Source organism: Polypterus senegalus, chromosome 5 (assembly GCF_016835505.1).
Source record: "Polypterus senegalus isolate Bchr_013 chromosome 5, ASM1683550v1, whole genome shotgun sequence".
In the NCBI taxonomy this organism is placed as follows: Eukaryota; Metazoa; Chordata; class Cladistia; order Polypteriformes; family Polypteridae; genus Polypterus; species Polypterus senegalus.
Window position 1 is genome coordinate 153,321,558 of NC_053158.1, and position 205,812 is coordinate 153,527,369.

General features: G+C 37.5%; 1 protein-coding gene across 1 annotated transcript; it reads right to left on the reverse strand.

Annotated features, from left to right (window-relative positions):
- Window positions 1-22,980: 22,980 nt before the first annotated feature.
- map3k22 (mitogen-activated protein kinase kinase kinase 22) lies at window positions 22,981-199,567 on the reverse strand. Its single transcript, XM_039753517.1, has 17 exons — window positions 199,262-199,567; window positions 138,835-138,904; window positions 99,447-99,547; window positions 95,257-95,294; window positions 88,808-88,907; window positions 86,828-86,941; window positions 86,458-86,575; window positions 86,151-86,284; window positions 82,770-82,825; window positions 81,425-81,492; window positions 65,470-65,544; window positions 63,207-63,383; window positions 57,041-57,189; window positions 55,218-55,349; window positions 48,126-48,255; window positions 37,763-37,940; window positions 22,981-28,409 (listed from the first exon to the last, which is right to left on the reverse strand). The coding sequence occupies exons 2-17, from the start codon at window positions 138,851-138,853 to the stop codon at window positions 28,181-28,183; spliced, it is 1,818 nt and encodes a 605-aa protein (XP_039609451.1). The 5' UTR covers window positions 138,854-138,904; window positions 199,262-199,567; the 3' UTR covers window positions 22,981-28,180.
- Window positions 199,568-205,812: the final 6,245 nt, after the last annotated feature.

Here is a 205,812-nt window from a genome sequence, read left to right on the forward strand (position 1 = left end):
AGGTCCTCAGGTAATAATTGCTTTACCTCCTGCAGAATCTGAATAGGGCTTGACAGTCAGAGTCAAACACAAGCCTAGAACATAAATTGAAATAACCTCAAGAACCACTAGTTTTACTGAGGCAAATACCAAGATATAAAATCTACATTTGAAATTCTCATTTTTACATTAATATGTGTCACGCATGTGTGTCTGGGGAACACTTTTCTGGCACTGTTGAGGTAAGTGATACCATCCCGTGATGAGAGAGGGTGCTGTCACTAGTACTATCTTCTTCCAAAAAGGCAGCCCCAGGGGGACACCTAGCACCTGCCTTCAGCCCCATGATGGCCCTGCCCCTTCCATTTGGGAAACAATAAAAACGTGCATTCCCCAGAAGATGGAGGTTCATTTTAAACCTCCCCACCAGCAGAGACTGAGCTCCTGCTGGCAAGATTGTTGTTGGCTATTAGTTGTTTAGTAGCCTACTTGGCTGGGAATAGGTTTGGGGTTGCTACTACAACCACTTTCTTTTAGTTTGTTTCTTTGGGGCAGAAATATTTCTCTGGCTTTAGCAGAAGCTGTCCTCCAGTCACATATGTCAATACATTCTTCTAATTCTAAAAGTGTATTTCATAATTAATTGAATGGAGTTGCAACCTTCAGTATCCTGGCAGCAAGACAGAAACCAGCACTGGACTGGTTGCCTGTCCATTACAGAGCACATTCACAAACTCAAACCCACACTTACTCACCAATGGGCCAAGTTATAGTTGTGTTCAACCTAAAATGGACATCTTTGAAACATTTGAAAATAGTCCATTTACTACCGCAGGGGAGTAATAAATTTCTTACATTGTGGTATACAGTAACACAAATACATCAGTCATGGCCGAAATTATCGGCAACCCTGGCATTTTCCCAGAAAACTGTTGCAATTACAAATGTTTTGGTATACACATGTTTATTGATGGGTCATCGGAGCACACATAGCAAAAGACTCACTGCCTCCAAGTGTAGAACCGAACGCTACAGGAAATCTTTTCTACCTGTGGCAATAAGACTGTATAATTCTTCCTCATTCTGTAGGTGATCCTTCCCATCATCACATGCTGCTATCTCATTTTTTTTATAGCATAAACACTAGCCACTTTTCATTACCACTTGCACTAATAATCTGTAATTTATTATATCTGTTATAGTTTTTGTTATAGTTGTTTGTTGCTTTGCACAAATAAGTTATATAGTTATAATACAAACTATTAGTTATAGTTATAGTTATTTGATATTTTGTTGAGAGTTATGTTGTTATTCTGTTTATTTAATTATTCTGTTTGCACTATTATTATTATTATTTTTAACTCTTTATTTATTACCTTATCTTTATTCCTCTTGTTGCACTGAGCATGTATATGACAAAAGAATTTCCCTCGGGATAAATAAAGTTCCTATCTATCTATCTATCTATCTATCTATCTATCTATCTATCTATCTATCTATCTATCTATCTATCTATCTATCTATCTATCTATCTATCTATCTATCTATCTATTTCCTTTATGTGCATTGGAACAACACTAAAAAAACAGAGAAAAAAAAGACAAATCTGACATCATTTCACACAAACCTCAAAACCAGGCTGGACAAAATTATTGGCACCCTCAACTTAATATTTGGTTGCACGCCCTTTGGAAAAATAACTGAAATCAAGCTCTTCCTAACACCATCAACAAGCTTGTGACACCTCTCAACTGTAATTTCCGACCACTCTTTTTTTTCAAACTGCTCAAGGTCTCTCAGATTTGAAGGGCGCCTTCTCCCAACAGCAATTTTGAGATCTCTCCTTAAGTGTTCAATCTTATTTAGATCCGGACTCATTGCTGGTCACATCAGAACTCTCCAGCGCTTTGTCTTCAACCATTTCTGGGTGCTTTTAGAGGTATGTTTTGGGTCATTGTCCTGCTGAAACACCCATGACCTCTGACGCAGACCCAGCTTTCTCACACTGGGCCCTACATTGCACCCCGATATCTTTTGGTAGACTTCAGATTTCATGATGCCTTGCACACAGTCAAGGCATCCAGTGCCAGAGGCAGCAAAACATCCCCAAAACATCTTACAACCTCCACCATGTTTGACTGTAGGTACTGTGTTCTTTTCTTCGTGGCCTCATTCAGTTTTCTGTAAACAGTAGAATGATGAGCTTTATCAAAAAGCTATACCTTGGTCTCATCTGTCCACCAGACGTTCACCCAGAAGGATTTTGGCTTCCTCAGGTACATTTTGGCAAACTCCCGTCTGGCTTTTTTAGGTTTCTGTGTCAGCAGTGGGGTCCTGCTGGCTCTCCTGCCATAGTGTTTCATTTCGTTCAGATGTCGACGGATAGTTCGAGCTGACACTGCTGCGCCCTGAGTCTGCAGAACAGCTTGAATATGTTTTGAAGTTGATTGGGGCTGTTTATCCACCATTCGGACTATCCTTCGTTGCAGTCTTTTATCAGTTTTTCTCTTGCGTGCATGTCCAGGGACATTAGGTACAGTGCCATCTTCTTGATTATGTTGCACACAGTGGACAAAGGAACATGAAGATCTCTGGAGATGGACTTGTAGCCTTGGGATTGTTGATATTTTTTCACAATCTGTGTTCTCAAGTCCTCAGACAATTCTCTGCTCTTCTTTTTGTTCTCCATGCTTAGTGTGGCACATTCAGACACACAATAGAAAGGATGAGTCAACGTTTCTCCATTTTTACTGGCTTCAGGTGTGATTGCTATATTGCCAGCACCTGTTTCTTGCCACAGGTGAGTTCAAACGAGCATCATATGCTTGAAATAAAACGATTTACCCACAATTTTGAAAAGGTGCCAATAATTTTGTCCGGCCCATTTGTGGAGTTCTGTGTGACATGATGTCAGATTTGGCTTTTTTCTCTGTTTTTTTGTGTTGTTCCAATGCACATAAAGGAAATAAACATGTATACAAAAACATTTGTAATTGCAACAATTTTCTGCGAGAAATTGTGCATTTTCTGGGAAAATTCCAGGGGTGCCGATAATTTCGGCCATGACTGTACCTTATGATACTCAGGCAAAAATGACCCAAGTAGTATGGCTAATAAAAGTATTAGAATAAAATAGAAAGGTTAACAAAATGCAGAGAAACTACAGGCTTATCTTGACCTGATGTGGCACAATTCAGTAAATTTGTAGTCACATCACCAAATTGTATAGATTGTATACTTTATTTCTAAACAGCCATGTCATCATTTAGAGAGGAAGTGAATAATCTGTAATAAGTAGTTCCGGATTTTAGTCCTCTGGGATCCCAGCGTCTGCTATTTTTATGGCCATTTCTTAACCAGATAGTAAGTTTGCCTTTTTGCACTTCCTATTAACTGACTTGTTTTTGTTCTATCTGTACAGTTGGAAGCACTCAGTAGGGTGTATTTAACTTTTCTAAAAAATTAAAGTGTGTTATTATACACATTAGTTTTATTGAATTTGCTTTTCTAAAAAATGAAATATGTGTGATTATACACAGTTTTATTAAATTTGCTTTTCAAAATAAATGGCATAATGTGCTGTTGTAAACCTTATATCTATTAAAAATACTTAAAATAATTCCTTTTTATAAGCCCCTTTATGGTGGACATGCACAAGTTCAAACATTATTTAGACTGGAGCTACTGTATAGTTAATTATCTGCACCGCTATTGTTAGCCCTTATTTAGCAAAGACTTTAATCCACAGTTCTTCATCAGAGGACGGTTCTTGTCTTTGCTCCAAAACCCTAAAATTGGATTAAATGGTTTCAGTAAATGAGTGAATAAAGGGATAGAGTTTATCCCAAAGAAAGTAGAAATGTCAGCATACGTCCTAATTACTAACTAACTGATGTATGTAGTACCAAAGATGCACCATTCATTGCCAGGCTGCTATCCTTATTATATATTTTAAAGTAATATAAACAACGTAATGAAGCTAATGTGAAGACAACTCATATCCGCTCCTCATACGTGCCTCACATATTGGATTAGAATATACTGGATAAGTCTGCTTGGTTTTCAGAGTAACTCCTGCCAAGTGCCTTATCTACATTATGTCTAGGAAAAGATAACTAAAAGTAGGCTGTATACAGGACAGGAAATGAGCATGTCAGAAAAAGAGAAATGGCCGTTAAGTGACTTTGTAAGAGAGACTGTAGCTTTGACACCAAGTAGCGTTTCTGTATCGAGTGGTAGGCATCGGTCGTGGTCTCACGTAAAAAAGATCTAAATAAAGAAAAGGACAGCTCAGCTACTATACAGTATGTTATATGCATTTGCTTCACAGGATGAGTTTTGGTTGGGGCCTGACATGGATGCTGCTCAGTGTGAACACAGTATTGGACATTTAAAATTTGCAGATAACTGAATATCTTTTCATCAGTCCTTCCATTTTCCTGTTTAGGGTCACAAGGAGACAGAGCCTTTCCCTGGTGGAATACATACAAATAGAAATCAGCCCAGAGTGTGACGTCTACCCTTCTTAGACACACTTTCAGCGGGCCTTTTAGTATCACTTGCCAGCCGAACTGCAGAGGTTTAACTACACTTCCTTTTTTCAGGATATCTTAGCTTTCTACTGTAGATAAGACAGTGAAACATGTTGTTACTGTATCAACTATTGAATGCAAAGCTATGATTAAAACTTAATGATATTTCAGTAATATTTGGGAAGTAAACAGCAAGGGTCCTATCAGTATGAATACTTACCCTGTGAGAATAATAATCCTTCCTTTCTTTCCCTTATTGTCATGTTAAGAATTCATTACCATTCCTCAGTCTAAGGCAGACACATTCAGACTGGACTGCTGTTCAGTGTCATCCTTGTTTGTAAATTGATTTTTGTATTTATAAAAATACTTATAAAATGTAACAATCTCAAACCTGCTTAATCCAATCCACGGTCAGAACTGAGAAGTGGGGGTGCCTATGCTGGCAACACTGGGCAAAATGCAGGAAACAACCCTGGAGATGGCACAGGTGCATCACCCATAGCCATACTCAGACTTGCATGTGTCAATTTGGTGTTGCAATTTAACTTAACCTACACATACTTTGGGAATGCAAGAAGAAAAACTAAAATTTGCAATTCAGACATTGAAATTCTGGCAGTCGGATGTCACCAACATTATTTGCCCAGGGTGATATATTAAAAAATCTTTATTATTGTTATTCCTTCCTTTGCAAATGGGGACTTACCACAGAAATGATTCATTCTGTTACAAACCCTCTTAATCATGAATCATCGGATCCTGCATTGGTGACTTCAACCATGTTATTTTGAAAGTGTGTCAGATAGCGGGCACTGTCGTCCCCTTGAACCCTCAGATCAGTCGCCAGACACCAGGTAAAAGTCCAAATATTGACTTTATTTAGACAATACAGTGCACGAAGCACCCTCCTCTCCACAATACTCATACAATACAATTCTCCAATACAATAATAAACAATCCTCCACTCCCAGACACGTTGCCACCCTGCCACCCAGCTCAGCTCAACGACTGGGATCTCCCACAGTCCTTTTATATTCCCTGACCCGGAAGTGTTTCCAGTCATTTAGTCCACGTGACTTCCTATCACTTCTGGGTCAGATCAAAAGTCCTCTTCTTCATTCCGGAAGTACGTCATTCCTCTTGTCGCTGTGACTAAGACGTACTTCCGGGTTATAGGGCATGAAAGAGTCTCTGGGCCAACCTGCAGCGTCCTCTTTTGGCCCCCAAGGTATCCAGCAGGGCTGTAAAGGAAAACTCCACTGTCCATGATTCCCTGCTGGTATTCGGGGCACCTCCATGCTGCAGGGAGAGCTCCACCTGGCGGCCTGGGGGTATTGGCCGGGATGACTGGCCGGCCATATTCCACAAAAGGAACAATAACAAAATTCCATCAGTTTGTGTCATGTTCCACTCACAGAAACCAGAAGTTAGGCCTGCTCTACTCAAATGTTAAAGATGTGTAAACGTGGCATTTTTGGTTAGCTCTGGCCACAATCTAAACCCATTTTATTCCCAGCTACCAGCCTGTAATTAGATGGCAACCTGTTACCACTGGGATAGTGAGAAGGTGAAGCCCGAAGGCTGAAATGGCTCTGAATGATTGCTTCTCAATGACAGACTTGGGGGTGATATTGAGGGACTTAGTCACTGCGTAACATGTTATATTAACTTCTGCATTGATAGTATTATATTTCAAAAACAGTGTTTCAGGTTAAAGACCAGTGGCCCTGATGTACCACATTGTGTAGGCCTTTGAGAATCTTCTTGTGAAAGATCACTTGGACCTACTGCAGTTTGCCTTTTGGACAAAGATTGAAGAGGAAGATTCAATTATCTATCTGCTTCATGAGGCTTATTCCCATCTGGACTAAGCTGGCACCACTATGAGAATTATGCTTTGCAATTTCTTCAGGGCCTTCTGTGCCATCCAGAGTTCTTTGTTAAAGGATAAGCTAAACATATGAAGGTTGATGAGCCTATGGAGTTCTGCATAATGGACCATCTGTCGGGCAGACTTCAGTTTGTGAGACTCGAGGAATGTGTTTTTGATATGGATGTGAGCAACACTGGAGCACCACAAGAAACAGTCCTGTCACCTTTGCTCTTCACTTTGTACACCTCTGATTGTAAGTATAACACCAGGTCACGTCACTGCCAGAAATTCTCAGATGATTGTGCATACTGACGTGGCGTATTGACAAGAGGGATGAAACATAGGAGTATAGGAGTCAGGTGGGAAACTTTGAGAATTGGCTGCAACTTTACATCAGCAAAACTATGGAACTAAATGTTGACTTTCACTACACCAAAGAGCCTCTATGCCTGGTCATGATAAAGGGAGTGGATATGGAGTTGATGCATTGCTACCAGTACTTGGTGGTCCATATCAGTGACAGACTGAGATGGTCTCATAACACGGAAGAACTACATATGAAAAGGCAGAGCAGATTTTACTGTAGAAGACAGCGTGCCTTTAATGTGAGTAGTGACATCTTTCACATTTTTTACAACTCTTTAATAGCCAGTGCAATTTTCTGCGCTGTGCTCTGCTGGCCTTTAAACACTTAAGCACTTTAAGAGAGGCCTACGAGTTGATTAAGAAGACAGGCTCAGTTATGGGATGCATGCTCAACCCTTGGAGGTGGTAAAAGAGGAAAGAATGAAAACAAAATGGTTGCCCATTATAAGCAATGCTGCACATCCTACCTCCGACACACTGACACTGAGTACTTTCATCCAATTAATTGTTTATCAGAAGTGTGTAAAGAAACACAAATAAATACCAACAGCAATATGCTTGCATAATATTTCATGTGGCTGTGACAGCTCTTTTTATCTTTAGGCAAATCAGATGGTTTCCTGCATTTATAATTCTGCCGTGCATTTAATGGGATTGTTGTCTGTGATTTATTTTTCTATTCATTTCTTGAGCTTCTGTAAACAGCTAAATTTCCCCTTAGGACAAATAAAGTGCTATCTATCTATCTATCTATCTATCTATCTATCTATCTATCTATCTATCTATCTATCTATCTATCTATCTATCTATCTATCTATCTATCGCCATGGTTCCTAGAGGAAAACCCTACCAGCCATGGGGAGAACATGCAAACTTCATACCCACAAAGCAGGATGCCAGATCTTCGAAGCAGCAGAGTTAACCACTGCATGTGTTTCTCATACTGACATCCTTCCATCCATTATTCAACCGCTATATCCTAACTACAGGGTCAAGGGGGTCTGTTGGAGCCTGCATGTCTTTGGACTGTAGGAGGAAACAGGATCACCCGGAGTAAACCCACACAGACACGAGGAGAACATGCAAACTCCACGCAGAGAGGACCCGGGAAGCAAACCCAGGTCTCCTTACTGCGAGGCAGCAGGGCTACCCACTGTGCCACCCCATACTAACATGTATTTTATAAAATGATGCAAGAAAGGTTTTCTCATTTCATGATGTAAGGGTCAATAGGAAGCAAAGTGAATCTTTGATTTTTTTGCCATTATTCACCGACTGAGCAGAGTGATTTCGCCTTGGTATTTTTACACTTACTGTACATCTGGGCAGTTTCAGTGCCTTTATTTGTTCAGAAGCTGTTTTGCTTCAGGTCTCTTGCTTTTCATTCTAATTGGTATTCAGGTTTTATATTTTTTATACTTACATCATTTTGGTTTTCTAGTTAATTCTACTTATTGTGCCCAATTTACAAGGGACATCTTTCATTTTTAATCAACATTAACAAGGTTCATTCTTGTTATATCCATTTATTACTTTGGATCGGTGGCCTGAGTTTCAGGATTATTTTGTTGAAGGCATTCTGGATGAAAAGACTGTTTAGGAATTAAAAGTGTAGGGAAGTATAAGTTTTAGCATGCCTATCTAATATATAACTGCTTGTTTTTAACTGCCAAAATAATACCCAATGTAAATACCGAACAACTGGAAGTATGTTCCAGATCTGCTTTACCTATAATGCAGTTCTGCCTGTTTAACTGGCTTATGTTCTAGCAGATCATAACTCTGACCTTCCCTCCAATGACTGTTGTGACCTGTTCTTTCATGGTCGTGCTTCAGCAGGTCCAAGTTCTTCCGTAGCCCTGCTTCCCTCACAGATCCACATGCAGAACAGTCTTGTTCAATGATAACAATGCATCCACGTGATTGGCATCGACGGTTTAGTCCAAGTCTTTGCCAGTTCTTTTAAGAAGCTAATGTTATTTACAGTATATAACAATAAACATTCTAGTTTGCATCCCTCATTTTTCAGGGTGTGATAAGCAACCTAAACAGCTGTCTCATGTGGATTAGTAATGCGGGAGAATAAGAAAACTTGTAAGGAATCAAAAGAGGACACGTTTGTACTTATCTGAAGTAGCTGTAATGCCTTCAGGTGTAGATGTAAATGAAACTCCAACTTCCGTTCCTGGTGCATCTTAGATCTTTTTCCACAGCTTAATTCCTGTTTACTTGTATATAATGTCATTTTAACTTGATCAGTTTTAATTTCTTTTAATTTAATTTCTTCTTTAGGTCACTCTAATCTTAAGAGTGACTGCTTTTTTGCTTATGAAAAATGAGACATCCCAGGGCAGTCCCATATATCAGCTGTATTTTTGTGTCTCGGCTTATTATCAATTAATCTTTTTGTGTTTCATACTTTAGACGTAGCTCATTTTTTATTGCAATAACAAATTCGGACACTGCAATGTGAGTAGTTTGAGAAATAGCCGTGTAATATGGGAAAAATTGGTAGTGACCAGACACATCGTTTCTACTCAGCTCAAACAAGATCTGACCAGGAGTATGCCTGTGATTGCTATGCGGTCAGCTCTGTCAGTGTAAGCGCTGGCCAGATACAGTAGCTTATTTGTATTGTGAAGTTGTTTTTATTATCTATTCTTCCTGCTGAAGTCGTTATTATTTATGTTTTGAAATGCCATGGATGCAGCTCTTTTGTGGCTTGTTGTTGTGCCATTGCTACGGCAGGTGCTAAGGGTTGTGACTCGTGTTGTGTTGAGTGGCACTAATTTCTGTTTTGGCTTTGTTGTTTTCATCTTTCTTCACATTTCATGCATGACCTCGCTATGTTTTTTTTTTTTTGAGACAACTTTTGTTTACTTTTCCTCAGGTCATCTCTAGGCACAACTTTACTAACTGCCCTTTCCATAGTATGCACCCTGCAAAAGACTGCTTCAAGTGACAAAAATATTCCTTCAACATTAAACATTCAACCTAACACCACCACCAACTCTAGCTTCATTAAATTCTTCTTTTATAAATTACTAGCCGTCCCCTGCAGCTCCACCCGTGTAGCAGTGAAACAGGACAGGGAGGAAGGCCCTGCCCGGCTCCCCACTCCTGACGTCACGCTTCCCCCTCCCCTCGGCCCGCTACCTCAGTCTCGGATTAGCACAACTGTATCACCCCTGCAAGTGGACTATGATTCTTACCGCGATGAGAGAAGTTGCAAAATGAGCTGGAATGTTCAAGCAAATTATAGAAACACACCTGATCTAAATCTGTTAAGTTGTTCCCTCGTGAAAAGCGGACAGACAGACAGACGTTGGATTTATATATATAAAGAGAGAGAGAGAGAGAGAGAGTACAATTAGGAAAATAGTAGCCTTTAGTTTAGTGGTTGGCATCCTGTGCAGTGGAATGCTTGTATGTTTGTTGTTCGCTATTCACTGATATAGTGAATTCAGAATACAGTGGTGTGAAAAACTATTTGCCCCCTTTCTGATTTCTTATTCTTTTGCATGTTTGTCACACAAAATGTTTCTGATCATCAAACATATTTAACCATTATTCAAATATAACACACGTAAACACAAAATGCAGTTTTTAAATTATGGTTTTTATTATTTAGGGAGAAAAAAAAAATCCAAACCTACATGGCCCTGTGTAAAAAAGTAATTGCCCCCTTGTTCAAAAATAACCTAACTGTGGTGTATCACACCTGAGTTCAATTTCCGTAGCCACCCCCAGGCCTGATTACTGCCACATCTGTTTCAATCAAGAAATCACTTAAATAGGAGCTGCCTGACACAGAGAAGTAGACCAAACGCACCTCAGAAGCTAGACATCATGCCAAGATCCAAAGAAATTCAGGAACAAATGAGAACAGAAGTAATTGAGGCCTATCAGTCTGGTAAAGGTTATAAAGCCATTTCTAAAGCTTTGGGACTCCAGCGAACCACAGTGAGAGCCATTATCCACAAATGGCAAAAACATGGAACAGTGGTGAACCTTCCCAGGAGTGGCGGCCGACCAAAATTACCCCAAGAGCGCAGAGACGACTCATCCGAGAGGTCACAAAAGACCCCAGGACAACGTCTAAAGAACTGCAGGCCTCACTTGCCTCAATTAAGGTCAGTGTTCACGACTGCACCATAAGAAAGAGACTGGGCAAAAACGGCCTGCATGGCAGATTTCCAAGACGCAAACCACTGTTAAGCAAAAAGAACATTAGGGCTCATCTCAATTTTGCTAAGAAACATCTCAATGATTGCCAAGACTTTTGGGAAAATACCTTGTGGACTGATGAGACAGGTGTTTTTTGAACATTCCTCAACTTTCCCAGTGTTTTGCTGCCCCTGTCCCAGCTTTTTTGGAACGTGTTGCAGGAATCAAATTCAAAATGAGTGAAGATTTGCAAAACAACAATAAAGTTTATCAGTTTGAACGTTCAATATCTTGTCTTCATAGTGTATTCAATTCAATATAGGTTGAAAAGGATTTGCAAATCATTGTATTCTGTTTTTATTTACGTTTTACACAACATCCCAACTTCATTGGAATTGGGGTTGTACTTTTTTTTGTTGTAGATTTAATTTTAATTAGAAATATGCCATGTTGCATGTCAATTTACATCTAATAACCGAATAATGACAATATGAAAACATCTTTTCAGAAAGGTTTGCAAATGTATTAAAACTGAAATCAGTACTTAGTAGAAGGCAGTAGTAACTACAACTTCAAGTCTCCTTAGGTAAGTCTCTACACGTTTTGCACACCTGGATTTGGCCAATTATCCCATACTTCCCAGCAGATCCTCACAAGCTCCATTAGATTGGAGGGGAAGCATCTGTATGTAATCTGTCATCTTCACGTCTCTCCACAGATGTCCTGTGTGGTTTAAGTTGGCAGAGTGGTGGCTCTGAGGCTAGGGATCTGCACTGGCAATTGTGAGGTTGCCGGTTCGAATCCTGTAAATGCCAATAGGGACTCTGCTCTGTTGGGCCCTTGAGCAAAGTCCTTAACCTGCAATTGCTGAACACTTGGAGTAGTGAGAAAAGTGCTATATAAGTGCAAAGAATTATTATTAAGTCTGGGCTTTAGCTGAGCCTCTCAAAGACAGTTAGAGGTCTGTCCTGAAGCTACTCCAGTATTGTCTTGGCCATTGTCATTCTAAAAGGTGAACAGTCATCCCAATCTGAGGTCTCATGCACTCCAGAGCAGGTTTTCACCAAGAAAATCTCTGCAATTGGCTGTATTTGCCTTCTCTCTTTTCTGACCAGTCCCCCTGTCCCTGCCACTGAGAAGCATGATGCTGGCACCCCCATCATTCACCACACTGATGGGATGAGGCAGGTGATGAGCAGTGCTTGGTCTTCGCCTATGGAGGGACATTTTGGACAAAATCAAATACATAAATAAATAAATACGCAGACAAAAGTGCTGTTAAATGTGACAGTACATAAAGGAAAAAGGTATGAATATGTTTTTGTTGATTATTTATTTAATTTTGTCCATAATTTTTCTCCAAACACATCATGAAATACAGCTTGAAATGAGCTTTAGTCCTTTAAATTGAATTCTAATCACAAGTGAACTCCAAACAAGGTACAGAAACACCTCAACAACGATCAAAGGAATGAGATGCACCAGAACCAAGTGTCTGAATACTTGTGTCAATGTGATATTTCAGTTTTTTTTATTTTTAATAAATTTGCAAACATTTCTAAAATCTTGTTTTTGCTTTGTCATTCTGGGGTATTGAGTTTTTCTTGAAGTGCGAGAAAATAAATGTAAATGATTTTACCACAATGCTGCTATAATAAAATGTGTAAAAAGTGTTGGGGTCTAAAGACTTTCTGAAGGTATGCGTTGAAAATGGAAAGCTGGATGGAGACATAGTAGAAAACACTGCTGGAATGGTTGTGGTCAGTGGACAGTGCTCATACATCATTCTCCATGTCTTGTAAAACACAGAAGGCTTTGTACTATTTTATGGTACTGTTAGTACCATTTGTTCCACGTGCCCCACCATGCAGCAGCCTCTTTTTTTTATTTTTTTTTATCAATTATTAATAGGCTGGTGCTGTGGTAGCGCCGCTGCGTCGCAGTAAGGAGATCAGGGTTCACATCCCAGGTTCTCCAGTTTCCAGAGACATGCAGGTTAGGTAGATTGGTGATACTAAGTTGGCCATTGTGTATGTTTGGTGTGTGTGTGTGTGTGTTCACCCTGTGATGGACTGGAATCCTGTCCAGGGTTTGTTCCTGCCTTGTGCCCTATGCTAGCTTGAATTGGCTCCATCGCCAACATTATATGAAAATGATAGAATATTTTTTATTACTAGGGGGCTGTGCCTCCTGCTCACTTCACTCGCCAACCTCGCACTAGCCACTTCACGGATCTGCTGCTCACATATGGGGATGTGGATGTACAATTTAAACAGATTGTTATTTTCATGGGAATTGTTACATATGCATAACAGAACTAACTATTTTACATTACAGCAAGTAATTAACCATAATGAAAAACAGTTAAATATAATACATTGAAAGAAAATTATGTTTCACGCTGCGTTAGAGGTATTTGTTGCATTATACATTTTTGCTCTTTTTGGCTTTGAAATTAATACACAAATACTTTTTAAACTTACACTTTTTCTGTAAAAAACATTTTTTGAGTTAACTTTTCATTAATATCGCATCGAATTTTGATTTTGTGTTTGTACTTACATCGTGAAAATGCAACGTATGTGAGTGAATATTGTTTCTTTCTTTTTCAAATGTTTGTCCCTGTGATTTGTTAATTGTCACAGCAAAAGCCATTCTAACGGGAAACTGTAAACGTTTTAATATGGGTGGCATATCAAGATCTCCTTTGGTTTAAAGAAAAATCCTCTAACAGGACCATTCAGTAATCAGGCTGTAGAAAAGCTGTTCATTGTATCTTTTAATGACTCCTCGGCAAAATGCCTTGGAGGGAGCATTCTTCAAAAGCAGTCTGTTACAGCATGGTTCGAATGGTCAGAGAAACAAATGATAGAGGTTCATTTTATAAACTGTTGAACATACAGTGTCAATCAATGCATACATTTGACTCTGGTTGGTTCGTTGGTTTACACCCAAATGACGTACATTATATAACATACTAGCTGTGTAAGCCCGTGCTGTAAAACGCCCGGGGTCCTAGAAACTATTATTTATTATAAATTGTCAGAAAAAAAAATATATTCATTCTATTCAAACTATTCTTGGCATCTCTCTCCTAGGAGGATTCGTTTTACCGAAGGCTAAGCGATGGTAAACCGAGGTTTTATTTTGCTGATGTGCTCACCTCACTTGTGTTATTAGTGGCTAAGCAAGTTTTCTGTTTCCTCGAAGGTGGAGCCCTTACCCCGACTCTACCTTTCACTTCCGGGCTGGACAGACACACACATTTCTATGCGTAGAGGTTTATAAACAAGAAAAGTCTATTATATTATACTAGCCATATAAGCATGTGCTGTAAAAAGCCTGGGCTCCTAAAAACTATTGAAATCGTTAGAAAAAAATTGAAATGCAGAGTCGGCAGTTTTCATTTTTCGGACGTATTCGCCCCACTTGTCTATCAGTGGCTAAGCAAGTTTCTCTTTCCTCAGAGGTTTCATTTTGCTGATGTGCCCGCCTTACTTGTTTATCAGCGGCTAAGCGAGTTTGTCTTTCCTCGGCGGTTTCACTTTGCCGACGAAGTCGCTTTCTTTCAGCTTCATGCTGTAGCCTTGTACTTCTTTCTTCTTTCGACTCGTTAACTTGGGGCCGCCTTGCCGGCTCTTTGAGCTTCATTGCTGTAGCCTCGCACTTCCGGGCCGGACAGATAGACACACATACTTCCACATGTAGACGTTTATATATAAGATTCTGGATCTTCACCCTTGAAAATTCTGAGCATATAACAACTGTCCATTCTGGTTGTTTTCAGGACATCTGCTGATGTCTTAGTCATCTTGCAGAACATTTTGTTGTTCGCTTAACCTTCATCTGATTTCTGACATGTATTAACCACATTATGCTATTTCTTAATGAATGCTCTGTTACCCTAAAATGATTCTTCTACATGTTTACAGCAGCTCTCTGTTATCAAAGCCACAAGTTCTCATGTGTATTTTTTTTGTTTAGTTGTTTCTTTTTCTTTTATTTATATATATTGATTTTGAGTTTCTGTAAAAGTTTTATTTTCTCTTTATTTTCTTTCATCATCTATATATCTATTGCAGATTTCTGAGAGGAAAACAGAATGTATGTATGAATGTATTAGTGGCTTTATTTCTGTTCTGATGGTTTTAGCCGGCAGGTACACCGAGGAATAGATGGATCTACAAAGGCTTATAAGTGAGACTTGAGTTGTGCAGGGAAAGGAAAATATTGACATTTTTGTTATAGCTTAGGCAACAAGTCAGACAGGAATACGTGACTGTATGATGCTTTGAATCACACCTTTGATTGCTTTCATTTCGCTAGAGGCATTGTTTTTATAAGAATTAAAACAGCTGCTTCTCACATTATCTTATTATTCATGCTAGATGGCTGCTACCAGAAACAAAATCAGCTTAACAGGAATGAGAGCCTTAAGCAGCTTTTAGTGTTCTGTCTTTAATCTGGTTAAAAGGACCTAAAAAGAGAACCCATTAGCTAAGCATACTTGACAGTTCATTTCACAGATGTACTGCTTTGTGCGTTCGCTCCACTCTTAACAAAAACAAGCCATAAAACTGATGCTGCATATTGAAGCAGGTATTGTACTTCTGTTCCCTTTGATTATTATTAAACTTTGCTTGTAATGAATTCTGTCTCTCTTACATAATGTCTTCCATGGTGTATGTAAGACAAACAGAATACAATGTCTTATTATCTGCATATTCAATAAAGTAAATGTTAACATGGCACAGCTCAATTCAGCGTTTCAAGGTGCCAGAGCTCATCCTGGCAGCACTGGGCACAAGGCTAAAAACAGGAAACTCACCTGTTACACCTGGCACGATAAACAAGGCACAAGGATTGTGAAAACACTGCCAAAGGATGAGAAAAGTAAAATCAAACAAAAGAATCATTTTTGAAAGAGTATAAAAAAGAAAGGGCATCTACGGTGGATTCTCAAAGTATTCTCACCCCTTTACTTTGTGGGCAGTTTATTGTGTTGCAGCTTTAGTATTAATTGGGTAAATGTGCCAGTTTTGCCCATTTATAATGGCAAAGAGAAAACATTGTCAGAAAGTTTTGCAAATTTATCAGAAATAAGAAAAAAGCTGAAAACTCTTATTCATATAAACATTCAGACCCCTAATTCGGCACTTTGTAGACCATTTGGCAGCATTTACAGCTTCAAGTCTTCTTTGCATAGCTGGATTTGGGCAGTTTATCTCATTCTTCATTGCAGATCCTCTCAAGCTATGTTAGACTGGAGGGGAAGTGTCTGTAAACGGCCATCTTCAGGTCTCTCCACACATGTTTGATGTGGTTTAGGTTTAGGCCTTGGGCCAAGCCACTCAAAGACAGTCAGAGACTTGTGCTGAATCCGCTCCAGTGTTGTCTTGGCTGTTCGCTTCAGCTCATGGTCATGCTGAAGGGTGAACCATTGCCCTAGCCTGAGGCTGCATGCACACAACCTCTCTGTATTTGATTGCATTCATCCTTCAGTCAATTCCATTTCCCTTCTCCTGCTGTTGTGAAGCACCCCAAATCATAAAGCTGCCATCACCATGCGCCACTGTAGGGCTGGTATTAGGCGGGTGATGAACTGTGCCTGGCCTACACCAGCCATAGTGCTAGGAGTTCTGCCCATGTCTGGCCACACATACCTGTTTATGTTATTTGTGTGTGTTTGTTAGAGTTTTCTTTTATGACATTTTAGGATGACTTAGCATGTTGTCTATGTATAAATTGTGTTTGTGTAGACCTTTTCGTATTTATAGTTTAAGTATCTAGGTATAATAATTATGTACATGATTTTATTTAATTTGTCTTCTTACAAGTAGTAGTAAAAACAGTCAGGGAGAAGGTGAAGAGTATTGGGAATGGTAAAGGCAAGCTTAAATGTACAGACAGTTTATTTAAGTTTAAACATGAGAAGAGATTGATAACCTCCCAGAAGTAACAGGGACTATTAAGGAGGCACTGAGTGATTTTAAGAAATTGTCGATGGAGAAGCACTGCTTAGAATGAATAGGATGAAACCCAACAAATCACCAGGACCTGATGATGATTTATCACAGAGTGCTTAAGGAGGTTGCTGAGTGCAGATCAAAGCTCTTGACACATATTTTTCAAATGTTTCTGCACACTTTTGACTTTTTTGGACGATTCTGGGATGCTGGCCTTAAAGATAGATCGATAGATAGATAGATAGATAGATAGATAGATAGATAGATAGATAGATAGATAGATAGATAGATAGATAGATAGATAGATAGATAGATAGATAGATAGATAGATACTTTATTAATCCCAAGGGGAAATTTGCATACTCCAGTAGCAGCATACTGATACAAAACAATATTAAAGAGTGATAAAAATGCAGGTACAACAGACAATAACTTTGTATAACTTTTCATAACTTCACTTTAACTTAATTCTGATACTCTGTAGGTTCAATTCATCATAATAACTATTCATGGTGGCTCTAAAATCCGTACTAACCCCTACTCTCTCTTCTGTTTCTTTTTCCGATTTCTTTATGCTGGCGGCCTGCGCCTCCACCACCTAATCAAAGCACCGTGATGCTCCAACATTGATTGATTAAAAGCCAGAAGTCTACGTGACCATCATCATCAAGTCCTTCCGTGAGAACCCTAAATACAAAGAGGACTGTTTCATTTATGTTAGGTAGAATGCCCAGAGGGGGCTGGGCGGTCTCATGGTCTGGAATCCCTGCAGATTTTATTTTGGTTTTTTTTTTTGTTTTTTCTGTCCACCCTGGCCATTATACCTTACTCTTATTCGATGTTAATTAATGTCGACTTATTTTATTTTCTTACTGTGTCTTTTATTCTTCTATTCATTATGTAAAGCACCTTGAGATACATTTTTTTGTATGAAAATGTGCTATATAAATAAATGTTGTTGTTGTTGTTGTTGTATAATCTTAACATTTACCCCCTCAGGTGGAATTGAAGAGTCGCATAGTGTGGGGGAGGAACGATCTCCTCAGTCTGTCAGTGGAGCAGGACAGTGACAGCAGTCTGTCGCTGAAGCTGCTCCTCTGTCTGGAGATGATCCTGTTCAGTGGATGCAGTGGATTCTCCATGATTGACAGGAGCCTGCTCAGTGCCCGTCGCTCTGCCACGGATGTCAAACTGTCCAGCTCCGAGCCTACAATAGAGCCTGCCTTCCTCACCTGGCGTCCCTCTTCTTTATGCTGCCTCCCCAGCACACCACCGCATAGAAGAGGGCACTCGCCACAACCGTACACGGTGACCGAGCTGCAGGCTATGGACGTATATATGTAAGTACGTAGGATTTAGTTAGCGTTGGGAACCCGCGTACCAAATTTCTTGAAGATGGGCCCATAAGTAACAAAGACCGTTGGAAAGTTCAATATGGCGGCCGACAGTGGCGTCATACCACTGAAATAAGTATGTACATTGGTTTAGGTTACCGCAGGGAAGACGCCTACCAAATTTCATGAAGATGGGGCCATAAATAAGAAAGTTTAACATGGCGGACGTTTTCGACCGTTATGACCATTACGCATAGAATTTCTAAATGAAACAAACCTGCTTAACTTTTGCAAGTAAGTTGTAAGGAATGAGCCTGCCAAATTTCAGCCTTCTAACTACACGGGAAGTTGGAGAATTAGTGACATTGGAAAGTTCAAGTTGGCAGCCGACAGTGGTGTCATACCACCGAAATAAGTACATACATCGGTTTTCATTAGCGCAGGGAAGCCGCCTACCAAATTTCGTGAAGATGGTGCCATAAATAAGAAAGTTCAACATGGTGGACGTTGTCGACCGTTACGTGTAGAATTTCGAAATGAAACCTGCTCACCTTTTGTAAGTAAGCTGTAAGGAATGAGCCTGCCAAATTTCAGCCTTCTACCTACACGGGAAGTTGGAGAATTAGTGATGAGTGAGTTAGTCAGTCAGTCAGTCAGTCAATGAGGGCTTTGCCTTTTATTAGTATAGATTTCTCTGACAAAGGTCATGCAACAACAATCAGGTTGTGTTTTCAAAGTTATGGCGATTCTACTCTTATGTTCTTCACAAATTTTCCTTGGGGTTTAAAAATGCTTACTGACTTATTTATTAGTTAATGATTTTACCATACGTTTCTTATAAAAATAAATTATATGAAAATGCAGGTTCTTATTTTAAAGCTTTACTTTAAATAACTGATATTCAAACAGTTTGAGATTTGTTTATCTATCTATTCTTTACTTTTTACCTACTTATCCAGTTTGTAGGCTCCATACCAGCAAGGAGTCAAAGGCCAGATGTTAACTCAAGGATGACTCCAGTACACTATAAGACACACGCACACACACACACACAGTACCCTTGCACTGGGCAGTTTAAGGTCTCCAAAGACCCTCACTACAAGACTTTGGTCTGATGGAGGAAACTAGAGATCCCCATAGGAAACCATATGAGTTTTAAAGTGAAACTGAACAATTCATTTTATAAGCACAAAAAGGATAAACAAGAAAACACATCTGAATCCGCTCCCCATACCGGCAATATGAAAACAGGAACCTGTGGAATGTAACTTCATTTAAATTAAATGTGCTGTTATTCATGGAGTTCATGACATCTTTTCTAAAGTGGCACGGCTATGCTCAGTCATAATTTGTCTGATTACATTACATACAGGCAGCGCAAGATGTTATAAAAACCAAACAATTTAATTACACATCACCACTGCATACTGGACTTGCCACAGGCGCCTTCTTATAGTTATTTTACTCTGAAGGCTTGGAGTTAGAAAGGGACACACCAACGGCATTTGGAGCTGTTAGTAGCAGTAACAGTTGTAGTGCAACCTGTATGGAGTATGGTGACATTCTTACTTGCATGTTGTTTAACCAACGTGCAATTCATCACTGCAGGTGTCAGAAGTGAAGTAGCCATTCACCACAGACAGTTTAAATGGGGGCTCACGTAGCATCCTTAAAGAATGAGTTTGTTGCATTGAGAGGTGCAGTCTTCCCTACACTAAACAAGCAAGATACTTTTTGGACCATTCAGGTGTATTCATAGACTTGGTCAGCTTGTTTCAAAGTTGAAGCATTCTTACATTCTCTAGCCACTTTATCAGACAGTTTGTTATCACAATATGTTTCATCACATGTTCAAAATTGCTAACAATTTGTTTCTTAAATGTTTTTTCCATTGTAACAGAATGTAATAACATGCATTAGTAATGCAATTAAAATATGTTTTTAATCAATTTACAATCACATGTGATGTTAACAGTGATGTGCTGTCATTAGTTGTTGGATGTGGAGTGCCTGTGAGTGTAATTCACATTTCTTAAACATTTTCAGAGAAGTACCCAATGGAGATTTAAAATCTAAGCTGAAGTCTGTAGCTAAAATTGTTGGTAGAATCCGAACATGACAGATAGCGGATCACTGTAATGCTTTGCCGAGAAATACTGAATCGTTATAATCTTTAGATAATGTAGCCATGAGGTTGTTTTCAGTGTCACTGAAATACAGAACTACACATGTGGCATAAAGAGTCAATAAACCATTTTCATAAATTCCTATAAGTCAAGCTGCTTGCATTTTTTACTTTTATAGCCATAAACATCATGTCACTTACTCACTTCAGTTTCAAGGAGCAGGAGAAGTGAGCTGCTGTGATAGAAGATCACACAAGACACCATGCAGCCACAGAGACGAGTGTAGGCAGGAGCCAAACTGTTAGCTTAAAATGAGTATCACCCCTGCATTGTGATACATTAGGAGATGATATTTAATCTTGTATGTCGATAAATGAATAAATAACATCATTACACATTGAATAAATGAAGAATATTATTATTAGAGAATTGAATAAGTACACCTCAATTGTTATTTCATCGTTATATGGTATCACTCGGTCACTACACCTGTCCCCATCTGATTCCTGCAGTGAGGTGTATTTGCTTCACTGCACATACCTGTAGGCATTTTGCTGTTTTGCCATCAGGAGTGGCTGTAAAAAAAGTAAAACATACAAAACTATACAAGATGAAGTAACCACTCTCAAAGTAAAAGTGAAACTGCAAACTAATTGATGGTTAAAGACCCACAGAAAGTTTTCTCTGTTTTTTAAGATAGATGAGTTTGTAAACTGGCCAATGCTTCTCAGTGGGAGATTTCAAAAATATGTACAGCATACCTTGTTCAAGACATCTCAATGAAATCTGAACTGCTCTGACAAATTTCCTTGAAGAATACGTTTGCCAAAATTCAACAATATCCAATAAAAGTCAAGTTGTTTCCTGCAGAGAGACAGACATGGCTATCACAATAGATGCATTTTGCATTTAAATGTCTTAAATTAGTGACCTTGGTGACTTACTGTGAGATACGAACGCTCCTTTAGCAGTACACACTGACTGGCTTGGGTCTCCTTTTGGTGGCAGGCCAATTCAGGGCAATACAGTATAACAGATTTGAATCCAGGCAAATATGATGATAAAATAAATACAAAAAAGAAACTTCATCTTTTAAAAATAATTTTAATTTGGGGAGAGGGAGAGTCTATAATACCTATTTTATACAAACAATAGATTTTTATTTATAAAATATAGATAAAATACATATAATCAAGACAAAACATGTAATATACAGGCAATGCAGTAATACAGAACATTCACGCACACTGTCAGTGTTGGAAACTTTTATTCTGTTTTCTTCCTTATTTTTCTTACATGTCCTAATTTAAAGAAAGCACCTGTTTTTATGTATGACACAACCGGTTAAGTAACTTCTCAGTTGTACTTTTACTGGAAGTTGTACGTTAACTAATGGGCATAAATTAAGAAGAATGTGCTGATTTTAAAGTCTGTAATGTACAACTGCCAATTCCACCAAAGCAAAAGTCGCACTAGCAGTGATATACATGCTGCTAAAATCATTGTATGACATTTCTCAGTTTAATAGGGAGTTTTACTTAAAAATTTCACATTTCAATTTAAAATTTCATACAATGAAAAATCTTTAAGTCGGTTATGCTAGCTGAAACATGCAAATACAAGATTTCAGAGGTCTTCATCTGAAATTATGGAGGACAAAGCCACAATTGTGCTCTTTATGTTTTGCAGCTAGTGGTAAGAGAAACACATTTTGAACATGTATAACACAAAGCATATTTTAAGTTCAAGGTTTTACTTGTATAAAAACACTTGAGAAAGAGGCTCAGTTTCCAATCTTATGTGAGACAGTCACGTCACCCTCCAGATTTGTTTATTTGGTGCTGCCTTTCTAGTCGTTAAAGACACATAAAGCTGGTGCTTTGCATTCTGGGAAAGGTAACAACTAACACAAATACTGAAAACACATTACAGGTACAAGCATATGCTCTTTTGGAATATAACTGTGATGAACTACGTATATTTAGGACCTGTTCACACTACTACATTTTTGTTTAAAAATGCAGACATTAGCCATGAGAACATAAGAAATTTAACAAATGAGAGGAGACAATTTAGTTCATCAAGACCATTTGTTTATCTAATAGCTAACCTGTCCTAATACCTCCATTTTCAGCTTTAATCCAAACTACCCCTGTGTTTTTAACTTCTGAAAATCCTGAACAGAGCCATATATTTCTGAAAACGCTAGCTAAGCGTTTCAGTTTTTTTAAAAACACAGACTCTAATCGCATTCTGATTTGTTTGTGCTTATTATGTGGCATTGCCCTGATTGGATCCTGCTTATTATAATATCTCATTCCCTGACTGGTCACCTTCCATGGGAGAAAACCATATTCCAACATAGCAGACCCAGAGGAGTTGCTTGCCATGGCACTTGATATGTTGCTTCCCTGCATATATCTAAATTGTGTTTTGTACAGTTTGAAAGCGACATATATGCACCAAGGATAAATAATTTACCGGTCGCTACAATTTTTTAATAAATCCCATTACCAGCAGCATTACCACCGTAGTGAATGTGTAACTCAGCTGACAGCCTCTTATTAATATTTATTACTTAAACTTCCATCCATTCAGTAAGGGGGGGCACTTCGCACAGCAGAAATAACAACAATGCTCTTAGCAAAGTGAATGTACAATGCAGTCAAGCTTACAAGAATACGGGACACAGACACGAAAGCACAGTGCAGCAAAGCAAAGATATAGACACGCATTTATTTATTTACTAGTTTTCTCTGTTGAATTAGTTTTACAAATGCTGTTTGGTACAAGATACGCTCCGATTACTGTGGACTGCTTTTAATCAATCCTCTCGCAAATGAACATAGAACTGATCACTTTTGTGTCGCTTTAACGTTTGCGGTATTTTAAATCAATGACAAGACAGCCATAACCAGTTGCAAAGACTCTTACTTTCAGGTGTGATCAGGGCATTAAGAGTTTTTGATGCTTCTGATGTTTCTGATGCCTTTGAAAACACATAAAGCACACATGAATCCGATTTTGATGGAGCTCTGAATGTTTCACTACACCTTCCCTCCAAGGATTTTTCCACCAATGCTCACATACCTGATGTAGGTGATCGTCTACATCAATGCGCTTTCAGGCGTTTTAATGCGGACGATGATATTTTTGTAAATGATGTGAAAACTCCAGTGTGGACAGAGCCTAAGTTTAATACTTTTATAAACCTATTTAAAAAGTGTGTTTTTTTTATAAAGCATTTCTTTCACTTTAAAATATGTGGTGTCAATTGAATTCAAGTCACTTAACCACAGGGAATAAAACGAAAAAAAGAGCTCCCATTGTGTCTGACGGCGCATCTGATAAAACAATACCAGAGATTTCAAACAGAAATTAACTTAAAGCACGCTGTACAAAAAACAAAACCCTAGATGAAGCAAAATGTAAGTGTTCGGTAATGGTTAAAAGAGAAACTCTGATAGAAATATTAACATAGGTAATTCAGCTCATGGCTCCATAGATAGAGGTAAAAAAATTGGAATGTGCAAACTCTGGAAAAAAAAAAAAATCTTAATACGTTTTGAGTTGAGTTGATAGATGCCAATGTAGTTAAATAATACAAATAATGGTAAAGTTAATTTAAATCAGAATTTTTCAGTTTTCTTTACATTTTACATTAATCGCAGAGACACGTGGAATGGCCCGAGGAAGCAGTGGCGTGTTTTAACAAATTACTGTGCCGAGTTAACCCAGCTTTTGGGCCTTTAGACAAAATGTGGCCTGCTTTAGAAGAGCACAATTGTAACAGCAGCTGGAACTTATATTTACAAGTACTTTATGTGTTAATCTTTACTACAGAGTTTACAGTGAGAATAAAACTTTCTCGATCTTCACATTCTTTTACCAGCATGAACATATTTAATCACAAAAAACATCAAATAAAAACTATATCTTAAATAAACATTATACCGTATGCGCATAACTATATAGAAGTATACGTTCCCAGCATTTTTCATGCAAGGCCATATAGTAACTGCTACCTCTGCCTCTATCATAATGCAGAGAACGCATTTCAAACTACTTATCTGCATGGAAAGTGCCCCTTCATCAGGCTTATTGAAACATATCTGCACAATATATAATATTTTCAGATTTTAAAATGTAGCCTGAATTAAGGATCATGGTATAATTATAGTCAGTAACTTTTATATCTATAAGAAAAGACGCATGTGATGTAGACATAATTGTTAGTCACTTGCAAAGTGGAATGTAATGTTAGTTTAGGCACAAAACCAACCATGAAGAAGCACTTAAAATCAGGAATTGTGGGATTAAAACCCATAGGCATCTCTTGAGTCACCTACACCAGGTCAAGGGACCAGTCATAGACTTGCCACTTTGGAAAAATGTGCCTTCAACCAAAGTGAAAAATGATAAATAAGATACAACTTGGATGCAGATGGCTCTCTTTACTGAGGCTGCTGCAGCAACTTGAATATTTATAAAGTTAATTTCTTTAATTATCTCATTTAGATGCTTTAGAACCCTAGAGATGTACACAGATTTACTAAAGTCAGTCCCCTAAAAAGTCATATTTTAATAATGAATATAAAAAAAACTATAACAAAACATGTAATTAAGTACAAATAATTTATATTTCTGATTGTGTACAACTTTTTTTAGCACTTAATGTGCTTAAGTTAAATTACAAATTGGCTGTGTATATGCTTATCTAAGGAAGGAAATGATTCCCAACTTACTGTATTTTATAAAGACATCTTCCTCTCTAGAAAGGCAGCGTGGAAAATTCTAATCATTTTTGATACGTTCTGCACCATTTTTCTTTGGTAATTAACAACTGACAATTAATATATTTCAGACACTTCAGTACTAAGAATAAACAACATTTATATCATCGTATATCTGACCAGGGTAGATAGGGTTTTCCAACAACATCACAGTTATTTCAATTGTGTAGCATTAACAGCATACAGCAGTTAACAAAAACAGGACTGGCTTTTAAAGCATGTTTGCTTCCATCTAGCCTGTTTTTTAAATGATTTCTGAGTAAATACCTTCCAAAAATCAAAGCAGTGAACAGAGAGATAACAGGTTTACAGGGGAAGAAGCCTTTGAATTGGAGATCCTCACTCACACTCACAGGGGTTAAGCCCTATCTACAGTTTAAAAGCTCCTTCCTGTATGAACACATGTACTCTGCGTGCACTACTCTTATTTCCAGAAGTATTAAACCATAAATTACATTTGTTTTGCACATTAGGAGCACACAACTGGATGACCAGACATTTGGATTACACAACACAAATAACTTTTTTTATATTGTTGACTTAGTCCAGTGTCCAGATGCCCTTTTCTATCAGAAAGTCTGTTGTGCCCATTCTCCATGAGCAAAATCATTTCTCATTCATCACCACAACCCACATTGGGTAAGTCATATATAAAAAGATACAATTTTTGGGAGTGGTATTGCTTTAAGACAAGTCTGATTCCCAAATAGCTGTGAAACAAAACAATTTTGTAGCATCAGAATATACAAACAACTGAAATGATCTGTTAACATTATCATGGAACAATTAAAGATGCTGTACTGAAAATACTGGACATTGAAATATGAATCAGAACTAGAAATTTTAACCTTTTGCTCATTAAGATATGATTTAAAATAAACATTTCGTTACACATTGGTTCTCCTTTGAAAGATGACAGAAACAGTAAACAGAATCAAAACCCCTACAACTGTCAAAATACAAAAAAAAATCTTAATGGATTTAAATCAAAGACGATGTGCTCTTTGCATATTTCTTCTTTGGATGGTGCCCACATAAATAGTAATTTTATATAGGAACTGAAGTTTTACAGTTTAGAATCCAAACTGACAAGCTGTCTGAAGCGACCTGTTTGGCACATGTAACATAAACAAGATCTCAATAGTGCAAAAGCATACATCTGTACAAGGATATAAAATTACAAAAACGATATATTATTTAAAGTACTTCACAAACTATATTAAAATATCTTCTTTAATTAAACTTGCATTCATTCCCAGCACATGGGACTAGTTCTGTATGTATGCATTATATACATACGTTTGGGTAGCAATTGTTTCAACAGCCTATAAAATCCATGCTGGTAGTTAAGATATAAACTGTACAAATGGATTGAACGTGAACCTGTCACGTGCAGCTGAGGCTCAACCAGAAATGACACACACTGACTTTGTGCCTCTTTCCAATATTTCTTTAAAGATAAAGGCCCATTTCTTAATCTTAAGAATCTAAAACACAACCTAATGATGAATACATTTCCAGTCTGAATGTGCTGATTTTGTTTTTAGACAAATAAGAAAGAGAATCAATTATGCACTTGTTTGTTTAAGAAAAAAACTGATTTAATATTATGGTAGTTAAAATGAAATGTCTGGAAATATCTGATATAAACTAATATATAAAATAATAATACTTTATGTCCAAAATAAATATAATCAGTTAATTTATACAATAAAACTATAATTGCACATAGACCAGTGGTGTAAACTTTGTGGGAATGGTAAGTGAATGGCCACCCTAACTGCGTTCTGCTTTCAGGAAGCTTGACAGTTAGAAAAGTGGTGCACTAGTGACACCTAGTGAATGGGGAGTGCTACACTAAAATAAGTGCAAACAAGCTTTTTATCATGTTAGGATTAGAACAGCGTGCTAAGTAAGGTCTAATACTAAACCTGTTCATGATGTGATGGAAACTCATTCTGTTCTGTTTTTTTCCATTATATATCATCTCTTCGAATACGGTCACTGTATTTTTTCAATAAATTATTTCATTTTTCAGTACAGCAACAAGTGGGTTTAACAACAAGGTTTATAACTGATATTCAACCCAGTACTGTAAAATAAAGTAGACATTATGGCAAATAGGAATAAATGTAAAACATTGCAGTTGATATTAATAATTGTACAGGTTACAAACCTGGCCCTTGTCCTACTTCACTCTGCTCCTGCTGAAGTATACCATTTTGGATATGTTCACAGCCCTCCTAATGCAGACTGACTGGTCAGGTTATTAAAGACCTTCTGGTCGTAGGCTTCTCATAGAATACACAGCTCAAACCATGGAAGTCTAAATCCTTGCATGTACCAGGAGGAGCATGTTTCTTTACAGTTTTCCACCAGGTCCTGAGGTGAGAGGCAGACATAATGGATCCATCCATCCTGCTGGACCCAAGCTGTAATAGACAGAGCTGGAGATTTTCAGCTGTCTCTTCTTTGTCAGTGTTTTAGTACTTTGTTGGCAGCACAGAGCACACAGATTAAAACCTTTGAACTTCTAGGTCACAAGAGCTCAAAGTTAAGACAGCTTTTCCTGAGGAATTTAAAAAAATAGAATGTACTTGATTGGTATGTTTTATTACCAAATCATTCATTGTCTTTGCCTCTAGAAAATACTGTACAAACTCACCCTGACATTCTGAAAACATTTTACAACAAACTGAGAATTTTTTTATACTATCTTAGTTTGTGCCACATTTTTCTGGTAACCATACAAACAACTACTCTTTCCAGCACAAGCCCAATAAGGTTTCCAAAAATAGTTTTTAATGGAGAACAACTTTGTTTGAGCTAATGTTTTAAAATATTAGTGGCTTTTTAATATGCTTTGTAAAATAGCTGTGCCATGTATAGGCAATTTGGAATGAATACAAGGTTTGAATTTGAACTTTTCGCTCAACACTAAAAACATACAAACACGCACACACACACATAAAGGCAGCTAATTCTTTTTTTTTTCTTTCCAAAAGTGCATAGTTTTCCAGCTTTCATCTCCACCTTTTTAATTAGAAGCTGCCCATGACAAATGGGTGAGCCAGGAGTTCTGCTGCTGTGGGGCGCTGTTTCTCCTCAACAAAGATCTGCTTCAGAAAGTCCCTGCATGCACTGGACACTCCATCTGGCAACTTCGGCTTGGTAGGCTGGGTCCCAATTTTGAAGATGGCAGCCATAGCTTCATATTCTGACCATGGGGGCTTTTCTGTCAACATTTCCACCACCGTGCAGGCTAAACTCCTGAAACACAAAACATTAAGATGCACCACTGGTTATTTATCTGATATTATCCTTGATCCATATGTCTTCAAATATATCTTTATTTTTCAAAGGTTCTGTAAGTGGATCTTAAAATTGTAATTTATAAATACAATGGTGTTCATTCTTACATTTCTTTAGTTGTTTTACATGTTATTTAAATTCAGCTAACTTTACTCATAGTATGCATTAGTTCCTCATTTAATGGCTTTTTTCTGTTTTACTTTTAGCTTTGTTTTCAGTTTAAGTACTTTAATTCTGCACCCACAGCTCTTTGGAACTACATTCTTAGTTCTTTTCCTGGAACTCCTTCAATTACAACCTTGTAATTGAGACTGAAGGCCCACCATGACCCTCTTGCATTTCACAATGAATCTTCCTGCTTTAAGCTTGCTCATCTCCGACAGATTTGACTGTGTTACTTCAGCTCTTCTGTCAGCAAATTTCTTTGTTTACACAGTGTAATTGTTTTCTATCTTGAAGTCAAATTATTTGCAAGAACCTCCTACTGTCTTACTTTCTTTAATAATGCTTACTCTATCATTTTCTATATAAGCTTTTCAGGGTTTAAACACCTGCCGTCTTGTTTACTGTGTATAGTACTGCAAGACAACGATTGCTGCCAGTCACACCATACAAACATTTCAGATGAGGGTTTAACTCATCATTTAACGGTTTCACTCAGCATGTTCCAGATTGCCACATATAGTACAGTATATTCAGTAAGAACTTGCAATCAAACAACTGACACCTAATTACAGACATATTACAAAGTATCAAACTAAATTAATTTATAGTTGTGTTTCTGGGAAGTAATAATTCCCATGACATTCAAGCTGCTACCATATAAAATTTGTCAGTACTATACTCTGCATGTCCTCACCCGAGACCATGATGCAGATAGCGTATAAAGAAGCAACTGAACTTACATGGCTATACAAGAACTACTGATTTAATCCCTGCAATTAGCACTATTATACAGTATAAGGAAGATATTCTATCACTACTGAAAAAAGTTTGTATGTCGAGCTCTGTTATGATATGTTACTGCAGGATTGCTGTCAAAAGTAGGTGCAGTGCTTTGCAGGAGCAGAGTGACATTGCTCAAAACTCTTAGAGAGTGGGGCAGAGTGGAGTGATGGCTGATGGTTAACAATGAAGCTTGCTCACAAACACAATAAAGTCACTGAGCGCAGTCAGGATACTAAAACACCTCTTGGATGTACGGTGGCAGCATAAAGGCTCTTGTCTAAATTTGGTCAATCTGCTTTAAGGCCACATAGCATTATTCATTTCAGAGAAGAAGAAGAAGATGACACTGCATTTATATAGTGGTTTTCAAGACACTCAAAGTGCTTTGCATAGAGAAAGTGGAGGCACTTCCATCACCATCAACATGTAGCATCCATCTGGGTGATGGAGGGCAGCCACTTTGCACCAGTAAACTCACCACACTTTAGTTATTAGGTAGTGAAGGGATTAGAGAGATAGTTAGCCAATTAGAAATGGGGGATGATTAGGGGGCCAGAATGACCAGGACATAATGGGAAATTTAACCAAGACATTCGGAAACACCCTACTCTCTACAAAGGATACCCAGGGATCACTTATGACCATGGAGACTCAGGACCTTGGTTTTATTTCTTATTTAAAGGACTGCGTAATTTTTGCAGTACAGTGACCCCATCACTGCACTGGAGCGTTGGGATCCACATTCAGGCCACAGGGTAAGCACCCCCTGAGCTCACCAATACCTTTTCCAGGAGCAACCTAAGCTGTTCCTAGATGGTCTCCCGTCCAAGCACTGGCTGGGCCCAAGCATACTTACCTTCAGGCGATTACCTGTTCTCAAGTGCAAGTGGACTGCCTGCTGAGCAGCACAAGGACTGGCACCCAAAGAAGGAATTACTTCACACAAAATGGCATTTTTTAATGTCACATGCAGTTTGCAGTGATGGCCAAGAAGAAAAATATATTCTCGTGTTTGTGGAGAAAGACCATAACCAATGGTGCCAGTGGTGACCAACATTGGACAACAGGAAACAACAGTAAAATGTTAATGAAAAAATTCTCATTATTGTTTTTGCAGAATCCATATGTCAAGCTATCCAGTCATATGCCCAAATGTGCAAAACAAATGTATTTGTTCCTAAAATGTTGTTAAATAAATGAAAGTAGTCCACAAACAGGAACCCTTCACATAGGGTCATGCATTTGAATTAAAGACATGACTCTTGACCAGTATAAGGGGGGATGTGGATTTTCAATTCAAAAGCATGACCCTGTGTGATGGGGCTTACTATCTCTTGACTACTTTATTTTCTGGAGTTATTTATTTAGCAACATTTCAGCAAAAATACATGAGTTTTGCATGGTGTGAGTATACAACTGGCTGACTTGACATGTAGATTATGTGAAAAGAGTAACATGAGATTTTTTCATGGACATATTTATATTGTCTGCTATTGGTCACCATTAGCTCCTATTCTGTCAGGAATGTTCTCCACAAAAATGTGGCGAGTAACAAACATATAAAAATATATTTTTTGGATGGAGTACTCCTTTAAAATTGGGACCATTAAAGGCAAACATATGCTCAGGAGGACACACCAGAAATTACTGCCCCTCTAGGAAAATTAGCACAATATGTGAAGGGGTTCCAACCTGCCTCACAGTCAGAGGTACTCGCAGTTTCCAGTAAGGAGGACAATTTGGGGTCAAAAAAGTCAAGTATCAAGAGAAAGAGACAAAGGTAAAGAGAAAGAGAGAAACATGAAATGAGAAAAGGAGTGTTCGCTATTACTTTTGAGTTGGGCAAGTGGATGTGCCACCTTACTGGGCAGACCAGCACACATACAAAGAAGGCTCAGAATAAGTATACAGTTGTGCTCAAAAGTTTATGTACCTCGGCAGAATTTGTGAAATATTGGCCATTGTTTGGAAAATATACCTAATCATGCGGAAAGCTTTCCTTTTAAGTAGGAATTGTGCTCAGGTGAAGTCATTTATTATCACCTAATTGGGTGTGCCCTTTTTAAATAATAATAATAATGACTGACTGAAATAGTAATAATAACTGGACTTGATCAAAAGTTTACATATTCTTGAATGTTGGAGCTGATAATATACACACAAGTTGACATGCACAGGTCTAAATTAAGAGTAATTAAGGGAGAGTGTCCACTCTGTAACTTATTTCATTGCAATCAATGTCTGTATATAAAGAGTCAATTTAAATCCAAAAAGAGCTGCAAAGAGTTGTGGGAATTTGGAACAAACTACGGAGACATGTAGTTGAAGCAATAACCTTGACAATCTTTAAGAAGAATCTGGATGAGATTTTGGGAGCAGCTTAGCTATTAGCTAAACAAACAGCCTGATGGACTGAATGGTCTCCTCTCGTTTGTCAAATTTCTTATGTTCTTAAGTTCCATATTATAATGCAGGGTTTGTTCTGTCTGTTGTGCAGCTCACTAATGAGTAGTCCCTTAACAATGGCACCATTTTTAATTACTTTTTTTTTCTTCTTTGTGTTATTTTGGGTGCAGAGCTCTGCCATGAAGGACTCTTCTTTCATAGCATTGTTTGCGCTTTTGAAAAAAGAGGAAGTGTGTATGTTTCTTTTTTTTTTGCTATGATCACACTACTGGATGTTATTGAAAAAGCAAAAATGTGTTTTTATGTGTATTCACTGAAAGTTTCTGTTTCCATAGCTGTGTACTAGATGCAAAAAAAAAGTATTAAATGGCCTTGGATTTTATCTTTCATTTTATTTCCTGTGTTAAGAGCCAGATGCCAATTAACAAACTGACAAGGTGCAAACAATAAAGTAGACAGCGCAACAGCCAGCCATTTGCATGATTGAAATATTTACAGTGAAATAAGAGAGGCGGAAGAGGCAGGAATATAAAATACCGGCATATAGTGGCATGCGATTCTGATGTGTCAGAATGCAAGCAGAAAAAAAAGTCAAAGAAATTCCATAAACAACAAACATTTGCCTCTGATCAGGAGAGTAGGTGTAAAAGCTTGTATCCATTGTTCAACAGTTTATTACTTCTGATGTTTATTTGTGTGTTTAGCAGCAGTTTCTTTAACGGCTCTATTGTAAGAGTGAATACCTCATTCTTGTTGTGAAGTGTATGCTCCCCACTGTACAGTCTTTGTACACAGTAAATGCAACACAATAATTAAAATATCTATGATTATGTAAGACCAAAGAAAATATATTCATGTGGAGATTTAATTAGGTATTTTAAACAATTGTTTCCATCGCAAATGAGAATGAACAAAAGTAAACCGCTTCCATAAGTTCTGTCATGCTCATTCTTGTATCTTAAATTAAAGAACTATTAGTGGCAACTAAATTTGAATGTTATTACTATAATTCTGTGATTATTAAATTAAAGAAGCATTTCAGTAAAAATGAGCTGTGCCAATTTGAAAGTGTTTTATGGCATTGTGACTTTCTTTATTTAAACAAGTATAAAAATGTATTTATTCTTGATAGAAACAAAGTAACCTGAGAGATCATGTGGGGGCCAGAAGAGGAATGATCTTGCACAAGAGGTAAAAGCAAAGCACAACTGGAGGCGAGACTGAAGTGGTAACTAGTAAGACAAAAGCCCATAATGAGGGAAAAAAAACAAAGCATAAAACCTGAAGATGAAAGAGAAGACATGGAAGAGCATTACTGTGAGGCATGTGTGGCAAAAGAACTCAGAAAAACTGTCTCAACTTCCAGCTGAAGTCAGTTATATAACACTTAGTTGTGTTACTGGTAGGGATGAATTCAATACAAGCTTTTACAAATTAATTTGTAGGCGCCAAACACAACCCGTAAATAAAACTGTATGTCTGTAAAATTTTTATATGACTGATTGGTGAGTGGGGCTTCCCATTCAAGATTTTGTGGCAGAAGAGCCATAGCAGGAGTGTAGCCAGTGCCTTTAAACCAGGCGAATCCTGGTGGACCCCTGTGGTTGCAGCTTTTTGTTACAAACAATTTCACAATCAGCGAGCCATTTTACCTCCAGCTAATCTCATAGTTTAATCAGCTGGTGTTTTTTTCTTCTTACTTAGTCTGGCAAACAACACAGGATGATGAAAGACCTTGACACAAGAAATTTCAAAAAGTTAATGGAATGTAGTAAGCATATTGTTTGGTACATGGAGAGAAATTATTGTTGTTTTTTTATCTTGATTTTTAAACTTTCCATCATCATCCTTATCATCAATATGATTTTTCACTCAACCTTTCAAAGTGTTCTGGTTATTTAAGGTGGTTTTTATTAGTGCCGACACTAGTAGCTTCAACCTTTCAGTAGCCACAAGGGTTCCCCTAGGACTGAGTTTAGAATCCACTGCTTTAAACTGATACTCAATCTCACTCTGAAAGAAACATTATGTATGGCAAGTATGAAGTTGTGTTAGTGAATTAAAGGAGTGGATGAATGAGAACTACTTGTCTTTAAATACAGATAAAACAGAGATGTTTATTGTTGGAGGGAATGATGCTGATCACAACAATATTTTGTGATCATTTAACTCATTTGGAATCCCAATTAATTTTACTGAATCAGCCCGCAATCTAGGAGTTATCTTTGATTATAGCATGTCATTTAAAGCGCATATTACAAAGTTGTCCAAAACATGTTTCTTCCATCTTAAAAATGTTAGGAAATTAAGGCGCTTTCTAAATAAACAGGATTCTGAGAAATTAATTCATGCATTTATCTCTAGTAGGATTGACTTCTCTGTACTCAAATGTGGCAATTGGTGCCACAGCCCACCTGCCAATTTGTTTGCCTGCCTATGGTAAGGTCATCCCTGATGGAGGATCGCAGGAATCATGGAAAAGTGGGGTCCTTTCATCGGATTGGCTGGCCCAGCACTGTTTCAGCCGTGGAATGGCCAAATGGGCAAGGCAGCTTGATGGATGAGGTCTCCAGGACTCTAAAAATATCCAAATCTTATTATGTGATATCATCTACTGTTAAATTCTGCTCTGTACTTCTAAAATTTTTATTTTTATGCTGTATTGAGGATTTGTTCTGTTCTGTGTATTGTATTGTATTGACCCCCTTCTTTTGACACCCACTGCATGCTCAACCTACCTGGAAAGGGGTCTCTATTTGAACTGCCTTTCCCAAGGTTTCTTCCATTTTTCCGTACAAAGTTTTTTTTGGGAGTTTTTCCTTGTCTTCTCAGAGAGTCAAGGCTGGAGGGCTGTCAAGTGGCAGGGCCTGTTAAAGCCCATTGCAGCACTTCCTGTGTGATTTTGGGCTATACAAAAATAAACTGTATTGTATTGTATTGTATGACATTAGCTGCTATGCTGGATTAAGATGTGGCTTAGCATGAAGTGAAATTAGAAAGGAATGATCAATTGAAGTTTCACGGATGGTGAGGAAGATGAGTTCAAAGTTCAGAAGAAGTATGATATGGAGGCAACAAGTCTTGTAGTGAGGAAAAAATGTCTGCTTTGATTTACTCATGTAGGAGGAAAATGACTGAATGAAAATAATGCAGCAGGTTTCACTCCCTCTTCCTAATGTGGTGCGATCTCGCAGCGGAGCGTTCATTTTCATTTGACATTAGCTTCAACTAGACTAATGGCAGAGTGGTGTGCTGTCCATGTTTGGACTACCTATAAGTCACTGCGATTGTGTTGTGTCAGCTTCTATGCATTGCAACTATTCCATAATTTTCAAATTGCCTTTACTTTTTGATTTATCCTTGTCTGTATTATAAAAGAAAATGTTAAGACGAGACTATTGCCAAGAGTGTTTTTGCCAGACACAGTTCCTACGCTCTTATAAATTTTGACGTTTTCCTCACTTTAAGTTCCCAATAAAAGAAGACTTATTATATTCAAATCTTATTGAAGAATTTCATCCCGAAGGGTTAGCAACAGAAGTGAGTACACGGGCAATCCTAGCACAGAGAAACGATGAAGTCAAACTAATTGATGCGCAAATTGTCGATCGGTTACACAGCTAATTGGTTAAATGTGTATCAAGAGACTATGCTGAAACAGTTGGTGGTGATGGTGTGAAAGATGAAAATATCAACTTACAATATCCCGTAGAATATCTACAACCATTAACACCGTCCAGTCTTCAACCGGCTGAATTACTGTTGAAAGAAGGATGTATCGTAATGTTATTGCGTAATTTATGTCTGTGTGATGGGCTATGCAATAGGACAAGATTAGTTGTATTCAAAATTGGTCAAATAATTCTGACATGTAACAGGCGACAAGAAAGGTAATGTAGTACATCTTCCGCAGATAAAATTAGACACCAAAGGAGATCTTGATATGCCATTCATATTAAAATATTTACAGTTTCCAATTAGAATAGCTTTTGCTATAACAATTAACAAATCACAGGGACAAACATCTGAAAAAGTCAGTTTATTTATTACAGAGAAAGAAACGATATTCACTCACAGGCAGTTATACGTTGTGTTGTCACGATGTAAGTCCAAGCATGTAATCAAAATTCAATGTGATATTGATGAAAAGTTAATTCAAAAAATAGTTTTTACTGAAGTTTTACAGTAAAAGTGTAAGTTTAAAAAGTACTTGCGTGTTAATTTCAAACTCAAACAGATCAAAAACGTATAACGCAACAAATACCTCTAATACAACATTAAAGATAATTTTCTTTCAATTTATTACGTTTTACTATTTTTTACTTTGGTTAACTACTCACTGTAATGTAAAAGAGTTAGTTCTATTATGCATATGTAAGAATTCCCATGAAAATAACAATCTTTTTAAATTGTACATCCGCTTTCCCATATGCGAGCGGTAGATCCGTGAAGTGGATACTGCATAGCGCCCACCCGGGGGTTGGCAAGCGAGCAGGGGGAAGAGCCCCCTAGTATTTTAAATTATAAACATTAAATCATCAGAAACAAAAAAACCCAGGGTAATAAGCATCTTTGATCGATATGCTAAAAAATTAGTACTATTCTAAAATATACAACATTTTCACAATGAACTACATATTGTGAAGTGGATGCACTTAAATAGAGATAATTTAAACATTTAAGCAGTTACTGTATGCAAATTAAACATTTGAGAACACTCTAATTCATTTCAATGACATAAACTTTTTAAATTGTTAGATTTGTCTTTTTATTTACCAGCTGTTTTTTTTTTTTTTTTACTATATAAAGGTTTAAATTAAAAAGCTTTCACTGGTGTCTCACTTGCTTTTTCTTTGATGGCCAGAAATATATATTAAATAATATTTTGTACCTTACTTATTAAACTGAACTTTACTCCCCTTCCCTCTGTTATGAAAATTGTACTAGCCAGCACAGAAACAAGCTATTTATTGAAAAGAAATGTACAGTACTCTTGAAATAGTTTTAAAACACAAACGTGACCTTATTTTTGGTCACAACAATATTTTCATATTAGGAGCTTGATGTTCGCATCAATGGTGTTTATTATAGTTCAGATCCTGGAAAACAAGCTAAAAAAATACCAGAAGTGGGAAAACTAGTAATAAAACAACAATTACTTCCTGTAAAACAATGCACAACAACAGAAATGTCTTCCAAGGTACTCACATAAATTACACTAAAATGAAAAACAGTTTAATGAAAAACACACTTTCTGGAAAATGCCTGGAATAATACGTTAACTCTGTAAAAACAATTTCAACCTAAATATTGTCATTCAGCAACAACATTAGTATGAATTCTATACTATAAACAAGGAAATCACAGAGCGCTTATCCACTAAGCTGTTTTGCAGCGGCACTCTAACAACACTTGGGATCCTGCCAGATGTACATGCTAAAAACAGTCAGCACAAACATTTTAGAATTCAGCAGGTTTTCCCCAATTCCAGACACATAAGGTAATACATAACTAAGGCTCACTTGTCATCCCATTAGAAGAGGGTCTCTTCTGCTGTGAGGGTTATTGTCTTGATAATATTTTTAGGCAGATAGGTTGCATGCTCATTTTGCCAGCTGTTGATGCTTGTGAGCATGTATATATGATATGTGTATATGTGTGTTTGTGCATGTGTCTGTGTATATATACTGTATATATAATTTTTTATGTGGGCAGAAGGAACTTGCAGAAGTACAAGAAAACATTTTAAAGTGACTATTAGACATGATACTTTATCTGGGTCTGCAGACTTCTTGAGATGATAACATTCACCATCAACCATTAAACTGGTTTACCCCTGAAAACAAACAAGTAAGGTATACAAAGATGACCCAGGTTTAGCTGACGGAATGTTGCTCAAGATTCAGTTTTCATTCTTACATTATTTTACATTCAATGAAGAGTAAGTCACAGCTTACCAGATATCTGCTTTCCGCCCATAGCCCTCTCCATTAATGACTTCAGGACTCATCCAGTAAGGTGTCCCAGTGACTGACTTGATTCCTGTACCTGACATACATATGGTCTGTATACGCTTGCTTGCTCCGAAGTCTCCTAACTTAACATTTCCTGAAGAGTCTCTTAAAATGTTTGCTCCTTCGAAAAAAAAAAACAATATACATGTAATGTCAAATTACTTTTATCAGCGATATGTCTTAGGTACTAACACTCATGCTATTTGGAAAATATTGTATTATTTTACTAAAATGAGTAGAGACTTGAAGTTAACTAGTCACTTTTTTTCTGGATGGTTTAATACTTTCAACTTGCTTCAGTTTACCTTCATTTCATTGACTGTATTACATGATATTTTATTGTATAGATATACCATCAATATTGATTTGTCAAAATGCATACAATATGATCAGTTTTCTTTTAATAACAGATGCAGAAATGAAATGCAAAAACACAGCACAATTTGTAGGAATGAACAAAAATGACAATAATTTCAAATCTGTTTATAAATAATTGTGTAAATGCAGCTGTTCATTTTTCTTTTACTCTGCAGATCACAATGGACTAAACATAATCTACAGCAAAAGGACCATTCTGCCTAGTCATTTTTGTTCAAATCAGTTTCTTTATATCTAAATCATCTCATTTATACTCTTGTCCTATAAATTTAGTGTATGAAAAAAATGTATAGTTGTTATAACTTACATGATATACACTTAGCATTCAGCATTATTTGTCTACTATTTAAAAGATAGATAGATAGATAGATAGATAGATAGATAGATAGATAGATAGATAGATAGACTTGGCTGTCATAGTCACAGTGAGGCATTTTTCAGGTGTATTACTGTTGGTTTAAAGCAGCCCCAGTAGTGTTTCTTAACACGCTTCTGTTGAATAATTTGTTGGCTGAAAGTAATCAGTTTAAATGTGTCAGAGAGAGGATGTGCAGCATTGTTCATAATGACACTTAGTTTAGTTTTATTCCACTCATTCGCTGCTACCTCCAGGGGTCCATAGTGTGTCCTATAACTGAGCTTACATAAGTGAAAAGATGAATAACTCTACTCAAGACAGGCAAACAAAGACAGAGACCAAAAATACTGCTGTCACAGATTTTTGACCAGAGAACCCTATAAAGCTTAATGTGAACTTGTCCAGCATGTCTGAATTTGTAGCTTTTGCCTAGTGTCCTTCATGGCTATTGACTTGCCAAGTGCCAGCTTGAGGTCAAAATAGATACAAATTATATGGAAAGCAAGAACTTTTTTCCCAGGTTTGGTAACTTGATAGATTAAGCCTATAAGATGCCATCATTTCTAAAGTATGAAAGTAGTGGGTTGATAGTGGGTGTCTTATCATGGCTATTATTTCTTAAAGAAAAACTGTGTCTGGACTGATACAATAAAAGCAGACATATTTTACTATTTTTGTACAGCATAAATATATAATCAGGTAAACCCAAGGCAAGTTATTAGTTTTAATAAATTGTTGGGAAAAAATCTGTTTTATCATTAATAACTCTGAAACCCTTGATCAACAAATTTCTTAAGTATATCATGTGGAGAACTTGTTGAATATGTACTTGAGACTACAACTGTGGCCAATAAACACGATTCATTTTTGTACCTTGGCCTTTCACTCTTTGAAGGCACAGACATTCTGCATGTCTCTTTCATCCTAGGCATAGAAATGGCCTGCTGTTTTTAATGGTCCACTCCAACAGGATACATTTAACACTTTGTGGGAATGTCCTCGCAGAGTTACAGAAAATGTTACAGATGCTGGCATAAATTACCCTGTGAATGCATCCCTATGGCTCTAAAAATATAGTTACTTCAAAGCAGAAATCTGGTGGTTTCACTGTTTATGTAGAGCTATGAACAAAGCTGTGGACCCAGACAAGTATCCATTGTCCACTACTGAGGAACTCACTAAAGTTTTTCGTGGCTCTACGCTATTTTCTAAGCTTAATTTGTTTATAATTTGTTTTCTGTCACACCTGTGCCATATGCCTTTCGGACTCTCTTCACTGCCTACCTGTTTTCAAGAAAAGCATGCACGCTACTTTGCAAATATCCAAAGTGTTGTAGTGTACCTTGACAACAAAATGGTGCAGTGTTCAGATACTGTAATTCATGCCAAGTATTTTAATTTAATTTTTCTTGCTCTCATCAACTAGGGCCTAATTGACAATGCAGAGAAGTGTCACAGAAGTTTCATTTTGATGGTTTTCATTTGTCAATATGAGGAATCTCAATAGTACAGTCAAATGTGGATGCTATACTGTAAATAATATGCCTGAACTAGGGTTGTATCAAAATATCGATATGTATCGATTGTAACATTTTCAATATTTATTTTTCAATGTATTGTTTCTACATCCTAAACTGTGAATGCACTTCTGTGTCACTCTAGCTTTTGACAGTTGATCCTTGCAGGCTACCAATGCAGCACCATTTCCACCACTTCACAGGTGGTAATAAGATGGAAACTACAGTAGTGTCTGAGCATTCACCAACACACTTAAATGACAAGATACATGTAAGCATGTCTGCAAGATTTGCTATTGCGCAATACCGATTTAACATAACACTTGAAGGACCAGCGCACAAGTTGATACAAAGAATTTTGAGAATTGGCACCTTATTTCTAACTTACAGAAACATTAACAAGTATACACTTTTAAACCAGTGGTTTTTAAACTTTTTTTTTCTTGCAACCCTGTTTTATCTCTGTGTCTTCATTACCCACAATCACAATGTAGTGTCATCTAGGGGATGGGGAGGGGTTTTGGTTTCCCATTGCCCCTGCTGACCCATCGAAAGGCATTCTGCAAAACATTTACCACCCTTTCCCATTCAGTATCACTGTGATTCAAGACCCAAGTTCAGACATCACTTGACCCATAGTTTAAGAAACAGTGCTGTAAACTGTTGTGTTTGAATTAGAGATGTAACTTTTTTTTTTCCTCCAGGTTAAAATATTTCTTGCAGTCAGTTAAACGTTTTAACGCACTAAGGCAAGGGTCTTCAATTATTTTTACCTGTGGGTCACTTTTATTCTGTTCATTCAGAGGCAACAGTTCTTAGCACCACAGGGCTCCCGTCGCTCACTCAGTTTTTAAACCCTTGTTGCAAAGTGTGCTTATGTAGCATGTTGCTTTCTTTTATTGTATAATGTGCAGTTTAAAAATTATTTTTCGTCACATTTACTATATAATGTAAAGTGTTCAGTTCTCAACTGCATAAACAGTTGTGAAACTCCACTTATGTGCTCATACTCTTACACCTGTGCTTCAGATGACAGAACATTGGGGCTCATTTACAGAAGACTAACTGAACTGCATGTTGACATGTTAGTCTTTCCTGCAAAAAATGTGGAAGTTACAAAGACAGTTCTTTATTTACAGAAAAATGCAATATGAGCTGTTCGCATTTTTCACATAACCTTATTATTTTTCTGAAGAAATTCCACTTCCTTATTTTCATTAATGTAAGGTTTATTTACTGTTTACAAAAGAGCACATTAATATTCTTTTAAATTTATTTTAAATGTGGATGGAGTAATTAGCTTCTTGTCTGATTACTTTTCAATGACAATACTACTATGACCATTGCTAAAAAACAGTCCACCTTAGTACTGGTCCCCTTTTTGCAACCAAGCAGACTGCTCCTTTAAGAAACAGCTCACATCACACCCAGGTTCTAGCACACTTTTGTATTGGCAACTGCACCCTTGCGACTTATAATAATCCTCTCTTGCTTTTGGCACAGAGCAGCCTGCTGTTTTTGTTTCTTGTGCTTTGTGACCCACAGAGTAGAAGTGTACAAGTTGGGGGTGTGAAGCCTTAGCACACCTCTAGCTTGTCTATTTGTATGGCAGACACATAGCACTTTGTGCTAATCATTAGGCTCTTACAACTCTGCTGAACATCAGTGGCACTGGTCATCATGCAGTTCTTTTTTATGAGTGGGTTATTTGGGGAGGGCCTGGAAGTAAGTTCCTGGAAGTACTTCATAAGAAAGGAAGTAGTAATGATTTGGAATTTGGAGGAGCAAAATGTTTTGCTTCTTCTTTCATACTCAAATCCACAAAACAGCCTCAATGTTAAAAGTTAAATTTGGAAGCACTTGAGATCAAGTATTTGATGGACTGCAAAATAGCTGTTTCACTATAGCCCTTGTCAGTAAAATGAGTAAATTACAAAATCAGTAAATCTGTTCAATTGTTTGACCCGAAACAGCATTTTGACATAAAAATGCCACTGAGAACTGCATATCTGGAGTATTTCACAAGCTTCTAGTGAAGTCGGGAGTATAGTGAAATGGATCTTTTTTGGTATTGTACTGAAACGCAATTTTTGGTTTAATTCTGGCTACAGACTTGGTTCACACTTGTATAAGACGCTGAAAGCATGTCTTTTGGAAGTAATGCAATATTTTTTTCCTCTAAACTCCCAAGACAACATTAAACATGCTGTTTGAAAACAGGAAATGCTGTTGGAGAAATGCATGCAGACAGGAAACGAGCAGTGAAGGCTATCTAGGATAAAAAGAATACCTGAAAATTACTATAAAAATATCTACTTGAAAAAATCCAACCAAATATTTTTACAAACAGTAATGCACATTATAATGATGGGTTTAAATAAAACTCATGCATTCCTATTGTATACAGTGACATTTCACTCTTCAGGAATCTGTGTGTCCTTGTCAGTCCTTTGGGGTAATGTTCAGTCTTACAATGTGGTACATTTCATTAAATAATCATACAGATTATCCAATCTTCTGTTAAGTATTTTGAGTTCACTATTCTTCAGATGACAATCTCTTAAAATATCAACTAGTCATAACTTCATAAATTCAGTACAGAATGGTACTTCAAGAAATTTCATTGCATTATATCCTGGACACAGTGAATTTTCTTTGCTATTTTCTGTGTCATGCATAAGCACAGGAATCTCTGCCACCATGGCAATGTTTGTATTATGAGCCGGAGAGTTCATGAAAGTCCCAATAATTACTCAAAATGCCGAAAAGGGGGGAGACACCATCATACCCTGGCTAGTAATCAAGAGGGCAATGAAGAATCTTTATAAAAGTAGGGGATCCTGAAATGGGGAGAAGAAATCCAATTGAAACAAGAAATCCATATCCAAAGAATAGTCAAAAAACAGAGCACATGTTCAAAAAATCTAGAAAATCACAAAAGCATCGAAAAAATGCAAGAGAAACTCATCACACCATAAGTGCATTCACAATGAACAACATGGGACTGTGGAGTTTCCTCAGTCTTTATAGGGCTGAGGGCAGTCCCTTGCGGTGATGGACAGTTGTTCCCGCCCCTTGGGATCCACCCACAAAACACATAGTATATAAAAGAAGGTTCATAGATACAAAGAAGCTAAATGACCAGCAATATTAACATAAACAAAGGAATCAAAAGTGATCAAAACAGACAAAAAAAAAAAACGGCATTTAGACCCCAACTGGGCAGGAACATTAGGTGAAACATAACAGCTTGCTCTCCCTTATCTGTGGGAATGTAAAATAAATTTTATTGATATTTGCACAACAAAATGTACTTCAAAAGCTGCTGCACAGCAAATGTTACCACTTTGCAGAGATTCCTATACTAAATACTCCATCCATATTTAAAACAAGCTTTTGCATTTATTTTTTCATCAAAATATTACAATGAACAAAGATTCAAAACATAAAGTTAGGAAGCATTGTCATTAAAATTAAGTACTTTGACACAACCCATTTTGGACAGTACAGTATATCTGATTTCAAGTGGCTGATGTATACCGATCCTAGAATTCACAAACTGACACAAAGGAGAATTCCACCGCAGTGTTTACAGGCTCTTCCAATCACTTTTAATGTTCCTGTCCGGACTGGATATCATTTAAGAGTAGATGTGAAGCATCAAAGCATGTGCTGCCAATCCTACCCAGTCAATTAAGGTGGAATTTTAATTACTATTACAAAATTGGATAATTTTCAAAATATTTGCTTGTGTATGAATGTTTAATATTATATTGAAAAACAGCTATTATTGAAAAACATAAAGCTAATGTCCTACATGCATTTCACAGCAACATCAATTAATGTGGCATTTTAAATACAAATTCAAACAATATAATAAATATGAAATTTTCGAATTTCAAATACCAGTAGACAGCCATAATATAAATACCGCTAACAAATGACTCACTCAGACCTTAATTTGGATTATGTATAGATGCGGTACATGTATTATCTACCACAACTTAGCATTCCAGTGTTACATGGGAGGTTGCTGAAATACAGCTAATCCTCAGGTAACGGACATCCGATCTACGACTTATTAACGGGGTTGCAGCTGCAACTCATGCGCCTCAGTAACTGCCGCTCCGTCATCTTCGGCCTGGGGACACTGCAAGCTGTGGCTGGACGGAGACTGGAGGGGGGCGATTTCGCTGCTCATACAGTGTAGTGTCCCTCAGGCAGCTCCCGGGGGCAAGCAGTTTCACTGCCCGCCCACCACACACACGGCTGCCCTGTTCATTGTCGGTGGGTGGCTGGTAATGCTGCAAGCAGTGACCCGGTTGTGGCTGAACGGAGGTCAATGAGGGTGAACGGGGAGGTGGGGTGTAGCATTGTAGTGTGCCTCGGATGGTTGCCTGTTGAATAGGGGCAGTGGTGGGCGATTCACTACACGCCTTTGGCAGCACTGTGTTCGTTCTTGGTGGGTGGACGCTGCAGGCAGCATACTGTAGTGGAGGTGACTATGAGGTGGGCTAGTGATGAACTGCCCCTCGCTGCCCCCATTCATTCTCAATAGCAAGCCTGGTTGTACTGTTACACACATGAAGTTGTCTCTTGTCAGTACATCAGACGTGTTGATGATGGGTGCCTTGCTGCTGTAATAGCATGTTCAGTGCTGTGCAGAAGAGCTCGTCTTAACTTTTTGTCTTCACCCTTCAACAATGTCTCTGAAACACAAATCTGATGCAATTGCTGGTGATATAGTAAAGAAGAGAAAAAACAATGAAAATAAAGTAGAAATAATAAAAAGGTCAGAGAGAGGTGAAACTCCATCATTCATTGGAAGAGCACTTGGTTACAGTTGGTCAACAACAGCGTTTATTAAAATAATGTACCTGTTCCGACAAATTCAAGTACAAACCTACAGTCCCTATCTCGTACGTTACCCGGGGACTGCCTGTACGTGTTTTTTTCATTAACATAATTAAACTGCATTGGTAATAATAACCACAAAAAATATATTAATGAATTGTGACACAATTGCATTGTGGGGTTCCAGACATTTTTCCATTAGTAATTCATGCTGCTGTTCTGTTACTATAAAGGTTATGTACGAGGGTAAATAAAAAATTAAAAACAATTTGAAAATTATGCATTAACTGCAATGGATAAAGATTGATGCAATACAACATGTTTGAGATGGTTTATGAGGAAGTTCAAACACACACAATGCACTTTTCAGCCATTAGTCTAGTTGAAGTCAAGGTCAAATTAACATGGACAGTCCATTACGGGATTGTACCATTTTTTAACAATGTACCATTGTGAGATTTCTTTGGGCAGAGGCAGAGAAATTCACAGGATGTTGGGTCAGTACAGAAGTGAAAACAGCCTGACTCTATTAAAAGTTTATGAATGGGTTGAAAGGTTTAAAGTGGGAAGAACAAATGTAACCGATGAAGCTTGATCTGGTGGGCCATCAAACTCACGGACACAAGCCTACATCAACATGGCAAATGCCTTTATCAATGAAGACCAACAGATTACATTGTCTGCTTTTACTGCACATCTGGATATTAGCTATGGATTTTCAAATACCATATGGCGCTTTTCCACTGCATAGTACGGCACGACACGGTTCAGTTCAGCTCACTTTTGGGGAGTTTTCCACTGGGAACAGTACCTGGTACCTGGTCCTTTTTTTAGTACCACCTCAGCCGAGGTTCCAAGCGCACCGAACCGTTACCAAAACGTGACGTGTAAACTGCTGGTCACTGATTGGCCGGAGAAAATCGTCATTACTGCGTCACTGACTATTCTTTTCTTTAAAGGTACACACACGCGGAAGTTTGTGTCCCGTCTCTCCATCGCTGGACGCAGTTTGTTGCATAAGTGGATGAATGTTTCTTCAGACATTCAAAAGTTCTCCAGCCACTGAGTGTTTGTAAAACCGGGAACAATCACATCCCACCACTCTGAAGCACGGTTAAATGTCCAAACAGATGGTCTGTTGTGGCGACTTTTTTGCAAAATGTGGAAGATCTGTAATATACAGAATCAGCATTTTAATGTTACACTGGCAGTTAAGTTCATTTTATGCTTTGCAACAGTGATAAAAGTTAGCTAGTGATGTGCTTTTTTTAGATGCTTACCCTTGCGCGTCGTCGAGCTAAAGTGTTGTCGTTGTCTGCGTGTTTTTGTAAAAGTTCCATGTTGTCACGGCAGTAGAGGCGGCGCAACTATAACGACACGTGAATAATCCGCCCACTCTAAAGCGGTACTAAACTGCAGTCGAAACGCAAACCGAGCCGAACTGAGCCGAACCAACGTGAGCTGTACTGAACCGTGCTGTGCCGTACTATGCAGTGGAAAAGCGCCTATAGTGTATGGTGGCTTGGGGTCCCATGTAGTTTGTATAAAGTGGATATGCAAGCAGCTTACTGATCTGCACAAACCAATATCCTTTGGTGAATTTCAGCAGGTTTCACTCTGTCTGCCCAAAGAAATCTCACTGATTTTTCAGCAATGGTGCAATCCTGCAGCAGAGAGTCCATTTTCATGTATTTGACCTTGGCTTCAACTAGACTAAAGGCAGAGTGTTGTGCTGTGCGTGTTTCAAATTACCCATAAGCTTTCACAAACATGTGGTATTGTATCAACTTCTATCCGTCATTTCAGTTTGTTTTTACTTTTTGATTTATCTTCTTATTAACACTATAGGATGCCATACATTGTTAAACATTACATTACATATATTATAATGGCTTTGAACACAGGTATCTCCCACAGTAACCATTTATAATAACTGTGTTATTTTAATAAAAAAGCAAACATTAAATACAGAATAGATATTACAAAAATATGCTACTTTTATAATAACAGAACAACAAAGTTTACCTCTTTAACAAAATGTTTGTGTACTACAGCATTGTGACAGGTGTGCGAAGGAAATTACTTGCATCACGTATTTGAAACATTAGATAAGACAGAGTCCAGTGGGTTTCACTGTGTTAATCTAATGCTATTCTGATAGGCTGTCTGATACTTGCTTTAGGACACATGCTTTGCAAATGTAACTAAACATATTGATACGAAGAATGATCATGAGTACAAAACAAAAATATCTACAAGTACTTTTTGTGGGAAAAATATATAAAACAGAACACAGTATTAAATAATTTATTAATGAAATGGCAACTAGAAAGATATAGATAGATAGATAGATAGATAGATAGATAGATAGATAGATAGATAGATAGATAGATATACACCATTCTATAAATGCTGGCATTATTATTTTTACAATAAGCATTAAAAGCATAAATAAAACACTCAATTCAATAAATTCATTTTGATGGTGCTGTAATTGTCGGTCATTTGTCAGTTTTGTCAATCCACATATGCATCTTCTAGATGTTTGCTGAAGAGATCATCAGAGTGAAGTTATTTATTTTTTGTTACTTATTAATTATTAATCTTAACTAACTTAATTTGTTTTTCTTTTCTTATAACTAATTCTTTGACATTTTGTGAAGCTCTTTGAGCTACTGTATATCCAGTGTATGCAAATGTGCCGTTGAAATAAATATTGTTGATGTTGCTGTTCAGCTATGCTATGACATATATTATGAATAACTGCACCTGAAATCTGTTAATGTATCGTGCATTCAATATACTCTAAGAAATATTTTATTACCTCAAACTAAATTATTTGGTATACAAAAAATAGATTATAGTATATTATACAGATTTTTTCAAATTCTTGTAAATTCTGTATTCAAAACATGTAGAATCATAACTGAAATATCTTTTATCTTAAGCACCACTCTAGGCTGTGAAGCTAAGTAGTTTAAATCATGAAGCAGGACAAGAATTTTAAATCATAATGTCGTGAACATGAAGTCAAAGTGCAAACTTTGATTCACACTGTGCTTCTGAAGTTATTAACACTTTTTATCTTGTGTCATTGATAGCTTTATTTTTTAAACTCACTCTTTGATTTTCAAAATACTTTATGAAGGCACCTAAAATATGAAAAGTATTTAAGATGAACACTCTTCTTTTTTCTTACCTTTAATGTCGCGGTGCACAATCATGTTGCTATGAAGATAAAATACCCCCTGCAGAATCTGTTTGGTATATTTCCGTGTCACATTCTCAGTCAGGGCCCCATATGCTTTTAACTGGTCTTTGACAGAACCCTGATAAACAACAACAAATAAAAAATATTTGAAGCAGTGCCAGATAAGGTGTCTATTTTTTCATTTCTTTTTTATTTTTAAACTTTGGCTATGATATTACATCATGTGCTATATAAACATAGCCAAAAGTGTCTGTACATTTAATTTCTTATCTAATCCTTTCCCAGTTGCAATCTGATCATTGTGGCTATCCTCAAGACAGGATCTTATCAGTGTGCTACAGAGTTACAAAAAGCAGGAAGCATTTATTGACCGGTGGGGTACAAAGGAAGTGGAAATGAAGGCAGCTGGCTCTGGCACCGAGATGAATTGGCAGAACACTGCTTCTTAACATAAACATCCCTCAGTTTCTAGATGGTGTGTATTTTGCATGAGCTAGGTCAGTGGCCCAAGACTTAAATAGACACACATTACAAGTGATGGGGAAGGCAGCACTAACCTTAATAGTCCTAAAGAGCAGAAAGACATTTCAGTAAAGCACTATACACTGCCAATTCTTACAAAACAATTTCGTACCAGGCATGAATTGACATGCAGTCATGTATAGTAATAAATGTACCCACAAAGTATAATGTATTTTAATATGCTCGTCTTGACAAACATTCACACATTTTCCAAATCACCTTCATCCATTAAAGGGATTCAATTAGCTAAAGCTAAAAATGTGTTAGGCAGACAATGATTGATACCAGTGAACACATGGTACTTGTAGGTTTAAAACACCAAGAATGCCTTAAGTGTGCTTATTAGCCATAGAAATGACTTGAGTGAGTATGACATTGTCTTGGTCTTGATACTGTTGGGTGGCAAATCCAATCTTGACCTTAAATATGGGACATTATCATTCCAGGAAGACTATAACATTAATTGAAATGAATCTGAGAAGCAGTTACAATGTCGATCATTAAGTAAATGCTTTGAGTAATGTGCTTATATGTCCATTACTGGTGCCCACTGCAACACTGATCAGTGCATGCTCATGTGCCCATTTTAAATGTTGTTTTGTTTGAAAAGCCTAGACGGCCATAGAATGGAACTGGGTCATCTTCAGCAATGAGTAACACTTCTCCATTGAGATACTGACCACCAGATTCAAGCATGGGGAAAAACAAACACTTTTAAATAGTACTATGCTAAAATTTGGGTGGCAGGCTGCAGGGTGGTGAGTCCAATGTGTTACAGCACCTGTTGACCTTTACATGACATGAAATAAGGACAGTGCTGGTGATTATGGTTCTAGGAAAGCTATCATGCTCATTAAGAGGTATTTGGGAGGCCAAGAAAGACACAACAATGGATTACTGAGAAAAAACCTTGAACCAAGATATTCACTAAAATATTCATCAAAGACTGCTAATCTGGTTCTCTTGACTGGTGTTGGGAATGAGTAATCTGGACTTTCATGGGCAGGCAGCATGTCATGTGTCTTCTTCTGTACTGATGACCACAAGAGTCACACATATTAACAATCCAAGTAACACTCTCGAAGAGCACATCACCAGAAGGCTTAATGTCATACTGAGAAGTTATATTGTTTCTAACAACCAGTCAGCTCTGCAGCTTGTCTCAATCAGTTTCACTGCACAAGTACTCTATGCAATAAATACTGTTGTACTGCTACCTAGCTTATAATCTTTGTCATCTTTCAACAGGGCAATTCTGGACACATTGTCCAAAAATGCCAACATGATGTCAGCAATAACTGCTAACCAGACGTAGTCTTTACAAATCGTTACTAAGACATCAAGGGATACCAAATACAATCTGGAGGTTCCTGCCTTTGTGGAAGAGCAGTTGCTGGATGTGCTGCTCTACATCATTTGACATCTGTGTAACACTATGCCATGAAGCAATGCAATTTGTAAAACCCCCAAAGCAAACACCCCTAAACACCAAAGACTGTATTCTTTAAATACTGTAACTTTTAGAAGAATGGTGCTGTATCAATTTTATAGGTCCTGCAGCCTTGGATGATTTTCTTATTTTGATGGAGATCTTAGTGTTCATATTTGGTTTCTTTCCACAGCCCAAGCTAGTTACTGGTGACCTCAAGGGTGAGACCGGATGTGTGTTTGAGTGTACCCTGTAATGGACTAACCAAAACTGGTTTCAGCTGTTTAGCTGTTGCAGCCAAAGCAGGCCCTGGATATCTGCATGCCACAGCAAGAAAAGATGAGAAAGAAAAAAAATGAAGGATGTATAATAAACTAGTGGATGTTCTAACTTACACAAACATGGTTTTCCTCATGTGTTAGCCAAAAAGATTTAAAATCCAGCAATGAAGAGAAGATGAAGCCTCCCATTAGAACCAGTATGAATTATGTATAGAATTTTTCAATACACAAAAATGCAAACAAAATCCTATTTATACGTAAGTTCAATTGTCCGGGATTTTTCGGGTGATTTTCTATGTAATAAACTTAAATTATAGCGTAATAAAAATTGCATAATTAGACATGGACCACCCTATAGGTATGTATTTACCATAAATAAAGCAATATAAATTACAACCTACCATATTTGCCATCAGCAATAGCCTTAATGTGTTATTATAATTACTTTATCGTTATTTTTAGTAGATAGTGGAATTGTACTTCTCTGCTTTAAAACTAGAATCCCTGAAGCCTACGGAAAAAGTCTTAATGCTGGGCCACCTTAAATTCCTTCCCAGCTCCTCATCAGCATCTTTGTTTTGCAAATTTGTCAATCAGCACAAGCAGCCTGCTATCCCATCCCCTACAGGTGCAGCTACAGTTCTCCCAGCTCAAGTCTGTGTATCTGGGTGTGAGGTATCTGCAACTGTATAGAGTAAATAATATATTGTTATTTGGAATACATACATTTCATGTGTGTTCCGTGTCTACAACGATCTGGGTAAATGTTGGATGACAAGAAATGTTGAACACATAACTAAAACAAACTTTTTTCATGTTATAGTAATAATTGACAAAATGCTGACGTGAAATGTATAATGTGTGAAGACTGAAGTGCAAATATCAAATAAACACTTTCACAAAAGGTACAACAAAACAAATGTGCTTTTATTCAATCAAGATATGTCTGTTGGGCTGGTATAGAGGTAAGAACAGCTGCTTCTAAATCAAGAGATTGTGGGTTCGATCCCAGGCCTTCCCCACATTTACCATTTTGAGTAGTTAGCTTCTATTATAATTACTATTATACAATAAAAACATACATTTGATTTCAGTCTGTAACACCCATTGTATATTTTTGCTACTTGCATTTCCTGTCATCCTACATTACACAGATTATTGTAAACACAGAACACACATGACATGTATGTATTCCAAATAATGATATATTATTTACCCTATACAATTCCGGACACCTCACACCCAGATAAACAGACTTGAGATCTCAGAATTGTGCTTCTCACTTCAGCTGCATCAGTGGGGAATGGGATAGCAGGCTACTTGCTGCTTGTGCTGATTGACACATTTGCAAAACAAAAGATGCTGATGGACAGGTGCGAAGGAATTTAGGGTGGCCCGGCAATACAACTTTTTTTGTAGGCTTCAGGAATTATAGTATTAAACCATTATTGATATATGATGGTCATCTTAGTTTTATACTTTTATGCATAATTTATTATTAATATAACTAAATTCAGAGATGAACTTTTAATTCCCAGATGCAAATGCAAACATATTTTTTGTGCCTCATCATCTGCTGAGGAAACCAAAACACTTCTAATACAGTATGTGAAAAATAACTGTAGCACTAAATAAGTGAGGTGTCTAAAACCACCAAGTCACAAAACTACTCATCATAAAGTTTAGTTCTGAAATATATTATTGAGTGCTTTGTAAGATGAATTGTAATGATGTGATCTGTGATAGGTGCTACATGAAATTAAGTTTAAGCTACCATGTATGCCACAACTCCACTAATCCATGTTGTATGGTTTGCAGCAATTTTTTTCCATTGAGAGCTTCGACCTCTAAGGAGGTTTATGTGCAATTTCCCACAGTGAAATTGTTATTCTCTGTCTGTTCCATAGCACATAAATATGACGTTACCTAGGTTTAATTGCTAAAAAGTGTCTTGTTCTGAGCATTTTATTAATTTTTAAGCTATTTATCTACTGGATGTGTGATCTGTTGTTGAATTTAGTTGACTGAATTGAGAATGGTGAGTAGGGATGAGATCCTAGGCATCTGCCTCCACATTTACATATTTGCTGAAGTCATTCATTGATTGTACATTAAAGTCATAATGAGATTTAAATTATTATGAAAATTGTGACTGTATGTACAAAAGGGGGGGATAGAGTTAGTTTCTACACATTTTCATTCTACCTAATTTTTGCTACATGATGCTAGATTTTTTTACTCAGCTGCTCCATTGCAGTACCATTCTCAGTCAGTAAGTTCTGAAAATTCTCCAGAAAAAAAAAAAAACAGTTACATTCATAGATAATTAATATGAAAATTTTAAATGACAGTTGTGAGTTCAGTAAGTGGAGCATATTGATGTTAACTCTTAAATATGACGAGTGTAGCCGTAGATAACAATCATTTTTTGTAACTTCAAAATCTGATAATGGGCAAGAAATTATTATCAATAAAAAAAAAATAATCAGTTCTAGATTGACTATAATTTAATGGCGAGAAGAAGAAATACTCCCTTGAGTTTGGATATAAAGTTATCCATGGGTTTATCTTTACAATTTTAGATGTTATATTTGCTGTAGTTGAGAATTATCTAAGTCTGGATTTAAAACGCAATTAATATCACCAGCCATTAAAATGTTATAAGTTATGAACCAAAGCAATTACATTTTGCATAAATGTTCTATTGCCCCCCCTTAGATATATAAATGTTTACCAAAATTACCAAGGAAAAAAAAATTAATTTTGATATTATGGTGAATGAAGATAATTATGTTCCTGACATGATCAGCTTCTATAGGGACCAATGCTGAAGAAAACAAATTTAAAAATATCCATGAAAAAAAATCTTAGTTTACTTACTTTGTGTAATTTATATGTCACATACTCAGTTCTGTGCTCACAATGTCTAAAACACATATATTTTTGTTAAAACACTGTTAAATAAACCACTTCTATAAAAATGTTTTGTGAAACACATTGGGAAGAATGTTAAAATGAGAATGATCTTTTGAATTTAAGAGCCACGGCCAACCCACCCACTAAAACTGATCACTTTTTGGGTGGATTAGTTAGTAGAAAGTGATTTGCATTTTTGTCCATAACTGTTTACACAAGAGAGTTGAACATCTAAATGCTTTGATTAGCGCTAGCAAAATTCATATATTTTTTAAATAACCTCTGTAAGTTCTACACTTTAGGTTGAAATGACACATTTTACATAATAAATTGTTTTAGATTTTCAATTTTCCCAAACTGGTGCAATTCAATTTAGGGTCAAGGGGTGCTAGATATCTGGGAAAAATGTGCAAACTTTACATTGACTATGTCAGGGCATGTGATTTGGGCCCAGGATACTAGATCCAAAAGAAATATACATCTTGTTCATTTTGGTACCGAAGGACTGCAAAGTATTTTTACTTAATAAGGTGTATTGCTTCAAATAAGTACAAGTAAGCACATAACAAATGTACAGTATAAAATATCAAATGCTCATATTGATAAGGAGATATTCAAGAATATTTGTAGAACAGCTGATTAGTTATTAACCTCAACACTAGAAATTACAGTACTAGAGACAGGAAAAACAATCAGTAATAAGCAAAAGATGCTAAGAATTAAAGGATGGAAAAAATGGTCAAAAAAGAGCTATTCCAAAACTAAATTATATAAACAAAACAAAAAAAAAAGAAGAAAAGACAGACTATAAATAAAAACTGAAAACCAGTTAAGCAAAGCCAAATCCATTACTTTATGGAAGATAATCATTAAAGCACAAACCCTTAATGTAAAACCTTAATATGAAGAACAGGACTGTTATTAAGATCAATACAACACTAAACCCTGAAGAAATAGATCCAAGATTAAAAATCCTACTACCACAAAAAGTTTAAAAATCAAAGTAAACCAAACAGAATTACAAAATGTAAAGCCTATGTGGTGACCCACTGGTAAGACTAACTAATACAAAGACAGGTAATGACAGGTGTTTTTATTGCTGCAACAGGTGGCTGCCACAGTGTGCATCACACCTAGGTAACTGGTGGTGATTGGAAATCCTTAGGCTCTAATCTGAAGGGGAAAGGGAGAAAACAATTACCAACGACAGGAACATTAGGGAAATGAGAACAAGATAACATGACAGCTGTGTGCAAGGTAATTAAACTTTTAAGTGTGGAAAGGTTTGATATTATGTAATGGAAGCTTTTTTTTGGTTAAATGGTATATTTGTTAAAGGAAATGTTTATTATTTTAATTTAAACATCTACACAATTTAGAAAACCTAAAGCAATATGCAGTAACCCCATTGATTATCAAATGAGTGACAAATATGCACCACTATTTAATAGGTACAGTATACTGTAAGAGTAAATTAGTTAGGTTTAATACAACACAAAGAAAACAGCAAAGCTAATGTAAACAAGTAAGCTAATACAAATGCTAATACAAATTAGTAAATAATAATATAGAAAGCTTTAATACTGAAGACAACAAGACACACAGAAATGTTTCAACATATATTAATCCAAAAAACTGCAAGTGCTCACTTGTGTTTAGAAAAGTTACCTTCATATTATGAACATGTGTGAGAAACCCTGACCTTCATTTCTGGAAACGTCTTTAACAAACATTCCTTACTGAAACAAAGCCAGGTTTACTGACAGCTTTCAATTCCCATTTACTTTAAACAGTATGGCTGTTGTCATATTTGACTACTTGTAGAATTATATCAACACCTTTTACCTTACTTATTTTACTTCTTATTTTTTGCCAGAATTGTGGCATCAGACAGGCATATTAAAAATAAAATAAAAAACACTTTTCACTTACTCCTGGCATGTACTCTACAAAGATGGACAGTTTCTTCTCTTCAGGATCCCGTAAGCAGCCATAATATTGAACTATCCTTTCATGGTGAAGATTTTTTAGTAGCTGAATCTCACATTCCAGTGCATTTACTTCCTATGACAAACATAAAAAACTCAAAGAATTAAATGTGTTTAGTTACAAAGCCAGAGCAAGCATTCTCTGTAATTCACTTGTAGAAATAAATAATAGTAATTTTGAGAGCATTTTTTGATATTCAACAAGTTCTGCTTATACTGTATACTTGAACACAAAAGAATAAAAAAGGAAAAGTATCTCAGAAGTGGTCATAAAATAAATATACAGTAGAATGCCAAAAAGTTTGGCATTTTTCAAGCTGAAGTTGTTCCTTCACAAATGTGGTATATATGTATTTGCAATGCAAAATTGTGTTCTAAAGTTAATCACTTTCTATAAATTAAAAAAAATATATCCTGTCCACAATAGTTCTACACATTGCAATCTATGCGCTAAAAGGATTATTTCCAGATCCCTTTTGTTGTCACAAACAGGCATTGGAAACACAGAAAGTGTGGATAATTACTCAACAACTGTCTTGGACTGAAAAATGGACATATTTGATATTCATTAGTCAGTATGGCATTTTCAAAAGAGAAATTATGGTTCAGTTCCAAAGTAATGAAACAGATGCAATTCAATTGAGTCATGTTTGTAGAAAGTGAAAAATGAACATGGTGAAAGTACTGCTGCTTTATAGTTGATCCAATAAATGCTTCTTTGCCCAAGTAATTAACATTTTTCTACTTATACCATAAGGACTCTATCACAAAATTAAAAATAATCAAATTGACTGTTGCTGTTTTCTTTAAATTCAAGTCATCTAAAATTGGCTGTAAGTTTCTGGCAACCTGAAACAGTATGTGCATCTCCAACAAACTAACTTTCTCATTTTACTTAATGCTTTCTTTCATTAAAACTGGTAATTATGTCCAAATCAAAACAAAAAGAATAAAACCTTAACACTTGAAGTTTTATAAATAACAAGTTCTTTACACTGATGGACAAGGAAGCATAGAGAAAAAGCAAAATAATCACTCTTCCACTCCTTTTTGGACTTGCGTAGTCCAATTATTGGGCCACTGGGCACTACAGTCTATATGGGCAGCATCATATGCAAGGCAAGAATAGTTTGCCAGTCCATCATAGGGCAAACACATTCGGGGAGAGCAAGAAAATACCACACAAATAGTGACCAGATCAAAATTCAAGACCAGCCTTTCTGAAGTTGCAAGACAAGGCAACCACTCTGTCGCTGCATACACTACAGGAATCTAATCTAATACTGAAATCATCTGGATAAAAACTAATGTTCAGAAATAAATAGTCTTATGTTCAGAGTAACAACAATAATTTACTGGTTTCAGAAAAAGGCAGAGTTGCAGAGAGGAGAATGTTTGCCATTTGTTTTGAAGTATGCACCTAACAACTATTCAGACTATTTAAGTAAGTAAGTAGTCAAACTTTATTTTTCCCTGAAAGTATAATAAAATTGACCTGATTAAAACTGAATAAAAAGATCAAATAAAAGAAAGACACAAAGATGTCATGATGGAACACTTCTAGAAATTGATATTTAGGAAAATGATCTAGTTAAAAAAGAGAGAGTTACTAGCAGGACAAAAAATAGCAAATATTTAAGTCTAATGATACTGAAGTACTTGAATATCTGAACACATTGTGAAGGGCGGTAGTTATTGTATTTGAAATTTGTATTCTACTTTCCAGCTTTTAAAATATGGTAGACCTTCTCTCTCTTTTATACCCACCTTACTGGTCTCCTGGCTGTCTCGGTCGAAAGGCACTTGCTTCACTGCAAGTTCTCTCCCAGTGTCAGCATCGTAGCAGAGGTACACTTCTCCAAAAGCACCACGGCCCAGAAGCTTTCCTAATCTCCAGTTCACTGGAGCCTGGGGGGCTGAACAGATAACAAAAAATGCTAATTTTTAAGAGAAAAAAATCAAATGAAATTGGTTGAAAAATGTATTTTGTTCCATACTGCAATGTGATTTTAACTTTTAAGTAGATGACAACATTTAATATAAATGAAACAAAACAGGACTGGGTAGTCACACTTTTGAAGTTTCTCATACACAATAGTGAGAACTTTGAAAATTAAAAAAATATCATTACATTTAACAGGCCAAATATGTATGAGACTTCAACAGTGACAAAAATGTAGAACAAATAGTAACGTTAGCTGTGGTATCAATTAAATTAGAATATTTAATTTAATTTAAAATAAAAATATAACCCAATCTAGATGCTTAGTGCAATACTAAACTAGATGAAAAGAACATGACGAAAATATTTTGCGTATACAGTATGTAGTAGTTGCTATAGTTTAGAAAATCAGCTGTATAAGCCTAATGGAGGAAGTTCTTTTGACAATGCAACACTCTTGCAGTCACTTGTCCACTTATTTTGTATTTTGCTGGGAGTATTTACACAAGTCCAATAAATACATATTTTAGATTTCTTTACAGAAAATAGATACAATAGTGTAAATGCTAATTTTAATAACACAAAAGCTTGTTTAGGCTGGTATTAAATGTTAAACATGAGAAAAACTGCTTTTCTCTGCCGATTTTAAGGCATTTCAATTTCATACATAAACAACATTGTGAAGTTTATATTAACATTTATATGTTTTAAAGGTGATTTCATACAAAGGAACCTTGCATGATAACAAATACCAGGGCAACTGTACATATGCTAAGGTACAAATTTACAATATGCAAGATGTGATTTTTGAATTTGGCTGGAGTGTAATGGAATTCATCTGTGTAGATGCAATACTAATTGTATATAATGTAATCAAATCAACACTAATTCACATTAATGAGTGATATTTATGTGTTTTTATCTATTTTTATCTATTTTGTGACAACTTCATTTGTTATTATTTCACCCTTGTTTTAATTTACATAGATTTAATAGGGCAGAAAATATTTAAATGTTTATAAACCTTTATATTGTATTAAGCAGTGTGAAAAATAATACACTTTATTTAGTTGGTAAAAGAAAATTATACAAAACCTAATTTGTTTTGCGAAAAATTAATTACCCCATTAGGCTCAACCAGAGGAGGGGGAGGCTGGGAACATGCGCTGATTACCGCGTATTGCTGCATCACCACACGACGAACCACCTGGATTAGGACCCAAGTGCAGCCGTGCAACAGGTGACACCTGAGCACCACACTGGAACAGTGTGAGGTTTTTTACTATGCAGACATTTGTAATATGTGTGGCTACTAAGGGGTGTAGCAGTGCCCCAAACCCCCAGCTAAAATTTCACCACAACAGTCTTGCATTCAAATAAACTTATTTTTTATTTACCAAGGTATCCTCCTACAGAAGCACAATTAGCAGAACACAATGCACAGGTGTTTTATTAGTTTCTTTTCACTACTCCACTTCGACTTCCGAGGAAAGTGAGGTGGCTCCCTTTATGCTTGACCTGGGAGTTCTGGTGCCAGCACACTGCACCCAGGAAGCACTTTGAGGTCAGCTCTCAACAGCTACCTCTCGCAGCACTCATTGTTCCCCACAGGGCTACCCAACACGACTGCAATAACCAGACTGCCAAGTACAATCTTGGGTGATCCAGCAAAAATGAATGACTACCAACCAGTTGCACTCACGCCAATCATAATGAAGTGCTTCGAAAGGTTATTCATGTCACACATAAAGACTAATCTCCCTGTCTCTCTTGACCCTCTTCAGTTTGCATATCGCTCAGACAGGTCAACTGAGGATGCCATAAGCTCTGCCCTTCACCTCTCCCTGACACATCTGGATAAAAAAGACACATATGTCAGGATGCTATTCATAGACTTTAGCTCTGCCTTCAACGCAATCATCCCTCCAAAGCTGGCTGTAAAACTGAGCAGGTTGGGCCTGAACACCACCCTCTGCAATTGGATCCTGGACTTCTTGACAGAGAGGGCCCAGTCAGTTCGGATGGGCTACAACACTTCCAGCATCATCACACTGTGCACTGGAGCACCGCAGGGCTGTGTACTTAGTCCACTGCTGTTCACCCTGCTGACTCACAACTGCACAGCCACGCACAACACCAACCACATCATCAAGTTTGCGGATGATACAACGGTGCTGGGACTGATAAGCAGGGATGATGAAAGAGAATACAGAGATGAGGTAAAACGGCTGTCCGGATGGTGTGAAGACAACCATCTATCTCTCAATGTCGACAAGACAAAAGAGATAATCGTGGACTTCAGAAAATCATGTCCTGTCCACATCCCACTCAGCATCAATGGTTGAGATGTGGAGATTGTTAGGAGTACCCAGTCCCTCGGTGTGCACATAACTGAGGAACTTACGTGGACACATAACACCTCATCACTAATCAAGAAAGCCAGGCAGAGACTACACTTCCTGAGGCGGCTGAAGCGAGCACGTCTTCCCCCTTCCATCCTCAACATGTTCTACAGAGGCACTACTGAGAGTGCTCTGACCAGCTGCATCACTGTCTGGTATAGCAACTGCAGCATATCCGACCACAAGTGCCTGCAAAGGATAGTGAAGACAGCAGAGAACATTATTGGGGTGCCTCTCCCTTCACTACAGGACATACTGTATTTTACAAACGCAGTGTCCACAAGGCCTGCAGCATTGTGCAGGACCCCTTACACCCCTCACATGGACTTTTCACACTTCTGCCATCCAAGAGAAGATACTGCTGCATCAAAGCCAAATCTGCCAGGCTGCAGGAGAGTTTTTACCCCCAAGCTGTTAGACTCCTTAACACCAGGCTGCCCCCTGGGACCTTCCACACAGCCTCAACCACCTTTAAAAACAGAACTTTTATACATGAAAACCACTGTCCTGCAAAGATGAGTGTGCATGTAGAAAAGAACTGAAAATCTCATACTGACCTTTGTGTATTTTGACACTCTTGATATCCTTCTGCTGTGAAAACATCTGACCTGTCATTGTTTACACAGGTCTTAAATAACTATTATCATACACTGATAATTTCTGTATTATCTATATCTATTATTTATTTATTATATTACATATCTTACACATCAATATTGCTGCTACTTCTTTGTCCTATCTTTGCACAATGTCTTGTCTTGTTTGTGTTTTAATTTTTGAATTTTAATTCTATTTTTAATTTATTATTTGCACATCATGTTGTTACACTGTGGACCCTGAGCTTCGCAATTTCGTCTATCTGTATACTTGTATATGGTTGCAATGACAATAAAGTTCACTTTGACTTTGACTTTGAAAAAGACACTACCATGTAACAAACTGGGGGAGTTCATAGCTTTGATAGGTGGGCTTCCCCTGTCCTTCCATTACACAAGTCTTTTGGGTATGTAAAGCATCATCCACCGAATTTGTGGAGCCATTCCATCCCCACCTACTATCAAAAGCTATTCAATAATCATTAAGAATACTTTGGAGAAAGGCTTGTACAAATATCTTTGCAGAACTACTTTACCTCAGTGAGTTTTAAGCATTATCCATATTTCTTTAATGTCCTACAAGAACATATCAACGGGATTTAGATACTGACTTTTATTAAACCATTCTAGCACTCTAAAATTCTTTTTCTTTAAGGCTGCCTGTGTGCTTCACATCTTCGATTGAAATGCAGTTATCTTCACAAAAACAGATGGGCCACTGTTCTCATGAAGAATCCTGTGATACACATACCACTATGCTGGAGTTTTGCTATGAATAATTTAGAGGATATAGTGTAAGTTTGCACCGACATAATAGTGCCTGTGCTGGTGATAAAGTTGGATGTTTCACTCATCAATCTAATCTTAAGGCTTTTCTAGACACACTCCTGCAAACTAGAAACAACAACTTGTTCTTGATGGTGAGCATTGGTTTCTTTATTGCTTACCTGTGAAGGATTCCAGTTATTTCTAATGACAGAGATGTGTACAAAGATTGAATATGAGGTGACAGAGAACTGCAGATAACTAGGTTTTGTGTTAGGGGTTTTTATGACTTTAAGGATGATATTATTCCTAGATGTTTTTGGCAGGATGGCATCTTCTTCGTCAACAGGTTTCTGCTGTGTCTTTCACCCATCAGGAACAAATGTTTCTGCCTGTGAATTAACAGGGCCCCAGCCTCTGAAAAAATTACTCTGTATACCTTTGCAAGCCATTCATTCATTCATTATCCAAACCCACTTTATGCTGAGCATGGTTACAGAGCCTAAAGCAGCAAGCATATGTTGCAAGGCAGGAACAATCCCTGGACAGGGCGCAGGTCCATCACTGGGTGAACATACATACTAATAGGTAAAATAAACTTTTTAGCTGTAAGAACCAAATAATGGCAGATATATCTGGCAGAAAATGTCTAAATAATGGCCTTATGTTTAATCACAGTGTTTGAACAGACAATTCTGACTACCTGTAATTAGTTCTCCGCATTTGGGAAGCAATTTTTTTGGCTCCCAAACTGTCCACATTTATTTTACCTACACACTAAACAACATACTGAAAAGCAAACCTCTTCCATGTCGGAATCTCTCTATATTACTACAACCTAAAAATACCTGCCCAAATTCAGTCTGCCTTATACACAATAGAGCACAAAATTAGATAAGATATAAGCAATATTTCAGATTACTGAACACTGTGGAGGTTTTATTAGGTAATGGAGAAGTCAGTATATCCATCCAAAATTAATCATTACCAGGATCCAGTTCTAGTTTTTCTACTAATATGCTAAACAAAAGAGATGGAAACTAAATAAGTGGTGTGGGAAAGTTCCTGTGTCTCAGAACTTTGACAAAATAGTGTCATTCACTTTGCCCTAGCTACTTTATTACTCAAATGTCTTTGCCTCCATATTCCTCCTATGCCACACACCAAAAAGTATTTATGATTCACAAAAATGACCGTCTAAATGCCACTTCTAACATTCACTTCTTTTTATAATTTTGAACATAATATGGCAGGAGAACTGTAATTTAAATATAGGGTCATGGTGGAAGAGACATATTTAACATTTTTCAAGCAATGTTTAGGGCTGTGAAATAACCCATTATGAAAAAACCTCAAGCCACCGTTTACCATACAAAGAATGAACTACTGCTAATATCTTAGAACGGTCAAGTGAATTTTTAAAAATACCATGTATTCAATCCTGTCCATTACATTGTACCTACATAAATAGGTCCTTTTTGGTGTAAAGAAAGAATTCTTATGGACCAGTGCTATAATGACAATAGATTGGTGCAAAGTTACTTATAGCTTTGCTTAATTTTTGAATTTTGCCAAAGTTGTACTCTCTTGTCAGTGTGAGATAAGTCACCATAGCTCTACCCTACACTGAGAGGATCTATAGTTTTTCTCTAGTGTAAAATGCAAAGTAATGACAGAGACGATAACAGAATCAAACAAATTACATACATGATACTAAACCATTCAGATTCATGTCACATGTTGTATGATTCCAATGTATTAAACAATTCCCTTCTCAAATGACAACCTTGAAGTTCATGGTTGTCAGATGTTGACTATGACTAATAATAAACCCAGGCTTTTGATATCACAGCCACTGTTGGCTGTGAAATGCACCCCTCGTGCCAAGCTGTATGAAATACTACTGGAATGCATAACAAAAAATCTGCATAATATGTAGACTTCATAATAATAATCAAAAAATTTACAGTGAAAAAAGCACTTGCCTGAAAACAAACATATTTTTCAATTATATTATAAGGCAGGAACAACACCTAGACAGGGCACCAGTCCATCGCAGGGTGAACATACATACACATACATACACACACACTAGGGTCAATTTAACTTTGCTGCTTTGAATGCTACATTCTGTGTACACTGCCTAATCCATGACATGGCTTATTTTAGTTTTGTTTCTGTCAATTTAGTCACAACTGATTTTTAAAGGAAGAAAAGTTTTAACTTGCATTTAGAGAGCAGAGGACATAAACATTTGTCTTCAGGATTCCAGTGAGTGGTCCGGAGTTCATTATACTGAGCGATAGGGGAAATGCTTCCCCTGTTGTAGCTGCGAGTCCTGCTGGAAGGGACTAACTGAAAGAGGTTCTCCTGAGGTATGAAGCTGCGAGGGAATGTTCTTCTTCCTGGGGAAAGAAACCAGAACATCTCAAATCAATTTGCTGCAAACATTTAAAACATTCAAAAATGTTAACAAAGAAGTCCACTTAACTTTTAAATGTAATTTTCATGAAATGTAATTTTAAAAAAAATATGAAAGCAACAATCAGGGAAAAATGATGGAAAATAAAATGAGAACCAGTCAGCTAAATTGTATATTTTAATTTGGTTTCATTTAGGTACTGCAAAAACACATCTATTATGCATTTAGTCTTATGCAACAAGACCTTAATAAATGCTTTTTTTGGTCTTCATAACACTTTTGAAATATTAGTAGATAGGTTATTTATCTCTGTGCTGTATGGTATGATGACATGATTTTAAAAATACTTGTTAATAACAAGGATTCTTTTACTAAATGTGTAATATCAAGAGAAATGTGTCTCAGTCAAGCCACCGCAGACCACTCCAAAGTGAAATTTTGTTAGTAGGTCTCATTTTAGAGATGAATATACACTTTACCGATGATTTGTAAGTGTTATGAAGACCCAAAGAAGTGTATGTTAAGGTCTTGTTACATAATAGTAAACGAGTAATGGGTGCATTTTGGAGTACCTAAACTGTTACCTTTAATGTTTACATTATCTTACAGTACCTTCCTTAACATTTTATGGTCAAAACTGTGGACACCCCTCCAAATTATTCAATTCAGAGTTTCAGCTGCACCCATTGTTAACAGGTGCATAAAACCAAGCACACAGCCATGAATCCTCAACCGGCAAATAATGGCAGTATAATGGGCTGCACTGAGGAGCTCTGTGAGTTTAAACGTGGCACTGTCGTGAGATATCATGTTTTTGAAAATTCTGTTCTGCTAGATCTGCCTCGGTAAATGTTATCATTGGGTCTAGGAACAACAACAGCTCAGTCATGAAGTGGTAGACCATGCAAACTCACAAAGTGGGGCCACGTAATACTAAAGGGCATAGCACGTAAAGATTGCCTATCCTCTATTGAATTACAATAGTTTCAAAATGCCTCTGGAAGCAACATCAGCACAAGAACTGTGCGCCATGAAATAGGTTTCCATGGCTGAGTAGCTGCGCACAAGCTTAAGATCACTACAGAAAATACCATGTGTGGGCTGCTGTGGTGTAAAGCATGTCACAACTGGACTTAGGAGCAGTGGAAATCTGTTCTATGGAGTGAGAATCATGGTTCACTATCACACAGTCTGATGGACGAATATGGGTTTGGCACATGCAAAAACAATGCTGTCTTCTGGCATGCATAGTGCCTATGGTGGAGGACGGATAATGGTTGAGTACTGTTTTTAAATGATTACTGAACACCCCTTGGTTTTACTGATGAGTGTCATTAATTTTACAACATACAAAGACATTTTAGGCATTTTGTGCTTCAAGCTTTGTGGCAACATATTAGGGAAGGCCCTTTTCAGTTTCAGTATGACTGTGCCCCTGATAAAATGCCGACTGCAATTCAGATCTTCTTATGTAAATATCACTTACCTGACCTCACAAATAATATTTTGGCTGAATGTGCAGGCACAAATTCTCACAAATACAGTCCAAAATCTTGTGGAAAGCCTTTGCAGAAGAGTGTAGGCTGTTTTAGCCACAAAAGGGGGAGTCAACTCAATATTAATGCCCATTGTTTAGGAATAGAGTGTCCAACAAGCTCATAGAGGTGTGATAGTCAAGTGTCCACAAGCTTTTGGCCATACAGTGTGCACTGCATTGTGCCAATAAGGAATGCAAAGAAACACATACATAATTTATGGGCAACTCTGTGTCAACTGGAAAAAGAGACATTTTTACATAACCAAGCGCAGCAACCTACAGACATGTTTATTCTGTATTTTTCAAGGTTTTCTTCCTAATGTAATATTTAGGTGTCTATCCAGTAATCAAGAACTGGTTGACCTTGCTTTTTAAACTAGATGCTGAAGAGTCCTTTACATCAATTACTAAAGTAATCAGAAAGGTATAGACTCAATGGAAGAAATGCACAGGAAAACAAATTCAGAAAAGTCATCTTATTAAGTTTCTATTTTGCAAATTCACTGAGCTACAAGAACTAAATGAAAATTACCATCACTGTAGTCTTTTTGGTGATGAGAGATATGAAGCTGTCTTGGAAAGGTCCCACCCTTGCAAAATCGAAAACCTAGAAAAATATTCACAACTGATTACACTTTTTAAAAATCTTAGAAGTTAATCAATAATTGTGATATACTGTAATTTTGTTGAACTACAGTACTGTCCTAATTAAAATGACTCCACACAGAAAGGGATATCCAATGTTAAACCAGCATTCAAGATACAGGTGCACTAAATACTAAACTTTGCACAAAAAAATCCTTCTATATGTCACTTGAACCTTTTTTTTTTGACACGAATTATACGATTGCATAGCCTGATGGGTTTCTCATTTTGATTATTTGAGTTCTTGTATTAATACAGTGTCCCTTTTCTGTTACTTTTGCTGACAGAGTTAAAAGGGTTAGCACCCCAATATTTTTTCGTGGAACATGCAAACTTTCCTCAAGTTTCGATCCTCTTAAGGAGTTGCAAAAGTACAAACACCTGACGAGACCCAATGAGGGCGAAACACCTGTTATTTACTGTTTGTATTACTTGGCAGATACTGTATAACATATCTGTGAATTGTTTCTCGCAACTGAGGACATGGTAGATGTTTGCAGACTGGCAGACTAACTACAAGTATAAGGGTATGCAAAAGTGTGTACACCTAACAAGCCCCATTAAGAGTGAAATACGTGTCGTGTGCTCTTTGTATTATTTGGCAGATGTATAATATATACATAATAAGGTTTCTAAACTGTTTTGGGACTCCCCCCAACACGACGACACACCGAAGAGCGTCCCAAGCGCGATCGCCACATCTATGGAAGGCAGCTTATCCGTTGCCGGGGCAACCGATCCGAGCTGATCGCAGTCACACTTTAAGCGTCTGTCATCCATGGGTGATGCAAGGAACATTATAAATGCAGGTAACAGTATTATTTGGCCACTAAGCTGGCCACGACTCCGCCTGATTGTTGTGTCTGTGTATAGGAGAGTGGTAGATCCCACTACAATAAATAACTGTGCTGTTCCTATTTCAAGCAGAATAAAGCTGGTTTTGCTAAATTACCTAGACTCAGCCTAGTGTTTTGGGGTGCAAGACATGGTCTTGCACATCACAAAATATATGTGTATATACAGTATATATATATATATATATATATATATATATATATATATATATATATATATATATATATATATATATACTAATAAAAGGCAAACCCCTCACTGACTCACTCACTGACTAACTCTCCAACTTCCCGTGTAGGTAGAAGGCTGAAATTTTGCAGGCTCATTCCTTACAGCTTACTTAAAAAGGTTTCATTTCGAAATTCTACGCGTAATGGTCATAACTAGAAGCTATTTTTCTCCATTTACTGTAATGGAGTCGAGCTCGAAAGTCGTGGGGGGAGGAGTTTTGTGTGATATCATCACGCCTCCCACGTAATCACGCAGTACGTAGAAAACCAGGAAGAGCTCCAAAAACCACTAAGAAAACATACATTATATAATTAAGAAGGCAGCGAAACAATTAGAAGCGAGCAAGTGACATATAAAACCATATTCAGCGGCTCACATGAACTGATGCAGTGCGCAGACAAAAAGCAACAGTTCCAAAGAGTGCTGAACAAAAACTGAATTACACTGCTACGCTCAAATAGACAAACCACATGCCGTGGCGCAATAGTAGAGGCTTCGCCTCTAGCGCCGGCTTCCGAGGTTCGATTCGAGAGGGATGCACTGAGTATGTACGCGCGCTTCCAGATACATTTTAGCCTCGCATCCCCTTGGTTTGAGACGTATGAGAAAATATGCGGTTAATGCAGAAAGACAGATCACCAATTGAAGCTTTATGAATAATGGATACTTTATTCGCGATCAATGATTGTTTTGGTAAAGCCATACTCAGTGTATTCATTAGATGAACTGTAAAAAAGTAAGAGCGAGGGGAGGATGACTTATTGAGGCACGCAGGCAAAACCACAATAGCACGCGGGCTCGATGTACTGTAGTGCGCGTCAACTCGATCTGAATTGCGATCACATTTGAAAAATATATCTTTTCAAGTTCTATTTAGTCCATATGTGTCAAACTCAAGGCCCGAGGCCACATCCGCCCGCGTGTAATTATATCCAGCCAGCGAGATCATTTTATATATTATTGTTATTAATGGCCCGGGGATATGAAGCACTGGTAACACAATAAACTACAGATCCCATAATGCACGCTTCAGCTGCCTTGCGAACACTTACGCGTTAATCAAGTCTAGCTTATGATGCTGCAAGTTATTGCGAAGCTAGCCCACACGATGCCAAAGAGTAAAGGTGATTATGAACATAGAGCCTTTAAAAACTGATGGGAGGCTGAGTATATGTTTACTGACATTGCCGGTAAACCCGTGTGTCTCATTTGTGGAGCTAATGTGGCTGTAATTACAGAATTTAATCTAAGACGGCACTATGAGACAAAACATCAAGATAACCTGAAAGACCTGAATGCAATGCACAAGATACAGAAAGCAGAAGAGTTAAAGAAGAATCTGACACTTCAGCAGACGTTTTACCGTGCAAAATCACAAAGTGATTTCAAGTGAAGCTACTTTTATGGGAGACACAAATGCACCAGTGCAACTTGCCCCACTTTCCCTGTTGCCAAGTAATGTTGAACCAAGTCGGCACAACGGTGTTCCCAAATACGCACTTTGCTGATAAACTGAGCGCACTGCGCACTGAGTTCGCACGGTGCTTTGGTGACTTTGAAGAACAAAAAAATAATTTTGAATTGTTTCACAACTCATTTGCTGTCGATGTGGAAACTGCACCTGTGCAGATTCAGATGGAGGTGATTGAACTGCAGTGTAATGGCACACTGAAGGCAAAGTACGATACTGCATGGCCCGCACAGTTTATTCACTCCATTCCCAGAAATGCTCCAGCTCCGTCTACATGCAGCTTGAACCTTGTGCATGTTTGGTACCACATATCTGTGTGAGAAGCTCTTCTCAGTCATGAAGACTAACAAAACAGCACACAGGAGTCGCCTCACTGATGAGCACCTGCAGTCCATCCTGAGAATCTCCACAACACAGAACCTCACACCAAACATAAATGAACTTGTTGCCAAAAAAAGATGCCACGCGTCCAGCTCTGATAAAATGACATATGAGCAAAGACAACTGAATGATTTGATTTGTTATTGCTGAAAAGAACAAATTTTATTTATATTTCCAGGTTTTGTTATGCACCATGTTCATATTTGAATTTGTATAATTTTGACAGGATATATTTTTATGGAGAGCAAAATCTTTTGGGATATTTAAAATTTAAGTTTATTTTTTATATAAAATTACACAAGAGTAAAGAAATTTGAATGTTTGTTCTTTTAACGTTTACTTTATTTCTAACTTGTATAATTTAGACATAGATATAGATATTTTTATGGAGAGCAAAATATTATAAGTTATTTAAGGTTTGAGTTGATTTATTCCGGAATAATATTCTGTCGACTAAATAAAAAATCCTTCTATTTAAAATTTAAATAGAACTTGAACATATACAATAGTTGTGTGTGTGTGTGTGTGTGTGTGTGTGCGTATGTATATATGTAGATACTGTATGTATGTATATATATGTTTATATATATGTGTGTATGTATATATATATATGTATTTGTGTGTATATATCTGTGTGTATGTATATGTATGTTTGTATATGTAGATATATATATATATATATACAGTATATATATACTAGCAAAATACCCAAGCTTCAATAATGAAAAAGAAAAGGAAACATTTTGAAAATAACGTAACATGATTGTCAATGTAATTGTTTTGTCACTGTTGTGAGTGATGAGTGTTGTTGTCATATATATATATATATATTTACACACACACATAAACATATATATATACATATCTATACATATACACATATATATACACATATATACATACATATATATATATCTACATATATACACATACATACATACATACACACATATATACACACAAATACATATATATATATACATACACACACACATATATAAACATATATATACATATACATACATATCTACATATATACACACACAGCTATTTCAGTATCAGTGCAATACGCTGCTTGTTAAAACTCCCGTCTCTTACGCAAGTCTGCGTGGATATTATGAACTATCAGATTTGTTCAAGTTCTATTTAAATTTTAAATAGAAGGAATTTTTATTTAGTCGACAGAAATATCTTTGGTAGGAATGGTAAAACAGACAGGAATATTATTCTGAATAAATCAACTCAAACCTTAAACAACTTATAATATTTTGCTCTCCATAAAAATATATCCTGTCTAAATTATACAAGTTAGAAATAAAGTAAACGTTAAAAGAACAAACATTCAAATTTCTTTACTCTTATGTAATTTTATATAAAAAATAAACTTAGATTTTAAATATCCCAAAAGATTTTGCTCTCCATAAAAATATATCCTGTCAAAATTATACAAATTCAAATATGAACATGCTGCATAACAAAACCTGGAAATATAAATAAAATGTGTTCCTTTCAGCAATAACAAATCAAATCATTCAGTTGTCTTTGCTCATATGTCATTTTAGAGCTGGACGCCTGGCATCTTTTTTGGCAAAGTTCGTTTCTGTTTGGTGTGAGGTTCTGTGTTGTGGAGATTCTCAGGATGGATTGCAGGTGCTCATCAGTGAGGCGACTCCTGTGTGCTGTTTTGTTAGTCTTTATCACTGAGAAGAGCTTCTCACACAGATATGTGCTACCAAACATGCACAAGGTTCGAGCCGCATGTAGACGGACTTTTTGTTCTTCAAAGTCACCAAAGCCGCAAACTCAGTGCGCCAGTTTATCAGCAAAGTGCGATTTGGGAACACCGTAGTGACGACTTGGTTTAACATTACTTGGCAACAGGGAAAGTGGGGCAAGGTGCATTTGTGTCTCCCATAAAAGCAGCTTCACTTGAAATCACTTTGTGATTGTGCACGGGTAAAAACGTCCGCTGAAGTGTCAGATTCTTATTTAATTATTCTGCTTTCTGTATCTTCTGCATTGCATTCAGGTTACCCTGATGTTTTGTCTCATAGTGCCGCCTTAGATTAAATTCTGTAATTACAGCCACATTAGCTCCACAAATGAGACACACGGGTTCAGTAAACATATACTCAGCCTCCCATCGGTTTTAAAGGCTCTATTTTCAGAATCAACTTTTCTCTTCAGCATCGGTGAGCTAGCTTCGCAATAACTTGCAGCATCATAAGCTAGACTTGATTAACGCGTAAGTGTTCGCAAGGCAGCTGAAGCGCTGCATTATGGGATCTGTAGTTTATTGTGTTACCAGCGCTTCATATACCCGGCCATTAATAACAATAATACAGTATATAAAATGATCTCGGGCCGGATATAATTACACGCCGGCCGGATGTGGCCCGGGGCCCTTGAGTTTGACACATATGGACTAAATAGAACTTGAAAAGATATATTTTTTCAAATGTGATCGCAATTCAGATAGAGTTGACGCAAGACTACAGCCTGCATGCCTCAATAAGTCATCCTCCCTCGCTCTTACTTTTTACCGCTCATCTAATGAATACACTGAGTATGGCTTTACCAAAACAATCATTGATGGCTAATAAAGTATCCATTATTCGAGTATGTAGATCGGGATATATATATACATATATATATACCCGCGATCGCAGCGAGAAGTAGTGTGTTAAAAAGCTAGAAAAGAAAAGGGAACATTTTAAAAATAACGTAACATGACTGTCAATATACAGTATTTGTTTTGTGAGTGTTACTGAGTGTTGCTGTCATCAAGGATTTGATTATCATTATTTCTTTCAATCAGGTTCGTATTTGTAGGATGTGTTGTGTTCAAGTTACATTCCGTGTTTGTCAATCGCTGTAAAGATGACAGGTTTCATTCATCGATTCGCTTCTTACTGCATCAATAAACAGCTCGCCTTCTTCTTTATCTGAGACCTGACACACTGCATGCACGGGTTTTTTTACACTGTCTTCCTTTAGCGGACATTGACTTTTTCCAACGTGTGCTTTGTTTTGGATTTATGAATATGCTTGTATGTATCAGACGCTTCATATTTTTTGCTGCCTTTTCAATTGTGTAATTCGGTTTTGTTCAGCCTTTGGAACTGTTGCTTTTATCTGTGCACTGCGCCAGTTCACGTGAGCAGCTCGGTGTACATGCATCGAAGGTTCCCAGCTGTGCTGGTGCCATCTCGCTATGTCCATGGCTGTATTTAATGTTACCTTAGTCCTGGCACTTAAAACTTTCTCTCGCAGTTTCGCTGAGTTTGTGTCAAACACCACCCTGACCATCTCATCTTCCTCTCCATAAGCACAGTCCTTCACCCGTGAATATTTAGTGGAGTTTGCTATTGATTGCCGCTGACGGACGGCCTTATATGGGCAGGCACTAAATTACAAACGCCAGCGCAGCCTGTCTATGAACTTAATTTAAAGAGTAGGTTTACATCGTGCTTTGTTTCCGAAGTAGCAGAACTCATGAATATGGTTGTATATGTCACTCGCTCGCTTCTTATTGTTTCGCTGCCTTCTCAATTATATAATGCATGTTTTCTTCAGCGCTTTTGAGGTCTTCCTGGTTTTCTATGTACGCGTGATTACGGGAGGCGTGATGATGTCACACTAAACTCCCCCACGGCGTTCAAGCTCATCTCCATTACAGTAAATGGAGAAAACAGCTTCCAGTTATGACCATTACGCGTAGAATTTCGATATAAAACCTGCCCAACTTTTGTAAGGAAGCTGTAAGGAATGAACCTGCCAAATTTCAGCCTTCCACCCACACGGGAAGTTGGAGAATTAGTGATGAGTCAGTGAGTGAGTGAGTGAGTGAGTGAGTGAGTGAGTGAGTGAGTGAGTGAGTGAGTGAGTAAGGGCTTTGCCTTTTATTAGTATAGATATATATATATATATATATATATATATATATATATATGTCTATATTTGTATATGTATATATGTATATATGTATGTATATGTATATATATATGATGTGTATATATATATATATGTTTATATATGTGTGTGTCTGTGTGTATATATATATATATATGCCAGCAACACTCATGACAAGGACAAAACAATTACATTGTCAATAATGTTACGTTATTATTAAAATGTTTCCTTTTCTTTTTACTTCTCCGCTGCCAAACGCTGGTATTTTGCTATATATATATATATATATATATATATATATATATATATATATATATATATATATAGATATATATATATATATAGATAGATATGACAACAACACTCATATCAATGACAAAACAATTACATTAACAATCAAGTTACGTTATTTTTTAAATTTTTCCTTTTCTTTTTCATAACTTCTTTAACACACTATTTCTCCGCTGCGAAGCGCAGGTATTCTGCTAGTGTATATATATATATATATATATATAGTGATCCCTCCTCGATCATGGGGGATGCATTCCAGAACTCCCCGGGAAAGATGAAAATCCGCAAAGTAAAAACTATACGTTTATATTGTTATTTTTATATAGTCACGCTTGAGTCACAGATTTGCACAGAAACACAGGAGGTTGTAGAGACAAGGACTTTAAAACACTGCAAACAAACATTTGTCTCTTTTTCAAAAGTTTAAACTGTGCTTCCATGACAAGACAGAGATGACAGTTCCGTCTCACAATTAAAAGAATTCAAACATATCTTCCTTTTCAAAGGAGTGCACGTCAGGAGCAGAGAATGTCAGAGAGAGAGAGAGAGCGTGACAGAAAAGCAAAAAATCAATACGTGCTGTTGGGCTTTTAAGTATGCGAAGCACTGCCCATCAAAGCAGCCGCAAGGAAGGCAGCAATGTTAAGATAGTCTTTTAGCATATTTTAGAGGAGCGTTCGTATCCTCTAGTCCAGTGTGCGAACAACCCCTCTGCTCACACCCCCTCCATCAGGAGCGGAGAATGTCAGAGAGAGAGAGAGAGAGAGAAAAGCAAACAATCAAAAATCAATAGATGCTATTCGGGCTTTTAAGTATTCGAAGCTCCACGTGGGAAGCATATCGTATATCATTGAGGAGTTTTATTTAACACACAATACGTGCTCTGATTTGGTAGCTTCTCAGCCATCCACCAATAGCGTCCCTTGTATGAAATCAACTGGGCAAACCAACTGAAGAAGCATGTACCATAAATTAAAAGACCCACAGTCCGCAGAAATCAGAGAACCAGCAAAAATTCCATGACATATATTTAGATATGCTTACATATAAAATCTGCAATGGAGTGAAGCCACAAAAGTCAAAGCGCAATATAGCGAGGATCACTGTATATATATATATATATATATATATATATATATATATATATATATATATATGTATGTATATATACAGTATACATGTATCTATACTAATAAAAGGCAAAGCCTTTTATTGACTCATCACTCATCACTGACTCATCACTAATTCTCCAACTTCCCGTGTAGGTAGAAGGCTGAAATTTGGCAGGCTCATTCCTTACAGCTTGCTTACAAACGTTGGGCAGGTTTCATTTCGAAATTCTATGCATAATGGTCATAACTGGAACCTATTTTTTCATCTATATACTATAACAGACGGCTGCTCGATGGCCGTGGGAGCCGGAGTTACGCCTCCCACGTAATTTAGTGCCTGCCCATATAAGGCCGTCCGTTAGCGTCAATCCAATAGAAACACTGCCGCTAAATATTCACGGGTGAAAGATTGTGCTTATGCAGACGAAGATGAAATGGTCAGGGTGGTGTTTGGCACAAACTCAGCGAAACTACGAGAGTAACTTTTAAGTGCCGGGTCTTAGCTAACATTAAATACAACCATGGACATCGCACGAGATGGCACCGGCACAGCTGGGAACCTTCGATGCATGTACACCGAGCGGCTCACGTGAACTAACGCAGTGCACAGACAAAATGCAACAGTTCCAAAGAGTGCTGAACAAAAACCGAATTACACAATTGAGAAGGCAGCAAAAAAATATGAAGTGTCTGACAAATACAAGCATATTCATAAGTGCAACTACTGCGGAAACAAAGCACACGGTGGAAAAAGTCAATGTCCCGCTAACGGTAAAAAAGTAAGAGCGAGGGGAGGGTGACTTATTGAGGCACGCAGGCGAAACCACAATAGCATGCAAGCTCGATGTAGTGCGCGTCAACTCGATCTGAATTGCGCGATCACATTCGAAAAAATGTATCTTTTCAAGTTGTATTTAGTCGACACAAATATCTTTGGTTGGAATGTAAGGCGAATTTACTCTTTACATTTCTATGGTGAAGAAAAATGTATGCAATGATGCCTACATTTAACTTACATTCCTACCAAAGACATTTCTGTCGACTAAATAAAAATTCCTTATATTTAAAATTTAAATAGAACTTGAACAGATACGATAGTTCATAATATCCATGCAGACTTGCACGTAAGTTCGGGAGTCATCCGTTATAACAACCAGCATATTGCACTGATGCGAAATAGCCTGCCCATTTAATTATTTAGGAATGGATAAATAAATTAAGATTTTGTACAAATAATGTTTTTCATTTTTCATCCTTGATGGATTGTGGGACCCCCTGCAGCAGTTGCTCGCACCCCAAAGAGTATATATATATACATTGTGGTCCCCGGCCGGGCTCGCCCAGGAGGACCAGAGGAGGGCTTGTGCCTCCTCCAGACCGCGAGGGGGCGTCCGTCCTGGTTATGTTGGGGGCCTCGGGTACAGGGCTTGGAAGCCCAGCCCTGTAGGGACCCGTGGCCACCGCCAGGCGGCGCCCCGATGCCAGAATATCCCGTGTGGTCCCCGGCCGGGGCAGGAGCCCGGCTGGGACACCCAGGAGGACCAGAGGAGGGCTTGTGCCTCCTCCAGACCGCGAGGGGGCGTCCGTCCTGGTTATGTTGGGGGCCACGGGTAGAGGGCTTGGAAGCCAAACCCTGTAGGGGCCCATGGCCACCGCCAGGCGGCGCCCAGGTGCCTGAGGAACCCTGGAGCCCAGCACTTCCGCCACACCAGGAAGTGCTGGGGGGAAGACGACAGGGACACCCGGACGGCTTCCAGGTGCGCAGCCGGCACTTCCGCCACACTGGGGTGTGGTTAAGACTGAGTGCCGGGAAGCAGCTGGAGCCCATCCGGGTTCCTATAAGAGGGGCCGCCTCCCTCCAGTCATTGGCGGATGTTGGGTGGAAGTGGACAAAGCTGGAGAGAGGACTGGAGGCGGCCAGGAAAGAAAGGCATAGGAACTGTGAGCTTGGACTTTGGGGAATCGGTGCAGAAGGCACTGGGGTTTTGTGTACGTGTGTAAATAATTATTGTAAATAAATAGTGTGTGGTGATGAACAATATGACGTCCGTCTGTGTGTGTCCGGGCCAGCGTTCACAATATATATATGTGTGTGTGTATATGTATATATATGTTTAAATATGTGTGTGTATGTATGTATGTATGCATGTGTGTATATATATGTATGTGTGTATATGTAGATATGTATACATATATGTATATATATGTGGATGTATGTGTATATATGTATATATATATGTATGTATGTATATACAAAGTGTGTGTGTGTGTGTATATATATGTGTATATGTACAGTGGTGTGAAAAACTATTTGCCCCCTTCCTGATTTCTTATTCTTTTGCATGTTTGTCACACAAAATGTTTCTGATCATCAAACACATTTAACCATTAGTCAAATATAACACAAGTAAACACAAAATGCAGTTTTTAAATGATGGTTTTATTATTTAGGAAAAAAAAATCCAAACCTACATGGCCCTGTGTGAAAAAGTAATTGCCCCCTGAACCTAATAATTGGTTGGGCCACCCTTAGCAGCAATAACTGCAATCAAGCGTTTGCGATAACTTGCAATGAGTCTTTTACAGCTCTGGAGGAATTTTGGCCCACTCATCTTTGCAGAATTGTTGTAATTCAGCTTTATTTGAGGGTTTTCTAGCATGAACCGCCTTTTTAAGGTCATGCCATAGCATCTCAGTTGGATTCAGGTCAGGACTTTGACTAGGCCACTCCAAAGTCTTCATTTTGTTTTTCTTCAGCCATTCAGCGGTGGATTTGCTGGTGTGTTTTGGGTCATTATCCTGTTGCAGCACCCAAGATTGCTTCAGCTTGAGTTGACGAACAGATGGCCAGACATTCTTCTTCAGGATTTTTGGTAGACAGTAGAATTCATGGTTCCATCTATCACAGCAAGCCTTCCAGGTCCTGAAGCAGCAAAACAACCCCAGACCATCACAGTACCACCACCATATATTACTATTGGTATGATGTTCTTTTTCTAAAATGCTGTGTTCCTTTTACGCCAGATGTAACGGACATTTGCCTTCCAAAAGTTCAACTTTTGTCTCATCAGTCCACAAGGTATTTTCCCAAAAGTCTTGGCAATCATTGAGATGTTTCTTAGCAAAATTGAGACGAGCCCTAATGTTCTTTTGCTTAACAGTGGTTTCGTCTTGAAATCTGCCATGCAGGCCGTTTTTGCCCAGTCTCTTTCTTATGGTGGAGTCATGAACACTGACCTTAATTGAGGCAAGTGAGGCCTGCAGTTCTTTAGACGTTGTCCTGGGGTCTTTGTGACCTCTCGGATGAGTCGCTCTGCGCTCTTGGGGTAATTTTGGTCGGCCGCCACTCCTGGGAAGGTTCACCACTGTTCCATGTTTTTGCCATTTGTGGATAATGGCTCTCACTGTGGGTCGCTGGAGTCCCAAAGCTTTAGAAATGACTTTATAACCTTTACCAGACTGATAGATCTCAATTACTTCTGTTCTCATTTGTTCCTGAATTTCTTTGGATCTTGGCATGATGTCTAGCTTTTGGGGTGCTTTTGGTCTACTTCTCTGTGTCAGGCAGGTCCTATTTAAGTGATTTCTTGATTGAAACAGGTGTGGCAGTAATCAGGCCTAGGGGTGGCTACGGAAATTGAACTCAGGTGTGATACACCACAGTTAGGTTATTTTTAACAAGGGGGCAATTACTTTTTCACACAGGGCCATGTAGGTTTGGATTTTTTTCTCCCTAAATAATAAAAACCATCATTTAAAAACTGCATTTTGTGTTTACTTGTGTTATATTTGACTAATGGTTAAATGTATTTGATGATCAGAAACATTTTGTGTGACAATCATGCAAAAGAATAAGAAATCAGGAAGGGGGCAAATAGTTTTTCACACCACTGTATATATGTATGGATATGTATATATATATATGTTTATATATATATACTGCTCAAAAGAATTAAAGGAACACTTTTTAATCCGAGTATAGCATAAAGTCAATGAAACTTATGGGATATTAATCTGGTCAGTTAAGTAGCAGAGGGGGTTGTTAATCAGTTTCAGCTGCTGTGGTGTTAATGAAATTAACAACAGATGCACTAGAGGGGCAACAATGAGATGACCCCCAAAACAGGAATGGTTTAACAGGTGGAGGCCACTGACATTTTTCCCTGCTCATCTTTTCTGACTGTTTCTTCACTAGTTTTGCATTTGGCTACAGTCAGTGTCACTACTGGTAGCATGAGGCTTATACCTGACCCTACAGAGGTTGCACAGGTAGTCCAACTTCTCCAGGATGGCACATCAATACGTGTCATTGCCAGAAGGTTTGCTGTGTCTCCCTGCACAGTCTCAAGGGCATGGAGGAGATTCTAGGAGACAAGCAGTTACTCTAGGAGAGCTGGAGAGGGCCATAGAAGGTCCATAACCCATCAGCAGGACCAGTATCTGCTCCTTTGTGCAAGGAGGAACAGGATGAGCACTGCCAGAGCCCTACAAAATGACTTCCAGCAGGCCACTGGTGTGAATGTCTCTGACCAAACAATCAGAAAGACTTCATGAGGGTGACCCAAGGGTCCCCTTGTCCTCTAATGGGCCCTGAGCTCACTGCCCAGCAGCATGCAGTTCGATTGGCATTCGCCATAGAATACCAGAATTGGCAGATGCACCACTGGTGTCCTGTGCTTTTTACAGATGAGAGCAGGTTCACCCTGAGCACGTGACAGAAGTGAAAGGGTCTGGAGAAGCCATGGAGAACATTATGCTGCCTGTAACATCATTCAGCATGAGCAGTTTGGTGGTGGGTTAATGATTGTCTGGGGACGATATCCATGGAGGGTCACACAGACCGCTACAGGCTTGACAAAGGCACCTTGGCTGCCATTAGGTATCAGGATGAAATCCTTGGACCCATTGTAAGACCCTATGCTGGTACAGTGGCTCCTGGTGCACGACAATTCCTAGCCTCATGTGGTGAGAGTATGCAGGCAGTTCCTGGAGGTTGAAGGAATTGATACCATTGACTGGCCACCACACTTTCCTGACCTAAATCCAACAGAACACCTTTGGGACATTATGTTTTGGTCCATCCAATGCCACCAGGTTGCACCTCAGACTGTCCAGGAGCTCAGTGATGCCCTGGTCCAGATCTGGGAGGAGGTCCCCCACAACACCATCTGACATCTCATTAGAAGCATGCACCGATGTTGTCAGGCATGTATACAAGAACACAGGGGCCATACAAAGTGCTGCGTACAATTTGGAGTTGCTGCAATTAAATTTTGGCAAAATGGACTAGCCTGCCACATAATTTTTTCACTCTGATTTTTGGGGCGTCTTTGAATTCAGGGCTCTGTAGGTTGATCATTTTCATTTCCATCAAACTATGTGGCATCCTTTCGTTCCTAACACATTACCCAGTCTATATCAGTGTAGATATCCAGGAGGATTTCTTTTTCCCATTGAGATCTGATGTGTTTTCAAAGTGTTCCTTTAATTTTTTTGAGCAGTTTATATATATATATGACAGCAACACTCATCACTCACAACAGTGACAAAACAATTACATTGACAATCATGTTACGTTATTTTCAAAATGTTTCCTTTTCTTTTTCATTACTTTTTTAACACACTACTTCTCCGCTGCGAAGCGCGGGTATTTTGCTAGTTAATTTATATAAATGTAACTATTCAGTAATAATGCCAAACTTCTCTGCATTTTAGAACTCTGCAACATCAATTTCTCCAAAATTAGGAGAAGTTTTTAATTGTAAATAACTCTTGTCATTTTTAGAAGATACTTGTAAAAGTTAAAAAGTTTACCACAGGAATACACTAACGCAACTACAGAACTTTTTCTGGCCTATATTTATATATTTATATCAATGGCTTTGCTGGAAATAGTTTAGATATACCTGTAATTTGTCTTTTATAAAATTCACACATTTATGTTCCTCTTCAATTTCTGAGGTAAGAGCTGTCGATTCTGTCATTCTCTGAATAACTCTATATAATTTGCGATTTATATATTGCATGCCTTTCAATATTCTTCCAGAAACACACAAAGCCACGTGTGTAGTAGCCTCAATAATAAAGTGTAACTGTGAGAACACATATTAAACAGTATTATTGTTTTTTTTATTGACTCCCTTTTCTCTTTTTCCAAAGTGTGAGTAATGATGATTTAGTAGTTAAGTTTAAAAACTTAAATAAAAGAAACAAGAAGATACATACCCAAAGAAGAATAATGAAACAGTTGTAATGTGTAAAATGTGATCATATATTAGCAGTTATTTATATGACAATTTAAATTTCTAGTGAAGATTACATAGTCATTTTTTTCCTTAAGTATTTTCTTTTTGGGAGAGTCAAACTAGTGCACCATAATGATGGAAGTTATGGTTATTCAACACAGAATTCAAGATGCTACAGTACATCATTTCAATCAAAAAGAGTTAATCTCCTCAGCTTTTGTCTGAGCTCTTTTTATTCCAATACAATTGTGATTTCATTGAAAAGATAACCTTTACTTTGAGGTTGAGAAAGGTCCCACAGTTTTCAAATTCAAGAGTCTATTTAACAAATAACAGGCTACATCGTCTAGAAGCGGTGCATTTTCGTAAAAGAATAGAAAATGTGCGACAGAAATGTACTACAAGACCAACAGCCTCAATTTACATAACACAAAATTAAGGGCAATTCAGAAAGTAGACAACAGTAGACCTAAACTGTTAAGGCACAGATGATGATAATAATAATAATCATCATCATCATTTCTGTATATTTAAAGAATGTTCTATGGGTTAAACGCTCTCTTCTATCTCATTAAAGAAACTTGCACTGAGCACAGAAGGAAATAAAAGATATTTTATACCATAGAAAAGGACTTGTCATCTTAACTGCCTGTTTCTTTCCTTGTATTTGCAAGAGACTCCAGTCTAAAGGATTTCCCTTGGTGTTATATGGTGTTATATTCCACTTCCAGACTTATTAGCAGTCAGCAAATTTGCATATTATAGCTAGTATCATACTATTATACCACACAATATAATCAACTTTCCATTACAACTAGCTCATTAATTGCATTACTGCATACAAGTGCCAGCCAATGATATTAGAAACAAACACAGGAGGATTATGTGACAGAGATAACTTTTACTTTTTTATACTGACAAAGAAGTGAAGAAAGAAGCAGCATTGTTCAGACTCTAAAACAGGGTATTAGCAGCTGATACTTTTCTACCTGTAGAATGCAGGAAAAGCATTTATTTTAGTTTACAAAGGTACATTTACATATCTTAAATGTATGTAAACATAAAATAGATTTAAAAACACATTAGTTAACTTATATGCTACAAAAACATTTAGATTTTTAGGTTATTTATAATGCAGTTCCTTTTAAATTATAATGAATTTTACTTAATTAACAATTCTAAACTGACCCTGTGCAAATGTGAGCGTGGATGTGGCTGCTGGTTCCTGCTTTGCACATAATGCTGCAGGGATAGACTCCAGTCTCGACACCCTTAACTGGATTAAGCAGAATTGAGAATATTATGCTATAATGAAAGGGGTTATGAATTTATCAGACATCTCACCTGTGCTTTCAAGATTGTGGTTTAAGTAATTCTGATTCTTGTTCGTTCCTGTTTGTGATACTGGAGGGCTAGAATGAAGGAAAAAGTTATGTACAAAAAAATGAATAGTGCTAGTTTTAAAAAATATTTTGCAAACTACTCTGACTCGTATTTCTTTGCAATTGGTGACACTGTCCATTGAAAAAAACTACTATAGGAAATCAGAACATTTGAAAAGTTTTTGGAAAAAATTACGAAGCTGTAAACCTAGTTGTAAAGATATACATGATTTTTAATACACTATGCAGTGTGCATAGTCTTTGTCAGAACAAAATATAATCATATTTTCCAGTAGCTTTGTTAAATTGTTTTCTGTCTTACAGAGTTACTAACTTACAAAGGTGAAAATTCCATCGCTTCAGCTTATCTGCTTTTTGAAACTCATTTCTATCTGCCTTTCTAATTTGCAGCAGGGAATTACTCTTGTACTCCAACACCTCTGTGTAAACATGAAGTATTAGTTAAAAAGAATGTTCAGGAAATTTTGTATCCTTGCTCATTTTGCCACTGGATGTTACTAAATCTTTACCTAAATTTTTATTTTCATTCAGCAAGAACAGGAATATGTATGAACAGGAAGGTTTTTAGAATCATTTAACATATAACTTTATCAAAGTTATCCAACTTACAGTACCCATGAGTGGAAAAATGAACAATCACACTGACTACTGCTCCAAGAACTGCAACCCAATTTGTTCTATAAGTAATAATCCTTCTGTCACTATAATGTAACCCATTCATAGTAAAATCCAGCTCAGTATGGGGTACCCATCTATTATGACTAGATATATGGCTTCCTCCTGTTGCATACAAGTGATGAACAATTTTTTAATTTTTAGCTGTTAATCCAATGTAGTCTTCAGTAATGACTTTCCACTGCAAGATAACATTCAGCTAAGCATCAGACAAAGTCCCAAAAAAGAGAAATATTGTATATACTGTATATATATTTCATCCTGAGATAAAATAATGAGATAATAAATAATAACCTTTACATGTACATATACACATGGATCCAATGTTATTTTCTCCCAATGTTGCATTATACATGTAGCATTAACATTCAGCTACAAAATAAACAACGGGTCTAATTATATATATAGATATGGAAATCTAATCAGTGAGAAGTTTTACCTTATTGATATGCTTTACTTTGCAAAAAATTTACTTGTCTTACTTGCAAAATGGCGAAATACTATGGGAAATGAAAAAAACAATAAAGCAAATACAACTAGGGGAAGATATTGTAAATTGTATAAAGAAAAAACACAAAGAGAAAATCAAGGATATGGTAATATGTGCTTACCTGTCAAGAGACCTGTCTGAAGAGGAGTCTTCACCACTTCCAAAGGGATCCAAAATCTACATAGACAGACATGTGTTGAGTGGAGAGTTAATTAATTTAAAGTAATCTGCTAGACAAGGCCATTTGTAATATAACATGGTTCAGATTAGATAAATACATACATAAAGACATGTACCTTTACATTTTGTGTTAGTTTAACTATAAATAGACAAACAGTAACTTGAGTAAATCTTAATCTGTGATAACAGCACATAACACAACATATATATAAAATAGAAACTTTTTTATATTTTAGTAATAAATGTTACAAAATGTAGCCTGATTTCCAAAGATCAAAGAAACACTTTTACGAAAGGATCAGGACTGATACAACAGCTTTTGTGGCGTAGTGCTAAGATTTGCTGTCTCAGAGCGCAGCAGGGGCAAAAGGTTTATTTTTTTTTCTTTTTAACCTTTGCCACTCTACCTGCCTGCAAGCGTCTGCTTTCTGCGTGCTGGGGCGTTTTTTTTTTTCTTAAGTAAAACGTTAAGTTTAAAATGTCGATTGCGGTTATTTCTGTTGATTAATTCATGCTTTTATTGATTATAGCTAATACTGTTATCAAGTGGTCGCTGTTTTTGCCTGTTGTATATAATTTATATAGCGTCTTTCACATCTGTCTCCACTCTCACTGCCCGCTTGCCTGCGTGCAGTGTGTGTCGATTGATATATGATTTAATGTATTTCTTTTTGACAATTCTCTGAATTGTAAAATAAATATACATTATATATAAAACGAAACTACTATATAGCTAATACTGTTATGTATCTGTCTAGTGCCTTCCCTATCTATCCATTTATCTAGTGCCTTTCACATGTGAATGTACACTCACTGCCTGCTTGCCTTTCTGCACCACCTGACATATAGTGCCTTTCACATCTATCTATCTATCTATCTATCTATCTATCTATCTATCTATCTATCTATCTATCTATCTATCTATCTATCTATCTATCTATCTATCTATCTATCAACTTCTGTCTGTGCATTATTTAGAGATCTGTCTGACAGTTTGTGTCTTACAGAACATAAAAATAAGAACAGTTATAAGGACACTTGTTCATGTTAATTGCAGTCACAATTGTTAAAAATATTTTAACACTAGAATTACCAGAGCCTACGAAAAAAACTCGTAAATCCGTCCCACCTTAAATCGCTTTTAAAATCGTTCACAGCTCTCCACCAGCGTCTTTTGTCATCTAAATGTGCTGATAAAAATCAGGCTGCAAGCAGCCGGCTATTCCATCCCCCCACCGACTTAGAACATGCACAAACTTCTCCCAGCTCATGCCTTGATTGATTTTCTGGGAGTGAAGTGGAGTTTTAGAGTGGAAATAACAGATCATTGTTTGGAACACATGCATTTCATGTCTGTTCTTTCTACAGTAATCTGTGTAAACACATTGTTAAAACAGAAAAGTTTTTTATATTCTACTAGTAGATGACAAAATGTAGGTATAAACTATATAATGTATGAAGCCTGAAGTATCACAGAAATACTTTCACAAAAGGTACAAATCTAACACAACAATTGCGCTTTTATGTTTTGTAACATTTATTACTAAAATATGTTTTAACAATGTGTTTACACAGATTACTGTACAAACGGAACACACATGAAATGCATGTGTTCCAAATAACAATCTATTATTTCCACTCTAAAACTCCAGCAGTTCAGTCACTCCCAGATAATCAAACAAGGCATGAGATAGGGAAAACTTAGTGAAAGTTCTGTGACGGTGGGGCATGGAATAGCCGGCTGCTTGATGCTTGTCTTAATCGGCACATTTAGAAGACAAAAGACGCTGGCGGAGAGGTGCGAACGGTTTTAAGGTGGGCCGGATCTACAACTTTTTTCATAGACTCTGGTAATTCTAATGTTAAACTGTCAGTTTCAACTGTAAGGAATGTAAACAGGAAATGGAAGGCCACAGGCACAGTTGCTGTTAAACCCACGACTGGCAGGCCAAGAAAAATACAGGAGTGGCATATGCTCAGGATTGTGAGAATGCTTACAGACAATCAATCCACAGATCACCTCCAAAGACCTGCAAGAATATCTTGCTGCAGATGGTGTATCAGTACATCGTTCTACAATTCAGTGCAATTTACACAAAGAACATCTGTATGGCAGGGTGATGAGAAAGAAGCCCTTTCTGTACTCATGCCACAAACAGAGTCGCTTGTTATACTGTATGTAAATGCTCATTTAGTCAAACCAGATTCATTTTGGAACAAAGTGCTTTGGACTGATAAGACAAAAACTGAGTTATTTGGTCATAACAAAAAGCGCTTTGCATGGTGGAAGAAGAACACTGCATTCCAAGAAAAACACCTGCTACTTACTGTCAAATTTGGTGGAGGCCCCATCATGCTGTGGGGCTGTGTGGCTACTTCAGGGACTGGGGCCCTTGTTAAAGTCGAGGGTCGGATGAATTCAACCCAATATCAACAAATACTTGAGAAATTTTGTATGGAAGAATGGTCAAAAATACCTCCATTCAGAATCCAGGCACTCATCAAAGGCTATAGGAGGCGTCTTGAGACTGTTATATTTGCAAAAGGAGGCTCAACTGAGTATTGAAGTAATATCTCTGTTGGGGTGCCCACATTTATGCCCCTGTCTAATTTTGTTATGATGCATATTGCATATTTTCTGTTGATCTAATTAACTTAATGTCACTGCTGAAATACTACTGTTTCCATAAGGCATATCATATATTAAAAGGAAGTTGCTACTTTGAAAGCTCAGCCAATGATCAATAAAAATCCAAAGGAATTAACAGGGGTTCCCAAACTTTTTCATATGACTGTATATAGCAGTACAAGTAAGCACACATATGCTTTGCACTTAACAGTTGCTTTTTAAACTTTTTCTCTAAATAACATGCTGTACTGTATTGTAATGGACACAGAGACTTTTGTCATATTCAATAATAATAATAATTATTATTATTGTTACTATATATCTGTCAGACATCTTTACCCAAGACAACTTTTTCGATCAGGATATCTTACAATTGTGTACATATTGTATACTGCACTTTATTCAGTTGCAACATCTTCAGGTAAAGCGGCTTGCTTTTGGTCACATAATGAGTTGGAGACAGGTATTGAACAGGAAACTATTTGGTTAAAGCTCTACAGATTAAGCAGATACTAAAGAGGTTAAGATGAAACATTAGCACAATAAAATGTCAAAGGGAGAAAAAGGAGGAAACAAAATGAGCCACCTTAAGCTCTTTCTTGGTCCACCTTGGATTTTACTCTTATTTTTTTCATGGATATCAGAAACAATTATCTTATGCTCAACTGCATTTTAGTGGGTTGTTAAACTTACATTTTGGTCTGGAGTCTCTGGAATGAATTCTCCCTCACTGTTAATGCTAGTGTAAGATCCTTGACGTGCAATTTGTTGTTGTTCTTCCGGAACACTCCCTGGCGGTGGTGAACTCCGACCTGTATGCAGAGATCCTAGACAGATCAAGATAAAGTAAACAATCACTCACAAGTTGATGAACTTTAAAATTTATAGAAACTGAAAAACAAAATCCATGAACCATTATAAAAGTATGATAGTTAAAATAAGTAGTAAAGAAACTGAAATTTGCTTCCAGCATCTATTCCTATTTAGAGTTAAAGCTTACCTGTGGAGTGCTTCCTTATTCTTTCTGTAGTTTTAAATGGAGAACCCTTTAGGTCTCCCATTGACTTTGAAATTCTCATGTCACGCTGCTTGCCCATTTTATTGTTTACTTGTAGAAACTGTAAACGGTAAAAACAAAATATACATATATATATATATATATGTAAATTTAACACTAACAATATATGTAAATTTAACACTAACAATGTGATGATGCAGTATATATCAAGGATTTTCATGATTGTCAATAGCAGTACTGATATGCTTTAAAGCATAACTTGGTACTCCACATTAAAAGATCTAAAGGTGTAAGAAGTCCTTTAGAATGAATTAAGTGAAAATATAAAGACAGATGTATGAGAATGACTCACATGGTTGTTTTTTGGAGTCTTTAGTAATATCCTCAGACTCTTCACAGAAGGGCATAAATCCAATGACAGAACAGCTTTTTCCAAATCCTCTTGGCTTCTTAGTGGGAGAAGTTGCTGAAAAACATGCTCTAGAGTGAGGCAAGTAAAACCAAACAGTACACACTATATATGGACACAGTTCTGACTATGTGCCCGTGATGCTAGAGATGCATTTGTTACCTACCCTGTGCTTGAATATACTTACTGAAGCATTTAACTGTGAAACATACTTTTGCATTTCTTGTTCTATATAAAATGTAATTTCTTCTGTATTTTAATGAAAGTAAAACATAAAAGTAGTCAGAGTCAATGCAGAAGCTGGAAGGAGATTTTACAGCAGACAAGCAATTTTCAAAATTAACTTCTAATCGTTGAACCTCTGTGACAATCAACTGATACAATATAATGGAATACATCACACAGTTTTCTCTTGATTCTTCAAAATTCAAATAAGAGCATGAATTAAACCTTCTCAGTTGTTATCTATCATCATAATGATTTTTCTAGTTATGAAAATATTTAATTCTAGAATCCCTGACGCCTATGAATATATTTGTAATGCCAGACCATCTTAAATTCCCTCTCACCTCGTCAGCAGCGTCTTAGTTTTGCAAATGTGTCAATCAGCACAAGCAGCAAGCAGTCTGCTATCCCATCCCCGACAGAGGCAACTGAAGTCAAGTCAGACACAAAATTCTCAGAGATGAAGTCTATAGGAGTTAGGTATCTGGAGTTGTATAGGGTAAATTATATATTGCTATTTGGAATATATATATATATATATATATATATATTTCATGTGTGTTTCATGTCGAAAACTACCTGTGTAAATGTAGGATGGCAGGAAATGTGAGGCAAGAAAAGATGAACACATAACAAAAACAGAAACTTTTTTCATGTTATAGTCATAATGACAAAATGCTGACATGAAGTGTATAATGTGTGAAGGCTGAAGTCCAAATATCAAATAAAAACTTTCACAAAACTTTCAACAACATTGTAACTTCAGGCTCAACACCAAATTATTAAGAGGGGGATATCTGAAATACTAGATGTGATAAAGTCCTAATAATATTTTGCAGGGATCTTTCAAACATGCTAAAAAGACATTCTTCAGAAGAAACCATGCATAAGGTTTAGTATTAAGAATTTCAAACAGGTACCTTCAATAAACTTATCAATACTATTATCGTGTATTCTGCCATGTACTGTGCTATTTAAAGCCAAATACCACAACCGCAACTCTGGTCTGTATTTTTGATCAGCTGCATCAATAACACTGTCGAAAATGAAAATAACTAAAAAGCAAGCACAGAATCAGCATCTTAAAACAAGATAGCCAGCACTTTTTAAAATGTATCAAGGGTAACATTTCAGTACAAGGTACAGTTTTAGACAAATGAACATTCAGCATTAGAGTAAGTTTAACAAGGTCAATAGACTTTGGCAATTTTTTTTTTCCATTTCTAGGACAGACAACTAGACACCTCTAAACATAGCCATATCTATGTATATACAGGTAAGTCTACGTGACCATCATCATCAGGTCCTTCCATGAAAACCCTAAATACAAAGAGGACTGTTTGACTTATGTTAGGTAGATTGCCCAGAGGGGACTGGGCGGTCTCGTGGTCTGGAACCCCTACAGATTTTATTTTTTTTTCTCCAGCTTTTGGAGTTTTTTTTTTGTTTTTTCTGTCCACCCTGGCCATCGGACCTTACATATTCTATGTTAATTAATGTTGACTTATGTTTATTTTTTATTGTGTCTTCTATTTTTCTATTCATTTTGTAAAGCACTTTGAGCTACATTTTTTTGTATGAATATGTGCTATATAAATAAATGTTGATTGATTGATTGATTGATATCAGAGCTGGTAAGCACCAGTCACATATAAAAATACTACTGTAATCATTTGAATTTACACCTTTAAATATTACCTCATTATTAGTATAGAAGAGGTCCATCTGTTGTCCAAAAGCATCAGTAACCTTTTGAATCAGCTCTTTCAGCTTAAGTGGCCTATTAAAATGAATAATTCTGCAATAAGAGAAAAAAACACATTTTAACATCTTATTAATAGAATTATACTGAAAGTAGACTAATGTGAATAATGATATAAAATGTTTAATGCATTCCTGTGATATTACACCTACATTACTATTATCTACTCACTCCATCTATGTTTTTAAACCTGCTTTATTAAGTACATCAGCAAAAAGAAACTAGTTACTGACATTTATTATTTTACTTCTTTCCACAATAAACTTAGACTGACTTGCTCAAACTGGCGTAGATATAAAAATATTATTAATGCATAATTTAATATAATGTCCATTCTGGACAGCATGTTGGCAAAGTGGTTAGCGATGCTGCCTCAGGGATGCAGCATTACAAGGTCAATTCTAGTGCTCAGTCATTGTATTTTTGAAGTCTGCATGTTCTTCCTGTGCCATTGTGTTTCCTCTGGGTGCTTTAATTTTTCTGCTATATTCAGAAAGAAATAAAGGTAGGCGAACTGGCAATTCTAAATTGGTCCTTTATGAAGGTGGGTTGCACACTCTGCATTTTGGTTGTAATAAAAGGTGCTCTAACGCAGATAGGTTAGAAAAAAATATGGAAGTTACATGCAACATTTTGCATGAACCTGAAAAAAAGTAGTTATTGTGTGATGCTGCTTTTAACAACCATCAACAACACAATAAAAAAGCATTGTTCTAGGACTGAACTGCTGCTTTACTCTTGTACTGCACTAATTCATTGATCCAACAGAATGATGGCACTGACTCTAACTTAAACAGGAATCCAAGTCACTACTCTCATCTAAGAAAGTTAACCACTCTTTTCCAGGAAAGGACCATGAATTCATATTTAGAGGTGTTGCTTTTCAAACCAACCATATCACAACTGGCTGTAAACCATACTGGTACGTGCAGGAAATCAGATATGATGATAAGATTATCTGCCTACTGGATAACTCTGAATCTCAGTTGAATTTAGATAATCTCTACTTGAAATTCACAAACACAAGACAAGACACAGCCTTACTTGTGTCCAATGTCCTGTCAAAGTAGATTTGACTGAATGCTTGGTAAGCAAACACAACTCTCTCTGGATAAAACAGGAACCAAATAGCATATACTAGTACTCCCAGTACACAATACCACTGCAAAACATCCTACATCCATTGCAAAACCTCCTACATCACATAAAGGGCCCAAAAAGCACATGCAAACAAGACTGCCAAACTTCCAGTACTGCTCATAGAACCAGGCAAATACAAGGAGCTGGCTCACTCCTCCATAGCCAAGTGTTATATACAATATTCCTCCTGGATCTAAAGTTTGGCTGTTCAAATGTTTCTCCATTACAGGACCCTCAACAAGCTTGTGGAACTGTAAAGTGAGTTTCAGCAGCAGGCTTTCTAGGGAGAATTAGGAGTGTGATCTCCCAGAAACTGAAGCATAAATGTAGCTCTCATTTTTTAAAAACAGAGACCTCAACCTCACTTTGATAGTCTCCTAGCACTGTTTCAGCCTTCCAAGCTAGAATGCATCTTCAACTTTTTAGCTGTTTTTAGCATTAGTATCATAATCTTGTCCACAATTTGTTCAATAATCACAGTGACCTCAGCCTTAGAAATAAGCCGGATCACTCCTAATGATCCTTGTACAGGCTTCCTAAGAGAACAGTGAAGCATCTAAGCTTAAGAGTTTCCAATGTGTTCTCAGGAGTGAAAAAGAAGGTTAACATAATCTTAAGTTATCATTGAGACAGAAGTACATTGATAGATTGCCATAACTTTTTTCAGGCTCTCCAAAAGTCATTCTTCATGTCCCTACGAAACTCTTCTCACCTCTAGTTCATCTTATGGTATTGATGACACCTATTTGGCCTGTTGATACCACACAGTCAAATCCAGAGACTGCTATCATTATATGGAAATGCTTTTTCTTTAACCTAATAGCTTAATTTCTTATATCATCACTTGTTTTCCATCAACAGGTCCCATCATTTTTCATCTACATGACCCTGCAACAAACCTTAAAGACTGAAGTCACAGAATCAACTGTAAGTCTACAGTACATCCCAGAACTACCCTCAACTGCAGGAGAAACATTTCTGCAAGTGAGAAATTAACTCACCATAAACAGATCCATTAGCCATTCCCAAAACAATGTCACTATTCATTTTTTTAAGGTGTGTCCAGAAGACCATCATTTTGATTGTGCCTGTTGTGCAACAAGTTATCAAGTGATAGCTGGGATCCTCAGTTTACTATTGAAGTGTCAAGGATTGCTAGAGATTGGCAGACACTACTGCAAAGTTGTTTACATCATACTCAAGTACTACTTAAATTCAGATTAAGCAAGCTGTTCTTCCCAATCATGCATCTACTAGTGTTGCTATTTATCATTACATTGTGTTGAAGTTTCCCTGCAGGACTAAAGGATGAGTATGTGGTAACCCTTTTGATCATCAAGCACAACATCTAAAAAAAGACAAAACTCTGCAAATAATTGTTAGATACTGTGAAAGGGTTTTCATCTGGGTAACTCAAAGTTAAGGTGAGGCAAACCACTTCTCCACAGGTATAAATTCCATCTAAATGATGCCCAGCCAAATGTCTCCCAAAATCCCTAAACCTACCTAAGCCTCATCTGTGGGAAACTTATAGAGTGTGACACAGCTCACAGTTGATTTATAGTCTGGCTCAAGGACACTGCTACTTACAGATGTCAACCTAACTATATCTAGTTTGTATTTTTCACCTTCTGCATAAATCCTGATTCCTTCAGAAAATGTTCACCGCATCCAGGTTTAGTAGCTAAAGTTTAATATATCAGATCTGCTCCACACAAGGTTTTCATAAGACTGACTTTGCACCTGATCTTAAGTGTTTAATAGTGGTGAGCTTACATTGCTACCCCCAGCTTGGTTAATGGGTCACCTAGAAACCATGCAATTTCAGGTGAAAACTACACTCAAACTAGCATAAAGAAGTGGAACTCTGAATCCCCGCATCTGGAGAAGACTTATCAGATTTACCAAGAACCTTACTTACAATTCCCAATTGATTAGTAATACTAATTAGCAATTCCAAAGCAAACACTACTGCACAACAGCAACTTAGCCAAGATTGACCATCCCAAACACTAGTAAGGGGTAAATCAGAAGCACATAAAGAAAACATGGAAAAAGATCAAACGACATGCCCCTTTGGACTTTCTTCCCATTGGCATTGTCCTTTTTTCTTCCAGTAAAGTGTCTTATAAATTTACTCATCTCCTGCATACCTCCAAAGTTCTCTCCATTTTCATTCCTCTCAGACATCCCAAAATGATCCCCCCATCCCTATCTACCACCAATGCTATCTCCAAACAATCTTGAAGAGCTGCAATATTCTCATGCTATACTCTATCAACTCTTACCTTAAAGAGGAAACAAATTTTCAACTTTACCAGAAAGAGATTACGTACTGACACCTTTGGCTTAGAGGTTGCACTAAATGGCTGCCAACATTCCACTACCTGACTCTCTCTTTGGTGTCATTAAAGTCTATTCTTTCAACACACACTTCTTTTAGACAGGGCCTAAGATTCCCTAGAGACCAGCTATGCCACATTTACATTCAGAGGGGCTTTTTACCAGAAGTGTGGTTTCATTACTCATGTCATTCCCACTGGAACAATTCCATGCTCTGTGAGCTTCTGGTGGTACTCTTATCCATGGCAACCCCTTGGGTTGTCTGGGTGCTGAGTATTATTACTTCTTACAAAAATTACATAGTGATTTTAATGTTGTCAATAACTCCTAGTAATTTATGTGCAATGTGCTAATTGTTGGTTCACAGGTCCATTTTACAGTCTACAGTGGTGCATATTCTTTCTAAATATCATGGAGGTTTTCATTATTTGAAATTTTCTTTTCTATATTTAGTGTGTCTTTGCTGAATCATATAAGAAATGTAGTTTCAGCTGAATGTATTGTAACTGTATACTGAAGTGAGTATGATGGTTATTGAACACTAGTAAAGTGATTAGCGTTGCTACATCACATCATAAAGACTTTTGAGTGAACCTTAAAAAGCTTTGTTTGCGATTGGTTAACAACATTAAACAAAGTCTATGATCTCTTTCTGTTCACCCATGCTGCACTCTCATGGTATGCCAATCTGATTTGTATTAATGGACACTGTTTGAAATCCATGTTTTACATATGTAGATATTAAGAGAGTTAAATAACAGTAATTAGGCAAGCAAAATTGTATGTGGTTTTTCATTAGAGATGGAGTGAGTGCCCTCCAAGGAACAGCACATGTTAACTATGAGCACTGCTCTCTTAGTTAGCTCAAGCAAAGTGAGTTTGCCCTTTGCCAGGATTTCTGGCCATCTGACTTGCATAGAAGGTGATTCAAGCTGCAACGGTATTCACTCTATAGAACCTGGTTTTGTTAAATTTGACTTGCTTGTATGAAATGTTATTTGATTTTACTAAAATCAATAAAATGCTTAAAAAAAAGAATAACTAACTTTTGACACACTGTCTTTGTGGAGATTACTTGTTCTACCTATGTCTGACTTGGTTTTTCTCTTAGCACATAGATTTACATCTCGCATCGCAAAGATTTTATGTCAGAGATGTGAAACTAATTTCAGTTAATGGGCCACATTGGATTGCATGAGATATAAAAGGTATATTTTACATGCACATTGTGATGGACGGCCGGCAGTTCAATCCGGCTGGGACGTCCCTGAAAGAGAAGAATGGAGGAAGGCAGCCTTTTCAGGGCACTGCCTCCCCCGGGACGCTAGGTGGCAGCTACCCTGGACGACAATGGTTCCCCGGATTCCCTCAGGGCATCCTGGGACATGGAGTTCGTTTCCTCAGCCCTGTTAGGTGCCATGGGTGCTGCCAGGGCGAGCTCACAAAGAACCTGGGGACTCCTACTGTTACTACAACCCGGAAGTACTTCAGAGTCACGAGGACGGAAGCCTGCAGTACTTCCGGGCTACTTGAGGGCTGAAGAAAAATAAGAGTCTTTATCTGACCCAGAAGTGCTATTAAATCACATGGACAGAAGGAGAGAAGCACTTCTGGGTCATGGACTATTTAAAGGACTGGTGAAAACCCAGCAGTAAGAAGTAAGGGTGATGAAGCTGCTGGGAGTGGAGGATTGTTATTGATTACTGTTATTATCATTATTATTATTGTTATTGGAGAATTGTGGAGTGTGTGGTGCTTTGTACACTTTATTGGAGGAAAATATTAAAATTCTTCTTGGTGCTTTTAAATGTGTGTCCCGGACGTCTGTTTGTGGGTTTTCACGGGGCAACAGCGAACCCTAGCGTCCACAACATATTGATCATAAATTAACAACAGACTGCAATGCCTTATGAAAAACGTGCATTTCCAATGTAACAACGCATTGCCTCAAACAATCTCATGAACACTGATGGTGATAATGCGAGATAAAGTACTGTATATCTGAATTAAAAAATTGTGAATGTGCAGGTTAACAGAAATTCACCTGCCTATCACCTCAAACAACCATACCACTATTACGAAGCACAGTTTTGGGGCCCACACACACTGAGGCAGTGTAAAATTCCAGCATTTGTTTAGCATTTTTCAAGCCTTTAAATGTTTTTTTAGAAGTGTTCTTGAGGCTTTGTTTAGGTGTTTTCAGGCATTTTAAGGTGTGTTTAAGGGTTTTTCAATTATTTTTCCAACATTTTCGAAGAAAATATAATTGACATCATTTCCATTTTATAGGTCGTGAGATGTTGTCGCGTTATGAGGTGACTGTTGTGTTTCGAGAATACCTTTAATGACTTTAGTGCTTTTAATCATGACGATCACAATACTGAAGAGCAGGTGTCATCAACTGGATCCTATCCCAGATAAGCATAGGGTGGTAGGCAGGAACAAACCATCCAGTTCCCCTAACCTACATGTCTTTGGAATGGGAAGGAAACTGGAGCACCCAGAGGAAACTCACACAGACATGGGGAGAACATGCAAACTCCATGCAGGGGTGACCCGGGATGCGAACTTTAGAGAATGACATGACCTTTTTTGCACAACTTGATTTATCTAAATAATATTTCAGTATACATGCTAATTAAAATATTATTTTATGGTACTCCCAGATTTTTGATATACCAAAAACAGCTGCATAATACAGGAAACTGCATTATAATGCAGTGTTTTCATTTACTAATCAGAAGTGCCCTTTTGCTCTCTTAATATAAACAGTTACAGTATAACACACAGCCTTTGATAAAAAAGAATATGTATATACATGGAAACATTCTAACTACTGTATACATTTTTTTATACTGTATAATGCACTTTTTGGTTAAAATGAGTCATGAGTAGTACTGACCTCTTCTCAATGTCATGCTCAAGCTTGATTCGGATATCCTGAAAAAAGAATGGTCATCAGTCAAAATAAAAATACAACATTATGCAAAGGAAGTGGAAGTGAATTTCTTCTTAATTACAAATAAAACACTATTAGTGAATACATAGATGTTTTGATTTCTTCCCAGCAGTCAAGAAGATCTAAATCTGGGGTCTGCATTTGGATCTTAATGTCCCAGTCCAGTGATGGGGACACTGTGCTGTAAAAATGGCACAGATAAAACATTAAATCGAGGTCCTGACTCTCTGTGGTCATTAAAGATCCTTGGGCATCCTTTGTAATAAGATGTCCTGATGTCCTGGCTAAACTGCCCACCACAGCCTAGTCATTATGTTCCCCCTATTCATCCCCTGTCTCTAACTGGCTATTTCTCATCCCTTCACGACCTAATAGCTAATGTGCGAGTATACTTGCACAAAATAGCTGCTGTTGTATCATCCAGGTGGATGCTGCACATTTGTGGTGGTTGAAGTGGCTTCCTACTATGTATGTAAAGTGCTTTGTGTAGTTAGAAAAACGCTATTTAAATTTTATCATTATTATTATTTTTTTGTGATGGGTGCTGCTGAGTGAGTTCCTCCATTATCACTACCAGCTAAACGACCAAGTAGCATGGCAAAAGGTGTAATCAAGTTACTTCAGCTGGCTAAACACCTACAATCACATGGAAGTTGAAGATTAACACTCCTGTCTTTATAAGCACCAAATGCAACTCTGAGCTTGGATATTTATTACTAAACATTACAATATACCAATTTCATGCTTTTAATCGTAATACACTGTATGTAAAACACTGCAAAGAAATGGTGTCCAATTAATACAAATCAGAAATGGTTTTGCTTGTGTTTCTTGTTTTGATTAGCTTTAGTACATGGAGGAAATCTCTCTCACATTTAGTAACTATGCAGACTAACTCCAAGATTTTAACCATATCTACTAAAAAACAGGAGCACTAACAAATGCACCAATGTGCAAAAAACATATCTAATGCAGTACACTAGAGAATAAAAGTACAGTTGAATTTACACTTTCTTTTTCAATTCAACATAACTATATAAAGGATAGACAAGAAAACTAGGTACTTAGGTAATAATGAAGACATCTGAGGAAGATCTGCATGACATGGAGTACTTTAACTTCTTGTCAAACATTTTCTTTTTATAACAAGAGGGCACTGTAATCATACGAAACATTTTGATAAGGAACAAGCTGAAGAATGAGGAAATAGCTATAAAATGAGATGTAAAAGGAAGAGCCTAAGATATCAGCCAAGCCTGCACTCCCACAAGGGATCAAGAAAGTATTTCAGTGACGGACTGTATAATCTATTAGGTGCATAAAAGTCAGTCTGTGACAGTGGGTTTAGTTTCTCTTACCAAGAGAAACAGACATTATATTAGTTCACCTATAAGATACAGGTTAAGTAATTCTCCTGAGAAAAGAATGATCGTGACACAATACTTTTGATTGCACTACCATAATATCTAGTGAGACTAGCCAGTCATTGATGTTAATCTTCAGATTAGCTGCCAAACACAGTATAAATGATGAATCAAAAATATGACAATACTTTCATTTCAAAATTTTTGATTTCAGGCAAGGTTCAGAAAACAAATTAATTTTGTGCAAATGTAGAGTTGTTTAAAAAACATTTGTTGTAGATACTGTTCCTCAAAGACTGCACATGTAGATTGCAGACTGTAGCATTTTTGTACATTTTAAAAATCCTAAGACCACTCCTGACAGTTGTGTGGTTTATGTTAAAATAAATGTGACACTTCTAAAAATTCTTTTAAATACTTTGTTTTACATTGTCACAAACTGTCTTCTTAACATTTTAACATTTAATGTTCCTTATCGCTAGTATGTATAAATTGTCAAATCTCAAACAGTTTTAATAATTTTTAAAATATTTAATTAGTATATCTGTATTACATTGTCGTGTCTGCTTTTGACATTTAATATTTAAATTTAATAAGAACAAACCGCATTGATATAGTGTCTAAATCACTTGTCTCAAACATGAGATGGAGTTGCTGGATCTTGCAATTTTATTACAGGTAATTTATTTACTCTTGCACTTGAAAGGACCGAATCCTTTGTGTTAAGTGTTGTTAAAGAAAAGCATGTGCAGAGGAAAAACAATTTATTATTATTATTATTAGTAGTAGTATTGTCGTGTTATGAAATCAAAACGAGAAAGGGATGTGTGTAAGCTAAAATAAAATAGACTTCTCTATATACAGTATAGCTGGTCTCAGTCAACCTTTTTACTTTATACTGCAAATCTAGGGCTTGCTGAAAACTATTTAACACATGGTGATTTACGTGATCAAAACTGTCTATCAATTAAAATACATTTTTGTTTTAAGGGAGTAATTCGCTAGCGTGGCTGTGTAATACAAGAATAAATTCATTACAAAGTAAATACTGAAAACTATCTTCACATTTCAATTGGCTTAAATATAATTTATATTAAATAAATATACCGCAGCCATAGAGAAAGCATGTTTTGTCATTTTAATGTGTTGAGGGTGAGCATGGATTTTTTTTAAGTAAAAATATCAATTCAGGTGAAAGTTTGCTTCCTACATATTATGGTAAAACTACTGTTTGTGTCCATTTCAGCCTAACCGGAAATAAAGATTCTTTAACCTCTAATGGATGATACAGAATCACAAAACAGATGACTCACACATTACTATTAGGGGTCCAAAGAAAGAAACTTAAGCTGTAAATGGGTAATCAATCCAGTAAAGCAAACCCCTTCCTATGCATAAGGTATTTTGTTTTTAAAAAGCCATTATCTGGTGTGTTGTGTTAATACTAATAATAACCAACTTATCAGGCTCAAAGTGTATATTTCAACAATACATGTGCTTGTAAAAGAAACAGCTAAAATATCAAGTTACGAAAGCAATTTGTTTGCACTATGCTATTTAACACAAATCTGGTCAGGTATTTAACCTTCAGCTTCTCATAATCCTGTAAAAAGAGCTGATTAGTTTATTTTTGCTATTCCACTTGTATTGGATTTTGTGGATTTCTTTTGCAAGAATGTAAAAGAACTGTTAAAATTGTTGTTGTTTTGTAATAGTTAACTGCCATTGTCTGCAATTTAGTTTTCCAAGCAAACTGTCAAAAGTTACAGAAAGAGATTCAGATTTAATGATTAAATTGCTAGGAGGTAACAAGTGAGGGAGTTTTTGAAATATAAGACTTAAAATCTATCAATGAGAGAATTGTCATCATCTTATGAAGGCTGTTTGGTTCAATTCTTTTTATGATTTTGTTTTGGATTAATGAGCCATGTGTTTTAATGTGTCATATTTCCTTCAGGATTATGATGCATTAATGTTTGTAAGTCTGATTCCTGCATTCCCCTCCCACCAAGTTCATATCCGTAACCAGGTGCTGTCTCTGTCTATTTAAAGCATAAAAAAGTATACTCTTCAAATTTTCAAATAATTAATAATATATATTGTTTATTTTGTGTTCAGACATTCATGTGAATTAACAAAGTGTTCTCAATATATCAAAAGATCCATGAACCCACATTTTGGTCTTTGAAATATGCTTTGTTTAGTTCAGAAAGAAACAGCCAAGATGTGTTAAATGAGAAGCAGAAGAACTCTTTCAATAACAATGTGAAAACTTAACAGTAACCATAAACCTAAGGCAAATGTTTTTAAGAAGGCTTTTCTAGAGTACATGGATTCACAGGAAGTCATGGCTTATCACAGCAGAAATCAGGCCTGGTCATTCCACTAATCCATTGTAGGGCACACACAATGATAGCTAGAAACACATAAGCACATGTATAATCTGGGTCAATTTAGAATCAAACAACAGAGTAAGTGTGGAATGGAGGGAAAAATATATACTAGAAGAAAAGCAAATGAATATCTGTAAAATATGTAAGACCTACAAATAAAGTACTTTAAGACATAAATGATCAAAGTCTAATTGTCATAGTACATAACAACTAATTGTTTTGACTATTAGTTGTTTAAATATTCCTGTTTATGTCAATGCTTAATGTGAAGAGGGCTTCATGAAAAAAGAACATTATATAGAGTACCTATGCTCTACCTCCCAAATGAATGCTTCAATTAAAAAATGAAAATGTTCACTAAACATATAGTACTCACCTTCTTAAAGCAGTTCTTCCCTTTACTATTATCCAGGAGAGTTCCGCGCCTTCCCAGAGCAGCCAGGTCTTTCATGATAGAATCGAGTGCTTCCTCATCATCTGTATAAAGAAACATTGTCATTGAGGACAGAAACTAGATCCATTTTTGCCACATCTTCTGCCTTTCAGGGTTTGACTGAATAAAGGATGCAGAAAGTGATGCTATCTTAACTTGCCTTACACTGTTAATGATCTTTGAAACGTTTCTCATTTTGACCAGCATCTTCTTATCTCTTACCATTGCTTTCAAATGCTGTTTAACTGTGTTACTTTTAAGAACTAGCATACTGCATCAACAGTGTCAAATTTAACCCTATTCATAATTTAAAAAGTATCCTGATCATGAGGGAGCCAAGTAATCAAGGAGCAATTAGAACACATAAAAGAGGTATGCTAAAATCAACACATATTTCACTCAAAATGCTATCCTATAGAAGTAAACAGTAATTTTTAAAAATATCCAAATATAACATTTTTGGGCATTTATCTATAACACTAACTCTCCATCACCACTGCCTAACTTAAAGTAATCTTTGTTTTGAAAGAAAATTAAAACGTTTTATTTGCAATACACAAAAACAAATTTATTATTTTTACCATAATTTATTAGAAAATTCCACATAAAACACTTTTTAAATCATAACAAAAAATAACTTTTGCATATACTGATACAAACAATTGCAATCCACTTAAGCAGTGGTTATCTACACTTTCCCTTAAAAAATCGCAGAAAGAACTGCATTCCTTCCATGTTCAGAGACTTGCCACCGGTTGGTTGTTCAGAAGCTGTATCCTATACAGTAATCCCTCCTCGATCGCAGGGGTTGCGCTCCAAACCCAAGCTCCCCGATAGGTGAAAATCCGGGAAGTTGAAACCATATATTTGTATGGTTATTTTTATATATTTTAAGTCCTTATAAACTCTCCCACACTGTTTATAAATATTCCCCGCACAGTTATACAGCATAATCCCTTTGTATTCTCTTAGATATTAGGTAAGATTCATTGAAATTATGTATATAAACACACTGTTTATATACAGTAAAACCTAGATATTATTTTAAAGATATCGAGTGTCTCCGATATCACATACAGTATGTTACAGCCATTACGATAGACAAGCCACCAGCAATAAATACGTACAATGCAAGAAAAATAGTATACAGTAAATGTGTGTACAGTAACACTAAACGTATGTACATGTACTAAGTACTGTAAGTAGAAAATTAATTATGGTTATTCACCAACAATGACACGATGACATGTCCGATAACAATGAGTTTAATTTTACTGCACAACAAAGGAGAGCGTTACAGCCCTTCTAAAGGAGCCACTTCAGGCGATTGTGTAGCACTGCCATTGTTCTTCTTCTGGCAGTCTTCAATCCAAATCCCTAAAGCAGATTCCATCCAGACTACTGCCTTATTACATCCACTTACAACTCGTTTTGCACCCTGGTTAAAAGGACACTGCAGCTGTAGATCTTATATTCCTTTCCTACTTTTTAAATAAAAAGAATCGTAGCCTCATTGATGCCGTAATGGCATCCTACAGCGGTGTAGCTTTTCCCTTCCTTCAGCATATCCAAAACGTTTACCTTTTCGGCAATCGTTAACATCTTCCGTTGGCGCTTGAGCACGGCCCCTGAAGCAGCAGCAGGACCAGATCGTTTTGGAGCCATAATGAAAGGCTTGTCCATGCACAAAGATAAACACAAAAGAGCACAAAAGTTAACTCTTTACACAGCGAAACACGTTGATGCTTAATGAGCGAGACGAGACTTCCTGGTTAACACTGCGTTCAGCACACAGGAACTTAACTGCGTGCTCTGATTGGTTAGCTTTTCAGTCAGGACAACTTAACTACGTGCTCTGATTGGTTAGCTTCTCAGTCATCCACCAATAGCGTCCCTTGTAGGAAATCAACTGGGCAAACCAACTGAGGAAGCATGTACAGGAAGTAAAAAGACACATTGTCCGCAGAACCCACGAAGCAGAGAAAAATCTGCGTTATATATTTAGTTATGCTTACATATAAAATCTGCGATAAGAGTGAAACCGCGAAAGTCGAAGCGCGATATAGCGAGGGATTACTGTATTAATTTTATAAAAGATGGCAAGTGACTAATAGTCAACAGATCAAAACCTGTGAAGCAGGTGGGAGTGAAACTATATACTGTATAAACACTGAAAATTATAGGCAGGAGAGAGGGAGGAAATTTTTAAAAAGTCCTGTATGTGTGGGACTGTGGTGTAGTGGGTCCACAGCTCACATCAAAAGGGCCACTTTTTAAATAAATAATCGCCGCCTTTGTGGCTTAGAAAGGGGGCGTGGTAGTGTGGCGGATCGGTTCCCGGGGAATTCGTGATGCGGGCAATCCTCGCTTAAGTGCACAGGTGAGGAGTCGTCCGCATCTGTAATTATTCCCAGGTGCTGCTAATTGCCACATTTGATCTATGTCCTCGTAATAAATAGAAGCACGAGGTGGCTAGGGGGAAAAAGAAAAAGGAAGAGAAAAAAGAAAAAACAGACGGAGGTTATGAGTGAGGAAGGCGGCAGGAAGCAGGAGGGAGGAAGTCTGTGTGTGAAAGAGAGCGAGCGAGCGCAGACTCGCGGAGGTATGCAGGCAGCTGATAAAGGCGAGCCCGAGTGGGGTGTTTGGCCGGCACCCGAGGGTGATGGTAGTGGTCGCTCCTGCTGAGCGTTTGTTTGGAGCAGGAGTGACCAGGAGAAGGTTGGCTCGCCACAGCAAAGGCAGCGGGAGTCAGAGATTTGGAGTGGAATCCCAGCGTGAGCATCCTGGCCGTTGAGGGGGAAGCCAAGTCTCAATCTGGCAGGGTCTGAACAAAGCCAGGGATATGGAGGCCACCAGACCAGTTAAGTGAAGAAAGTCAGCTGCATGTAGGGTGTCTCTCCTGGTGTATAGCCTGGATGGGAGCGTGGAGTAGAACCCGCATCGTCACAGGGACCCAACCAAAAAATCATTACCTGCCACCTCAAACCATGTTAAAAGCTCAAGCCACATAAGGCCAAATCTCTATATATAAAGTCCAACATCTGTCTGTCTGTTTGTAAGTCTGTCTGCTTTTCCCGAGAGAACTACTTAACAGATTTAGATCAGGTTTTTCTCCATAATTTGCTTGAAAATTCTGTTTGATTTTGCAACTCTCATTGCGCTAAGTATCATAGTTCGCTTGCGGCAGCGAATAAGAAGCACGAATCGAAGAGAGAGGCTGTGGGCCGAGGGGAGGGACAGGCAGGAGTAGGGAGCCAGGCAGGGCCATCCTTATGCATGCGCTAGCCTCCGTTCGAATTGGGTCTGTATGTCTGTCCACTTTTCACGAGAGAACTACCTAATGGATTTAGATCAGGTTTTTCTCTAGAATTTGCTTGAACATTCTTGTTGATTTTGCAACTTCTCTCATCAAGCTACGTATCATAGTTCGCGTGCGGCAGCATTTATAAGCACAAAGCGAAGGGGGATTAAAATTAATCAGTTAATGCTCAAATTATTTGACACGCTATCTTGGACATACACTTCAATAAATACTGTTTGGCTCAGGGTGAAATTACTATTTGATGACTTGTGCGCTTCGTAGTCATCTTCAGGGCAATGGAAAGTTTCGCAATACCACCTTGAACCAAAAGTTGATGCATTCTTCCTCAATGTCCACAGTCCAGAAGATGAGCAATTACCTCATTTTCACTTCCTCCACCAAATCACACCCCTTTCTGGACTGAGCAAATAAAAGGGTGATTGACACTGGAAGTCGGCATTCATTCTAAACCTAGACACCTTCCTGACCACTAGGAAACTCTTTATTTATTTTGCCAGCTTAGGCTGAAATTTTGAACCCTAGTATGCTTTTTCATTTGGCACTTCTTTTCGACTTGATTAAACAGTTTGTAGGCCGACTCCCGAACTGTTTATGTTTAAACCAGTTTCTTTGTTTTACTATATATATATATATATAAAATAAATGCTTAATTGTTTAATTTTCTTCCAGAGAAATTTATCATTTTATTAGAATAATTAAAATGTCAATTAACTCCTAAAATAAAATAATCAGTTCATTGCAGAATTAAACATTTTATTTTGGATTTTAAAACCTATTATTTTCATCTTGCTATCAAGCACTCAGTGCTAAAATTTACTGGGGAAAACTGCAAGTAATTTAAACTACCACCATGTTTGCTGGGCATGTATCAGACAACTTGACTATTACAGCACAGAAAAATATTAGCAAATAGAAAATTATTTTAAGTAATTTGCATCATTATATATATACAGTGGTGTGAAAAACTATTTGCCCCCTTCCTGATTTCTTATTCTTTTGCATGTTTGTCACACAAAATGTTTCTGATCATCAAACACATTTAACCATTAGTCAAATATAACACAAGTAAACACAAAATACAGTTTTTAAATGATGTTTTTTATTATTTAGGGAGAAAAAAAATCCAAACCTACATTGCCCTGTGTGAAAAAGTAATTGCCCCCTGAACCTAATAACTGGTTGGGCCACCCTTAGCAGCAATAACTGCAATCAAGCGTTTGCGATAACTTGCAATGAGTCTTTTACAGCGCTCTGGAGGAATTTTGGCCCACTCATCTTTGCAGAATTGTTGTAATTCAGCTTTATTTGAGGGTTTTCTAGCATGAACCGCCTTTTTAAGGTCATGCCATAGCATCTCAATTGGATTCAGGTCAGGACTTTGACTAGGCCACTCCAAAGTCTTCATTTTGTTTTTCTTCAGCCATTCAGAGGTGGATTTGCTGGTGTGTTTTGGGTCATTGTCCTGTTGCAGCACCCAAGATCGCTTCAGCTTGAGTTGACGAACAGATGGCCAGACATTCTCCTTCAGGATTTTTTGGTAGACAGTAGAATTCATGGTTCTATCTATCACAGCAAGCCTTCCAGGTCCTGAAGCAGCAAAACAACCCCAGACCATCACACTACCACCACCATATTTTACTGTTGGTATGATGTTCTTTTTCTGAAATGTTGTGTTCCTTTTACGCCAGATGTAACGGGACATTTGCCTTCCAAAAAGTTCAACTTTTGTCTCATCAGTCCACAAGGTATTTTCCCAAAAGTCTTGGCAATCATTAAGATGTTTCTTAGCAAAATTGAGACGAGCCCTAATGTTCTTTTTGCTTAACAGTGGTTTGCGTCTTGGAAATCTGCCATGCAGGCCGTTTTGCCCAGTCTCTTTCTTATGGTGGAGTCGTGAACACTGACCTTAATTGAGGCAAGTGAGGCCTGCAGTTCTTTAGACGTTGTCCTGGCGTCTTTTGTGACCTCTTGGATGAGTCGTCTCTGCGCTCTTGGGGTAATTTTGGTTGGTCCGGCCACTCCTGGGAAGGTTCACCACTGTTCCATGTTTTTGCCATTTGTGGATAATGGCTCTCACTGTGGTTCGCTGGAGTCCCAAAACTTTAGAAATGGCTTTATAACCTTTACCAGACTGATAGATCTCAATTACTTCTGTTCTCATTTGTTCCTGAATTTCTTTGGATCTTGGCATGATGTCTAGCTTTTGAGGTGCTTTTGGTCTACTTCTCTGTGTCAGGCAGCTCCTATTTAAGTGATTTCTTGATTGAAACAGGTATGGCAGTAATCAGGCCTGGGGGTGGCTACGGAAATTGAACTCAGGTGTGATACACCACAGTTAGGTTATTTTTAACAAGGGGCAATTACTTTTTCACACAGGGCCATGTAGGTTTGGATTTTTTTTCTCCTTAAATAATAAAAACCATAATTTAAAAACTGCATTTTGTGTTTACTTGAGTTATATTTGACTAATGGTTAAATGTGTTTGATGATCAGAAACATTTTGTGTGACAAACATGCAAAAGAATAAGAAATCAGGAAGGGGGCAAATAGTTTTTCACACCACTGTAGCATGTAGTTTGCAAGATATACAGTATTACTTATGATCATTTTCAAGTTTTCTTACATTTCTGCTTTTATAGCCACATAACACAAATTTGTAAAGAAGTTTGAGTGATATTGGACTTACAGAAAAGGTTACAAAAAAGAACCTTTTCTCTTTAAAACTTGCCCCTCTTCCTATAATGTTGCCATGTTTTCATAAGTGTTAAATACAAACATTAATGCTATGGAGAATTAGTGTACTTTGGTGGGGCATGATGCCATGAATGAGTGGCAATTGAGGAAAGGAATCCTGCAATCTGGAATGGGCATTGCTTCTAACTGCAACCTATAGTATGTTTGTAGTAGTGTCATGAAAGACATTAGAAATGATTTAGCTGCCCAGAGATTTACATTGCATTCTATGGAGCTTCCAAGATGCAGTCACAAGTTTATAATGTACATATTGCAGTTATGGTATTTGGAATGTGAGGCACCATTGCACTGTCTTAAAGCACGTCTGCTTTGCAGAAGGAACGGAGTCGGTTAGGGATGTTCCGATCAGGTTTTTTAAAACAGATACCAATCACCAATTTTCATGTTACTTGATCGGCTGATTCCGATGCCAATTACAATTTTTGTTTTCTTTATCCCTTTAAAAACTTTTTACACTACACTCCTGCATAACCAAATGTGTAGACACCTTATGTCCAATATTTTTTTAATTAAACTATAGACTACTGGTTTTAAATGTTCCATTTTTTATTAACAAAATGAAATTCTGTAGAGTAAACACATGCAAGTAGGAGGAAGCTGTATGGACCAAGTGAGGGTAATTTATACACCAGGCCAGGAGGTGGAGGGGTGCAGTACACCTTCTTCTGTTGCCTCTGCAGAGCAAACACTGGAAAACCTGCCTGATTCAACCATGAAGACATCACTTCCAGCTCCAGCACCCAGAAGCATGTCACTTCCGGTTGTGTTATATCACTTCCGGTCCTGGCCTTTAAAGCCACCATGTTTCCAACAGTAATTCAGTTCAGTTTGGAACTCAACCAGTGCACATGAGTGCTATTTTTCAAATACCATCTTGCAGCCAGGGACAATATATGGGTGGCTGCCCCAGACTTTTTTCCTGTGTTGAGACTGATTATTTTCACAGTAGGCACATTGCTCACTGATGATAAAATACTAAAATGAATAAAATATGTACAACAATATTTACCCATAATACGTATGGCACAAAAGAAAATAAACTGGTTCTCATAATTACAAGCGCCATATTGTTTAATTTTTTTGTGCAATGCCTATATGAAACAATTCAAATACCTATCTGAAAAAATGCTTAAATTAAAAAAGTATTTTTCACTATCTATCTAACAACAATATATATATATTCTCACACAATTAATTAATTGATACTGAAAATTGAATGTTGCTTAAATGTAAATATACATGCATTTAATCATTTTAAATCATTAAATGCACTACAGCTTTTTGCTGTTAAAATAGACATTTGCTATATTTATACAGGTGTATTTTTTTCTTCAATGTATCAACTAAACATTCATAATTGTTGAGCTGTAATTGTAAAATATGGATTACCATTTTAATAATGTAGTTCTTGTTTCTTACAAATACATCATACAGCATCAAACAATAAACACAGTACAAATATTTGAAAAAAAAAGCTTATTGTTTACTAAGCAGCAATTTCAAATTTGTCTTTTCTTTTTCTATTTAAAAGTGTACGCTTATGCATTTTAAACAAGATCACTGTCCAAACTTAAGCAGTGTTCATTTAATTTAAAGGACAAAAAAAAGGCCAAATCCTGTAAGTACCAGAAGTGATACAACTTCCATTGGGACCTTGGGCAAGGTCCTTAAACTACAATTGCTCCCTACTGCATATGACTTTAACCTGCATCCAGACCAGTAAGCAAGTCCTTCAACTTGCATGGAAAACTCAGGAGGAGGTGGCAAGATTTTCACTCCAGCCAGTATAAAAATTGCACACTGTTCCACTCCATTCAAACATAGTATGGTGCTGAGTTGTCACCCGTTGCATTATTGTGCTTAGGTCCTCATTTGTGATCCTGAGGTGCTTTATCATATGGTGGGTGCAGCAACACACTTTATCAGTGCATGCTCCCAACCTCTCTCTTTAACATAATGGCTAACATACCAATCACCTCTTGCTCACTGATAATACAAGCCTCCACTGCTGTTTTTTTACACTGCAGGAAGTTTACTACAAAAGAAAAAGGTTGCTCTGGCTCAACTATCGTACTGTATTTCTTTGCATAAAGGAGCAATGCAACTAAATTCCCATAAAGGTTAGAAAAGCAGGTGCTGAAAATTTCGTTTCTGATTCTGATTACCTGACTTTTAATCATATGCTTGTCAGACTATCAACTACTTTAAAATAACACATTCTAAAAAGGAGCACAAAAATAGAAGTCTGACTGAAAATAATCACACTACAGAAAATGTTTCTATCACCTTTTCTCTCCCTAAAATTTATTTTATGTCCTAACTTCAAGTTCCCTAGACTTTGTCTGTCAACTAATAGCCTTTTTATCTAGCCTTTTTACAACTGTGACTGACATTTGTGTATCAATTACTGCATATACTTTTCTTTATTATCATTTTCAGTCATGAATAAATCTATATGGCTCCTAGGCCATAAATATTATTTTTTATTTTATACTATGTTTAATGTATATTGTAACATCGCTGAGCCCCCAGATCTTAGACACAATATCACCCAATACAATACCATATTCAAATAAAGTGCTTTATTTATGACAAGATGTTTCCAATCATGCACCCAGTTAAAATAAACACAACAATATACAGTATCAACTAAGCAATTTCTTCTCTTCTTCCTTCCTCCACCTCCTCTTGACTATGATTCCTCCAGGTGATGCGGCAGGCTTTTTTTAAGTTGGAATCGGAAGTGTTTCTGGTGTCACAGCGTTGACACCCAGAGTAATTCCGAGTCATACAAAAACCAGGACAGTCCTCCCCAGGCAGTGCCCTCTTATGGCAACCAAGGACCTTAACTCATTTGTGCTGATCTGCACATCAAATCCCATGCAACCCTGCAGGAGTCCTAAATGGGACCAGCCTGGAGGAACACTGCCACCTGTTGTGTGGGGGAGTGAAATGTCTCTGACATCCATGTTTGCACACTCCATTCATTATGGCCACTTGGTTGGTTAAAAAATCATTCTCCAGTTGGTATGTTTGTCTCTTTGTCCAGGCATTTGCAATACAGTATGTACTGTATGTTTGTATATGTTTACCCATGTACACAAATATATACTTTGTGTGCAAAAAACATTTATGCTTGTACATTTTGTGTAAATGCCTGTCACTTAAAAATAACTCATTGAACTTGCTATATAAAGATGACAACTTGACAGGGTTTCGTCACGGTGACCCTATGACAACAGTCATCAGGACAATTGCTGACTGGCAGACAATGACAATGAAAGAACTGAAAAAAAGTCATGAAACAATCCTGAAATTAGTTTAAAATAAGTCACCCAGCATATGATACACTACAGGTAAGCATGCTGTACAATCAGTGTGTGGACAAAACAGTAAAAAATAAACTTCTGTGAAAAAAAACTGGGTTAACTGTTATAGCTTCAAGATTATTAACTAGCCAAAATTAAGCCCCCTTTACATTGCACAACCTCTCCAACAATTTTCAGTCTTAGCATTCATTTACATGATGACAGTTGCTGCACATTTATGACCATAAATCATGTAGCTTGATATCCCTAGCAACTCATTTTGAACATTTTGCCCCTTGCTCACAAAAAAAATCAAACAGGTTTGGTTTTGTCTTGAGCCACATAGGTGGGCTAATATCTGTGTGAGAGGTGATAGCCAAGGAGCTGCATACAATTGCAAAATAGAATAGAGGCTCGTCTATCAAATGTCTCACATTTGTTGTACCACAACAGAATGGAAACATAAAAAAGATGGGCTAATACCTGGGCTGAACTGGAGCAGTCAGGTAGCACATCAGTTGGCTGTCAAAATGGACCACACTTGTGATGCTTTGGATTTAGAAACAGCACTGAGAATACAATAGGCAGTTGTGTAAACCGACAACCCATGTGATTCCTAGTTGTGTAATCTCAAGGTGATAAGATGCTGCGATACGTCCCTGTCTAAAAAAGGCAGAATTAGATCTTGGAGTTTTAGCCAATTTTCGCCCGATTTCCCAATTGCCATTTCTGACTAAAATATTAGAAAGAATTATTTATAATCAATTGGTTGATCACCTTAACTCCAATAATTTATTTGATATCTACCAATCTTGCTTTAGGCATTATCATGGTGTTGAGACGGCCATCCTTAAAGTATTCAATGACATCTCTATTATTACTGACTCAGGTGGAGCTGCAGTCTTTGTCCTCCTGGACCTGTCCGGTGCCTTTGACACTATTGACCATGAGATATTGCTGTTGTGGCTTGAACATCTTGTTGGGCTTAAAGGGGCTGTTCTTAACTGGTTCAGGTCATATTTAACTGGTAGACACTTTTCAGTGACTTTAAATTCCTCTTTTTCATCTACTGCTCCTCTTAAATGTGGTGTTCCTCAGGGATCCAGTTTGGGTCCTATTTTATTCTATATATACCTTCACCCTATTGGAGCTATTTTTAGGAAATTTAACATTTCTTTTCACTGCTGTGCTGATGATACACAGGTTTATATTCCCGTCTGCAACTCTGCAATAAATCAACTGCACAACTGTCTTTCTGAACTACGATCCTGGATGGCTAATAATTTTCTTGACAGACGAGCTTATAGTGGGTCCATCAGCTAAAGCCCAAATTGGTCTTGGACTTCTCAGCTCTTTCTCTGTCTTTTGCAAACCTCAAGTCCGCAATCTTGGTGTTATCTTTGACAGTAACCTCTCTTTTGAGAAACAGGTTAATTCTGTAGTCAAGAGTTGCTTTTTCCAGCTTCATCTATTAGGTAAGATCAAGCCTTTTTTATCTTCTAGAGATCTTGAGAAAGCTTCTCATGCTTTTATCTTTTCTCGCCTTGATTACTGCAACTTGCTGTATTCTGGGATTAGCAAATTCCTGATATACAGGTTACAGTTGGTCCAGAATGCTGCCGCTCGCTTTCTGGTTGGACCAAGAAAGTCTGATTCTGTTTTTTCAAATATTAGCTTCTTTACACTGGCTGCCTGTCAGTTTTCGAATTGATTTTAAAATCTTGTTGCTAGTTTTTAAATCTTTACATGGGCTTGCTCCTGCCTATTTATCCGTATTATGTGTTTTACACCAGTCATCTAGAGTGCTTAGATCCTCTGGTTAGTTGTCTCTTGTTGTCCCTCGTACTAAGTGTAAAACTAAGCGGGACAGGGCTTTTGCAGCTGCTGCTCCTCGCCTGTGGAACTTTTTACCTCATTACATAAAGGAGTCGTCTACAATTGAACTGTTCAAAACAAGATTAAAGACTCATTTCTATTCACTTGCATTCCGTGACCTTCAGTAATACTGATGGTTTCCTCATTGTGATTATGTAACATTACTTCTATTTATTTATTTTATGTTCATTTATTTTATTTCTATTTACAATCATGGCCGAAATTATTGTCACCCCTGGAATTTTCCCAGAAAATGCACAATTTCTCCCAGAAAATTGTTGCAATTACAAATGTTTTGGTATATACATGTTTATTTCCTTTATGTGCAATGGAACAACATAAAAAAACAGAGAAAAAAGCCAAATCTGACATCATGTCACGCAGAACTCCAAAAATGGGCTGGACAAAATTATTGGCATCTTTTCAAAATTGTGGGTAAATCGTTTTATTTCAAGCATATGATGCTCGTTTGAACTCACCTGTGGCAAGAAACAGGTGCTGGCAATATAGCAATCACACCTGAAGCCAGTTAAAATGGAGAAAAGTTGACTCAACCTTTCTGTTGTGTGTCTGAGTGTGCCACAGTAAGCATGGAGAACAGAAAGAAGAGCAGAGAATAGTCTGAGGACTTGAGAACACAAATTGTGGAAAAATATCAACAATCTCAAGGCAACAAGTCCACATCCAGAGATCTTCATGTTCCTTTGTCCACTGTGTGCAACATAATCAAGAAGTTCACAACACATGGCATTGTAGCTAATCTCCCTGGACGTGGACGCAAGAGAACAATTGATAAAAGACCGCAACAAAGGATAGTCCGAATGGTGGATAAACAGCCCCAATCAACTTCAAAACATATTCAAGCTGTTCTGCAGACTCAGGGTGCAACAGTGTCAGCTTGAACTATCCGTCGACATCTGAACGAAATGAAACGCTATGGCAGGAGAGCCAGGAGGACCCCACTGCTGACACAGAAACATAAAAAAGCCAGACGGGAGTTTGCCAAAATGTACTTGAGGAAGCCAAAATCCTTCTGGGCGAACGTCTTGTGGACAGATGAGACCAAGATAGAGCTTTTTGGTAAAGCTCATCATTCTACTGTTTACAGAAAATGGAATGAGGCCTACGAAGAAAAGAACACAGTACCTACAGTCAAACATGGTGGAGGTTCTAGGATGTTTTGGGGATGTTTTGCTGCCTCTGGCACTGGATGCCTTGACTGTGTGCAAGGCATCATGAAATCTGAAGACTACCAAAAGATATTGGGGTGCAATGTAGGGCCCAGTGTCAGAAAGCTGGGTCTGCGTCAGAGGTCATGGGTGTTCCAGCAGGACAATGACCCCAAACATACCTCTAAAAGCACCCAGAAATGGTTGAAGACAAAGTGCTGGAGAGTTCTGAAGTGGCCAGCAATGAGTCCGGATCTAAATCTGATTGAACACTTATGGAGAGATCTCAAAATTGCTGTTGGGAGAAGGTGCCCTTCAAATCTGAGAGACCTTGAGCAGTTTGCAAAAGAAGAGTGGTCGGAAATTCCACTTGAGGGGTGTCACAAGCTTGTTGATGGTTATAGGAAGCGATTGATTTCAGTTAATTTTTCCAAAGGGCATGCAACCACATATCAAGTTGAGGGTTCCAATAATTTTGTCCAGTTTTGTGTGAAATGATGTCAGATTTAGCTTTTTTTCTCTGTTTTTTGTGTTGTTCCAATGCACATAAAGGAAATAAACGTGTGTATACCAAAACTTTTGTAACTGCAACAATTTTCTAGGAGAAATGGTGTCTTTTTTTGGAAAATTCCAGGGGTGCCGATAATTTCAGCCATGATTGTATGTTATTCATGTTAATTGTATGTTTTTCTTTTATTTGATTATTGTAAAGCACTTTGGCCACAGCATTCCTAGGTTGTCTTAAATGTGCTATATAAATAAATTTGACATTGACATTGACATAAGATCTACCAACTGCAGTTGCTAAAGTTGACATCATTTACAACTAGCAATCACATAACGTGCCTTATGGTATTGTGTACTCTGTTTTTGACTCCCATACTCTATAAATATGCATACTACAGAAGGTTAATTAATGAACTGTGCAAGTGGAACTTGTACTGGATTAGTGTCCTGCAGATGCCACTACTCTCTGCACTGTCCCCACCCCAATTCAAGGCTGAATCTGCCTGTTTTGTAGATGAGACACAGCTAGATTGTACATAAATTTCCAAAATAAAATGTTTCTCTTAAATGCTTCATGTTCTTCCATTTTTTTAAATCTTTCTCATTGTTTAGCCCTTAACAAATAATACTGGTTAAATATCTTAACTTTATCCATTTGAAAAAATGAGAGGTAGGGAAATTTGATTTATGATATCTTATTTAATTCTGAATTAGGCTAAAGTTTTAACTTAACTTATTTTACTTCACATGCTTGATGGATTTAGGCAATGAATGAGTAATTTTATTGCAGCAAAGTCGTTAAATTTTAATTTGATATAAGTTTTGTTGCTATGTTTTTTGTTACTCTGCTATTTTTTACTGCTTGTGTGTTCACGTTTAAAAAAGAGCACACTAAAAAAATAATTAAAGAAGTACTTCTTACGTAATGTTAAATGCTTTTAATTATTATATTAACCAGGATGAGATTAAGCTGGTTGTAATTCAGACATGTTTTCAAAATATGTCCTTAAACATGGCATAGAAAACAACCATAATTTTAACATTAAGTGAAATTTACATATAAGTCATATAAATAATTTATACTGTATATGTTTGTGTAAAATTTAAAAGGCACCACATGATTTTACATCTTTTCTTATTATAAAACAGTTAATATACAGTATCAGGCTTCAAATCAACTTACACAAAGTTTTTATTAAAGGCCATTTTAACTTTTTAATAAAAAAATATACACCCAGCTTGAGATAATAAAACATTAAAATTGCAAGCAGGCTAATAACATTGAGAAAGAAGAGTGAAAATCGTCCTTACTCTGAAAACCACAATTAAAAAACAAAATCAGTTTAATTTAGTTAATTTTTATATAGCACATTTACAAACATCATAATCTAGGCATCCCATCATAATCTACCCACCTCTGTCTGTCAAGAGTTCTAAACAGTGAGAATAGATTGACAGGAATGGGTCAAGATCAGAAAAAGGGTCAAAAACACCAAAATCAGAATAATAACTGAATAGTGTGAAATCTGAAACCAGTAGAGCAAAAAAAAAACACGCATGAAGAAAAAGTTTATTTTTAGAAGTTTACCCAAATCACAGATGGTGAATGGAGCGGCGCACCAGTATTTAAAGTGTCATATAGAAGATGCAGTACACAAAATCACACCCCTCAGAAACTAAAAATCACGCCATAGCAGCCAAACACCAAATTAAAAAATAAAATGGCATCACATAACTGTAACTACATAATTACAATAAAAATTAATTTTTCCTGGATGACGAAAAAATTTATAAACCAAACAAGAAATATTCTATGAACTTACACTAATATTTTCATGCATGGTTTCCAATAAGTGCAATATCAAGAAAATAATATTATATATTCACAATTCACAATGACCATTAAGACATTCCAGGCCACCCTATCCTCATCAACCTTTTCCAGATCCTTATGAGGAAATCTCAGATGTACTCTAGCCAGTCAAGACATATAACAACTCCAGCATGTCCTGATCATGTCTATAAGACTTCCCCCAATATGCTCTGCCAGCACACCTCCTTGTTTATACAACCAAAATGGCACCTTTTCATTGAGAGCAGCAGTAGTTCTACTAAGGAGTCTTCCTATACTGAAGCACTGCTCATTGTGTTACAGAAGCTTGATGCTGGATACTTATATCCATTATTTAATTTTTCGACCACTAATGAGAGCTTGTGACCATAGATATGCTCAGTAAATAAACAGCATCATCTAAGGACTAAGCTCCTATTTCACCATTCTGATTTGGTACAAAATCTACAGAACTGCAGCTGCTGTACCAATCCATTAGTCAGTCTCATAATTCACATCTGCTGTCACATGTAAACAAGGTCCTGAGGTACTTGAACTTGATGCAGCTGTTTAATGGAGAAAACTAGTCTCTTCTGGGAAAGGACTATGCCTTCTAATTTGAAAGTTCAAATTCTAATTCTGACCACATTACACTCACCCACGAACCATTCCAATGAATACCAGAGATCACAGCCTGATGTTGGCAAAATTACATCATTATCTGTGATATGACCCTTGGCTTCCTAAACTGAGCACTCTTCAAACCTTGGCTGTGCCTTGATAACCTGGCAATGAACGTTAAGAAGAACTTTTTAAAATATAAAGGCAAACCCTACCCCTGGTATCTGTCGTTTTGCTAATTAGATTTGAGCAAACTGGGGGCAGCTTTACATCTATATGTTAACATTTTACAGAATGCCTAAAGTTCAACTCTATGGGCCTAAATGTCATTGAGGGTATGTACTTCTTTATTCAAAATCTGAAAATTTTCATTTTCATCTTTTTAGTGTGCCAACAGCAAATATATATAAAAAGTTTGTTTCTTCTTAATTTTGCTAACTGAAATTGCAAATTAGTTGCTCGAATTGAATCTCTGTTTCTTAGTTATCTGTGAAAAAATATACACACAACAATAATTAATGACCTTTCTCTATACTGTTTCTGTCCTTGGTGTCTTGCTATGGCACTTCATGCCACTGCTGTATTGCCAGGATGGTACTCCTACCCTTGGGAAAGCCATCACAGATACTGGGAGGTTTGGATTCCAGCAATTTTCTTATTAAATACCCCAGCACAAACCTTACATTCTAAAATGCCCAGGAGGGGATGAGCAGCCAGCTGGGCACTAGAATTTGTGACTGTATCTGACTTTTCTGTGATTTTATCTGTTACAGCCAACCCTGAACCCTAGTTTACTTTCTCAAGGAATTCTACTGACTGGATTTGTTTTTCTCTTCTTCGTTGTCTACAGACTATATCTCAATTATCAAATTATTGAACTTAATTTGTTAATGTTAATCAATGTAAAATTGGTCCATTTTTATTATGTGTTTTAATCTACATTGTACTTTTATTATGTACATCTACGGAACACACTTTGGACCCTCTGGAGGAAGTAACAATGCTGCGTATTCTCTCTTTGACTCAGTAACACTGAGCACTCTCAGCCAAGGATTTATTCAGCAGAAGTGTGTCAAGAAGTGATACTGTGTTTACTAAATACTATAACCAATAGGGGGCAAAACTAAGCCACAAACCACAGACAAAGCAATATCACACAATTCCAGGTTCAAATAAGAGATATTTATTCATCCAAAGAACCCTTCCAATAAGCACCCTTGCAAAGATCACCCATAATACAAATAAATTAAACAAATTCTTCCTCCTTCGATCCAAGAGTGGTGCCCGCTGCCTCCCCACCCTGACTCAACTTAAATGAGGAATCAGGCTTCCTTTTAAACTAGACCCAAGGACTGCTTCTGGTCTCCCGTCCAGGTCGTCCAGAGCATTTCCGAGTCATGCAGAAACCAAGACAGTCCTCAGAGACCCCAATAGAGCTGCGTTTTTGGACACCAACTCCCATGCCACACTGTGGATGTTCTGATCAGGTTTGGCTATGAAGAACAATGACACCTGTCATTGCTCCTTCCATTATGGCCTCCTGGTCTAGCACGAATCCTTCCTTTATCCCAGCCAAGATGCCTGTCCTTCCTCTCTGGCACCTACAATACCAACAGCAAAATGTCTGCATAATGTCTCACTGTGACTGTGACAGCCAAGTCAAAAGTTTTTTCTTTTTAATTTAAAAGTTTTTTAGTCAATCTGCTGTGTGTTTAGACCATAGTGTGTGTGTATATACAGTATATTTAATTATTTATCTGTCTATTTATGCATTAACTTATTTAAAGGGCTTATGTACAATACCAAATTTCCCCCTGGGGACAAATATCTATCTATCTATCTATCTATCTATCTATCTATCTATCTATCTATCTATCTATCTATCTATCTATCTATCTCACATAATTTGTATTATTGCTGTACGTTTGTCATAGTTCTATAAGCCAACACACAATGAAGATTATACAAAAATAAGCTCAATATTACATCCATCACATCACTGCACTTAAGAATTCAAAGCAAAACAAAAAGCAACAGTCAAATGGTATATTCCGCAGACTATTTAACAACTTCAAGTAATATCATACTATGCATTTTGAAGAAAATATAATTCTAAGCATAGGACATGGAATTCGAGCTACAGCATGAGCATGAGCTGCAGCATTCAAAGAGTTGACCAACTGACAACAATAAACCGCACACATACTGTACAGGATGAGTGATGAAGACTTCTGAGATCTTCTGCACCACTGTCACTAGGGCACATTCTGATGTTAGTGAAGATATAGCATTCCACCTAAGGTTCCAAATCCACCATATCAAAAAAGAAAAGATATTTTTTCTGTGCAGTGCTCAAAAGCCAGTACCACTATATTTAAAGTACATATTTTCCACCAGACATCCTTTTTGGCATTTATGCGACTATCAAAACTACATGCACCAAATTGTACTTTCTGGCAATTTTGAAAGTTATAGTTCAGGTATCAAGTTCCCTTGTGCTTGATGTCAGAAAGTTTCAAGTTATTGTAAAGGTCTATATGTGGTATGGGGTTTGGTGAAATATATTTGGGATGTGACACCACATTAAAAAATGCCTATTTCTTTTACAAGAAGTTGAAGGATGATTAACATCCACCTATTCAACCAAATTCCCTGGAGATATGCCGTGACAGCATACCTTCAAGGAGAGCAAAGAAGCAAGCCATACATCTTATAACATCACTGCTTACAAATGGCACTCAAACTGAGACCTGATAGGAAGTGACACTCAACTTTGAATTTTCTTAAACATATTTTCAACAAATGGTAAATTTGAGTCTAATGAATCTTTAATAAGAGATTATATTTTTGAAATCCTATATTTCTTTCTTTTGTAGTTGCTGTAAAGCTTTGTAATATAATATGAAACGTGATTAATTTATTGGAATATACAATATATATTGCACAGGGTGGCATGGTGGCGCAGTGGGTAGCACTGTTGCCTCGCAGTTAGGAGATCCGGGTTTGTTTCCTGGATGCCCAGGATTCCTCGAGTTTGCATGTTCTTCCCGTGTCTGTGTTGGTTTTCCTCCAGGAACTCTGGTTTCCTCCCACAGTCCAAACACAGATTCAAAATTGTCCATAGTGTGTGCTTGGTGTGTGTGTGTGTGCGCGCACCCTGCATGGAGTTTGTTTTCTGCCTTGCACCCTGTGTTGGCTGGGATTGGCTCCAGCAGACCCCCGTGACCCTGTAGTTGGGATATAGCGAGTTGGATACTGGATGGATGGATATTGCACAACTATCTTGACACCAATAAATTAAAAAAAAATAATGCGTGGGCTGGTGAATGCTTCTGCAAGGCACTGTATAATAAATACTCTGCTCAAAGTACACATCCAAATATCACAAAATATTAAAATCTTTTTGTTCTAGCAAAATTTTAAAACATAAATCAAAAACAAACTGATGTAAAATGAAAAGATATCAACAGATTAATATGAGTCCTTAATGCTTATTATATACTATACAGTAAGCTTTAATTAGATTTTTATACTTTTTGATGTACTTTTTTGCAAAACAATTTTTAACAAAAACAAGTTGCATGTGAGTTCATTCTATCAACAAAGACATTTAAAAATGAACTTGTTTTACTACCCTTGATAAGATTTGGAATTGATTAAATGCCGTCATCTTCCTTAACAAAAAAAGAAAAAACCAAAAAAGACTGCTTGGGCTCAAGCCAGCTAGGATACCAAACAAACACACACATATGCTCAAAAAAAACCAAGAGAGGCCCCAGTGTGGGAAAAGCGTGGTGGAATTGTGACACATGACTGTAAATTAAGACATTACATCATTCTTGAAACTAAAAGAGCTGCCAGATCTGAAATACGTCAGACAAACCCCAGGTTCCCTCTGCAACAAGAGATTAAATAAAAAATCTTAATGTACAACAGATTTAAACCCAGCCTCTTTATAATAACTCGAAAAAGTTTCAATGCACATCACTACAGTCTGTATTTAAATGTAACATTGCAACAGTTTTTATTACATTATTTTATTTTTTTAATATTATTATGAAGGTACATCATGTTTAATAGCAAAACAACATGTAACACAATTTAATCATATACTACTCAGACAAATAAAATGGTTACATATGTGATGGTTGTCTGTGTTTGACATCCTAACAGCATGTCAGTGCTGCCCATTCTAAGTAATACTGTAGTTGATAGCACCTTGTCACTGGTATTACTTTTTGTCACAATCTGCTGCATTACATATAGACTGGGCAATGCTGCACAGCAAAGACAGTGGGATGTGGTGAAATTTGAGCATTGTTCTGTCTTGCAGTATTGTACACACAGTCTAGGTTGATTTGAAACAATACAGTGTTTATGAAACTGGATTCATCAGGGTCGTGTCAAACAAGGTCCTAGGAATTTACTCTCAGCTAATTTACTCTGTGAATCAAAACACTGTCCCAGCATATCATGCCGCAGGGGTATTGTGGCCAGAATCCAGAGTGCTGGTTCCCAGGTCAAGTTTAAGACTGTTACATGGAGTACACTCCAGTATGATATTGAGTAGACCAGGAGATGATGGTCCTGTCCTGTCTGGGCTAGAGACAAGTATGTCATGTTGCTGTTGGTTTAGACCAATGATAAATACTCTTAGAACACTGGAGAGATGGATAGAAAGAGAGAGATACCTAGATAGCGTATGAAGTCCTTGCATGAAGCCTGTAGGATTCCCAGAAGAGAACATCAGAGGGTAATGGTTGGGCCTACTCAAGAACGAATGACTTCATAACAAAGGCATAGAGATGTTACTCCAGCAAATGCTAAGAGTTCCGAACATTACAAGAGAGGAAGTAAGGCCACGAAAGGCTGATAAGCAGCAGATGAAAACCCTCTTGACCAATAAATTTATAGTAAACAATTTCTGATTTGAATAGCTGTGTCCCTATAACCCTGAAAACTTCCTTGGTGAACAGGCATTTTAAAAACAAGTCCGAGTTAATAAATGCAAGACCACCAAAAGCCAAAAACAGTACCCTGTTTTGTTGACCCTGAAAGAATATGGATTGCACGTATTGACATGTCTGTGATGTATTCTTATGTTCTTCACTGAAAACATTCAAAATTATTTAATATACACTGCTGTATTTCACATTAACATAAGGTTTCACAATTTGACGTTTTTCATTTTCACTTTCCTAACAAGATGAACCTCTGATAATGAACTAACATTCAGTGACATTAATTCAGTAATGAAAAAATCTGGTCAAGAGAAATCCCACAGATGTCACCATAACCGTTCAGTGATGGTTAGACCACATCCTGGAAATTACAGCCTTACAAAGAAAGAACGGGAAAAAAACAGCAAAGATGAAAATTACCACAATCTGGAAGAAAAATGTGGGAACAGTTCTGAGAGGAACAGTCCTATTTATTGCAAATATACTGTCACTATAACTGTTTTAAAAAAAGAGACAAAAATTTTTTGAATACTTTATTTGAATACTTTAATAATAATGTTTAAAGTGGTAAAATGCTCAGATTTAGCATTGCTCAGTAAGAAATTAAACTAAAATGAATTTCAAATAGGTTTTGCCTTGAACTGTCTCTCTACTCTCATTTCCAACATCACTTCTAGTATTTTAGACAGATTAAAAGTCACAAAAATAAAGCACAGACTGTAGCACAAAGAAATTTAATTTTAAAAAATGACATCAAAAAGACTATATATTAAATGAAATACCAGACAGAGCAATGCATTGAACATACAGTATATCAAAGAAGCAACCTCTTAGCATACAATCATTATAAATTACTTTATTTACACTATACACTGCTGAAGAACAAGAACGCCAGTCATATTTACAAACTGAATGTGTCAGATAATTGTATATTGTAAATGTAGGATAGCAAGGTGGCCTTGTGGGTGGCACTGGCCCACACCACTGTCTATGTGGAGTCTGCACACATTCCAATATTCATGCGAGTTTCCTAACTCATTTCCAAGATGCACAAGGTGCAGCTAATAGGAACCAAAAATGTGATAAATATATGAATTTATACAGCACCTATAAAAATTATTCACCCCCTTCAAAGTTTTCATATTTTATTGTTAATCAATAGTGGATTTAATTTGCTTTTTTGAAACTGATAAGCAAAAAAATATTCATTTAATGTAAAAGTGAAAAAAGGTCTCTGCAAAGCAAACTTAATTAATTAATCAATCAATCAATTAATCAATCATCAATCAATCAATCAATTAATTGGTTACAGAGCAGATCAGAAATGTCAGGGGCATTAACAAGAGAGAAAGAGGAAAGAGAAGGGCAACACTGAGGCGAGTCAGATGTTATTTTAGGAGTCTTGAACTGTTTTTGGATGTTAGTGACTTTAGAAGTGAAGAAGAAAGTGAATCTTCTTCCAGCTGACTTCAGAGTTTCCCATGTGCCTTCTGCCAAAATGTAATTTGTGTTTTTTTAACATTGGCTTTCTCTTTGCCAATCACCCATAACATTGTGACTGGTGAAGCACCTGGGCAACAGCAGTTGTATGCACAATCTCTAATCCCAACAACTATCTCTATATATAATCTTCTTTTGGATCTTGATCTTTGTTTGTCCATGAATGAATTAGAAGAAGAAGCACTAGATGGCAGTAGAGAGACAGCTAAAGCATAGACATTGCATTAAGAATCTCCTCCAGGCTTATACTACTGAAGACTGTAGTACGCCAGTCACACCTCAAAACACAGACATTCAAACTAAACAAATTGTTGTGCTTTAAATTAACTAAAGAGATCTTCATTTAGATCTTGATCTTTCTTTGTCCGCGAATTCCACGCATGCGTAGACCACCTTCCAGTTTACTACGTTGTTGTTACTCACGGATGTCAACAATGTGCCGGAATAACGAAAGGGGTGGTGGACAGTGTTACGCTGGTTAGCTCCTGAGGCCTGGTTAGAGAATGAAATTGCCGAAGATAAAAGGTATGTGCCTACATAACATATGAATGAAAGAAAGACAGTGGGTAAAATGAATGACAACGTAACAGCACTTTCCGGAAATTACTATTGTTACGTTGTAGCTGGCAAGTGCTGCGCGTCTCACAGTTGTACCATGACTTGCTCACATGTCAGTGAAGTGATCCCTATTTATGCTTTAAAGAGCCTGGATACCTATGTGTCCCCTTTTATAACCATTGCTCCGTGTATATTGCCTTACTCTTTGGATTGCCACAAAGCAACCTGTGAGATTGGAGAAAGGTTGAGAAGAGATCGTGAGAGAAAACAACAGCGTCGTGAAAACAAGATGGACTGTGAACGGACAGAAGCAGAAGTGCTCCTACACCACCACATAATTACGATTCGGATAGTGATTCCGAGTAGGCCGTTCCTATCGAATCAATATCCAAGGGTTTTCTTTTGTAATTTTGTTTCCCTTATAAAAAATCATAATGCTGTGCGACGAAGGGCCCAGTTCATGACTGGCAGCCGCATTTACACAGGGAGCCCTTCACAGACAACTTTAACATTCGCAACGTAGTTTGGCGCACATTGCTAGTAGCTTATAACTCCTTAAGAGCTATCATAGGTTTCTTGGTGGCTTCCCTTGTTAATATTCTTCTTTTTGCATGATCATTCGGTTTTTGTGGATGGCCTGGTATAGGCAGATTTATAAATGTTCCATACTCTTTCCATTTCTAAATTACTAATTTAGCTATCCTCTAAGGAGTTTTCAGTCACTTTGATATTTTGTATACTTCCCCTGACTTTGGCTTGTCAATCAACTTTACACTGAGTTGCTTACTGTAAGTGGTTGGTTGTTGTGTTTTTTTTGTTTGTCTTTATTATGAAGGTTAGGCCACAATCCTGACTCACCACAAGTTGGACCTTCCAGATACAGGTGCATTTATACTATAGTCAATGGAATTCTCTTGACTACAGACAGGTGATCATGTAATTGGTTGCATCGGAGATAAAAAAAATGTGTGTTCTATTAAATGGGGCAGACCACTTATGTGATCAATGTGTGTTTTATATTAGGAATTGATTTAGTCCACTTTATGTAGTCTGTTTTAATTTTTATATTAAAGTGTTTTTGTGTTAATCAGCAAAAAAAAGCCAAATTAAATCCACTGTGATTCAATGCTGTTTAACAATAAAATGGGTGAATATTTTTTATAGGTGCTATAATAATTACACAGAATGCAAGTTAATAGTAAGCAGCAGTCCCTTCAACTTTAAATCTATAATTGCAAGAAAAAACAACAAGTCACTCATGTATAGATAATCATGTGGTTTCTTTTTCAATACATATTGCCTTAGGCTAAATCCAATCCAAATGCTTACAAAAAAGCTGAAATACAAGAACATTTTGTACTAAAATGAACTTTAGGGACACATTTTTTAGTACATATATGGCAAATCAGCAAACAAATAGACACTTCAAACTAATGTTAATGATGATGTCATGATCACCGATTTATTCAAGGCTTAAATTTTTTTTAACAGTTTAAGCATCAAAATGATTTAACATTTTCCACCACCATTACCATTTTCTCTGTAAATGACATTCTTGCATTTAATTAAAATTATAAGCCCTTGAAATGACTGTCTCTCAACAGCTGAGTAAATCTTTTATAACTGTGCTAACCTTTAAAGTGTGCTAAGTTAAACACAAAACACCAACTGCAGATAAATACTAAGCAAGGTACCTCAGTTTCTGCCTTTGTAATTTTTGTTCAAAATTACTTTACAACTATTGGCTCACCTCTGAAAAAGACTACAATGATAGCTGGGCTTTTCCTGAAACCCACAATAGACAAGACTATGGAAATAAGCAAATTCTGTGATGGTTCCTGAGGCCATTTAGTCCACGTGATTAAAAAAAATATTTAAGACTTTATGGTAACACAACATAGTAATTAACCTGACTTATCTGACTTTATTATTCAAAAGTATGTGCAAAGGCATCCATAATTATTAATAATAAGTTAAAGTATTTACCCTTTAGACTTTTGCCAGCCCTTTCCAAAGCATAACTTTCTCAGTTAATGACAGGACCCTTATGTGTAGACATAACATTTTAAAACAGGTCTTAGAGGCTATAGTTTGTGTGTACAACTCGAAGTCACAATGGTGAGGCTCAAGATTTAAATAGCTTTGAATACAGCATGGTAGGAGACTTGGGAATATAATGAACAACAACTATATTGAAGCTTCAGGTATGGCAATATCACAGATGCACAAAGAATGGGCCACTAATAAATATTCTACTAACAGCAGTCCAGTAGTCAGAATAGACTGTCATTGATAAGGACTGATAGAGGCTGACACAGTTTGTGCAAAGTTGGCATTGACTAAGCTGGTGCACAAGGAACTGACAATAATTTAAATCCTAGATGGGATATGCTACCTGTGTTTTTTGTACTGGTTCTTAACAAATATAGCTTCATGGGTTAGTGGTAATAAAAAATCTACTACTGTAAAAACCTTACATCAAATTATGACTGCAGATTACCAAAATTAATGTGGAAAACTTTGAGACAAACTAAATGACCATGAAATGATATGATTAACCTAAAATTGAAATATTTCATCATTAAGTGTAAAGTAGTTCAGCATTTCTGCTCACCAGCAACCCATCAGGTGTTTAAGCAATTTTGCTAAGGATGAAGTAATGAAATTGAAGTTTCCACAAATGCAACCAAGGTTGGAGATACCACACCAAGAATTATTGCATGAAACAGAAAATATGAACACATATCTCCAGTTCTCAAATTCATACACTGGCCTCCAGTTAAGCTTAGGGCTGATTTAAAAACATCCAAATTCATTATATAAAACCTTAAATGGTCAAGACCCTACTTACATGTCTGAGCTTATCGTTGCTTACAAACCAAAGTGCACATTGAGATTGATGCTGGCTAACTTAAGATTCCAAAGATTAATAAAATGAGAGTGGGAGGTTGAGATTTTAGTTTCAGAGCCCCAAACCTGTGGAATGACTGGTCTGCTAATATAGGAGAATTCCCTTTAGTCTCAGCTTTTAAATCTCAACTGAGGACTTTAGTCTAGCATATGCTGATTAGAACTGCTGAATAGCTGTTCATACTGCATTTCTATCTGCTAGTCATTTGTACAGAAATATGAGTATCACAATATTTTTAAACCATTACTAACCCTTATCTATTCTGTTTCTCTTCTCTGTATCTGGATGTTGCACTTGGTGCTGCTGCTTCCCTGCGTATGGAAATGTCATCTCAGATAAAGGAACAGTGGAATCATCAGATGGAATGATTCTCTCATCAGATTGGATGACCAGCACAGACTCCACAATAGAAAACCCAGGAGTGGCCAAGTGGTTAGTTAGCCGAGGTCTCATGGACTGTGACTTTATGTTTGACTTTCTCTTGTATGATTTTCATCTCCTCCATTGTCAACTGGCCATAGTTTATCAATTAACTGATGGACAGATATTGTTGGTTTCCATTTATGTTTAATCATTTCTACCCTGTTTTTTATGTGTTTAAACAAATCTGCATTTATATGTCTGCCAGTTCTATATTTAGTAATTAGTAACACCTTGTATTTTAACTGAGAATTGCTCATATCGCTCTGCACCTGCACTCAGTAAAGAGTACTATACAAAAAATAAGCTGTATTGTATTGTATTGTATCCAGAAGGATTCATGTCTGTAACTTCTATTAAAACTGTAAAATGCAAACTCATTGAGGATATCTTGATTAAATTCATATTGTGACTTGTCGCTTAGTTGTCCTTATTAATTAAGCCAAGTATAATTTTTCAAACACACCATTAATTAAATGCTTTAGTGAGGTGAACCAATCTTTAAATAAGAAAAATAATTTAATTTCACTGAAAATATTTAGAAGTTACTTTTGACACTGATTTAACAATGAGTTGTTGCATTTCTAAATTGTCTAAACCTTTCTTTCTCCAACTTAGAAATATTGCATACTTGAAATAATTTCATCCCTTGCTAGATCTTCAAACTGGGTAAATATACAGGCATATGAAGCAGAATAGACCACTGAAATGTTTACTATGCTTTTCAAATCATTGACTTACTACTCCAAACTTAACAGCAGAGTACATCTGTATACTTACAATTTTTGAATCACTACGCTGGCTTCCAAGGAAAAGGCAATTTTAAATTCATCCCTTTTGTGTATATAAAGTTGTAAACAGCTCTGCAGATCCAACCTTACAACTGTAGTAATTCCAGAACTTCAGAGTGCACATTGCAATCTTGGGATGTGCGGCTGTTTAAAATCCCTACAATGAATAAAACTACTGTAGGAGATAAAGAATTTATCTATAGATGTCCAAACTCCTTAATGACCTAAACAGCAATATAAGAGAAGCCCCACAAGCCTTAGCATTTAAATAAAGGCAACATATCTATTGTTTCAACACGGTTTACACATTAAATCCTTCTTCTCTTGACCACTGTCAAAAAAGCCAAATGAAATCCACTGAGATTCAGTTTTGCATAATAATAAAATGTGAAATTTATGCTTTTTATAAGCACTGTGTAAGAGTATTTTTGAATAAATACCAAAAAAAATGGCTATTTTCTGCATTATAATAAAACAAGTATTTTATAAACTGTGCTAATTAACTGCAGAAAAAAAAATCTAAATATACACATACACTGTACATTCCTAATGCAGTATAACAAAGTTAAAAAATGATGTATAATTTATATAGATACTACACTGTCAGAAATTTAGTAAATTTTAAAATGAACTATACAGAGACTACACTTTGAATAGGTTATGTTTTACTTTAGCTTCTCTGGATGGTGATTGGCATGGAAATTGGAAGGCTTAAATTTTCAGATCTAAGCACTGCTTTATTATGTGATCGACAACAATCTTTCATTTGAATGTGAATTTTCTCCTGTGAAGAGTATGTTATACTGTACCTGAAAAATTTCTTTGGACTAAAGCCCTGATGGCAGATACTACGATTGTTTTCTAATGTAGCACAACTTGTGATGAAATACACTTACAATTACTCATCAAATGGTGAGAAATAAATTATGAATTAAAATAAAACCAGCATAGATAGATACATAGACAGACAGACAGACAGACAGACAGACAGACAGACAGACAGATAGATAGATAGATAGATAGATAGATAGATAGATAGATAGATAGATAGATAGAGTGGCCTGCAGGGGTTGCACAGCTCTACAAACCCAACACTGACAGACACAGGACACAAGTTCAGCACAGATATTTTTTATTTTTTTGTGGGGAACACCTTCTCCTTTACCTCAACATTTTTCCATCCGCCTTCACTTCTCATTTGGCAAGCTTCTTCCTCTTCCCTGAATGAAGGCAGGCGGCTCTTTTTATGCTACACCTGGGAGTACTCCAGGTGGCTCGTTAGCGAGGTCACTCCCAGGTATGGTGAAAGCCTAACAAGAAATTGCTCTGCAGCTCCTCCTCCCCCTGGCGACTCCCACAAAACCCAATAGGGCTGTGCCAGACTCCGACTATCATAGGGCCCTGTCGGGATCCGAGGTGCTGCTGTAACCAAGGGGGACTGCCATCTAACTCTCTTGGGGAAGTAGTGCCCTGTGTACATCTGCTCTCCTTGTCCTTCCATTACAACGACCTCCCGGCCAGGAAAGGACCCCAGCCACCTGTCTCGATAGATAGATAGATAGATAGATAGATAGATAGATAGATAGATAGATAGATAGATAGAACATTATTTGTCCCCGAGTACAACTTTTAAGTAGACCCATGTTGTCATATTTCTTTTATTTTACAAAAATTTGAAGCTGGGAAGGAAATTGTGCATGGCTTTATGTGCTTTTAGAGCACATGTTTATTATTAGTTAACATGATTTAACTAAAAGGGAAATTCAAGTTAAAAATACACTAAGTACTTTTTTGGATACCAAATCCTATTTTCTTTTCCTTAATTTGTTTACTAAAAGCTGATGCATTCAGTACAATAATAAAACTATACTTCATGGATTCTATAAAAAGAGGAAAGAAAAATGTGCCTAATGTGTTTAGAAAAACAATATATGTTTTACTACTACACAAATAAAAACATAATGCTGTACATTTAGATATTTTATCAGTAAAAGATTAAGCAAAAATATATTTTTTTAAGTGAAGCAAACACATAAAAGTATAAAAATAATAACTTACAAACATATACTAAATCTAGAAGTCCATTTTGTTTTGGTTTTAGTGGAAACGTTGTGGTTTTTTTTTTCATAAAAATGAATTTTTAAAAGTCTCTTTTCAAATAGAGTATATTGCATCAGCAGCTCAGAATTATCTGCTTTGACTTGGGGAGTTTCCTTATATGCGAGTTGGCTCACCATTTCACATAATGCATTTAGATGAGATCATCTACTTATCTTAACACATTATTGTACTTCCTTTCAAACATGAAGATAAAAATTCTGTATTAAGTATTGGATACTCTGAGCTGGATTAAGAAATGCATGTGTGTATCTGTGTATATTTTCCACACATTTTGCGTTGATTAATGCAGAAACTGCCCCCATGTCCCTCAAGCTTCTGTTTACTTTTTATTTTTATTGTAGGTTATCTGACATAATGTCCAGCTAATCTAAGTAATAATCTTTTGAATCATGATTTCAGTCACCACTCCTCCAGTACTCCAGCATCTTGCTGTTCTTGGTGGAAACTTTAAGCATATCGCCATATCTTAAGAAAAGTGTACAATATGGTCATACCAACTGTCATGGCCATCACCATGCACGTGTTGCTCTAGACCAGTGTTTCTCAATTATTTTCTGTCATGCCCCCCCTAGGAAGAAGAAAACACCTCGCGCCCCCCACGCGACTATAAATAATATCATTTATACTGTATGTATACTTTGTACTGTGTGCAAAGCGCGCATGCTCAGTGCAAACAAAACCCCTACACCACCGAGCGAATGCTCCTCTGCCAATGAGAGCGCCACTGCCCCTTAATGTAGTGGAGTGGTATTGCACTTTATTCTAGAACAGTAAAAAAAATCAAAATAGAAAAATAAAAAAGCATGTTCCCCGAGGTCAAACGCGCCCCCCTAGACGGAGCCACTATTTGAGAAGCACTGCTCTAGACCCAGCTTTTCAATTGTGAGTGAGAGAGAATGGTGTCTATACTTAAGCAGAACTGTTTCACTGAGGGTTGTTATACCAAGTATGTTATGAACTTATACTTATCCTTTCATACTTGCTTTAGTTTTGTGTCTCTAGGACACATATTCTCATACTTGCTTCTGTTTTGACTGTACTTTCTCACATTTCAACTAAAGTTCTTGACTCAATTGGGTTTTGAGTTCCAGTCTACCATCTTATTCCTGGCTGCATCTCTAGCTACGGGCCTCCCTCTTCTGTCTACAGTACTTTTTTCTGTGCTTTATTTTTTTTTCCTTCCTTTGGGCCAACAGAAAAAGGCTGTCACTGGCAGTTTCATTTAAGTTAGTTATCACACTACTTAGACTCAAGTGCTAGCGTTGCTACAACTGATCTACTCTAAATATATTAAAGGTTTAACACTTCATTTTGCAGAGATTTTCTAATGTGCAACAGGGTATTCTGCATGACCTTTACAGCATAAAATCCACAGTATAAATGCAACTGAAATAGTTGCTACAACCTTTTATTCATGGGGCTAAGGCAGTATCTGGCATAAGTCATTAATGTCACCATTTAGAACCAGCCTGAAGACCCATTTTGGAGTGTAGTCTGATCTGACTTTATTGTTTGCTGAAATCATGTATGTCTAATTTATTATAAACATTTAAGCCTTTGGCCAATTTTGCCTGATTACTGTTAGAATTTCAAGAAAAGGCAGCACTGGTACACTTTTCTATGCCTGGCAGACCAAACAGTAACTTAGTAAAGAATCAAAAGAACTATAGGGTCTTCTTTTAGGATTATACATTACACTGAGTTTTTAAAATGTCATGAGGCCTTTGGTGTTTAGTAGTAATTATAACTCAATCTCCTTTATTTATTTATATTTTACATACAGTATGAGTATATATTGTTGTAATAAATAATGTCTCTATATATAATCTTCATTTGGATCTTGATCTTTGTTTGTCCACGAATTAATTAGAAGAAGAACTAGATGGCAGTAGAGAGACAGGTAAAACATAGGCATTACATTAAGAATCTCCTCCAGGTTTATACTACTGAAGACTGTAGTACTCCAGTCACACCTCAAAACACAGACATTCAAACTAAACAAATTGTTGTGCTTTAAATTAACTAAAAAGATCTTCATTTAGATCTTGATCTTTCTTTGTCCGCAAATTCCACACATGCGTAGACCACCTTCCAGTTTAGCACGTTGTTGTTACTCACGGATGTCAACAATGTGCCGGAATAGCTAAAAGGGTGGTGGACAGTGTTACGCTGGTTAGCTCCTGAGGCCTGGTTAGAGAATGAGATTGCCGAAGATAAAAGGTACGTGCCTACGTAACATATGAATGAAAGAAAGACAGTGGGTAAAATGAATGACAACGTAACAGCATGTTCCGGAAATTATTATTGTTACGTTGTAGCCAGCGAGTGCTGCGCGTCTCACAGCTGTACCATGGCTTGCTCACATGTCAGTGAAGTGATCCCTATTTATGCTTTAAAGAGCCTGTATACCTATGTGTCCCCCTTTTATAACCTTTGATCCGTGTATATTGCCCTACTCTTTGGATTGCCACAAAGCAACCTGCGAGATTGGAGAAAGGTTGAGAAGAGATCGTGAGAGGAAACGACAGTGTCGTGAAAACAAGATGGACTGTGAATGGACAGAAGCAGAAATGCTCCTACACCACCACATAATTACGATTCGGACAGTGATTCCGAGTAGGCCGTTTCTATCGAATCAATATCCAAGGGTTTTCTTTTGTAATTTTGTTTCCCTTATAAAAAATCATAATGCTGTGCGACGAAGGGCCCAGTTGACGACTGGCAGCCGCCTTTAAACAGGGAGCCCTTCACAGTCAACTTTAACATGCGCAACGTAGTTGGGCGCACATGGCTAGTTAAATATGTTTTAAGAGATGTTTAGTGATGTTTGGCAGTAAATCAACTAACTAAGGACTAAACACAGAGAATAAACATTACCCTGGACTAAGTAAGTAGCCACAAAAAAATTAAAAAACAAATCATGTGACTTGCAAATAAACATTAATTAAACCCGGGCTGACCAATTAAGGAAATGTGGTATTTAAAAGATTTTTATAGCTTTTGTGACTTTGAGATCAATGCATTTGCTAAGTTATAAGTATTATTTGCTTCCTCTGGTGTTCTAACATTTAGCAACTCTAAATCACTGGGAGAGACATTTTTTACTAATTTTATAAACACAGACTCACTTAACAATGGAAGTTAAAAATTTCCACCCTTATACTACTAGCAAAATATCTATTTGCTATGCTCTTAACTGTTGAAAGAGGTACAGTTCAGACAAATGAGTCATTATTTCTTTTCCTCAGCATTTATTTGACATTTACTGAAAACAGAGATTCTGTGTAATGTAGTGTGTAGTAATGTAATGATGGCAGACAAGGAGCATGATCTTGCTGTCCACTGCAAAATTAATCCTTAATCCACTCCTACATTCATTAGAGTTTGTGATTTTGTTTACTACTGCTCAAGAATTCCTTTATGTAATGGTATTATGAATTAAAGAGTTCCCAAGCATACAGGGTCATGAAAACGCTCAAAATGCCCACTAGAAGAGGAAAAGTGACTGGTGCATTTTGTTCATTTTTTGAGGGTTTTCTGGGGAGTTTTGGGGCATCTGAGCAGCTATTCAGGGGATTCGGAAGCCAAGGAATTTAATTTTGACATTTATTTTGTTCTATATCATTTCTTGAGGAAGCCATGATTTTTACCATCATTCTGCAATGGCATCTTGAATTTTGACAGGTGGCACTATTATGAGATTTTAACCTTGGTCAGGCATGGTAACTTCCTAGACTTCTCTGAGAATGCATGGCGGCATGTGATGTAATCAGGATGACAGTATAAATTGACATATTTGTGCACTGCTTAAACATCTGTTTGGAGTCTCTTAACCTTTTTTATGCAAAACCTTTTTATAATTCCTGTTATAGTTACTTCTTAACAGTTTTGAATGTTTTTCTTATCCTTCAATTTATAACCTTGGTTAGCATTTCTGACTTGGCAAAAGATTGGTTTGTCTTTCAGGTAAAGTCCTCCCTGCTTATTTTTTACCTCACTTCATCTCCTGACCCTATATTAAAATTCTCTCAGCTAGTAAAGAAAAGGGCCACATAGAGACTTTATAAAGAAAAACAAATTTTACAAAAAAGGTCTGTAACCAGATAAAGCTCAGAGAAGCACAAGAGGCCAATGAATTGACAAAGAAACAAGTGATTTTATTGTCACACCATCCATACACAGTACTGGGGAGACAATGCCACAATACACAATCCAAAGGTGATTTTAAAAAATCCAGAAATCACAGAAAGAACAGAATAAACACAATAGAACTAACCACACAGCAAGCACATTCAATGAACCACAAGGGACTGTGGGTTTTCCTTAGCCTTTATAGGACTGAGGGCAGCCCCCTGCTGAGGTGGCCAGGAAGCCCAACCTTTTGGGGATCCACCCACAAAACACATAGCAGAATATACATGGCATCATGATGAATTGTTCAGCGCCGGTGCCACTAAGTATCCAAGACCTGGTTTTGATTAATGGCACAGTCATTTTCATGTAGAATCCATGCTTGTTTGATGTACATCTAGTACACAGGAAACGGCATAAAACAGTCCTTTTCTCCATTTTATGGATGTATGCCTGTGTGTTTTATACACCTTGAATGGAAAAGAGGTGTTTTGACAATATGTAATGTAACAAGTGGGCCAATCAGCAGTGTGACACTTGTGAACATCTTGGCTATTTCAACAATTACAAAACACAGTACAGTGACTATAAAAAGTATTCACCCCCTTGTAAGGTTTCACATTTTATACTTATAGAACTTTAAATGAAGGTGTTTCTATTTTTTTTTTGACAATGATAACAGAAAACACCTCTTTAATGGCATAGTGAAAACAGCTCTATATAAAAATGAATTAGTTACATATATAAAACACAAACCAATTGATTGCATACATTTTTACCGCCAAGTCAGTGTTTAGTAGATGCATCTTTGCCAGCTATTACAGCTTTGAACCTACAGTATGTAGACCGGTCTCTGTTACCTTTGCACATCTAGGTACTGCCATTTTGCCTCATTCTTCTTTGCAAAAGTGCTGTTGGGTTTCATGGAGATCATGTGTGAACGGCCTTTGTCAAGTCCAGCCACACATTCTCCATTGGATTGACTCTGACTTGGTCACTTCAAGACATTAACCTTGCTGTTATAAGCTATTCCTCTATTGTTTTGGCTTTATGCTTGGGGTCATGGCTTGCTTGAAGAGAAATCTCCCAAGGTGTAGCTTTTTTGCCAGGTGCATCAGGTTTTCCTCAAGGATTTCCCTGTATTTTGCTGCATTCGTTTTACCCTCTAGCTTTCATCCAGGGTAAGCTACAAGAAAAACATCCACACAGCACGATGTTACCACTTACCATGCTTCATTGGGGGGATGGTGTGTTTTTAACAATGTACAGTTTTTGGTTATTTTTGGTTTCATGAAAGCATAGAACCTTCTTTTAGGTGAAATCTGTCTCCAATGTGTCTCCTGGCAAATTCCAGCCAAGATATCATGTGATTTTTGTTAAAGTAGCTTTCTCTTAGCCACTCTCCCATAAACCCTGTGACCGGTGAAGCACCTGGGCAGCAGCTAATTTATGAAAAGTCTCTCTAACCTAGTCACTGTAGCTTGCAACTCCTTCGAAATTACTATAGGTCTCTCGATGGACTTGCTCACTCATCTTTTTCTTGCATGATCATTTAGTTTTTGTGAATGGCTTGCTAAAGGCAGATTTTCATCTGTGCCATAGTTTTTCTATTTCCTAATTAGCTGGACTTCAACGGATATTCAGTGATCTGTGTATAACCTTTCAATGGAGTTGCTTGGAATGTTCTTTTGTCTTCATTGTCTAGGTTAATAACACAATACATGACAAGTTGGACCTTTCAGATACAGGTACACTTAAGCTACAATTCAGTGAACCCCCTTGAATACATATGCATTTTAATTATTTTGTGTTTTATTTACAATTAATTTAAAACAATTTGCAGAGATTAGTTTAAACTCTTTTATATAAATGTTTATTTTCTGTTTTCACTTTGACATTAAAGAGTCTTTTTTCATTGATCAGTGGATTCAATGTTGCATAATAATAACAGATAAAAACATCGAAGGAAATGATTTCTTTTTATAGGCACTGTATATTGTTATATTCTGCATCCTTCCTTTAAAACATCAAAAGTATAAACTATTTTCATGTAATCCGTATATTACCAAAACATATCTTTCATGTAGAAAGTTGTTATTAGTAGTAAACATCATATTTATTAAAGTGTAATGGTCTAAGTATTTTGCAAGTTTTTGTCGCTGTACTACTGTTTTAAAAATGATGTCTCTGCATACATGAATGAATGAGTAGACCTGTCCCTTTAAGTCCTTTTCCAGAGTGATGTACAGGTTTTCGATGAATCTTGACTGGTGTGGCTCTTTAAATTGACAGCAGAGAAGAGAAGCTGTGTCTTGTCTTGTTAAACCCTTTTATAGTAAGTGTGAAGCTGGCAGGCAGCAAGGAAATGCATTATGTCATTAAATTCCGAAAGGGAACTCCTGTTCTTTGATCCAGTTCTATCAATGGAATGGAGCAACTGTGCTTTTTGCAGAATATAAGATTCATTCAGAAGCTCATTTCCCTAATCTGTTACAAGCTTGGATCTTGGATTAGAATAAAAACATTCACTTTTTCTTTGGAACTTTTGTTGGCACAATTTAAAATTTCACGTAGAACATTTATATCATTCCTCCTGTATACATTATACAATCTGCTTCAAATCTGGACAGATTTTTTTACGTGTCACTGGTTTTCTGTTAGTGTCTGTGTTATATGCTTAATAATATATTTGTGTGGCAAGGGGGAGTTGCGAGTTGGGGACATTTATGTTTATACTGTACATCAGGTTACTAGGTTACGTAGGACACTGGACAGGAATGGAAAACTGATACTGTACATGCAGCCAAACAATATTCAACCTTATTTTAGAATTAACACTAGTACAGAGGTGGAGAATACAGTACATGTACAACTGTCTTAAAGGTAATGACTCTGTCAATACAAGTTTAGGATAACTGTAATGAATGAGTAGATCTACTATACATCTTTAAATGTTTTCCCAGAGTGGTGGTGCTTGTCTTGAAAGAATGAATGTGTGGATGTTTAAATCAAGAGTGGGAGCCAGGCAGGGAGACACAAAGTGTCTTGTCTTGTGAAACTCTTTCGACATGAGTGTGAGTAACTGCATTACGTTAGTTTAGTTCAAAAAGTGAACTCCTCCTGTTGGATCCAGCTGTTTCAGTGGGATGGAACAATTGTTTTTATACCGACAGTAAGGCTCATTCAGAAGCTATTTTTATTAAGCTGTTACTGACTTGGACATAACTGTAAAACAGTCACTTTTCTTTTGAAATCTGGTAAGCATAATTTCAGTATCTAATGGACTATTCATTTATGTCCTCCTTTATAAGTCACCCAGTCTGTTTCAGACATGAATCTAAATATTTTAAGTATCAATGGTTTTCTGTTAATGTTTATGCTATATGTTTAACATTGCATATTTTGGGAGGAAGGTATGTATAATTATTTATTGCATACATATTTATTTTTTTGTATAAATATATATTAGGATTAGTGATTTGATCCATTTATATACTTTTATTCATGTAATCGTTTTGATTTCTGAGTGATTCGGTGGAATTTGGTGACCTTGCTATTGGCTTTCTGACCATGACAAAAATAAATAAATCACAGACACCTTTTGGTGTTTTTGTGAATATTGGTCTGCCTAGTTATTTGGTGCATAAGAAGCTAACAAAAGCACAAGCCCTAAATAAAAAACCATACACATGATTAAGGGGAATTCCAGATTCTTAACTATAAAAATAAGGTGGCAATTTATAAAAAGGCTAGGTATTTATCCGGCTTGTAGCAGTCTGTAACAAACTTTAAATGTGACCTATGAAGCAAAAGAATGTTTACTATGATGTCATTCTTAATAAACTAATGACATACCTCAGTAATTATCTGAAGGTTAAAAAGATGAAAAGCAATTCTGATGAAGTATAACTAAGTTTATTATTAACTGGTTAAGACTATAACTGTGCTGTAATAAACTGCAAAGGAATTCATAATATGCCAAGCTTGTTATAATAGAAATGTTTGGATTACCTAAAAAATGAGTTTTAAAGCTTCACTAAACAACTAAAACAGAGAAAACATCTTTGTTTTGAGAATTTCATGTCTGTAACTTATTATGTGTACAGATTACCAGAATGTCCTAAATTATCAATTTATTTTCAGCCTGTCTTTTATACCAAAGAAAGTATGAACTGATATGTGGGGTTAGCCAAACAGGTCATTTTTATCAGTTTGAAACACATGTGTAGTTTAAGGTAGTCATTTTGAAATATTAACCTTTGCATACATAACTAAATTCACTCTCCTATGATAGGGGATTAAACTAAGAAAAATTCTTGAGCCTGAAACTTAGGTTCTTAAGTTTACAAAAGCTGCAATAACTTAAACAACATGAAAATGTATTTGTGCAAATCATCTACAGTATAGTATATACATAATATAAACAATGAGGACAGTTCAGCTGTAATACACATTTCAGTAAGCACATCCAAGGAGCATATTTCAATTGTGTTCTTTTGCTAAAAGATTTCTTGTGGGTCTGCACACCACGAGCCATGATAATTCACAGATTTACATTGTGGCTTCTGCCAGTGGTTAGCCATGAAACAACAACCAGAAAATAACTGCAAAATTAACAAATATGAACTTAGGTCAAGTGCATTATCAATCTCTAATTCACATTCCAATCCCCTGAATGAGTGTTTGAGTTATTGTGAATGATGCATAAGTGTTGTCATATTTTTTGGTTGCATATACAGTCTGACACCTTCTGGCTGTGTTTGTGTAAACTGGACAGAGAGCATGCATTTGATCCGTGTCATGCAGTAACAGAACCATTTTTCACTCCACTCGTATCATACAGCACGGGAGACCATATGAGATGGCAAGCACTAACAGTCAATACGATCGTGTGAGACAGGCACTAACATTCTGCTCTGTCATGTGCAAGCAACTTAACAAATATTACAAAAATATCTTTCACCATATCTTCAAATAGTGCCTATGTGCATTGGTGACTGTTTCAAAACATATAAGATGATGCACATATGCTAAATCTTCATCAGTACAACAGTGGACACTATACATACCTTCCCTATTGTGATTATAATAACATAATAGCATTTTTTGTTGCTAAAAACAGATTAACGATTTTGGCTCATTTTTCCAAGGCTAAACATAAAGCTAAGGAGATTAATACTCTGCCTACCTGTAACATTGTTATTTTAGAAATCAAAAAAATTCTGAGTTGTACTCCTGGAATTTAGAAAGTATACATTCTAATTAGTCCTTAATGCACTCTTCCAAAAAATAACTTGTGCATTCCTAGATAGATGACAAATATACATCCTAATTATTCCTTATTGCACGCTTTACAAGTATTAACATATATATTTCTGGATGAATGACATAACTAAAGGTAAACAGTTGTAAAAAGTGAAAAAATATGTATCAATGTATAAATAAATAAGTATAAATGGCAATCAAAAAAAAATCAGAACTAGACTGACTACATTTGTTTTTCCATTAAAAGCAAAAATGCTAAAGGATGTATTACAATACCTTTGCCACCTGATTAAAATATTTGCAAGAAGATAATACTTAAGCATTTAAACAGATCTGAATGAAATGTCTATGGTGATAATTGTTCTACTTTCATGTTACTTTCAACATTTTTCTAACTTTTTTGATACAGTGCTTCTCAATATACTTTTGCGATATGGATCAAAGTTTGTAACTTGCATTAACACCTTAATCAAATTGTATGTATTTTATTTGTGAAATAAGTGCACATATTAACATTTTAATATTAATTTTCATGAAAAGTATTTATTGTACAAAACAATTCTTTTCAAATCCAATTCAGATTAAATGTTTAAAAATGTGCCCCAAGCAATAATTGTTCAACTAGAAAGTTTTCATCTGCATGACAACATGAAACCAATCGGTGACAGAGGCATCCATATAGCCTCATTAAAAGGTTCCGCATAAGGAGCCAGCAACAAGCAAGGTTAAAGGAATTTCACAGGTAATTCCAGGAATGTTTTATAAAACAGTAGTTGAAGTAAAGCTGGTGCTAGAGGCAAAGCAACATTAGCATTCACTGGAATATTTACTATAATTAATACATTCTAATTTGGTATTATTATTTAGCTTTTAATTAATCATTTTAAAAAACAAATATTTTATTTCAGTCAGACAGTCATTATCCAACCCACTATATCCTAACACAGGGTCAGGGGGGTCTGCTGGAGCCAATCCCAGCCAGCACAGGGTGCAAGGCAGGAATAAATCCCAGGCAGGGCGCCAGCCCACTGCAGGACACACACACACACCAAACACACACTAGGGACAATTTAGAATCGCCAATGCTCTAAGAAAATTTAAATCTGATTAGATTTTGCCTTTGTAATTTTGACTGATATTTACAGAATGGGAAATTATGCTTGGTCCTGAAGCACTACAAGACATTTCTGAAAACTCATAAAAATTGATGATTTGTAAGAACAAAGAAATTACTATGACTCACCCAAATCACATAAATATAAGTGTACAATTAAAAGCAGTCTTACCCATGCTGACAGTCTTCATTGGGGCCTCTGATCTTTAAGTCTTTTAAGTTCAATACAGATTTGTGTACAACTGCAAAAGAAAGCAGATTAGCTGAAGAAACCTTTCACTTTTTGTGTATAAAGATTAAAAAGAGAATACTTCCACAGCAGAATACATTAGCTTCATATTGAAAGGTATAGTATAAACAATTGGGATGTGGTAGACACGAGAAATATTCTGCCTTTATCCATCACACTGTGAGCACACACAATGACACAACTTATATATAAAAACAAGCAAGACTAGTCACTTATACAATTCAGTTTCATCTCAAAATGTACTGTGCTTGGATGGGCAGCCTCTTAAAATAATCCTGTACATACTGCAATTAATGTACATTTTTATAAATATATACAGTATACATTAAAGTATGACAGCAGGTTACTATTAAAGTTTCCTATAACAGTGCTCACATTCAAGCTTTAACATCTTCAACACGCTTTAATTTTAAGTTAAGTTGAATGTTGTTTTTTTATCTGAGATGCATTTTAATTAAGAAACCTAGACTAGATTATCAATATAACATTAGCATTAAGGTCACTGCTCTCTTTACATGTAGGTATTATATAGCTCATTCTTTGTTTTCTGCATCAAAACAATATAACCTAATAAGGAAGCAGATGAAAGATTCACTACTACTGAAGCATGCATCATAACAGAAGTGTCGTCATCTTCTTTGAGGTAGTATGTTACACACAGAGCACAGACATTTTTTTTCAGTGAATATAACTGTGAAAACATTATTATAACAGTAACAAAAAGAATAGTGCTACATGTTACACAATAAAAGCACCACATAGTGTTTCCTCCTGTTTTCACTTAATTTTTAATGAAAAACCTGGTCTTAAGCTAGTTGCTTCATTACAGTTCTAGTGTATTAATTTGTTATTTCACTGGTACTGCCTTGATATTAATGTGTTCAACATTAGCAGTATTTTGTTAAAATTAATACAATTAAAACTTCACTGTTATATACTGTATATATGCACATTGGGGACAGCTTAAAGTCTCTGGTGGTGGTAATCCCTCACCGATGAACAGAGTGGCACTGTTTACTAACGCCTCTTTTCTTCCTCAGATAACTGACAACCTGACCACCTCTGAAGTCAAGTCCAGTGTCTGACCACCAGGACCCACCTCTTCCTGCCTGGCTTGCAATTAACCAGAACTGTTGCCATCTTGGGCAGTCTACTTTCAGACTTGCATCTAGGGAGAGGCCTCTATGGCTGATAAGCATTTTATTATTTTGAATTTACAATATATGGCATTGCCCCAAAACTTTATCCGTTTTTATCCTCTTTTATCATGTATAAAGACAGCTTGGCAGGTGGTTTACTGCTAATTTCCCCCGCTGTTAGTTGCGCACTTGCACTCAAGAGTAAACCAATGGCAAACTAGCACAACTGCTCTTAGACAGCATTTCAATGGGAAACAAGCACACTCACAACTTATCTTCTATAGCTCAGCTGCACACTTACCGAAAAATGGTCTTGTCACATGATGTTTTGAGCACTGAGTTCTCAACTTCCCTTTTGGTCTCTCCTTCTCTTCACTAGAGTGTATCTGTCCTGGCCAATGTTTCTCAGTCGCTAAACCCACTCAAGGAAGAAAATTTTGTATTACTATATTCTGTTAATCCGAAGAAAGGAGATAAAGAGGGACGATTGGCCTAGTCACTTCTCATATCTTGTGTGCTTACTCAATGAAGTAAAAGCTCCTATTTTGAATAAAGCCTTAAACCTGTTCCTGCCTGTTCAACAATAAGGTTATTTTCCTTGGAAACCAGGTCTCGCCTTCCTGTCTCTCATGCAACTCTGTGACCCAAGCTGGATAAGATACATACAGTATATGTATAAATATATACACACACCCAAACACACACACACATACAAATATATACTGCTCAAAAGAATTAAAGGAACACTTTTCAATCAGAGTATAGCATAAAGTCAATGAAACTTATGGGATATTAATCTGGTCAGTTACGTAGCAGAGGGGGTTGTTAATCAGTTTCAGCTGCTGTGGTGTTAATGAAATTAACAACAGATGCACTAGAGGGGCAACAATGAGATGACCCCCAAAACAGGAATGGTTTAACAGGTGGAGGCCACTGACATTTTTCCCTCCTCATCTTTTCTGACTGTTTCTTCACTAGTTTTGCATTTGGCTACAGTCAGTGTCACTACTGGTAGCATGAGGCGATACCTGGACCCTACAGAGGTTGCGCAGGTAGTCCAACTTCTCCAGGATGGCACATCAATACGTGTCATTGCCAGAAGGTTTGCTGTGTCTCCCTGCACAGTCTCAAGAGCATGGAGGAGATTCTAGGAGACAAGCAGTTACTCTAGGAGAGCTGGAGAGGGCCATAGAAGGTCCATAACCCATCAGCAGGACCAGTATCTGCTCCTTTGGGCAAGGAGGAACAGGATGAGCACTGCCAGAGCCCTACAAAATGACCTCCAGCAGGCCACTGGTGTGAATGTCTCTGACCAAACAACCAGAAAGACTTCATGAGGGTGACCCAAGGGCCCCATGTCCTCTAATGGGCCCTGAGCTCACTGCCCAGCAGCATGCAGCTCGATTGGCATTCGCCATAGAATACCAGAATTAGCAGATGCACCACTGGTGCCCTGTGCTTTTTACAGATGAGAGCAGGTTCACCCTGAGCACGTGACAGAAGTGAAAGGGTCTGGAGAAGCCATGGAGAACATTATGCTGCCTGTAACATCATTCAGCATGAGCAGTTTGGTGGTGGGTTAATGATTGTCTGGGGAGGCATATCCATGGAGGGTCACACAGACCGCTACAGGCTTGACAAAGGCACCTTGGCTGCCATTAGGTATCAGGATGAAATCCTTGGACCCATTGTCAGACCCTATGCTGGTACAGTGGCTCCTGGTGCACGACAATTCCTGGCCTCATGTGGTGAGAGTATGCAGGCAGTTCCTGGAGGATGAAGGAATTGATACCATTGACTGGCCACCACACTTTCCTGACCTAAATCCAATAGAACACCTCTGGGACATTATGTTTTGGTCCATCCAATGCCACCAGGTTGCACCTCAGACTGTCCAGGAGTCTGAGTGATGCCCTGGTCCAGATCTGGGAGGAGATCCCCCACAACACCATCTATCATCTCATTAGAAGTATGCACCGATGTTGTCAGGCATGTATACAAGAACACAGGGGCCATACAAAGTGCTGCGTACAATTTTGAGTTGCTGCAATTAAATTTTGGCAAAATGGACTAGCCTGCCACATAATTTTTTCACTCTGATTTTTGGGGCGTCTTTGAATTCAGGGCTCTGTAGGTTGATCATTTTCATTTCCATCAAACGATGTGGCATCCTTTCGTTCCTAACACATTACCCAGTCTATATCAGTATAGATATCCAGGAGGATTTCTTTTTCCCATTGAGATCTGATGTGTTTTCAAAGTGTTCCTTTAATTTTTTTGAGCAGTTTTATGTTAAATCTGATGACTGCAACAAATTCTGAAAAAAGTTGGGACAGTTGAGAGTTTACAACTGTGCAACTTCTCCATTTCTTTTAATAACTTATTAGGCGTTTAGGCACTGAAGACACACGTTGGTTAAATTTAGTAAACAGAATTATCCTCCATAAATGCATTATGCAGGTCTTTAGCTGCACAACTGTTTGTAGCCTTCATTGCCCTATTTTTTGCTTTATAATATGCCACAAATTCTCATTTGGGGACAGGTTAGGAATGCAGGCAGGCTTACCTACTACACACACTCTCTGCTTACACAGACATGCACTGGTAATCCTGGCAGAGTGTGGTTTGGCTATGCCCTGCTGGAAAAAAGCAGGTGCATCCCTAGAAAAAACAGCATTTGCAAAATGTGTACATATCTTTCTGCATTAATGGTGCCCTCACAGATGTGCAAGTTACCCATGCCATGGGCACTGTCATGCCACCATACTATGACAGACACTGGTTTTTGAACATGATGCTGATAACAATGTGGATGGTTCTTTCCCCTGCTGCTTTCCCAAAAACTATGTGAAATACTGACTTGGCAGACCACAAAACATAATTCCACTGTCCTATTATTCATTTTAGATGAGACCAAGCCTAAAAAGTATTTGGCACTTCTGGACAGTGTTGATTTATGGTGTCTGCATTGCATAGTAAAGCATGGTGTCCATTACAGACAAATAACAGTTTTTAAGACAGTGACATCTGAGGGATTGGAAATCATGCTCATCATTAGCCAGCAGCCATACCACATGCCAGAACAGGTACTCCACCTGAAGCTAAGGATGTTCAGGTCCAGCTGGTAGATGGATTGGGAGAACATCCAGGAAAACCTTGGGTTGCTGCTAGAAGCAGTGTTGGTGATTCCAGCAGGGGGCACTTACCCTGTGTTCTGGGTATAAATCCTAATGCCATAGTACAGTGATGGGGCCAGTGTGCTTCGGATGAAATGTAAAACCAAGGTCCTGACTCTCCATGGTCATAAAAGATCCATAGGCATCTTGCGAAATGAGAAGGATATATCTTGATGTCCAGGCTAAACTGCCCATTACAGCCTGATCATTCTGGGGTCCTAATCATTCCTTATTTCTAATTGGCTTACTGTCTTTCTCACTTCTTCATCACCTAAAAAGTAATGTGTGGTGAGCGTACTGGTGCAAAATGGCTTCTTTTGCATCATCCACATGGATGCTGCACATTGGTAATGGTTGAAGTGGCTCTCCCTCTCTATATAAATCACTTTGAGGGTTTTAAAAAGCGCTATATAAATACAATGTCTTCTTCTTCAATCAGAAATGTTTTTCAGGCTTGTCCATTATATACCAAAATTTGACTGCATTCCTTGAATCGTTTATTTATATTATGCACTGTAGAGAGTGAAATGCCCCAAATCCTACAAATATGTCATTAGGGAACATTGTTCTCAAAGTGCTGTATTATTCACTGAACTATCTGTTGGTAAACTGGAGAGCCACAGCCCATCTTTGCTCTTGAATGACTAGGCCTTTTCTGGAAATTCCTTATACAATATTACCAGTATATGATTGCCTGTTTCACATCACCTTGTTAGTTCAATTTGCCACATCATTTTTAGTCCTAAACTACCTGTCTCAACTATTTTGGAACATGTTGCAATTATGAATTTCAGAATAAATGCGTATCATCAAAAAACAATATAGTTGATTAGGAAAACCATGAAATACCTTATGTTTATGCTATTTTTGTTTGATTACAAGTGAGTAAATTTACAAATCATTCCTTTTTGTTTTTAATAGCATTTTCCAATATTTTTTGGAATTGAGGTCACACATATTTGCATTTGGATTGAAAAAAACAAAAAGCACATCAAAACATCAACTGTCACAAAGCCATAGTAATACAGGCACATTTAGCCTAAAAATCAGTTCAACATGTTGTTTTTCACTGACATGTTGCGGCATGGTTAGTGCTTTCCTTTTGTTTTAGTTGAAGTGAGCCTAGTTCTTATCCAGTTCATTTATTATTTTATTCTGTGTATTCTGAAAGGAGGTCAACTCAGTAGCACTGATATGTCATGACAGCAACATCCTAATTTTGAATCCCACAGGCAACTGAAATCATTGTGAAGTCTGCATGTTCTCCCCACATTTGTGGAGGGCTTCCTCTGGGTATTTATCTCATACACCCAAAGGTAGGTTAACTGACCATTCCAGATTAAACCCAATTGTTGTTTTTTGTTGTTTTTATTTTGCAACCATCAAGTTAACAACAGAATTTTGGCTTTTTTTTGTTTTATTTCAGCTTTAACTGTGACACAAAGCCCATCTGAAGTTGGTTCTCAGTTTTATTGTACTTATTAGAAGACAGCTGATATTTAGGAGCATGTCTGAATATGTGTAGAGCATCAGTTTATATTATTTACAGCTGGTACATGAAGGAACCAGTGTAACACAGGATTGTATATTGTCAAGGTGATCTGAAAACCAGGTGTCAGCTTCAATGTGGGTTGCGTTTGGTTGGTTCACACAAATTAGAACAGGGAAACTGCTTGGCCTGCTACTGCAGTGAAATCCACTGTCTCAGATGATGAGAAAAGATGAGATATTGACAGAATTTGTTTCAACATGTTGTGCACTGCATTGCACAGCTTTATTCTATTTGTTGCTTTGAAATACAGTATATGTACAAGATTCAAAAATTAAAGTGTCATTGATGAGCTGTGCATAGACAGAAAAAATTGATATACACTTTCAGCCAAAACATTGCTAATGCTGCAAAATCACTATTATTGCTCGAAATGACTGCTTTATAATTTATTATATACATATGACTTTAAAAGTCTGATTTTCAGCAGCTATTACTCCAGTGTCCTAATGGTAAACTCTCATACATCATCCATAATTAATTACAGTTAAATTACAACTGGTTATCAGAAAAAAAACATTTGTGATTGTGTTATCATATCTGAGAACGTTTTTTCTGTTCAAGTAAAGCAAGTAAATTGGCTCTCCTGGGGTTGCAAGGTACTGGCAATTCAGTTCAGTTCTCGGTTCAAAAACAGCCAAAACAAATCAGCTTTATCAAAAAAACATGTCAGTCTATTGTTATGTGAAATGATTATGTGTGAAAGACTGTCAGGAAACTAAAGATTTCATACAAAGGTGTTTACTGCTATCTCAAGAAAAGAGGGCAAGTGGGATTTAACAACAAAAAAAACTGAAAAGCCCAGTTGCACAACAGCACAAGAGTATAAGTACAGTACATCACAGTATGTAGTTTGAGAAACTGGTGTCTTACAGGTCCACAGCAAACACCAGTACAACTGCAACAGTGAAATGACTCTGGGGTTCTGGCCCGAAAAGCTGAGTAACAAAGAAAAGCCCATATTAGAAACTGGGACAAAATGATAAAATGCACAGCACCATTAACATGCACAGACATAATAATTGATGTATGGTTGCTGCAGACATGCTTTTGTGTGATAAGCAAGAATATGGGCAGCAGAATTTAGTATCTACATACCATAACCATTAGACAGTATCATACTTGAATGTACGATAAACAGGAAAGACTTTACTAGGCAGAATAAGGGATATGTGAATGGATTAAGAATACGTCTGATAGGAGTCTAGTTCATATATTTTAATGAGAATTTTTTTTAACATTTTATTGATTTTATTAAAATCAAATAACATTCCATAGAAGCAAGTCGAGTTTCACAAAAGTAGGTTCAAATGAGAAATGAATCCATTGATTAAGTTAAAATTTCTTTCCATGTATACACAAAGTAAAATGAAATCTTTATTTGCGTGTCTCAAAAAATTTAATTGACACAAGTATACCATAAGCAACATACAATACAATACCTCAGATTAAATACGTGAGACAATGCATAAATAGTAAACACACATCAGATGTGTGACAGAACATATCTGTGTATCAATAATATTCTGAGTGGATTTCACCTCCCTCTATAGCTCTTTACAGCCATGACCTGAGCAGGTACCACACTAGGATGTAGTTCGCACAGTGATAAAGGGCTCTACTGTACTGTCAGCCTTGCAGACCACAAATGCAGTCATTGTGGAAGACATTATGCACCAAATATCCTAGAATCTATGACTGATGTGCCGAAAGCTTTACTGTGTTTGACAACACTTTTAAAAGACTGCTCAGGCTGAAAAACATGACTACATAGAGATTATGAAAAATAGCAATGACAAGCCAAAGAATGGTACCCATTTAAATGAAAGCAGGTATATAAACTGCTCAAAAAAATTAAAGGAACACTTTGAAAACACATCAGATCTCAATGGGAAAAAGAAATCCTCCTGGATATCTATACTGATATAGACTGGGTAATGTGTTAGGAACGAAAGGATGCCACATCGTTTGATGGAAATGAAAATGATCAACCTACAGAGCCTTGAATTCAAAGACGCCCCAAAAATCAGAGTAAAAAATTATGTGGCAGGCTAGTCCATTTTGCCAAAATTTAATTGCAGCAACTCAAAATTGTACGCAGCACTTTGTATGGCCCCTGTGTTCTTGTATACATGCCTGACAACATCGGTGCATGCTTCTAATGAGATGACAGATGGTGTTGTGGGGGATCTCCTCCCAGATCTGGGCCAGGGCATCACTGAGCTCCTGTACAGTCTGAGGTGCAACCTGGTGGCATTGGATGGACCAAAACATAATGTCCCAGAGGTGTTCTATTGGATTTAGGTCAGGAAAGTGTGGTGGCCAGTCAATGGTATCAATTCCTTCATCCTCCAGGAACTGCCTGCATACTCTCACCACATGAGGCCAGGAATTGTCGTGCACCAGGAGCCACTGTACCAGCATAGGGTCTGACAATGGGTCCAAGGATTTCATCCTGATACCTAATGGCAGCCAAGGTGCCTTTGTCAAGCCTGTAGCGGTCTGTGTGACCCTCCATGGATATGCCTCCCCAGACAATCATTAACCCACCACCAAACTGCTCATGCTGAATGATGTTACAGGCAGCATAATGTTCTCCATGGCTTCTCCAGACCCTTTCACTTCTGTCACGTGCTCAGGGTGAACCTGCTCTCATCTGTAAAAGCACAGGGCACCAGTGGTGCATCTGCCAATTCTGGTATTCTATGGCGAATGCCAATCGAGCTGCATGCTGCTGGGCAGTGAGCTCAGGGCCCATTAGAGGACATGGGGCCCTTGGGTCACCCTCATGAAGTCTTTCTGGTTGTTTGGTCAGAGACATTCACACCAGTGGCCTGCTGGAGGTCATTTTGTAGGGCTCTGGCAGTGCTCATCCTGTTCCTCCTTGCCCAAAGGAGCAGATACTGGTCCTGCTGATGGGTTATGGACCTTCTATGGCCCTCTCCAGCTCTCCTAGAGTAACTGCTTGTCTCCTAGAATCTCCTCCATGCCCTTGAGACTGTGCAGGGAGACACAGCAAACCTTCTGGCAATGACACGTATTGATGTGCCATCCTGGAGAAGTTGGACTACCTGTGCAACCTCTGTAGGGTCCAGGTATCACCTCATGCTACCAGTAGTGACACTGACTGTAGCCAAATGCAAAACTAGTGAAGAAACAGTCAGAAAAGATGAGGAGGGAAAAATGTCAGTGGCCTCCACCTGTTAAACCATTCCTGTTTTGGGGGTCATCTCATTGTTGCCCTGCCCCTCTAGTGCATCTGTTGTTAATTTCATTAACACCACAGCAGCTGAAACTGATTAACAACCCCCTCTGCTACGTAACTGACCAGATTAATATCCCATAAGTTTCATTGACTTTATGCTATACTCTGATTAAAAAGTGTTCCTTTAATTCTTTTGAGCAGTATATATATATATATATACTGTAATGGATGGCCGGCCATTTATCCCGGCCAATACCCCCAAGCCGCCAGGTGGAGCCCTCCTTGCAGCGTGGAGTTCCCCAGAAGACCTGCAGGGCATCATGGACATTGGAGTTTTTATGCAAAGCCCTGCTGGATGCCGTGGGGGCCACAGGAGGGAGCTGCAGGGGGGACCGAGGGCTTCTTCGTGCCCTGTGACCCGGAGGTTCGTCACAGGAAAAGCGACGGACTTCCGGGTTGAAGAAAGGGACTATTTACCCTGACCCGGAAGGAAAAAGAACTTGTGGACTATTGGGCAGAAACACTTCCGGGTCAGGAGGTATAAAAGGACTATGGGAACTCCCAGACAACGAGCTGAGCTGGGTGGAAGGGTGGCAACGCGTCTGGGAGCTGGAGGACTTGTTTATTATTGTAGTTTATTGTAATTTAATGAGTATTGTGGTGGAGAGTGTGCTTTGTGCACTGTGGCGACAAAATAAAGTCAACTTGAGGACTTTTACCTGGTGTCTGGAGTCGTGGACAGGGGTTCAAGGGAGCGAGGGCGCCCCCTATCGTTCACAATATACATATATATATTTGCAGCTGGAGAGCCACAAAGGGAGAAAATGAATCACGTATCATAAAGTAGTTTTTATTCCTGAGCTTTCAGCCCCTGCCAGCGACCTTCATCAGAGGATAATGCGTAGACTTACAAGAATCAAAGGCAATATACAGTATAGAAGAAAACTCGTAGGTAGGGGGGCTAAGTCAGTGTGATTAGGAGGGGGGGTACCCCCCCATGTAATTTCTGCCTTTGATTCTTGTAAGTCTAAGCATTATCCTCTGATTGAAGTCCCTAGCAGGGACTGGAAGCTCGGGAATAAAAACTACTTTATGATACCAGGAATAAAAACTACTTTATGATACGTGATTAATTTTCTCCCTTTGTGGATCTACAGCTGCAAATATGCAAACTGTATCACAGACCTTCTCATCCATATATATATATATAAATATACACATACAGTGGTACCTCGGTATACGTCTGGTTTGGAATAAGTCCAATTCGGTATATGTCCTGTTTGGACACGAAAAATTTTGCTTGGTATACGACCTTTATTTGGAATATGACTCGCGTGCTAACCTTGTTTACCTCTCTCCAGACAAAGCCAAGACTGCCCTCGAGCGTCAGTGCGCCAGTTGCTAGCATTCAGTGAACAACACGCGCTATAACTCTCTGTGAACTTTCACGTGTGTGGTATAGCGGGTCCACAGCTCCTGTCAAAGGCAAGCTTTAAAATAAATAATCACTCGTGGCTTGGTGGGGGGAGTGGTGGTTATGTGGCTGAAGGTTGTCAGGGCGATTCGCGATGTGGCCGTTTCTCACCAAAGTGCATAGGTGAGAGACCATCCGCATTCGTGATTGTTCCTGGGGCTGCTTATCTTAATAAATAGAAGCGCAAGTCGGCTAGAAGGGGAGGAAAAAGAAAGAACGGACAGGAGGTTGAGAGAGAGTGAGAGAGAGAGAGAGAGAGAGAGCGCTAAGTAGCTGAAGTAGGCAGAGTTAAGGTCAGCTGCAAGTAGGACGACTCCCCTGTTGGGAAGCAAGGGGTCCGCCAGGTAAAAAGGCACCGGGCTTCTTCTTGTATTTTGTTTTTGTTTTCTTTTTAAAGAATGCTTCCTGCTGTATTTTAACCTCGTAGACTTTTTCTACTGTTTTTAACCTCCACGTTTCACTTCTGATTTTATGGATTATTTATTGGAACTTTGGAGACTGCACTTTAATTTGAACACCTTGTTTTGTTAATTGTTTTAATAAAGCACTTTGCACTTTTTCACCATCCCCTTGCTTTGTTATTACTGATGAGCTTAGCAGTGAGGCATAATACCAACAGTGTAGGGTTCAAGGGCTCCCCGACAGCAGATGCGAGCATACAGTAAACCCGCATTGTCACAACGTGATTTTGTGTTTTTTTCATGTAAATTTGAATTGATTGTTGAAAAGTATGAAGGTGGCATGCGAATCCGGGACATGACTGTTGCATACCGTTTGCAGAGAACGATGGTACCTACGATTGTGAAAAACGGATGTTATTAAAAAGTAAAGTGAGGTAAAATTTTCATTTATTTTATCTAATTGCCTTTGTATTTATGTATTTTAGTATTAAGCAGTGTTTAAATTATTTTATACAACCCCATCAATGTATAATATGCCAATAGCAATAGGATTTTTTTTCATGGAAACGGATTAATCATTTTCCCATTATTTCTTATGGGAAAAATTAGTTTGGTATACGTTCTGCTTGGTATAAGTCCAAGGACCTGGAACGGATTAAGGACGTATACTGAGGTTCCACTGTATATACAGTATATACACACACATACACTTATGTTAGGTTATGAGTAACTGTGCTACTTTGAACTAGTTAATTTCTAATATTTTCCTCTCCTTGCTAGCAAAAAAAAGTTCTAATCTTCCTGTCAAACAAAGAGCAATGCTTATTTATTCCCACAATTCCTTTTGTTAGAAGCAGGATCAGTAACCCCTGGACTGCTAGAGCATTTGTGTTGGCCGGATACAAAAAGGAAAGAACAACATGAAGAAGAAAAGTAAATCAAAGGTTAGTGAGCATTCCCAGTTTTGATCCTTACTCTTTGTCCATGTCAGTGACACTCTGTCATTCATTAAGTACAGGAACTTAAAAAAAAATTAGGAAGAAACAGGGAAAGTATGGGAAGATCTGGGAGCAGTTTGCCCATGGAAATGTCAAAATTCTGAGGGCAGTGCCTTTGGCTTGAGGTTTTAGTCCAACTGGATTTAGGGGCAATCTATGGACAGCCTTTTCAGCTTGGACAAAGGGGTCAGCCAGCACTCTACCACGAAGTGTTGGAAAACATTACACATATCCAGAAGGAGAGCACACAGGACAGGAAGAAGGACTTCCATGCAGATCTGAGGTGGCTCTCGCAACCTAGGGACTGAGATACCAAGAGAGTAAAGGAATAATGGAATCTTTATAATGGTACTGTGGACATGTTTAAGTAAGACATTAAAACTCACGAAGGGAGCACCCACCAACTTGGTATGTGAAACATGCATCATGAATTTGGCTGATGAACAAACAAACAAACAAATAAATATTAAAAATGTACATAAATTGACAGAGACTTCCACTGGGAACCAACATGCATAATAACATTAATAAAGAAAGGAGCATTAAAGAAATTATACCCGAGGAGGAGAAGGGATTGGGTGAATTGGATGGTTACTGGCCACCACAACCCCCATTTACCACCTTAATGCCAGAGCAATCACTAAGCCCCTCATATCAAAGCACAAGCTGCAGATGCAAACGGCGAGGATGAGGCTCTGATGAAGTCCTCAACCTTCCACAGGCTTAAAGAGTAAGGAGAAAGGATGCTTAGGTCAGGATGTTCCCATTATGGTCTTTCACTGGACAGAATGGCATGGCAGATGCCTACAAAATGTAGAGTGTAACTCAGGCTAAGGATATCCACTGGTATCCAGAAAGTTGCCGGCTCAAATCCCCGTTACTGCCAAAGGAGATCCTACTCAGCTGGGCCCTTGAGCAAAGCCTTTAAACCTGCAATTGCTCCAGGGGCGAAGTACAATGGCTGACCCTACGCTTTGACCCCAAGGGGTATGTGAAAACTAGCAGGTTCCTAATACAATAAAGAACAAAAAATAAATAAATAAATGCACGATCCTCTATCACCCTTGAAATAATCATGATGAATTCTACATGAAGATTTGCTTGTTTATTTCTTATCATAAAATGGAAGTAAAGATATGAATATCTATATTAAGGCAGTTTTAAGTAAATACACTTGGTCATAGATTAAATGTGAATTGTAACATTTGTCAGTCATAGGTAATCTGGACAGCCACACAGTCTGGAGTCTGGGGGAGAGAGAATTGATGAAATATAAAAAAGTATTAAGGATCAGATTCTTTGGGAAGTCCATTCTATCAAGTTCAGCGGCACTTCAACGGAGAGCAAATACACAGATGAGCATATTGATAAAATTTTGAAACCCATTTTGGTATAATGGATAAAAATGTTATGCAGAAGAAACACGTGTTTTTTAAATGGTTGTGAAACCAAACATTTCATAACGTTTTGGATAAAAAGAGTGGCATATAAGGAAGAAAAGATAAAAGCTGGAGTTGCTCATTGCTGGAACTGTGCAGAAAAGGTGAAATGTTCTGAAAAATTATCATTGACTGAACTGCAATTTAATCACGGGAATGAACATTGACCAGAGCATCTGTTAAGGAGAGAAAGATACGGTTTCAGCTATGGGAGTATGGATGAAAATCAATGCAGCTGTCATTCATGTTTTTTATTTAGGTGTGGTCAGTCTAGCTACTGTAGGAGAGAGCATCTTTTGCAGATCCCCATGGGTACTGCTATCTCCTCCCATTAACTCTCAACAAGACCTTATCTCAGTTCTTTGTTTCAGTCTAGGAAAATGCAAGTTCCTTATGACAAGAATAAGCTCTTCAAACATTTTTAAAGCCACTGTCATTGTTTTCTGTATGTGAACCTACAGTATTGTCTGCCATAAATGGAAAATCTATACCTGTCTTAGTGGGCTCATCCAACTGCACACATGGGTCTTCTGACTCTCTCTTAATACCAGTTTAACATTTCTCTATTATGGTAACTGCCCTGGAAGGTGCTCCTTCTGTTATACTTGAAACCTGAAAAATGCCTTTGAAGCTAAGACTCTTATCTGCTCACCATGCATTCCTTATTCTCTCTAACAAACAGTCCTATTAACTTGTTGGGAAGGGATTTTTTCCATTGATGCCCAGATAGAGTGTTTCTTGAAGTGCCCAAAGGCATCGCATCCAAAGTGCATCAGTTCCTTGCTATGTCTCAAGAGTTTTTTTTTTCATGTATAGGCCAAATGTTATTGATTAACTTTCTTGAAGTCTTCAATGTGCCTCTTATCATTGCTTTTCTCTTGACATGTGCAATGCTCACTTCGGAGCTGTGCACTCAGTTTACAATAACAAAGATCTCCTCAATCATCTTAAGACATAAAAGCACTAACAAAAATTTAATTCAGTGAGAAAGTAAAACATTTAATGACCACTGAATCACTGTTTCATTATGTTCACATTCAATCATCAGCCTGAATGAATCAAAAAAGAACGCTGTATCTCTACAAGCCTAAACAAAAATTATGATTAAAAGGCTCACAGGATTATCATAATTCCTGTGAAGACTTTTAGTCATACCATTTTTACCACACCTGATTCCAACAATCAGATTTAGCAAAATATTCTTACTCTCTGTACTTGTAACATACAGTATATGTAAATATTGTAAATATACATTTTGTGAAACAACAGAATGTGCTTTGCATTTCCTTTACTGGCATTTCATTAAATATTTTATTCATTCCTTTTTTGAACAGGTTTGTCCAACATAATGTCACGTTTGCATAGTCCATAAAATACTCGCAATGATCAACTATACATTTGTTGAAAAGAAGTGCTACAATCCACAAACATGTCTTTGTTTGTTTTGATTTTATTTTTTTAGTGCCAATAAACTGCTCTATTCAGCAGTCAATAGGAAAAATTGTCAGAGATCCTCTAAAATGCAGCCAGAAAAGCTTGCAGAAAATTTCCAAAAAGTGAGCCAGAAGCCTCGTCACTAGTGAAAACAACTGTTAAACTAACAAAGCTGGAACAACGAAAGGGGACATGGCAGGCATTTTCCACTGCTGTGATAATACTTGGCACTTATGACAACAACATCATTTAACAATGTCACAAAAGAAATATGTAAAACAAAACAAAAGCCTCTTTCCTTTTTACCAAATGTTTTGTTTCCTTTACTCATCTGACATGAAAAGAGAGCTTCATATAATTGTGAACTAAAGTATCTAACATAGACTAAAAGTAGAATAGTAGCTCAACCTATTGCATCTTTTCAGAAAACCCCTAATACAGGCATTTCAGATTTTGACTTCATATTCTTTTGGAGAAATGTCTATGCATAATGCAACAGTACTCCACACTGTTAAAGAAAGGTTGGGTACCATGACCCACTTAAAGCACTTTTTATATCTTTAGCATATGTGGACATATCTGATCCTCACTACAATGCTAACAATGCAGTATATTAATGTGACCTCTGTGGTGGGTTGGCACCCTGCCCAGGATTGGTCCCTGCCTTGTGCCCTGTGTTGGCTGAGATTGGCTCCAGCAGAACCCCGTGACCCTGTGTTCGGATTCAGCGGGTTGAATAATGGATGGATGGATAACTTAAAACCTAACTTCTAAACACTTGTCTTTTAATTAATTATTCAACAAAAATTAACAAAAGTGGCAATTCATGGGTCAGAAAAAATTAATGGAAATATGCTTAATCCTGTGGTGAGGTAAGTTAGAGATCTGTGGCAGTACAGGATTTTATTATAAATACAGTGCACTAGGCTGGATGGGTGTAAGTGCACACCAATGGAATGTTAAATTGGGAAACTGGCTAATCACACATTCACTTGCAAATGTGGTCAGCTTAGCCAGTTTACTCACTGACAGTCTGCGAGTCATTAAGCAAAACACCTGCACCCATGGAGCATAAAGGAGCCTGAGTAAGAGAGAGAGAGATAGTGAAAATAAAAGGTGAAGAATGGGGGAGTGATCACTGGTGTGAAAGAGTCAGGAAGATGGAAAGGGCAGTATCAGTATAACTGAACATTTTGTTAAGGCGTCAGACCAAATGTTGTAATCTCGTCTGCTGAGTAGTGAAGTAGGTAAGACAAAGGGAAGCCATCAGAGCCGACTGAAGGAAGGAGGTAAAAGACACAGCAGCATCCATTAAATGGGCAAGATGCTACTGGGAATTGTAGCTGTCAAGCAACCTCTTATTGGATTGGGATACAGTGCGCTGTGTCATGAGAGGTGCATGGTGCAGCAGCATCCAGTGAAGGGCTAGGTGCCTTAGAAGCTGCATGCAGTCACATTTCAGGTCTATGTGGTGGAAGAGGAGCATGACAGGGTTTGCTGTTGCGGACAGAAATGGCATAGAAAGAACAGAAAAGGTTTCTCACCACCTGCTTGTACTTTAATGTATTTATTTGGGTATATTTATTTATTAAATTTATATCACACAAAAATGTTTTTATGGTTTATTAATTTAATGAAGCATGTGCAATGCACTTACTCATTTGGACACTAACTGTTTTGAATAAAATGCACAAAGTACTTTTGTACCAACCACTGTTGTTTGTGTCCTCATTGCCCAAGCCATCCTGGTTATGACTATTAATGTCTGGGTTCAAGGATAAGATGCCAATACTCAACAACAATTTTCATATTAAACAGTCATACATAATTAGAATTAATGTTTGGAAGCTCTTTGACAATTACTGATGCCAATGCCATAAGTGCCAAACTACACAATAAATACATTTCAAAACAAGGAAAAGTTTGGGTTAGAAAATGTGGGTGTTTGTTTCCTTTATTGCTATATTCTAGATGTGGTTTTATGCTAAGTATTATAAATATAAAGTGCAAAAGATTTATCTTGCATTTAAACATTCAATAATTAAATAAAACACAACTGCTGTTCCATGCAGAGCTAGTTTCTGCCTTACACTCCAGGATAAATTCTGACCCTCCTGACCCTAAACTGGGCAAAGCAGATATAGAATGTAATCAGATGAAGACAATATTATATAAACGTAGCCTAAATCCTAAGGGTACTACTCATTTCAAAACTTAAAATGCTACATAGACTTTAATATCATAGAACACAAGCTCCTTGAATGAAGCAATGTACTTAAGCTGATTCAGAAAAAAAAAATCCAAGTATTTTAGTCAATGATGCATCACATGAACAAACATGAAAACTGAAGCATAAGCAAAAAGGAGTCATGGGATTACATGCCAGAGCTTTCAATGCTGCTGCAAAAATGTATGACAGTGAAAAAGTAAAATGAGAATAGAAGAGTTGTAGCAGGGAATTGTGTCACATAAACAGGTACAATACTTTCAAGCTTTGATCCCATATTGCCAACCTCCCACATTGCTTTGAACCTACTCACTACAACATTTTACTTTATGTCAGAAGATAAAAGCACAAGACAGATCTTTGAATAAAATATACATTATTGCTCATCAGTATAAAAAAAGACAGCAGACCATCAGCAGTTTAGTTAGCCTATATAACCTAACAGATATGTTGAAGCTACAAGGAAATAAAATGATCCAAAAGGCTAACACACTCAAGAGTTGCTTGGCATCTTCTTCTTGAAGGCAGAGTGAGGATGGGCACACTCTCTGAGCTCAGATTAATTTGGTTGTAGTATCTGGAACTGAGGTTACCGAGGTGGTTAAAAAACTCCTTGCTGGCAGGGCCCTGGGGGTGGATGGGATACGCCCAGAGTTCCTCAAGGCTCTGGATGTTGTAGGACTGTCTTGGTTGACACATCTCTGCAACATCGCATGGACATCGTGGACAGTGCCTCTGGATTGGCAACTGGGGTGGTGGTCCCCCTCTTTAAGAAGGGCGACCGGAGGGTGTGTTTCAACTACAGAGGGATCACACTCCTTAGCCTCCCTGGAAAAGTCTATTCGGGGGTTCTGGAGAGGAGGGTCCGTTGGATAGTCAAACCTCGGATTCAGGAGGAACAGTGTGGTTTTCATCCTGATCGCGGAACAGTGGACCAGCTCTACACCCTTAGCAGGGTCCTGGAGGGTGCATGGGAGTTTGCCCAACCAGTCTACATGTGTTTTGTGGACTTGGAAAAGGCGTTCGACCATGTCCCTCGGGGAATCATGTGGGGGGTGCTCCGGGAGTATGGGGTACCAGACCCCCAGATAAGGGCTGTTCGGCCCCTGTACAACCGGTGTCAGAGCTTGGTCCGCATTGCCGGCAGTAAGTCAAACCCGTTTCCAGTGAGAGATGGACTCCGCCAGGGCTGTCCTTTGTCACCAATTCTGTTCATAACTTTTATGGATAGAATTTCTAGAAGCAGCCAGGGTGTTGAGAGGGTCTGGTTTGTTGGACTCAGGATTGGGTCACTGCTTTGTGCAGATGATGTTGTCCTGTTTGCTTCATCAGGCCTTGGTCTTCAGCTCTCTCTGAATCGGTTCACAGCTGAGTGTGAAGTGGCTGGGATGGGAATCAGCATCTCCAAATCCAAGACCGTGGTCCTCAGCCGGAAAACGGTGGAGTGCCCTCTCAGGGTTGGGAGCAAGATCCTGCCCCAAGTGGAGGAGTTCAAGTATCTCGGGGTCTTGTTCACAAGTGAGGAAAGAATGGAGTGTGAGATCGACAGGCAGATCGGTGCGGCGTCCTCAGTGATGCGGGCTCTGCATCGGTCTGTCGTGGTGAAAAAGGAGCTGAGCTATAAGGCAAAGCTCTCAATTTACCAGTTGATCTACATTCCTACCCTCACCTATGGTCATGAGCTATGGGTAGTGACCGAAAGAACGAGATCGTGAATACAAGCGGTTGAAATGAGTTTCATCCGCAGGGTGTATGGCCTTTCCCTTAAAGATAGGGTGAGAAGCTCAGTCATTCAGGAGGGGCTCAGAGTAGAGGAGTCAGATGAGGTGGCTAGGGCATCTGATCAGGATGCCTCCCTGACGAGATGTTCCAGGCACGTCCAACCGGGAGGAGGCCACGGGGAAGACCCAGGACACGCTGGAGGGACTATGTCTCCCAGCTGGCCTGGGAATGCCTCGGGATTCCACCGCAAGAGCTAGAAGAAGTGGCCGGGGAGAGGGAAGTCTGGGCATCTCTGCTCAAGCTGCTGCCCCCGCGACCCGACTTTGGATAAGTGGAAGAGGACGGATGGATGGATGTAGTATATTAAGGATTAGCTTATTTCTGCAATTAATTTTAACTTGATGAAACAGGACTACTTTTTGTTTTAAAAGATGAAGATTTGTGTTAATGTTACTCTCCTTTCTAGATGTGTAAAACCCTGAGTATTAGTGTTATTGAGGCCATGGTCAAAACTATGTCAGTATGTTGTACCATACCTATACATTAAGGAAATATATTAATAAACTGTTCTGGTTAAATGTTTTTCCTAGTAGGAACTGGAAACAGGTGTATTACAAGCTTGATACAAACTTAACTTCTCATTTCTCAAATTATAGCTTCATACTAAGGGCCGGTTTATACTTAATGCTCAGAACGCGTCCCAGCGTTCATTTGACACATCCTATGAGCAAGTCCTTACAAATTAACGTGACAAGTGCATGTGTTGCAGTACCAGCAAAATTTTGGGTTGTGGGGGTTAACAATTTAATCAAGTTGGAATTTGACTTCTGAGTCTCAAATTACTATCTACATGTCACATAAAGCTGCTTTGCAGATCCCACAGGATAGATGTGTGTGCTTCGATGTTTGATGAATGGTTCGATGTGGTGAAGGAAAAAGGACAACATACAAATATACAAATGCATTCCTGGTGCTTTTATATTCAAGCATCACTTATTCCCCAACATAATGACAGAATACATTTTAAAGGTCTATTTTAACATACCATCCTCTGTATCACCTTTTTTTTTTGGCACCTTCACAACAGCATCAGACTGTGCAGCAGCACATTTGAGCCGCACAGAAAAAAATTCAGGGACACAGCTGAAAAGGTCTATTTTGTGATAAAAGTGGAATTTTTGGCTTTAATCTCACAATGTGCTGTTTACTCTCATAGTTTATATTATCATTAAAGTAGACCATCGTAAACATCACATAATTGCCTCGTGCTTATGGAGGTTCCTCCAGAACTGACAGCACCATAGTGTCACAGAAAACACATTAACTGTATGATATTCCAGCACTCTGCATATTTAGAATCCTTAGATTTATACTTGATATCACTTTCATGATGAATGCATTAAAGTATGTATATTATATTTTACAGATTAATCGTTAACTTCATTTAAATAATTAATACTGTGTGGAGGACTGCCGGCTTCCCATGCCGGTCCTCACCCCCAGGCCGCCAGGAGGAGCTCTCCCGACAGCAGGATCGTGCCCGGAGGTCTGGATACCTTGGGGACCACCAGGAGTCGCTGTGGGGGGGCTTATGGGCTCTGTGATGCCGTATGACCTGGGAGTATGTCACAGTCACGTGACGGGAAGAAATGTCGTGCTCCCGGGTTGAAGTAAAGAACTGATTGCCCTGACCCGGAAGGAATAAGGAACTGTGGACTGTTGGGACAGGAACACCTCCGGGTCAGGGGCTATAAAAGGACGATGCCTCAGTCCAGACGCTGAGCTGTGCTGGGAGGTAGAGGAGCAAAGTGTCTGGACGAGGAGGAGTGATTATAGTGTTCAATTTGGTTTATAGTTAATGAGTAGTGTGGAAGGTGCTTGGTGCACTGTGTTAAAAGAAAATAAAAAGTCTTGGACTTTTACCTGGTGTCTGGAGTTGTACCTGAGGGTTCAAGGGAGCACTAGTGCCCCCTACTGCCACAACTGTTAATAATTACACATGTGGGGGCAGCATGGTATTGGAGTGATAGCGCTGCTGCCTCGCAGGGAGTCGCGTCCCTGGTGTTCCCTGCCTGGATTTTGCATGTTTTCCTGGTGGGTTTCCACAGTGTGTTCCGGTTTCCTTCTAAAGACACAAAGGTTTAAGGATTTGGTGATGCTAAAATGAGGTTAGTGCATATATGTGTGCTTGTATTCACCTTGCGATGAGCTGATGCCCCGTCCAGAGATTTTTTTCTGTTTTATTCCCAATGCTTGCTGGAATGGGCGCATTCCTGGATTGATGGATGTAATCATTAAACATCCATTCTTTTCAGAGATATTGTGACAAGGCGCCCTTGGAATTTAACGGATGTTACAGGCAATTCACAACACAGGGAAGCTGTACATTTTCTCACAATGATGATATCTCACACTGCCACCTGGTAGAATCTTTCAGATTTACATAAAATATGCACGCAAGTATACACAGTACAACGCTTGCGTAGCAGTAGCATCTGCAGGAGCATGCTTCACGTCAACTGAAGTATAAACCAGCCTTAAACAACTGCACTCAAAAAAATCTCCTGTTGCATACTGCTATAGAAATAAACTTAAAATGAGATCATTATTAAATAGTTTCCAGAAAAGGGGTTACAAATCTACTTCACCAGGAAGACACATAACAATATCATCCCATGGCCACATACAGAATAAAATTTCAGAAAGGTTTACTTCATAACTAAAGGATAAAAGGGAAAATTTTGTACCCTCCGACAGAAAAAATGACAATTTGCAACATCTGAATTGGCAATGTTTGTGTTTTTTTTTTATTTTATCAATACATGTGTGAATTGCTTCTATAATTTTTGCTATTAAATATACTGCATTACCCTGCATTCTGAAAAAGTCCCACTCAGTTACTTTTGACAAATATTAATTCTAAAGGCCTGGAATTCAAAGATCCAAAGAAAAAATGTGAAAAGTGTCAGCGTAATCAAACACATAATTAGTTTGCAATGAAACCAAAAATTCATTAAACCTCAATTACTACCTTTGGGCTAATATTTGCAAGTATAGCTGGAATACAATCACTGGCCAGCAATCTATTTCAAACCAAATTACTTGATTGCATGTAGAACTTCTCAAACAGAACCACTTCTCATTGTACTGTTGTCTGACATAGACTGGTCTGATCAACTCATTCACAGTTTAATTCTATACCGAGAAATTTAAGTTTCAGAAACAGAATTTACTTAAGATTTGTAAAACAAGAAATAATTTACAAGGTAGTGTAAAATGAAAAACTTGTGATACTGAGGCCCAATACTAAGCCACTTATCTCAAGTGGAGAAAATCATCTTGAAGATGATGCAACAGGTATGATACGACACACTCTGCCTACACATTTCAAAACTGTAATCTCTTTATCAGGGCTAACACAGGTTGCTACATATGGGAAAAATATCCCTGTTAAACACGCACTTTGCTTTAAAAAATGTAAAAGTGTAAAATGTAAAATATACAGCATAAGGTACCTATAAAAAGCCTTACATTCATAAATCAAAGTCAAAACTGCATCTTACATGTTTTCCCAATCTGAAGGGAAACATCTGAGCCAAAGTTCTGTATATAGACAAAAACCTACCTGGCCTGTCTAGAGGGAAGATACAAATAAGGTAAAGTCAACCAAAAATAGACCAAATTATTAGAACTTGCAGGATGATTCCTTAACTTCATTCAGCCCATGCAGTGAAAATTACATGGTTAAACAATATACTGTAACAATATGAAGTGTTATTAGGAATACCATATTAAGGGAATGAAAAAATCACATTGAGGATTTAAATGAGTAGGGTAAAGGCCACAAATATAAATATAGAAAGAGTGAGATTTGTGGGTCATCCTTGCATTAAATTGTCTTTCGTCTTTAAAAGATGAAGCTCCCTTGCACAAATCTGTATATTCCTTGGGGCTTCACCGCAGAGACTGCTTTAGAAGGAATAATTTAACATGGTATTCAGACTTCAGGGGTGGCATGGTGGTGCAGTGGTAGCGCTGCTGCCTTGCAGTTAGGAGACCCGGGTTTGCTTCTCGGGTCCTCCCTACGTGGAGTTTGCATGTTCTCCCCCTGTCTGCGTGGGTTTGCTCCGGTTTCCTCCCACAGTCCAAAGACATGCAGGCTAGGTGGATTGGCGATTCTAACTTAGCCCTAGTGTGTGTTTGTGTGTGTCCTGCGATGGGTTGGCACCCTGCCCGGGATTGGTTCCTGCCTTGTTGGCTGGGATTGGCTCTAGCAGACCCCTGTGTTTGGATTCAGTGGGTTGGAAAATGGATGGATGGATTTAGACTTCAGTGAATTTCAACTTTAGGTTAATCTATAAAGTAATTACAAACTAAATAAAAAACAAGAAGTGAAACAAGAATTACAGGTGAACATAAACAGAAAAATGCAATATATTCAAAAATATACAGTACATAGTTATACTGTACATTATATATATATATATATATATAATCCATTTATTTATATGTCCTTTAAGGGGCGCTGCAGCTCCCCAAGTACCCAACACAGACAGACACATTCACAAGTCCAGCGCAAACAAGGCTTTTATTTGGTAAAGTCTTCCCTAAAGTGTTTCCCATAGCAATAGACCACAGTACAAAACACAACACACAAAAACAGTCTTCTACTGTCTTTTTCTCTTCCACTCTGCTTATACTCCTTCTGGCAAGCTTCACACTTCTACCTCCCGACTCTGGCTTCCTAAGTTGAGGCAGAGGGCTTCTTTTATGTAACACCTGGGAGTACTTCCAGTGTCCTGTAAGCATGGTCAGGAAGCACGTCTGTGTGAGATGGGAGCCCAACAAAGTAGGGGTCCCCAGCCCCTGCAGTACTCTCTGCCAGCACCCACAGAACCCAGCATTGCTGAGTCAACAAACTCCAATTCCCAGTGCACCCTGTGGGAATCCGTGGCAACCCAGGAGAATTGGCACCTAATGATCCGGGAGAGACAATGCCCTGTGCACACTCCCTCCCCTGGTCCCAGCCAGATAAAGGTCCTGGCCGTCCACTATAATATATATATATATATATATATATATATATATATATATATATATATATTGTAATGGACAGCCGGGTCCCATGCCCGGTCGGGACGACCCTGCTGTATATGGTCTGGGGGAGCAGCCATGGACTTCTCAGTACCTCCCCCGGGACGCTTGGTGGCAGCCTCCCTGGTTGATGATGCCTCAGTTTCCCGCAGGGTTTCATGGGAAATGGAGTTCTCCCCGGGATGGCCGCCAGGGGGCGAGGCAGAGATAGTTAAGTGGCAGCGACGTCGGGGCAACACCCCCGGACCATTTGCTTATATTTCCACAGGGCAGAACTGTAGTGCTGAGGACACCAACTCCCCATTATGGAGAAGACCAGCCCTCGCGGGACGGGCCGCTGAGTCCCACGAGACTCATCTGGAAGAGGGGTGGTGTAATGGACAGCCAGGTCCCATGCCCGGTTGGGATGACCCTGCTGTATATGGTCCGGGGGAGCAGCCATGGACTTCTCAGTACCTCCTCCGGGATGTTTGGTGGCAGCCTCCCTGGTTGATGATGCCTCAGTTTCCTGCAGGGTTTCATGGGAAATGGATGGCCGCCAGGGGGCGAGGCAGAGATAGTTAAGCCCAGCTGGTTTAATCATCGGCCCCACACGGGAGTGCAATTGGGAACAGGTGAGCAAGCAACAGGAGCACTCCCGGGAGGGCCATAAAAGGAGCCAGCAACCACCACTCTGGGCCAGAATCTGGAGGAAGAGGACGAGGTTGCCTGAGAGGAGTGGTGGTGCCAGTGGAAGGATTGCTTTGTTTAAAATAAGGTGCTTTGGGACTGTGTTATATCTTTGGGGTTCACAGGGAAGACGTGCCCCACAGGGGAAGAGTGTTTGAACTGTGTTTAAGTGTTTGGGACTGTGTTGGGCCTGTGGGACATGGGGAAGACGTGCGCCCATGGGTGAAGAGAAAATAAAAAGATTTCTGTTCAATTTACACGTGCCTCAGTGTGACTCTGTGCCGAGTCGGGTGCTTTATATAGCGCCTTATTAACTATATATATATATAGGATTAACGGGTCATGCAAATAATCAACATAATAATGTTATCTGTTCTGCTCCGTCAACCTCCTGGCGTGAGGTACTAATCGCCGGGAATCACTTTTACACCAACGGTAAGTGGTGGGGAATAGGGGTGGGTGTGTGCAGGAGTCCTGTAAAGTATCAATCACTACAAGGAATTTTTCAACTTCACATCTTGCAAGGAATCTGTGCCTTGCCATATTTTTAAAAATGTGTTCACTGTGGCAGAAAAACAGATCTGTGACAAAGGTGTAGCTAAAAAGAAAACACAATTGTGCAATGTGGAATCTCACTCATTCACATTCAGGGATAATCCAGCAGCACACTCAATATCACCTTCCTCTGATTCTTTTGGCAATTCAAAGTCCTCAACTGACACTTGCAGAAGTCATCAACAATATTTAAAATTCGTCTGCGAACATTTCTTTTCATGGTTGTGACAGCTGGTATTTGATGCCATACTATAAGGAAAAGGGGGCATGAAGTTTGCAAGATTCAGATGATCGCTCAGTCTGCTGCCATCTAGTGGATAAAATTAAACAACAGACCCTATGCAAACTGCTGACATTTAACAATGGTTTCAGTCTTCTACTCCTTGATGTCATCTTTTGGGATAACAGCCTTGTAATGATAAGTAATGTAATGACCTTACTTTTAGTAATAAAATACGTCGCTATACACATTTTTGGCAAATGTTCCATTCTTTTACTACTGTTATGAAGGAAACCATTGTGCAAAAAATATATAACAATTTCAGTTTTGAATAAAATTTTTGAACTTTTGCACAAACTGATTTTTTAAACTCATCCATTTATCAGTTAATTGAATTAGTAATCAACCAACTAATCAATCAGCAAAGCAGCTGTTAGTTACAGCCTTAATCTCATTTAATCGAATAAAAGCAAGCAACGACCTGCCATTACAAAAACTTTTGCAGATTGTTTCTGTTACATGACTTAATTATAATATTTCTAATATGGAAGTTGCCAGATGCATTTAAAGAGGGATGCAGTTACAATTTCACTGTATAAGCAAAATAAAAATATTTCTAAAAACACTGACATAAACTATGCCATTGACAAAACTAAAAATATGTATGAGGTGAAATGAATGCTAACTCTTATCTTCTGCACAACTGTTTTTCTACTGAATGAAGGTTTTTGGAATTTGCAGTTCAAATCTATTGTGTTTGTCTGGCTGTAGTTGCCTGATACTATAAAATTTAGAAGTTAGCTATAAAAACTCAAAAAGAGTCTATGTCTATAGCAACAGCTTGATGAACTGATTGATGTACTAGTTTGGGTACCACAGATACCTTATCTGTTCAAAGCTTTCAAATCCCGGTTGAAGACTCACTACTTCAATTTAGTACAGGCAGTTACGTACGAGATAGGGACTGTAGATTTGTACTTAAGTTGAATTTGTATGTAAGTCGGAACAGGTACATAAATTTAATAAATGCTATTGTTGACCGACTGTAACCAAGTGCTCTGCCAATGAATGATGGAGTTTCACCTCTCTCTGACCTTTTTATTATTTCTACTTTATTTTCAATGGTGATGGTTTTTCTCTTCTTTACTGTATCACCAGCACTTGCATCAGATTTGTGTTTCAGAGACATTGTTGAAGGGTGAAGACAAAAGATTAAGATGAGCTCTTCTGCACAGCACTGTACATACTGTCACAGCAGGAAGGCACCAGTTGTCAACACGTTTGATGTACTGACAAGAGATAACTTCCTGTTATGTGCGTAACAGTACAAGCAGGCTTGCTATTAAAAATGAATGGGGGTATCAACAGGCGGGTCATCACCAGCCCACCTCACAGTCACCTCCACTACAGTATGCTGCCTGCCGCGTCCGCCCACCAAGAACGAACACAGTGCGGCCAAAGGTGGGTAGTGAATCACCCCCATTCAATAGGCAGCCATCCGATGCACACTACAATGCTACACCCTGCCACCCCGTTCACCCTCAATGGCCTTCATTCAGCCACAACTGGGTCACCACTTGCAGCATTACCAGCCGCTTACCGAGAACAAACGGGGCAGCCATGTGTGGTGGGCCGGCATTGAAACCTCCTGCCACCGGGAGCTGCCCGAGGGACACTACACTGTGCAAGCAGCGAAATCGCCCCCCTCCAGCCACCGCTTGCAGCATTACCAGCCGTCCACCGAGAACGAACGGGGCAGCCGTGTGTGGCAGGCGGGCAGTGAAACCGCTTGCCACCGGAAGCCGCCCGAGGGACACTACACTACGCGAGAAGCAAAATCACTCCCCTCCAGCCTCCATCCAGCCACCACTTGCAGCATTACCAGCTGCCCACCGAGAACGAACGAGGCAGCCGTGTGTGGTGGGCGGGCAGTGAAATCGCTTGCCGCCGGGAGCCACCCGAGGGACATTACACTGCGCGGGCAGCGAAATCACCCCCCTCCAGCCTCCGTCCAGCCACTGCTTGTGTTCCCAGGCCGAAGATGACGGAGCGGCAGTTACTGAGGCGCATGCGTCGCACCTGTGGCCCGTTCGTAAGTCGTACATCAGATGTCCATAACCTGGGAACTACCTGTATATTCTGACTACAGCTGCTGATTAACTGTACAGACTGCATTCTCTGTTGTTAGTCATTAATGCTAAAACATAAGTAATATGACAGTTATAATTTGTTACTAACCCTTACCTATTCTGTTTCTCTTCTCAGTACTCAAATGTGGCACTGACGGAGGATTACAGGAATCATTAGGTAGAGGGTTCCTTTCATCAGACTGGCTGGCCCAGCACCGACTCAGCTGTGGAATGGCCAAATCAGGGACGGCAGCTTGATGGCCAAGGTCTCCAGGAATCTGAACAAATCCAAATCGTATTAAGTGATATCATCTACTGTTGAATTCTGTTATGTACTTGTAATATTTCAACTGCACCATTATATTGTATTGAGGATTACTTGTGTTCTGTTCTGTGTATTGTATTGTATTTACCCCCTTTTTTGGCAACCACAGCACAGCTAGCCTACCTGGAAATGGGTCTCTCTTTGAACTGCCTTTCCCAAGGTTTCTTCCATTTTTTTCCCTGAAAGGGTTTTTTTTTGAGAGTTTTTCCTTGTCTGCATACAGAGTCAAGGCTGGGGGTCTGTCAAAAGGCCTGTTAAAGCCCATTGTGGCACTCCTTGTGTGATTTTGGGCTATATAAAAATAAATTGTAAATTGATTTCCAAATACCCAAAAAACAATTATGCAGTATTATTAAATAATTATGCACTCACAAGTTTTGTAATTTCTAATATTTTATGTATTAATTCTTCTCTTCCTCTTCATATAAAACTATGTTGGTAGCTTTTTCATAATCAGACTTACTTGTACCTGGCTCTGCCAGGAAAGTCAGCATCAGATTACAGTGTTCTGATTCATGCTGCTCCTCAAACAGGTTTATATTCTTTATACTGCAGAAAATTTCTTTCAACATTCATCAGTCAAACAGAAACTAGCTTTGCTATATTTGGAAAAGACTCTTTGATCTCAGATGTTGTTGCTAATTTTGACAGTATCTCTTTTTAATACACATTTATGCATGGCTGCCCATCAATTGTTTTAATGCAATTCTCCATTCTTGCTTAATATAGTCATAGTTTATAATTGCAGAATTCCCCTTTCAAATACAATAACCAAAAAAGATCTCCGCAGACTTGATATGAGCCTCAGTTTCTGCAATACATTTTTCTGAAAAGTAAGAAACAATTTTCATATCCAGAAATCTTGCATCTAAGTGGTTAACACTGTGCCTACATATGTATAAAAATTGTAGTTATGAATGTAAGAACTTTAACAACAATAAAACTACGCCTAAACCACGGCCCATAAATGAATGTTGATTAATTCTGCAAACTGGACTTACCTGCTGACTTAACAACTGCAACTTGACTACACAAAGACTTATTATCAAGGACATGCACAAGTGATCAAGTATAATAATTGTTATTTGTGATTTCTAAATAGCCAAAATACAATTTTATTTCATTAAGAAACATATTTAAATGTGTGTGGCACCCGGCATTGTAAAGTTAGTGACATTTCATGTCAAGCTGTGTGTAGGAGGAGGAATAGTGCCACAAAATATTGTGCCCATAAATAGTCACTCTGAATTTAAGATGTTTACACTGTAACATATTGTTGAAACTTGGCATAAATTATTCTGTATTTTTGTACTTTTAACCTGCAGTTACTGAGTTGTCAATACCAAAATAAACATCCCTCACTGCCCCCTCTCAGGTCTGTTAAAAAATCCATCTTGGCATAGGTTCTCTCCCTTATATCCTGTTGTTTCTCTAGTACCAATGAGCTGGTGTTCTGAACTATCCGTCATCCACTCTACTTCAGTGACTACTATGCAGCCCAAGTCAAACATGCTGGAATATATGTGACGGTAATGGCAAATTAAAAAAAAAAAACACAGCCAAATACTTTAAATACTGTATTCATAAAATAACATCCATCCATTTTCTATCCATCTTATTCCTGATTAGGCCAGAAAGGAAATGGTGTATTTGCAATGGCAAATTTCAATACCCACAAGCAATGTTGCATTCAATAAGTAAAATAATATTAGCTTACATTCATATGAACATTTCTGCTTTTTTGAAAGCGAACTGCATATGGCTTACTATGGATCTTTGCATTAGATGCAAGCACATCTGTATGTTTAACTTGGCAAGGTAAAGTAATTTCTGATGCCATCTGAATATTACAACAGCAGAATGCTCCTTTTGTCCCACATCTGGAAGCATATGTCGGCCATCCCTGGAAGGAAGGACTTGATTGTAACACTTTTTCGGTAAACCTTTACTTGATGTTGAACATCCCACCCAGGATGTATGCAAATTCCTTACTCGGCCAGGACATCATAATGCAAGGATGGAATAAGAGGGGGCAATATCTGGCCAGAAAGCCTTATGATTCCCGTACTGTTTGGGATGCCTAAAGACATTAGGAACCAGCAGGGGAGCAATTCATCACTCACCATTCTAGGTGGCTGGGTCCTTCATGAAGAGTCCCAGTCTAGAGATCTGCAGGGCTGCATGGGAGTTGGAGTCTGGAAGTGCAGCCCTGTAGGGGTCCCTGGGGGTCAGTAGAGGGCACTGCCAGAGGAGGATATTCCTAGCTTTCTTGTAGCCCAAAAGTGTTTCCAACTGACCACATAACATCACCTGAAGTACCCCCTGGGGAGCCTTAAAAAGACCCCGCATCCATAACCTTTGGAGCCGGGAGGAGGTGGGCAACATTTAGCTGGAGGATGGAAAGATTCATTGGTTTATTGCGTTTACAATAGTATTTGTGGCTTATTATTGGTATGAGAGTTGGAGAGCAGCTTGGGAAAGGAATAAAAATCCCTAATTTAATACTATCATTGTGTGGTACTTAAAAGTGTCTGTGGTTTAGGGCTCTCTTTTTTCTTTTGAGGCTATGCTTTTGCACAGGTCCTCAGTATTTGGTTTTTGAAAATATTTATAAAATGCAATTTATTCTACTATGAACATTCAATATATACACTACCCTGGCAAACAGATTTACAATAAAAGAAAAACTATGTGAAAGTAATTTATAGTTAAAATGAAAACAATATTTCAGATGCTGAGCCATACTTTATTAGCTCTGAATCTATTTTTCATCTGTCATATATAAGCACTTTATTGCAACATGTTACTTTTCAATCAGCAGAAAGTCTCAGTTAGCACAGGTTGCCCTAGTTTAGAGTGTTCCTAAGAAATGCAATGATTTACTTCATTAGGTAGCAGTACATAATAAATAAGAATATTTGCATCAAATATTCGAAATATTACTATGTGTGATTCAATTTAAATGTTTAAAGTCCAAATTTTCTCAATTGTAATAGAAATTTGCAAAATTTCACCATCTCAAAGAGGTCGACAGAGGGATAGATCCTTGAAATCAAAAATCCAAAATAACATCATATTTGTCTTCACTGACCTTGAAATAGTCTACAACAATATCCCACACACTTATTTCTGAAATGTATCATTTTTAATTTTCTGGGAGTGGTTCTTACAGGGCTACAACCACCGGTAAATAATCAGATATCAAAAAATGATGATATTCTTGATCATCAACCTTGAAATAGCATAAAACAACACCCCACATGTCTATATTACCGATATAACTTCAAAAAAGTATGTGTGCAAAGGAGTAGCTTTAACCTGGTTGATGTGGTATTGACAAATTCAAGTCCTTCTGGCCATTTTTGTTGAAGACACACGCTGGTCCGAGATCTGTCCAAAAAGAAACCAAACTTTTTTTTTTTTACGTTTTTACATTTTAAGCATTTTATATTAATACGCTTACAATTTAATCAGACTTGAAAGTAACACCTCCGCTATTTAAATATACCTCCCAACATTTTAACATTTCTGGAATGCATCCCGGAACTCATTTTGTTAAATATTGTCCTGTAGCAAATTTTCCATCATTAGAAAAAGGAAATCTTTCGTGGTGAATTTCAACTTCAGGAACCAAGAAAAAAACCCACAGGGGCTGTACATGCACATTTCATCACCTGGTATGACATGTTCTAGAAAGTTTTCATCAGCATTGAAACAAACTAACAAAACCTGGCTGACTGTGACATGGTTTGCTTTTCTAGTAAACTGTCAAGAGACACGGCACAAACTTTGCATCAACACAATGCATCTGCAGTTTTTTATTCAAAATTGTGTGACAAGATCTCTTACTGATGCCTGCTTCTTCATTAGGCAATGATTTTCTAAAGTCAAAGCAAACACATTCTGAATGTGGTCACAGTTTAGCTTTGAGATCAAATTATCTGCTCAACTTGAAATGTTGGTACCATTCATAACATCGCACCACCACTATCATGAGTCTGCTATGTTGTCTGGTTGGCACCCTATTTAAAAAGTTTGGTTTCTTTTTTATTTTTGGGCAGACCTTGTATATAAAATAATTTCAGATTTTATTTAAAATTTTTGTTTTTATATCTTTTTTTCTGCATAAATGTATTACTTTTAAGCTACTGCTTCCTGTTTCAGTGGTGTGTGCCAGCACAGCAGTAAATAAAAGTGACATCAATGAAACATGTCAAATACACTGTACCTAAATAATTGCTGGAGGCAGCTAAAAAGGTAAATAAAATAAAAAAAATCAGTCATATGGCAGTTATTTTCCATTGTCATTGATAAGAGAGGAAACATCTGCCATTTACTTTCTGTGGTATCTCTTTAAAAGAATACTCCACCCAAAAACAATATTTTTTTTATATTTTACTACTCCATGTACTTTGTAGTGGTGGCCGAGAAAAAAGTTTAATCTCATGTTTTCATGCAGAAAGGAGAAAAAAAAAGTTTATGAAATGATAAAAGCCAATTGTGGCCAGTGCTGTACAATGGTAAATGATTTAAACAGCATTCATAGAAATAAGGAAAAAAAATCTCATGTTACTCAGGTCACATAATCCACATGTCTGTTATCCAGTCGTATGCTCTAAACATATTGTAACATAGTTACTTTAGGAATACTCAGCGCACACATCCTAAACAGGAAACTAAAGCCTCCTAGGAATGACTTTTTGAATTGAAGACAGGACTCTTCACCAATGCTTGTTAGGTAGTAGACATTATACACTAAGTGTTTTGGCAAGTGTGGATTAATGAAACATTTTTAACCTATGTTCTTAGAACACAATTTCTTCGTTCATTTGAACCTACTAAAAAGATGTAAGAGATAGTCTAGTTAGTGCCTACCAACTCATAGCTTCAATAGGTTTGTTTTAAACCAGATCCAGTTAGCTCCTGTGTAGAGCTTATCCTGTGTCTGTGTGAGTTTTTGTTTGGGTACTCTGATTTCCCTCGCAAAGCCCAAACTGTCCTGTTGTGTGGGTATATACTTGGGTTGGTTCCTGCTTTGTAATTAATGTTGCTAGGATAGGATCTTTCCCCTGCAACTATACAACTGGAAAAAATGGTAAAGTAAATTAAAGGATCATGGGTAAAAATTGTGTAAGAAGAGCCTGAGGCATTTTTTCTGTTAAAACAAATAAAATAAATAAATAAAAATACAGATACGATTTCACAGAATATTTTTGCTTTGAGTTGATTTTACCAATATGACTTAGTTTTATGCAATAATCATTTCTGTGGAATGAGGATAGTATAAAGGGTTCCTTTAAGCTATTTTGAACAGCTACTGACTACCTTTATCTGCAAGTCTAATGCCTTTCCGAATTCCATGGACATGTTCCATTTCACTTAACCATAGCCACATATTACTTTTTTATGAAAAGAAAACTTTAATAAGTGCTTTCTTTTCAACTTTGGTTTAATAAGTAAACAACATATTCTATAAATAAGTGATCCAATTGTATAAAAATAGAAACAAAACTATGCAGGAAACCAGTGTGATAAACAAGCAAGTCAGCATAGCTTTATCTTTCTTTCTTTCTTTCTTTCTTTCTTTCTTTCTTTCTTTCTTTCTTTCTTTCTTTCTTTCTTTCTTTCTACACTTCAATCAAATTAAGAAACAAATCTATCAAATGCAGAAATGAGAAGATTATAATTATTCAGTCTAGACTTATAAAAAAAAATCAGCAGCATTGAAAATGTATTTCTGTAACATGACCAGCAATGTATTTTTTGCTCAGCATGTTACAGCCTGGGGAATGCATGAAATATGGAAGAGGTCCAAGGAATTCAGAACCTGAATGAGGCTTTGCTGCTGTCAGGCATTGTCAGCACATTTAACTTTCTTACCTCATTGTTGAGGAAATCCCCACTGTAAGGAATGTAATTCACACACAGAAAAAAGGCTTCTACATTGAAGTCTGATTGCTGTGTGATTTAAAATGCAAAATAAATGTATTTTTTTTTTTATAGCAAACTCCTAAAGTGAACTGCATCACAATTCATTTTAAGAGTATGCAGTTACAGTATTATTGTTTCATTTTTTTCTATATACAGTAGAGGCTTACTCAGTGATTCATACGTGTGTACTTAACAATCTTGTGGTTTACAGCCACTAGAACACAAGGCTACTACTTAAATGAAAATGTCCATTGGACAATTTAATCCAAAGGTAAGCTGTGAGATAATAATTTGGAGGTAACAATAGTTAAATATTTTGGTTTATAGCGCACATTGAAATATATAAACATTTGTTTTAGAAATGTCATAAAGAGACTGCTAAAATGGTCAAGTAAACAAACAAAATGTTTCAGGGGGATGGTTGAAAAAACTGGCTGATGTAATGTTCTTTCATGCATCTAGAAAGGTGTGCTATTTGGCATGTACACAGTTTTCATAACAGAATAAGACCTGAATTCAAAAGATATTGAATACAACTGAGAAATACTTTTATTTTAGGCTGGTTGTGCTCTATGCGAAAGCATCTTGTGTCTTTTAAAAAGAGTATGATATGTAAGCATTAATTCAGCACTGTTATGCAGTTTATAAAATGGACCATTTTACCATTTTGATCATTCTGTAACAGGCTGCTGTGATGGATGCTCTTTCTTCAGCATTTGCTTTATAGTAACTAAAGACACAATGAATAGTTTTCCTCCTGCCTGGTTTCTTTCTCAATGAGGTTTTATCAAACCTGTCCTAGTAGAGGATAAGTTTCATTCTTTAATTAGTATGTTTGATTTCTATAACAAAGTCTAGTATGAAGAGTGCTTGGATAGAAAGCTACACATGATGAATTAGTGTGCCTCTACAAGTTGTCCAAAGCCAAAAAAGAAATACAGTGGAACCTCGGTTCACAAACGTCTTGGTACACGTACAACTCGGTTCAGGAGCAAAAAGTTCGCCAAACTTTTGCCTTGGTTCACGACCACACACTTGGTATACGAACAAGCCAGTTTCCCTTTAGGTTTGATGATTTCCGCACGTGTTGCATTGTTCTCGGTCAGACGTGCCTGCCTGCTGCTGAGAGCGAGGGGGAGGGAGCCTGGACGTGCCTGCCTGCCTGCCTGGCTGGTTCATCTGCACCGATTACTGTATTTAAGCAGAGCCGCTCCCTGTTCATTGTTCTCAGTCAGATGTGCGTGCTTTACCTGCGCTCTCTTTGTGCTCTACAGTATTTTGTGTGCTTTTGCAGTTAACTATGGCTTCTAAGCAAGTGAAGTGTGGTGAGAAGAAAGTTTTGAAGAAAATTGAAATCAAAGTAAAGAAAGAAATTATTGAAAAGTTTGAGCGCGGCGTTCATGTTACTGATCTTGCCGCTGAGTACAAGATCTACGATTTTGACTATTCTAAAGCAGAAAGAATCTATTAAAGCAGCTGATATTGCAAAAGGAGTTACAGCGTTAAGCAGGCAGAGGCTTCAAGTGCTGGAAGAGGTGGAAAAACTGTTTACCAGTTAACTCATTTACCAATTTGAGAACCCTCGTGCTTTCAAGCAGCACAATGTAAACAAAGCCAGACTGCCAGTAATGTGGAGGGCAAACACGAAGGGTTGAGTCACAAGGACTTTGTTTTTGGAATGGCTGCATGAGGCTTTAGCTCCCACCAGCTAAACAGCTAAAAACACCAGAAACCCAAAAAATCACAAGAGAGAAAACACCTGAAGGAAAACATCCCTCCATTGCGGAGCCAGACTTTTCCTCCTCTCCACTCAGTTCCTCCTCACTTCATGCCAGAACTCGACTCATGCAAGGTTAGTTTTCTTGGTGGTTTTTGTATTATGGATTTTTCAAAAGTTAATTTTTCAGTTTGTAGAATGAATTGTTGCAATGTTACTTTTCTCTTTTTTCAAATGTTCCTTTTTTCCGCTGTGCTTAAAACTCATTTTAAAAAAAGTGTTTACAGCGATCGGGCTGTAAGGCTATTAGCATGAACTGCGGCACTGTTACTTTTTTAGTTGCTTGTGGTTGGTTTTTAAATTAAAGTTCAGATTTGTTCAAATGTTCCCCTCTTCAGAGATAGAGAGAGAGAGAGACAGAGAGAGAGGCAGAGAGCGAGCGCGTGTTGCTGACAGAGAGAGGGAGCCTGGGTGTTTTGTGTCAGTGTTATTCAATGTTTTTACATTAGTTTACTATTACACTGTGCATTCTATGGTGTAATTAACTACATTTGTGCTTAATCTTTACATCCTGTATATTTACATATTCACATATATATTTACATACAGTTCGTACGGTCTGGAACGGATTAATTGTATTTACATATAATGCTATGGGGGAAATTGCTTCGGTTTACAACCAGAGTTTTGGAATGAATTATGGTCATGAATCGAGGTTCCACTGTATTGAACGAAAGAATTACACATAGGATTGCAGCTTGGGGGAACATTTTACATGGTGGTATATTGTTACTGGATTTCAATGCTAGTCTCGAACAATATATTACAAATATTATTGTTAAACACAAGGATGCTCAGAAGTACACTGGACACCTTGATCCAAAAATCAATGATCCTCTGTTGTGTCATTTAATGTGGGAATCCTGCATGGAACTGCATGGTAGCAAGCTCATTTAAATGGTTAGAGCAACGGGCTTCTCTTGTACAAGGTAGCATGATGGGTATAGACTCTGAATTGATCCTGTTGCACCATTTCCACCCTGAGGTGGGCTGGCGCCCTGCCTGGGATTTGTTCCTGCTTTGCGCCCTATGTTGGCTGGGATTGGCTCCAGCAGACCCCCATGACCCTGTAGTTAGGATAGTGGGTTTGTGGGTTGGAAAATGGATGGATGGATGCACCATTTCCATTCTTGCTGTTTGGTGATGGGAGTGAGTACAAAGCTTGTACTATTATAGCTTAAGGTATGGTTTTTAGTGGACATGGTAAAAATGTAATATTTAATTGTCAGTTTGGATTTCTCTCTTTTTAAGTTCAGAAAGTAGTTGTCATGTTATACAGCAAAGGTCTTGAGAATAAAAATATGTAAAATGGAAAAACATTTGCTTACTTTCAGTTCTGCCATGAACTCAGAAATGTGGTGTGATCAAGTAGCACCCAATCCCTCAAGTCCTCAATAAGCTTGATTTTTACTGCTTTCTTGATGTTTGGCATAGCACACCCAAGGTCCTTCAATGAGTGGTTAATAAGGTCTAGCTCTCCAGTGGAGCCAAGATGTCATGAATACAGGTTATTTATGCCAAGAGATTCTCAAAGAAAACACTTTCCAATGTCTCAGACCCCAGGCACAAACTGTTTGCCTGCTGTCACCTAACAAGCAAGATAACAGCATTCAATGTCTGTACCAGCAGACACTCATGCAAAATTTTTACCTGCAGGCCAACAAGCTGTCAACTCCTTAACAACTGTAAGTTTAAGCTATATATAATTTTTCCGAACATCAAAAGCTGTAATTATGCTGTCCGACTGTTACTTGTTCCTTCTGATATATAGTGTATGGTTGTAGCTGCACTTGTTCAAAATTACCAAAGTTCTGTAGCTTTTTTAGCTCGCTTTATAGAACAGTTCAGGAAATAGAGCGATGCGCTCTCAAATAATTCCACAATCCAAATATTTTCGTTTTAAAAGTTTAAGTAAAAATTTTAAGGAAAAAAATATTACAAACAAAAGTTCTTGCTTAAAGAAAGTTCTGTTTAAGGCTTGTTTATCTTATTTAATTTCTCTCTAACTTTGGTTATCTTGTTATATAATATGCTACCGAGGGTGTCCGTTTGTCTGTCCAGGGTTTTAAATCACCTGTAGCTCACAAACCATTTGAACTATTGACTTGAAATTTGGTACACATATACTACATGACGTCTACTATCCGCTTCTGGGGTGATGATTGAACTCCAAGGTTATTCCTCATTGTATTTCTATTTTATTTTATTGGAGAACCAACTCTCGGCATGCGCCGCACGGCCGGCGTTCTCATCCCTATCTCCTTCGCCGTTACTTCCCCTACCTCTTCATATCTTAATCATTCTTGCGGCAGATTGAAGACTTAAGTGCCAGAGTAAGTGAAAAATGAAGGAAAACGTACTAAGTAATAGCAACACAAACACTGACTAAATCAGTTTTAACACGAAAAGATGCAGACGAAAGAATAGAAGAAGCGGGTCACTAGGGTGAAGAAATGAAGAACTGCTCAGGAAGCAGTAAGTGCATCAACCTCTAATCAAACGAATGTTAAACGTACAGAGAAAGAGTATGAAAACTATGAATGCTCAAGCCAAGCGTATTCATTGCACGTTATCGTTTAGTGCGCCGTTACTGGTACAGTCATATTACATGTAGAAAGGTTGGAAAACTGTATGCCAATATCCTGTTTGAAAACTTATGTAACAGTCTGTGATAGCAGTGAGACTATTTCCTAACTGGCTTAATTAAAACTCAGTTTTACAAATACTGCTAAGAAGGTTCTATTTCATGTTTACTTAGAGGGGATAAAAGGCTATACTATAATCTTAGTAATTATAAGAAACTGGTATTCTATGGAAATTAGATGTGAATTTAACATTAACATTAAGTTTGGCTCTAACAATGGTTATATCTGATATATATTTATTTATTTTTAATTTGAAACCAGTTACAAATTAAGTACTATTTATTACTTTTTAGCTGTTACCAGCTATGCTACTTCCAGGCTTCAGCTGGGAAATTTCCTAAAACAATGGGTCTTAGTGCCACTGGCTAATCTAATATCAGAAGTACCATGTAACTAATTGAGCACTTTTCTGTATGCAGTATACTTTTTTTTTCAATTCTTTCTTTTCCTAATGAATACTTTTGGCTTTGTTGATAAGTCACTGGAAAACACAATTTTTACAGTAAACTACTGTTTTCAATTGAAACAGATAGTTAGTTTGAATAATGAGAATTTTGGGTATAAATATAATTTCACCCAATAGCACATCCTGTAAAAATGGTACCTTTAAAAAGATTTGAACGTAACACTCTGATCTGTAATCTTATACCATTACAAACTTTTGGAGGGTTAAGATCAAAAGCAATATACACTGAATCATGTTTTATTTTAGCCTATAACAAACAGCATTGACATTTACAGGCTGCACATGCAATAAACTGAATACTTTAAGAATTGTACAGAAAAGAACAGGTGAAAAGAAATAATATAGTGAACTATGTATAACAGCCAGCTTGTCTATGTTCTGTCTGGGGGAGACAACCTTAGTGTTTAAACTGACCAAGACATGCCATCGTTTCCAGCCTGAGTTGCACCCAGGGATTGAGGAAGACCGATAAGCTGTACCAGCATTTCTCTGCTTCTGTTATGCGGAATGGAGCATAGCGGAACATTGCAATTTTACCTCCCAGTTCTCTGCAATATTGTTCAAAGTATATGGACTGTACATCAGTAAGATCAATAATCCAAGGTGGACAACCACACCCACCCAACCCTCATCAAATTTGTATGCATTTTATACCGCATCATAAGGATTAAGCAGAACTCAACAGATTAGGGAGTACTGCATGACATAACTTACCAGTATAATTTAAAAATGAGAACAGTTTGCAGTATTGCCATATTGTAAGTATGTTGGCCAACACATATACCAAAATTCAAAATGTAAAAATAAAATTTTTGAATTACAAAGGGTCTTCTTCACAGTTAGGATAATCACTGTGGCATTTTATTGAGTGCTACAGACTACTATATGAAAAAAAAGTAATGGGAAATAAAACAGACCAGCATCTTTTTGTTGTGTGGAGCACATAGAATGATAATGGGACCAGAAGACATCTACCAGAGACATAGGCCTCTGCAGAAGATTTACCTTCCAGCAGGACAATGAACCAAGACAAAATTTACACTTAAAAGAGTTTTTACAAATTAAAAGGCCACTGTTCTGAAATGGGCAGCACAGTGGCGCAGTGGGTAGCGCTGCTGCCTTGCAGTTAGGAGACCCAGGTTCACTTCCCGGGTCCTCCCTGCGTGGAGTTTGCATGTTCTCCCCGTGTCTACATGGGTTTTCTCCTGTTGTCTCCCACAGTCCAAAGACATGCAGGTTAGGTGCATTGGCCCATTCTAGATTGTCCCTAGTGTGTGCGTGCGCTGTGGTGGGCTGGCACCCTACCCAGGGTTTGTTTCCTGCCTTGTGCCCTGTGTTGGCTGGGATTGGCTCCAGCAGACCCCCGTGACACTGTAATTAGGATATAGTGGAATGGATGGATGTTCTGAAATGTGCAAGTCAAAGGGCTGACAATCCATTGAGTGATGCAGTGGTGAACAATTATAAGTTCAATAGTTTTTTGTATTGTTTTAGCAGATATACAGTTAAAAATGATACTACAGAGCTCAATCAGCTCTAAACATCCTAAATGAAAACATCCATCCACTCATTTACTGAATATGCTGTTTTGGGGTTATCGTGTTTAAGACAACATGGGATGTCATCCAATAAAAGACATTTAAGATTCCATACTTTGAAATTCTAAGAGAACCTGCTAAAGCTACCATTTCTTAAATAGACATCATTACTTCCTGTGGCAACTTGAAGCTCTGATTCACACCTATATTTTGCACCAAACATCACTGCTGAATGTTCTGCGCATAATTTGTATTAGTATATGACGCATATATTGAAAGTTTACGAATAACACCACCTCCAAAAGCAGACTGCTGTGTAGTGTGGGTGTGTAATTGCTCATTGGTGACAACATTTTATTATATTCTTTTTTGTGCTTTAAATAGGTTCATTTAACAATTATGATGATTGTATTTAGTATGCATAGTTAATTTCTAATTAAGACAGTATCAATCTGAGATGGTTTATCCTTAAGTGTGGTGAACTCCACTAAGGCGTGTTTAACTGATCAACATTCAGTAAGAGTTTAGAGTAGAAATGTCTGCCATTCAATACAAATAACAAAAGAAAAAAGTGCCTAAAACTACCAAAATACATCTTTCCATCTACTGAAAGAGATTATAATGTGCTTTACAAATTAAGTAAGCACTATATTATACATCAATAAAGCACACCAAAGGCTTGATAATTTTATCTAGTGCCAATGTTGTGCCACTGTTAATCTGTGATGCTCATTTCACAAACAGGTTTAACTATTATAAACATAATTAAATATTTGGCATGGGATACATACTGTATGGGATACACTGTACTGAAAATTGCTTGTTAGAGAAACAGTTTTATTTTGATAAGAGTACAATTTATGTATGTGTATAAACATATCTTGCCTTACAGAATATTAAAATGTCATTTTTAAATATTTTACAATAATGACTACAGATGTCACATACAATTTTAAAAATGAATTGACGTATTTCCATTTCCATTATTTCCATTATTGGAGGCTTATGCAACTCATTTTTTTCGTGGATTCGCATAACCTGAATAAGGGTTTAACTGGCATGTGGCTATCGAAATAAAGAGTTCATATGGTCAGTTTTGTAACCAGAGTATCCTTGAAACACTGTAATGCTTATGTGCATGTAAGAATATTCACTGTATTGTTTTACACATGTCAGACTTACAGTATGTATGTGTTCATTAGTATTACCAATCTACTTGTTTATAGCCAGTTCAGATCCACCCCAATATTATTTCAGGATTACTATTAGGATATATTTATGAAGCAATGCAGTGATTACTGGTACAATTTTACACTTGTACTATGCGTCTATCTATTTATACATTTGTTGCTCCATTTTAAAGCTCAGTTCCACCAAGAAATTACTTTCCAAGATGGTAGCTGTAAGGCTATTAATTCTTTGCCACAGAGCAGTTTACAATTCCACCACGTGTCAGCAGATTATTCTCTTTAAATTCTTGTAAATTCTGTAGATCTTAGTAAAGAATCATCATTACCTTGTTTTTGCACCTGCAGGTCAGCACAGAAGCCTTTTGTATATACAAGAAGCACTGCAATTTGCATTTTTCTCTTTACAAATGGTGTTGCAAATTATAGGAAACATTGAGATCATGTCCGAGTTTGATTTTGTGAATTTAACACCTCACATTTTTTGAAGTCTTGCTAAATATTTGGTATGTCATATCATTAAATATTGAACACACTGACTCACAATATTTACTTTTGGGGAAAGACTGCCAGTCATGCAAAATTAGAAGCACATCAATAAAACACACCAATGGCTTGATAATTTTAGACAAAGTAGTAATTATTTTTCTATAGATAGTGCCAATGCTGAGCCATTAGTAATACTGTGACCCACACTTCACACACAGGTTTGCTTAGCACAAATACAACTAAATGCTTAAAAAAAAAAAAACTACAAATTAATTTGAACAAAGATATGCAGCCTGTTAAGCACAGGGGTAGATCAATCTTGCTTTGAGCCTATGTTACAGCCAGTGACACAGGGAATGGATTGAATCATTCAATTAAATACCAGCAAATTCAGGAAGCAGTCATCAAACTGTCTGTAAAAGAAAAGCTGAAGATAATAAAGAAAACAGCTTCTACAACAGGACATTGGACTACCTCAAGAGGTGCAAGCCAAAGGTTTTGCCATGGTCCTCAGAGTCCCCCAAGCTAAACATAACCGAAAATCTGTGGATAGACCTCAAGAGAACAGTGCATGCAAGACAACCCCAGAATCTCACAGAACTAGAAGCTTTTTTGCAAGAATGAATTGGCCAATATCTCCCAAATAAGAACTGAAAGACTCTTAGCTGGCTACAAAAAGCATTTACAAGTTGGGGTACTTGCCAAAGGTGGTTTTACTAAGTAGTGACCATCTAGGGTGACCAAACTTTTTCTTCACACACTTTTTTTTTATCATTTTGAAACAGTAAATGATGGAAATAAAAAGTAATCTTGCTTAAAATATTAAATAAATGAGTTTTCTTTAACTTTATACCTTTACGGAAATCGGGTCATCTTTTACTTGCTTAGCTACTCACAGTAACAGAAATTTAAAACAGGAGTGCTCAAACTTTTGCATGTCACTGTATATCTAATTCACTAATTCAAATGATTGACACTAGAGGTTAAAACTCACAACTAATAAGTCCTGCCATCCTGTTCTCAATGAAAGCACAAACCATTTATTTGTATTTCTGAAATCATTACATAATGGGATAAAAGCAGCAGTAGCAAATGCCACCAATTTTTCCTTGAAGGACCACAGGGATTTTCCCAGTGGAAGCTTCAAATAATAGGTAATACTTATAATGCCATGCTGAAATTCAGTCCCTGAGACCACCATTATAATTTGTTGAAACTTAATTTGCAAATTAAGAGCCTTGCTCAAGGGCCAATAATCTGCAATTGCTCCATCCTGGGTATGATCTGTATCCAGTCTTGCAAGCAGGTCCTCCAGCTTACAGGGAAAACTTGGGAGTTGGTGGAAGGACTGGCACTCCAGCCACTGTAAAAAAAAAAAATCATATTGCTCCAGTGTGGTGCTGAGGTGTAACCCGCTGCACTTGGGTCCTAATCCAGGTGGTTTGGCGTGTGGTGGATGCGGCAACGCGCTATCAGTGCATGCTCGCAACCTTAACTAAACAGTAAAGACTCTTCAACAAGCTACAGTTAAAACCAGCAAGAGAATTTACCACTTAGCCATGTCAAACATTTATAGTATATAGTTTATAATTGGCCTATAAAGCAATAAATTGTAGCAATCATCAAGTACAAATAATGACAATATGTGTATTTCTGGGTATACACATTTTTATCACTTGTTATGATACTAATTGTTTATATAATATAAATATAAAATACCCGCTTGAACTCTTTTATTCAATATAAACCATGGTGCTGTTCTTTCAGGTGATTAGCCAGGTTTGATGTGTTCCCTAGATTCATTTCTATTGATTAGAGACATTTTTTACAGACCAGTTTTTCAGAACTTTTTCCCTTGAGCTAGGCTATATATCCCGGTCTCAAATAAAACCTATAGCACTCAACAAAATTAAATCTGTATACAGCAAAAGTAATAATAATAACTGTGATTTATTGTGGGAAATTTGAAAAATATATCCCAAGCATGATTCCCACACTAGCCACATATGGTACAAAAACACCATCATACTGTATAAAGTAGCCTTAACTTTGCTTTTACAATAGTACTGAAACTTTTGTAAATAGCATACCACATAAATAAAATATAGATTATAAAATACAGAAACTGTTTATTCTGTACAGTACATCTTCACTGGTGCTCATCGATAAAATTCACAAAAGCATTTTCCACCGGACACCTTGTTCGCTAAATATTTTCCTGGAAATTCACCTTGCAGCTGACTTTGATGAACATTTTTTTTCTAGCGTCCTATTATGCTTTGTGAGGCCAGTATAATGTCACAGAGCTGTAGCAGCCATGTGCAGAACTTTCATTTACATGTACCGCAAGATTGTTGCAAAGCTGTTTTGGGCCTGTGTGATGTCAGTACCTGATCAGTTCTCCTGCCATCCATTCCACAGGCATTTAAAAAACAAAAAACTTGAAGTATTTTCATTTAAGGAGTATATCAGCTTACAATAATGAGACTAATATGAGTACTGGCGCCAGATGTATAACATTAATCCCTACTGCCCCACATGGCTAATCTGCATACATAATTAGCCATGTGCTGCAACTATATCCAAAACATGCCTTAAAGAAGCCCTCCCCTTTCTGAAAAAAAAAAACACTGTGAACTAATAAAAATGAAATTATTATTCCTGTTTACAAGACATGTTTATCTTCTTCTCCTAAAAGAGGAAAACATTTGCAGCTGTGCCTAGGGCCACAGCTTCAAATAATGTAACAATCCAGTCCCACTTCGTCACATGACTAATGTGTGCCCCAAGACTGCTGCCTCACCGCTCAGATTACATTTTTGCCCACAATAATTAGTCCAATATAGCTGTCAGATGCTTCCCCAACCCTCAGGGACAATTAAAACACCACTGAACCATTATAATCCTTTTAATAGTAGTTTCTCCTTCTATACTGACTTCAATGCATTTCACAGAGTTCAGTTAAAGTTTACAAACATTTCACAGTGAAGCAAAATTGTCAGAGTTCACTCATCACTGATCTTCAAAATGCTTAAGAAAATACTGCTACAGTTGTCAATGTTAAAGCTTCTTCAAAAATTTAAAATCACTTTTGTTTTGCCAGATACTACATAAACCAGGGTGACTGGTAGACAAGAGTATTCAGTATAAATTCTGTATTTATACTGTACAAGCTGCATGTGATCTGTAATGCAGCTATTCACAGAAACTTCACTTTTAGTTAAACATAATAGTTTATGCTCATGCTTTGTTGAGTCTAGCAGTAAATGCAGCTGAATTTGTATTTATTTTATTTATTATATTAATGATACTGATAAACAAACCCACTAAACTACATGAAAAAAATCTGGTAAGCTATTAAAATAATATGTCTTAATGCCATAACTGAAAACAATGCATTTCCAGTCTTACTGTGGAAACTGCTGAGATATTTAAAATCAATTTCCACAATATTAAAAAAAAATGGCCTTCCTCTCTTTCTCATGGGGGTTGAATTGAATTAGTTTTGTTAAGTTTGACTTGATTTTGTGAAAAGTTACATGCTTTTAATCTTCTTCTTCTTTTGGCTGCTCCCGTTAGGGGTTGCCACAACAGATCATCTTCTTCCATATCTTTCTGTCCTCTGCATCTTGTTCTGTTACACCCATCACCTGCATGTCCTCTCTCACCACATCCATAAATCTTCGCTTAGGCCTTCCTCTTTTCCTCTTCCCTGGCAGCTCTATCCTTAGCATCCTTCTCCTAATTTACCCAGCATCTCTCATCTGCACATGTCCAAACCAACGCAATCTCGCCTCTCTGACTTTGTCTCCCAACTGTCCAACTTGAGCTGACCCTCTAATGCACTCATTTCTAATCCTATCAATCCTCGTCATCCCAATGTAAATCGTAGCATCTTTAACTCTGCCCCCTCCAGCTCTGTCTCCTGCTTTCTGGTCAGTGCCACCGTCTCCAACCCATATAACATAGCTGGTCTCACTACTGTCCTGTAGACCTTCCCTTTGACTCTTACTGATACCCGTTTGTCACAAATTACTCCTGACACTCTTCTCCATCCATTCCACCCTACCTGCACTCTTTTTTCACCTTTCTTCCACAATCCCAATTACTCTGTACTGTTGATCCCAAGTATTTAAAATCATCCACCTTCGCCAACTCTACTCCCTGCATCCTCACCATTCCACTGACCTCCCTCTCATTTACGCATGTATTCTGTCTGGTTCCTACTGACCTTCGTTCCTCTCCTCTCTAGAGCATATCTCCACCTCTCCACGGTCTCCTTACCCTGCTCCCTACTATCGCTACAGTAATAAAAGATTTAAAAAAATAAATAACCAAGCTGAATATAGTAAATGATTTTTGATAGATGTGTTATACTGTGGTGGGCTGGCACCCTGCCCACTGTTTGTTTCCTGCTTTGCACCCTGTGTTGGCTGGGATTGGCTCCAGCAGAACCCCGTGATCCTGTAGTTAGGATATAGCGGGTTGGATAATGGATGGATGCATGTGTCATATTGACACAGTGTTCCGTATGATTTCGTCTTTAGTTTCAGTCAACTAAAAGGGAGTAATATTTTGGAACAAATACAGAACTGATATACAATATCTAATATATTAAAACAAACAAATAAATAATAATTGCCAATTCCCTCTCCTAAGGCGTATCCTTGTTTTTTGTAAAATTTCCTCTCTTAAAAATTAAGTATCTCTCGGTACTCTATTTTGTGTTTTTACTTAAACTTGTGGTGTTAATTCTAGTCTTTATATTTGGCAAAATACTGTTACATGCTGTATTAACCTCCTTAAGATGGTACATGGAGTTGATATAGCTATGTAAAATGAAACTGACACACCATCTTTCTGAAGTTCTATCAAATTTTATTTTTTTTAATTGTGTACCTCCCACAAAAACAATATTGGTTTTCTGTATTGACGCTTTCATTTTATTTTAAACTTTTTTCCATTTTTATTTTGTTTTAGAAATACTACTTGATATTCACAAGTATATACTATATCAATTATTTGATTTTATGTTCAGTTAGTCAATATTTTTGTATGTTATTTTATCATATTTCGCATCCAAATTCACTTTAACTTAGCTTTTTAAATTATTAGATATTTTACTTTGAATATGTTTATGTCTTGATAATTTACTGAATTGTTCATTTGCTAATCCTGCCACCTGCTCTTTTTATTCTAATATAGTTAACAGTCTTTTAGAAGAATTATTTAGACTACACAAATTTTAAAAAATCTAAATTCAAGGATGACAAAAAAAAACTAAAAGGAACAGGAAAAAAGGTGATTACTTCATGATTCTTACTTCTGCATGAGCTAAGCACAAAACAATAAGGAGGCAAATCGTAATGTTCCTTTTAATAAAGAACTTCCAAGAAAGTGGAAGTGATTCACAGTTATTGGAACTTGTTCCAAAGATTTAAAAATTCCATTAGTCATACTTTGGGAAATCTCCTCAAACTGCCTAGGCCCTGTCCTCAACATGAGATATTTGAACAAAAAGAGACAAATAATAATCAGGCATCTCATGTGATAGTGAAAACAAGTAGGAAAACATTTTTAAATAACATGGTATGGGTTAAAGCCAACAAGAAAACAGACGAGAACACAGTGTCGACAATTACTTAAACACTATAGAAGAAACAGATGTACAGTACTGTGACACCATGGGATATAGATGGGTGGAGGTAATGTGGCCACCCAGTAAGGAACTGAGCATTTGGTAGAGTTGAACAAACTTAATCCAATCTGTGCACAGCGACCAGTTTTACACGTCAGCAATTATAACACCCAGAAACTAGATTTCACTTGTAAATAAACCCAATGATTACCTGCTTTACTATGCATTTTGTTTTTGATTTGGTCTTTTAACAAATGTTAGCAAAAACCGATTGACACCTCTGGCTCTGTCTTAAGTTTCTTCTGGTTTAGTCACGCCAATGCTTCCTAAACTCTTCTTTTAAATCAAAATTTCTTATAAATGGGAATTTAATTATTTTTCTTCTTTTATGTGAAGAACTGCACATTTGACTGGCCAGCATGTGTTATTAAATCATAAGCCCATATATGAACCTTCATGCAACTGACCATAAATATATCTAAACGTGATAATTTTCTTGTGTTTTATAAATATATTTAGTCCTTCATGTGCTGTGAAGTACATAACATCCATCCCTTTTTAACTTCCCCAACCTGAGCCACTAATAATTAACCATATGAACACTAGCTACATCACCAGTCACCTCATGTATAAACGGTACATATGCACAAAAATGTTGCACACGCACGTTTCCACGCAGACTTTGAGATGTACAAAAACTAAACATGGCATAAAGCCGCACACAATTTCACAGCAGCCTAACCCTATGCATGTTTCTGCTTGGTTTTGCAAACTGGTGGAACCCAGTGTCAAAGCAGAGCTAGTGTTTCTGTGTGTTCTCCCTTTTTTCAGATTCACATCAATGATGTGGGATTTATCAAATATATCGAAATTAACTGCACACTGTTTACAAATTTAAGGAACTTGATTGTAATCATTCTGTAACTATATAATGTTGCATGCAATGGCCAAACTATTCCAAATACCATAAATGCTTTAGCAATGTTTCTCTCAGTGCACTACTTAACAGTGCACTGAGTGCACAGTGATTTAACCCATTGTATCTGTGTGTGGAACTACAGCTGTACAACAGGCGATTGGAAAACCCTGGAGGACACTTATAGCACATGCTGCCTCAGGAAACCACCATTCCATTCAGCCATCCCGCAGTCTATTTGAACTTTTCCCATCCGGCAAGCACTTCAGAGCTTTTCCTGCACGGACCTCTAGACTAACAAACAGTTTCATCCCAAGGGCTACAAATGCCCTCAATCAGTCCATCAAATCCTCTCAGTAAAACTGTTTGCACTTATAATTACAGTTACCTCACTGTAAACTTACGCTACAATTGTAATATTGTGCAACTTGAGCCGCTTTATGATCCATTTGCACTATCTGCACTATATATGCATGTATATTGTACTTATGCTTTCATACTATATATCTTTCATTGTTTTTATTGTATTATTGTTATTATATAATTTTATAGGAAAATAAGTTTATGAAGGATTTGCAAATTGAATCTCATTTTACCATACAATGACAATAAAGGAATTTGATTCAATTCAATAGAAGAGAGTGTGTATTTACAGATGATGATGACTGGCTTCTAAGTTGATCTAGATTTCTAAGAGCTATCTTCTTTTTGCTGTGTGCTGTTAGAATATTAGGATATATACCTGATGTCATTTTTATGATGAAATGAGTTAAAGTATGTATATTACATTTTACAGATAAATTGTTAACTTCATTTAAATAATGCACACTGTTAATAATTAAACATGTGGAGACACAGTGGAGCAGTGGCAGCGATGAGCTGGCACCTTTTCCAGGAATTGTTCCTGCTTCGTGCTGTATGCTTGCTGGGTCTGGCATGACCCTGAATGGATAGATGGATGTAATAATTTAACATGTACTACAAAGATTTTTCAGTGTTCCTTAAAAGTTTTGAAGAATCGGCATTCTAAATTTACAGGTGGTTTTACATTTATTACATAGCATATATTGTGGTGATTCGTAACATGGAGAAAGAAAATGGAAGAACAGGAATTGGGTGTTGGTACGTTTGACAGACACAGCACTGCTGCAATAAATTATTTCATCGAGGGTCACGTGTGTCCCAGCAAGCATCTAGTGGGAAGCGGGAACAATCCCTGAACAGGGGAGACAAGAACAATCCCTGGACAGGGCTCCAGCTCGTGGCTACCGTGTCCACATGTTTAATACATGCTTTAATGCATTTCATCATGAAAATGATATCAAATATACATCTTAGTATTCTAAAATGTTCAGAGAGCTGTAATATAATGAATGTAATGTGTTCTGTGTGGCATTCAGTGCCTGCACACTCCTGTCTATGAAAGAGAAAGCCCATTTAAGAATCACATAGTGATTCACACACATAGAATACGAAGCATTTAATGTGCTACTTCAGTTACGATGGGATTTCAGGAACTCTACTAAATTAAACATCGATTGTAAGATGAAGTTTATGACGTACTACTTTAATGACAAAATAAACTATGAGATTAAAGTGGAAATTTCAAGATTAAAGTCAACATTTTGACCTTTTTTTTCACTGCGTCCCTATATTTTTTTCTGTTCTCTGTACTCTAATACACTTTCGTTTGACACTCAGCAGTTGGGCCTTGACTCTAATACACTCGTTTGACACTCAGCAGTTGGGCCTTGACTCGCATTTCCACATCGACTTTGACATGAGACCACTTCTTTTTTACTTTGCGCACTGTACAACTTTCTGAGCTTGAATGTTTGAGTGTCATTCCATCAAGTTCCTTTTGTTGCTCATACCTCTGCCTAAGCCACCAAAAAGTACATTTTTCCTTGCCTCCACTGGTGAAATTATTCTTTTTTATATGTGCTTTTGTCATTATCTTTTAAAAAAACACTCAACTCAAAGGGTTATTTATGTTGATTTACATATTCAAATATGCAAAATTCTGAAAAGAGTTGGGGTGGAGTGGCAGGCGCATGCACTTATGTTACATTTCATGCTGACCAGGATTTATGGAGCGGTACTGTGTGGAAGTTGGCTTATGTACGGTTTTGTGCATCTGAATATTTTTGTGCATATACACATTTCCACTTTTCTCTGCATGCCATATTTTAGTGTGAATTCTATGTGTGCATTATACATGAGGCCCCAGATCACTGTTTCAAAAAATCTAATAGATGGATTAAAACTAAACTGACAATTTATTAGTATGCTTCTTTTACTGGATTACACTCAGCACACTCTTTTCTGCTTGGCTAGGTGATTGAGTGATTTAGTGTGCTTCTTGCCTTACACTCAGTGCTGCTGGGATAATAACAACACATTTATTTTTTCCATTAATAAAATAAGTGTCGCGTTTGGTTACTCACTACCTTAAAAAGTAATCAAACTTTTTAACACGTTACTTTTAAAGTTTTACCCCAACACTGCTCCTGAGATTGCACCACTGAGCTTAGCACTGTACATTCAGCTTATTGATGACTTCTGAAATACTGTGACATTTTATTTGATCCAGGAGAAGGAATAATGCCATCATCAGAGCAATTGCTTCTGGAAATGTATCTTCTGGATGTAACTACCAATGACTGCTGAAAGTGAATGTGAAGCTAAGCAGAATAAAAGAGTGCAGACTACAAAATCCTTAATTGTAACGTGATTAAGGGTTTCATGCCAAATTACCTGGGTTATTCATGGATAAATGCAAATCTGTTAACCTGGTTTCTCAGAGACCAATAAGCCAGTTTCTCTAACCAGAATAAGAGTTTACAAGCCATTCTAGGAACCTAGAGTCTAGTATTAGCAGGTTAATAAAGTGCACATAAATACACTGTCTGCTGCAATAAATTTCTGGAAATATCTTTGTAGGTTTCAACACTATTCTTTTATAAAAAATAAAATTTTTGACGCTTAATAATGGTGGCAGAAAAGGTACTCTTGCAGTTTCTCCTGTTAATTCTCAAATATGCTGAGATCTCTTCATTGGGCATCCATGTTATGTGGCATATACTCTGGTATCTTGCTGTTTATAAAATTGATTGGCCACTTTTGCATTGTGAATGAGGACACCATTATCATAGATTTCACTGCCTTCTGGTTTTAAATTCTTCAACGCAGGCTGAAGGTGGTCACTCGGAACTCCTTTGCACAAATAGAATAGAAGCATCCCACAACATTATGTGAGTTCTTTGCAGTGCTTTATTCAAAAAAGGCCATAAGTAGACATTACTTTCATTTTATTTCAATCTATGAAGTTCATTCAGTGGATTGTTTTCTTGATGAAATGCGGCTCTTACATTAGACTGATATTTACAATCAAATACGTTAGATGTGCTTGTCTGTCTTTCCTTGCATTTTGAAGCAAAGGACAGACTCCTTTTTGGGATGATGCATTTCCTTTATTGTTGAATGCCTATATCATTTTAATTCTGCATCAGTCATTAATGCTTGCACAATCTTCATCAGTAAAGCCATTGCAATGCCAAATGTGCCCCAATATTTAACCCTATCTGAAAACCACAGAGATATCTTCTTCAATGATAGAAAAACTAAAAAAAAAGGGGATCTGACAAGATGGTCTCAAGATACTCTTTTTGAACTTTTCTTTCCTTTAAAGCACCATTAACATGTATTTAGTTTACTATGATGATTTAAACGATATTATAACATAAAAATACAACAACTGCTTGTTCTACATAAGCAATGAGGCATTTTGTAGACCATTCTCCACCCAGGTAAACAAAAAAAAACTGATAAAATTTCTTTCCCACTGCACATGCAGACTGAAACTTGTTGTTTATTCTGAATATTATTTACAAGACTTTGTTTAATATAATAATGCTCTATCAGTCGATGTAACCAGTCCACATAGCCATACCTTCAATTAACTGCAGCAGGTGAATGAAACTGACATCTATTTGGTTATTTGTAGATCAGTGAGCCAATCTGAAGTTCACAGAGGAAGTGAAAATTCAACAGGTTTAGAGATGTGAAACAAGAAGACTGGGCAGGCAGTTAAAATGTAATGCAGATTAGAGAGATACAGTCTAACAAGTACATGGGAACAAAGAAAGCTGTGAATTTTTTTCTTTTTTTAAAGAAAGATATGCATAGTTCCCTTTAAACCTCTGAATCACTTCATATACTTTTTCACACAGGTTTAACATGTAACTATCACTATTGGACCTTGATGTACCAAAAGATTTCCAAACCTTTTTTATAAGACACACAGAGAGACCAAAACTTCACATAGTATTCCAGATGAGCACTCACTAGTTTACTGTATTTTAGTTTATATATAGCCTCCCTTGACTTGTACCCCATACACTGGGCTATCTAATTCCCTATTATCAATCCTATTTGCTTTTCTACACTAGCTATGACTCATAGGTGTGCTTTCAATTTTCAAACTTCCCATTTTGTATTCAAATATAACAACTGCACTCCCTATATGTAATGCTTTAACCTAAATTAAGTGGCACATAAATGCCCAAGTCTAAAATCTGATTTATTTATCATTCTTTTGGTTGTGGGTATCCAGTATTCCACTTAGTTTTGTGTCATAAGCAGAGTTGCCTAGGTTGTTAGTTACATTTTTATACAATCAATTATATAATTGCCTGGGGTTTGTTTCGTGCCATTGGCTCCAGCAGACCCCCGTGACCCTGTAGGATATAGCGGGTTGGATAATGGATGGATGGATGAAGTTTTTGTTATTTCCTCAAAGAATTCCAGCATATTAGTGAATCACAATCTCCCACATCTAAATCTGCACACAAACATTTGTCCCATTTTACTTTTTAAATTATGTTGTATCAGGTAAAAATTTGCCCTACTAAAATTAAATTTTTGGAATAGGCACTATCCCAAAACACTGTTGAATGTGTGACTGTATATTATGGTCACTAAATCTCAACGTTTCAATCAGCTCTTCCCACTGAATTCATTCATGTAATGCATATTGTGGCCCCAGGAGGACCAGAGGAGGGCTTGTGCCTCCTCCAGACCGCAAGGGGGCGATCGCCCTGGTTATGTTGGGGGCCTCGGGTTAAGGGCTTGGAAGCCCAGCCCTGTAGGGACCCGTGGCCACCGCCAGGCGGCGCCCCGGTGCCTGGATATCCCGAGAGCCCAGCACTTCCGCCACACCAGGAAGTGCTGGGGGGAAGACTCTGGGTGACACCCCGAGGGCTGCCGGGAGGATAGCCGGCACTTCCGCCACGTTGGGGTGTGGCCAGGGGAGGAATGGTGGGAACACCTGGTGCTCGTCCAGGAGGTGCATATAAGGGGCCGCCTCCCTCCAGTCATGGGCAGAAGTCGGGTGGAAGATGACGTAGCTGGAGTGGGGACTGGAGGCAGCCAGGAGAGAAAGACACATTGACTGTGAGGCCTGGAATTGGTGCTGGAGGCACTGGGGTTGTGAGTACACGAAAAAACTGTAAATATTAGTGTAAATAAACAGTTAGTGGTGATGAACAACATGTCTAACTGTCTGTGTCCGGGCCAGCGTCCACAATATTTTACTATAAATACAATTCATAGGACAAATGTAAAATTTATATTCATATTTTTCTATTAACAAAAAAGAGCCACTAATTTACCATTTTGACAGCTTGCTTAACAGTGCCTCCTGAAGGCAGGTCTGATTAAACTGATTTTGCAGACAGGCATGATGGCTGCTTAGTCATTTAGGGCTGATGAGTGGAAAGGGTTGTCCACAGGCTTTTTAGAACAAAAACGAACGTAGTTGTGATGTACATGGACTGCCTATTTAGGTCTGTGCATCTTTTACAGTAAAGCAGAAGTGGAATCGTTTTAATATCTACTTTCTTTCTCCTTTCTGCTATTGGCTACTAAAACAACTACATCTTAAAGAATACAATTGCAACTTTTTTTGTTTATTGTTGTATTTCTAATAAACAGCCAGAATATCCCTACATAAGATAATTAAAACGTAAAAAATTCAACAAACAGGCTTGTATGTTTAGCTAATAGCTAAGCGGTCCCAATATCCCATCCAAATACTTCTTAAAGGTTTTTAAGGTTTCAGGCTTCAACTACATGACTCGGTAGTTTATTCCATATTCCCACAACTCTGAGTAAAGAAGTGCTTCCTGACTTCAGTCCTAAATGCACTTCTGCTTAATTTATTGCTTAACGTTATGGCCAAATAAGCTTGTCCAAAGATGAAGAAACTTTGAACTGTTAAGGGTCTGATAAAAACATGGTTTCACCAAAGCAAAAGATACATAAAAGATTTTGAAATAAGTTTAACATGACTCTTAACAAATTTTGCTGAAATATTTCTGAAGGCAATACAATTACTGTAAAACTAAAAACACGCCATATGTTGTAAATACTGAACATGTTCATAAAGGAGGTTATATCATAAATAAAAGAAAACGGGAAATTTAGGGTGGGGCAGCAGCTCGAGGACTAAGATCACATGATTTTAAATGACAGTGAAAGTACACCTTGTCTGTCTTTGCTATTGGCTGCATAGAAAATATTATATAGTGGTGACTCCTAACTGCCCTGGGAGTGTGCAGGCTGCTGGGCTTTATTCCAGTCCAAAACAATTTCACATTTAGTGCATATCTCCTGTTTTTAACTGACCTAACAGTTTAGTGAGCTGGCATTTTATTCTGATCGTAAGACATTCCAAAACATGTATAATTTGGCCAAACTTAAATGCTTAGGTTTCCTTTGATATTTGAATTCATTCTTATCTATAGAGTTTGCTCCCTTTATTGAATCCAAATACTGTCAACACTGAATTCTAAAGGACAGCAATTACTTCAGTAGTATAGTCACTCATCTGTTCATTTGTAAGAAATGTTTCTTAATGATCAGACAAGTTAAAATTGCAGTGAAATAATAGCTCCCCTTTAGAACACTGCTCACTGCAAATCACCAGCATCTGAATGCAATTATGAATTTAAGATTATGGCAAAGAATAGGAATATTTATGAATTTGTTAAAAACACTATATTGGGCAAATGATAACCACACTATAAAAGTAATTAAACATAAGAATGACACACTGATTGTGATATTAGATGGAATTAAAATGTGCAGTCATGTGAGTCTCCAATACTAAACTTGAAAACTAATGTTGTAGAGTGTATATAATGCTAGCTATATATTTGCTTCTTTATTTTAGGGAAATGCTATACAGAAAATAATGCTTTACACTGAAAACTGTAATTGACTGTTAATGCATTAAAGGATAAGTTCTGTATTTTCCAAGTCTTCACAATCATTAATTTGTCACATATAATTGTGTTCTAAAGTGAAGCGTTTTTGTAAATGTAAAAATTTTTTGTCTGTTCTTGCAACTTATAATGGGGCTGAGGGGTGCTTGGAACCACAGGTGAATGAAAAAGCCAAAACACTTACCAAATATATCCATTCTGAAGTGGCAAAGTTGTCAATTTAGGAAAACGTGCCTTCCACATTTATGAGGCATCCTTGTTATAATGAAAGGAAACTAGAAATAAACCTTTTATCATATATTCTTGTAGCTATTTTTTTTTTTTTTTGAAGTAAGAAAACATTTTCTGTTTGCTTAACTGCTCATAGTTATTGTAATGGATATAGATTTATGACAATCCCAATAAGCCCCCAGTGACAAGTCATACTCTGCTAATAATCCTATTTTTGCTTCTGCATTTCTGTTTCTTCAGCGGTTTTATTCAGCTATGGCTTGTAACAACAAACGGATGCACACTAACATATTATGATTATTTTTACCTAAAAAGCAACAACCGCACCAGCCTATCACATTCTGAGTTAATATTTTACATAGCCTACAAAGCAAGATCAATGCCAAGTGGCAGCATAGTGAAAAAAGTACAAATACATTTTACTGTACTTCCCACAAATAATAATACATCTGAAGTGAACTGACAATACTGCATTGTATTTTTAATAAAAGCATTAGATTTTTTAAAAAGCAAAGTCATCTGCAGTTCAGTTTCCTTAGTGCATTGTGTACATGCACAATAAAAAATACTCAAAAAATGAAAAAGTAAGAGTGTATGATAAAGTAGATCAAAGTACCACAAACCATTTATCAATATGTTTAATGCATGATGAGTCACTCTTGATAAGGATATGGTACTTGGACAACATGTTTGAATAAGTAAAGTCACTGACACTCACTCATTCCAATCCATCCATACATATATGGGAAAATTGTGTAAAACTCATGCAGACTCTGGCACTGTGAGGTAGAAATGGCAGATCTGTGCAACGCCTCTGCCTATGCAAAACCATCTGTACTGAACTTACTAAACTTCAACCTTATTAAACCTAGGTGAAATGGTATTGCTAAATTAGCCCTAGTCTCTGTGTGTGTATTCACCCTGCAAAAGACTGGTGCCTTGCCCAGGTATTTTTCTGACTTGTGCCAGATGCTTGCTGTCATAGTTTCAAGTCCTGTGTAAGTGGGTTAGATACTGCACATAAATGGACACCTATAACATCTATTTAGTTCTTGTCACTTGATTGCATGCTCCAAGCAGGAACTCTCTCATTCAATCACATGCATGGATTATCAATCCGGTGGCAGCAGGCAGCTTTTTGGGAAAAAAAATTAGCCTCTGTATACTGAAATAACATAAGTGATCGCAAGTTTCCTTTTTCAATAATTACTGTCTAATTGTTTACAGAACAAAAACAACAATTCACAGCTGGACATCACGCAATAATGCCAATAACGGTGCTCTGCGATGACTTTCCATGGTTACTGAACTAGTGCCACAGAGGAAAACAAATCAGGTGGGTGGTGACATGAAGAACACAGCCAGCCATCTTTTCACATGGCTGAATCTCACATTCCCAGAAGGGATTCTACTCCACTGAGCTCTTGAGCAAAGCCCTTAAACTGTAAAATGGCTCCAAGGGCGCTGTACAGTAACTGACCCTATGCTCTGACCCCCAAAGTCACACAAAAAGACAATGTCCCCTTGAGGATTAACAAAGTATATCAAATAAAAATCAAATCTAATGATGGATTGCTTTTATATCTTCTTAAAACAACATGATACTCCATTTTGCAATATTTGTGTAACATCAACACATAGATTAATACTCGATTTTTGGCTTCAAAAAGGGGCGTATTCAATAAGCTTTAAGACTTTTCTTTAAAATGGCAACCTGGTATCCAAAACTCCATTATAAAACACAAGAGCTGGCTATTTGTTTTATTAATTGTATATAATATGCTTCACAAATAGATTACAATTTCATGTGGCAAACTAATCTCTTCACATATAAAGCTATAAAACATCTATCCTTCTGCTGTCTATGCCTACGACTAATGCCGTCCATCATCCATAACAGAGTGGGAATGTCTGATGAACAAAGGCAAATGACCAACTTAAGACAGTAAACTGTGCAGCCTACGTCTGTTTATCACGTCGTCCGGCATCCACAACAACGTTGGAAACTCCAAAGAAAAAAGGCAACAAAGAAAGAAGGATATAAGGCATATCCAGTGAACAATTGGTTTGTAAATGCACAACACGATCAAAGCACACAGACTTAACCATTGTATCATTATGCTCGTTTCAATAAACTAGCATTTTGCTATTCTGGTATATACTGTTCCATAATAGTGAAAAAACAACTTTAACTTGAAAGGAAAACTGAACTTATCCTTTAAAGCAAAACTTTAAACAAAATACTTCCCAACATAATTAAGCAATCATAAAACCACAAATTGTCAAAAAAACATTACACCAGAATTAGATTCCATTGGACACATGTATGCATGGAATTATTTTGGGCATTAATGATGAAATTATATTAAAAAGCCTAATATGATAAAGACACCTCAAAACTAATTTTATATATATATATATATATATATGTATATGTATATGTATATGTATATGTATATGTATATATATATGTATATATATATAATTTGTTTTGCGGTGTCTTTATCATATTAGGCTTTTTAATCTTTTTAATCTAATTTCATCATTAATGAATATATATATATGGTACCCTGAATATGACTGTGTTTCCTCTTAATGCAATTATAAAACTTGGTGAGAAACAAGCCTACTGTGAGCTCAAGTCAGGAACCGATTTTGAACAGGATGCTGATCCAGTACAGGAAACTGTCTGACACATTCACCAATCAACTTAATACACATGTCTTTGTGATGTGGGACCAAAGACAGTGCAGACACAGGAAGAACATGGAAAGCCACACAGGCAGAAACCAGGCCAGTACTGAAACCTTTTTGTTCCTGCAGTTGTATAGGAATAATTATAACCACTGTACCGCCATACCACCAACCCTGTCATATGTTCAGCATCGTCTGTACCATTTTCCCTTTGCCTGGTGACGATCACAGTGGACACAAAACAAGTTAGACTGAGCAAACCTCCCTATCCTGCAACTCTCTTCAGCTCCCCTTGGGAAACTTTATGACGCTCCCGAGAAATCCATCCATCTATCATATATATATATATATATATATATATATATATATATATATATATATATATATATATATATATATACACACACATTTTGTCCAGGGCCTGTCCCAGGGTCCTCTACAAGTGGGCTGTGTCTAAAACGCCTAGAACACAGCATGGTGGTGTTAAGGTATGGTAATTAGGCTAAATGGCGAAGAGGTAAAAAACTGCTTAAAAAGTTCCACTTAAATTTCATCTTAAGTTAAATCTCCTCAATACCATATAAATCAACATTTTCCATTACAGCTGGCTCCAGTGACGCACCGATTCTACTTTGAGCTCCTTACTCTAGCAATAAACCCAGACTCACGACACACGAAATTCCGTTTTAACCCGCTATCTCTTCACCCAGTGCTCTCAACTGAAAGTGAGGAGCTTCACTTCACTATTGCGGTCTGGTGCAATTTCCGTACAATTCCGCATATTATTCCTAGTCAATGCTCAAATCGTGTCTTCTGTCCTGCTTCTTTTTATACGATCCGTCTTTTTATAGTGGAAGCAACTCAAATCACCTATCGACATTGATTATTTGATATACTGTTGTGTTTTTGTTTTCTATAAAGAGTACTATCCAAATGAGCTCTAACGTAAATAACCCTATGGCGCAACTGCCTGCGTGTGTGTTTTGAGAACTTGCTGAGTGACTTCTCAGGGTTACACAGCAAGTCAACTTCGGTATAAGATCAAGGGGCTCGTCGACTACGCCAAACTCCCATAAAAAAGATACGCACAATCTGTGCCTGTTTCAACGGTAAGCAATGATGTAATTCAAACAGATGATATATCAAGAAACTCTGCTCCATGGATTTGTAACTAAATTTTGATTTAAATCTCGGCGATTAACAACAGAAAGGCAACCCTTCCTGAAAGAAATGCGACAGACTGCTACCGTGATTTTTACGCGCACTAAACACCTTTAATCAGATGATTGTTTATATCTAAGTCAAGTGCAAAGTCTTCCACCCCAGTTGTGACTGTAACCTATAAGCGCCTCTCGCAGCCACATTCATCATTCCTATTCACTTGCGCAACTTCTCAATCCGTCACACCCTATAGCACTCCCACTTTGAAAATAAAAAACACCTCTAAAACTCGAAAGGCTAGTCGTGCACAGCTACGTACGGTTGCCGCGTTAGTTAGCCCTTCTTCACTCGCGAGCCACCATCCACTGTCGCGTAAAGTGACCTGTAAGGGACGCAAAAGGCCACCAGTGTCCTTACGTACAAGACTGCACTTCGTGTTGAGGCAGGGTAAAAACGTACGTCCCCCCCAAAAAAAACAAGTAAAGTTACACACTGGAATGCGCTTCTGTCAAATAAACACAGCTATGTAGATATTTCGCCCAAAAAAATGTCATGCAAGACCCACATACAGTCTACTCGAAAATCGTGCAAAATGGTACTTTTTAAGAAATGAAGTGAAAACTTTCCAACTTACCCAACTGTCTATCTATCCACTTCGTCACCCATATCCGCAGAACGCAAAGCAAATCAAGAGTCCTGTAAAAACTTTACTCTTCTTCCTAACACCTTGCTGCTTTTTAGTCTTCTGATTTGAGGTGTATAAATCCCAGAAAAGTGCTTGGCGGGCGCGTGACAGCAACCGCAAAGCCGAGCAGCTGCACGCGCCGCCGCCGCCGCCGCCACAGCGTCCAGCGAAACTTTCTCCTTCTAAATGCCCGGCTCAGTTACAAGCCGCGCAGTTGCAGAATAGGCGACCTGTCTCCTCACGTCTCCTGCTGCGATGTCGTCACAAGGAAGAGGGCTCCAGGAAGCAGTGACATGGCACTTAGCGCCGATAAGCCTGTCTGCTGCTGCCTCCTGTCGGCGGAAGAGCCAAGTGGTAGTGTGGAGTGGGCTCACAATCGGCCGCGCAGTGCAGAACAGCGATTGGAGTGAGAACGTAAGAGCCGCAGCTGCCACTTGCAGGAAGAAGGAGGGCTTCGAGAGAGCAGGGAAGAGGCCGCTTTGTGGCGTGGGATGCCTAGCCAATGTTGCCCTGGGCTGATGCGACTGAACAAAGATCCGTGAACGTTAACCCCACTATCTTCTGTGGATGGATCGCGCTTTTCTCAGAATCCATCCCGTTGGGTAGCTTTACAAAAATACTTACATAAAGCCAAATTTGTGTATTATATATTCGTACAATGTGCTAAAACTTTGAAACACTGTTTTGGAGCTGTGGAACAACTGATATGCTACAGCCCCCTACCGGAGACAAAAACAGCTAGCACTGTCAAATGTGCTGCCCATGTTGCTTGATCGCTTCTCGCATTTTCAAGTCATTAAGCTAATTACAAAAATTGAGCAAGATTTATTGACAGTGCAAGTTTACAAGTCTGAAAAACATTTTCAAATCAATGAATGTACTTGACCAGTCAGTTCAAGTGGGCTTTATTGTCCTACCACTTATATCAATTCCTTGGCACATTACATGGAATGAAAGTATGCTTACCAGAGCCACACTGTAATATTTAGACCAGGGCTATTCAATTATAATTTAAGTTGGGCCAGATTTTCAAACCAAGAAATTTAGCTGGGCCAGACATTTTTAGCAGCAGTTAATGACAAATTTTAAATCAACACAAATGAATGTATTTAAAAACTAGTATTGTTTATTCATTGTTTCCCTTTTACATTTGGTCACAAATCAAATGTATTTTTTTTTTTTTATTGTATACCAGTAAGAATAAGAGCAGCTCACTACTCAAAACGGGTGCACTCTGAATTGAACCAGAGACCTTTTGATTGCCAGTCAGCAGTTCTTACCACTATGTCAACAAAGCTATTATGTCAGTGTTGTACCCTAAACCAATTACTTTTTCTACGGTAATATTCTTGAGTAAAAGTGCACTTGTTTTTCTATATTTTTATCTGTTGTGAAATTGTTTATTTGATATTTGGACTTCAGTCTTCACACATTATACACTTCATGTGTACATTTTGTCAATTATTACTAAAATATGAAAAACGTTTCTCTTTTAGCCATGTGTTCAATTATTCCTGCCTTGCAGGTCATCCTACAATTTACACAGATCATTGTACAGTAGACATGGAACACACATGAAATGTATGCATTCCAAATGACGATATCTTATATATATCCTATACAACTCCAGGCACCACACGCGCATATAAGGAACCTTGACTTGAGCTGGGAGAACTTTTTGCCCGAGATGATCTCCGGCGGTGGGGGGATGGGATAGCTTGCTGCTTGTGCTGATAGACACATTTACAAAATAAAAGATGCTGATGGAGATTTGCAAATGGATTTAAGGTGGGCCGGGATTACGAGTTTTTTCGTTTGGCTTCAGGAATTCTAGTGTTAAATGGGTGGTCATGACAGACAAGGGTTTTTTTCTTTTTTTCATAGAACTATTTCATTCACACAGTTTTAATCAGTCATATGACAGAGGTTAAATTTAAGTTCCATGATAAAGCCTTTCCTTTTGAAATTGTTTCCACGCCCCAGAAGAAAACTACCTCAGTAAATGTAATTATGACATGAAAGTAGATTAGTACATTTATTTTAATAATTTGTCTTTAAAATGTCTTTGTGCAGAGTTCTTGGGTGTAAAGTAATGCATTATCTTCTTACATAATATGGTACAGTGGCTGTCCGTTTTTCTGTCCAGGATTTTAAATCACCTGTAGCTCGCAAACTGTTTGACCTATTGACGTGAAATTTGGTACACATATACTACGTGATGTCTGCTGTCCACTTTAGGGGTGATGATTGACCTCCAACGTCAAAGATCAACCCAGAAGGTCAAGGTCAAAATTAAATAACCTGTAGCCTGAAATCTGGCACACATATACTACTCTGAAACTCTGCACTATAACTTTATTTTAAAAACAAAGGGTTTTGGAATTATTACTCTTTTTATTTTTATTTTATTTTATTGTAGAATCAACTCTTGGCAGTGGGCAAGTCAAGTCAAGTGTATTTACTGCATGTTATCGTGAAGTGCGCCGTTACAGGTTAATTATATTTATTGGTAGTGTTGCTTTTTTAATAAATCATATTTTTCCTGTTTCTTTGTTGAAGAGCTCCCGTTGAAGAATTTATTGCCAAAATGACTGAAGTAACAACTAAAAAAGTGGAATTTTAACAAAGTCTACTGTCCGCAATCAATCACAGAGCATCCTGATAAAACAACTTTAATACACCTTCAACCTTAAAATGCAGACTTCATCACATCTGTGCATGACGAAACAGTGGGCAGGCAACTGCTCGTACATGTTTACTAACAGACAGGCCAGCATTTTGCATGGAGTAAGGTTTAATCAAAAGAGAAACAGCATGCAAAGATGTGCAAACACAAGGTGATTGGGACAATCAAACCTTATTGTGCTGCACCAAATCAGAACGATAAATGAATTCCACAGAGCACAGATATATTCATAACAGGGGACCAATGTGATGGGCAGATGAATTTCAAATGTTCTGCATGGCTACCTTTTTTTCTGATGACTGGTTGCATCATATTCATCCGTTTATTTATTATTCTGGCACAAGTGTAACCAGCCTGTCGCTGAAATTCACAGTCGTCCCCTCAGCAGCACCATGTACTTAGAAATATTTTCCCGTGCACGTCTCCAAGTCTGACATCATTTTTGCCAGGACTTCCTCGCACCCAGTGCGGGATATAAACTAGCCTTTATACTGTTCAGATATATGCAAGGTGGAGCCTGTACTGACACATTGTTAACGATATAATTAGTTTAAAGTTTCGATGATTTCATTCACAACTGACGAACTAAGTAGAAATGATAACCGCCAAAGCTTAATTTTGGTTGCATTTTAGTTTAAGTCTGGAGCCATGGCAGAACCACGGACAGGGCCACTTGGAGGATGCTTCTGGGCCGCATGTGGCCTGCAGGCCGCCATTTGAATTGCCCTGATTTAGACAAAAAATGGCAATGTAACATACAGAAGTGTGGGTAATTCTACATTATGTTATGAATTAAGAACAGCATCTGCACAAATTGACATGCAATACGTGATGACAGGAAATGGGCAAGGAATGCAGAACTGAACAGTAATTAGATACAAAGAGCTCAGGCTCCAGACCAAAATGATAAGGAGGACACAAAATGCTGGGCAGTACATGGTATGAAAAAGTCCCAAAAATTCAAAAACTAATAGTATACTCGACAGCGTGGCCCCCTGGAGCAGGACTTGGATATGAGCCTATGATAAGGGTGCACCTGCAGGAACAGGGGATAACATTGTATTTAGGTGCCCGCCTGTGGAAAGAAGCTGATGTTCAGTCTGGCAGTGTTGGGCAGCAGACTCCGATAACTTCTGCCAGATGGAAGCGTGGAAAAGAGATTGTGAGAGGGATGGGAGGGAGACATCTCCCACAATGCACAATGCTGAGCAGTGCTTTGTGAATGTGTCCGTAATGGAAAAGAGAGAAGTCCTAATAGTGGTCTCCACAGTGTTCACTTGCCATTGTCTGAACCTGTGATCAATCAGCAATGTTACAGTGATATAACTGGTTTGGACGCTTTTAGTTGTGTCTCCATAGAATTTTGATGAGGATATTCTGGAGAAGTCTTGTCCTCTTCAGCTGGTGCAGAAAGTGGAGTTGCTGCTGTGCTGTCTTGGTTAATGAGTAGGAATTGATAGACGATATCAGGTTTTCTGCCAGGTGCAGACCAAAGAATCTGGTGCTTTTCACTTTCTTTCATCCATAGAACTCTTGATGTAAAGTGGAGTGTGGGTAGGGTGCGTCTTGCTAAGTCTATGATTATGTCTTTAGTTTTATCAACATTGAGAGACAGGTTGTTGCAGTTGCACTGGTCTGCTATCTGCTCCACTTCTGTTCTATGCTTCGTCTCATCATCATTGTGGATGATACCCACTAAATTATTAAAAATAAAGGTTCTTTAAAGACACTGTAAGGTGCCTTACTAGGTTGTGTGGTTCCTTGTAGAACCATTGCTTGACAAAGCACCATTTCATTGTGGGATGAGTTCTTTGCATAAGAACTTGGTTCTTCATACTTTGAAAAACATTCTAAAATGTAGAAAAAAGACTGAAACCTTTAATGTTTGGTAGGCTACCTAGCAGGATGCTAAAAGATTATAAAAACCTGGACTCATCCCATGGTATTGTATGCAGCAAGAGTCCTTTTAAAATACTGGGCCATTGGAATTTTACAAATCTGTTAACATCTATTCATGGTTATTGTCTATATGGAGCCTGGTACACACCTATATAAATAAAGTTTTTTTCTTGAACCTTCATATGGATGGGTCTTTTGGGAACCAAACATGATTCTCCTATTGCATTTCTCTGAAAAAACATTCTGGCATCTTTATATTTAAGAGTGAATTGTCATGTCATCAGCAAATCTGATAATACTGTTGGAGCTGTGCAGTCATGAGTTAGAAAAATGTACAGAAGTTGACTGAACATGCATCCCTGGGGGGGATTCTAGTGCTCTGCTTTACAGTGCTGAAGATGTTCTTTCCTGTCTGTTTTCTTTCTACCAGGATGTCCAAAATCCAAGCTTTCCTAACAGGTTCTTAGGGATGATGGTATTGAATGCTTTATTAATTGATAAATTAATAAAGTTCTGAATCAATTTATTGCAAGTCAAAAGATTATTTAAATAATTAATGGTTCGATTAATTTATATAGTAACTGGTTAATCAACTGAGCCATTAGTCATTTCATTCATTTACTATAAATTAGATTCTTTTTTCACTCAGACAACGACCTCCACGACCCTCTACAATCTGGTGTCCACAAAGACCATTCCACAGAATCTGTTCTGGTTTCAGCCACAGACTTTCTCGAATCTGCTCAAGCTAATTCTCCCTCCTTTGTCCTTATCCTTTTTGACCTTTTATCAGCACTGATGTACTAAACCACTCATAAGAATGTACATAAGACATTTAACAAATTAAAGGAGACCAATTAATTCATAAAACATTTTTGATTATCGAATAGCTAAGATGTCCCAACATCTCATTCAGATACTTTTGAAAAAATTGTTATGATTTCCACTTCAGCTCCTTGGCTATGTAGTTTGTTCCAGATTCATGTGACTCTTTGTGTGAAGTCATGTTCAGTTTTTAGACCTTTCCCTATCTTTCCAATTGTCCTTTCTGGGCTGGTACATTATATAATGACAACTGAGGCAAGGCACACACAGTTTTGCTGGTCACACCACAAAACTCCCCACCTATTTATTCTCACTAGGCATGAATCAATCCACTTAATTCATGTACAGTGCATACTGTAATTGATGCAGGGTTCATAATAAAATACCCTTATTACACATCAGTGTAATACATGCCCTTTGGTTGTACTTTGTTGCTCTTCTCAGCACAGCTTTTAGTACATTCTTGCTAGAATTATACAGTCTGAGCTTAACATGCCTTGATTTATATCTAACCATTCTCACAACATAAACTGTTTTATTTGCCTTTATAAGTGCTTATGCATATTGCCTAGATTAGCTTTTCTCAACCTTTAAGTATTTGCGACCCGTGTTTTCATAACAGTTTTAATCATGCCCCCTAAGGTTTTTTTGAAAGGAGCCCACTAATACCAATTTGTTCTTTTTAATTAATGATATATCATAGATGCATATTTTATTATGCCTACTTAACTTTTATCGACATTTATCTAACTCTATATTTATTTTTCTAGTATCAGAATGTAGTTTAAGTTAATTTGTTTTGGTTTCAATAGATGTATTTTTCATATTTTCAATTCTTGTTTTCTTTTTTTCACATCTTCGAGCCACCCTTTTTGTTACTTTGTGCCCCCCTAGGGGGGCCCGCCCCGCAGTTTGAGAACCACTGGTCTAGATGATGAGAATGTTGTGTCAACAACATAAACCCCTAAATCCTTTTCAGATGTTACTTACTAAAGAAAAGCTTATTAGTTGCAATTATTAGGATCCATTTTGATTCCCTTCTTTTATATGGGAGTTGCATAGGCAGCTTTCTAGTCATCAGGTATTGTAG

What these genes read in the sequence shown, in the direction of transcription:
- map3k22 (XM_039753517.1), bottom strand. An exon ending in CCACAATCTTGAAAGCACAG is followed by an intron (nt 65,545 to 81,424) that starts GTGAGATGTCTG and finishes ATATTTTTCTAG; the next exon opens with GTTTTCGATTTTGCAAGGGT. An exon ending in TTGTAGAGTACATGCCAGGA is followed by an intron (nt 48,256 to 55,217) that starts GTAAGTGAAAAG and finishes GTTGTTTATCAG; the next exon opens with GGTTCTGTCAAAGACCAGTT.